General features: G+C 49.0%; 8 protein-coding genes, 1 non-coding gene and 2 pseudogenes across 21 annotated transcripts; 3 read left to right on the top strand and 8 right to left on the bottom strand.

The window, feature by feature from the left end:
• Positions 1-28,509: 28,509 nt before the first annotated feature.
• Positions 28,510-47,415, bottom strand: AIPL1 (aryl hydrocarbon receptor interacting protein like 1). The gene is made up of 7 exons (XM_043477321.1): positions 47,411-47,415; positions 37,628-37,767; positions 36,701-36,880; positions 31,516-31,704; positions 30,312-30,488; positions 30,064-30,205; positions 28,510-28,757 (listed from the first exon to the last, which is right to left on the bottom strand). The coding sequence occupies exons 2-7, from the start codon at positions 37,721-37,723 to the stop codon at positions 28,555-28,557; spliced, it is 987 nt and encodes a 328-aa protein (XP_043333256.1). The 5' UTR covers positions 37,724-37,767; positions 47,411-47,415; the 3' UTR covers positions 28,510-28,554.
• On the top strand, positions 43,450-48,071 carry PIMREG (PICALM interacting mitotic regulator). The gene is made up of 6 exons (XM_043477322.1): positions 43,450-43,523; positions 44,056-44,385; positions 45,480-45,775; positions 46,269-46,364; positions 46,974-47,023; positions 47,404-48,071. Exons 2-5 carry the CDS (start codon positions 44,092-44,094, stop codon positions 47,005-47,007), a joined length of 720 nt encoding a protein of 239 aa, XP_043333257.1. The 5' UTR covers positions 43,450-43,523; positions 44,056-44,091; the 3' UTR covers positions 47,008-47,023; positions 47,404-48,071.
• Positions 48,072-50,109: 2,038 nt separating this feature from the next.
• PITPNM3 (PITPNM family member 3) lies at positions 50,110-148,194 on the bottom strand. 3 transcript variants are annotated; one of them, XM_043477319.1, is made up of 21 exons: positions 141,890-142,067; positions 140,518-140,611; positions 123,780-123,875; positions 113,889-113,996; positions 91,881-91,928; positions 75,264-75,340; positions 74,476-74,711; positions 71,079-71,268; positions 70,553-70,675; positions 69,741-69,925; positions 66,156-66,328; positions 64,768-64,938; positions 62,827-63,018; positions 62,124-62,272; positions 60,040-60,156; positions 57,525-57,641; positions 57,074-57,222; positions 56,641-56,790; positions 54,565-54,748; positions 54,024-54,152; positions 50,110-52,377 (listed from the first exon to the last, which is right to left on the bottom strand). In XM_043477319.1, the coding sequence occupies exons 2-21, from the start codon at positions 140,522-140,524 to the stop codon at positions 52,075-52,077; spliced, it is 2,904 nt and encodes a 967-aa protein (XP_043333254.1). In that variant the 5' UTR covers positions 140,525-140,611; positions 141,890-142,067; the 3' UTR covers positions 50,110-52,074. The 3 variants fall into 3 exon arrangements, with proteins under 3 accessions (XP_043333254.1, XP_043333255.1, XP_043333253.1); XM_043477320.1 differs by lacking the exons at positions 140,518-140,611; positions 141,890-142,067 and adding an exon at positions 147,984-148,194; XM_043477318.1 differs by lacking the exon at positions 140,518-140,611 and having other exon boundaries at positions 141,890-142,068.
• Positions 63,277-63,349, bottom strand: TRNAK-UUU. The gene has a single exon. It is a non-coding gene; the product is annotated as a tRNA-Lys (tRNA).
• Positions 148,195-158,500: 10,306 nt separating the features above from the next.
• KIAA0753 (KIAA0753 ortholog) lies at positions 158,501-213,638 on the bottom strand. Of its 7 annotated transcripts, none has more exons than XM_043477324.1 (18): positions 213,317-213,638; positions 207,744-207,906; positions 200,931-201,555; positions 199,008-199,114; positions 196,980-197,042; positions 196,353-196,568; positions 194,229-194,439; positions 188,484-188,719; positions 187,110-187,276; positions 185,348-185,467; positions 184,191-184,280; positions 180,985-181,063; positions 179,850-179,933; positions 176,389-176,574; positions 174,503-174,584; positions 169,710-169,830; positions 169,002-169,226; positions 158,501-159,992 (listed from the first exon to the last, which is right to left on the bottom strand). In XM_043477324.1, the coding sequence occupies exons 2-18, from the start codon at positions 207,834-207,836 to the stop codon at positions 159,875-159,877; spliced, it is 2,823 nt and encodes a 940-aa protein (XP_043333259.1). In that variant the 5' UTR covers positions 207,837-207,906; positions 213,317-213,638; the 3' UTR covers positions 158,501-159,874. The 7 variants fall into 7 exon arrangements, with proteins under 7 accessions (XP_043333259.1, XP_043333260.1, XP_043333258.1 ...); XM_043477325.1 differs by lacking the exon at positions 213,317-213,638 and adding an exon at positions 212,670-213,260; XM_043477323.1 differs by lacking the exon at positions 213,317-213,638 and adding an exon at positions 208,780-209,570.
• Positions 160,938-167,210, bottom strand: LOC122446994 (annotated as a pseudogene).
• Positions 213,538-215,950, top strand: TXNDC17 (thioredoxin domain containing 17). The gene is made up of 4 exons (XM_043477359.1): positions 213,538-213,916; positions 214,497-214,578; positions 215,001-215,076; positions 215,711-215,950. The coding sequence occupies exons 1-4, from the start codon at positions 213,772-213,774 to the stop codon at positions 215,777-215,779; spliced, it is 372 nt and encodes a 123-aa protein (XP_043333294.1). The 5' UTR covers positions 213,538-213,771; the 3' UTR covers positions 215,780-215,950.
• A 1,132-nt stretch (positions 215,951-217,082) lies between these two features.
• MED31 (mediator complex subunit 31) lies at positions 217,083-222,964 on the bottom strand. The gene is made up of 4 exons (XM_043477331.1): positions 222,843-222,964; positions 221,910-221,987; positions 221,345-221,441; positions 217,083-217,523 (listed from the first exon to the last, which is right to left on the bottom strand). Exons 1-4 carry the CDS (start codon positions 222,868-222,870, stop codon positions 217,331-217,333), a joined length of 396 nt encoding a protein of 131 aa, XP_043333266.1. The 5' UTR covers positions 222,871-222,964; the 3' UTR covers positions 217,083-217,330.
• Positions 222,965-222,979: 15 nt separating this feature from the next.
• Positions 222,980-234,311, top strand: C1H17orf100 (chromosome 1 C17orf100 homolog). Of its 5 annotated transcripts, none has more exons than XR_006271115.1 (4): positions 223,695-224,018; positions 226,070-226,233; positions 229,091-229,663; positions 232,006-234,311. XR_006271115.1 is itself a non-coding variant. In XM_043477332.1 (3 exons), the coding sequence occupies exon 1, from the start codon at positions 223,320-223,322 to the stop codon at positions 223,695-223,697; it is 378 nt and encodes a 125-aa protein (XP_043333267.1). In that variant the 5' UTR covers positions 222,980-223,319; the 3' UTR covers positions 223,698-224,018; positions 226,070-226,233; positions 229,091-231,223. The 5 variants fall into 5 exon arrangements, 2 of the variants coding, with proteins under 2 accessions (XP_043333267.1, XP_043333269.1); XR_006271113.1 differs by lacking the exon at positions 232,006-234,311 and adding an exon at positions 230,280-231,223; XM_043477332.1 differs by lacking the exon at positions 232,006-234,311 and having other exon boundaries at positions 222,980-224,018; positions 229,091-231,223.
• A 6,482-nt stretch (positions 234,312-240,793) lies between these two features.
• SLC13A5 (solute carrier family 13 member 5) lies at positions 240,794-270,601 on the bottom strand. The gene is made up of 13 exons (XM_043477370.1): positions 270,466-270,601; positions 269,839-269,954; positions 264,675-264,803; positions 264,275-264,411; positions 261,762-261,949; positions 260,585-260,750; positions 258,730-258,852; positions 254,977-255,186; positions 253,898-253,998; positions 252,754-252,872; positions 250,607-250,768; positions 247,726-247,863; positions 240,794-246,565 (listed from the first exon to the last, which is right to left on the bottom strand). The coding sequence occupies exons 2-13, from the start codon at positions 269,938-269,940 to the stop codon at positions 246,440-246,442; spliced, it is 1,701 nt and encodes a 566-aa protein (XP_043333305.1). The 5' UTR covers positions 269,941-269,954; positions 270,466-270,601; the 3' UTR covers positions 240,794-246,439.
• Positions 270,602-281,928: 11,327 nt separating this feature from the next.
• LOC122446577 lies at positions 281,929-282,216 on the bottom strand (annotated as a pseudogene).
• Positions 282,217-284,886: the final 2,670 nt, after the last annotated feature.

A 284,886-nucleotide genomic window follows, 5' to 3' on the forward strand; every position in this document is an offset into this window, starting at 1 on the left:
TAAAAGTTCAAGACTTTTAGCTCTTCTCTGTGCCCACGCAGAGAAAAGCTCATGCAGTCTTTTCATCTCAGTAACCCTAAATGTCTACCCTAAGCCCAAGGAACATCTCGGTCCTGAGCAGAACATTTGCTCTAGGGACTTCCTGGCCCCCTGCCCTCTCTTCCATCTCCCCCCAGAGATGGGGCTGTCTGCCCTGTGCTTGTCCCCATCACTCAGACTAGGACACCAGCAAACCTGGGGTACTCAAAGTATTTTTCAGTGTAAGCACCTTACAACAATAAAATTATATTTACCCATCTCTTGCACCATTTTCATTTTTTTTCCCCATTTTCGTACATTACAAACCCCATGATATAATGCTAAACTTTTCCCTTGAAGCAGTCACTTGTCTTTTAAAAACAACAAAAAAGGAAAAAGTATTGCCTTTTTATATTTACTGACATTTCACCATCATCAATGCTCTTCATCCTTTCTTTTATATCCGAGTTCCCATCTGGTGCCATTTCCCTTCATTTGAAAAACTTCCTTTAACATCTTGCGAAATGCAGGTCTGCTCATCTTTGGTTTAGCTGAAAATGACTTTCTACTGCCTTCATTTTTTTTTTTAACATGAATAGGGTACTTTTCACTGAATAAAGAATTTCGAGTTGACTCTAAAGACACATTCCATCGTCCTAGGATCCCCATTGTTTCTGAAGAGAGGTCTGCTCTCATTTGTATCATTGTTCCCCAGGATGTAAAGAAGTTTTTGTCTCTGATTTCAAGTTTTTTTCCTTTCTTTGGTTCTCAGTGGTTTGACGACAATGTGTGAGGTAGCAGTTTTCTTTATATTTATCCAGCTGTGGGATTAGCTGAGTTTCCTGGATCTGCAAGTTTACGTTTCCACAAAATTTCCAACATTGTTTTTTCCATACATTTTTTTCTGACTGATCTTCTCTCTTTCCTCCTTCTAGGACTCCAATTACACATACAATAGGCCATTAGATACTGTCTCATAGGTCATTGAGACCATGTTCAATTTTATTTCAATTAATTTTTTTCTCCGTTCTTCAGATTGGGTGATTTCTTTTGATCCACGTTCTGTTTCACTCACCCTTTGTTCTGGCATCTCCAGTTTTTTATTAAACCCATAAACGAATTTTTCATTTCAGATATTTTAGTTTTCTAAACTCTGGAATTTACATTTGGTTCTTGGTTTTTTTCAAATCTCCTTTCTCCTATCTGCTCATTATGATTAAATCTTTATTTTCATAGTTTCTTTTCTAAAGACCTGTCAACTACTTCCAACATCTGGGTCATTTTGAAGTCTGTTTCTATTAACTGTTTTTTCTTTTGACTATTGTGCACATTTAATGTGTCTTTGTATCCAGCAAATTTTAATTGTCTGCTGGTCATTGCATACTACATTGTAGAGACTCTGGATTCTGAATTTTTTCCCCATGATGGCTTTGTTCATCTCTGGCAGTTGTATTAGCTGTCAGCAAGTGCACGTCAGTTCATACTGTGGAAAGTCATACCTGGCCTAGTGGTCTCTGGATGGTATTCCAAGAGGCTGACACCAGACAATGCAAAGCAACTTAAGATCTAGCCTTGAAAGTTATGTAATATCCCTTCTACATAATCTGTTGATCAAAGCCAGTCTCAGGGCCACCCCAGATTCCAGGAGATGAGGAAACAGACTTCCCCTGTGAACAGAAGAGTGGCAGCATCCCATTGCAAAGGACATACACACTTGGAGGCAGGATTTTGTGGCCATAAACAGTCTACCTCTATGATCTTTAGAATGAAAAGAGACAAAACAGAACCAACCTCAAAATTTTTAAAACTCAAACTAATTCGGCACCCATAGTATTCAGGCTGTGTGGAAGGAAATGAATGATAATAAAACAATATGCATTTTGATATGTAAATGCTGGGCATAATTGCCCTAGAAGACCTAATGAAGTAAGCAGCCTCGTATGTTTACATGCACATATACACATGCAGAGGCACACAGGAGTGTTACATTGGTGACTCAGATGAACATCATTACCATCAGTAATGATTCCCAAAATGATGAACAAAATTTCCGAGATGGTGAATGTTGGTAATGTTCATTACCAAAACAAGAAACAAAATTCCCTGGTTTTAAGCTGCAGTTGTGTTCCTGGACTATTCACTGCAGATTAAAAGTTCAGCAAAAAAGTATTCATGTACTAGGTTCAGATACATGTGAACAAGTCTGGCACCTTCAGGAATGTCCAGCTGGAATTTGAAGTCCAACAGGACAAGAGACAATTGTTGAGAACATAACAGGACAACTCGCCACCTCCTTCATCTTTTGTCCAACCAAAACTGCACTCGAGTTTGATGTGTCCCCTGGAGACTGGTACTGCTGGTTGAGAACCATCAGACTGGGGGCTATCACAACAGGGCTATGGACCAGAAATGCACTCTAAGGAGAGGCTCCTGGTGCATTGTCAGAGGCAAAGCAACACCCAGGAGGACCACTAGTGAGGTTCTGGAGAGAAAAGGAAGAAAACAGAAAAGGTGCCCAAGATGAGGTGATCAAAGCAGGTACAGCTTCCAGCATATCTTGATGTAAACGCCTCTGGGTTTTCTGCCCACTTCAGAATCAGGAAAGACTCAGGGATGCAGCCTCTTTGGGGGAAGGCAGTTGAGCCCCTATACTCATGTGGCTTGTAGCCTCCTTCTTGAGGGCTGGAAGGTGATGGACCAGCAGTTGATTGCCCAGATCCAACATCTAGAGCTGACACTGCGGAACTTACTTCTATTGGACTCTACGGGGGAACACTTTCGGTGCCTCAGGGGAGAGGGTCTGCAGGAGGGGAATAGTGCAAGATTTCATGTTTAAGGCTGGTGCCCCATGGCTGCCAAGGTTTCTCCTGAGGAACGAGGAAAGATCACAGCTTGATTTGATAGCGGTGGGTGACGTGACTAGGTCCCCAGAGGCAAGGGAGCCAGCCGAGAGCTTCCATGTGTCTGCATATAGCACATGCATTGAGAGTGTGATCTATGGGTTATGGAGTCATTTCTGTTAATTAAACTCCTTAATGTAAGTTTGAGGTAAGAGTGCTTGGCCTGTATTTCTGACAGCCGCTGGAGGACCAGGAAAGTGGAGAATATGCCATCTGGCAAAGCACCATGAAACTTAATCACTGGGAGGAATTTGTGGGAAACTGTACTGATGGGGGAGGGAGACAAAGATGGACAAATTGACACACAGAACCTGTACTCACTTTGCCAACGATAAACGTTGACAAACCACCCCCATGGTTCTGTTCCCCCACCCCCATGACCAACCCAGCCACTTGCCCAGCCTCCAGTAATCTCTGAATCCCCGAGACCAGCCTGCCCCATCCTCTGATGCCCAGCGATGGTGTTCTCACTCCAGTGTCATGACAGGCCCTCCCCTCCCCACCCCAGAGTCAAGATCCTCTGACTTCCCCCCAAAATCAAACCCCCTTGCTCCTCAGATCATGTTTATGTAGGACCACAAAAGTGCCGCGTTAACTCAAGGCCGCTGCATCTTTGGAAGGAAATCAATACATAATAATGTGTTCTGTCTGGACAGCATGGCCCAGAGCCAGGCTTATTGGGAATTAAATAGAGTGGAAACAAACTGGTCAAGGCTAGCCAGGCTGACCAGGGATGTACCCTGGCCAAGAAGGACATGGGCCTGGAGGTTATGGCCACCTCTCAGGTCTCCTAGACTTTTCTCTTGAAAAAAAGCCACCATATCCTGGGATGTGTTCAGACCTGAAGGCGGGGGAGCTGGATCCCTGGCCCCTCAGTAAGGATTTGATGCTGCCTCTACAGAAGGCAGGGCTCTGGGGCATCCTCCAGGCTTCCACACTCTCCCTGTCAAATCCACCCCACATAAGTGTCTGCAGCCCAGATGATCTTCCAAACTGTAGATAAGGATCGCATCATTTCTCTGCTTGGGAAGCAGCGTGGGGATTAAATAATCCTCTGTAAAATCAGAAAGGCCTAAGTTTGCATCTTTCCTGGGCCACCGTAAGCCACTGAACTCCTCCATCAGACAGACAAACAAGAGTATGGACCCTACAGAGTTGTTTGTATGAGTTCTACGAAATCACATCAGCAAAATATGTAAACCAGGGCCTGGCATATAGTGAGTACTGGCCTTCATCATTATCATCATCAACATCACTTTTTTATGACTTCCCAGAGGCAGCACCTGATGAGCTAAGCCAAACAAAGATCCTGCAGCCAAGAAAGGGTGAGGGAGGGATCTTAGTCTGCCATTTGGGTGGCTGTAACAAAAATGCCATAGAGACCAGTGGCTGAAACAACAAACATTTCTTTCTCATGGCTCTGGAGGTTCGGAGGTCCCAAATCCAGGTCCCTATAGATTTTTTCTGGCAAGAGTCTTCTTCCTGGTTTGCAGATGGCTACTTACTTGCTGTGTCCTCATGTGGTGATAGAAGAGAGAGCTCTGGTGTCTCTTCTTCCTCTTAGAATGGCACTAATCCCATCCTGGTGTCCCCACCCTTATGACCTCATCTAACTCTAATCACCTATCAAAGGTCCCGCCTCCCAGGACTTCTCTAGTGGTCCAGCGGCTAGGACTCCATGCCCCTGATGCAGGGGGCCCAGGTTCAAACCCTAATCGGGAAACTAGATCCCATATGCCACAACTAAGAGTTCACGTGCCACAACTAGAGATCTCACATGCTGCAACAAGGACCCAGTATACATAAACAAATAAATATTAAAAATTACTACTCTTTAAAAAACAAAAAAGAGGTTCCACCTCCAATATGCATCACATTGGGGAGGAGAATTTCAACATCTGGATTTGGGGAGATACACATATTAGGTTTACAGCAGGGGGTAGGTTAGAGGAGGTCGGGCCATCTTCAGAGGGACAGTTGCTGGGCAAGTGGCAGGTCCAGCTGGTGTTTGGTAAAATGCTCACCTTCTTCATCTTCTCCAGGCCTCCTCTCACATGTTTGAGCCACAGCACTTATGCTTTGAAAGAGCTTCAATCATCTTTTCTCCACCTGTGAAAGGTTCTGAGCCTTGCGAGTGCAACACATGGACTCATGTCCTGACGGACTTCCCTGTGATGTCGGTATGTGCGTGTGATAACGGAGGGGCCAGGATTGGCTACCACTGGCTCACAGGGCTGACTGCGCAAAGATCCAAGCCATTCTGGGACTAGTGTTCAGACCTCAGTCTTGGGCTGGTGCCAGAGCTCACTCTGGAATTGCAGTCAGAACTCAGCCCAGGGCTGGGATCAGCCCTTAGCCTGTAGCCAGAATCAGGGCTCACACTCAACTACATTGGAGACTCAGCCTGAACAGAATTTCCTGCTGTGAAACTTAAAGATTTCTATGAACATAACCCATGGCCAAAGCTTTGTGGGCATCAGGTTCTAACCATGCCACGGATGCTCCAGGGACTGAAATGCATCATTTTCATCCATGGCTTTAATGCATCTTCCAATCCCCATGCAACAGTACTGCAGACAGTTTTAAAAACAAGAATACCAACATGAGTGATTTATCTTCTGCAGCCAGTACGCCTGCCATAACCATTCTGCAGCTTGACACAAAAAAAGGACCCTCAACAGACAGCCCTGGCACTCACGACTCCAAACAGGCAGAAGAAAAGCAAAGGTAAATCTCCCTTGAATATTTCCAAAGACCCATGTTCGAGTCCTCTGTAGCCAAAAACCCTTCCTGTGGCAAGAAGGGAGCCACTGGGCCAGAAGGACAGTGTGTGTGATGCTTGCGGTCATGGTACATGGGTTTGAAAGCATCCACCAGGAGAAGAGTGGGAGTTGGATGGATGTGGACCAGAAAGCAGAGAAGAGGAGTCTGGGAATCCTGAGTGAGAACAGGCCTGAGGATGAGGTGATAGGAAGGAACTCAGAAGGGTGGGGGATAGTATCTGTGCTGAGAATTCCACACTGCTCTTCATCAACAACAGAGCACCTCAGGAGGACCGGTCCCCTCTCCCTCAAGATAAGAAGCACGTGCTGCAGCACCCATGGTCCCCCCTCCATGTGACCCCAGATGCCACGTCCTCCCTCCAGGCTCTTTCCTTCTGGGGACAGCAGACCTGCCCACATCCAGCCTTCGTATCTCACCCTCCCTAGCCTTGACCTCCCCCAATCTTCTGCAGACTCAGATCTCTATTTCAGCCCTCAATTCCTCAACCAAGATGGTACCAGAAGGCAAATTCTTTCCACAGCATTAAAAGATAGTTTATAGAAATAATGTTCCTTTAATTTAAAAAAAAAACTGCCTAGAATGATACAATTTTTATAGCACATGACAGAATAAGAAAGGTCCAAGCTCTCAGAGAAAAAGGAATCTCTCCCTCTGCAGTATATTCCATGTGATACAACCTCCTCGGGCAAATATAATATATTGACTTGGAAAGTTTAACTTGTAAGATAATTGGGCCAAGCCAGCCACTCATTCTACTCCAGAGCCCTCCAAAAACAAGCTCTTTCGGCCCAACTCATAAATATGAAGGCAGGAAGAACAAACTTGCTTCGGCTGCTTCTTCATCTCTCTCTTTTTTTTTAATATAATTAAACAGTTAGTGGCTAAATTGCATTGTAATTGATTGCAAAATTGCTTTTTTAATGAGATTTAGATACTAGGAAATCGCTTTTTTTTTTTCTTCAATATGCCCAAAGTGAACTTGGTCATTTGGACAACAAATTGTCTCCCTGACTGTCTCCTTGGCTTGTGGGACCCTGAGTCTTGGCAGAGAAGAAGGTACTGGGCCAGGCCAGCTGACCCTCTCACCTCCAAGAGGGTGGTACTTCAGCAACACCCTCCTCCCAGGACCCTCAAAGTAACTTCATCCCCTTCCTGACTCCACCCAAGGTACCTGGAATGTCAGAGCTGGGTCCCTAGATTTTCCTGCCTGTCCTCCTCTTTTTCCCAGTGCTCTTTTTTTTTTTTTTTTCCATGCTGCAAGTGGAGGGAAAAGCATGTGCAAGGGCCCTGGGGAAGTTTAGGGGAGAGGTTACAGCAATCCCATAGAACTGAGGAAATTAGGAAGAGGAAGGCAGAGACCCAGAGTGGGGCAGAGCCCCTCTGGAAAGAAGAGTTGTCTCTATCAGGAAGGAACTTAAGATGGGAAGATGAGAGTAATGTAAAAGGTCTGTACCTAGAAAAGACCTCACGCTGGTTTTTGGTGTTTTGTTTGTTTCTTTGCTCATTTGGTTTGTTTTTTATGTGGGCCACTTTTTTTAAGTCTTGCTAAATTTGCTACAATATTGCTTTTTTTATGGGTTTTGGGTTTGGGTTTCTTTGTTTTGTTTTGCTTTGTTTTGTTTTGCCTCGAGGCATGTGGGATCTTAGCCCCCTGGCTAGGGATCAAACTTGCACTCCCTGCATTGGAAGGCAAAGTCTTATCCACTGGACCTCCACAGAAGTCCCCTTACTCTGGTTTTTGTAGAGAGAAGACATTTGAGGGAGGCCACGGGATGTCGTGAAGACAGGCAGGAAGGCGTACAGAGCATTAGACAGGAAGGACAAGGTGGAGGTGATGGAGGCAGGAGAAACAGACAGATCTCAGAGGTATTTGGGGGTGAAATGGACAGGACGTGACGTGATTGGATCAGGCAGGTGGTGAACAGGAGGGAGTGCGGATAGTTCTGCCATGGGCTGCTGGAGGAGCTGTGAGCAGCACCACTGGCCTGGGCAGTGATTCCCACCCCTCAACCCTGGGCTCCGTGTCCCCTTTGTATAACCAGCACCCTGCCTCCAAATTAGCCCTCCAACCAAGTTCTTTAGCAGTGGAAGTCATTTATTCCTCATAACAACTCCAGAAAGTAGGTCTGTTATTACCCCCATTTTAGAGATGGGAATACAAGCTCAGAGAGATGAAGGAACTTGCCCAAGATCACCCAGCAAGTGGCAGGTATGGGGTTCAAACCCAGGTTGTCTGAGTCCACAGCCCATGTTGTCACCTGCCTCACACAGGTCCTAGGTTCAGCTCCAAGTCCCAGGAGGCCTCGCTCTTCTGCCCTCCTTGTCCCTGAGTTACTGTGTGATCCTCATCTCTCTCATGCCCTTGGGCATCCTCTCAATGACCCTCCCCACAACACTTGAGGCACGTTAGTTTTGTCTCTGTCCCTTACCATCTGTGGCTGAGATGGTGACTTTGGGAAATCCATTCTGCACAGATTGAAATAAAAATTCATCAAGAGGTCTGAAAGCAGTTGCCCACCCAGCATTCAACAATATAAAGCCCTGCGTACTTCCTACATGGCATGGGGATCAATTAGGGTAATGCTACTTGCTGCTGGATAACAACAAAAATGTAAGGGCCTAACACAATGAAAGATCATCTCTCACTCACCTAAGAGTCCAGTGTGAGTGGGTGTCCCTGGCTGGCAGACAAATTTCCTCCACTTAAGGATTCAAGGATCCCGGTTCGCTCCATCTTGTGTCCCCACCATCCTACAGGGCAAGGTTCAGCAAACATTTTTTGTAAAGGGCCAGAGGGTAAATATTTTAGACTTTGTGGGCCAGACTGTATCTATCACAACTGCGGAACTCTGCCATTGTAGGGAGAAAGTGGTTATCGATGACATCAAATGAATAGAAATGGCCATGTTCTAATAAAACTTTATTTACAAAACACATATACAAATGAGAATAACCATGTTTCAGTAAAACTTTATTTATAAGAACATGCAGCCGGGCAGATTTGGCCCATGGGCTATAGCTTGATTCCTACATCCAACTGGCAAAAGGGATAAGGAGCCAATAAAGGAATGCCTGCTTCCTAAGCTCTTTGAGCTAGAAGTGTCACACATCACTTCCATGTACATTCATGTGTCGCTGTGTGTGTGTATGTGTGTGCGTGTGTGTGTGTGTGTGTGTGTGTGTGTGTGTGCTCAGTAGCTCAGTTGTGTCCAATTCTTTACGACCCCATGAACTGTAGCCAGGCTCCTCAGTCCATGGAAGTTTCCAGGCAAGAATGTTGGATTGGGTTGCCATTTCCCCCTCCAGGGGAATCTTCCTGACCTAGAGATCAAACCCACCCCTCTTTTATCTACTGCATTGGCAGGCAGACTCTTTACCACTGAGCCACCTGGGAAACCCATTCATGTGTCTCTACCTAGATGGAAATGCAGTCCCTGGCTGGGCAACCACTTCCCAGCAACAATGCTGCACTGTGGAAGGGAAAGCATGGGTCTTTGGCAATTGACTAGACAGCCATCTCTGGGAATTCAGCTACATTCAACTAATACCAAGCCTCTACTATGTGACAGGCTCTGTGCTCCATCTGGGAACACAAGGGTCCACAAGATACTGCTCCAGCCTTGAAAGATTCGGAGTCTAGTTTAAACTGAAAATGCATCTGTTTTTAAGATAAGGTTTCAGCTCTTTTTCTGAGGCTTCAAACAGGTGCTCTAAATGCCAGGCTGAAAACTATGGTCCTACCAGGGAGCTGATGGGAGAGGCAGAGAGCTAATGGAGGCCTCACAAAGCAGGGACCATTGTATGCATTTAGCACGGAATCCTGGAGCTCAGCACAGGGCCTGGCACACAGAGGAGCCCCAGTACTTATTGAATGAATGAATGAATGAACCCCTGGCTCACTCATTTCTAGAGCTAGACCCTGCAAGTTTGGGTGGAGGGAACAGGCTATTTCTCATACTTCACTGGTTTATCATCTACACCAGAAAATCTTAGATTAGCGTAATGTCCAAACATCAAAGAAGAAATTTTCATCCGAACGAAAAAAATAAAAACTTAGATCCATCATGTAGACATTTGGTCTAGGAGAGAAATTCTAGTCTTGCTGAAACCAGCAACCCTAAGACTCTGTGACAGTAACAGCCAGAATTCAATACAAATCTTTACACCTGATAAAATGCGTCTGTATCCATGAAGTCCTGGGAAAGCCTAATAAACGACATGAGGTTGACAAGGCAAGCTCCATTCTCCCCATTTTACAGAAGAGGATACAGAGGACCCAAGAGGTGAAGCAAACCCTCCAAGTTCACACAGCTAGAAGATCCCCAACACCAGGTCTGGAGGCCAAGGCTGATTTTGAAGTCAATGAGGATCTATCCCGTCCCCTTGCCTGTGGCTCTGGTTGAGAACATAATATCAACAAAGTACCAATTTCCAGAATTAAACTCATTTTTTTAAAAATGGTATTCCGACTTGTATCTTACCTAAGAAAAGTGGTCTTGAATATGTACGTATATCAAATACTAAATAGTTTTAATTTAAGAAAGTTTATGGAATATAGTGCCCTGGGGCATGCCTCGCAAATGAGACTGGACTTACACAAAACCAAGAGACAGGAGCAGGGAGGCACTCTTTTACTATGTGACCTCTGTCAAGTCACTCCCTTGCTCAGGAGTTTGATCTCAGTTGTCCCAAGGGAGGCAGGATCAGATGCTCTCTGGAGTCTTTCCCTACTCAAAGAAAAGTGCTATAATCAATTCTCTCCAGGCCTTAGGCCAACATCTTCACATCCTCTTGATAATCCATTCTATAAGCATAGGAGGGAGACAGAGGCATCGGGCATTCACTTGAAGGAGGCTGGAGTGATGTCCCTTCAGGCAGCCTCTGGATCTGAGCATCCAGCCAAAGAGATCTGGAGGGTTGGGGGCAGCTGAGTCTCCACGGCCACCCACGAGCCAGGACATGTCATAAACCTCTCAGGCGCTGGTGCAGACAACCTGCTCTTCCTCACCCATCACTCTGCAAGCACTCTGACCCTGGATAGCATCCGTCTCTGTCTTCATCTTCAGAAAGTGGTAAGTAAGGTGATTATGAGCTATTGACATAATAATAACGAGTGGCTGATTCCTCACCCAGACTCCTCCGGGCAGTGGCGGTCAGTCCCCTGCACATATCCTCTGCAGAGCCACCTGGCTGAGAGGGGCGGAAAGGAAGCAGGCCAGGAGCTGGGCTGCTGGGTATTTTCAAACCAGAGCCCGTGCTCCGGTGAAGGAAGCGTTTGACAGAACTTCTCAGGGGTTTGCTCTGAATAGTAATGAGTGGCATGCTGAAGTCAGGATTTGTATTTCTTATTTTTCAAAAGCTGTATTGATGGGAGCGAGCTCACAATACAAACAGTGGTGATTGCAATCACTTGCCGTTCCCATGGCAACAGACAAGATTAAAAGGGCAAACAACGGAGCTGGAACTCTCTTCAGATTAAACTCTCCCGATTTTAATTGCCAGGCAGCACGCTAACACATGGAGTCCCTGGCTCACTGTTTAACAGAATGAAAACCTCCCCTCAGGAACTGACTGGGGACCCTCCAGGTCCATCACCCTGGCCCTCGCTACTTCCATCCACGGCATAAAGCCCAACAGAAGCCAGCTGATAGCTTCTGGATTACCTCCAGGGACGGGGAGCTCATTCCACCACTGGCTGGACACGGTGCCCTTCATTAGGCAACCTGCGTGCATGTATGCGTGCTAAATCGCTTCAGTCATGTCCGACTCTGCGACCCCATGGACTGTAGCCCACCAGGCTCCTCTGTCCATGAGATTCTCCAGGCAAGAATACTGGAGTGGGTTGCTCTTTCCTCCTCCAGGGGATCTTCCTGATCCAAGGATTGAACCCGCATCTCCTGCAGCTCCTGCGCTGTAGGAGGATTCTTTACTGCCAAGCCACTGAGGAAGCCCCACTGGGCACCTTCATAGCAGCCAAAGCCCTGGGCTCAGGCTGCTGAAACAAGTATGCAGACAACAGTTGACAACAGCGTCAATTTTAATCAAAGCTAACATTACACACTGTGCTAATCACGGTGTTATCTTTGACCTTCTCTAATCCTCACAACAGTCTGCAAGAAGCATTATTATGATTCTTACTTTGAAGGTACGGAGACTGTGGCTTGGGGAGATGAAGGCCAGGGTCACACAACTAGAAGCAGCAAAGCCCAAGCTGAAACTCAGACACACCAGATCTCAGAGCCCATGCCTCTGCACCTACTTCAGTGGAAGGAATCAGCTGGATTAGGAAACAGTTGCCTGCAGGGGCAGGCAGGGGTGAAGATGTGAGGATGTGGGGACAGCTGGGATAGAAGGCACTGGCCCCGCCTGCGCCACGGTCTCTAAGCCCCGCGCCTCCTGAGAGGGGAACGCGGTCCTTCCCTGTCTCTGGCTGTGCCGTTGTGTCTGCTGATTCTCTGGGGTCTGGTCTGTGGTTTCCAGGGCTTCCCAGGGGGCACTAGTGGTAAGGAGCTGGGCTGCCAATGCAGGAGACACAAGAGAGGTGGGTTCAATCCCTGGGTCGGGAAGAGCCCCTGGAGGAGGGCATGGCAACCCACACTAATATTTTTGCAGGCTACAGTTCATGGGGTCGCACAGGGTCAGACACAGCAGAAGCAACTTAGCATGCACACAAGCACGCTGTGGTTTCCAGGGCCCCAGGCTCAGCCTGCCTCCAGCCTCCCTCTCCCCTGAGCCTGTGTTCCCTCCTCATGCAGCTGCCCAGCATTTGATCAGCCTGGTTCAAAGCAATCTCCATGGGCCCTGGGAAAAGCAGATCTTTGGAAAAACAACACTGAAATAAAACAAGCATGAATTCACAAAGAAAATGACAATTAAATATGCCACCCTGGGGCATCTGGGGTTGAGCCACAGATAAAAAAGATCTGCTCCCAGACTCAGTCCTTCCATTATTGATTCACCTCTTAGTTATTTATTGTGTACCTACTATGTGCCAGGCACTGCTCAAGGCATTGGAGATTCAAAAGGGGTGTGACTTGGATCATCCAGAGTGGGGTCAGGGTGGGAAGAGCTGGCAGACGTGGCCACAAATCATACAGAACAAGGTAAAAAGTGACAAAGCCTGCAAGAATGGCCTGGGTCTTTGCCACTGATGCTGAAAGAGGAAGAGGGAAGGTTTCTTGGAGGAAAGGGCCTTTTCAGTCATTCATTAACTCCCCCATTGAGCAATGTTTTCGGAGTCCCCGCAGACCCTCTGGTAGGAGCTGGGGATAAGAGGACAGGCAGAAGACCCATCCCAAAAGATGGGATCATAGGCTAGGGGAGAAGATGACAGTAAATGATTAAATGTACCATAAAGTGCCCCAAAGGATAAAAAGAGGGTTCTAAGAATGAGTAGAACATTACACTGACCTTGTCTTGGGTGTTCACACGAAGCGTCCTAAAGGGAGTGACATTGGGCGGAGACCAGGATGATGAAAAGGTACTAGAAGGATTGGGGGTGGGGAGGGGAGGCTGATCAGCGGGGTCTCAGCTGCAAACACACAGTCCTCTCACGGGACAATGGAGGAGCCTGTAATGAGGGCCATTTACAGAGTGAGGGCAGGATGAAGGGAAATGAAGCGGCCGATCGTGGTACCCAGGGCTGGGGACAGCAAGAGGCTCTGACCATCTCTGGACCTGAAGCGGGGAAAATGGTCACCAGGATCTGGAGAGAGGAAGTGCAGGGAGGCCTTCATGATGGGGGCTGTTACTTTCAGCCAAGACACAACCAACCCAAGGTCCCCCGAACTCACTCTTTTGCCACAATTTGAACTCCTGCCAAGGCCTCCCGCTGGTCAAACCCAGCAGAACCCAGAAAGCAAGGGATCTTCTTGACTTGGCCCCTGTGGTCAACCTCTCAGGGCATGAAGAGAAATAGACCAGAGCCAGTGTGGACCCAGAGGGACAATGGGAACATCTTATCTTCTAAGAGAATCACTCAAGGGCTTCCCTGCTGATGCAGTGGTAAAGAATCCGCCTGCCAATGCAGGAGACACAGGTTTGACCCCTGGTCCGGGAAGATCCCACATGCCACAGAGCAACTAAGTCCATGTGCCACAACTCTTGAGCCTGTGCTCCAGAGCCTCAGAGCCACAGCTACTGTGCCCCGTGTGCCCTAGAGCCTGTGCTCCGCAACAAGAGAAGCTTCTGCAATAAGAAGCCCACGTGCCACAATGAAGAGTAGTCCCCACTCGCCGCAACTAGAGAAAAGCCCACGCGGCAATGGAGACCCAGAACAGTCAAAAATAAATAAACTTTAAAAAAAGTTTTAAACACAGATTTAAGAAATAAAAATAAAGGAATCACTCCAGCTGCTGTGTTGAAGTAGACCATCAGAGAATAAGGGCAGAGTAGAGAGACCAATTATGGGACACAGTGTAAAAATCCAAGTGAGAGGAGCTTATGATGGCCCAGACTAGGATGGTGGCAGACGGGGTAAGGAGAAACAGATTCTGGGTGTGTTTTGCAGGTACAGGTAACAGAATATGCTGAGACTGGATATGAAGTATCCAGAGAAAGAAGAACATCAGAAGGACTCCAAAATTCTTAGCTGATAGTTTAGCTGTAGCTACCTTAGCTGTAGCTACCAGAAGGATGGGGTGACCGCTCACCAAGCTAGGGAGGAATACAGGTGAATGTGGGGTGGAGGGAAGGGCAGAAGGTCAGATAAGGGGTTGTGTTTTAGACACATTAAGACTAAGAGCTTATTGGATGTCCAAGTGGAGATGTTAAGAAGGTGACTGGCTATGAAGTCTGGAGTTCAAGATAGAGGTCAGGGCTAGAGACAGGAAGGTGACAGTCATCAGTATAGTCTTGATGGTCAATGCCATGGAGACCAGATGAGATTCCACAAAATACAATGAAAGCAAAAAGTCAAACAAGGATGTGAAAGGAAGTAGCATTGTGTCACACCTCTAGCTTGGCACTGAAAACATTTACACAGTCATAATAATGCAAACACAAAATACTGATTTACCTAAAACTATGATTGAACTGTGCTAAGAAGATGGACAAAGTATAGATCTTGGGATCTACAAGTGCTTAAACCCAGGATTCCCAATAGGACAAAGATAACATGTGAAATCTAGAATGTCAGACTTGGTCATAAAAGATATTCCTGGTTCAGAGTAATCTGGAAGTTGCCCTAAAAGAAAGTACCATTTTCTTTCCCCACAGCAGCCCTGTTCAGTCCCTTGTTTGGTCAGATCCTGGGAAAGGAAGGGCAGAAGAGTTCCAATTTAATAAGTGGCACATTTCTGGAAATGTGACTGTGTGTGCCCAGCAATCACTCAACAAATGCAGCTTCAGCACCATGTCAAGATGCTGCGTTTGTTCAATAGCCCGATATCACTGTTGGACACATAGCTTAAGTAATTAAACTGGAATGAATGTTTGAATATGTGTTCTAAAGAATACTTTTAATTTAAACATGCTCTTTCTTCCATTACATGCTGACTGCCAGGAAGTTCATTCTGGAAAGAAGCATGGTTTCCCCCCCAGTAATTCTGTGCTTCTTCAAGGCTACAATGCTTCAGCTAACAAACAATTCTACAAGGGGAAGAAAAAAAACCTCAGCACTGTCTGATACAAAATGCTATTATGAATTGGACTGTCATTAAGATGAAAGGGGGATGTGTGATTTCAGGTTTTATTATCTTAAACCATTTGTTGAATGGATTCTTTTTTCCCTTGGAAGACACAAGGCTGTGACCCAGTGAGCCCACGGCGATAATGAACAGGCGACAGATAACTCAGTTCTTTCACATCTGCTTTCCAGTTTCATGTGTCTCTTTAGATAGTTTGTGTTTTATTTAGTAATTTCACCTTTTCTTTACTCAAAACCAGGGTGGGTGTTTCTTCCCCGAGAAGATTTTAATGCAGTGGCTGAGGGTTGAAGAGAAAGAAAAAAAAAACCCACTGGTGAAAGACGCTCCATTAAAGTAAGAGTGAAGCCAAAATTGAAAATTGAGAGCTAATCTTTGCATATCTTTGGAATAGAAGTATTTTTAAATTGCCAATTTAAAAAAGAATAAAATGGGCTGGAATAATACAGTGCACGTTGGGCAGTAGCATTACAATTCTAATTAGATGCATTCCCCTGTTTGAGATTTACTTACAGAACAATCTCAGTCTTAGTGGGAAGAAATTCTTATTGATGAATTTGATGGCGACTATGGAATTGTACTTGCCTTGTGGTGGGCTCCAAGGGCAAGTCCGGTAAAACGTGGACTTGGGGATGAAGGCATAGCCCTTCTTCCTTGGTAGTAACCTGAACTCTTATGCACAGAATGTAGTGGAATTTACTGAGAGAGACTAAGTATCTGTGCTTCTGTTTCTTTATTTCAAAGATAACCAAGAGTTCATTTGTCACAACATTGAGGGACTATCTGAATTTTTCACTGGAGGCAGTGTTGCCAGATCTCCCACAACTTCATCTTCATCCTTAGGAACTTTACCAGCTCTGCTGATCCGATTCTTGGCAGTGTGGGTAGGTATATATGGATTCCCCAGAAAGTATCAGTATATTGAATGGCTTGAAAGTCAGGAATCTCATACATAATAGGTAAAAGTATTTTACAGGAGGCAACTGAGAAGTGAAAGGCCAAGGCTAAAAATAAGAGGAAGGATGAAATGAAAAGACAAAAAGAGATGGCATCCTGGTTACATAGTTCATGGAGTAAGTGGCTTCAGGGACACTTGGGCATCATCATTCGGCAGACAGGAAGGTGACCATCAGAGAGTTTTAGTGGCAAGCCCAGGAGCAGGGCACATTAACTTCACCCCCATTCCACTGCCCTGTGCTCATTCAAGCACATGAGCCCATCTGACTGCAGGTAGAACTGCGATGCAGGCCAGCTATGTGCCCAGAGATAAAAGAAAAGACTTTGGCGACCAGCCATCTGGTCCATCACAAGGCTTCTTCTACCATAGTTCTAGGCTCCCAAGCTGCTTCTAACTGTCCCCAGGAATAACCAAGTTACTCATCGTGCCTGATGAGGGCTCCTCATGGAGGAGAGAAAGCATTGAAGTGGCACACTCTGACGATCCCCAGCTCTAAATACCCAGCTAACCTGCCCATCCCATGCCAGCAGCCTTCCTGGGAAGCTGGCTTCTGCACACCACCAGAAATCAGTTCTCATCGAAGGCAGCTGTTCTTAAATTAACCAAAACAAGGCAGAGAGGGGAAGGAGCATTTGGAGAGACAGCTGATGGCTTCATTGAATCAGAGGAAGCCTCTTTGCTCCTGCTACCCTGCTGCCAAGCCTCCCCTCCCGGTGGGCCAAAGGATGTCTTTCAAGTTCCTCCTTCAGATCTGAACTCAGGGCTGTTCACCCAGAGATGGGGGCTTCTGATGCCAGCCCCAGGAACTGACAGGACAGCTCTGAGGGGCCAGCCGGAGAAGCAAAGTCCCAGGAAAAGAAAAGGCACTGCTAAAGAAATACAGGCAAAATTGTCAGCAGGATGAATAGAAAGTTTTAAGATCAGTGTCGCTTTTCTTGCTAAGAATTCCCCAAACGAGTCCTGAAAAGTAGCTGCAAAAGAACTGAAGATTTGGTGTTGGCCGCCTGCAACATTTATTACAAAAAAGAGATGTCCGGGCAAGGTCACACCATTCACATTGGCACAAAATATGCAGCAGGCTCCCTGAGGCCACAAATCCCTCACTTTCACACTGGCAGGAGCTGCCAGGACTACAAGACGGCTGTGAAAATTCACACTCACCTAGAGCCAGGCAAGGGTAGGTGCTTCTGCCAGAATACAGAGGGCACCAGAGCACAGGGCTTTCGGAAGGCAAACATAAGGCTGAGACTGCTGGGGTGTGGCCAAAGGGTGTGCCGAGGTGACCCTGAGGTGACAGCATGGGTAATAATCAGAATAAGAAAAGCAGCCAGCAGCGTTAGTCACTGTCATGGTCAGCCTTTGTAAGTACTTCAGAACGTGTATTTACAAATGTACTCCTACCAACTACCTCGTAAGGTAGCAACAATCATAACCTCCACTGTACAAATGAGGAAACTGGCTCAGAGAGGTTAAGTAACTTGCCCAACATCACACAGCTGGTAAGTGGTCAAACTGGGTTAGGAAGCCAAGCCTGTCCAGTTCCAGAGCCATTGCTCTTGACCTTCATCCTGTGCTGACCTCTACTGTGGCCCTAGAGTGGTAGCAGGAGGGATGATCGCTGAGATGATCTCTGAAGGACCCCAGGAATGATTTTGGCCAATGCACAACACTCATGGTCAGCTTTAACTGGACAACAAAACTGACAACAGCAATGTCCCAGTGTCATATGCAGGAGGACTACCAAGGGACCCCCCTCAGTGGTCCAGTGGGTAAGAGTCCACCTGCCAATGCAGGGTACACAGGTTCGATCCCTGGTCTGGGAACTAAGATCCCACATGCAGCAGAGCAACAACGCCCGAGTGCTGCTGAGCCCAAGTGCCCTAGAGCCGGTGCTCCACAACAAGAGAAACCACTGTGGTGAGAAGCCTGTGCACCACAGCTAGGGAGCAGCCCTGCTCACAGCAACTAGAGATAGCTCATGTGCAGCAACGACGACCCAGAGCAGCCAAAAATAAATACAATTTTTTAAAAAGAGGACAGCCAAGAGGACCACTGAGGAGCAGTCGCCTGTATTTTATGAAAATCACTACAATGTCACCATTCAGACAGTGAATGCCGAATGGATGGAAAAATTCCAGGTGAGGCTACAGGAGTCAGTGACTGCAGGCGGGAGAATTCTGCCCTGAGATCAGAGCTAGTTCTGGTTCAAACCCCAGCTCCGCCATGACCTCACCAGGCAACCCTGGACAAGTTAGATAACCACTCCATCTCTCAGATTCCTCAAAGATAAAATGGGCATGGGCGGGGAGGAGAAGAGAGGAGAATCCATCGCAAAGATGGTTGAAAGATTACATTAACTGAGCAGGTGTGTCATCCAGGGTTTATCAGGGATCCAATAGTGCCCTCAATTTGGGTAATTTGAGGAAAGTTTTAAAAGGGGACTTTATAAAAGTGAGGGCAGGGTGTAGTGAAACCATATATAACAGTGCAGTATTGTAGACTAGTAACAGCCTCAGGCCATTCCTGCTCTGGGCTTCCCTGCTGGCTCAATCAGTAAAGAATCCACCTGCAATGCGGAAGACCTGGGTTTGATCCCTGGGTTGGGAAGATCCCCTGGAGGAGGGCATGGAAACCCACTCCAGCATTCTTGCCTGGAGAATTCCATGGACAGAGAAGCCTGGTGGGCTGCAGTCCATGGGGTCGCAAAGAGTCAGACACAACTGAGTGACTAAGCAAAGGAAGTGGGGGGAGGATGTGATAGCCGGAACTCCAAGAAAAGTATGGTTAGCAGAATAATGATCCCCCAAAAATGTGCAGGTCCTAGTAAATCCCAAAACCTGTGAATGGATTACCACACATGGAAAGGAGAACTTTGCAAATGTGATCTTGAGGTGGGGAGATATTGCAGAATTGTTGGGGTGGGCCCAGTGTAATCACAAAAGTCCTGGGATTTCCCTGGTGGTCCAGTGGCTAAGACTCCACTGGGAAATGCAGGGGGGCCTGGGTTCAATCTCCGGTCAGGAAACTAGATCCCATGTGCGGCAACGAACACCTGGTGCAACCAAATGAATAAATAAAAATAAATATTTTTGTAAAAAGATCCTTATAAGAGGGAGACAGAGAATTGAAGAAGATATGATGACACAAGCTGGGGTGGAGTGATGTGGAGCCACAAGCCAAGGAATGCAGGCAGCCTCTGAAGCTGGAACAGGGAAGGATGGAATTCTGCCCCAGACCCTCTGGAAGGAACACAACCCTGCCAACCCCTTGACTTTAGTTCCCTGAGACTCCATTCAGGCTTCTGACTTCCAGAACTGTAAGAGGGTGCATTTGTGTAGTTTTAAGCCACCAACTGTACAGCAATTTCTTAAAGCAGTCATGGGCAACTGATCCAATTGGGGTTGGACGCAAGAGGGCTGCCCTGAAGAAGGTGTGGCCTTCAATCAGTTGGGTCAAGAAACCCCCCCAAGAAACAAAGCAGAGGAAATAAAACTCTGATCTTTCTCCTCTGAAGAAGAAGCTGGGAAGAAGTCAACTGAAGCCAGAGGGGACTATGTCCAAACAGATCAGCCTCTGAGGTTGAGCACAGAGAATGGAGGTGGGGACCCATCTGATGAGATGAAGAGGTTCTCCAGCACCATGGAGATGGAGAAACTCCACACGGGCTCACATACTGTACAAGAGGCAGGGGCCACCTGTGAGTCCTGAAAAAGAGCAAATGCCTGCACTCCAGCTGGGGAATAGGCCCACCCAGAACAGAATTGCAGCAACACAGACTCAGATCTGAGGTGTGGAGGGTGGAACTCCTTCCAGAGCTTCCCCGGGGGCGGCAGGGAGCGGGGGATGCCTTCTATGATCTAATAGGAGGCAGTCTGCAGGGGTGGTCAATTCAGAGCCCACCACCCCTCCTCCTGCCTTAACCACCCATCCCAGCCCTGGCTACCCCTCCCTCATGCTACACCCTTCAAGGGTGAGATTCTGCTGGATGGAGAGGAAAGCCCAGGGTCCCAGGCACTGGCGGTCCCTCCTAGCCTGGCTCTGGCCAACTGCTACTGCCCACAGTACCAGCTGGGGACATCGTCAGGCCCTACCCTGTGAAACTAACATTCACAGGCCAGCTTAGCTGAAGTATGCAGCCTGGCACTAGCCAATAAGGCAACTGTGCAGATTAAGACACTTTACTGCCATCTACTGGGACCTGTAATAACTGCACATATCCAAGACAGCAATGAAGTAAATAGCCACCCCACTCCCCCAAACCCCAAATTGTGCAGTGTACAGCATGCACAATGGTAAGTGCTAGCCCTGTAGATTTTGATAGAGTTATCAACACAACTGGATGATAGTGATTGTGGCCTTTTTTTGATTTGTTGTCTGTTCCCCCCACCCCCACCAAAACCATCATCAGTGCCCTCCAGCAAAAACCTCTTAGAACATCCCTCTTGATGAATACACTGGTCTATGCACTGTCGCAGTGAGAGAACACAGTGGAGAGTATACTGTTGGGTCACATTTCTACAAGGCTTCTCAATGGCAAAAAATCTGCCTGCCAATGCAGGAGACACAGAAAATGCAGGTTCTATCCCTGGGTCAGGAAGATCCCCTGGAGATGGAAATGGCAACCCACTCCAGTATTCTTGCCTGGAAATCCCATGGACAGAGGAGCCCGGTGGGCTACAGATCAAGGAATTGCAGAGTCAGACATGACTGAGTGACTACGCATGCATGCACACACGCATGATTCTACCAAGCTCAAGAATGAATAAAATTAATTTACAGGGTCCAGAGTCTGGACAGGAAGGCGGGTATATTCACTGTCAATACAGTAGCCACTAGGGACTTCCCTGGCACTTCAGTGGTTAAGACTTCCCCTTCCAATGCAGGGTTGCAGGTTTGATTCCTGGTTAGAGAGCTCAGATCTAACATGTCTCATGGCCAAAGAACCAAAACATAAAACAGAAGCAATACTGTAGCAAATTCAACTGAGACTTTATAAATGGCCCACATCAAAAAAAAAAAAAAAATCTTAAAAACCAGTAGCCCTTACCCATGTGATGACTGAGCACCTGGAGCTCAGCTGATCTGAACTGGGATGTGCTGGAAGCATCAAATATACGCTTCAAAGAATTAGTGAGAACCAGACCGCAGAGCATCTCATGAATGATAATCTGATAACATTCTTGACAGACTGGGTTACGACGTTGTTGCTCAGTCGTGTCCGACTATTTGCGACCCCATGAGCTGCAATTTCCTCTTTTATATTTTTAAGGTGGCTACTAGAAAGCTGTAAACTACCTTCACATAAGCTACCTGGTGACCTGTACTATCTTTTGTTGGACCAAGCCCCTCTCAGCCCTTTATGCCTGTGCCTCAGACCTGGGCTGAAGGTCACTCCACAGCAGATCCTTGTGAACTGGGCATCTGCCTGCTGGCTGATCCCACCCCGCCCTTCCTTCAGGAGGGTCTAGTGAGGCGCTTTGAGGCATCTGCAGAAGGTCTGACATTATTAGGACACATGGGTGTCACACACGGGGAATCAGATCTTAACAATTCTCTCTTCTTTCTCCTCCTCCTCTCTCTTCCTCTCCCTGTTATCTTCCTACTCTTCCTTGCTCCCTCTCTCGCCTCTCTACACATCTTTCTCATTCCTCTCTCCCTTACCAACTTTCTTCCCTATTTCTCAGGCTACAAAGTGCGAGACAAGCTGCCAACTCTACCCAGTGATGCTGCTCCCCTGTCACCACCGGGAGAGCGATCCCTCTGCCTCTGTCTCTGGGGGTCTCTCTCCCAACTCATCAAGGAGCTGGCAGCCTGGCTGTGGTCATGTCCTGCCCTGGGCAACCAGCCCTGCAGAGCGTAGGACTCCTTCCTTCCTTCCTAACACAGGCTGGGAAGGTGAGACCCACGGGCAGCCCCAACTGGGGCCCAGGGAAGCTGAGCCCATCAGCGAGGAAGCAGGCAAACCAGGGGCCTCGTAAGAAATTTGGGAGAACAACAGAGTGTGGGTGGAGATTTAAAAAGAGAGGGGAATCCTAACATGCCACCCAAGAGTAGAGGAAAAAAATTAGTGAGGCAGAAAGAAAAATGTTGGGATGCAAATAAAGCTGCAAATTGTAAGTGGGCTGGTGGAGAAGAGGCTGCTTGCAAGTCGACACATTTCCTTCCAGCCCTGGATCCATCACAGACTCACTGTCGTGACCTTGGATGTGCCCCTTCTTGTCTCTGGCCCTCAGTTTCTCCATCTGCCAAATAAGCTATTCAATGATTTCTGAGGGTCCCTCCACATGCAAGAATGAAGTTGTGTTTTTCATAAGGAAATGGTATTTCTGAGCCAGTGTACAGGGCAGGCGTTATTCTAGCTACTGGGGATGCAGCATAGAACAAAGCAGATGAAATTTGCTGCCCTCCAGAAATTGTCACACTCGGTAAAAACTGCCAGCCTCAAGACTGCTGAGGAGAGACAAATGCTCCACTACATCTTCAGATGATATTTTTATTGGTGGCAGGAGGAAAGGCGAGATTCTTTGTTCATCAGATTCTCGCACTAATGAGAATACCTGGAGTAATGGAGCAATTGTAATTAGGCCAGGAACTCTGCACACGCACGACGGCCATAAATAAGAGCGGGGCTGTGCCTAACCTTTCCTTGAAAGTCCTGGGAAATGGAGGGATGTGCGGGGAGAGGCTGAGCAGGGGGCAGCCTCCCCCAAAACAACAGGTACTTGGAAGTGGTCAAGGTGATCCCTCATTCACAGGCTGATTGACCAACATGAAATTCAAGACTGAGTCTCCAGGAGGAGATGTGGGGAGCCCAGGGAAGAAGAGGGAAAGTGAGGCATCCAGACGGCGGTTGTCAGAGGACTCAGACCTGGGCTGCCAGTCTGTCATCACATGGACAGTGGACATGGGTGAACCCAGGGCTCTGGCACTTTCTATGAAGGGTCTATAATTTGGGGGGAATCAGGAGTCAGGGGAGACCCGAGTGACCTCTCACTTCCCAGCTCTCTCCACCCTCACCTGCTCCTGGACCCCATAGGAGCAATCCTTGCAGAAAATGAAATGTCAGCTCCGCTATTGAGTTTGGCTCATCCTCACCAATGCCACTTACTGAGTCCAGCTGTGAGGCCAGACCAGCCAAAAACCCCATCCTTAGCACTCCCCCCCACAACCAGAGCTGAGGTTCCTCTGCCAAGGGGCACCAACACTGTCCACCATGAAGCGGGGGAGAAGCACTCAAACAGGGGCGCTGATTCATCTCCAGGGCTCATGCCAAGCCTCCAGGAGAGCCCGCGCTGTTGAAGGCTGAACTCTTGGCTAAATGCATCTGACTCAGGTTGCCTAGACAAGGAAGTGTCTTGGCCTGTGACAAGCAGTAACTGGGCATGTGTTATAGCCCTTTGCCAGGCCATCAATTTCAGGACACACAGCAAACCCTCAGATGACCCGTTTAGCTGAGCCCATCTCATGGCAGGGGTTCTGCCACTAGAGGGGTCTTCACTCCAACAAAGGGCCATGCCCAGTGGGGCAGGAAAATGCTGACTCTAGTCCCCCTTCATCTGAGCTTGAATTCAAATTCCACCCTTGACTAGCTGGATGGTGCAGCATATGTTTCCCTACCTCTCAGCTTTCCTTCCCTCCCTCCAGTCTGGAGGAGACTTGATACCTCATCAGCAGCATCTTGGCAGAAAACAGGGGGCCCAGTTGAAGGTACAGCCATAGAGAGTTGAATAAAGGGGCAGGTGGGATGAGGAAACCAGCAAAGAATGAGGGGCACCCGAGGAACAGCAGGGGAAGGACCAGGGGAGGCGCCGCTGCTCTGGGAAGTGGTGGGAGCTGTGGCTCAGGGCTCCTGACCCCCATTGTGACCATAGGGTAAAAGGCACAGATGCTGCTAAACCACAGTCAAGCAAGGAGGGGTGGGAGAAACCAAGACCCAGCCTGACTCTCCTCCCACCAGATCTCCTGCTGGTGCCTCCTGTTTGCCAAATCCAACCAGAGGCTGGAAGGCCAGGGAGCTGGGCCACACCAGCATGGTGAGCTTCTCAAGGGACAGAGCAGACCAGAGAACAGATCTGGGGACAAAAAGAGACCGGCTGACTGTCGAAGGCTCTATAATGACCCCCAAAGATGTCCGCATCCTCATCTCCAAAACCAGTGAATAGGTTATCTTCATTGAAGAAAGATACATTACCTTAACATGCGATTAAGTTAAGCATCTGAAGATGAGGAAATGATCTTGGATTATCCGTCGTCATTGTTCATTCACTCAGTTGTGTCCGACTCTTTGAGGCCCCATGGACTGCAGCACGCCAGGCTTCCTGTCCTTTACCATCTCCCGGAACTTGCTCCAGCTGAGCCCAATGCATTCACAAGGGTGCTTGTAAGAGGGAGGCAGAAGGTCCACAAACAGAGGGTATGTGATAATGGAAGTAGAGGGACATCGAGAGAGAGAAAGTAAAAGATGCTCACTGCTAGCTTTGAAGACAGAGGATGGGGCCACAAGCCAAGGCACACGGAGGGCTCTAGAAGCTAGAAAAGATAAGGAAATGGATTCTCCCCTGGAGCCTCCAGAAAGAAAACAACCATTCTGACCCATTTTAGGACTTCTGACCTCCAGAACTGTAATGGAATAAATCTGTGCTGTTTTAGGTCATTGTTTGCGGCAATTAGCCACAGCAGCAATAGAAACCTAATACACCTGCACAATACCCAGGGGTCCCTCTGCCCAGCCCGCAGCCCTCTGCCACCCTCTCGGATCACTCTCTGGTCTTGGATCCATGTCAACCCCAGGTAGACAGAGGTCAGGAGGGTGGTGCATGCCTGGGAGAGAATGCCTTGGTTAAGCAGTAATGATTCTCAGAGGGAGGGAGCAGCTCAGAGCGGGTGTCATAGAGAACAAATCTGACTCCACAACTGTTCCCAAACTAAGCCTGAAGACGTGCTCTGGGTTGCTCTCTAATAGAAGTGTCATATTTTTCTCCTTTCATTAAAAAAAAAAAAATACATCAAACCCTCATATGGACTGTCTGGTGAGAAAAGCAACATGATGTAGAACAAAAAGGCCCAGCCCAGAGGCCGGGAAACTTGGATGCTAACCCCAGGTCTTCCCCAGCTTTGAAGTTTAATCTACAAAGTTTCTGGGCTTCCCTGAGCTTCAGTTTCCCCATCAGTACAAGGGAGTGAGACTGAGGCCTGAATCGACTGGCAGGCTGATTCTATGGTTCTAAACACTTATTCCCTGTCGCCAGCCAGCCTGACCCTATAGGAGTGGGGGTGGTCAGGGCCCGTGGAGAGCTGCCACCTCCCGAGCTCTAAGCTTTCTCTGGAAAGTCCACTTGCTGGACCAGGAACTACAATCTGTTCTCTGCTGCCCCTTGCTGACTGCTTAAGAACAAAGCTTTCCAGTGAGATCCCTTGGAAACTGTCAAAAGGGACCCTCAGGAGATGCCCCTGCAGTCTCCTGCATCCACTCCTGCATCCATCCACCTAGACCTGGCCAGCCAAGACCTCCTTGGAGGCACAAGGAAGCCAGTGCAAGGACAAAGGTCCGGATGGGGAGGCTGCCTGCTGTGGGGCACAGAATCAGCTCTCCCCATTTCTGCATTCCACCTCTCCAGCACTAGTGAGCTGAAGTATGAGATCCTGTGGATTCTGAAAAGTGGTAATGTTTTCCCATGTGCTGCCTTTGGGTGATAGTAACAAGAGGATAATGTGTCCCTGTTCCCTCCCCACCCCCACCCCACACACACGTATTCACCCAAAAGAAGCACACAAATAAGTGTGCTTTACAAGGCAGAAATTAGCAGGGGGAAGTCTACTGAGAAGGCGCCAAGAGGGCTGGACCAGGAAAGAAGAGAGAGAGTGCAAAAACCACAATTAAGAGGCTATGTAAACCCGAAGTTATGTCAAAGGCCAATTATGATTCGTGCCCCCCATTTAAAAAGAAGCTGAGTGCAGATGAGGCTGGACAAAAGCTGGCTTTGAAAGTCATACACCAAAGTGTGGCTTCATTTTAATCCATTGGATGGTGTGTGAGAAGGAATTACCTGGGCTTTTGTAACAGAAATGTCCCTAACAGCTGCTCCAGTTTTTCAGGGAGGGACTGGGGTCCCGGTTGTTTGAGTTCAACACCCCCTTAAATACTAATGCCAAGGTGTCTCTTACCACACTTCTTGGGGGTCCTATGCCTATTCATTTTTCTTGGACTTGCAAATGTCCTGGGGCATCAGGAGGGAAGACTTCCACGCAGGATGCTTTGGACTGGACCACACAAGGTCCTGCGACACATCCAGGCATCAGTCCAGCTGGGAGGACCATAGATGAATTGAGATCCTCACTGTCCCCAGGAAAAGAGACAGCGATGAAGACACTGCATACAGAAGATAGACAAGACAGGAGGCTAGGAAGCCTGCAGGCCACAGTGTGCGTCCTCAAATAATGCCTCTGCCAGGCTCTTCATCTGTTCTGAGCCGCCTCTGAGATCCAGATCCCACCCAGGCCTTTCTTCCAGCGCAGTCAGGAGCTGGTGAAGGTCCCTTCTGCTCCCATCTCCCAGCCCCCGCCCTCCTCCTCCCTCTCTAGCTCAGAGCCTTCTTTCCAGCCTAGGACGTTCCTTCCTTCCATCTTCTGCAGGTCATGATGTCCCCTTCCTCTGACTGCCGCTAACATCTCCACCTGGTTTTCGGACAATACACCTGGCAGCCCATCAGACACTGAGCCTGAATCAACCAAAAATCGGTCAACCTTTTTCCTCCACAGTGGGAGGACTTAAACCTCAAATCTTCCCAGTGCCACAAAAGGGAAGAAAAGGAAAAAAACTTCCCACGTTAAGATAGACACTGCCACTCCTGAAACCAGGAATATCCTCATTTTACTGTCTGAGCCACCTGGGAAGCCCTCTGGTGGTCCAGGGGTCCTGAATTCAGAACCACAGAAAAATGCAATCACATTGCACAGCCATATTCATGTAATTGATGTCTATTGATTTGCAAAGTTGAGAGTCAACCAGTGGACAAAGCACAGAAGACTTAATTTGGTGACAAAATGGAGATGTTAACAGCCAAGATGATGGGAGAGTAAAGGTACATCGGATCGGTGAGGGAAGAAGTGGGAGATAGGACGGGAGGTTGCAGCACTGCCACCCTCATCCTACACACGGGAGAGTCCCTGCAGCCCAGTAGAGAGCTCTAGACGAAGTGTACCAAGTTACAAAAGTAACCAAAGAACTAGCAATGTAACTCCCCAAAATTAGAAGGAGAAGGAAAGGTGATGCTCTTCATCCAAGAGCATCAAAGCATTCAATTCTCACTTTTCACTAACATGTGGGGAAACTGATTTATACATATTATTCAGAGCCAGAGAAAACTACCAAAATAGCGAAAAAACAAAAACAAAAAACGGGGTCCATTAAAATTGCTGGCTCTAAGGGATGGGGGAGTTTGGGCAGGAAATTTCAATTTTATTCATAAGCTCTTCTGTGCCCTTGGGTGTTTTTTGTTTTGTTTTGTTTTTTAACCCTGGTCATGTGTCAGTAAAAAATGTTGTTTGCCATATCAGTCAACATAGGTTGGTGCAACCAGCAGACACTACCACCGCCTGAACAGTGAGCCCTGAAGGAACTAAAGATGGAGGCAAACGGACTGCGGACTGCCGAGCCCTCAGCACAGCAGCCGACCCCAGTATGCACCCACAGGGGATTCAGGGTGGAGAAAAGCAGGATACTGCGCCTGTGTGATTAAGGTGCATCTCGAAGGAATGATTTTACTAAGTCCAGACTCTTGCATATACATATGTATACTCTCCTATACATAGAAAAGTGCTAAACTTGTTAACTTGGGATATCTGACTTTCTTTAGTTAACATTAGTCTTTTGAAGTTCCCAGTACCTGGTCTTTGTTGCAGATGCTCATGTATCTTGGCTCCTCCCTTAGCTCTTAGGAGCAGTCCCTCAAGCTATCTGAGAGGCTGTCTTCTGGCCCGTGGGTCTTTAGAAATTCCGCTGAATATGACACAATTCTCAACTTCTAGGTTGTGCATTTTTTGTCAGTTGACACGCATTATTTTGATTTTTTAAATTAATTTAAACGTTGAAAACTGACACCAAAATCCTGACCGACTGGACCAGAAATGTCCAGTACCCTGCTGTTGGACTGAGCGTGCAGGGGGACAGTGAGACGGCGGGATGGGGAGGGTGGAGGTGAGGGGACGGGTGGAGGTGGGGGGCGGAGGCAAGAGGCTTGGCGCCTGCGCACTAGCCCAGCATGTTCCGGCAGCGCAGTCGCTCCTCCTCGAGTTTCTCCTCCAGGCGGTTCTCCAGCAGCCTCAGCTCCCTCTGCACCGCCTTCTTCATGGACGGCTCCAGCTCCAGCACTTTCTCCAGGTCCGCCTTGGCCTCCGCCTCATTCCACACCTCGGCGTGAGCCCGGGCCCGCACATAGTAGGCCTTCACGATGCCTGTGGGGAAGATCCTGCTGTATCCGCCGCCTGGCCCGGGAGGCAGCCCTCACCCGACACGCGACACGCGGCTGGGCTTCACCAGCTAGCGCAACCTTTAACGTTGGCCATGATGACCCTTAACCTCTCTGCACCTCCGGAGCCCGGCCCCTCCACTATAAAATACGGAGGACTATAATAATCGCAGTACCCACTCCCCTCCCACGGACCCTTCCAAGACCGGGTAACTAATTTTATATTCACAACTTTTTAAGTCTTTTCTTATAGAGGCTCCCCAAATGATACAAGCTCCAGGTCCTATCCCTAAACCTGACTCTTACGGTCGTTATGAGAATTAAATGAAAGAAATGCAGAGAAGTGTGTGGCGCAAGGTAAGTGATCCTGTAACATTCTTCAAACATCGTCTTCACAAATATCGCCATATCCCCCCATCACAGATACTCAGTTCAGTTCAGTTCAATCGCTCAGCCGTGTCCGACTCTTTGCGACCCCATGGACTGCAGCACCCAGGCTTCCCTGTCCATCACCAACTGCCGGAGTTTACTCAAACTCATATCCATTGAGTCGGTGATGTCATCCAACCGTCTCATCCTCTGTCGTCCCCTTCTCCTCCTGCCTTAAACCTTTCCCAGCATCAGGATCTTTTCAAATGAGTCAGCTCTTCGCATCAGGTGGCCGAAGTATTGGAGTTTCAGCTTCAACAACTGTCCTTCCAATAAACATTCAGGACTGATTTTCTTTAGGATGGACTGGTTGGATCTCCTTGCAGTCCAAGGGACTCTCAAGAGTCTTCTCCAACACCACAGTTCAAAAGCATCATTTCTTCGGTGCTCGCTCAGTTCAGTTCAGTTCAGTCGCTCAGTCGTGTCTGACTCTTTGCGACCCCATGAACCGCAGCACGCCAGGCCTCCCTGTCTATCACCAACTCCTGGAGTTTACTAGGATGTACTTAATATTGTTCTCTATACTGATTGCCCCCCCCCCTTTTAAAACCCATTGACTGATCCACACAGGTTTGGTGACTTTTATTTGTCCTAATTCACCGTAAAATAAAATAACCTCCCACAACACCACAAAGCACAACCGTTCATCCATCACCTGTGACACCGTTCGGCTTGGGGAAACCCTGCTGGGTGGAATATTTGAAGTCTTGACAGGGTCAGGAGAGACTAGTCAGAGAGACTAGGAAGGTCTGTGCATGTGACTTTGGACCCGCGGGCGGGATTGGACCCCTGCCCCGCCCACACCACCTAGCCCACCTCGCCCCGCCCACACCGCCCCGCCCATCTCGCCCCGCCCCGCCCACCTGGGTGGTGCCGGAGGATGTCACTCGTGTGTTCCAGCACCTCGTAGTACTCCTCCTTCTTCAGCAGACACTGGCAGTAGTTCAGGATCAGGGTGTTGATCATCTTCTCCAGCTTCAGCCACTGCACCTCCCAGGGCTTCTCCTGTCGGGTGGAGAAAGCTATGCTTCCGCCGCGCCCCGACCCTTCCCCACCACGGCCATGGCGGGCGCACCCCACTTCCCATCCCCACTGGCAGGCAGCCTCCCACCTTGGTCTGCAGGTTCCTCAAACAGACGATGGCTTCCTGGTACTTGCTGGAGGCCTCCTCGTAGCGGCCCAGCTTGAAGAGCCGGTTTCCTTCTCCATGGAGGATGGGCACCGCCTGCATCTTCTCATGGTTATTCAGGTTCCAGGTCTCCCTCTGGTACTGGCTCGGGGACTCTACCTGCTCCAAGAGCTGCAGGTCAGTGACGCAGGGACCCTGGGTGCCCGCAGCCCAGTAGGGCAGGCCCTTTCCCCTGCAGGGGACCGGAGACAGTGGACCCAGAACACCTCGATAAAGTCAGCTCTGCATTTTCCCCAGTGAGGACTGGTGGGCAGAACCATGCTTGCTGGCCAAACACAGGCAAACAGGGAAAGGAAGCAAGTGCCGTCTCCCCACCACCATGGCTTTACCCTAAATCAGAGCCTTTGTGCAAAGTAAGAAAAGGTAATTTGTCAACACACTTTACTGATAATATTCAGAAAATTGCCATGACACTCATTTTGTTAGAACAAGACACTTTATTGCCATCTACTGGAAAATCATCATTATAAAATCACAAATATATATTGTCTCTAATGAGCACCTTAGAGGCGATGCCCTTGTGCAGTGCACAAGCTGTGCAACTGTTCAAGCAGACCCTGAAAAGGCCCCTTGTTGATGCATTTCTCTTGTTTATTTGTACTCACCATGTAACCCTCAGGCTGAACCTCAGCCTTGGCCATTAGCCGAGTCCTGCTCTGGTTTGATGCTCTCCCACCACCCCACAGACAGGGGCCATCAGTCACACTGAGGTCCGAGGGAGACGGTATGGATGGTTCCATGCAGTTCTCCTGCTATTGGAGAACCAGATCGGAACCCACAAACCACAGGGACTGGAGGCTGAGGATGTAATTCTAAGCTTTTGAGGGGAAAAGGAAGTAGATAACCAATAGAAATAAAATGCCTCCAAAAAGAAAAAGAATAACATTTTTTAAATGGGTCTCAAAGGGGATTTTCCTTTGGAAAAGGCAAAGGATGGTTTTTTGGTGGAGTGGGAGGGTCCAATTCCAGTTCTCCCGTGGTTTAGGAACCCTGTCTGGTTTTCTAAAGAGAATCTGGGTGATGTCCAGTGACCCGTGGGACTGGGCTCCCTTGATGCCCACTGGCCCCAGTTGTTCTCTGATGTGGGGACCGTCCCTACCCCACCTCCCACACCCCAGGGTCACACCTGCAGCAACTCGATTATGAAGATCAGTGGCTGAGGCTCCTTCTGCAGCTCATCCAGATCCTCGTAGCCCAGCGTGTGGTAAGCGAACATGTTGGCCAAGCCACATGTGTGCACGTGCCACTCCGTGGGGTCCTTACCCTCCGCCATCTGCCGCAGGCTCCGGGACAGGATGGGGTAGACCCCTGTGTGCTGTGGGGAAAGGTGGGCGGATGGGATCAGGCTGTCTGCTCAGAGCCAGCTGGGCCACAAAGAGCCCATTCTGGGCATCCCCCAGAGTAGAACCCCTACCCCCCCACACACACACTTGTCCCATGGCTGTTACTACTCATCTAATCACTGCACCTACCTGTATGCAGAATGCTCTACACCTGTTAGTACTTTTAATCCTTAAGATGACCCAATGAGAGGGGCACTATTATTCTCCGTATTTTATAGATGTGGGAACTAGAGCCCAGAGAGGGTAGGTGATTTGTTTAAGGTCACACAGCTAGCAAATGACAGAGTCAGGATTCAAACCCAGCTCCGGGGTCCCTGCTGTAGCCACAATGCTAGGTTGCTCTTGCCAGCCCTTGTGGTCGACTCTAACAGGTTTCTCTCCCAAGGAAACCCTGAGTCCATGGAGCCTGTGACTCACAGGGGAGCATGGAAGGTAGTGGAAGGACCAAGGTTCCACGTCCTTGAAGGCCAGGTTGGTGTCCTGATGGCACTGCTGATTGGCAGCGAGCCTGGATCACTGCAGCCCCCCGAGTTCCTGCCCCCTGGGTTGCACCAGTCTGTACTGGGGCTGTTGCAGGGGTTAAATGAGATGGTGCTGAGGTAAGGCCAGCTCATCACAACCTCACCCAGCATAGGAACTGGGGTGGCCACCCTTAGGGGGTGGAGATGGGCTAGGAAAATCAGCTGCTTGTCCTCAGTGAGGACAGAGCTAGGATGCCCCACAGACGAGCTCCAAGAACTGCTCTCCTGGGGCCGGGTCCTCAGATGGCCCATCTCAGCCTCCCGCATGGCAACTCCAGTAAAGACACACCCCAGGAAAGTGAAGGGACAGGAACGGTTCAGCTTGGTCTCCAAGCCACCAGTAAGAGGATGAAGGTCACCCCGCCCCGCCCCCCATCAGCCAGGATTAACCCAGAGTAGCTTCGGCGTCCTCATGAGCAAGATGACCAGATGGCAGTTAAGCCTGTTGAGATTAAGCCTGGATGAAGAGAGGGAGGGGCCCCCGAGGAACAGCTTGCTGCAGGGAAGGCTCACTCCCGGCCCACGCACAGCAGCCGCCAGCTCCCTAGAAAGTCAGCAGGTTAGTGCCAACCATGAGGCTGCTTGGACATGACCGCAGACCAAGGCTGGGACCTCAGACCAGTACCACTCTAGTGCCACCAGGATGCTAGTCAGCATGCTGGGCTGTGGGATGCCACCAGGAGTGGGCAGAAATCCCAGGAAAAATATAGAGGCCAGAACTCCATGGCTCCACATCCGTCTCTGCAGCACCTCCACTGAGATTGGCCCAGGGCACCCCAGGACCAGGCCCCTCTCTGGGACTTCAAGGCCAGAGCCTGGTTCTGTCTGAGGGGCTCTGTCTATTACTATCTGGAGATTACAAGCTAGCACTCCGGAGTCCACATTCAACTCCCAGATTGATTTCATTTCGTCCTTCACATGGTGGGGTTTTTGTGTTAATGAGTTGCCAACACTTAAGCATTGAGAGAGTTCACAGACTAATGAAAATTTCTGGTTTGTGTCCAGAACTCAGACTATCCGGCCACACCAGACCTGCCCCTTCACACAGCAGCCATCTAGTTGGATATAAGGAGAATCTGCCCCTGTGAATGGAGCAGATAACCTTCAGTCACCCAGGGGCCCTGGCCCCTGTGGAATTTGCATTTGTAACCCCTGGCCTTGGGTTTCCCAGGCAGCTCAGTGGTAAAAAATGCACCTGCCAATGCAGGAGACTCAAGAGACGTGAGTTCAAACCCTGGGTCAGGAAGATCTCCTGGAGTAGGGAATGGCAATGCTCCAGTATTCTTGCCTGGAAAATTCCATGGACAGAGGAGCCTGGTGGGTTACAGTCCATAGGGTTGCAAAGAGTTGGACGTGACTGAGCAACTGAGCACACACACACACACACACACACACACTCACACATACACTCACACTCACATACAACCTCTGGCCTCACTGGACTGGGCGCCAGCAGCAAATTCAGCATAGAGGCCAGTGCGCTCCCTGGGTGGAAGGGGGAGGCACTGCAATTCAGGGCAGAAGCTCCCAGAGCCCCTGACCGCCCCTGCCTCTTCACGCTTCCTGGCCTGGATGCTACCTCACTCCCCACTTCTAAGCCTGGTGAACTCCTATTCATCCTTCAACACCCAGATCAATGTCATTTTCTTCAAGAAGTTCCTGCTATGATCCTCAAGCAGTTAGTCACCCCCTTCCCGTGGCTCTAAATCCCTCTGTCCTCACTAATTTATATTGTGGTGCCACCTGCCCTGCAGTGTAATTGCCTAGGTGTCTGCTCCTTGTCCAGAATTCAAGTTCCTTGAGAGATGGGGACTTTGCCTGTTTCGTTCCTAACACCTAGCACAGGCCAAACCTGGTGCCCACTGAATGTTTTCAGATAGACAGTCATACAGATAGATGATGGCTGGATGCTTAGTCATGAAAGAATGGATTATGAATAACTGGTTGAAGGGAGGGATGGATGAATTGATGCCTGAGTGAATGGATAGAAAAGTGGATAAAAGATGAACACGTAGGTGAGCACATAACTCTAGGCTGCCCCAGTGGCTCCGTGGTATAGAGAAGCCACCTGCCCATGCAGGAGACGCAGGTTCAATCCCCGGGTTGGGAAGATCTCCTGGAGGAGGAAATGGCAACCCACTCCAGTGTTCTTGCCTGGGAAATTCCATGAACAGAGGAGCCTGGAGGGCTACAGTCCATGGGGTCACAAGAGTCAGACACTTCGTAGTGAGTAAACAACAGTTACAACAAAATAACTCTGGGAAGTGTGTGTGTGTGTGTATACACGTGTATGTGGGCATGTGAAATCATAGTGGCTGTGAACTGGGAAGAGATGGGGGGGTGGGGTTATTGGAAAAACCAATAATCTTTGTGGCGTAAAAATGACCAGCCTGTGAGATGGGCACTCATGTGCATGATGTAGCCAAAAGAACACAGGCCCCACAGGGAACCAAGAACCATGCCCACATTATAGGAATAACAGCAGTTTGTGGTTCTGCAAACAACAGATCAATCAAACAATCAAGAATTTATTGACAGCTCTCTGCACTCTACACTCCTACATTAGCAAACATGCATTCTGTGGAGAAGGAGCCCTTGTTGGTGACCAAGCTTGTCTAACATATGGCCTAAATGACAAGCACATATGGGTCTAAAAAAAGTACAGGAGCTTTGTAAGCAAAGTCAATAAATACCATCTTAAACTAACTGAAACCACTAAAAAAGCCGATTTTCTGAAGACTTGTTAAAAATAAGCCATCTTTTAGAAATTAAAACATCAGGATAAAGATGCTCAACTAATATTTGCTAGTGTGAAAGTGAAAGTGTTAGTTGCTCAGTCCTGTCTGACTCTTGGTGACCCCGTGGACTGTAGCCCTCCAGGCTCCTCTGTCCATGGGATTCTCCAGGCAAGAATACTGGAATGGGTTGCCATTTCCTCCTCCAGGGGATCTTCCCAACCCAGGGATCAAATCTGAGTCTCCCGTATCTCCTGCATTGGCAGGTGGTTTCTTTACCATCTGAGCCACCTGGAATATTTGCTGTGATGAAGAAATGAATAATTCCTTGATTGGGACCTCTAGTGGTAGAGAACGGCATTGCAGCCTGTCTAATAACCATAGCAGCCAAAAGGGGATACTGTACAAAGTGGGAACCAGGGATCCATCCCTGATCCTGTTTCCGAGATGGTTTGACCCAGAGCAAGCTACTTTCCTTCTCTGAGTCTTATACCTCATCATCAGTGAAACAAGGGAGTTAGTCTCTAAAATTCTTCTTAGTCAAAATAATAGCTCCCACTTCTCAATTGCCCCATACCATGGTTTGCCCTAGTATATGTAATATCATGTAATCCTTTCAACCGCCCCCTAAAATGAGGATTTGTTAATTTCTAAATGAGGAAATAGAGTGCTAGCAGGGAAAAGGGGCTTCCCCAGGGTCACACAGTGTCTCTCGCATTGCAGGCGAATTCTTTACCCTCTAAGCCACCAGGGAAGCCCAAAATGTGAACAGTTACTGGATATTAGATATCACTAAGAAATTGTTGAGTTTAAAAAAATATGATAAGGATATTGAGGTTATATTTTTAATACCTTTCTTTTTAGAGAAAGATACAAATTATAGTATTTACAGATGAAACAACACGGTGTCTGAAATGTGCTCTAACCATGTGGGATAAGGAAGGAAAGTGGATGGGCTTAGATGAAATAAGACTGGCCATGGATTGATGGTGCCCGGCATAGGATGATGCATATTTGGAATTTGATTATACTTTTTGATGACTTTTGTATAAGTTTGAAAGTTTCCACAAGAAATGTTTGTTTAAAGGTAAGTCAGCTTTGCCATTTCTTATTTGGGTCACAGGTCAAGAAGACTGCCTTCTCCAGGTGATTGTTAAGAGTGCCTACATGAGAAAACAAGTTTGTAATGTCAGTAGGAATGGAGAGGAGGGCAGAAAAGTGACCTGTGGCCAAAAATCTCCAGTATCCAATAATCCTGCACACAAGTGAGGGCTGTGAGGTGGGCCCTGCTTCTGTATCCTACCAGCCAGCCTTGACACCGACTGTCATTTTAGCAGCACCTGTTCTTATGGGGGAATCCATCTCCACCTTTGGACTTCCCAGGTGGCTCAGTGGTAAAGAACCCACCTGCCAATGTGGGAGACCCGGGTTTGATCCCTGGGTCAAGAAGATCCCCTGGAGAAGGAAATGGCAACCCACTCCAGTATTCTTGCCTGGGAAATCCATGGACAGAGGAGGCTGACGGGCTCATGGAGTTCATGGGGTTGCAAAAGAGTCGGACACGACTGAGCAACTAAACAACAACCACCTTCATCTTTACGGTGGCTGAGAAGGAGCAGGCAGAGGTCTCCCGGAAGAGTGTCATTTCACCCTCACTTTCCTGAGACACAGCCGGCATGCACAGTGCGGGTGGATGGGTGGGGCCTACTTACAATGGTGTCGCACCAGAACTCGGCCACCTCGCTGACCCTCATGGACGTCAGCAAGATCTCCCAGACCTCCAGCTTGAACATGTTCCCGATGATGATGTGCATGGGATGGCCCACCTGCTTACTGTCATCTATCACCGTCCGCTCCTCATCACATTTCATGGTTCGGAAATGAAAGGTCACCTGGTCACCAAGAGAGTGGACCCTGATCAATACCCACCTCCTAAGGCCTCCCAGCAGCCACCCATGTCTCCGATTCCCTGGGCCATCCTCGCTCAACTCCCACCAGCACCCCCACCCAGCCGGTGCTCCGCCTCCTAAAGGACCCCATCCCACTCTAGACAGCTCTGCAGGTCAGGAGGTCCTTCCTTCAAAACACTCCAGATCTGAGGCCACTGACCCAGACATTCCATCATCCAGGAAGCCCACCAGAGACTCCCGGACAAACACCCTAACCCTGAATGCCCTTCCTTCTCACTCAACATTCGGACTTCAGAAAATTCCCAAAGCCCCACCCTCACTCCATGCTGAAGTTTAATTTGAAAAGTGTCAAAAACACCCGGGGGACTTCTCTAGTGGTCCAGTGGCTAAGACTCCACCCTCCAGTGCAAGGGGTCTGGGTTCAATCCCTGGTCAGGGAACTAGATCCCACATGCAAAAACTAAGAGTTTGCATGCTGCAACTAAGACCCAGTGCTGCCAAATAGATGAATATTAAAAAAAAAAAAAAACGGGGAATGGGCATCAATCCAGAGCTACCCAGATGCCCAGGGTGGGGATGAGGGCTGATAATTCCAGGGAGGGCCTCCTGGCCATTTGTTGACAAAACAGAAGAAGGGTGTTTGCAGTGCCCTGTGACCCAGCTAGAATGCAGAAGGCTGCTAGAATGCAGAAGGATTTTTATCTGGCCTTGGGGGTGGGTCCCACTCACTCGGGCTCCAGTGATGAAGTTGGGGAGATCCCCTGTGCCCCCATGCAGGATGGTTTTCTTGATCCCTTCCACGTTCAGGAGCAGAGTGGCGTCCATGGCTCCAGGTGCAGGGAGATGTCCAGCCCGGCCGGGATAATCTGCTATCGGAGGGTACTTAGGGCTGAGAAGCGGGGATTTGCCCTGCTGGGGGCGGGGGGTGTGAAGAAGAGGAATGAGGTGGGGCCACTCCTGGTAGCCTGGGTTCTGCCCCAGCCTCTGCTTCTAGCAGTGAGGCAGGGATCCTGCCTGACATCCACCGGTACCGCCTCAGCTTCCTTTCTGTCCCCCCGACCCCAAGAAGGAGGGAAGACAGATGGAGCTTTCTTAAAGAAAACAGGGACTCTAGAGTGAGCAGGAGAGAGGCCACAGGCCAGGAGGAAAGGACAGGGGGCCAGAAACCCCCTTTGCCCTGTCTGAACCTGGGACCCTATCTCAGACTCTTGGTCTCTTTGGAGCCCAGGTCGGGGCCTTGCAGCCTTTGCCGTCCTACTTCCCCCTTCCCTGTCACCCTCTCCTCCCCGAGATCTGCCCACCAGAGGGTGTAACATAAGTGGCCAGAGGGGAGGGCAGGCAGGTTCCTGGCCGGTGTGCTGTTCTTGGTCGCTCAGTTGTGTCTGACTCCGCGACGCTATGGACTGTAGCCCGCCAGGCTCCTCTGTCCATGGGGATTCTCCAGGCAAGAATACTGACGTGGACTGCCATTTCCTCCTCCAGGGGATCTTCCCAACCCAGGAATCGAACCCAGATCTCCCGCATGGCAGGCGGGTTCTTTACCTTCTGAGCCACCAGGCTTGGGAGAGCCGTAAAAGGGAAGGGGGCCAGGATTGGAGGAAGCTGAGGCACCCCACCAGCCCCGCTCCTGTCTCCTCTACAAGGTCTGGCTGGGGGCAGTGGGCCCTCTCATTGGGAACTTCTCAGCCTCGAGCCCTGGAACCCGGACAGAGCTTATTCCCAGCATTTACGGTTTAAAAGTGAGAAATGATGTGAAGGCATGGTGTTTGGCGCCACCTTGTGGTCAACTTAAGTTGTCATGCTCTGGCTCCCTGAGGCCTTGAGTGAGGGTGAGAGGACCCAGAGCAGCAAAAAGCTTTCTCTTCTTGACCAGAGGCTGACAGGTTACAGGAAGAAGGGACTCGGGATCCTGCCACAGGGAGAGAGGAGAACATGGCACTAGAAGCCCAAGAGCCGCGTTCAGAGGGTTGATTCTCTTATTCTCTGACAATGTGGCCTTGGGTATCGCCCTTACTGTCTCCTTTTTTCCCAAATGGGAAAATCAACCTCTCCTGCCTCCTTCTCTCTGAAATTAAGAAGCCTCCCCCTAGAGAGTGAGTGGGACCCAAAAAACCCAGCACCCCTAAAAGTTTTGACTGCCGTGAGAAACCACTGGCTTACAGGAGGCCAAACCTTGGGCCAACAGGTCTGGGCCATGAACCCAGCCTGGGGCAGCCCAGTCACCCCTGCAGGACCCATCCCTGAGTGCTCAGAACCTCCCCCTCCTCCCGTGGGTCCAGCTCCATCCTTCTCTAGGGGCAGGAGTTAAGGTGGGGTGGGGGTAAAGCAGTGGCCCTTCTTTTAGTTCCATTCTTTCTGCAGCTACACAGCAACCTAAAGCAGTCCACCTGCAAAGGAGGTAAGACGGGTATTTAGACGGTAAAACTACAAAGGAAAATCAAGGAGATTTTACCGTAAAAGTCAAGGGAGGGAGGACAGAGAACCGGGGCAGGGCGTTGCTTCTGGGGCCTCAGCAGCGTTGCTTCTTCACCCAGCTGATGGTTACATGGGGGTGGGGTTTAGAAGTATTCGTGCTACTAGGCTTTACATTTTAGGCATTTTCTGTCCCTGATATCACTCACAACAGGAGAAAAAGTTCTAACTGGCTCTCACACTGCTCATTCCCTCTGTTTCAGCTGTTTTGCAGAGAGTCAAAAGGCACACACGAGGACCTCCCCATTGTCCAGTGGCGGGGACTCCACACTTCCACTTCAGGGGCACAAGTTTGATCCCTTGAGAAACTAAGAGCATGCATGCCAAGCAACACAGTCGGAAAAAAAGGCACACACTGTTGGCTACAAGACCTAGGGGTCCAACTCACAGGTTTGGCCCATGGTTGGTCAGACCGGGGGATGCAAGGGGAAGGGGTTGTTGAAGCTGATGCCAGAGGTTTCAGTTTCACTGCTGAAAAGGAAGAGATGCTCAGGCCATAGCCTCTAGATGGACCTCAGTCACTGCTTGACCCCCAAACTAACTTCCAAATGAACTTCATAAAAACAGAACTCTAATAATCCCAGTTCCCTCTGAAAATTCAGCAAAGGCTTCCTACTGCCATCAGGATAAATTCTAAGCTCCTTCCCCAGCCAATGGGATCCTGCCAGCCCTGCTGCTTGCCACCCAGCCCGTAGCCTCTCCATCTTGCTTGATCTTCCTCTGCTCCTGGAACTTGGTGGTACTCTGGCCTCCTGAAATAGACCCCTCTGTTGGAAAACCTCTTCCGTTTTGCCCCCCTAACTCTTCAGCTAAAACATCATATGCTAAGGGAAACCTGCCCCGACCCCCAATTCCTTTTATATCTTCTCATCATCCCCTAGCATCTCACATTCATGACATTTAGTAGTTTAACATCTGCTTCTTCCAACGCACTGGCAGTTCCAGGAGGTCAAGTTTACTGGAGAAAATTTTCTGTTGGACAGGGAGCCCTCAGGGCAAGGCAAGGCTGGAGCTCCTTCTCTTCCTCCAACCTCCTCCCCAAGGGTCATGGATGGAGCTGGACCTAGAAAACCTCAGCCTGGGACCACGGACTGGCTTTTACTTCTTGCAGGGAGGACCAAGAGCCTCTCCTTTCCTGGGAGCCTGCTCCTCTCCGTACATCTTCCTTCCCACTCCTACGCTCCACCCTCCTCGAAAGGCAATGAGAGAGGCTCCTCATTCAGAAGAAATTGTTTCTTCCTTCTCTCGTTGCCATGGAGACTGCTCTGCTTCACCTGCCCTGTCAGTCACGGAGCTGAGGGAGGAGGACCAAAAGTTCCAAGCAGGAAGGGCCTCTGGGGCATCATCGCCTCCATCCTGACACTTGATGAGGCCATGGAATCCAAGGTTAGGAATTCAGGTTTCAGAGTCAGATCTCCAGGATTTAAGTTGCAGCCCCACTCTCTGTTCCATCTTGGGCAAGACACCTCACCTGTCAGAATCTCAGTTTTGTCATGTATAATGGGAATAAAAATAGCTCCTACTTCATAGTGTTGCTGTGAGGATTAAGGAAGAATAAGAAAAGGAAATGCACTTAGCACACACATGTAAGGGCTCGACATATATAAGCTATTGTATCAATGCCCGTGATGTACGTGCCAGGCACTGGGACAGGCAGACAGGCGTGGATGGACAATGGTGAAAGATAATCCAATTTGAGAGGTTTTGTTTCCAAGTGCGTCATCTTCCCTGAGTCTTTCCCACACATTCAACTTAGTTTCCAGAAAAATAATAACTCTTTCTTTTCCCTTTCATCTTTCACTGGAAGAGGACATGAATGAAAGTTGCTAATTACAATAACAAATTCAACAAACATACCAGAAATGTGGGAACAAACACTTCAGATGCTTAGGAAACAACTCAACTGGGGAAGAAGTTGAACATGCAAAACAGATCAGCGTTTTTCAAACCACAGCTCAGAACTCTTAGTGAGCCTCTGAAAAATGAACACAGCAAGTTGTCACCAGCATTTTCAAAAAATGAAATACAGAATAGAAGTTATGTCAAAGCACCTCACACATTGTCAAATATTGTTTCAGGAAGCTTTTGTTTCAGTTACACATAGGTGTGTGTACTAGGGGGGTCTCACCTGGGTCCTGGGCCCCCCAAACATGATGTTCTTTGTGCAAAAACATCCCTGCCCCCAAATACACACATACACACACACACACACATATCCTTTGCTTGGTGAACTCATTCTGTAGGTCTCAGCTTTAAGTGACATAGTTTTTGTGTCATAATTCTCTTTGATGAATTGAAGATTGGTTACTTGACTCATCCATGTCCATCTCTCCCACACACAACAGGTTTGAGCTAGTTCACCAAGTTAGTTTACCTGTTTCATTCACCTTTGTGGATCATTGTCAGCACAGAGCTTAATCTATCAGACACAAGTAAATAATTGGAAGGACAGGTGAGGGGAATGAGGAAGGAGAAAAGGGGGGTTGAGAGGCACCAGCGTGACCTTGTTGGAGCATGTTGGTTTAAGGTGCCCACAGCACCCAGGAGGAGGAGGAGGTGAGCCAGGTGCCAGTTGGATACAACTGTGGGGAGAGGGGCAGGCTGAGGACAGGCCGTGTGCTATGCTGGAGAGGCTCATGGACTCTGGTCCCAGGGTGACAGAGTGAATCCTTGCTGCATATAAATGGGAAAACTGAGGTCCCTCCTGACCTCCCCACACCTCCATTTCCTCATCTAGTCCTAGGCTGCAGCGAGGGGCTCTGGAGTCCCTCCTGTAAAGTGCTGGGGACATTAGTGCCTGGTGCACACTGCCTGCATGCGTGTGCTCAGCCGTGTCCAACCCTGTGCTGTGCTTAGCCACTCAGTTGTGTCCCACTCTTGCGACCCCATAAACTATAGCCTGCCAGGCTCTTCTGCCCATGGGATTCTCCAGGCAGGAACACTGGAGTGGGTTGCCATTTCCTTCTCCAGTCCAACTCTTTGGGACCCCATAGACTGTAGCCCTCCAGGCTGCTCTGTCCATGGAATTTTCTAGGCATGAATACTGGAGTGGGTTGCCATTCCCTTCTCCAGGGGATCTTCCTGACCCAGGGATCGAACCCATGTCTCCCTCCTCTCCTTCACTGACAGGCAGATTCTATGGCCAGGTGCATAGTAAGTGACTCCTTTGGATTGGTCTCCTCCCATGGGGAGAGCCCCTTTACCAGAGTGTGGGGGAGATGACCCAGAGGTGAAGAACGGGGTTAAGGACTGACCTTCAAGGGACCCATAAGTTGAAACTCGGGAATTGGGGGGTGTGTGTATGGGGCAGGGGCTAGGTTCCAGGTGAGCAGGGCAGTGAGGAAGGCAGTGGGGAAACGGAGCAGGGACTACTTTGAGGGGGAGGGGACTTTCCAAATGGTGAATTTTTTAGCTTGGATGCTAAAGGGAAGGAGGGAGGCACTCAGCTGGATAAAGGGGATGGTCAGTGGGACAGGGTTGGGGGGCGTACTTGGAATGGGGGTAGGGGCTGGGGGTGCACGCAGTCTGTCCCCTCTTCCAGGATGGGTTTTCCTGGGGGATCCGTGCGGGTGGCAAGTTTGGGGAACTGAAGGGCAGTCTCAGGAAGGCAGAGGGTCACGAGGGAAGTTTGAAACAAAATTTCCACAGCAACCCAAGGCTCCGAGTTCCCAGCCCAGGCTCTTTCTGACAAAACCACTGAGACCTTCAGGCAGGATGGGAGGGACCCTTAGGAGCCGGGGACCCCGCCTCGCCCCGCCCAGTCAGGCCAGCCAGAACCCTTTATAAGTTAAGGATGGGGTCCAGTGGCCAGAGACTGACCGTCAGTAGGTGGCGCCGGGGCTGAGCCGGCGCGGGCTACGGATTCTGCAGGAAACTCGGCCGGGACCCGCAGATACAAAGGGTCCTCTACGCGCGGCTCCCTGCCCAGAGGGCCTCCAGAGGATGAATGGGGATGGCTGGGCCAATCCGAGAGCAGGATTCACAGCCGCTGGCGCAGGGGCCAATCGGATCCCTGGCGTGGCCGCGAGGCGGGGACAGAGCCAATCAGCTGTGAGGACAGGACCAGGGGGGCGGATCCGCGCGGTGTTTCAAATCGACTGGATGGGCGAGGAGCGGCTGTGCTCGTCGTCTGGTCAGCCTTGGGAGCTGTTGGGTGAGTGCGGGCCGAGGCGTGGTGGGGTTCTGTTCAGAAGGGACGGGAGCAGGTGGGATGGGGGACCTCTAGTTAGGACGGGCACGGCATGTGGGGCTTCTGGGTATAGCCGGGTGGACATCGGGATGTCTGGTCAGCCCACCGCCGCGCACCGGGTCAGGGCGAGCTCGTGAAAGAGTCCCTAGACCAGCCTTGGGCCAAGTGTTGAGGCTCAGCGACGGCCGGCAGGTCCTGCCTGCCTCCCTCCCAGCCTGAGGCAGATAACGGGAAGCAGGCTGGGAAGAAAAGACAGTTGATTCAGACACTTACAGCAAGGGACTTGCTGGCCGGCCTTGTCCAGACTCTGCCCTCTCCCAGGCCTCGCTGACCTCACTTCTAGGAAAAATAACTCCTTCCTGCACCCACGATTGACAAGCGCCCCACCCCATGGGCCCCAGGACGGGAATCTCTTCCTTGGTACCCCGTGTCTCACTGGATCCTGGGAGTGGGATGGGGGAATACCTTGCTGATCTCCCATTGATCTCCTCCCCAGGGTCTGTGGGAACAGAACAGACTCTTGGCCAGTCAGATGGCTTCTCGGTGGCCAGCCGTAGGGGTTTCCCTGCGTCGGAGTTCTCTCCAGAACCAGGAGCGGTTGGAGGAGAGTGAGGCCCTGCAGCCTGTAGCCGGCCACCCGGACACCTCCAGCGGGGCCCTGGGCTCCCTGTGCAGACAGTTCCAGAGGCGGCTGCCCCTGAGAGCAGTCAGCCTCAACCTCGGGGTAGGCCCCTCCTGGAAACGCCTGGAAACCCCAGAGCCAGGGCAGCAGGGCCTCCAGGCTGCAGCTCGCTCAGCTAAGAGCACCTTGGGTGCCATGTCCCAGGTAATGCTGACCATGTCCAGGTATGGATGGAGGGATTCCTTGATGCTGAATAATGACTTCCCCCAAAAAGCCCCCAAGAATATAGACTCTGTGAAGACAGGGTTCTTGATTTATTACTGTGTCCCCAGCTCTCTAAGCAACTCCTGGTACACACTAGTGCGTGCATGCTAAGTCACTTCAGTCATGTCTGACTCTTTGTTACGCTATGGACTGTAGCCCGCCAGACTCCTCTGTCCATGGGATTCTCTAGGCAAGAATACTGGAGTGGGTTGCCATGCCCTCCTCCAGGGGACCTTCCCAATCCAGGGATCGAGCCCACGTCTCTTATCTCTTCTGCATTGGCAGGTGGTTTCTTTACCACTAGCGACATCTGGGAAGCCCATGGCACACAGTAGGTGCTCAAGAAATAGCTGAATGAGTGAATGAAAACAGTGTTGTGGAGGAAACAGAACATCACAAGACAAGATGATAGAGCTATACTGTGATAGGAAATTGTATGCAAAGGGCTAATTGTGGGGGAACACCAAAAACAAGCTTAGTCAGTGAAGGCTTCCTGGAGGAAGGGACTCCATGGAATTCGCCCAGGAAAGGGGAGGTATGAGGAGTGTACAAGACAGGTGAAATAGTCCAGAGCCAGGGTTGAAGGAGAGCAAGATGCTGAAGAGAACTGGCAGGAACTTAGTCTGGGTATGGCTGGAGGACAGAGAGCAAGGCAGGGCTTGAGAAGGTAGGGTGTGTGCCAAACATGTTTAGAATTATTTCACTGTCTCCTCGGGGTAGGTCTGGTCTCCCCAGGCCTCCCCTTTGAGTCTGGGTCAATCTGTCCAGAAAGAGGGTTTGGATTTAGACCAATGCAGGCTCAATGAGCCAGAATGGTTCTGCTGCTGCCCATGCACTTATCCCTGGGGGCCTGAGCTGGGTCCCTGCCATGGACCTGTGGCCTCATGGATTCATTTGCATCCCTCACCCTGAGCCTAAAGGCTGCCTGGATCTGTAGGACCAGCTGGTGGGCCGAGGGGTTGAGGGATGCCCTGAGGAACCAGGTAGCTCACTCCTGGCTTGTCCACACTGACTTTTCCATGTACCGGTCACAGAAGATCCAGGAGTCCTGCCAAAGTGGCACCAAGTGGCTGGTGGAAACCCAGGTGAAAGCCAGGAGGAGGAAGAGAGGGGCCCAGAAGGGCAGTAGCCCCCCAGCTCGCAGCCTGAGCCAGAGGAGCACCAGGTTATCTGTGGCCGCCCCTGCCCTCTCAACCCTGGATCCTTGGGAGAAAGAGTACCATCACCTCTCTGCCAAGATGGGCCCCCATGCCCACCCTTGGCGACGGTCCAGGAGGGAGGCTGCCTTCCGGAGCCCCTACTCCTCAGCAGAGCGCCTCTGCTCCCCTAGGTAAGTGGGGTAGTGCCTGCCCCTCAAATACTAACTGGTCCCTGGGGGCTGCTGAGCCCCTCCAGGACACCCTGAGCTGAGCCACATCCATGCTCTGGCTCAGCTCTGCACCCCACTATGGGGGACCTGGGGAGGTCCTTCTCTGCCTGAGTTTCCCCACCTGCCAAAGGAAGAAGTTAGCTTAACTCTGAGAGTATCACAGTCACCCAAGCTCCACCAAAAGTTTTTGAAGCCACCTGGCAGGGGCAGGGGGTGGAGGCTCACCTATCTGCAGGATCATCTACCCTTGACAATAGCCTCCAGCTGTTCTCTGCCATCTGCTCCAAGCCTCTCTGATGACACTTCCTGGAATGGGGGTCTGGGGTGGTCAGTTCCAAGTCCACACTGGTCATCTCTGGGGCCTGTACACCAGGTCTCAGTCCTGGGTTAGAATAGGTTCCTGCCACAAGTTTCCAGCTAGTGACTGATACGCGTGGCTTTTCCTTCTGTCCAGCGAGTCTGACAGTGACCTGGAGCCCGTGGGGGCAGGAATCCGGCATCTCCAGAAGGTGTCCCAAGAGCTAGATGAGGCCATCATAGCGGAGGACAGGTGAGCCAGCTTACCATGCTTCAAAGGACATGGCCAGGAAGGTCCCCTGCGAGCCAGGCCACTTTTTCAAGCAGGTCTCTTGTTCAGACTCTGCCCTGCTGTGTGAGTCTAACCATCTCTCTCCCTCTCTGAACCTCTGCCACATGCCTTGGTCTCCTCCTTGATCAAATACTTAGGTTGGGGTGGTAGTTAAGGACACATCTGGATGGATGTGGCCCCCTGGGCCTTGGGCCCCAACATGTGTCCATCACATGTGACCAGGTACCCGGTTCCTGAAAGATCCACCCTTCCACCACTCACTCTCCGTGGTTCCTCTCCACCATGCCCACCCTGGAACTGGGGAAAGCAACGTGGCTGCTATGAAATGCCTGGTCTGTCTGCTTAGGACCCTGTCCTGGGCCTGGAGCTGCCCTAACTAGGGTCATACGTACATGGCTATGATAGGCTCTGAGGTGGGTCCCTGCTGGCGCTGACTACATGCCAAGTGGGCAGTGTACCAGCCACACTGCCAGGTCTGGTCTTGTCTAGCCTGGGTGGGGAGGGTCCCTCAGAGCCTGCAGCACCCAGGACAGACAGCAGCACCTGTCCCCACTGCTTTCCCATCTCTAGTGGCGACATGACTGTTTCTCTCATCCGAGACTGAGGACAGCGCCCTTCAGGTAATGCCTCCTTCCAAGCCTCTTTCTCAGTGTCTTTCTTCTCCTTCCCCCTCCTCCTCCTTCTTCTCTTCCTCCATGAGCTCATAGGCATATCTGGAGGCATGTTAAGGAGCTGAGTCTTTGCTGGAAAAAGATGCAGAGTGTATGGGCCCTGAAGAGCTGAAAGCATGCAAATCCTCTGATCTGCTGGGAGCCAGGGCTGTGGCTGAGCCCATCACTGATGGAGCACACATGGGGGGCACCCCCAATAGCCACAACCACCTTCCAGAACCTCATTTGGGGGGGGGGCAGTCTCTGGTGTTCCCACTTCCCCTGGGGTGTGAAGGAGCTCTGTCTTGCAGGAAGCAAGCCATAGCTGACCACCATGCCCTCACACCCAGGATCCACACCTCCCGGGAGTTCCTGGAGGATCCAGGAGCTGGTGGTGCCCCTGAGCTGCCACAAACAAGGACGTGACTCACAAGGCCCCAGGTGGGGGCTGCTTGGGGGCCTCTGCTCTCCTGCTTCAGCCACCTCCCGGCCCGCCAGGGACCACCGGTCACAGCCTGCAAGCAACTCAGGGAGATCTCGGAGGGGTGGGGGGAACCATTCATTCTACTTCCCTTTGGGGCTTAGGAACTCAACCCACATATGAGCTTTACAGTTGCGTCGTTTGTAACATGAAGTGCAGATGGCAGGTAATATTTGAGAGCTTGAGCTATGAATCCAGGAGTGGGGTCTACAAAGAGTCAGACCATATTATCACCAGTGCAGGGGCTCTTGAGAACCCAGATCTGAACCTACCCAGAACCCAGAACCCAGAACCTACATCCCACGCAAGAATCCCAGAAGGAGGGATGGGAGAGGTTTCCAGGCCCCAAGATCCTGGGTCCACAGGGACCTATTCTCATTCTCAGCACAGGGCACTGTGAGCATAGAGGGTACACATTATTCAATAGTGATTTCTGCCCTTTGTAAATTATTTAAGAAATCTGTCAATTTATTAGAAAGAAACCAGTGCATGACTTTCCTGGATAACACTGCTTTTTCATAATAAAGACTCTTTCTGTAGTTGGCATCTGTTTGTTATCACCCACCCCGACTCTGAGCCAGCCTGCCCCCAGATCAGGGGGAACACAAGCAATGGGAATGGTCTCTCAGCTTGGTTCAGAGCAAAGCATGTTTTAAAGGCAAATAAGGTTTTTATTTAAGTGACAACATTTGAGAGTTAAAAACCAGCTCACATCAAAATCAAGACCAGTTGTAAAAATCTTTTTAACTTCATAGTGCTGTTTTTGTCTTGTTAGAAATCTCGTATTTTACATTTTCTTTTCTAACGGATTTTTGTACAAGGCAGCCATGAGAAATAGAATAAACCTTTTTCACCACAGAACCATCCACCACAAATAATACTGCGAGTTACACACTTAGGAACAGTCAGACAGACAAGATCAGATGGGCTGCCATCGCCGAGTAAACACACACAAGGACAGCGGGGTCCGAGGGTAGGAGTCCCCACCAGCCCGCCGCCCTACTGTCCCACCGCTCCTTGATGTCACCTGCCTCTCCTTGTGTGATGAGGGTGGGGGACAAACTCTTGAGTTTTTTTTTTCAATCACCCTGTTGGCTTCTCAGCCAGGAGTCAAGGACCCAGGCCATGCCTCGCTGCTTAGACTGAACCCTACTTAGGATTTTTAAGAAAGTTGCCCCATGCCCGGGGTCAGAGGAAGGGGAGGGGACGTTTCTTTTGGTTGAGCCAAAAGAGAATAGGTTTCCAGAGCACTTGGCACCCCAACCCCCCGGGGATTCTGCAGGAAGGTTGGTCATTTAAGGCGGGGTCAAGTTGAGGCTCCGCAGGCAAGGCACCCCTCCCGGGCGGAGCTGCACCTGGGCTGGGTGGGTGAGTGTCCCCACAAAACCGGCACCACCTCGGGACCCATTTCCACATGCCTCGGGGTCCGGCTTCCATTGAAACATTGGTGCCATGTTTTGTCTGCAGGGTACTTCCAGGGTGTGGGTCTGGGCTCCAGAGTGGTAAAAGTACAGTTTAAAAACCATGAGATCCAACCTTCCCTCCCCTAGAGCCCACCCCCAGTAATGTCTGGAATACTGGGGTTCAAAACTGTTTATTTTCTGTGGCCCAGCACCCAGATTGGAGGGCCATTTATACAAATGCATGAAAGAGTCTGACTTTTTTTTTTCAATGTATCTGTTGCGGAGCCTAAGAGAGGAGTTGAGATCTTTAGAAAAATGCCATGAGGCTGGAAGAGCAGGCCCTAGCTACAGATGCACCCTGAACCCCCAACAGGGCGAAGGTAGGGAAAGGCAGCAGGCAGGCCATCTATCGGGATAGCCCCCCAGGACTAGGAAGAACAAACATGCCACACAAGAAACAAGGAGCTTTGGTCAGGCGGGAAGATCTGTTTTCCAGCCCCTGGGAGCAGGCACACCAGGAGCCGGAAGGATTCTCTAGAAAACAGCCAGATTGGGGGTCACAGAACTACTCCGGGAGAGGCAGCGGCAGCCCCTCCAGAGAACACAAGTTGGTTCTTTGTTTTTCTCCAACTCAACTAGATGGACAAAAATCAAACAAACCACTAGCAGAGAAAGTGCACATTGGTCACAGAGTTGCCATGAAAGCAGTACTGAAACGAATCTGATCACTATACAGAACCCCACGTACACACATTCACACACACCAACTGCAGCTCCCAAAGCACTGTGTTCAGAATACCTCATTGTACACCTTCCACATCAAGGTGCAAGTCGTCAGAGCCCCAAACTGGAGCTCTGGAAGGGAAGGGCTGTGGGCCCTCCTGCTGGGGCTCACGTCCCAGCTCTGACCCCCCACAACCACATAACCCTGCTCCCCCAGATTCCAAATTCTTCAGGGTCCCAGCCTCTCTTGCTCCCAGGCTGGGGTTCTCAGAAAAAAAGGGGTAGAGGTACTCTTACTGGAGGAGAAGTATCTCACACTAATTATTTCATCACTTGAGAGTGGCTTCTGCAAAAAGGAGATGGATTTCAGAGAAGCAGACTATGTCTGCCTGAGTTTAATTCGGGGTCTATTTTGGAAAGGAGGGGAGAGACTGGCTTTGGGGTGACTATGCCATAGGAGCTGGTGCCCAGTGGACAGCCAAGAAGGATGAAATGTTAAAGGAGGGATGGGCCCGTCGTGAGCCACCAGAAGGCAGAACCAAAGAAGAAGCTGGGGGTGATCACCCTTCCCTGACAGACTTGCCAGCAGCTCTGAGTTTGGGTGCAGATGCAGCGCTGGAAGTGGAGCTGGAGAAGACAGTTCTCATAGCGCAGGAGTGAGGGCTGGGAGCCCGGATCCCTCCAGCCCCAGAGGGGCGTCGAGTGTGCCAGGTGATTCACAACAGCAGGGCCAGCTGCCCCCACCAGCAGCTGCCACCGGGGAGGACCCTGGCCACATGAGAGCTGCGAGAGGTAGACAGCAGAAGCAACAGTGAGCGACACAGGTGCCTGCTGGGCATACAGACGTCTGGGCCCTGGGGCAGCCCAGCCCCCAACACAGAGCCCGGCTGAAAGAGCTGGACCAGCCTCAGCAACAGCCCGGAGGGACTCAGAGGTGGCCCGGGAAGCACCCCACACGGGCAGGCGTGGGTCTGGACCAGGGAGCAGGAGAAGTGCAGGAGACCAATGCCCTGGCCAGGGGCTCAGCAGCAGGAAGGCCTGGGCAGAATTTGAGGGAACCCCAGGAGAGCCAAGCCCTGCCAACCTCAAGGGACGACCCAAGAGGAGGTTATGGGCATTAAACCAAGCTGAGTGGCTGGGGAAAGGGCAGAGAACACAACAGTTTGAGCCAAAATTACATGAACCCCCGGAGCTCTGGGACCTCAGCTGTCTACCTTCCAGGAGCCAAAGAGAGAAATCACTCTGAGCCGAGCTGGGGAAGAGGAGCCAGGCCAGGGCCTGCTGGGAGATGTCTCTGTTCCTGGGACACCAGGTTTGGGCATCAGTGCAAAGCAAACCTCTCCACGGAGCAGGGACCCCCCTTCCCAGCAACCCCCGCAGAGGGGCTTCCTTGGAAGTGGTGGGGCAACGGGCCCCCAGAGCCCCTCTCTCAGTCTGCGGGGAGGGTATAGATCACTGGGCCCTCTGAAGGGCTCTTAGGCCTGAAATGCTGCAGAGGGCAGAAGTGCAGGGCAGCCTAGGAGTCAAAAACGCCCCACAATCTCAGCTGGGGAAACCCCTCCAATTACAGAAGGAAGGCAGGGCCCAGCGAGGGCAAGCAACAGGCTCAAGGGTTCCCGGCCAGCCCAGCTAGGCCAGAGCCCAGGGCCTCAGCCTCATGGCGGACGGCACCAGGCAGGACTCCAGGAAGAGGCAGGAGTGTCCTCCAGGGCTCCAGGGGAAAGGCAAGGATACGGAGGACAAGAAAAGGGGGACAATAGACAGCTGCAGGAGGACAGACCGTCAGCACCAGACCCCACCCCCAACCGTCTGTGGACAGACAACTCAAACACAGGATGAACCTACCGGACATCCTCTCACTCCCAGAAAGTGGCCACTTGGCCACAGGAGAGCCAGGCCCAGGATGGTGACCTGGGATGTCGCCAGGGGGCGGGCACAAATGCCACTTGCCCCCCTTCCCCTCACCCCAGCAGGCAACCAAGAAGCTGCACTTGCCAGTGGCTTTTGGTCCCTGATCCGGGGCGCCTCCCTTTAGGGCCTGCCAACCATCACTGCCGAAGCCGCCGGAGCTCAGAGAGAAGGTCGACTTTGTCAAACACTCGGGCTCCGGGCAAGCCTGCCCCCGGGGAGTTACACAGACATCCACCCTGACTGGGGCTTGCGTTGCAGGCCTAAGGGAGCAGCAGCGACTGCATTGAGACCTCTGGATCTCACCCCTTTGCCGCCCAGGGAGCCTCCCCGCCAAGGCCAGGCAGGGTCCCTCCCGCCTCGCTGGTTGGACACTTTGCTGGACAGACACGGGAGGGAAAAAGCAGGAAACAGCCTGTGTCTGCCGGGGACAAGGCAGCCCCTCCCGTCCCCGCAGGCAGCCCTGGTGGGCCCCCCACCCCCTGCTCTGCTGCACCGCCCGGCCCTCAGGGCACCGACTCGAACTTGGGGGGCCCGCGCGCCCAGCTGAGCGCGGGCAGGGGCCGCTCGTGGTCCTTGTCGGACTCGGGCTGGCTCTGGGCCCGCTCGGGCTTGGGGTTGGCGGGCGGGTCGGGCTGCTGCACCGACATGGTCCGGCGCAGGTGGTTGCGCTTCCGCAGGAACTCGGGCTGCGCGTGGAGGCCGAAGCTGCCCTTGCGTAGGATCATGCGCGAGCTGTTCTTTTTGGGGCGCGAGCGGTGGCCGGCCTCCAGCGCCGCCAAGTGCGCCGCGTAGCCCTCGCTCAGGAACTGCGGAGGGGACAGGTATCAGGTCAGCGGGGGCGGGCGGGCCCTGGTCCTGTCTCCTGCCCCTGCCCCCACCAGCCCCAACAACGCCCCTTCCCTGGAGCACCCAGCTTCTCCCGGACCCAGGTTGCTCATTACTCTTCGAGGCTCCCTGCCTGGCTTGGCACAACTGAGTGCTTCAGTCTGACCCATGGGTCACACCTGGGATTTCCTGGATTCCTGAAGCTCTGTCATCCTTGTCACTTTCACTAAGGTCCCCCAAAGGTAAGTCTCTCCCCTCCTCCAGCTTCTACCCCAGGAAACTTCATCGATGTTTTCCTGGCCCCCACAGTGGCCCTCCTGGCCAATCCCTTCTGCTGGGCCTGCAGAACCTTGCTACTCAAAGTGTGGGCCGTGGACCAGCAGCATCTGCAGGACCTGGACCCTTGACAGGCAGTCAGGCCCCACCCCAGGCCTAGGAATCTGAATGTGTGTTTTAACAAGCTCCCCCGGTCATCCGAGTGTAGGTTAGAGTTGAGAAGCCCTGCTCTAATGGTCCCCAGTCTGAGGTCCCACCGTCTCTGCCCTACTACCTGATGCTCACTCTCAAGCACCTCCACTCAACATGTGCAAAGAGATCATTATCACCTTCCCATCAATCGCCTGCTTCTCAATCCCAGTAATGGTACTACCTGCCTGGTTACCCAGGGCTTCCCAGGTGGCACCCGTGGTAAAGAACCTGCCTGCCAGTGCAGGAGATGTTAAGAGACGTGGGTTCCATCCCTGGGTTGGGAAGATCCCCTGGAGGAGGGCATGGCAACCCACTCCAGTATTCTTGCCTGGAGAATCCCATGGACAGAGGAGCCTGGCGGGCTGCAGTCCATGGGGTCACAAAGAGCTGGACACAACTGAATCAACTTAGCACACATGCACCTAATCTCCCAGGTCAGAACCAAGCGCCATCCTTGACGTTCCGTTTCTCCCATGCTGAGAATCTGATCCCTTCGTTACCAAATCCAATCCATCCTGCTTTAGGAGTGCCTCTCAAACCCTTGTCCTTCTCTGCCCTGCCGCCACCCTACCGCTGCTTCCCTCCCCCTCCCCTTCCTCTGATGCCCCTCCAACCCCAGCCTGAAGGATCTCTCTAAATCACGAGCCAGACACACAGGCCCTCCGCAATGCACCCCTCCAAGCCCTGCTCCCTCCCGCATCACCCTTAGCCAAGCTGAGTCACTTGCAGTTAGTTCCCAGAATTTACACTTGCTCTGCCACCTCCTGACCCTTCATTTTGCTGCTGCCTCTGTCATAAAGGCTCCTCCAACCTCAGGCCCTTCACGGACAACTCCTTCCAACTTTCAAAAATCAACTTTGTCCCTGAGTCGGGGTTAGCTGCTCCTCTTTAGGGCCCACAATTCTCTGTGCCCCCCGTCATTCATTATGGCTACTGCCACACTGCACTATCATCGGCTAGTTTTTCCATCTCCCCATCTAGACTGGATGACGTGACATCTGAGTCCACCTACACCCCACACAGGTACCCAGCTGTGTTTGTTGAATGAATGAATGAGCAAATGAAAGAACGAACAGGTGGCTGAGTGAACAAACAATGGAATAAACCACCTTCTCCCCCTCTCTGCTTTTACTGGCCCCACACCCCCACTTCCACCCACCTGGCACTGGGTTTGGTACTTCTTGGTGGGCCGGCCCACGATGAAGATCTGGGAGGGTGGCAGGCCCAGCACACTGTAGACGGAGATGTCCTTCGTGGAGCCGTAGGCTGCGCTGATTTTGATGAAACACTGAAACACAGGGTAGCTGATGCGGGTGGGGGCAGTGCATCTGCCACGAAGGATTCCTAGATGTCCCCCCGGGAGCACTGGTGGGGGACCCTTTTTCTGCACACAGTCAGACTCCAGGGCACGGGTCCACCTTGCATCAGGGGCCACTCCCTGCAGTGGCCTCCCCCTCCTAAACCCCACCGTTCTCATCCATCAGTGGAGATGGAGGAGATACACACCTCGCTGGGCAGTAAAAGGACTGATGAGATGCACGTGAATGTGCTTTGCCAACTGGGCATCCGCTTGAACAATCAGAGGATGTGGGGTAACGGAGGGGCTCCCCCAAGGTTGAGGGAGGAGGAGGGGCTGGGGAGGAGGGTGGCTGAGGATTCACCCCTCCCCGGCCGAAGCCCCTCCCCCGCTGGACACTCACCTCCTGCATCAAGTTGCGCAAGAAGATGGCCTTCTGCCGCAGCGGGTCATGCACCAGCCCGTCGGAAAAGAAGATCATGCCCTGTGGGAAGTTGTGCTGGGACAGCCATGACACCACCCGCTGTTTCTGCATGTCCGGCCGCCCCGTGATGTAGAGGATCATGTAGCCCAGGTCCTGCCAGTGCCTGGCGAGAGGATATTGCAGGTTCCAGCCCCCGCCCCGTGCAAGCCACCCACTGCCCAGCAGCCCACACCCCCTGCTTCCCCCCATACCCCCCAAAAGCTGGAGGAGCTGTTCCAGGGCATGGTAGGGGAAAACAAGGGGGACCCCGAAATCCACACCCTGAGTTGAGCCCCGTGAGTCCTAGCCATCTCCCCCAGATGGCCACAGGCGCCAACTGCATGCCCACAGCCCAGCTGGTCCCCCCACCCCTGCCCTCTCTGCTTGGGTCCCCTTCTCCCTGATGCCACTGTCATCACTCAAGTTTCTGGAGCCAGAGACAAGCCACTTGGGTTTCTCCCTTTCCCTCGGTCTCCTTGCCAATCAGCGAGCCTTTGATTCTACCAAGCAGCATCTTCACTCCACCCTCTCACTTTAACTCCACTTCTGAGCCTCAGCTCAGTTCTGGTCCCCAAGAACTCCCAGGACTGGGATCAGTCCACTTTTGGCATGTGGATGATTCAGAGTCCTGGAGGACAGTTTCTTGTGCCCATGACTTATTTTCTTCCAAGGGACTGTGAGTTTCCTCCAACTAGGAGCTCTTTCTGCATCAGTGCCAGAGCCTGGCCCAGAACCGGCCTCGGAAGATCAGAGGGAGGCAGATAGGGAGGGAGGAACTCAAGTGGTACCTCTTCTGTTTTTCTCTTGGCAAAATCCTTTCACACCTCTCTCTGCAGTACAACAGCCCTGGGAGGTTGTTTCCAGCCACACTTCCCACCCTGTCCTAACCTGGCTTCCAACACCCAATGGCCCTGAACTTACCCCTACACACTGTCTGTTCTTGCCTGTCCTTCTCACTTCCTTGGCCTGTCAAACTCAGTCCTGTATTTTCTTCCTTTCGCCTTTCTGTTTGTGCTCATCTTAGTACAGTGGCATGGATTGAAATATATATGCACCTGTCCTTCAAGGGCTGACTCAAATGCCACCTCTCCCAGGAAGCCTGCTCTGCTTTCTCCAGTCAGCTATAAAAAGTCCAGTCTCTTGATTGGCACTGTGTGTTAGCTAGTCTCGAAAGATGGGCCCCCCCAGTGAGCCATGTGTCCCAGTAGTCACACCTTTATGTGTTCCCTTCCTCTTTGAAACTGGGCTGGTCCTGGGATTAGCTTAGAACTAATAGAACAAGTGTAGTAGAAAAGACACTGAATCCCAAGGCTGGGTACTAAGAAGGCTTGTAGCTTCCAGCTGGGTATCTGGGAACCATAGTAGGCCAGTTACCAGCAGGGAAGCCCATCACCAGGTACCAAGTCTGGCTAGTCTGAGACCACCCAGGCTGGCCACCTGGAGCAGCCACATGGAGAGAGAAAAAGACAGACCCCAGCCAAGGCACAAGATACATGAGTTCATCACCCATCTTGAACATCTTGAACATCCAGCCCTTAGAATGACCCCCAGCCTAGACCACAAGCTGACTGCCATTTCTGGAGAGGCCCCCCTCTGAGAACCTCCCAGCAGAACCTAATCAATCCATGGAACGATGTCATAGAATAATAAACTACTATCATAACTCACTAAAAATGGAGCCATTTGCTCCATGGTGATTGGTAATCAGAACATAACAATTTTATCCTGATTGGGATCTGAATGCAAGAGACCCGTCCTGATTCACTGCGCAGAATGCTCTGACAGTGTTAGGATAAATGGAGAGAGGGAGGCAGGGAGGAACAGAAGGCTGGAAGGTGGTGGAGTTTCTCAAGAACCCTCAGTAAATTACTCCTGCAGGTGAAGTTAGGACTCCTGGCTCCCAGCCCAGAGACTAGTGGAATTCCTAGAGGAAACTAGAAAAACCCAGCCCACCTCCCCCACAGCCACTGGTTCCTTCCCCAGAGGATGTGTCCTCTTCAGGAAGGAAGCACTCACCGGACAACGTCCACTGCCCCCGGCCGGACCTTGGGGTCGCTTCCCATGATGGACACGCTGGCCGCAAAGGAGCCGTCGATGCTGAAGACCACGCACTCCATGCCCCGGGGCAGCACTGTGAGGTAGCTCATCGCGCAGGTCTGGTCGCCCCTGAAAGGTGCCCACCTGGGAGTTAGCTGTGCACTCAGGGTCAGGTGTCAGCTTGAGGCCAACATCAGCCCTTGGCCAGGGTCACAGCTCAATCGGGGCCAGGATGAGAGAGAAACTGGGTGGCACCTCCTGATGCTAAAGCTGTGACCACATCCATTTTCCTCTCTCCCAGCAGACAGGGATGGGGCCCAAGACAGCATCCCCAGGACCCCATCTTCTGGACAGACCTGGAAGGGCCATGGAATTGGGTGAAACCACTATGAGAATGTCCCCTGGATCTGACCTGACGACCATCTTGACGGGGTAGACGCCGACCCCCAGGCGCCGGGGCCTTGGCACGCTGTATGTGATGCGCCCACTGCTGTTGGTGATCTCTGTGTCCAGGTGCACCCAGCGGCCGGAGGACGGCTCTGCCATCACCAGGATGTCCACCTGCAGGTGGCGAGGGGGCCAGGGGACTCGCTGAAAGCCGGGGAGGGGGCTGGACTTGGGAGCTCTCTACCAAGACCGCAGAGCTTGGGGTCCCCGCCTGATGCTAGTTCCTGGCTCCCACCACCCCTTCTCTCTCCATTGCAGCCACACCGGCTTCTCCGAAGCACCCAGTCCATCCCTCACTCCCACTCACCCTCCCTGACCCGGGTGAGCATCTCCCACCTCGAGCAGCCAGCCCCTCCCCAGAGCCCTCGGCCCAGGTGCCGTCTGGTACCCAGGAAAGGAGGGCCCAGCTTCTGTACCTTCTCGCCGGTCAGGGCCACCATGTCAAGGGGCCCGTACATGAACCTCCCCACCAGGACCTGGGGGCCATCTTCAGCAGCAATCACGTCGTTGGCCCGGTGGTTGGCAGTGACATTCTGGAAGGACAGAAACCAGCTCCACCTCTGCAAGGGGACTTGACCTTGCTCTTTCTTTACATCGTCCTCAGGATGGGTTGGAGGGATGGTCCCCTGTGAAATCTTGCCTTTCTTCCTTATTAACCCCATTAAAGTTTCCAAGACGTGTCCCCACAGCACCCCTGAAGAAAACAGACCCTTAAAACTTCACATCATCTCCAAGGAGTGCTAGACTCCCACAAATGAGCATCCTCTGCTCTTAACGCTCCCCATGGCCTGGAGCTAACAGCCAGTCCTCAGAGACTGGCATCCTTCTAGAAGGCCAGACTGGAAACTACGAGTCACCGTCGCTTCTTGCTTCCACATCACGGCTCATATCCAGTAGCCATTTAGCATCCTTCTTCGCTTAGTGGGCGATTTAAATGTCAAGAGTAGAGAGAACAGTGTAGGAAGCCTTGTGTGGCTGGAAACCAGTCACAGCCCTTCTGGCTCCCTTCTTCCTCTGCAGGATCCCCCACCCCACCCCTGACACACTCGAGATTATTCTGGAGCAATTCTGGACATTGCATCATTTGTTTGTAACTATATCCTAGCACCCCCCTCCTTCTTCATGTCTGGTTTCAATTCATTCCGTAGCTCCCAGCCTGGACCACCTACCACTCCCAGCCTGGCTCCAAGACCCCAGACCCAGTTTTGAATTTTTACAAAACTGCCTACATCGGTGTCTTTGCCCACACCCCAGGTACCTCTCACGTGGACTCTGCTAGTAGCATCTTAAAGGAGCCCCTTATTCAAAACACAGCCCCCAAGGCAGATTCATTGTCTTTACAAAGCACAGAACTTTTAAGCTCCTGGCTCCAAATCCTGAGCCTGGCATCAAAACTTTGCTGGGAAACCTTTTCAGTGCCCCCTCATGCTGCTGCCCTTTGAAGCCCAGCTGGTTCTTTCAGGTCAGGCTCTGCAGAGAGGCCTCAGGGCCTTCGCTCACATTGATTCCCCAAACCCCCCACTCCCTGACTCTCCACAGCATCCCTGGTCCTCTGTCTCCACATTCCAGTCCATCCACTATGACCTGACTCAACTTCGTCCTCTCCAAGAAGCACTCGGGGACTCCCCAGACACAATCTCTACCTCCTCTCAATTCCCACAGTATTTTAATTCAATAATTCAACAAATATCTGCAGGCACCTCATCCCCGCTGGTCCCTGGGCTGGGCTCTGGGTATGCAGAGAGGAACCAGTCATGGACCCTGACCTGGAGACACTTAGTCAAGTGAGGAATGCAGGCCCCCTAACAAGAATTCTGATGACAGAAGATTCCATTCATGGAAATAAACACAAGGAAAGATGCCATAAAATGAAATTAAGTACTGACACAAGCCACAACGTGAATGAACCTTGAAAGCATGCTCAGTAAAAGTAGCCAGACATAAAGGACCACATATTGTATGATTGCATTACATGAAATGTCCAGAATAAGTAAATCGATAGACACAGAAAGATTACTGGTTGCTCAGGGTTAGGGGTGGGAGTAAGGGGCTGTGGAGGGGGATAGTGGCTAAAGCGTAAAGGGGTTTCTTTTGGAGGTGATGAGCTGTTCTAAAATTAACTGCGATGATAGTTGCACACAGTTGTGAATATACTAAGACACTGAATTGCATACTTTAAGTGGGTGAATTGTGTAAAGTGTGGTTATAGCTCAATAAAAATGTTTACAAAAAAGAGTTGATTCATGGATCACCCTCTACCATTTAAGACTATTCTTGGGGTTCATGTCTGAGGTTCCCACAAGACTAGAAGTGCCCACCATAGCAGTGGCTGTGTCTGTATATTCCTGCGCCCCACCGCCTGGCAGAAGGCCAGGGACAAAGTGGGTATGGACGATTGTTTGCTGAGTAAATAAATGTATGTGGACTGAACTCCTTCTCATACTTCAATACCTTGCAGAGGTGACACTTCTTCAGGGATGCCCTGCACAGCTTACCCTGACAATCCCTCTCTCCATCTTCTTCCTAATCTGGGCCTCCCTCTACGTCCTGGCAAATGCCACCCCAGGCGGTGAGCCCCATGGTTGTGGGGAGAACTCTTTCTGACTCATGTGCACATCTATAGAGACCTGGCATACAGGTCCATATTCGGCATCTCATCTCCATCTCCAGTGCCCTGGACCTGCACCCACGGTGCTCCTGTGGAGGCAGGCCATGGGGAACCAGCTCACCCATCTCATCTGCTCCACACTTCCACCCCCACCTCTACAGCAACCCTGGGGGCCTTGTCTAAGCATGAATCCGAGCATGTATCAGCATGGAGCTCTATAACCCAAGCCCTTCCCAGCCATGTGGATGCCCCATCCCCTGGGGACAGCCCCACCTCCCTGACGCCACAGCCCCAACCCGTAGGTGCCTCCGACAAGCACATACCCGCAGCTTGACCTGGGTCCTCTTACGAAGCCACTTCTCGCGGGGGTTGGCGGGGCTCAGTGCCGCGGGGTCCAGGCCAGCACTCTCCTTGACATTCACGCTCTCATAGCGCATCACCTGATCAACAGCCCAGCAGGACTACCAGTCAGGCCGTCTGAACCCCTCCCCCTTCTCCCCCTGGTGTCAAGGTCCTCCCACTTACAGCCAGGCCCTTCTCCAGGCCTCCCCACCTCCCAGCCTGGGACCCTCAGGGCAGCCTTACTGCCCACCTGTCCTGACAGCTGGGGCCAGACCACTGTCTCTCAAATGCTCTGGCCCGGGAGCAGCCCCTGCTCTTGACGCCCCAACCCAGGAACCACCTGGGTCTGTACCCATTTACTGCCTTCCCCCCGCCCCCATCATGGTGGGTGACCGTTATCAAAGGCCAGCTGGAGCCCTGGTCCCAACTCCGCCCACCTGCTCAAGAACATGATGGAGCAAGCTCCCCTGTCAACCCTGCATCACTGGTTAGCCCCCCACTACTGGCTTATTCTCCTTAGCATCTAAATTAGCATCCCGTCTCCTTAGCATCCCATAGAGACTTTGCTGGTGGTACAGTGGTTAAGGCTCTGCGCTTCCAATGTAGGGGCTGTGAGTTCGATCCCTAGTCAGGGAACTAACATCCCTCAGGCCACACGGCCTGATCAAAAAAAAAGAAACCAAATAGTTGTTGTTTTTTTCCAAAAATCTAACAAATAAATAAATAGTAAACATATGTTCTAGTGCCTCTTTCTAGGCTCCGTCTTCAACAACCATCACCTGTCCCTGTTCTCCTTGACAGCAACAGACCACAAAAGACTTGGCCTGCACTATCTCCCCTTCCTCACTGCCTCCTCCCCTCCCCCAGCTCCAGGCAGGCTTCTGACCCAGTGGCTCCGCAGAAGCCACTCTTGCCAAGGCCCCGTGACCTCCATCCTGCCCCACTCAGAGGCCCCTACCGTCTAGTCTATCCACTCTGATCCACCTCTGACCTCAAGGGGTGTCCTCCTCTTTCTCTTTCACTGGCCCCTCCTCTCTCCCCAGAGGGGCTTGGGACTCCTCCCTGTACTTCTCTATCCACAGTGACTCCCTCAATCTGTGATACTGCGATTTTTAGTAAGAAGTAAATGTTTCGTCTTTGTCCAGCTTTAGGCACAAAGCTCCTAAAATCCTTGGAATTTCCTAAACGAGAGGTACAAAGGTGTCTTTTGTTAGGTTAATGAGGTGAGTTGCACCACGTCTCAGGATGGGGCTGGTTGCCAGGAGAACCAACCTTGTAATTACAGCGACTTTCAGTCCCACCCCCACCATCACCACCACCTCCTGCGAAGGGCTGGAGGTTGGAGTTCAATGACCCATGGCCATGATTTAATCAATCGAATCTATGTACCAAAGGCTCCATAAAAACCCAAAAGGACGGGGTTCAGAGAGCTTCCAGGTTGGTAAGCCGTGGAGCTAGGGGACAGTGGTGCCCTCTGAGAGGGCATGGAAAGCCCACCTCCTTTCCCCACACCCTGTCCTTTGCATCTCTTCCATCTAGCTCTTCCTGAGTTAAATCTTTTATGTGCCCAGTCACTTCAGTCATGTCTGACTCTCTGCAACCCCGCAGACTGTAGCCTGCCAGACTCCTCTGTCCATGGGAACAGTAAAGTGGATTGCCATGCCCTCCTCCAAGGGACCTTCCCAACCCAGGGATCGAACCCGCACCTCTTGTGTCTCCACCTCCTTGGCCATGGAGGGTGCATGCAATCCAGCCCCCACCTCCCAGGCTCTCTCTCAGTCACTGGCCTCTCTGCTCCACCTATTTGACAGATGAGGACACTGAGACCCACAGGAGAACCGGTGTGATGACTCCAATCTCCAAGTTGAAACATGGGCACATTCTCCTACATGGCATCTATTTAATTTTCTAGAAAGTGCCATGACATTGACCAGAAGCCATATTCCTTACGAAAACGGTTGTCTGTCCAGGTCACTCCCCCCTCCACTTGCCATGCTCCATGTCCAATGTGACCGGCAAGGCAAGCGTCTTCTCCCCGGATGCTTCCCAGGCAGAGGCGGCGTACCTGTCTCAGGATGAAGGCCACCACATCCGTGGACTCCCAGTAGCTGGCGTGGAAGAGGTGGGGCAGGGCCACGGTGGGGAAAGCCGTGAGGACGTCAGGGCAGTACAGGGCGTAGTCGATGCGCTTGGAGCCCCACCACTTGGCTGTGACTGTGGATCCGAGAGGGGGGTAGGACTGAGTGGCCTGCCCCAGGGCCTTGACCCAAGGGGCAGTGCGTGTGGGACCCCTAGGGTGCAGATCCAGTGGTGGACACACCACTAGGGACACGAATTTGGAACCAGAGCACTCAGCTCAAAATGAGCTCTAGGAAATGAGCCACTCTTCCTCCAGCTTCAACAACCCCGCAGCCCCCTCGCCCACCCAACTGGCCTCCAGGTCGCATGCTGCAAACTGGTCCCCAGAATGGGGGCCGGACCCACGGACATGTAGAGTCTCACCCCAGGGCTGCTGGTCAGAGGGACTCCATGGGGGAGACTGAACGTTGGGATTAGGGCTCTGGCTGAGGTCAGAACTCAGACCACTGTCAGAGGTCAGGACTCCTGTCCAGGTCAGAGGTCACAGTTCTCTCTGAAGTCAGAGCTCAGTCTAGATGTCCTGTTCCCCTCCTCCCCGGTCCTCAACAGCCCTGGCAGGGAACCAGTGCCCACCCGGAGGAAGCCCCTCTCCCGCGAGTCCAGGCACAGCCCGGGAGACCCTCACTCACTGCGGGAGGCACCCATGGGGGCCAGGCTGTCCGAGGACTCCGAGCTCTCGCTGGAGCTGCCCTGGCTGATCCTTCGTGCCCGGCGCTGGGATCTCGGGGCCTGAGGGGGTGAGGCAGGGGCGTCCAGCAGCGGCGGGCTGCCCCGGGAGCTGCCCTCCAGGAAGAGGGCACTGTGGGTGTGCAGGGCATCAGCTGGAGGGGGAATTTCACAGTCAAGTCTGCATGGTGGTGGTTTAGTCGCTAAGTCGGGTCCAACTCTTGCAACTCCATGAACTGTAGCCCACCAGGCTCCTCTATCCATGGGATTCTCTAGGCACGAATCCTGGAGTGGGTTGCCATTTCCTTCTCCAGGGGATCTTCCCAGCCCAGGGATCGAAACCTGGTCTCCTGCATTGCAAACAGATTCTTTACCAACTGAGCTATGAGGGAAGCCCAAAATAGAGGATAGCACACCTGAAGAGGGACTTGAACCCTGGACCCTCAGATTAAAATTCTGATGCTCTACCAACTGAGCTATTTAGCCCCACCTCAAGGCCAAGTGGTGGGTCTCAAATGGAGCTGCCCGGGCTGTGCCAGCCCCATGCTGGGTGAGAGTCTGGGCACCTGGGGAGGAGCCTGTACTGCTGACCAAGACCCCTTCACCAGGTACCCATTGGTTTCACATCCTCCAAGCCATGAGTTATACAGGCACAAGTCAGGGTCCCAACCATCACGTCCAACCCCAACAGAGCTGCCGGGGGCGCCTCTGGGACACTGCACCCAAAGCCCCAGCTGAGGTCACGGGTGACAACCACATGCTTTGTAGCACACTCCTCTGGGAGCCTCGGAGGATTGCGGCTGAGCCTGGACATAAACAAGCCTGGGGGCAAGGGTGCCCTTTGGGGGTAGGAGGATGCCCTGGCCAGAGATGGTCACACCTTAGGATGCCCTTCTCCCTGGTGACTCAGAAGGTAAAGAATCTGCCTGTAATGCGAGAGACCTGGGTTTGACCCCTGGACTGGGAAGATCCCCTGGTGAAGGGAGTTGACTACTCACTCCAGTATTCTTGTCTGGAGAATTCTATGGACAGAGGAGCCTGGCGGGCTATGGTCCATGGGGTTGCAAAGTTGGACACAACTGAGTGACTTTCATTTTTCTATCTACAGAACCCCTCTATCAATAAAAACTCCTGACAAAACAGGACTTTGGAAATTAAGTTTCCTTTAGATGAGGCAGGAAGGGGTAAGCTGGGTTTAAATCCTGAATGAGACACATGCATGGCAGCACCTCGACCACCACCACTCCAATCTGGCCCAAATCTCTGAACAGGGTCTGGCTAAACTTTCAAGGCTCTGATCTCCAAGCCCTGACTGTCCATCCCAGGCCTCCCCTTGGCCTTACCCCAGTCCATGCCCAGCTCACCCCATGTGAGCCCCACAGGCCACTGGCCCTCCCCCAATCCACCTCCCTTGCTCTTGCTGTTCCTCCACCCAGAAGACCCCTCAAACCTCACCCTCTAGCTCTTTTCCACCTGTACAAATGCTTTGAAGACCCCCTCTTCCAAGATGCCCACCAGAGTGACCCACTCCCTGACCTGCACCTCTAGAGTCCAGGCACTGGGAATAACACTCAGCGAGGATCCCAGACTTGCAATCAGGTCTGACATCTCAGTATGACGCAGCCAGGATTACGCTGGCCCCAGACACAGGAGCTAATCAGGGGGCAGAGCCCCAAGCTGCCTCCTGCAGAGCAGGAGCCTGCACAGGTGGGCTGCTCCAAAGGCAGGTGAGACAGCAGTCTTCCTGTCCAACCCCGCCGCCCCACCCCCTCAAGAGTACACAGACTTTGCTCAGGTGAGTCCAGCCAGTCTGACACCTGACAGCTTGGAGGGGCTGGACCAGGCCCCACCTGCGTGGAGCCCGGCCTCCAGCTCAGCACACTCCGACACCCCTGAGCGCCTACCGAGGAGGAGGGGCTGTCCGTCGCCCAGCGGGAACCTCTGGTAGCGGGGCACGCTGACGGGTGGCACCAGGTGGAACTTGGGCTCCAGCAGAGGTTCAAGCCGGGAGGCAGAGGGGTCTGCGCAGTGGAAGAAGCTGTAGATCTGACTGCAGGCAGGACGCACCTGGAAACCTTGGAGGGTGGGGGGAGGACACACAGGAAGCCCCTTGAACACCTGCTGCCTCGGTCCTAGGAGGCTCCCTCGACTGCAGCTTTGAGAAACCTACTCCTCTGCTCAAGAACCTGCCATGGCTCCCTGCTACCAACAGGATCAGAGCCACTTGGTTCAGCTTGACCCTCAAGGCCTTGCCAGCCTGCCCCACTCGGAAGCACGACTGTAGGCACCCAGCACTGGGGCCGTGATGGACAGCTGCTTTCCATTCTCTGCGCCTTTGCTCAAGCTCCCCCTGCTCTTAGCAGGATGTCCTCCACTATTTCCATTGATCAAACTCCTTTCAATTCTGGCTGTCTCCTAGTTGCTACCTGATGTATGAAGCAGACCTAGGGTCCTTCATTCAGGATCAGCTACCTCTTCCTTCTGCCCAGCTCAACTCCCAGACCCGGCGTAGTAAGTAAACTTGTCTGTCAGAGCCAGCAGAACACTTCTCCCACTGACCAGCAGGTGTCTCCACTGAGGCCTCATCGCATCAGTTCGCCGCCCTGTCCGTCTCAGTCAGGGCGCTGGACCGTCCAGCATCCCGGGAGCCCTAGGTTTCCTTAGCAACGTTAACAGCAGCTGTGGGATTCTGCCTGTTTCCCCTACTTCTATCAGAGCCCCTCCACCCCCGACTTTGTATCTGCGATCAACAGCCGTAGGGCAGGTTGTTGGTAAGCTTTGGGACAAAAGAATTTGGAGGATCCCTGATCCATTGTGCTCTGAGGGGCCTCCAGCCTCCTATATCCTCAGAGTCATTGCTAAACCATCTTCTGGGGCAAATCACCTCTGGGAGTATTTCAGAGGAATGAGGGATGGGCATTCAAGGCTGTGGGGACCTTGAGAGCAGGGGCGCTGAGGTGGAGGGGCCAGATCTGCAGGTGGCAGTAAGACTGACCTGGCTGCAGGGGGCCTACCTGGGCACTGGGGAAGGAGCGGGAGGGTACAGTAGGGTTTCTCTTCCCAGAGAGCATGACAGCCTGGCAATGGGGCCTGTGATAGGGAGTGAAATCCATTGGGGAAGTTGCCCCACTCTCCCTCCTGCCCCCGCCCCTTTCTTCTTCTTCCTCACCTCTCTTTCCATCTACCCCCAATTCTCTGGTCCTCCCCACCCCCACTCTCCCCAGTTCCAGGCCCTGACACAGTGGCCTAGTGACCCAAAGGCATCTCAGGCCCCAGCGAGCATCACACCCACCATCCAGTCCGGGCAGCACCGTCCTCCGCATGGCCAGGACCAGGCCCAGGGGCGAGCCAAAGAGGAAGAAGTCGGACACCTCAAAATCCAAGCGGCCCAGGCTGACCTCAGGGACCTGGGGGCCCCCAGCCGCTGGGGACTCGGCTTCATCCTTCAGCACATTGGAGTGGATGCTGGCCCAGGGAGGAAGATAGGGGAGTGCAGGTTAGGGGAGGACTGAGCTTACAGAAAGCTGAGCACTGAAGAATCGATGCTTTTGAACTGTGGTGCTGGAGAAGACTCTTGAGAGTTCCTCAGAAAACAAGGAGATCAAACCAGTTAATCCCAAAGGAAGTCAACCCTGACTATTCATTGGAAGGACTGATGCTGAAGCTCCAATACTTTGGCTACCTGATGCAAAGAGCCAGCTCATTGGAAAAGACCCTGATTCTGGGCAAGACTGAGGGCAGGAGGAGAAGGGGGCGACAGAAGATGAGATGGTTGGATGGCATCACCGACTCAGTGGACATGGGTTTGCACAAACTCTGGGAGATGAAGGTGAAGGACAGGGAAGCCTGGTGTGCTGCAGTCCATGGGGTCACAAAGAGTTGGACATGACTTAGCGACTGAACAACAACAAGCCTGAGGGAGTGAGCACCTAGCAGGGCAGACTGACATCTGAGTTTCAGCACCCAGCCCTCTATCTCTGCGACAGGGCTCGACCCGCGACCCACTTGCCTGATCACCAACACAAATTGGTGACCATCTCAGCATCTGCCACCAAGGCATGGCCAACATTTGGCTAAGGCAGGAATCAGCCAACTTTTCCTGTAAAGGGCCAGATGGTAAATATTCCATACTTTGGGGTCCATATTGCCTCCATCACATCTACTTCACACTGCTGCATGGCACTTGGATGATACGTGAATAAACCCACGTGACTGTGATCCAATAAAACTGTCTTCCTTAAAATGGACTGAGCACCTGAAAACCTAAACCTCCTGCCCCATCGTGCTAGTCTTATGATGGCCACACTGAGAATTCCTGCCCTGTCCAGCAGAGAAGCCCAGCCTGGCCAGACAGCTGGGTGATATCGGTCCTGCCAGGATGAGGGCTTTCATGGTAACTTATGTTCTAGGCAACCCGCAGACACAGATGCAAACAGCTTGGTCTTTCCTCCCCTCCAGCTCAGAGGAAACTGAGCTTAAAGAGAAACACACGAGCCACACAAAATTCCAATAGTTCCCACCCCAGGCACCCGTTGCCTCAAAGAGCTCAAGTTGATGTGCAGACCCAGAGCAGGCTGCCAAAAATAGGCAGGAAAACTGGGGACCTCCGGAAACTTTCAGCTGCATTTAGGTACCACTCAGGGTTTCAGAAAATCCAGTGGCATAAGATCTATGAATACATTTTTGTTATTGTTGTAGTCGTTAAGTCCCAGCCGACTCTTTTGCGACCCCATGGACTGTAGCCCACCAGGATCCTCTGTCCATGGGATTTCCCAGGCAAGAATGCTGGAGTGAGTTGCCTTTTCCTTCTCCAGGGGATCTTCCCAAACCAGAGACTGAACCTGCGTCTCCTGCATTGCAGGCGGATCCTTTACCACTGAGCCACCTGGGAAGCCCCATGAATCCATTAATGGAATGCAAATTCCACCAAAATACGCAAGTTGGAGGAAAAAGGGGATTTTAGAAATAACCTTAGTAATGTGTGCCAGTCCCCCATCGCCTGTGGGCGAGGGTCTGGGCAGTTGAATCTGAATCCCCGCACACCCTCTGCCTCTTCCAATGTGAGCATCTTGCAGGGAGGATGACGACCCTGCTGTTTAACAATTCATATTTCATGTACAGCGTGGTCCCTAAACACATACCAACTACTTAATTGCCAGAGAAACAGCCATCTGTCCCTACACCAGAGGGAAGAGCTAGCTGCACTGGACCAGCGACTGAGAGCCTCCAACTTCACGTCATTCTCCAAATGTGGGGCTTTCTTAAAGGATTTTTCAAGGATGAACCAGAAATGTTATGATTTTACCCTGCAACCTGACTTGAAATGTAGCTACTTCTCTCAAGAATAATCTTTCAGAGGGCCTTTGAATAGTTGGAGATTTAAATATGCAGAGCCTTTGACCTAATAATTCCTCCTCCAGGAACCAATCTGAATAAAATAGCCCTAATACATACCTAAACATTTATGCACAAAGATGTTTCCGGACTGCTGTTTATAATCGTAAAGAATTGGAAAAAAGCCAAAGTGTCCAGTTACTGGGACTGTGCAAGATATCATCCATTCACTTAATAAAACATTATTAAGAATATTTATCAGTATTTTTCATTATATGGTGAAAGACCATAATGTAAGAGTTTTGTTTCTTTTTTCTCTAAGTAAACCTACAGGCAAATCTTCCCTGGTGGCTCAGACAGTAAAGAAATTGCCATTAATGCAGGAGATCTGGATTCAATCCCTGGGTCAGGAAAATCCCCTGCAGAAGGAAATGGCAACCCACTCTAGTATTCTTGCCTGGAGAATCCCATGGACAGAGAAGCCTGGCAGGCTACAGTCCATGGGATCACAAAGACGTGACTGAGCTCTCAGACATGACTGAGCAACTAACACTTTCACTTTCACAAGCAAAGCATGTTAAAAACATACTGAAAGGAATTAATACTCCAAAGTGTTAGCAGTGGTGAGAGGACACATTTTCCAAATGTCGTGATGACCTGGTCCTACTTCCCATTTGGGTAGAAAGGGAGGAAGGAGGATGGGAGGAGAGAACTGAGGAGAAGGGGGAAAGGAAAAGAGGCATTCCTTCTCACTTGGACTTATGTTCAGTACTCATATGAATCCTGAAGAAATACTCATATGAATCCTGAAGAAATGGTTGGATGGCATCACTCAATGGATGTGAGTTTGGGCAAACCCCGGGAGATGGTGAAGGATAGGAAAGCTTGGCGTACTGCACAGTCCTTGGGGTCGGAAAGAGTCGGAAAGACTGAACAACAACAAATTCATATAACCAGTGTCCATTAACATGCTCCTTCTAGAAAGTTAAACAGTGGGCAGTTCCATGGAGGGACCTGACTGGTCTTTGAATACAAGTGCATTGCTTACGGCAGAATCTAACACAACGTTGTAAAGAAACTATACCCCAATTTACTGGATGCCGGACCCTGGGAGACCCCGGTTCTCCAGTAACTGGTTGTGTGAACCACGGAAAGTTCCTGACCTACCTGGCCTTTGCTGGCCCATCTGAGAAATACCAAGAACATAATACTAAGAAATACAAAACCCACCTATTTCTGTTCTTTCACCAGATTCTTAAAACCATCAGTGAAGTAGGCTGGGCAGCATCCACCCCCTTGGTGAGACCACCTGTCTCATCTCTCTGCAAGCTGAGCGGGTGGGGTTGGCAGGCACAGCGTGCAGAGTCCCAGGTCTGTGTGCAGGGTCCGTGGGGAGTGGCCTCAGTTCTAGCACTCCAGTGCTGGTCCCTGGGCCCCCCCATAGAAGAGCCTGGGGCATATGACTGGTCACAGGCCTCCCAGATGACTCTGGGCCGAGGACGCAGTGCTGGAAGGCAGCGGGGCAGGCACAGGGAGCGGCTACCTTGATAGGAAGGCGTGATGTTGGGTGATGGCCTCGCAGTCATAGGTGGAGGAGTCGCTCTGCTTCCGTGGCAATGGCCGCTTGGGCTCTTCATCCTCCAAGGCGCTGGAGACGTCGATGCTGCTCTTGCTGAGCCGCTTGCTGCCGGCCAGGCTGCACTCCTCCTCCACCACCACCGGGGCGTCCTTGGGGGCCGAGCAGAGGACAGGAGGGCGCTGCGGTCACTCTGGGGACCCAGGAAAAATGGACCCCCTTCTCCTAAGATGCGAGAGGCAGTACTTCTTCCAAAAGGAGCATGGGAGCCACAACACCAAAAAATGGTGGAATTTTAGGCACAGGGCTGTCCCCTAAGTCCAAAGGGCTGACTGGAGGAACTTTCCTGACCTCCCAGTGGTTAAGACTCTGCGCTTCCACTGCAGGGAGCACCGGTTCGATCCCTGGTTGGGGAACTAAGATCCTACTGCCACACGGCCAAAATAAACCCAGAAAATTTCTTGAACTGAATTTAAAAAATGAAAATACAAAATATCAACTTTTTAAAATTACAAAATAAAAAAAAAAGCAAAGGTCTCAGCAATCCAGTGGGACTCTGGAGAGCTCTCTGGGGACCTAATGCTAAAAGAGCCTTCTCCGGGCTTCAGTTTCCTCACCTGTGATAGTAATCTCCCACCACTCTTGCAGGACTGTGAACACTTGGTAACCTGGATGTCACAGCACCAACCAGGGCTAACACTGCTCCCCCACGAGAGGCCCTGCTCCCTGGGGGGGCTCCCGAGGACACCCCCTCCCCCACCCCACCATTGGGCCCGCACCTGGGTGCTGCTGAAGCTCCCCTTCCGGCTGCTGCTGCCAGGGCTGTCACCCGTGGGCCCCGCGCTGTAGCAGATGGCATCGAAGGCCAGGAGGCCCCCCACACAGTCCCCGATGAGGCACACCTGCAGAAGGCAGAGCTGGGACTGCAGGCCTGCCCACCGCCGCCCCCTCGCCCCACACCCAGCCAGAGTGCAGGCAGCCGGTCCACGGGGGAACAGGAGCCTGTCCCAGGGAGACCCTGAGCGTCCCAACAGGGGGACGGGAGGGTCAGCTTGAGGATGGAAACCAGGCTACAGTCAGGGTCGGACTTGGCCACGGATCAGCATGAGCTGAAAATCAGAACTCAGGGAGGGGCTGGCTTCAGTTTTCCTATCTGTAAAATGAGGACAGACCCAAAGATCTCAAAAGCCACTCAGGACGTCAGAAGCTAGGGCTGCAGAGCAGCCTGATCTAGCTCTCTCCGGCAGGTCCCAGCCTCTCTCCCGGCAGGGACCAGGTCAGGGAGGTGAGGGCAGGCTGTCCTACCTGCCCACTGAAGCCAATCCCATCGGGGGATTTGAGGAACTCCGCGTACACCTGGTTGGCTCGCTCGATGACGGTGGCAACCGCATCCTGGTACTGTGGGGAGGAGATGGCCAACAAGGGCAGGGCGGCCAGAGGGACGTGGTCCTGGCTGTTGCTGAGACAGCCTGCGTCGTGGCTGAAGGGGTTCAGGCTGCAGACAGGAGGCCAAGGTAAGTCCACCTGGGACCAGGCAGGAGGGTGGGGCTTGGAGTTGTGGACGGGGCGAAAGAGAGCACACACTGACCAGAAAATGGGCCCTGGGGTCGGGGGCTCTTCAGGGGGACCCAGGCAGGAGACAGAGCACCAGCAACGTGTCCCAGGGTGGGGGGCGTGGCTAGCCTGTGATGACTCCCCCGTGTGTCCATCCCGTCCCAGCCATGATGTGGCCCCTGGAGTCTCCCACGACAGCAGTGCTCTCTGCACTTTTCTTCGCAGCCTCAAAGGACACACCAGTTATGAGGAGGCCACTGGTGTGGATCAGAATGGGGGTATGTCAGGACTTCCCCAGTGGTCCAGTGGTTAAGACTTCATGCTTCCACTGCAGAGTTCAATGCCTGGTGGGGAACTAAGATCCCATATCCATGCATGCTAAGTTGGTTCAGTCGTGTCCGACTCTTTGCGACCCTATGGACTGTTGCCTGCCAGGCTCCTCTGCCCATGGGATTCTCTGGGCAAGAATACTGGAGTGGGTTGCCATGCCCTCCTCCAGGGTATCTTCCCCAACCAGGAATCAAACCCACATCTCTTATGTCTCCTACATTGGCAGATGGGTTCTTTACCACTAGCGCCACCTGGTGGCCAAAAGGGGGTGGGACTATGGCATCATGGCAGACTTCCTGGAGGAGGTGGGGTTTGATCCATGACTCAAGGAAGTCTTTAGGGAAGCTAGAAAGAGGAGAGAGGGTGTGCCAAGCATAGGGCTCACACACCAGCCATGAGGCTGCGTGTATGGTATCACATCTGTCTTTCTGGGAAGGGGATCCAGAGCCTTCATGAGCTTTGCAGAAAGGTCTGTGACCCCAGAAAGGACTGAGAGAGCCTGTCCTGCAGCATCCCCCAACAAATTGACTGACTGTCGGCCCCTTCATGGGCTCCCTCACTTCTCTGCCTCCCCCTCTCTGGGCAGCTCAGCTTCATCTGGGACCAGCTCCCAGTAGCCTGTGCCTGCCTGCACCCTCACCCATCCTACCTCTGACCCCAGGGGCATCAGGCCCAGTTGGCTCAGAGGTTCAGCAGAGGGGGCAACTGTACACCCCCTCCCTAGAGCCTGCCCTTCTCCCAGAGTTCAAGCTCAGGCTGACCAAGGACCCAACACTGAACCCAACAGGAATCTGATAGAAATTGCGGAAGGTGACAGGGTGCAGGGCACCCTGGGCAGGTGACAAAGATCTCCTGCTGCACAAGACCAGACTAACAGCCATTCCTTATCTCCAAAAAAACACAAATTAGAGGAAACAGCCCTCAATTGCAGCCGGAGAGATTTTAATTATCTGAGAAAGAGCTCCCTCCTAGCAGTGATTAGGGCTGATTGATGGCCCAGGCAAGATGCTGCCTGGGGGAGCGCTGGGCTCCCACTTGCTGGCCCCTCCAGTGTTCACGGGCCATTTGTCTTCCTGGAGATCAGGCCTGGGCTGGGTGACCCAGCTCTGGAGGTCAGATGTCCTGGGGGCGAGGGGGTTGCTGGGGGACTGAGATTGATTGTGAAGGAACACAATTAACTCCGACTGTTGGAGTGTGACAGACAGAGCCTTCATTCAGCCCAGCTTCCCAAACTTGCTGCAGAGCCAAAGCCCAGAGGGAATCAGGATACAGATTCCAGGGCTCCTCCCCTCTGGATTCTGACGCCCCAAGGGGAGGCCTACCGCCTAGCAGTTTAACAAAAATCACACCCGGGATCTGGGCCATTAACCACGTTGGGGAAATACTGTTTCCTTCCTGAGCTAATCTCCTTCCTTGCAACTCTGATAGAGATCTGACCAGCCCGTGCTCTGGGAACACAGATGACTCTAGAAGCAGAGGAGACTTTCCTTTCTCCCTCAGAGGGGACGTGTGAGACCCCTGCACATCCTCCCCGTGCTCCCACCCCAACCAGCGGAGCTGAGCCCCTCTCCTTTGCCCCTGCTCCACCCCCCAGGGAGTTGACACCAGGCTGCAGGGTCCCTTTCTACCCTCCCCAAGAGGGCTCCTCTTCGCAGAGGCTGTGAAAGGGGGTAAAGCCCAGGAAAGCGGCACACTGGCCTCCCTCTCACCGCACTACAGAAAGTTCCCAGCTCCAATCCCAGCCATCCACCACCCGTCCTACCTCTGTCCCCAGGGGCATCAGGGACACATTAGACACTGCTCTGTAGGTGCATCCAGGGCTCCCAACTGGCTGCAGGCACCCCCTTCAACAGGGAGGGCATCTGGGGAGCACTGGGCTCCCGGATCAATGGACAGAATCTCCCACAGGGCCCCAGGTCCTGCGGGCCCCCGGTTTCTCCGTCTGTCCTGCAGAGGTTCCAGGGCAGGTTTGGGTGAGGAGCCAAGGCCCTGAGAGCACACTGCCTCACTCCCAGCCAGCGGGGTTCCCTTCTCCCGCCCCGGCCCACTGTCCACCGATGGACAGTGCTCCAATGAGGATGGTGACGTGAGCCACAGCCAATCCCTGAGGCCTACCGAGTGCTTCACACATACTAGCACCGAATCCTCACAAAAACTCTGAGACATGGTGGATATACCATGATCATCCCCACTTTACAGATGAGGAAACAGACAGGGAGAGGTTAAACAACTTCCTGCCCTTCCCACCCTACCCCCAACCCTGGTTACACGGCTCGAACTCAAGCTCAGGATGACTGAAGAGCCCACGCCCCTCACCAGGTTACACTACTCTCAAAGCACGCCCAAAAACCACCTCCTCCAGGAAGCCTCCCTGGCCTTCTCTCTGAGTGTCCACAATGCCATGTGCCACCTCTATCAGGGCACACACCTCTACTGGCTCTGACTGCGTGTCTGCCTGGCTTTGACTCCTGGGTCCCTGGGCTGCGTAACCCTGGAGGAAACTGCTTAACCTCTCAATGCCTCAGCTTCATTATCCGGGCCAACAAGACCAGGGCATGCTGAGCACAGCAAGGGAGTCTGAGCTATCTATCACAGGGCACCAGCACCACCCAGCCCTGGGCGGAGGAGGGTTCGGTGCGTGTTAATCTCTTTAGACTCCTGCTGACCACTTCCCTCCGGCGATGCTCATGGTCAGTCAGGATCTGACACCCCAGGGAGGCCTTGGCAGGCACCCACCTGCCCATGTGGCAGGGGCAGCCCCTCTGCTTAGGCAACCCCAACCAATCCAGCCAGCCAAAAGAAGCAGAAAGGAACTCACTTGGAGACAAGCGAGAAAGCCTCGGAGCAGATGGCAGGACAGGGGACGAATTTGACGAGGATGTGGCCCAAGGCCGCGGGGAAGTGGGCGCGCGTGACCTTCTCCAGCACGGAGCTGAAGGTGTGGATGTCAGCCACCTTGCAGGATGGGTCCCCCGAGCCCGTGTCCAGGACATTCCCCCCGTGAAGCACCAGCAGGAGGACGTGCGTCTTGCAGGAGCGCTGCGGGCAGCCTTCCTGAGGGGGACATCAGTCAGGATAGAGAGAGAGACAGGCAGTGGGGTGGGGTGGGCGGGGAAGGCAGGGGGCATGCAGAGAATCACACACACACAGGGGACTCTGATGGCACCTCCTGTGCGTTCAGAGTGCTGCCAGGAGGGCAAGCCCCTCCGTGTCAGTGTGGGATGAGTCCCAAAAGACTCTTCCTATTTGTACAGGGGCTGGAAGCCCAAAGGACCGTGTGTGTTTGGTCGCTCAAGCATATCTGACTCTTCTGTGACCCCATGGACTGTAGCCCACCAGACTCCTCTGTCCATGGGATTCTCCAGGCAAGAATACTGGCATGGATTGCCATTTCCTTCTCCAGGGGATCTTCCCGACCCAGAGATCGAAACCCTGTCTCCTGCATTGGCAGGTGGCTTCTTTACCAGGGAAGCCCAGAGAGGGACAGAGGCCAGCACCAGGTCACACAGAAAGTCCAGTGAGGAGCTGGGGTGGCCTGTCTACCGGCTAGGGACTCTTCCCAACTTGTTGACCCCAGAGGCGGCCCAGACAGCCCCAGAAACCCACCTCATTGTCTTCATGGATCTCGATGCTTCCTTGGGCTGGGAACCTCTGTCTTCTCAAGGAAACCCGGTACAATTCTCCTGTAGGGCAAGGAATGGAGGACTCAGCATCTCCAGGCCTCCCTCACAGAGACTGGACACTTCCTGGGCCCTGGCTGGCCCATGGCCTGGGCTCCCAGGAGAACTGGAATGATAGCATCTGGAGCTTAGAAGGGCCACGCTGCCCAGCCCCCCACCTCCTACATCAACACAACCTAAAACCTTTCTCCTCCTCGGGAAAGGGAGGCCAGCAGTGAGGCCGGACATGAGGTCCCTGAGGCCAGGAGGGGTGTCCCAGAAGGGAACTCTCCTGCTCTTTCTTCCTCCCCAGTAACTTCAGCAGCAGGATAAGTGTCATCTCGTGATTCCCAGATATGGATGGAAACTTGAGCCAAGCATTCTCTGAAAAATAACTAGAAGAGCTGGATAAACTATTTTTTAAAGATCTGCTTGAAGCCTTCAAAGTGACTGCAAAGCCTTAAATGATGGGACCCCGGTGCTGGGGAGGTGGAGCCTCCAAGAGGCAAAGCCAGCATCTGGAACCATGCATGCTGTCACTCACGAGCTTTGGGGCCAACCACTGCCAGGAATTTTCCTTGCTTCTCTCAGCGGCCACCTCCTCCTCCAGGAAGCACTTCTGAGCATCCCGCCCTGCCTGAGCTCCTGTTCTTCTACATACGTGCAGGACTCCGGACACGACAGCTGTGGACCAAGTCTGGCCCACCGTCTGTTTTTGTAAATAAAGTTTTATTGGGGCACAGCCGGCTCTTTCATTTACGTGTTGTCTGTGGCTGCCTGTGCCACAGTGACAGAGTTAACTGGTCATCACAGAGTCCTTACAGCCAGCAAAGGACTATCTGACCCCTTACAGAACAGTTTGTCTGATCTAACACCCACATTTCTGAAAGCCACTGCACTGGACTCTCAGGTGGCGAGAGGCCTTTAATACATCCAATGGCTCCCTCACAGCCCATCCAGTGATGCCAGCCACAGAGAAATCCTCACCGCCTCTCCTTTCTCCCCATGAGAAGGGTACTGTTTCCTCTGTGTGGCTGAACCACACGGTTGGACTGTGAGCCACTTGTTTGCCTCCAATGACTGGGAACTCACTCACCACTAAAGCAGCAGGTCCTAGACAGGATGGCCCTCTCTCCTTACCACTCCGCCCCCTACCCCCTATCGCGAGCCCGCAGCACCCACTAGGAGTCACATCTGGGGAGCAGCCTTCCCAGGGGCTTTGCAGGCAACCCTGTGGTGAGTGGGGGTGAGAGCCCTGGCCAACACGTTTCTGAGTCAACATCTCAGCTGCTTCTGGCCCCAGGGGAGGGCGCGTCTGCAAAGAATTCCAAGTGAGAAGCTTTGCTCAGCCGGGAAGTGCATTTCTGAAATATTGTGTCCTCTCGGACACAACTCTGATCTAAGGGTAACTGCTTTATGAGCTTGGAGCTTCTGCCCACACAGACAGGAAATTGTTTCCCCGATGATGGAGGGGGTTGCCTTGAAGGAGGAAGAAAAAAAACTTGTTTTGAGGCTGGACTCTGCCCGGCGCTTACTCAGGCTCCTTCAGTGGCTCAGGCTCTTCTGCCTTATTTCTAACATCCTGTAGACCTTGCCCTGGGCTTGGCTAAAAGAGGCCTGCACCCCGTCTTTAGGATAGGATCATAATAAAAGACATCAGTAAAGGACGCATTTTTATTGAGCACATATTATGTCCCAGGCATTATGAGCTTTACAGGTACCATCTCATATAGCCCCCACAGTTAGCCTCTGAGCTGTGGGCCACTTCTTATTAGCCCCATTGTACAGATGAGAAGACTGAGGCTCCAACAACCAAGGTCACTTGCCCCAAACCACACACTTATTAAGACTGAGCGAGCTGCCCCACACTTAGTGGAAGACAATGTTTGACAAAGTGGTTCCTCTCCCATCCCCCTGAACTCCACAGCTTCCCAATGAGGCAGTTATGACAATCTCCTTTCTGCAGGAGAAAAAAACAGGAGCACAAAATGTTAAGTGACACCTTGAAGACCAAAGTCCCCAAGACCTCTTCCCACTGCACTTGAAACTGTCTGCATTATTGTAAAGTAATTAGCCTCCAACTAATAAAAATAAGTGGAAAAAAAAAGTCTGCTTGTGGGAAACCCCAAGAAAGGACATGGGCTGTCACTTCCCCAGAATGAAGGGACCATGTTTCATAGTGCATGCATCCTCGTGCATGCGGCTCTGGGGCAGGTGGACCAGGAGGAACTGGGAGCTGGGCAGAGCTGAGGTCATGGGCAGGAAGCCTGGAAAACCCCTCACTTCTGGGGCTGGGAGAGACCTAGTTGGGACCATGGACTTTGGAGCCAGAATGCCTAAATACAAATGTAGGCTCTTTTTTTTTTTTTTTTTCCCAATTTATTTATTTGCTTGGCTGCACCAGATCTTTGATGCAGCACACAGGCTTCTCTTATGAAACGTGGGCTCTAGAGCTCACAGGTTCAATAGTTGTGGCACTCGGGCTAAGTTGCCCCACAGTACATGGGATCTGGGTTCCCTGACCAGCGACTGAACCCATGTGCCCTTCATTGGAAGGTGGATTCTTAACCATTGGACCACAAGGGAAGTCCCCAGCTCTGGTAAGAGATGGTAGGCTCTTACCATCTGTGAGTTCTGTGCCTCAGTTTCCTCATCTGGAATATGGGCATAATAATAGAAGCTACCTTATAGAGTGGATGATGAGGATAAAGGAACCCATATATACAAAGTGCTTAGGACAGGGCCTGGAACGTGGTACGTGCTATATAAGTGTTAGTAGCTGTTTATTATTATTACTGTGATCCAGAGTGCATCAGGGTGGGTGGGGGGCGGGGCACAGGGCCAGGGCCACAGCTGACACAATGGGGCCAGAAGCTGATGGGGACATCACCGCCTCCACGCTCCTGCCCTGCCCCCAAGTCCCTCCCTGAGACCTGGCAGGCTCCCCAGTCTCACTGGGCTGGATGCCTGCTTGCAGTGTGATTATAGAATTAAATACTGTGATTGCCACAAATTATCATAGCGAGGCTATAAATAAGTTGCAGGGAAGACATGAGGGTCCTGCCATCTCCTGGGCACCATGCCCTCTGTTAGGTGGGGACCGCATCCTGTACCCTCGCTGATTACACAGACCAGAGCACCTGCATCCTTGATCTTCCTGTGGTCAGCTCCCTTGGGGCCCACATGATGCTCTGGGCATCAAATCTATGCTGAGCCCTGGACGCAAACAATGCTGAGGCAGTTCCTGGCTCAGAGGAGACAAGAGACCAGCAGGGTTGCCCTCACCATCCCTCACCCCTTCTCTAGCTGAGGGGAAGAGTCTGACCCCCCAGGCTGTTTGAAGACGGAGACTTGCTTCCTTTTAGTGCACAAAAGTCAGAGATGCTTTGCTCTAGGAGAGGGGAGGAGGGGAAACTTTGCCTGCCAGATCGGGATTCTGGCCCCTTGAGAGCTGACTAACCGGAGCAGGGTTTCCCCATCTCTAGTCTTAGAAGAGGCCTCTGCAGACAAGCTGAAAGGTAGTCTAGTACCCATCTGCTGGTATCTTGCCCACAAGGGTTCTGCTCCTCTGAGAACCAGACATTCCTACCACAGTGATTGAGGTCACTGGCTCTGAATCACCCAAAGACACAGCTGTCACTCTTCCACACCTTTGCTCATCCTAAGCCCTCTGTCTGGTAAGGCCTTCCTCCTCTGCAGACCAGCAAACTCCTACCTAACTTTCAAGACCCCACTCAATTGTCACCACCTCTGGAAAGCTTTCTGAGATCTACTCAGAGATGGTTATCTCACAGTGTGCCTGGTGGGGCCTGGCTTGTTGCTGTGAGATTACTTGTCTATTTCCTCATCAGACTATGGACCACTGGAGGGCACGGCTTATCAGTGGTCAGGACCTAGCATGGCATTTTTGTGAAAACTTACTGCGAGTGAAGATCCCAGGGTGCACATGACCTAGGAGACATCTCTATGCCATCAGCCCCCTAGGAGAAATCAGGATCAAGGGAGCATCATCCACTGGGAGGTTCGTTCCGTGGAAGTCTCCAGAGGAGTGCTATCAGGGAACCTCTGGGAATTCTAGAGCAGTCTGGCCTGGGCCTTATCACTCTGCCCCTAGTGGCTGCCCCAGAGCCACTGGTGACAACAGCTGGCAGCAGGGGTTCCTGGGTGTTGGGAAGCCACATGCCAGGGGCCCCAGGACCTCATTGTCAGGCTGCCTGTTTCTTCCCACTTCCTGTTCATTTCTGTTTGCAAGGCCTTACTCAGGCTGGGTCCCTGCCGCGCCCAGATTTGGGGCGGGGTGAGCCCACAGCTGTTTTTGTGACGATGTTTTGTGATGAGCTCTGAGGCAAGCCAGCTACTGCTAAGCCTATGCTCGGCGCCCTTGCCAGCGCTGGCACCCGGACCAGTGGCCCACCCAGCTCACCATGGCTCCTCCTGCCGGTTGAAGAATAGAGGCTATTTTTGCTTAATCACAACCTTGGAAAGGCACGAATCGTGATCATCCCTTCTAATTACCAATGTGCCGCACTGCTCTCGAGACAAAAGCCAAGGTCATCACCCACGCGCTCGGCACCCTAAGCAGAGCGTCACCCGGGTTGGCCGAAGAGTCCGTCTCCATCTCCCCACCCGCCAGTGGGGACCCACAAGGAGTAGATGCTGGCAGTGCCCTCAGGCTAAAGCTGACCACTGAATTTTACCCTCCTTCTACCAGCCCTGACAGTCGCCCTCTCTCTCTCTTAAGTCACCCCCCAGGGTCAACTGAACAGAACTAGGCCCAGCTTGAGACCACATGGCAAGTTCTGAGACATGCCTGCAAAAATATCTAATCCTTTAGAGCATGTTGAAGCACACGCATGGGCAAACACACACACACACACACGTTTTTCTGGATGAGCCCAGTGGCTTGGCTGTCCCACTCTGATGTGGGAGACAGGAGCTAGGTCTAGAAATGTCTGGGAATATCTAGAGCTTCATTCAGCAGCAAGCAAGGGGTTCAAACTGCAGCCACCCTCCTCCCTGGTGCCCCAGTCTTGGGCTTTATGCAAAATAGCAATCTAGGTGGAGGGGTGGGATGAAGGGTTAGAGGCCTGATAGTGGAAGAAAACACAGAATGTTTATAAGTGGTTTTCTCTGGATGGTGGGACAATGTGTGATTTTTTTTAACTTTCTACTTTTCTCTGTTTTCCAATTTTCCTCTAGCAAACTCGTTTCTTTTAGTTTAATACTATTTATGAATACATCAAATGAATGCAGTACAAGTATGTGTCATATTTACAATAAGGACATTTTCAACACGCTATCATACAGCTCCTGATTCTACTAAATGCAAATACTACAGACAAAACAAAATGAAGTGCTCTGCCCTCTGGGAGCCAAGAGCAGATGAGGGAACGCAAAAAGGAAAAGAAATGTTATGGAAGGAAGGAACAAATGGGAAAGCCGATGAGTGAGTCACCATCCTGCATTTGAATTAAAAATTCAACTTGATATCACTTGCCAGTTCCTCTTCCACTGGTTATTGCCCAAACCTGTGTCAGGGCTGAAAGTACCAAGATGAATCAGATATACAGCAGGTGACTTCGAGGATCTTTAGTACTTGAGGGTCACATGATCAAGGCCAGGTCACACAACAAAGATCTATGTCATGTGACCAAGCCCAGTCTCGTGACCAAAGGCTGCAAACAGTTTGAGCGAGGGTAATGGGACCCCCTAAAGGTAGTCAGCCTCTGAGGTTGCACACACTAGAGACTTTGGAATGAGGAGGGGTCATCCCTGTTTTGTCTCTGCAGCTCAGGCCACTTTGAGGACATGTTTGGAGCCCAATAACTGGGAAGGAAAGTTAAGGAATGAAGCCCAGCCTGGGGAAGAACAGGCTTCATAGGACACAGTGGCTGCCTGCAATCCCAGCTGAGCTGTGTTTGGGTCATGGAAGCAAAGGTGTGGGATGAATGGGGGTGGGGATAGTTTTTGGAAAGTTCCAAATCAGCACAACTAAGGACATGTTTAACAGTTCAAGAGTGACCCAAAGGCAGGACGCTGCCTGCCCTTCAGGAGGTTGTACAAGTAAGAGTGTAAGTGGTCACTCAGCAGGGGTGCTGATAAGGACTGTTCATCCAGGAGTGGGGGATCTAGAGGTCAGGGCCCCTCCTGTGACTTCTCAACCCTTTCAGGGTCAGAAGCCCCATCAAGTCAGCATGGATTCAACTGGAGAATGAGGCCAAACCTCCAGGGATACTGGTCTCCACCAAGGCCTGACCCTCTCTAGGGTCTGGGTCCCAGATCCTAAATCTTGAAAACACACTTTTGGCCACAGCAAGGGAGCTTGAGGATAGCTCTGAGGAGCCGCTCCCCTGGGGGAAACCAGTGTGGCCATCTTGAATCGGGCCCAGGGAAGGTTGCAGACATACAACCTAAGAGCCCTTCCTGCCACTACACAGCAATGCTAGAAGAGCTTGGCATCTTCTCTCCTGGGGACTCTCCTACAATAAACACGGTCTTCCTCAAATGTGTCTTAAGTTTCTAGTCCTCATTCAGGCAAACGTCACATTCATCCTGAGGTGTTCTGCCCATTTTACAGATGAGAAAACTGAGGTTTGGAGAGGTTAAGTGAAAGGGTGCGGATATAAACTCAGGTCACCCAGCAAAGGCTCTTTCATCCTCCTGAAGCATCACCCCCAAAGGAGAGGGTAAGAAAGGGGTGTTCTTGTCAGTCTTTTAAATGCCTCCACATGGACTTCCCTGCTTGGTGCAGTGGATAGGAATTTGCCTGCCAATGAGGCGGACACAGGTACGATCCCTGATCCAGGAAGATTCCGTATGCTGCTGAGCAATTAAGCCTGAAAGCCACAATTACTGAGCCAGTGCTCTAGAGCCCAAGCCTAATGACAAGAGAAGCCACCATAATGAGACGCCTGTGCAACGCAATGAAGAATAGCCCTGGGACTTCCCTGCTGACCCAGGGAAGACTCCATGCTCCCAATGCAGAGAGCCCGAGTTTGATCCCTGGTCAGGGGACTAGATCCCACATGTCACAACTAAAACTGGAACAGCCAAATAAATAAATAAAAGAAGAGCCCTTGCTCGCCACTACTAGAGAAAGCTCACATGCAGCAAAAAAGACCCAGCACAATCAAAAATAAAATAAATAAATAAAATGCTTGAATGCCTACACACCACAGTATGCCTGCAGAGCAACCCCTGGCAGGGAGGAAAAGAGGAGCGAGGCTGTGATCAGGAGCGGAATCCTGCCTGAACTTTTGGGTCCTACTCTCTAGCGGACCCCTGTCAAGCCAGCAAAGGAACCCAACAGCACACTCCCCCACGGTAATCCCTTCATACAGAGTGAAGTCAGAAAAATACCATTCATTAATGCCTATATGTGGAGTCTAGAAAAATGGTGCGTATGAGATTATTTACAAAACAGAAATAGAGACACAGAAGTAGAGAGCAAATGTATGGACATGAAGGAGGGAAAGAAAGGGGTGGGATGAATTGTGAGGTTGGGATTGACATATACATACTATTGGTGCACGCACGCGTGTTCAGTCGCTTCCGTGGCGTCTGACTCTTTGCGATGCTATGGACTATAGCCCACCAGGCTCCTCTGTCCATGGGATTCTCCATGCAAAAACACTGGAGTGGGTAGCCATGCACTCCTCCAAGGGATCATCTTCCTGACCCAGCGATCGAAACCACATTCCTTGCGACTCCCGCATTGCAGGCAGATTCTTTACCACTGAGCCACGGGGGAAGCCCCACACACTACTGGTCTATGTATAAAACAGATAACTAATGAGAGGCAACTGCATAGCTCAGGGACCTCTCTACTCAGTTCTCTGCCATGATCTACATGGGAAGGAAATCCAAAAGAGAAGGGATAGATGTACACGTGTAGCTGATTCACTTGGTTGTGCAACAGAAACTAACAACTCATTGCTGGTGAAATCGAAAACCAGTTCAACCTCTGTGGAGGTCAGTGCAGCAAGGTCATCATTCCAGACACAGAATGCCCTAGACCCAGCAATTCCAAGTCCATGTGCAAGATGACGTGGGTACAACACTAACCATCATCACAGTCTTTATGGTATGGACAAGAGACAGAAAGCAACCTCTGTGGGAATTCCCTGATGGTCCAGTAGGTTAGGGCTCCACACTTCCATGGCAGGGGGCATGAGTTCGATCCCTGATCGGGAAACTAAGATCACAGAAGCCACGTAGCTCAGCCAAAAAAAAAAAAGAAGAAAAAAGAAAAAAAGGAAAGCAACCTATGTGCCCACCAACAGGGGCCCGGTTCAATAAAGCAGGCCACAGTGAAACTAAGAAGGATGCTCCCTCGATGTATTCAATAGTCAAATACTCCCGATACGTTATCGTCTGAGAAAAGTAAGGTGCAGAGTGGAAGGCACCGGATGCTACCATCTGTGTGGGGTATATATAAAGCTATATGTAAATGAATATTCATGGAGATGCTCGTGTTTGCAGAGAATATCTCTGGAATGTTCTAGAAGAACGTAGTCACAATCGTGGCTTCTGGAAAGAGGGAGACACTCTCGTTACCTTTGTTCCTTTAGAATTTTACATTTTATACCATGTCTGTGTGCTATCTACTCTAGAGACAGATTGAAAATAAGAATTCTTTTCAAAGGGCACAGAGCAGGGTGTTTTGGGTTTTTGTTTTTTTTTTTTTTGCTTTTTTTCTGAGATACCAATTTGTGTGTTCTCCCCACTCCAGCTTCTTTGCCTCTGGGGAGCTTTGTGGCAGAGCTTCCCAGCTCTTGTTTCCAAAAGCCCTTTTGTTCTCAGGAGAAAGGGATTTGAGGAGACAGAGGTTCCTGGAGACTAAAAAGAGATCACCACCCCCTGCCCCAGGCTGAGGGGAGAAGGCAGACCTAGCAGGTGTGCCCACCCAACTTGGGGGGCTGTTGCAAGTCCAGGAAGATAGAGAATGATCTGAGGGGGTCTGACGACCCTGTGCCACAAGGAGCCTGGCCCCTAAGCCAGGAGCCACAGATCAGGACAGAAGGGGCTGGGGCTTGGAGCCCCACAGAGGCCATGAGTGTGGACAGAGAGCTCCAGCACACACATGTGTACCCACACGCTGTTCCCCTGCCAGGGCGGTGGGGAAGAGCCCTGGGGGCCTTGGAACCAGGGCAGGAAGAGGAGGAAAAGGGAAACCCCTGGAATCACAGAGTGGGGCTGTCTCGCCAGTCCGGCTGGGTGGGTCTGCAGAGTCAAAATTACAAAGTGGCTTCTAGAAAAACAAATAAACATCCCTGTCTCGATACTCAAACAGCTTTAAAAAAAAATAAAGGAAGGGGTGGTTCTTTCACAAGTAAGTCAGTGGACGGTGCAGTACGGGCTCCAAGTTCCCCTCCAGCTTCCCCCTCCCCACTCGCCAATGAGGCTCCCTCCCGCCAGATCACCACAGGCCGTCCCTCCAAGGCCCCTCTCCTCAAGGCCAGGCTCTGCGGGATTGGGGGTGAGGACTTTCCACACAGTGACCTTCAGAGCTGGGAGAGGCCCAGGGCATCGTCCTCTGCCCCATGGGTTTCCTCAGCCAGAGAATGAAGTCCCACCCACTAGACTCTCCTCCAGTCACGCTGCTTGAGAGCCTTCCTTTTCCTGCTGGAAACCCCCGACAGAATCATGACTAGACTCTAACTGCCCTACAGAAATCTTGTCACGTCAGCCCCCACTGTCCTCTCCTGCAGCTTCCCCCATCCTTGACCACAGCCTGTGTAGTCCTCCTGCAGGCCCCATCTCCACCTGCCTCTCCACCACTCATCTCACCCTCTCTGAGCTCAACCACAGCAGCCTTTTGGCTGTGTTCAAGCATCTCCTGCCCCTCTTGCCACAGGGCCTTTGCACATCCTGTTCTCTGTGTCTGGACTCAACCTCTCACCCTCTGTGCCCAGATAGCCCCTACAGAAACCTCAGTGTTCCCTCCTCCAGGGGGTCTTCCCTTCTCACTCTCTTCCTCCCAAAAGCACATGGCTTTCTGTTTCCTGGGACTAATCCTTATACTTTCAGTTTTGTGGTTATTTCACTTGTCTTTCCCTCCTCCAACACCCAGCAGACTGTAAGGTCCTTCAAGGCTGGAACTGGGTTTGTTTTTGTGCCATTTTATCCCCAGAGACTATTAAGGTCCTGGCATATAAAAGAGGCTCATTAAATATTTTTCAAACAAGCAGATGAATGAACTAATCATTTGTTCCCGTTTTGTGCCCCTCTGTGTGTCAGAAGCTGCACACGTCCCAGGCAAAGCAGAAACAGCACACGGAGCCTCGCGTAAATGACTGCATCGGTGCTTTGACACACACAGGGTTGCACACTCACAAATGCATGGGCACACGTTTCCCTGCGTGCACACACACACACACACAAATGGACCATGCCAAGCATCGGCTTACGCACACGCACGCAAGAAAAGTGCTCCCAAGGCGGACGTCTGCCACCCTGAGCTCATTAAAGCCGGCTAAATATAGCCCGTCTGCAGCTGTGCTCAGCAAGCTGCCCACACAGGCCAGGAAAAGATACCAGTTACCAGACAGAGAGTGGGGAGGCCAGCCGTGGGCTGGGGGCTTCATGCACCACACCTATGTGGGAATCCTGGGGGTGCCAAGGGGATGAGGGTACGCAGGATGGGTAGCCCTTTGGTGGCTGGTCTGGGCGTTCAGAGCTGTTCCTTTAGTCCCTGATCGCAGGCAGTGGGAGGTGAAGTCAAGCCACGTCCCCATGACAGCATGGTCATCGTCCCCTCTCCCTTTCCGGGATAATCTACGGGCTCTTCTGATAGTTATTGGGGTCAAGGAACCAAGGTCAGCCCCAGATCTGGGACTGGAGCCAGGACACAGCCTGGGACACATTGGGACTTTGTCGGTGTCTCGGGTAGAGGCTTGGTCAGGATGAAGATCGAGGGATGGTCTGGGACCAGGACTGGCACTCAGTCCGGACCACTGCTGGGGTCCACTGAGTTCAGAGATCCATGGCTCACCTTGCTCTAACAAGCAGGCATGGACATGGGCAGACCCACCCCATGCCCTGGGCACTGCTTGCTGCCCTGCACTGGTCCCAGGAAAGCCATTTGATGACCACAAGTGCAGGGCACATGAGCAGGTCACACTGTACTCCACACAGACTGGGTCCAACTCCAAGGGCACATAGGAAGTCCTCCTGTCTGCCTGCCCCCTCCTCCCACCTCCCACAGGTGCAGATGAGAGAGAGGAAGTCCCTCCAATTTGCACTTTTCTGTGCACATCCTGGACTGCACGGTTTTTGGGGGGTGTTTGTGGAGCTGGCTCTTGGAGAGGGTACGTGTGTGACACAGGGGATAGCGACGCACTTCTCCCAGTACCTGGGGTGACCACAAAGGGGAAAAATAGGAAAATGGGAGCTCAGACCAGACATGAGACTAAGCTCTGGAGACAGAGGAGTGAAGAGATCTGGGTTTGAGAAACTTTGGTGGAAGGTTGTCTACCCCTGAGCCTGGCGGGCTACAGTTCACAGGGTCACAAAGAGTTGGACACGGCTGAAGGGACTTAGCATACATGCATTCATCTTCTCAGTGTGACACAGTTGTGATGACTGCAGCCCTTCTCAGCATCCAGGTGTTCATGAAGATCCATGTAGAGCGCCCGGGGCCTTGTGAAGCTGCTGAGAGGGTAAGGGAGGGGGGATGGAGAGAGTGATCCAACCATGGGTCTCCTGGGAGAGTCATGCTCCTCCCTGGAGTGGGACCTGGTGGGCAGGGGAAGGAGAGTTACTACACCCACCAAACCAATGGCTGTGCCCCCAGGCTCCTCTGTGACGATGGTAAGTTCCAGCAGGAAGTGGGTAGACCCACTCCCTGATCCAAACAGCTGTGAATGGACTAGAGGGCAGAGGCCAAGAGGGCTGGGTCCCAAGGGAATCACTCTGGAAGCCTAAGTCCTTCCTAGCATCTCTTGCTAGCATCTGCGAGCATCCCCTCCAGGGGGCTGGATGCACTGCTCCAGCTTCCCATCTAGCTTAAGAGAAAACTCTGCTTGGAGCTCCTTTTAGAAGTCAATGTGGAAAGGAAGGGGAAAGCAATGTAGAAAAGGTGGGCAGCTAGGTCATGCCGAGGAAAATCTCATCCCTTACTGGAGAGGAATCACGAAAGGGCATCGGGGGGTGTGAGGACAAGTCTGCCAGCTCTGAAGGTCTCTCTGACACTCTGGAGGAAGAAGCAAAGTGGGAAATACAAGAGGCAGGGAGGCCAGCATGGGGGGCTGGATTTGTCCAGGAGAAAGACGATGGTGGCTTCAACTGGAGAAGGGATGGGAAAGAGAGCAGGTGGAGGCATTAACTCTCCTGGGGTCAGAATGGGTGCTCATGGGGGTACAATCTGGCTCTGGAAGGTGGCAGAGAAGGAGAAGTCTAGGACCCACAGGTGTCTGGCTTGAGCTTGCAGAAAATGGTGCCATTCACTTGGTACAGAAGAGTGAGGTTCAATGAACAGGTAATAAGCTCACCAAGTCCTTGAACCCAGCACCACGTCAGTGCCAGAAAGTTTTAGTCACTTAGTCATGTCTAAATTTTTGTGGCCTGAGGGACTGTAGCCCACCAGGCTCCTCTGTCCATGGGATTTTCCAGGCAAGGATACTGGAATGGGTTGCCATTCCCTTCTCCAGGGGATCCTCCCGACCCAGGGATCGAACCTTGGTCTCCTGCATTGCAGGCAGATTCTTTGCCAGCTGAGCCACCAGGGAAGCCCTCGGGTGCCAGAAGCGCTCTGCAAATGTGGCCGCGCTGTGGGGCAGTGTGAACACTGCAGGACAGCAAGACGGCCGGCAAAGGAGGCCCGGAGACAGAGACAGCCGCAGAAAATCAGAGAGAGCTAGAGTGTCAGAGCTGGACGGGGTTCCACGTACAGACAGGCTGGAGGCCAGCCACAGGCAGAGGCGGGGGCTGTGCAGCAAGGCGGTGGGTGGAATCGGGGGGCCAGATCTCCTGCACCCCGACCTGAGCACCCATCTCTCCTCCACCCCTCCCTGGCCCCCCATGCGCTGGCCCCCTAGGCTTCCTCAAGCCTCATTCCAAATGGCAAGCACAAGCCAGAGGCAGCCAGTAGTTGCCAGCGCATCAGTGCAGCTGCAGGAGGAAGGCTGGGCTGCCTGGCAGAGGGGGTAGGATTCCAGAACACCCCCTCAAGACTCCCCCCAGGATCACTGAAGACAGGGCCTTACCTCCCGTACCTGCAGGGGAACTGGGGCCCTCGCAGGCCCATTCCCCAAACTCCTCCCAGTCTCTGTGGCCAGCTCGGGAGGGCTCCCTGGGGACTCAGACTGTGAAAGTGACAGCAGAACCCGTCACAGGACCGGCTAGGATTCAGCTCCTACACCTGCACCAGTGTTCTAACCTCATCCAGATGCCAATAATAAGTGAGAGCCAGGAAACGCTTCCTAGGTGCGGGGTGCAGACCCTGACACCCACGTATATTACCTCTATGCCCGCGGTGACTCTAGAAGTAAAGTAGACATTGTGATCACCTTTCCACAACTGAGCAAACCGAGGCCCAGGAATGTCAGGTAACTTGCCCAAAGCAGCACAGAGAGCAAATGAAGCGGCTGGGCTTCAAACGCAGGTCTGAACCTTTAAAGCTCAGAGCCCCAGGGTTTTCCGACTCCTCATGCAGGGCAATTTGCACCACCTCCCACCTTGTTTTTAGTGAGGTTTTGAAAAACCAAATGGAAAAATTAAATAAGATAATATACACAGAAGTAGAACATAAATGATAGAGCATGCTATAAATGTCAGGCATTGCCATTATTCTGTTTTTATTCAGGGTCACAGACATTTATTTTGCCGCAAATCACCGTCAACTACCACCATCATGTCATAAAAGAAAAGGTATTTGAATGTCATAATGTGTAGACAGGACAAAATTATGGAATAAAAATCCCGTTCTCGCAACTGAATGGGTTCAACATCACAATAAAACACATTACAGAACCATCATTTTGTCTCATTGTCAAAAATGTTGGGTTTGTGCTTGGGAATTACCGCCCTCAATGACCATTTCAGCTCTGAAATTCTTCCACGCATCTATAGTTATTTTTTACTAAACAAAAATATGCTTCAGGAGCAGACGTGGATGACAACCTTCAGCAAGATCATTCTGACTAAAATCTATAACCATGGTATAAAAAAAAAGGCTTTGCCTCTCCTTAAACACACATTTTTCCAACCAAGTCTGGAAGACACCAAACGTCTGATCAGTGTATTTGTGTCAGTGCAGAACAGAGCTGTGGCTGGCGTCGTGGAGACAGCCCCACGGCAGGTGGCCGTGTTTTTTCCCTTTGAGGATGTTGTGGTTTCTTCCTCCCAGAGGCCCAGGAGTGATCTGGGCTTGGTTTCTCTCTCACATTCCCGATGAATGTGATTAATCCTTTGTTTTTATTCTACGATATTTTGACATCTCCAGGGGAGTCTAGCTGGCCAAGGAGAGACTGCCCCTCCCAGACCATGCTAATTCCTAGAGATAACAAACAGCTCACCCTAGAATGTGCCTTTCATATGCAAACCAACCAATCGTGGGTCCTTCCCCAATCACCTCCTTTATCTAACTCTCACCCACCAAGCCAGTATCCACGCCCCTGCCCAGGAACCTTAGAACTAGAGACCATCCTATAGCCCAGAGCCTGCGACATTATTCAGACCAGCCAGTCCTCAGCTGTTTCCTCTGCCCTGCCATGCCTTTCCTATGGAAAACACAACCCGGGCTCTGGGCCATGCATTCCCCACGCTCCTTCTGCCTCCTGACCAACCTGGTGCTTCCCCCATGGTCCCTCCCCTGGAGAAGTGTAAATAACAAATCCTTCTGTCAAAAGCACTGATCTCTCTGGTCTTCACTCAGTCACCTCTATAAATCAAATTTCCATGGGTAAGGACTTCCCTGGCAGTCCAGTGCTTAAAAATCCCATGTTTCCACTGTAGGAAGCACAAGTTTGATCCCTGATCAGGGAACTAATCCCAGGGAACAGCATCCCATATGCTGTATGGCGTGGTCAATAAAATAATAAGCATACATATCTTTTTTTTTTGCTTCCTTTTTTTTCATTTATTTTTATTAGTTGGAGGCTAATTATTTTACAATACTGTAGTGGTTTTTTGCCATACATTGACATGAATCAGCCATGGAAGCGTGCGTATCTTAAAAAAACAACCTTGGGGGGACTTCCCTGGTGGTACAGTGGATAAAAATCCGCCGGCCAATTCAGGGGACACAGGTTCGATCCCTGGTCCAGGAAGATCCCACATACCATATGCCACAACCACTGAGCCTACTCTCTACAGCCCGTGCTCCCAAAAATCAAAAGAAGCCACTGTAGTGAGAATCCCGTGTACTGCAATGAAGAGCAGCCCCCACTTGCTGCAACCAGAGAAAAGCCTGTGCAGCAATGAAGATCCAGTGCAGCCATAAGTAAATAAATAAAGGAAGCTGTTTAAAAAAAAATCCTGTGGGTACATTTTAACACAGAGACTTTCTCATACAGGGCTTGGTTCCTCACATCCTGTAAGGACACGAGAGAGAGAACTGCCCACTCTCTGCACTGCCCCTCCCCTTGCCCCATGAACTTTTTGGCCTGAGCCTTGATGGGGTGGGGAGGGGGCGCCCCTCTCAGAGACACCCAAGCCTCCCAACCCCTGAGCGGCTTCATCTATGAACTGCCGCTGGATGTTAGGTGCACAGAAACCTTCTCGGAGACTGATGCACCTACTCGGGACAGGCCATGGGAAGCTGGTGCTGTAGGTACCCCTCCTGTGACTGATGGATGGGAGAACTTTGAGGAAGAAAGACTTCGGCCTGGGGGACAGGGTAGGCAGAATGGGCTGAGCCCCATAAAGCTGCAACCGTAGATCAAAAGAGAGCAGGAGAGAGAAGGAAGGAAAGTTCTGAGCCCAGACTCCCCCAGACACACACATACCCCCGCTTTGTGTAAAACTCAACACTGTCAACAGGAAAGACATCTGCCAGTCCACTCCAAACCTCCAAGAAAGATGCCCTGAGGTTGCTGCATCAGAAATGGACATCTTTACCAAGTCTCTCCTGGGTCTAACCTTGTGCTTGGCCTCTTGAGAAAACACCGGCAGAAGGAAACTTGGAGGAGTCTGCATCATTGGAAGGGCCACAAGCACCTGGGCAGCCCCACTCTGCAGACACGGCTTCCGAGTGATGGGACCCAAGGGTCCTGAGCCCAGGCACCACCTTGGTTACTGTGTCACCCACTGTGGTTCCTGGAAGTCGAGTCACCCGAAAGAGCCAATCTCAAAGGTTCAGAGGGTTTGCTCCCCTTTCCTGTTCCCCCCACCCTCTCTGCCCACAAGCAGAGCCCACACGAGGCTTCCCATGGTTCCACCTGCTCTGCTGGTCTCCGCCTCCTGGCCTGCCGCCCCCCCTCCCCCCAGCCTCAGGCTCCAGGGGCAGAAAGTGGCCCCAGCCCTCTGGTCCCGCGCAGTAGTGAAAACCCTACCACCCAAATGGGTGAGGGAGCTTGGACCCTTCCAAGAAGAGACTCCTGGGGAGTAGTCAGGGGGCACTCACGCTGCTTCTCCTGGAGGAGGCTGGAAGTGCATGGCGTGCTCCCTTCTCCTGCAGAAGAAAAAGAGAGAGGTGAGTGGACACCCCATCACTGTTGGCCAGACACGGGGAGGCCACGGTGGCCGCCTCAGCCCCTCCTGTCTGGCTGCTTCCTCCCTGAGCAGGGGGTGGGCAGAGGGATTCCCCCAGCCCCTCATGCCCTGCCCCACCCCTGCCACCCCCAGATCTGGGCTCTTTATACCTTTATACATGACAAAGCAGGAACCTGATGCCGCTGCCTGGGAAGGCGGGTCCTGGACACCTTTTTACCTTTGCCTGCTCACCTTCATAGAGCAGATGCTTACGTGGGTTGCTCTCTGCTCTTACTCTCACCCATGAGGGTCACCATGGCCCTGCAGACAACCGGAAAGCTCTGCCTCTAGTCCAGCCTCTCTCCTAAGTCCTTGATCCACATCACCTCCTGGACATCTGTTCATCAGATTGCCCACCAGCACCACAACCACAGAGTGGGTCCTGGGACTGCCCCTCTGTCCAAGTCTCCACCTCAACGAAGCCACCACCTTCTCACCAAGCCTGGGAACCACCCGTGACCCCCTCCCTGTCTCATCCCCACATTCAGTCAGTCACAGAACGCGGGGGGTCTGGCTCCTTCTCTCCTCCTTACCCTCTCCTATTTCACCAGATTGGCACTCCCCAGTGGCAGGTACTTCTGTATTGTGCACTGGAGTGTCCCTAGGCCTAGAACTGTGTGTCTCAGTCAATATTCGTTGAATGAATAAATGAATGAAGCACGCGTGCGCGCGCGCACACACACACACTCCCTAAATATAGAAATCCATCCTGTCTCCTTAAGCTATTGCAATAGCTCCTGCCTTTTGATGAGAAGCTTTTTTCTATAATTGTGAAAGTAATACAAGCTCCTTATGGAACATTTGGAAAACTCCAACCAACATAGAAAAGGGAAAAGATTCCTTATAATCCCACAACTGAGGGAAAGCTGGTTCCATTCTATGTCATTCTTTCCAGGCTTTTTTCCATACACATTTTCTTGGGGCCAAATGAGATCATATCAGCCCTCTGTGGGCAGGGATTATGTCACTTATCTCTGTATTCCCAACAGATAGATGAATGGTGGTTGGCTCTGAAAGGTATCATAGATAATAAAGAAGCACTTCAAGTGGAAGCATGAATAAATACATAAAGCTATGAAACCTCTGTAAATATCACTCCAATGGCTTTTGAATCTCCTATGGAGAGCCTACATCATTGTTGCTGTTTAGTCGCTCAGTCGTGTCCGACTCTTTTGCGACCACCCTCAGCATTGACAGGCAAATTCTTTACCACTGAGCCACTTGGGAAGCCCAAACTACATCATGGTTGACTTTAAAATTATCCTATTAGCAATTCATCCCCTCCTATGCAAATGGCACAATATCATTCCTTTTTTAAGTCTGGGTAATATTCCATTGTATAAATGTGCCACATCTCCTTTATCCATTCTTCTGTTGATGCTTCCATGTCCTGGTTATTGTAAATAGTACTACAATAAATATTGGGCTGCATGGATCTTTTGGAATTACAGTTTTTTCCAGGTGAATTGGCAGATTGGGATTGACATGTATAGACTACATGTGTGTGAAAGTCACTCAGTCATATCCGACTCTTTGTGACCCCTATACAGTTCATGGAATTCTCCAGGCCAGGATACTGGAATGGGTAGCCTGTCCCTTCTCCAGCAGATCTTCCTGACCCAGGGTCTCCTGCATTGCAGGCAGATTCTTTACAAGCTGAGCTACCAGGGAATCCCTGTTGGAAATGTATAAAACAGATAACTAATGAGGACCTACTCTATAGCTCAGGGAACTCTCCTCAGTGCTCTGTGGTGACCTAAATGGGAAAGAAATCCAAAAAATGAGGAGATATAGGTATACCCATGGCTGACTCACCTTGCAGAAAATAAAACAACATTGTAAAGCAACTATACCCCAATAAAAATTTTAATTTAAAATAAAAATAAAATTATCCTATTGGCAGAAAGTTTCAAAATCTCACCATTATAATTACTGCTGCAAGGACATCTTTGTATTGAAGCTCTTTCTGCATGTTTTATGATTTCCTCAAAATACAGCCAAAGGAGGACAATTCTGGGTCAAAGGGCAGGAACCTTTTTCAGACTCCTGATGTTTATTACCTGATTTCTCTCCAGAGAGGTGTATGTACTGATTCACACACCCAGGCGCAGTGGAAGTAAGGGCAACTCTTAACAGACCCTCACCTTCCTGGCATTTATATTGGTCTGTTGGATTTCTCTGCCTCTGACTTCACCAGATTAATCTTTTGAAAGCTGGCCTTCCCAAGCCACTCTCTTGCTTCAAGCCCTCCCATCATTGAACTCTGAGCCTGGCAAGAAAGCCTCTCCTTAAAGTGGCCCCCGCCCACATCACCAACCTTTACCCACCCCTTCCTGCTTCACCTCCACCAGCCAAATCACTGGTACACCATTACGGTTCTTCCATCTTTCTCTTTCAAAGGCTCGGTATCTTACCAACTAGGTTGAGAATCAATCCTGGGGCCACCTCTTCCATGAAGGCTTTGATCTACATTGCCTGCCCCTCAAAGGCCTGAATTCTCAGGACCTCTGTCCCCAAAGGTCATCTCTGCATCCCAAGGGCCTCACAGGGTCAGGTTCAGCAATGGTCAAATCCCTTCTGTCTGAAATGTCCACTTGGAGCCCACCCTACCTGACTGGAGGGCTCAGAAAGGGACCTGAGCCAAACCTCCAGGAGCTAGAAAACTCCCTGTAGCCAGAGCGAGGCTGGACTCTGAGGACAGGAGTCCCAGGTCCTCAGCCTCAGCCCACAGGGAGCCCTGTCAGTCAGCAGTTCCATCTGAGCCACCCCCACCCCCAAGGATCTTCAGCCAGGAGGAGCCCCTTGGCATCAGGAGTCTTAGCCCTGGTTCTCTGGCTCCATGTTTTGGGGGTTCAATTATACACATCTGTCCAATGGAAGGTCTCACTCTGCCCTGCTGAAGGGTGCCCTTGCTCTGCCAGGACAAGGGTCTGTGACCTGGGGGACAGCACAGAAGTGGTCAGATTGCTGTGTAGGGTGCAGGGTAGGCAACACAGAGGTCACACCTCCAGCTTGAAATCTCTAGCTAGAAGCAGAATCCTGCCGTCCAGGTAGGACCCTCTCTTCCGACCTTGATGGCAGAACCTACAGACACCAGGCCTGGTATCCCCAGCTTCCTGAGCAAGTCTGAGTTAGTTCTCTGAAAAAAATGTGTCCACAGCTTCTCCCAAAGACTCCAATTATCCAAGGAAGATTCTGGGACACAGAGAGAAGCCGCCTCCAGGCCTCTCCTGGGGACCCCTCAAGCCCTTCCCCAGGCAAAGTTGCAGGTCCCTTCCCTGCAGACTCAAGGGTGGCTCCCGTATAGGAACCTCCGCCACCTCCCCACCAACAATCCAGGAGCTGACGGGCGACTCCCTTCCAAGTGAATGAACCATCCCAGCTGCCATGCACCAGAATCCATCACCCTGTTTCTGCAGCCCTCTGCCTGCCAGGGCTGCCTTCTCAGCTCACATCACCTGAATCCCAATCTGTCTCCCTCCTTCATGGGATCAGAGCCCCTGGGTGCTCTCAAAGGCAGGAGTGGAGAGTGGAAAGAGCATAGAGGTGGAGTCGGGAGGTTGAGATTCCCTTTCAGGCTCCCATGGACTCGTTGTGTGAACTGAGGCAAGTCCCTCTCCCTCACTGAGCCTCATCCCCACAATCTAGTATGGGTCCTTTCCATACGGTTAATGCAGTTCTCAAGGCAAGAATACTGAAGCGGTTTGCCATTCCCTTCTCCAGTGGACCACGTTTTGAGTGACGAAGAATTGATGCTTTTGAACTGTGGTCTTGGAGAAGACTCTTCAGAGTCTCTTGGACTGCAAGGAAATCAAACCAGTCAATCCTAAAGGAAACCAGTCCTGAACATTCTTTGGAAGGGCTGATGTTGAAGCTAAAGCTCCAATACTTCGGCCACCTGATGAGAAGAACTGACTCATTGGAAAAGACCCTGATGCTGGGAAAGATTGAAGGCAGGAGGAGAAGGGGACGACAGAGGATGAGATGGTTGGATGGCATCACCAACTCGACAGACATGGGTTTGAGCAAACTCCAAGAGCTGGTGATGGGCAGGGAGGCCTGGCGTACTGCAGTCCATGGGTCACAAAGAGTCGGACACGACTGAGCAACTGAACTGACTGGCTGAATGAGTGTGGGTCCAGTGTTCTCTGAGGACCCTATAAGTACTGAAAGCCCTTGGGTTACACTGCATTATGATTAAACACCTGGATTCAAATCTTGGACACGTACCCTTGGACAAGTTAACCTCTGCAAGCCTCAATCTTCTAATCTATGAAATGGAGATAGTGGTGCTCCTACCTAGAGAGTTATTGTGAAGATCAAATGATCAACGAGTGTAAAGTCTTTAGCACACAGCCTGGCACACAGCAGCCATTCAAGAAGTGAAAGTAAAAGTGTTAATCGCATCAGTCCTGTCTGACACTTCCGTCTGTAGCCTGACATGGATTGTAGCCCACCAGGCTCCTCTGTCCATGGGATTCTCCAGGCAAGAATACTGGAGTGGGTTCCCATTCCCTTCTCCAGGGGATCCTCCCAACCCAGGGATTGAACCAAGGTCTCCGCATCTCGGGCAGATTCTTTACCATCTGAGCCACCAAGATTGGGCTTATTGTTGGTTCATTATCAATACTTTTAACAGCTGGTTCAAGGTTTTGTCTCTTCTGTCACCAGCGTGACCCCAGATGGAGTGGGGTGGAGAGACTCAATGGTTAGTGCAGGATGTCAGCTCACAGTGTTCCCCAGGCCAGGGGTCATGTGCTCTAGAGAGGAGACCCAGGTGGAAAAGAGGCCTGGGCATCCTCTCAGAGTGGCCCCCACCGCCAGCGTGACGAGGTGACTGCAGACCCCACATCTGATGTCAGATGTATGGGTCAGAGCTGAACACGCACGTGTGGACTGAGAACAAGCTGAGTCCACAGGGCAAGTCGGCTCCCTCCACCCAGCAGGACAGAAGCCTCACATGGAGATGAAGACACTTACTTACAAAACCCCTTCTATTCATCTCTCTGCCAAGCACTGTGCCAGGGGCCGTGGGGGATGCGGAGATGAGAAAGTCAAGGTGAGATGACGGAGAAGGAGGCAGAGACTCACTCTGACCCAGGGACCCCAAGGAAGGTGTGGCAGAGTCACAGCTTGAGAGCCTCGGGGCAAAGAGAGCTTTGACAGGGAGAGAGAATAGGACTGTGTCTGCTATACATTGAGCCCAAGAAAAGGCAGGTGTCGGGGAGCAGGCGCTGCAGCAGAGAAGAAAACTGTGCCTGGAGACGCAGAGGGAGTCGCTAACTCTTCCAAACCCGAGTCTCCTGCCATTTCTACTGCACTCCAAACTAGCTACATTACTAGCAGAGCCCAGTGCAAAATGAAAATGCAGGGGCCCTCATTCAGAAAGAAAGAAAAACTGGGAATTTCCTGGTGGTCCAGTGGTTAGAATTCCATGATTTCACTGCCAAGGGCACCGGTTCAATCCCTGGTTAGGGAACTAGGATCCCACAAGCCCTGTGATGTGGTGAAAAAGAAGGGAAAAGAAAAAAGACTATTAGAGGCACTAAAACATAGAGTTTTTCCCCTTTGTCCTCTCTTGACCTGTCTAGGCAGCTTTTATTTGCTATTTAATGTTATGCTCTCTCATGCACAGGGATACTCAGGAGGTGAGTGTAGACACTCACAGGTGCCTGGGGGCCCCGCTCCTCAACTTGGCCCCCAAGCCCAGCGGCCACCAGCTGCTGGCTTCCCTCTCCCACCAGCTGCCAGACCTGGGCACTGTGCCATGACTGAGAGCAAGGAAGCTGGGCGCCACGCGTCCTCCCTTCCCACTGCCTGCTGTCCCACCCCCCTGGGCAGGCAGGCGACTCCCAAGAGTGCTGCAGCCTCTGCCTCAAAATGCCTTAGGTCCCTGGATGGGTGGGTGAGAGTCTGAGTCACTGACCGAATGCTCTGCAGCCCTGCCAGCCCCTGGCGGGGACACCTGCTCTGCCCTGAGACACTGGGATCTATGCCTCTGACCCCACCCCTCCCGGCACCCAGGCCCCTGCTTGGGGAAGACAGTAGCTCTCTGTGGGCAGGGACAGGGAGGAGGAGGCTGGGTGGGGTCAGGGAGCCAGAGGGCAGGAGAGCGGGAGGCCAAGAGCCCATCCTGGGAGGGAGGGAAAGGGGGCTTTCTAGAGCAGAGGCTTCTGGCGATCGCTCAGGCCGTGTGGACAGCACCACGTGTGAACCAAGCTCCCAGTCCCTGGCACGTGCTCCACTGTACATCAGGCGGCACTTACAAAGCACAGATATGAAGAAAAAATCATTCAGAATTGAGATCATTCATCCCAAATCCAGGGACTGGTGCTGAAGATGAAGCTCCAATACTTTGGCCACCTGATGTAAACAGCCGACTCACTAGAAAAGACCCTGAGGATGGGGAAGGTTGAAGGTGGAAGAAGAGGACAGCAGAGGAGGAGATGGTTGGATGGCATCACTGTGTCAATGGACGTGAACTTGGGCAAACTCCGGGAGGTAGTGAGGGACAGGGAGGCCTGGTGTGCTGCAGTCCATGGGGTCACAAAGAGTCAGACACAACTTAGCAACTGAACAACAACAACACCCCAAACCTGGGGCTTTTCAGAGCACAGGTTGCAGCCCTGACCACAGCACATACATCTGGTGTTTCTCCAGGACCTACTCTCTGCCAGACCCTGGGGAATGGGGAGGCGTCCAGCCGAGGGATGAGCTAGGTCTGGTCCATCCCCTCCCTGTTCTCATGCCAGGCCCTGGGAGCGACTTCCCTGGATGGTTTAAGAGATGCTGATATCAAGCAATATTTCATTACCAGAAAGGAAACAGGATTTGTACCCCAGGCAGGATTTCAGTGGGCATAATGCCTGGTGGGGGAGTGGAGCTGGGGCATTAAGACTGGGGGCAGGAGTGGTGGAGCAGGGGTGCAGAAGTGGAAAGAAGCCAGGAAGGAGTGTCACTGAGATGCTGGTACGGATTCACACTGGTGTCACCTGAGTAGAAGGAAGACTGTTAGAAAGGGAGGTCAGAGCTTCCCCCACCACGCGGGCTCAGTGGTGGAAACCAGAAAGGCTGCCTCTGGGCTGCAGGGGCTTTGTGGTCTGCCCATCACTGACCCACCTGCTAGGTCACTGAGATCTCATACCTGTGTGGAAAAGGCCGCCTTCACAGATAAGGAGACAGGCTCAGAAGGAGAAAGTCACTAACCCGATTTCAGATCTGGTCCCTTCCAATGCCCCACACCTGACGAAGGCTCTTCCATGACCTCTGCCTCCTGTTGGTGGAGGGGGGGGGGGGGCTTTCTATTTTTGTTTTTAAAATTTACTTATTTATTTGGCTGCACCAGGTTTATGTTGCAGCAGGCAGGATCTTTTTTTTTTCCTCTTTTAGCTGCGGCCTGCATTGGAAAAGATCCTGATGCTGGGAAAGATTGAAGGCAGGAGGTGAAGGGGACGATGGAGGATGAGATGGTTGGATGGCATCACTGACTCAATAGACGTGAGTTTGAGCAAGCTCCGGGAGATGGTGATGGACAGGGAAGCCTGGCGTGCTGCAATCCATGGGGTAGCAAAGAGTCAGACATGACTGAGTGACTGAACAACAAATGCAGGATCTTTAGTTGTGACAGGTGAGATCTAGCTCCCCAGCCAGGGATGGAACTCAGGCCCCCTGCACTGGGAGCATGAAATCTTAGCTACTGGCCCACCGGGGAAGTCCCAGAAAGGGGCTTTCTAGAGCAGAGGCTTCCAGGGATGGCTCAGGCCGTGTGGACAGTACTTCCTGAAGTGAGGTGTCAGGGGATGAAGAGGGGGGAGCAGGGGGGCAGGGAGAAGGGGCTGTCTGTAAGGAGCGCTGGGGAGAAGCACCCAGAGGCTGGAGCCAACCTTCAGGGTTACTGAAGCTTGAATGCCTGAGCCCAGCGTCCGAGGGGCCTGGTAAGGCCACCGACCTGGACAAGAAGGAGCTTGCTGTGTGACAAGGAAGGCGTGGAGCCCGAGCAGCGGGAAGCTGGCCTTCCCTGCCCAGCCGCTGACTCTTGGCTCGGCTCTGTCTTCCCTTGCAGCCACCAGCAGCCTTGCAGAGGAGTCGGAGGCGCTGAAGCCGGCTTCCTGATTAGTGGGCTCCCAGGACGAGGGCGATTAACCAGATGTGCAGCTGTCTCTGCCACTGTCTAAATGAGACCCCACTTGGCCTAAGCTTTCCAGGGCCCCTGGGCCCAACAGCCTCGCCTTGGCTAGAGTTTTCTTCAAATGCAGAAACTGCCAGTACAACAGCCTACAAACACAACAGGCTACACAGAGAGGGCTGGGTACTGGGAGGGCTGGTCCTCTGTCACCCACGAATCCTGCCTGTCCCAACCTCACACACACATCTCAGCTCTGTCATCTCCTCCAAGAAGATGCTGCTACAGTGTATTCTGCTCATGGTTCCTGAGTGATTTTATATTTCCTCTTTCCAATCCCCCTCCATCAAACTGCGAGCTCCCCAAGAGCAAGAGGAGCAAAGTGTGTGGGTAAGAACAGACACGCAATCACCAAACACCTGAATTGGGAGGATGGAGTGGCCACTGGGGAAGCAATTCAGGCAGATGGGCCTTGGGAAAGAAGGAATCAGGAATTCAGCTTTTGATATGTCAAAAAAGTATCTGGGAAGACCCCATGGAGCAGGAATATGAGCAGCTGAAGACCCGTGATCTGCCAAGATTTGGGGGTCTGAACCAGGTTCTGGCCAGCCTGGTAACTCAACTCACGAAGTAGGGCTGAGAAGGAAAAAAAACACAAACCTCCCTCCCTGCTCAGGGTGCTCCCCAGATGCTGAGCCTCTGCTGAGCTGCAGGGTCAAGATTCACCCTCCGGACTTCCCTGGTGGGCCAGTGGCTGAGAATCCACCTGGCAATTCAGGGGACACAGGTTCGATCCCGGTTCCAGGAAGATCCGAGAGCAAGTAAGCCCATGTACCACAATTGCCGAGCCCACGTGTAGCAACTACCGAAGCCCGCGAGCCCTGAACCTGTGTTCCGCAGCAGAGAAGCCACCCAATGAGAGGCCTACACACCGCAGCCGGAGAGTAGGCCCTGCTCCCACAGCTAGAGAAAGCCCACCTGCAGCAGTGGAGACCCAGCGCAGCCAGAAAGAAAGAAATACATCTTTAGAGAAAAGACTCACTCTCATTACCTCTCACCTGGCCCATCACAATGCCTCCTGCACTCATTCCTGGTCCCTCCTGTTGCCTTCTAAACTACCTTCTAGAACGATCTTTCTAAAATGTGGCTTGTCACTCCCACTTAAACTACTCCATGGGTCCCCAGGGATACTCTTGAGAGGGCTTCAACTCCTCACCCTGATGTTCAGGGTTTCATCTTCAACATCCCCACCCCTACCTCTTCTCCCAGACCTCTTGATCCCTTTGGCCACCACTCAGCCCAATATCCGGAGAAGGCAATGGCACCACACTCCAGTACTCTTGCCTGGAAAATCCCATGGACAGAGGAGCCTGGTAGGCTGCAGTCCATGGGGTCGCTAAGAGTCGGACATGACTGAACGACTTCACTTTCACTTTTCACTTTCATGCATTGGAGAAGGAAATGGCAACCCACTCCAGTGTTCTTGCCTGGAGAATCCCAAGGACAGGGGAGCCTGGTGGGCTGCTGTCTATGGGGTCTCCCAGAGTTGGACATGACTGAAGTGACTTAGCAGCAGCAGCAGCAGCAGCCCAGTATCTAGCATCCCAACTTTCATCAAGGCGAACTGTATGCAACTCCCCAAACTTCCCTGCCTTCTCGTGCCTCCCGCTGCATCTTCACACCTGCCGTCCCCTCCTCCTGCTGCACCCTGATGGGTCTATCCAAAGTCTCAAGAGGCCTCCTTCATGCCTCACGTCTCAGCTCTGGCTCCATGTCCTTCTCTGATCCCTCTGGACCTTATTCTCACTCTTGTTAGGGTAATTAGCTCACTGGCCTGTAACTGCCCCACCCCCAAGTCTGGGAGCCGGTCAATTCTGAGTCCATTTCTGAGTCATCACTGTGTCCCCAGCATTGACCGGCATAGGGTCCGACACAGAGTAAGTCGCAGTACATGTGTTCTGAATACATAAGTGATGGAGAGAGGGCATGAATGCGTGATGAGCCCCTCACTGCTTCAGGTTCAGAAAGGGAGGCAGAGTACCGCCACCCCCACCCCCCCAGAAAGGCACAGCTGTAAGCAGACAGGTCAGTACTACACGGCGGCCCAAGCAAGCTATGCTGAGCAATTGGGAGGTGGTCTGGGAGAGACTGAGCCATCAGGAAGGCTCCTTGGGGAAGGGCATAGAATTACAAGAGCTGGAGAGGAAACTGGGGGAAAAACAGGCAAGCTCAAGTGGTCTTGAGAGTCAGCAAGCAGCCCCTTGGTATTTGGCTGGAACTCAGTGTGAATGGAAGAGGGAAGTATGGCCTGGAAGTCACGAACACCAAAGTAGAGATAACCTTGAGATTGCTAGATCTAGCCTTGACCTGACAGTCCCAATGTATTCATAATATCCTTCATGATAGACACTGCAGGGCTGTCTGACTCCTGCAGGGATAAAGACAATAGACAATGACAGTTGTTAGAAGAAAGGATAGAATCAGGATGGGCTTACATGCCAGGCTGGGAGGATTTATACTTCCTTCTGCAGGAAGCAAAAACTTAGTTGTCAACTCCATAGCAGAATGATACTCCTGGATTTATATTTTAGAAGCAGCACAGTAGGATTGGCTAAAGTTGGCCAACTGGCAAACTGACTCAGCCTTTTTCTCCTGGCCCAAATCCCCAGAAAATGACATTAACCATTTTATGTGAGTGAATCTTTAGTAGCATCCCTGTTAGCTCAGATGGTAAAGAATCTGACTGCAATGAAGGAGACCCAGGTTCAATCCCTGTGTTGGGAAGATCCCCTGGAGAAGGGAACAGATACCCACTCCAGTATTCTTGCCTGGAGAATTCCATGGACAGAGGAGTCTGGCAGGCTACAGTCTATGGGGGTCGCAAAGAGTTGGACCCCCAAGAGCAAGTAACACTTTGACTTTTTCATTTTTCACAGTGCTGTAAAATAGGAAAGGATGTCGTGGCACATTAGAGACTGTGAGGCACCCCTAAAAGGCAGAATGCAGAGGGATCAGATGGAGGGCAGCGGGGCTAGCTACAGAGTTTGCAAGACCCAGGCCAAATGAACATATGGGGTTTTTGTTTAAAATGATTAGTAATTTCAAGATGGCAACAGCAGAGCATAAACTCTAGTGTGAGACCCTTTTCTGCGTGGAGGCTTTGTGTGACTGCGAAGGTCGAATGCCCATAAAACCAGGCCACGAGACAGGAAACCATAATCTCAGTCCCACAAAGCAAGGTCTGGAGCCAAAGGTGGAGGCAGCTCAGAGGGACGGGCAGGGTCACAGATGGAAAATGCAGAAGCAAAAGGTTTTGCCACTGTCTGGGCTTCCATGGGAGAGAAGCCAGGTGATTGGACTCCCCCCCTCACCCCACTCACCAGCCCCTGCTTTCACCACGCAGAGGCATCCATGCGCAGGTGTGAGAAGGACTGAGTTCGAGGGACATGACAGCTTGGGAGGCTGAAAATACTCAAGAGGAGCAAAATACCCAGAAGCTAATGGTTCAGCTCACCCAGCAGCAGCTCCTACCCTCCCCAAAAATAAGATGGTGGAAGCTTGCAGTAAACAGACATATCACACCACTCAGAGAGAGGCTAAGGGGGAACTGCAAACAGAAAGCAGAGTATGTATCAAAATATGACTAAATATTAGAGGAAAACCAATAGTGTGGAAGAAAGATAGCAAACTCAATGACTGAAGGAAGGAGAGTGCAGGAAAATGGATCTGTGGGTTCCTTCAACCAACTTAATATCATAATCATAAATGGCTCTCAAATATAGCAAGCACCAGAATCTCCCAAGGGGCTAGTTAAAACACAGATTCTGAGCCCTACTGATTTCTGATTCAATAAGTCCAAAGTTCACATTTCTGACAGCTTTCAAGTGATGCTAATTTTGTGGGTCCAGGGACCACTTTTTAAGAACTAGATATCTAGAAATAAGGTTATAAACTAGAGTCAGAAGGTAAGTGGTAGGGAAAAAATAGCTCTCTGGAAAGCTGGAGGCAGAGAAATTCATCAAGGACACCTAGATAACGACTGCTCCCTTTGTCTCAATGAGAATGTGGCCTTGATGACACTAAGTTTGTTTCAAAACAAGAAGGGCCCTGATTGTAAAGAGTCTCTTAAGTGACAGCTCATGGACTATTAGTATAAATTAATCTGGAAGAGATATGTAAACCCTGAGCATAAAAGATTAGTGACATGGCAAGATCCAAGTGGAATTTATCCCAGGAATGAAAGATTGTTCAATATATGAAAATCAATCAATGTAATACACTGAAGGACAAAACATTGTATAACAATCGTTATAATAAAGGACAAAAACCACATGATCATCTCAATAGATGCAGAAAAAGCATTTGGCAAAATCTAACATCCTTTACAAAACCACTCAAGAAACTAGCAATTGGAGGGAATTTCAACAGCATAAAAGACTACTACTACAAAAAAAAAAAAAAAAAAAAAAGAAACCCATAGCTAACATCATATTTAATGATGAAAGAATGAAAAGTTTTCCCCTATGATCAGGAACAAGGTAAGATGTTGGCCCTCATCACTTCTTTATTTATTTATTTTTGCTTTTGATTGTTGCTGGGTCTTCGTTGCTGCATGAGCTTCTCTCTAGTTGCTGCGAGCTGGGGCTCCTCTCTAGTTGCAGTGCACAAGCTTCTTACTGCAGTGTCTTCTGTTGTTGCTCAGCATGGGCTCTAGGTCGCTCAGGCTTCAGCAACTGAAGCTGGCGGGCTCATCAGTAGTTGTGGCTCCCAGGCTCCAGAGATTGGGGCCAGTAGATGTGGCACATGGGCTTTGTTGCTCCTTGGTGTGTAGAATCTTCCCAGATCAGGGATGGAACCTATGTCTCCTGCATTGGCAGGCAGCTTCTTTACCACTGAGCCACCAGAGAAGCCTGGTTCTTATCATTTCTATTCAGTATTATACTGGAGAATCTAGTCAGGAAAATGAGACAAGGAAAGGAAATAAAAGGCATCCAAATTGGACAAGAAGTGAAACTACCTCTATTTGGAGACAGTATATATAAAAAATCCTAAGGAATCCCCCCAAAATAAAACCAATAATGAGTTCAGCAAAGTGGAATGATACACTACCAATTTACAAAAATAAATTGTATGTCTATACACTTGCAATAAACAATCTATTTTGGTTATAATAGCATCAAAAATAATAAAACATTTAGGAATGAATTTAATAAGTGTAAGACATGTACACTGAAAACTATATATAAAACATAATTAAAAGAAATTAAAGAAGACCTAAATAAATGGAAAGACTTTCCATGTTCATGCATTAGAAGACTAATATTGTTAATCTAGCAGTACTTCCAAAATTGATCTACAAGATTCAACAACAATCCCTATCAAAATTGCAGGTATATTTTTTGCAGAAATTGGCTCTAAAATTCATATGGAAATGCAAGGAACACAGAAGAACCAAACAAACTTTCAAGAAAAGAACTTGCAAAATAAAAAAAGTTGGTGGACTCCCACTATCTGATTTCAAACTGACTATAACTGTACAGTAATCAAGACTGTGATACTGACATAAAGATAGACATATATATCAGTGGAATAGAAGTGAAAGTCAAAAAATAAACCCATATGTTTATGATCAATTGATTTTTGACAAGGGTACCAGGATAGTTAAATGGAGAAAAGAATAGTTTTTTTCTTTTTCTTTTTTTTAAGAATAATTTTTTTCAATAAATGCTGCTAGTGCCACTGGTTACCCACATGCAAAAGAATGAAGCTGAATCCCTACCTCACACCATATACAAAAATTAACTCAAAGTGGATCAAAAACCTAAATATAAAAGTTGAAACTATAAAACTCTTAAGAGAAAACATAGGGGTAAATTTTTCATGATCTTGCATTAGCCAATGGCTTTTTAAATATGGCACCAAAAGCACAAACAATAAAATAAAAAATAAATAAATTGGACTTCATAAAAATTTTAAAATTTGTGCTCCAAAGGACATTAATAAGAAAGTGAAAAAATAATCCACAGAATGAGAATTATATGTAAATTGTATATCTCATAAGGGTATAGCATCCATGTGAGATCTTAGTTCCTCAACCAGGGATCAAGCTGGTGTCCTCTGCAATGGAAGGATGATGCCCTAACCACTCAACTGCCAGGGATTTCTCAAGACAATCCAATTTTTAAATGGGCAAAAGATTTGAATATATATTTCTTTAAAGAAGATGAATAATGACCAATAAGCACATGAAAAGAAGCTCAACATCATTAGTTGTTAGGGAGATGCAAATCAAAACCACAAGTATGTACTACTTCACCCCCACGAGAATGGCGGTAACCCAAAAGACAGATAATAACGAGTGTTGGCAAGAATGTAGAGAAATTTGAACTCTTGGTAGGGATGTGAAAGAAAGTATGTTCGCACAAAAACTTGTACACAAATATTTTTGACAACATTATTTATAATAGCCAAGAAGTGGACACAACCCAAATGTCCATTGACTGATGAATGGATAACCAATCTGTGACATACCCACGTGTGTGTTAGCTGCTTAGTCATGTCCGACTCTTTGCAACCCCATGGACTGTAGCCCATCAGGCTCCTCTGTCCATGGGATTTTCCAGGCAAGAATACTGGAGTGGGTTGCCATTTCCTTCTCCAGGGGATCTTCCCAACCAAGGAATTGAACTCAGGTCTCCTGCATTGCAGGCAGATTCTTTACTCTCTGAGCCACCAGGGAAGCCACCTGATAAACCCATTCTATAGATTATTATTCACCCACAAAGTGGAATGAAGTACTGATTCAATGTACAACATGGATGGATCTCACAAAAAAACACATTGTTTGCCTCCATGTATACGAAATTCCAGGGGCCTGGGGGTAGAAAAGTGGGGAGTGACTGCTCATGGGTATGGGGTTTCTTTGTGGGGGAGGGAAGGGGGGGTGACAAAAATATTCTGTAACTAGATAATAGTGATAATTGCACACCTTCAATACTATATTAAAAACCATATAATTGTACACTTTAAAAGGATGAATTTTATGATATGTGAATTGTGTCTCAGTTAAAAAAAGAACTTGGCAAGACTGCTTTACTTTAAGGACAATGTTAATGACAGCTGTGTGCTTCCTTAGACAATTAGAACCAAACTCGCTCCTGCTCTGTGTTATAATCTCACTTATGGATCTTTGGCTAATTAATCCAGTCTGACATGTGAGTGGTTTATTTCTGTCCTCCTCTAACCTACCAGAAAACTCTGAAATTGAAAAGAACAAGGAGATAGATGCTCTAAAAAGCATAGAATGAGTCCAAGGCATCCACATCAGGTTATTATGAAAAAGAATCAACCAGAGTGCATGGAAATGAAAAGATGATTGCTTAAAAACGAAAACATTATATAGAAGAGTTGATCTGAAGAAAGGAAATAGCCAAAGAAGAGAAAAATTGGTGCACTGCTGGTTAGCTGGAACCAGACTACTCCAGAACCCAGTAAAAACCAGAAAACATGAATAGACAGGGAAAGTTGAGACATGGTTCCATCATCTACCTAATAGAAGTTTTGGAAGGAAAAAGTACAGAGAAAGAAATACTTGAAGAGATAATCGAAAGAAAATGTCACAGTAATGAAAAAAGAGAACAAGTTCAGACACAGCAAACAACAAAACCTCATCTGCAAACTTGGTTGTGACTTCAGTATGCAAAGAATAAAGCTTTTAAAAACCGAGTTTCAACAAGAAGGAAAAACAGATTACTCACAAATTTTCCTCAGACATCTGACCAACAACACTAAATGCAAGAAGGCCATGACGAATGTTCTTCAAAGATAGCTGGGAATATGATTATGGACGCAGGCAAACTTGCATTCAAGTGAGAAGGCCAAATGAACACATACTGAGAAATGCAAAGACAGAAAATGATTATCAGCAGTTCCTACTTGAAAGAATGACTTGAGGAGTTGTTTCAGTTAACAGACGAAGTAAATCCAAGAGGAAGTCATGGAATTTAAGAAGCAGCAGTAAAAACTATACGTTAAAAAGGATGAATTTACCTAATGTAAATCATCCCTCAGTACACTTAACTGAGAAGAATGAGGAGGAAGGGGGAGGGAGAAGGATGAGAGGAGAATGGGGGAGTGGATTACAGCATCACAGTTGAGATCAAACAAGCCTGGATCGATCTTGCCACTCAGCATCTATCTGAAGATCTGGTGCAATGCAATGAATAATAAAAATAAGTAAGCTGGCTAAATATTGGCAAGGATATAACTGTTGAGATTTGTAAACAATCTGACACTCTCCCTAAAAAGAAAAAAACCCAAGAGAGTCAACTGACAAACTATTAGAGCTAATAAGAAAATTCAGCCAAGTGGCAGGAATTTAAGAGACAAATATTTCAAATCTATAGCAGACAAATAATTTATAACCATATTATAGGTAAAGCATTCCTAGAAACCAATAACCTGGGTACAGTCCCTGGGTTGGGAAGATTCTCTGGAGAAGGGAACAGCTACCCACTCTAGTATTCTGGACTGGAGAATTCCATGGACCGTACAGTCCATAGGGTCACAAAGAGTTGTACATCACTTAGCGACTTTCACTTTCACTTTTAATAATAAAAAGACAATTCAATAGGAGATGAACAAAAGGCAGAATTAAGAAACAGAAAAAAGAAAATAGTCAACACACGTATGAAAAGATGATCACCTCACTAGCCATCAAGAAAGTACAAAACAAGGAAATGTCTTCACCTGTCAATCAGGTACAATTTTAATGTTTGATAAGATTAAGTCTGGTGAGATTGTGGGAGAAATGGTTTACCTGATCCACAGCTGGATGTACATTCCCATGGCTCTTTTAGAAAACTGTTTAGCAGTATCTATTACAAGTTTCAACTGCTTATACTCTTCATGTGTGGATCATTGTTTTAATGGTGAAAATCCCAATGTCTATCACTGCACAGTGGTTAAATAAATTATGGTACATCTACTGTAGAGAATACTATAATACGGGTAAAAATAACAAGTCCCCCAAAAGAGTCAGTCTCAAAGACAGAAAGAACAACAAGGTCCTACTTTATAGCACAGGAAACTATATTCAGTATCCTGTGACAAGCCTTAATGGGAAAGAATATATATACATAACTGAGTCACCTTTCTGTACAGAAGAAATTAACACATTTTAAATCAACTATACTTCAATAAAATTTTTTTTAAGAAAAGCAAAATTCCTCTGGGGAAGCAGCAAAAAAAAAAAAAGCCATCCACAGACAGTGGGAGAAAACACTCACACATGAGTAATTAAAACTCTAAGCCCTTGCCACCTATGGGTGTAGGGTCCAAATTTACACCACTCATGTAGAATGGAAACAAACCTGTAAATTCAGCATATAAAATGTCCAAGATCAGTGAGATACTCAGGTGCAGCAGAAACACAAAATCAATCTCTAGAAGGACATTTTCAAAAGCTGGGGGACACAAGAGTCCCATAGAAAAGAAAAGGGTGGGGTGCTGACCAGGATGAATTCACAATAAAAAAATGAAGAAACAAACCTCATGGGGGACAGATAGCATGCGTGCAGATACACACACACACACAACGCACATACACATGTACATGCATGCACCAGAATTAGCACCCTCAAGAATTGGAGATAGCAGAGCAATCTGAACATGTCTATGCAACACAGGCTCTAAATGACTGAGAAGATCAAAGATGGGCTATAGAACATAATTAAGGTTCAGAAGGAAGAAGGTCAGCTCCATTTGGAATTTGTAGAATGTGAAGTGGTTTCGGGACATCCAGGTGGAGCAAGTAGGGGACTCTTGAAGGTATGAGTCTGGAGCCCAAGGGGGAGGTCTTGGCTGGAGATGGATTTGGGGGTCATCACCAAGGGTAGCTGTGATGGCCAGGACATGAACCATGAGCAGGGGGGTGTCTCTGGAGTGAGTCCTGCGTTTCAGGGCAGCAACATTGAAGGAGGCAGGGTGAGAGCTTGATCTATACCACCACATTTTTTTTTAATCAGAGGATCATTACAATATTGTGATGGCTTTTGCCATACATCAACATGAATTGGCATTAGGTATACATACGTTCCCTCCCTCTGAACCTCCCTCCCACCTCCCTCACCATCCCACCCCTCCAGGTTGTCACAGACCGCTGTGTCATATATCGAACTCCCACTGGCTATCTATTTTGCATATGGCAACGGATATGTTTCAATGCTATTCTCTCACATCATCCCACCCTCTCCTTCCCCCACTGTGTCCAAAATGTCTGTGTCTCCTTTGCTGCCCTGCAAGTGAGGACCGTCAGTGCTCTTTCTTGATTCCATATGTATGCGTTAATATACAGTATTTGTCTTTCTCTTTCCACCTTACTTCTTTCTGTATAAAAGGCTCTAGCTTCATCCACCTCATTAGAACTGACTCAAATTGGTTCCTTTTTATAGCTGAGTAATACTTCATTGTGTATACGTACCACAACTTCCTTATCCATTCATCTGTCGATGGACGTCTAGGTTGCTTCCATGTCCTAGCTATTGTAAATAGCCCTGCAATGAACACAGGGGTGCATGTGTCTTTTTCAATTCTGGTTACCTCAGGTGTACCACCAATTTTGACTGTAGCCTTTTCCAGAGACTTCCTCTCCCCAAACGAATCCCCTGAGGCTCTCTCCTCAGGCCCCAGACTCAGCCTATCTTACTACACTGTCGCCTTGACCACGACCCTCTTCCTCTGCTGTGAGTTCCTACAAGGACCATGAGCCCAGTCTACTTGTCTTTATTTCCCCACCATCCTATGTTGAGCCCGTGTCTCGGCTCCAAAAGTGACTGTTGGAATGAATGAAATTGGCTTGTGTGCTCTGCCGTGTGGTGGGAATTCACATTGCGAGTCCACAGAGGGATGGGATTCAGAAGGAATGAAACAGGTTTCCCCTTCCTCATCCCCTCCTTCTCCCTCTCTCCTTCTTGCTCCCCGTTTCATACTGAGAGGAAACAGCATCAGTTCTCAGACTCAGGCAAGCAACTGTCTCGAATCCAACCTCTCATGAGCTCCACAAAGCGTTTGCTAGAACTATATTTGTGCAAGACCTTTTACTCTTCTTCCCCACCCCACATTATAATGACCTGTCACTGAATGCACTTTGCAAGTATCAGCTCATTTAATGTGTACAATTTGTGTGCCAGCCCCATTCTGCAGATGGAGAAACCGAGGCTCGGAGAGGTGATGTGACGTTCCTGGCCACAAATCATGGAGTGGCAGGCAGGGCCAAGGTTCAAACCCAGACCTCTTAGTTTCCAGAGCTTCGGTTTCAGCCTCTCCCATCGACCTCCCTCGGCTTCCTCCTCCCCTGCCCTCCCAGCTCACACTGCTTCTCACTCACCACCTCCTTAGCTCACACTGCGTCTGAGTCACACATTCTTTGGCAGACAAGTACGGGCTGGGATGGGAGGGGATGGCCAGATGGGTGGTGAGTACAAGTCTGGGTTTGTCTTTTCATTGCTCCCAAACACCATCCTGGGGAAGCACTTGGAGGCCATGACCCCTTCTGGGCCCTTGCCAGGTTGTGGCAGTGGAGGAAAGAGCAGACCCAGGGTCTGTCTGCACATGTGTGGCTGGAGAGACAGGGAAATCGTCTCTGGCCTGGTCTTAGGGACCAGACTCAGAGCCCATCCTTTCTGTAAATGTGACAGTGGTCCAGGAGGGCCCTGCCTTTAAGACTCTGGGTTGCTTGGACCTGACTTTGCAGGGACTCAGAGCTGCCTTGCTGCTGTCGTTCAGTCAGTAAGTCATGTCCTGCTCTTTGCGGTCCCATGAACTGCAGCATGCCAGGCTTCCCTATCCTTCACTATTTCCCGGAGTTTGCTCAAACTCATGCCCATTGAGTCGATGATACCATCCAACCATCTCATCCTCTGTAGTCCCCTTCTTCTCCTGCCTTCAATCTTTCCCAGCATCAAGGTCTTTTCCAATGAGTCCATTCTTGGCACCAGGTAACCAAAGTATTGGAGCTTCAGCTTCAGCACCAGCCCTTCCAATGAATAATCAGGGTTGATCTCCTTTAGGATTGACTGGTTTGATCTTCTTGCTGTCTAAGAACTGCCCAGCTTGGTCCAGTTTTGGAGGTGAAGCCCTGGTCTCAGAATCAGGAGTCTAGCAATCTGAGGGTGATGCTGCTACTAGCTTTGAAGGACCTTGGGAAAGATTCAGCTTCTCTGAGCCTTGGGTGCTTCATTTGTAAAATGGAACAGTCATCCCAGGCCTATGCATTTCTCAGGATGGGCCACCTGCTTTGGGGAGGGCTCTGAACGGGGGAAGGAGGGATAGGGGGGTAAGAAAATGAACAGATGCTGGGGCGAGATGGCCAGCACTAAGATGGTCATTCTCCTGGGCTGAAGCAGGACCATTTCACTGAATGCTTCCTGATTGGTAGCCCAGCCCAGACCATGACTGAGAAATTATGGGGTAAAGAGAGAAAGGAAAAGAAGAGATTGGGACGAGGGGAGTGGGAGGAGTGATATACTGGGGTCTGGAGGGACAGGAAAAGCTAACAGAAGCAGAGGCAGCCTGGATCCCAGATAGGGTTCTAGCCCCAGCTCTGCTCTTCACTCCTGTGTGACCATAATCAACCACAGCACCTCTCTGAGCCTCAGGTTCCCCACAAGTCAAACAATATTTTATGAACTCCTTGGTTCCATCCTTCACTTGCCTTTCAAAGCCTGGCTCTTTAGGTTCAGTGTCAAGAACACTTCCTTGAGCTTCCTCTCCTGCCTCCTTCTAAAATTCCACCTCTCCCCTCTGACCCAATAACCCTCAGATTAAGGGTTGACCTCCACCCTCTATGTTTTGACTTACATTGCATCACATATCACAACACAGAAGCCTCAGTTAAATCACCTTTGGTACCTCCTGCATGCATGTGTGCTAAGTCGCTTCAGTCATGACTGACTCTGTGAGACCCTATAGACTACAGCCCGCCAGGCTCCTCTGTCCATGGGATTCTCCAGGCAAGAATACTGGAGTGGCTTGCCATGCCCAGGAGATCTTCCCAACCCAGGGATCAAACCCATGTCTTTTATGTCTCCTGCATTGGCAGACAGGTTCTTTACCACTAGTGCCACCTGGAAAGCCCATGGTCCTTTCTACCAAGCACATATACATAGTAGTTGCTCAATAAATATTCTGCTCATGGTGCTAACTGGTCAAATGGACAGGAGGGGTGGATGCCTGAAAAGATATGCCTGCTTTGCCTGCTGACTAAGCTCCCGGTCAAAACTCCCCACCATAAAAAGGCTCTGGATTTATCCTCAGCTCCATCCTTCTTCAACAATTCAACCAAAGGAAGCAACAACTCTGACTGCTGCTCTTCTCCCCTGCCCATTCTCAAAGGCTCCTCCAGTGGTTACCCTTCCTTACCAGAAGATTCCAACAACACAGGCCTGGCAGTCCTAGGAGCCGGGACCCCACCACCTGCCCTTAACTACCCATCCTCCTGAATGATCATTCAATGGACAAAGGAAGCTCTGTTGAAGTATCCTAGAGCTTTTCTGCCATAGAAAATCCTGCAGAAGTCCCCATGAGCATTCCTGCAGGTCACAGATTTCAGGGGTTTTAGGTGAAGTCCCAAGAGAGACAGATGACTCTTAACAGAAAACCCAGGTTCTAGCCCCAAATTGCCATCACTTCGACCCCCCACCACCACTCTCCAAAACACACATAGGTATACACCCAGACCTCAGAGGAGCAGAATCTCACCTTGATGCTCCTCCAGTTTCCCCATGGTCTCCATCTGCTCCACCAGGTCATTTGAATTCCACTGGCTCATCCCGATAAGGATGGCATTCTTCCCTTCGGCCACCTCCTCTGTGGAAAGAAGCAGAGAGGGGCGTGAACAGGCAAGGCTGTGTAGAGGCAGCCCTAACAGGAGCTTATATCTCAAAGGAGTGTTTATTTCTTCCTATGAGTTGAAGTAGATTTCAACTATTGAAGGTGTCTGTAGTTACAGACAGGTATAAGACATGCAGAAATTTTTCGTTGCAAGAATGCATTGTTGTACCCTACAGGACTTGCATGTTACAGTAAAAGAAAGTAACAAAGAAACAGTTATGAGAGAGACTGAAAATTCATAGAAGACTGCATTCCTAGCACTAAGAGTGGTATTTCTTGAAAAATAGTGTGTTTGGGAAGAAAAAGCAAAGCCCTGGAGTTTCCCTGGTGGTCCAGGGGTTAAGAATCTGCCTTTCCATGCAGGGGACTCAGGTTTGATCCCTGGTCAGGGGACTAAGATCCCTCATGCTGAGAAGCAACTAAACCCACGCACCAAAACTATGGCACCCCCATGCTCTGGAGCCCGTATGCCACAGCTGGAGAGAAGACCTTGTGTCACAATGAAGACCCCACACTGCGGAATGAAAGATCCCACGAGCTGCAGGTAAGACCCAATGCAGTCGAAAATAAACACATTAATTTTTAAAAAGAAAAGAAAAAGCAAAGCCTTGCCACTGGGTAGCAGTTTTTCTTTCAGTGAGTTACCAGACTTCTCTGAGCCTCAGTTTTCCCATCAGTAAAATGGGACTGGCAACATCTAATCATAGAGCTGCTGTGAGGATTAAAGGAGATAATGAATATAAAGGTCTTGGTGCATAGGGGGCTGCTCATAGATGGGAGATGTTAAGGACATTTCTTCACACAAGGCGGGAGTTGCCATCAGTATTTGAGCATACCAAGATTTGGGTGGGGTCGGAGCAGCTTTGGAATAACTGAGAAGGCAGAAGACTTCTGCCTCTAAGCCTTGAAACTATATGGAAACTTTAACCCACATCTCAACTTTATGAACCTCTTAATGTTTCCATCCTCCCTTTAGTCCTCCCCTCAACCCTGTCTTTACTCTTGTCCTTTCCTGGTCTGAAAGGACAGGAATTGGTGAATTAGAGGTGAATCAGAGGAATTGGTGAGGTCATATTCCCTAACCACACTGAATACCAGCCCCTGGGTCCTACACATCAACTACACACATCTGGTGCAGTCTCTCTTCTCAAAAAGGGACATTTCCTTGAGAATAAACCACAGGAATGACCCTACCCTCTCTTTAAAGAGTAAAGCCTTCCTGGTAAAGAGCTTTGCGCTTTTACTCATAGAACAGACATTAAAGGGTACTGAGAAGAATCCTCAAGCTCATCATAACCGAGAAAAAACGGGTCTGATCTGACCCATTTCACTGCCAAAGAACTTCACAGAGCAGATGGAACCAATATGGCAGATCTGAAACTTGGGGAGCTGTCCAGAGTTCTGAATCCATAATCTATACCCCATTTCAGGCTGCAACACTTCCCCTTCCTGTCTTACTTGACATGTTTATTTGATCTATTTAATGACATTTATCAAATCTTTACTATGCATTGAGATTGTCATGTGCTTTACAAATATTAATTCATTTCATTCTCATAACAATGCTAAAAAGATAAAATTCTTATTATTTCCATTTTATAGACAAGGAGCATGGAATAGTTCAGTAACTTGCTGAAGATCACTGGCTAGAGCCAGGATTTAAACCCAGATATACTATTTCAAGAGTCCTTAAATCCTGCCTTCCTGATGGCTTGCCCTGGACATCCTGTATTGGCAGCCCAAGTGCCACACACACCCAATTTCCTGAGCCTGGGGTGTTCCATCTGGGCATGGTTTACACCTGTGGGCTGCATTGTGTTCTGGGAAGAACTCTGACTGAGTTTCAGTCCTGAGTAGCTCCAAGTGAACCCATGCCTTTACAGATGGCCCTCAACTGTTCCTGTTTTCTTATCTCTTAAGTGGGAATAACACTCTGGTTCTACAACTCTTTCTAGCAAGCTTTCATGAGAACAAATGACATAGTAAATTCGAAAAGTCTACGCAAGTCAAAATGCTGTAAACAAATATCAGGTAGCATTAACATTGGGGAAGCAGGACCACCGGGGGTTTAAGAGTTCTATTCTGGAGTTAGATTGACTCTTTTCAATCCTGGATGCACCATCTGCTAGTGATCTGACCTTGGACAGTAACCTAGGCTTCATGAGCCTCCATTTCCTCATCCATAAAATGATATCATGGTAATGCCCATGTCATAGGATTTCTGTGAGGACTAAATAAGATAATGAAGGTAAAGAGTCAGTAAGCATCAGTAGCACACAGTAGGAGCACAGATGTGGATAAAAGCGCAGGAAGATGAGGTACCACCCCTCTCACCATCAGAGCATGCGGTGTTCTGCCCTAACACTTAGTTCTGCTGCTGTCTGACCCTAGGTCTTTCTGTCCCAGTTCCACAGTGGAGGCATCAGGGTCAGCCCGTAACCCACCTTGAGTGCCTATGTCTCCTGGCTCAGTGACCCAATCACACAGCTGTCTGCTTGTTCATTTAATATTCATCCTATAATGAATGGATTCTTGAGCAGTGCTATATGCCATGTGAGATGTGACCTCCATCCTGGAGGAAATCAGTTTAGTGAAAAAAAAAAAAAAAAAAAAAAACCACATGGGAAACTGACACAGTCAGGTGAGCAAGCTGGGGCTCCTGGTCTAGTGCTGGGTATATAGCAGGTGCTCACACATCCTAGCTTCCAGTTCTTCTGCCATGCATGATCCCTATCTCAGGCTGTCTGTGATGCTATCAGAACCCCGAGCTTCTGAGGCTGAGCGTGCACCATCCTTGGCATCTTTCCCCCTCTTCCTACTTACCTACCTGACCGCCTCCATCTTTCCCTCGTGGTCTTCTATCTGTCTTTCTAGGAAATGCATCTCCTCTCAGACTCCGCATGGTCCTCTCTGCTTGATGTCTGTCCCCTTCCCGCGATCTCTGTCCCTCTGGGTCCTCATGTTTCTCTGTCTCAGGTTGCCTGGCATGTGTGTCCCTTCCCTTAGGCCTCCATCATGATGGCTCTTGGCACCTGATCTGTCTCTATCCCAGAACCTCTCTCCTCTCTCTGGGGGGATGTGTCTCTTTCTTGTCCTCTCTCCCTCTCTGGGTTTCTCTTTCTCTCTCTGGGTGCCTGCCCCTCAGGATCTCTCTGTCTCTGCAGGTCTCTGACCTCACTCTCTCCTTCTGGGTCACTGTCTCTCTTTCAGCTCTCTTGGTGTGTCTGTTTGTGTATCTGCATTCTTGCGTGTGTGTGCGTGTGTGTGTCTGTGTCCTTCTCTCCCATCCTGACTGAGTCTTGCCCTCTCTTCCTCTCTGCTTTCTCGTATTTTCCCTGGCTCCCTGGCAGTCTCTGCACGCTGCCCCCCACAACCCATCCCTGTCTCTCCAGCAGCTCCCCTAGCTTGCAGACAAGCTCTCTCTCCCTCTCCAGGCCAGTCCTCTGCCCCTGCTCTCAACACTCAGCCTTAGATCTTCAGTCTGGCAACAATGGGCTTGTCCCCTGAGTGGAAGCAAGAAACGCATACGCACACACCAACACATACACACACCAACACACACACACACACACACACACACATATACACGGAAATAGCAGCCAAGAAAGCTCCTTTTAGAGTCCTTTAGACAAACCAGGGAGCCATGTGCCTCAGCCCTGAGCCTCTGCTCTATTTCCCTTCATTGTAGTACAAGCTCCCAACAGAGGCCATGAGGCCACAAAGGGCTTGTTCAGACAAAATCCTGGTTATTGATTTCGCTTTTCAACTACTGATGACTGCTCCCTGCATGCCAGTTCCCAGCCCCGGTGACCTCTGGTGTGGACATGGGTTTTGCGTGTACTTCACCGCTAGTGAACCCCAGCCCCTGCCCCGTCTAGGTGCCAGGCTCAGCCTCACCCCCCAGCACCACGATGCTGGCCCTGACCCCAGACTGACTCCACCCCTGGCCAGAGCCTGGATACAGCCAAGGCCTTTCTTCCCGCCTTGGGGCTTCTGTGTCTGCTGGACCCACAGGACCTCAGAGTGGGGAATCTCCTTGCCCTGTGCCAGGGCAGGCTTCACCTCCAGCTCACGGAGCCCAGGGCTCGGTTACTTCCCACCATCAGCTGGTCCAGTTCCCTCTACCACTCTTTGCCACAGACCCACATGCCAGTCTTTCCAAGGATCTAGATATGAGCTGCTCTGAGGCCTCTGGGACACGTGATCACTAACCTCCCCCGCTGTTGAATGTTTGCTCCAATCCCCCACCTGCAGCCATACCATCACCCTCTCTTCATCACATGGGGGTCCCCACTCAGCCCATTCCCAGAAGCCTTTGGGGCAGCTCCTTGGCATCTGCTTCTCTACTTCCCCTCCTCCAATGAAAGAGAGGGTCAGGGGTCAGCAACACACCCGGGCTTTACATCTCTGGGGGCTCCTTTATCCAGCTTCTGACAGCAACATCCTCCACTCCACCCATGAGACAAACCCTGTACCTGTGCCACGCTCCAGAGGAGGGACCTGGAGACCAAGACTCAGGACTTGCCTGAGGTCAGACAGCGGCCAGTCAGTGCCCCAACCCTGAGGAGAACCTGGCTGCTCTGAACCCAGACAACCTGTATCACTTTCCTCTGCTCCCAGAGATGCTGAGTTCTGAGTCTCCCTCCTGGAGGAGGAGCAGGGGTACCCAAGGCCACCACAGAAACGTATCCGGAAGGTACTGGCTGGTCTGTCCTCACACAGAGCACTAAGCTGGTGCCCCCTTGCTCACTCTGGCCACATCGGCCTTCCAACTCACCGCTCCGAGAAAAGCCTTGCACTGCCGCCCCCACTGCCCAGAACACTGCCCCAGATCCCCACACGGCTCATTTCTTGTTATTCAGCTCTCAGCTCAAGGCTACATCCTCTGGAGACCTCCCACTCACTCAGTCACTCTATCACAGTCCCATATGTTATATTAGGGGGCGGGGGTGCCTCCATTTTTCTAACAGCATTTGACACTCAATAAACTACTCATATTTAAAATGTACAGTTTGAGAATTCCCTGGCATTCCAGTGATTAGGACTTGGCGCTTTCACTGCCAAGGGCCCAGGTTTAATCCTTGGTCAGGGAACTAAGATCCTATAAGCGGCACAGGATAACCAAAAAAAAAAAAAGTACAATTTGATAAGTTTTGACATTTGTGCACACCCAGGAAGCCATCACCCCAATCAAGATAGTGTACACATATTCATCACCCTCAGAAGTTTTCTCCTATCCCTTTTGACCCCTCCTCCCCATCCCCAGGTGACCATAGATCTGCTCCTGTTGCTATGGACTTGTTTGCATTTTTCCAGAGTTTTCTATAAATGGAACTATAGTATGCACTCTTTCTCAGCCTGACGCTTTTGCCTCCCCATGATTACTTTGAGATTCATCCATGTCGTTGGGTGTATCAGTTCATTCCTTTCTTGTCGCCGATACTGAACACATGGATGTGTTACCATTTGTTTATCCGTTCACCCATTGATATACATTTGGGTTGTTTTTACTTTGAGGCCATCGTAAATAAAGCATTGACATGAACATTCAGGGACACATCTTTAGGTGGGCATATGTTTGCTTTCCTTTTGGGTAAATACCTAGGGGTGGAAAGGTACTTAATGATGATCAAGTTTTTAAGAAGCTGCAATCTGTTTTCTGAAATGGCTGTCCCATTGTACACCCTCCCCCAGCAGAGTCTGAATGTCCCAATTCTCCACATTCTGGTCAGTTGTCGTAATTAGCCATTTTAACAGGTATGAGGCAGTATCTCATTGTAGCTTTAGTTTGTATTTTCCTAATAACTAATGATAGTGAACATATTTTCATTTTTTCACCTTTCGTTTTTCATTCATCTACCTTCTTTGCTGATATGTCTGTTCCTTTGCATTATTTTATTTATGGAACTTATCCATAGAACTCACTTGCATTCCCATCCATCATCACTAAACTGTACAGTCCAGGGAACTTCTCTGGAGTCCTGTGGACTCCATGCGCCCTATGCAGAGGGCATGGGTTTGACCCTCGGTTGGGAAACTTATATCCTGCGTGTCATACAGCATGACAGAAATAAATAAACAAATGAACTGTAAGTTCCATGGGGGCCAGGCCAGGATGGGGTCTACTTGCCCTGTGTCCCCTACAGGGAATACTGCCTGGTACTTGATGGACAGATGCTCAATAATTACTTGAGAGAGGGAATGAGTGACTCTGAATTCCAGCCCCTGCTCTGCCTGACTCTTTGTGTGACCCTGACCAAGTTTCCCAGTTCTCTGGCCTCCGTTTTCCAGCCTGTAAAATAGAATGGGGGTGTTGAACTCAAAGACCTTGAGGAGCCCCAGCCCTGACATGATCTGGGTTTGAGGCATGTCACTTCCTAGCCACCACGGGTTTCCCCTCTGCACCCAACCTTGCCACGGCTGCCCAGCTCTCCTTGGACTCTGGCAACAGGATAGGGTATGGAGCCTCTTGGGTCGGGGCACCTGGACCCCATCACCCACCATGCAGCATCCAGTGAGAGGTACCAGCAACCCTGAGGCCCCACGCCTGCTGCCATGGTCCAGGGAGTCAGCATCTTGCCCAGGGGTTGCTATAGACCCAGAGAGCTCCACAGTCCTGAGTGACTGCCCCCTAGTCCCTCCCCTTCCTTACACACACAACCAGAGCCCCCCAGAGCCTAAGAGCCTCTCTCTGCTACCAGACCATGATCCATGAGGATCTGCCATCCCCCCTGGTAAACCCTAGTGCTGGACCAATGGGCTGGAGCTTGAGGGAGAAAGAGAGGGAGGAGGGCCCCGTCTTCATTAATAAGTCAAAGAAAAAGGCCTGGTCTGGACACTAAGCTCCTGGCTCCAGCCCCTCTGCCCCCACCTTGATGTGTGATCTGGACAGGCCCCTTCCCTGCTCTGGCCTCTGTTCCTGACAGTGTGGCTCCATCGCAAGGGGAGGTGGAACCATAGAGGCAGCAGGACGCAGGTGGGGCCGAGACCACGACCAGCTCAGGCTCAGGCCTCAGCCCGGGTTGGAGGAAAGAGGCAGGGAGGCAACCCTTCAGAGCATGCCCAGAAAGCCGGACGGACACCCACGGCTGGACCCTCAATGCTGACAGAGCTGGCCGGGTTGGCCTGAGTCAGCTCCTGGGAACAGAGAAGGAGGTTGGCTTCGCCTCTTACTGCCCTGAGCCAAGGAAACATGCAGAGGCCTTGCCCCGGGGACACCTCAGGGAACAGACAGGAGGTGGAGTTGGCAACTCAGAACTGAAGAAGGTTCCAGCAGCCTGTGGGCGGACCGTGCAACTGAAAGCTACGGATGCTCTAGGAGAGGTGACCTAGGAAGGGGAGAGCAGAGACGTGAGGTTCAGAGTCCGGTAGGCAGTGCTAAGAGGTGGAAGTCAGGCAAAGGGGCAGGAGAGTCTGCAATCCTGGGATAGTGGAGAGAAAGAAAGATGGAGGAGGTGAGGACAGCGGGGAGGAGTTGAGATGAAGGAAGAGAAGGCGGGACCACTCGTAAGAGAGGCATGAGAAATGAGGCCAACTTGGGAGCTGCAGACAGAGCGGTGAGACAGTGGGAGCGGAGGACAGAATGCTGAGGGTCCACAGGGGAGGGCAGCAGGATGAAGCCACAGCCTCTCAGAGGGAAGACAGGTGTGCGGGCCGTTGGGATGGAGGTGGAGCTGACCGGCGCCTCGCACAGATGCCTCCCGCTGTGAGCCATCCTCGTCATCTGGGAATGCAGAGCCCTGATGAACTGCAAAAATATTTTAAATGAAAGTGTTCTAAGCGTCAAAATATTGAAGCCGTTGTTGTCACACTGTGGGTTAGTTGCTATGGAGAAAGTCAGCCCCGGCTGCCACTCCAAGCAGACACCAATGGGAGACAGCAAAGAAGCCCCAAATGGGCTGGTGTGGGGCTGGCATCAGGGAGGGAACTTGGCACCCAGAGTCAAGAATGGGGGAGACTCAGGCTGGAACAACATCCCAACACCAACCCCACTGTGATTCCTCCCCAAATCACCTGAACTGAATATAGTCTCCATTTCTGGAGGCACAGAGCCGATAGGGAAACTGAGGCCCAGGGCAGGTGACAGACTTGCCCGACATCACAGAACAAGTCAACGGTATCTTCTGTGATGCCAAGTTCCCACTGTCTGAGACCATGTTCCAACTGTCCTGCTCTGAGCACAGAGGTCTTCCCAGCACATGCTGTGTTTCTCTTTTCAAGACCCCATTCAGCCAGGCATTTCAAAGCTGGTTCTATCTCAGGAGTAAGTCAATCCCCCAAATACAGTGACTTCCCAGAGGGGAGCTGAACTGGCCAAGCAAGACTTGAGGACCCTCCTAGACTGGAGACCCTCCTAGGCTTGTGGGTCTCACCCATCCCTGTACAGTTCAGGAGCACAGCTGGGACGGTCCTCTCTCCTGAATTCCAGGCAGACTGCCTCCCACTGGTCCCCACACCTGCCCTGGCCATCTCCATCTCTGAGACTGTGCTCAGGTCGATCTCTTAGCCTGAAATGCCCACCCCATTTAGTGCCCTCTTCTCCAATCCTTATAAGGATTTTACAAAGAGTTTTTTTGGAGGTAGACCTTTTTTTTTTTTTAAGTCTTAGTTGAATTTGTTACAGTATTGCTTCTGTTTTATGCTTTGGATTTTTTGCCAAGGCACATGGGATCTTAGCTCCCTGACCAGGGATCGAACCTGCATGCCCTGCATTGGAGGGCGAAGTCTTAACCACTGGATCACCAGGGAAGTCCCCTTTATGATGCTTCTTGTTTTTCCGTCCTCACTTACATAGTGCCCCTTGCTACATCTGTTGTGCTGGCCAAGCAGCCGGCACTGAAATGCAGAGCTGATATATCCTCCCCTCCGCCATCTCTCCCCTGAACGTCTGCTATAATCCTTCTAACTGGTCTCCATCTCCACTCCAGCTCCCCCTCCCATCTGTAGGCTGACCTTGCATGGTACCTACCAGATCACACATAGTCTCATCTCTCCTCTCCCCCAGCACACAGGCCTCCTTCAGTTCCTGGAAGGCCCCATCCTTCCTGCTTCAGCACCATCATACCTGCTATGTCCTCTGCCTAAGGCTCTTTCCTCTTCACCTAGCCAACTCTTACCCTCAGTTCTACAGAAAGGATGTTAAGGACCTCCACCCTAAATTAGATATCCCCATCATCACTCTATTAACATGTGATTCTTCTTATTCAGAGGTATTTTTCCCCATTTGGGGTTTTTCTTAGTATGTATATGTTTATTTGGTTTTGCCGGGTCTTAGCTGCAGCAGGCAAAATCTTTGATCTTTGTTGCAGCATGCAGGATCTTTAGTTGCAGCATGTGGAATCAGGTTCTCCGACCAGGGATTGAACCCGAGACCCCTGCATTGGGAACATCAAGTCTGAGCCACTGCACCATCAGGGAAGTCCCTTATTCTCCATTTGTGATTGTATTTTCCTTCGTGTAATTGTTTGATGTTTGCCTCTCCCACTAGACTGTAAGCTTGACCAGGGCAGTGACCATGTCTATTGGTTTACTGCAGTACCGTGAGCACCTGAAATATTTGAGCAACTCAGTAAATATCTCAAAGAATGCGTGACGGGGTGCTGAGGCCCAGCCCTGGGGGAAGGTACAGATTGGGTGATTATGAAGCAAGGAACTGCAGAGTCTGAGTGGAGAGAGAGAGATCAACTCCCAATAGCGCCCCTTCTTGGAGTTTCTAAAAAAGGTCACCCAGCTATTGATGGGAGGACGGGATTCACTCACCTCTAGCATCAAAGAATTCATCATCAGAGCTCTCCACTGAGTCACTGAGGACATTTCGAAGGTGCCAGGGGGCACCACCGCCTGGGGGAGGGCCACCTGCCAAAGAAAACACACTTGTTAGCCAAGCTTATGACTGTGTCCTGGCACGAAGGAGGTAGACGCAGACCGCCCCTGGACCAAGGTTTGGTCAGCATCCTGCACATCCCTGCCCTCTTGACTTCAAGTGCACTGCCCCTCACAGAGCCATCCCACTGCTATGCTTTCATTTAAGCCCCAAACACCTCTCTGAGATGGCTCGGCAGGGCAGGAACAGGGATGCCCATTTTACATACACTCGAACCAAGACCAGAGGCAGTTAAGAGACGTTGCCAAGGTGATACATGTATCAGGAAGCATTAAGTAAGTTTTGCTATGTTCATAAAAGATCTTAAGACAATAACAGGGTCTTCCCTGATGGTCCAGTGGTTAAGAATCCACCTTCCAGGGCAGGAGACTCAGGTTGGATCCCTGATTGGGGAACTAAGATCCCACCTGCTGTGGGGCAGATAAGCCCACGCATTACAACTACTAAGCCCACGTGCTCTGGAACCCGCATGCCACAACTAGAGAGAAGCCCTCGCACTGCAATGAAAGACATAGCCCAAAGTAAATGAATACGTAATTAAATATTAAAACAATAATAGTTCATTTCTCACTCACACACAGGTAGGAAGGGGGCTCTGGCCATGGCAGTCACTCATAGCGGCCACCATATGATGCCAGCATCCCAAAAGGGGACTTCAAGGCTCTCAGAAGCAGGGGAGGAGAGCAGAGAAAGTCATGCCCAGTCGTAAACACATCTTCTCACATGCGACACACTTCTGCGCAGGTGTCATTGGCCAAAGCAAGTCACGTGGCCATGGCCAGCTTCAAGAGGGTGGAGGAGAGGAGAAGCTGACATTCTGATGGGCAGAAGTGATGTCTGCTGCACACGTGTGCAAGCCAGGCTGGGACTGCAGCCTCCCCTGGGGGAAAAAAGCCCCGAACTAAGAGAAGGGGGACCGGAGCTTGTGTTCTGCCCCGTCTCTGCTACTTGCAACCTAGCGGCCACTCCCACTCTATAATGCAGCCTCAGTTTCTCGGTCTATAAAATATTAACAACAATCAATCCCAAGCTGGAAGGATCAGAAATAAGGCATGCTCAGCGCCAGTATCTCGGGAGGCTCAGTCATGATGCCTGCTATTATTATTAATACCTGCAGAGGCCAGGACGTAGGCTGGGGGGTATTCCAGAGCAGACAGCAACAAGCACATGCAGAGAATGTGGCCCCTGGGGGCCCCAAACTCAGCCCCAACCCACCTCCTGCCCCGGGACCAGGGGGAGGAAGGCCAGAGACACAGCTGGGTCAGGAGCCTCTCTCTCTCACCCCCCATTCTCAGAGCCTCATTACTCGGCACTTTGGGACTCTCAGGAAACCAGCTGGCACCCGGCACACTCAGGAAGCCCTCCGACGGCTCCCAAGACACATGAAATACTGGAGACTATGGATGAATTCCAGTCTAATTGTAAACACTAAAGCCATAAAAGTGTTAGGAGAAAATTGACCTGGTAATTTTCCCGAGGAAGTAATCAGAGAAGTAGACAAAGATGGCAATAGACAGTTGATCATCTCAGTGTTCTGGTGATACCCACCAACCGGAAGAAATCCCAGTGTCCACCCACAGAGGACCAGATGTATATTCACATACAGTCACAAGGGAATTCTTTGCAGTTGGTAGAAAAATAAAGTAGCTCCTTATGTATTAACGTGGAAAGATACCCACGGAGTATGGTTAAGAGAAAAAAAAATGCACGTGGGTCCTGGAACCATGTTTTTTTTTAATCCCATTTTTGAAAAATATACTCCTACTTGCATACTGAGGATATGTACAGCATGTTAGTTAATAACTCAGGGTCTGAGGTTGGAAGAGGCCTAGATTCAAGCTCAGGCCCTCACCTCTTAGAGGCTATATGATGTCAGGTGAGCCTGCGCCTCAGTTTCACCAGCTATAAAGTGAGAAAAGTTCATACCTGCCCCCACGAGCTTGTTGGAAGAATGAAATAAAATACACTGAAGTACTTAGCACAGGCCCTAGCACATAGCAAGTGCTCACAACGATAATTATTATATAATTATACTTACAAATGCTCTAAAATGTCTGGAAGGACAAGCGCCAAACATCAGTAGGGATTACCTCTACAGAGCAAAATTTAATAAGAAGAGGCAGGGAAAACTCCATGTTTACACTACACATATAACTTCATATGACCATTAATTTTATAAATTCATCTTATCAGTGCTAAGACGTGCATTTTTTTCCACACTTCAACAGCTTTAAAACTAGGGTGCGTCTTACGTGATGGCATGTCTTAATTTTGTTGGCATTGTTTATTCTTTCTTGGGGTACAGAAAATAGTGATGCATCTTACAATTGATTGCATCGTAATTCAATGGAAGACAGTAAAATCATCCTGCACACAGGGTTTATCTTCCTCTGTTCAGCCCTGGCCATCTAGTACATGTGGCTTCTTGCATCAGCAATGCCCCTACTTCGGTTCCCTCATCTGTGCAATAAGCAACCTGACAGAGACTTTCCCCTGAAACTTTTCAACTTCGACTGATGCTTGAGGAGCTGATCTGGCACATCGTAGACGTAAATGAACCAGCGAGAGGTGGCATTCCCCCAGCCTTGGCTAGAACGCACCTCGTGACGCATTCCCCAGAAAACCTGCTGCAGCCTCAGCTCACCACACCCAGCTACCCTGCAGGATGCTGGCACCGTTCCCTGCCCTGAGCCCGGATCCCAGAACATAAACTGCTCCTGAAGGGAGAGGCCAGCACAGGTCAGCCCAGGGCCCCAGCCCTCCTGCCTGTCCTTCCTGCCCCACCCACCACAAACTCCCAAACACACACCCAGCTTGAGCTTCATGGCTTGAAGCCAAGCAAAAAGCATGTTCTGAAACACAGAAAAGGCAGAGATCATAGGGAAAACCAGCCTGGGAGTCACTTCTGGGTACAAATCTGGGTCTGCCCCCACACTCCCAGTGGGGACCCTCTAAGCTTTTCATTTTCATCCAACAGCGTGGAGGGCATGACAGTCTGATCAGCAATTTCCTTCCTATGACCCCGGATTTATTGCAAGGGAGTTGGAAGAATCCAGACACCCCATAAGTGAGTATTTCTAACATGGCTATGGGACCATTTCCCAAATGTATATAGGGGAAGTTCTGGCTAGTGAAATAAGATAAGAAAAAGAAATAAAAGGTATACTTATGAGAAAGGAAAAATAAAACTGCTGTTATTCTCAGATGGCATGATTGTTTATCTAGAAAACAGTAACTCTACAAAATCTACCAAAAAAAGAAACCAAAAACCCTACTGGAACTAATAATTGAGGATAGTAAGATGACAGGATAGAAAATCAAAATACAAAAGTCAGTTGCACTCCTGTATATCAGAAATGAACAACTGGAATTTGAAATTTGAAAAATAATACCATTTACAATAGCACCAAAATACAATAAAATAAAGAAGTGCATTAAATGTATGCGAAGATTTCTGTGGTTCAAAAAATACAATCACTTAAAATCCTTCCTGATTTTACATTAATTTTATATGTTTTCTCAATCAACAGATAGTAAGGATATAAAGACTATCAGACATATGCTATGAATGTGCAAATATTCCTGCTGTCAAAATATATTCCGTTTCTAAGAAAGCAAGAATCTGGACAGTCAGGACAGTCATATTAACCTCATCTATTTGGTCCCTGAGTTTTGTATGATGAACAGCAAGAGTTTAATTAGTGGTGGGTTCATCTAAAGATATATCTGTGTTGATTTGTTTCCTGAATTTAAATAGTGAAGGGTCAGCAAGAAGGGACTGGCTATGGTGGGCCTCCTACCCTTACAGTATCCACTTCACCCACGAACAAAGAAGGGCAATGGGATTCCTGTCAACCTTCGCCTCCTAAAGAGAGCTGTGTAGAGCCTGAGAAAAAGAGGAGAGCTCTGGAATTTGTCCCTCCCTCACCTCCCCCACCACATCCATCCTTTGCAGGCCACCATCACCTTAGGTCATCGCAACACCCACACCATGTGATGGGCTGGACTTGGTGGGAGTCCCAGTGGGGAGAGCCTGGCAGCGGGAAGGCTGCAAGGAGCCTGGTTCAGCTCCATTTGAAGGAGATGTTCTTCCAGCTAGAGACGGGCAGAAAGGGAATGGGGCTTTGGAGGTGTCAAAGGGAGCTGCCCATCCTGCAAGGCACTGTATTAGGTGCTGGGGACATCGAGGTGAATAAGAGGGACAGAGTGGGACCCTCCCAAAGCTTACACTCTCAGGGGACAGAGGAGGCAGACCTAAAACAAGGAAGCAGCAATAATCCTTTCAGCAGTAGCAAGTGCTAGGAAGAAAGTAAAACCGTCCCTTCCCACCTCCACCATGCCCTTTTTCCTCAAGTGTCTCTTACAGTGTCATCATAGCCTAGAGAACAGACAGGCATGAACGCGTGGATCTGTACATCCACTGAGGGATGATGACAAGGGCATTCGGCTCCACTGTCAAAAGAACTCTGTCACCTACTGAGTTATAAACACTGGACCAGTGCTGTTTCTTCCACATGAACCCTTCACCTGAGTGAGTCTCCTCTGTGGTCAATATCTACAGTTGATTTTCTCTTCAAAAGCATCTTTTATCTGGTTTAGTGCTATCCTCTTTGTTTTCAAAATGCATACCTTCACTGGTTTTTAAATACGCACTCTAAGTTTGTTTAAACCTGCTACAGTCCTTCCCTCTTTGCAGACAGGCTGCTCAAAACGGCCTCTGGAAAGGTAGGTATTCAGTACGTAGGGGGATCTCAGTTATCTACCCTGGTGCAAAAAAGAACTTACAAGAACGGATCCTGCGGGCTTCCCTGGTGGCTCGCCTGCCAAGGCAGGAGACACAGGTTCAGTCCCTGGTCCGGGAAGATCCCACATTGCCATGGTACAATCGAGCCCGTGTGCTACAACTACTGAGTCTATGCTCTAGAGCCCAGGAACTGCAACTGCTGAGCCCACACGCCACAACTACTGAAGCCCCGGGGCCCCTAGAGCCCACGCTCCACAACAAGAGAAGCCACTGAAATGAGAAGGCCACGCATCACAACCAGAGAGTAGCCCCCAATCTCCACAACTAGAGAAAAGCTCGAGCAGCGACGAAGACCCAGCACAGCCAAATACAAAACAAATAAATAAAATTATTATTTTTTTTTTTTTAAAAAAAGGACAGATCATGTTAAAAAGCAGCCTTCACCTGGCTTCTGGAGGAAGATGTTCCCTTCATCTCTTCCTCGGGCGTGCAGGCTTTTTTTTTCTTTAAGCAAATGGCAAAGGTCATATTTCAAAATAGGAAAACTGATAGAGAGTCTTGGGAGGGCATGAGGGGGAGACTTCTCTGAAAATGTGGCGGGTCAGTGGAGACTTGGACGGTGAGAAAGAGCCAGACATTCTAAGCGCTGGTGTGTCCATCCGTGTGTGTGCACGCACGTCCCTGGCACACATGTGTGGCATGGACAGGCAGGGGATGAGAATAAGAGCCTTCCTGGGTGAAGAAACTGCAGGGGCAAAGTTACCTGTGAGGGGAGAAAGAAACCCACGTGGCCGGAGCCAGTGACAGAGGGGGAGTCGGGTATAAGAAGAGGTGAGAGAGGAAATGGAGTCCGGGCAGGTAGGGCTCACCTGCCTGTCACAGATGGGAGCTCAGGACAGGTGGGTTTTAAGGTTCTCACCTCTATCCAGAGTCTATCACCTGCCTACTTCCAGAAGAGGGGACCCAGATGCCCAAGAGTTTCAGGAAGTCTCCCAAGGGGTAGGGGGTCTCAGGTCAGGTCACTAAAGGCCACATATGGGCTTGAGAGTCAGAGAAGGTGGGTGCCAAGATCCCAGAACAGTGAGAGCAAAGGCCCAGAAGCACAACCTCCAAGAGGCAGGTCCCTGTCCTTCACCTCTCTGCATTCTGTGTCCAGTAGAGGGTCCCAGGCAGAAGACAATCAAGAGGTGTTTGTTAAACAAGCAAATGAACAAAAAAAAAATGATCTGCTGGCAGCTTCACAGGTATTATCTAAAGTCATCCTAACCCAGTCCTATAGAGCAGGTGTCATGAATTCCCATCTTACAGTTCAGGAAATAAAGTTCAGAGGTGTGATGTCATTCAATTGCAGTCATAAAGCTCATAAGGGATGGAGGCAAGATCTGAACCCAGGTCCATCTGACTCCAGGAGGTGCGGGTTTGATCCCTGGTCAGGGGACTAAGATCCCACAAGCCATCCAGCACAGACCAAAAAAAAGAAACACTCTAAATCAGGATAAAAGAGCAAGGGGAATACCCCAATCCTTGCCTGGCAATCCAAAGAAACAAATGATCCTTCACACCCCATGATGCACTGGTCCCCCAGCAGAGCTCAGAGGAGCGGGGTACAGGACGAGGGGCTGCGGGGAGCCATTCCTGCCCCTCTCCTGATCCATCTGCCCACCACCATCAGGCCCAGTACAGTCTCCCTGATGTCACAGGCTTGGGTCTCCCAGCATCAGCACAGCCAGTGGTCACCCGCTTCCCCACCTCAGCCCTGGCTCCCATGGACACAGGAATTGGAAGACGGACAGACAGACAGGGGACAACAGCGGGTGCTCTGCCCTCTACCAGGGTCCCCAGGGCAGCCCCAGCCTGAGGGTCAGCGCCCCCCACCCCAGAAGGGAGACACCACCCTGCTCTCAGGAGCCCAGTCTGAGGGGAAAGAGAGTCCACAGCAAGGAAAGCCCTGACCCGGTAAAGTGAGGGAGGCAGGCGGCATTGGCCAACTCCTCCTGGGCCAGACCTTGAACCAGATGCTGCCCAGGAGGTAGGAACTCTGACAAAGCTGAATGGGCTCAATCCCTGGCCTCAGTGCCAGCCTCGGGGCCCAGCCTACATGGCCCGGCACAGGGCATGGGACAAAGGAGGGGTGGGTGGCCTGGCCCTTGGGTGAAATACCACATCAACCGAGCCCGGAGAGGTGTAGACAGCACCTCCCAGAGGCAGGCAGCCTGGAGGCCTTCCTGGAGGAGGAGGCAGACCTGAGCCTTAAAGGAAGTGGGGGCAGAGTTGGCCAGGGGGAGTGGGGGAGGGAGGAGAGACAGGGGTCAAAGCAATCTCTTAGGCCATTTCCTAGAGACGCTGGACCCAGAAATTTCTCCTCAAGTGTAAGAGCGAGGGAGGGAACATGGGCGCCTGCTGTGACCGCCGTGGCCCTGCAGGAATTCAAGTGACACCAGCCAATGTTCAGGCCTCCGGGGAGTCACAGCACCTCTGAGCTGGCCGAAGTGGGTGCCCGGCACTGAGCCTGCTGCCCGTGACCGTGGCCACAGCTTCTGTGCCCAGTCCCGCCTGAGGACACATCTGAAACTGAGACCTGGCCAGCCTGCTGGATCCCAGCAATCTGTGCCTCGGAAGAAAAGGGCTCATTCAGGCAGGCCCCTTGTCTCCGGTGTCTGTCTCCTGTGTCCGCACACACACACACGGGCATGAGAATGGCAGGTCCTACGAGCACAAGCATCTGGGTCTAACTGCTGACCATCGATGCTGCTAAAACATCAGGCTGCCCTGAGGACAGCCGGAGCCCCATGGACACCGACATGTAGAGAGCATGCACGCATGCTCAGTCACTTCAGTCGTGTCCAACTCTTTGTGACCCTGTGAACTGTAGCCTGCCAGGCTCCTCTGTCCACGGGATTCTCCAGGCAAGAATACTGGAATGATTTGCCATGCCCTCCTCCAGGGGATCTTCCTGGCCCAGGGATCAAACCTATATCTCCTGCAGGTCTTGCATTGCAGGCAGATTGTCTACCGCTGAGCCACCTGGGAAGCCAGGACATGTAGAGTCCAGAGTCCAAATGTGGCCCACTCAGGCACACACATACAGACACACACACACCTAGAATCATACTTCACCGCTCCTCAGCTCTGACCTGAGGTCCCAGGGGTCCTTCTACATGCTGGACGCAGTGAGAGATGCACAGAATCTGGGAAAAGCTCCTACAGGCAGGCAGGGGTGCGAGGGGGGACTAGGGGGGCTCGGGAGTGGGAGGGAGGGATGTGACCCACCACCTCTCTGCCCCTCCTCCTGGAGCCCTGCCTTCCTCGCCTCTCACTGTCCACTCCTGCCCCCAGTAGTGAAAAGACAGGCTCTTCTGTCCATGAAATTTTTTCAGGCAAGAATACTGGAGTGGGTTGCCATTCCCTTCTCCAGGGGATCTTCCCGACCCAGGGACTGAACCCGGGTCTCCTGCATTGCAGGCAGATTCTTTACTGTCAGAGCCACCAGGGAAGGGCTGGTTCATATCCCAGCTCTGCCACTTCTCATGTAAGTGATCTTAATAATTGTCACTACAGCACGCTGTGCCTCAGTCTCCTCCTCTGTAAAATGGGGATTATAACAGTCTTCCCCTAGAGCTGCTAGAAGGATCACATGAATGAATATTTGAGAAAGGTTTGGCAGAGTGCCTGGCACTCAGACAGTGCTATAAAAGGGTTTGTTAAATAAAATAAATAAATCATGATATCCACGGGGCTTTCTTTGATCCTTTCACAGTGGACGCTCCCAGGGTGGGCCCCTCTCCTTCTCCTCCAGCCCCTGGAATGGGAGCCCCGAGGGCAGGGCAGGAACTGCTCGCCTCTCCCAGAGGCTAGAATAGCCTGAGCTCTGACACTCTCAGGCTGCTTCTGTACATGGCTGGCCTCTCTCCTCTCTGCCGGCGCAGCTCCCTGCAGCTGTCTTGTCTGCCCCCCTTCCCCAGATCTTGAGCTACCTAAAGCCAGGACCTGCAATCTCTCCGAGCCCCACCACCCATCATCAGTCTGGGTTCCAGTAACATGTCACCACTGGGAAGCACCCCGGCTCCACCATGACATGTTCTTTCCCTCCAAGATTTTGCTCCTGAAGCTCCTGGTACCTGAAATACCCTCCCACCCCAGCCCCTCATCTCCCAGCTGAAAGCCTTCCTTGACCCCCATGCTGGTCCAGGCACCTGCCTCTTCTTTGTTTCATAACATCCTCTACCTATGCCCATTAGGGCACCTATCTGCAGCCTAGGCCCAGGCCTGCCTGCTCCACTGGGCTGTGGGTTCCTCCAGGCAGACACACAGTAGGTATCCTACCCAGGCCTGTAGCTTCTCCTAGCCCAGGACAGGGCACAGATAAAGTTCTTGTTATGCTCAGCATGGCCCAGCACCAGGTAGATCTCAGGAGGGTCCTCTCTCAGGAAAGCATCCCATAGGGAAGGTCCTCAGGCCCCCTCTCTGGGTCAGGATGAGCCTGACAAGAGCAGTCAGGGCCAACCAGCCCATGCTCAGCCTTCAAGGGGCTATGGGGCCACCCAGGGAGAAACAAGAGACCAGGAGAAGCTGCTTCCAGAAAAAGGCATTATTGAAGGAAACCAGTGCTGGTTGGGGGTTGGTTGCTATAGAAACAGGTCCTAACTATCTCCCAAACTGTTGTATGCACCACTGATGAGCTCGTGTGCTGGACTGTTTCAGGGGACATGTCGGGCGCCCCAGAAATGCCTGCGTGCTGGGGTACCCAGCACCTGAAGCCCAGATCCTAGAGGATCCAGAAGGAATACAGTCTCCAGGGCACCCAGGTGGCTCCATCAGTCCAGGGGTGAACTCAAGGATTGAGGACGAGACTCCAGGCTGCAGAATTTTCCTCAGACTAGCAATGGCCCACCCCGACCTCAACCACAGCCTAACCTTGAGCTATCCACAGATCAAGTCACAATCCCAATCACAGAATAACTGGGACCCAATCCCAAACAGGCCATGAAGCTGACCACAGGCCACGCCACAAACTAAGCCTTGACCCAACCACACATTCAGCAACAACTCAAAAAAAAAAAAAAAAAGCAATGCCTCTAGCCACCGACTGCGGCCTGACCCTGGCCATAAACAGCACTGGGCACCATCAAGGGGCTGTAGCATATAACTTCAAGGCTATTTTTGCAGCTAACACTAAATTCTGTGCGGCATTTTCCACCACTGCCAGGGCTTTGCAGGCACTTCCTATGGTCCCCAGGACAGCCCAGTAAGGTCAGTTCAGAGGAGCTCTGCTCCCTGTTTGTGATGACAAAGGGGGAAGCTCAGATGGAGTCACACTCCCTGCCCGGGGGTGCGGGTGAGGCAGTTGGCTGGCCTGGGGGTGGGATGACAAACCCAGTCTCCCAAGCAGGACACAGTTGGCCCAACTCGTTGCTCTGGGAGGGGGGAAATGTGGTTTTTGAAGACCTGCTGGTGTCTCATAAATATGCCACTTAAAAACCCATTAATTACTTTATTTAGGAGATAATTAGTGATTAATAGCTTTGGCTATCTATTGTACTTTCGTTTTGCTCTGCCAATTCGGCTCCCAACAGTTTTGAGTTATTTGGAACAATTCTCTCCAGCCCCAGATGTCCCTGCTCTGTCCCACCAGACTCTTGCTCCATACGGGAGAAGCTTTCTCCTGCCTCTAACGGGAGCTCCCAGTGCCCCTGCCAATTCACCACTGATAGCTCTGCCACCTGCAGGCTCCTCAGAAGGGCAGGGGACAGGGGAGGGGAGGCCCAAAAACCAGGACAGAGGGGCCCCTTCCGATCACCCCAGGACCCGCAGTGTGGACCAGGGAACAGAGACCAGGAGGGACCCAGGCATCCAACCAGGGCGTGGGGAGGCCAGATTGGGGGTGGAGGTTGTCATAGACTCAACAAAGGATGCTGGGGGCTCCTTTAAAAGCGCCCCCCTCCCCGCCACCTCAGTGAGCTGGCCAGCTTGTTGCTAAGGTCACCAAAGGCTGCCATCAGTTTGAATGGGGCAGCAGTCAGGAGAGTGGCCCCCACCAGCCAAGGCTGAGGTGACTCCACGGGACCCTTGGTGCCCCCTGCTATTCTGGGGTGACTATAGCACAGGGAGGGGGCCCAAGGGGGCCTCTGCCCCAAAGGTGGCTTTGCATTTGGTGCCCAATCACAGCACCAGGGAGTTGCCAGCCGGGACCCCGCAGGTGGGGCTGTGGAATGCTCTCCACACCGCTCCAGTTGACACTGTACAAGAAGGAAACAAAAAAGCAGCAAGGGATAAACACCCCCCCCCCCCCACTGGGCAGTAATGGGAAGGCTGAAAATAGCTCTTTTTACCACAAGGGATGATTCCAGAGTCGGTCAGCTGAGACCAGCTTCACGGGAGGTGGGAAGTCAGGGGATGAGAAGGGAACAGGAGGCCAAAAGGAGCTCTGATCCAGACAGCAGTGAGCTGAACCACTCGGGAGCCGTCCAGGGAAGGTCAGAGGTGTCTGAGGGATGGGTAGCTCTGATCCAGACAGCAGTGAGCTGAACCACTCGGGAGCCGTCCAGGGAAGGTCAGAGGTGTCTGAGGGATGGGTGGGTGGCCGCAGCCACTCCAAACCCCCTGAAGACAGGCTCACGGAACAGCTGCAGCCCCTGGAGCCCGAGCCCAGAGCCTGCACACCTAGATCCATCCCCAAGGAGGTCAGGAGCTCTGCAAACACTGCGCAAGCAAACACAGCATCAGCGGCAGACGGCTCAGAAGAGGCCTCTCGATCCACCAGAACTCGATGCCCCTCCCAGACACAGAGCCCGACGTGTTTCTATTTTTGCTTTCAACCCTTGTTTGGCATCCCCAGCTAACAGACGGCCACTTCCCTCCCTCCGGAATAACAGGTCATCTGGGAAGGGGGAACACCTCCTCCCTGGCCTCCCCAGCCCTAGGTCTGCAAATTAACAGGCTGACCATCCAAAAGGAAGATGAGACTCCAGGCACACACACCATGCCCCTGCCAGGATACCTGGAGAGAAGAGCTTAATGCCCCTGGACTCTGGCTTCCAGAGACAGATTCATTAGCACCTGCCCACCCGCCCCACCACCAGCTCCCAGCCCTGGCAGCCCCACAGCCACAAAACCTTCCCTGAAGGTCCTGAATTCACCCCACGGACAGGTCACAGCCCAAGCCCCTGCAGCCCCTCCCCTAGTCTCCAACTGAGCCCTGATATGGCCATGCCTGCTTTCAGCCTGGCCCCAGCTTGAGCTGTGGTCCCATCCACAATTGAACCACATAAAATGCCACCTTGGAGAGAGCCTGGAGGAGGTAGGGTGGGGGCTCCCCTGCAGGGACCCGGTTCCCACCCCAAAGCCTCTGACAGGCAGGGGGCACCCCACACATGTACCCCCATGAGGGCTGGTGGCCACACAGCTGTGCAGGCCTCCGCAGGCAGGCAGACGCGGGGCCCTGGAGGTGGCATTTACCTCCTGCGTGACTCACTAAGGCGCCCATTCGTTAGCAAAAGGGGTGCCGGGTAGCATTTTCCTTCTCTTCAGAAAACAAGAATTTTAAAAGAGGGAGTATAAAGAGGTTTGAGGGAGTGGGTGGGGAGCTCAGATCCCATTTGATTTCTAAACTCATTTGTTATGCATTCTCTCCTTCCCGCTCCCACCCCCAGCCCTTTCCCTGGGGGCCCTGGCCACCCCCTTCCACGAAGCTCCTGGCTGCAGATGTGGTGGTAGGCTGGGGTCCTGGGACCCCCAGGAGGCAGATTCTCTCCAAATGCCTGTCCTCGGTTCCCCATCTGTCCTCCCATCCCCACCAGCCTCTGGGAGGGTCCCCATGAGGAGGGAGATGGACGGAGGTAACGGCCGAAAGGCACCGTAAAGCCACAGGAGAGAGGCTGAGAAGGAAGAGAGTAGTGTTTGAGCTAAAGCAAACTCAGAGCTACCCTGTCCCCACAACTTTCTTTCTCATTCCCCTTTTACAGGTGAGAAAACTGAGGCCCAGAGGGGCAGTTAAAGGGCAACCAGTGACAGGGCCAGGTCTATTCTTTGTTACACAGTCAAATTCCTAGGAATGCTGAATCCAAGAGAAGAGACCTAAGTTCTAATACGAGCTCTGCCTCTGACTTCATATGTGACCCTGGAATCAGATACTCAACCATTCTGGGCCTCAGTTTTCTCATCCATGAAATGGGAATGACATCAGCCCTACTTCAAAGAGATGCTGGCATGTGTTGGATAGGAAAGCATGTTGACTGCTACCCAAAATGAGCCAGATTGTTCCTAGAATGCTAATCACTGACCCTCTCCCAAGCCTGGAATCCCAGGGAATTTCTAGGAGGCACCCAGATGGAAAAGAAGCCCCCAGTCCTCAAGTCCTTACTGGTCTTGGGAGTTCACAGCCTCTGTTCTTAAAGACACCAGAGCTCAGAGAAAAACCTTTTGCCTTTTTGGCCTTGATCTCCCACCTTCATAATTAACAGGTAGGACCCGAAGATCTCCAAGACTCTTCTAGCCATGAACTATCACTGTCCACTAAGACATATATGAGAAAGCATCACACATTCTGGCCAGTCTGACACAGACAGGGCCCCAGAAAAGGGGGTCTAGCCATGTCCTCAGACTTTGTGTGCTACCACTGGACTCCCAAACACTAGCCAAGACCTCCACCAGGGTTTATGGGCCCAGGATCATGTGCTCATTGTGGGACTCTGTTTTATGAACTGTGCTGTGTTGACTCACCACCCCACACACCTCACCATAGGCAGGGCTAAGAGGCACCGAAGGGTCTCAAGCTGGGGCCTGCTGGGACCTGCCAGATTGACTGCTAGGACAGGTAACTCAGCAGAGGAACCAGAGACAGGCCCAAGCTCCAGCACTTCTACGGCTGCACAGGAGGCCGCTAAGGCTTCCTGGAGGCAGAGCTTTAGAGGGGCTTTGAGTTGGGGCACTGGTGTCTGATTTGCCCCTAGCCATCTCCTTAGGGGCTTCCCAGGTGGCCTGAGTGGTAAAGAACCCACCTGCCAAAGCAGGAGACGTAAGAGAAATGGGATCGATCCCTGGGTCCGGAAGATCCCCTGGAGTAGAAAATGGCAACTCACTCCAGTATCCTTGCCTGGAGAATCGCATGGACAGTGGAGCCTGGCAGACTGCAGTCCATGGGGTCATACAGAGTCAGACACAACTGAAGTGACTGAGCAAGCACGCGTGGCTCCCTAGGAACTGCAAAGGTGCATTTGCCGTCTCCACGTAGAATGATGAGGCCCTTCGGCAGATACACAGCAAAGCCATCCTGGTACCCCAGGCTCGGGAGTTTCTGAGTGGTGCCTCAAATCTCCTGGCTCTTCCCCAAAGTCCTGAGACTCCCAGAGCTGGTCCCTTTCCCAAGTTCCAAAACATTCTGTCCTCTGAGGGATCCGGCCACCTGCCCTGCCCCCATCCCCTCATACACACCACCCGGGGACCACAAATCAGAGGCTCAGGAGGAGGTGTGACTTTGGGGTGGTGAGAGGGCAGCCGACACAGCAGAACCGGGTTCAAACCAAAACTCTGGAGACACAGGCTCTGGGCCCGATTCTGCCACCACCTTTTTCCACTGGGCTCCCCTCCCCTCAGTGTCAGCTCCGGGCGAACGTTTTGAACATGAGTTTCTGAAGGCGTGCCCCCAGCTCTGCTCCTAAAGGATCAGTATTTTACTGACTCAAATTACTGGGTTTGATACACTCCAGCCTGCTGGCTCCTCCCCAACACCTGGGAGCAAATAAACTGGTTCCTCCAGCCTGGAAGAAGGCCCAGCCCTAGAGCCCCCACCCGGCCTCTCCAGACGGCAGCCCTGGCCCAGCCAGAGAGGTTCCAAGACCTTCCTGGCTCCTGCCCGGCAGCGGGGGCCTTCCACTTGCCCTGCCCCTGGGGTTGACATGCCTGCCAACCTGCTGAGGCCAGAGGGGCGTAGGGAGGAAGGGAGGGGCCCAGCGGCTGGCAGGAACCAGCACAAACCCTTCCCTACTGAGCCCTGCCCGGCTGGCCTCTCTCTCTGCCCTCCCAGGAGGGATCTGTCAAAACACCCAAACCTTACGCGTCCCTCCCATTTTCCATATTCTCCAGAGTTTCTCGCAGCCCTCTGCGTCCCTCCAGGAACCTTCTCCCCAGCCGGCCAGCTTTCTCCACCCCTGGGTACCTCTTCCCCACCCACCCCCTTCACACCCTCTACAGGCACATTTTTCCCATTCCCAAGACCAGGAGGTTTACCTGCACCTTGCCACCTTTCTGTCCAAATTCTGCCAGGCTTTAAAGGCCCAGCTTCTAGAGGAACTCAGCCCTCACTGTTTCAAGACCCCATTGGCCTCCTCCCTGTCTACAACACACTTGAGGCCTGCCACCCAGGTAGCTCTGTATTGTAAGAGGTCATTTCCCAGACCCTCCCCACTCCCCCACTCTCCTCCCTACAACAGACTTTCATCCCATAGGTAGCATCTCTCCTGCTTTGTCCAGCAGATCGAGCGCACCCTCAAGCCAAGACCAAGGGCTCTCCTTGACTAGCCTTTTCTCTCCAGGCTGGACGCAGGGCACCATAACCATCCTGGTCTGTGTGACTGAAATCTTCCCATTTGGGATCGACCCTCTGCCGTTTATCCAATTCTTTCTAAGACTTGATTATATTTTCTCTTGTACCTGGGTTCTGCTGTCAACATGGAAGCTCCTGTCACTGCCTCCCTTCAGCTCCTGTGTGACTCCGTTGACACAGCCATGGCTGGTTGCTCAGGGTGTGCACTGCACAAGTCCGGGCTGCTCTCACTAGACTACAGTGCAATGACCTTGGAGTCAGGCACTAGGGCGGCTCTGAGGCCCTAACCTCTATCTCTAGTCAATGGCCCCCTTGGCCAGATTTAGACAGAACACCTCATAGGCCACAGAGCAGACTCTTTCATTCACAGGCCAGATTCTCACAGCCTTCACCCTTCCTCAGTTCTAATGTCACCCCCAGGGTGAAGGCCTGATCATTTCTGACTATCAGTCTGTCCATCCACAGTAGATGGTCCTGAATAGCCACCCCTGTCTGTGTTACATCCCCTCCTTGGACCTCAGTTTCTCTAGCCGTAAAGAGAAGGACCTGGGCTCCTGTCTCGGAGGAATCCCTCTGTTATAAAGCTCACCAGTCCATCCTCACAGACTTCAATCTCCATGTACACATTACTGCCTGCTGTCTTCAAGTCAGCAAGCTTAGAAGGCTTAGGAAGAGAAGGGACTTTTACAAAATGCAAAGGAGCCTGAAAGAGCTCAGAAGAAGAGGAGTAATCCGATCTTGCTAGGGTCGATCGAAAGGCTCCTTGGGGTGGCAGCTGAGCGTGGGAGGGAGGAGCTTGGGCTATTGGACCCACGGAGGAGAAGGAGGTCTATGCTGCCCTGAGGGAAAGGTCCGAGCATGAAATTGCAGCAGGAAAGACAAGATGTTAGAATAGCACAAGGCACTGGTGCTCAGGGCAGAGCAGTTCTTCACCTGTCACAGGAACAAATTCCCACAGACTCTCGGTCTAGAGACCAAGCGACCCACAGACCAAGGTGGAGGGGCTGGAACCTCTGAGGGCAGCAATGGAGAAAATCCATCATTAGAAGTCCTTACAGTCTGGCCCGACATCCAGGCTCTGCCCAGACCCCCTGGGCCACCTGGAGGGAGCTATTTCTTTGAGTTTCTGTTTGCAGATATTTTCAAAAGGGAAGAGTAACACTTCCTGCCTCCCGGGATGGTGGTGCACATAGCCTGGTGCCTCATAAAAGCAGCAATTGTTAACAGCTGTTGTGTTGACAATGCTCGGGTAGGTGATGTGTGCAAGGGGTGCGCATGAACTTGCACACTCGTGCACACAGGGAGCGAGGACAGTGGGTGGGACACACACCTGCCATGTTCTCTTCGTGGGAGGAATGGGGGTGGGCAAGGACCCAGGGAGACCGCCTTTTCCAGCCCGATGGGTGTCATCTCCTGGAGCCTCCCTTTGGAGAGGAAAAGGGAGGGAAGTGAGAAAGGGAATGTTTAGATGTGTTCCTCACTGGCTGTGTCGCACACAACCAGCCCCACCCCTACAGGACTCCTGGGGACAGAACGGGAGTATATTCTCAGGCACCCAAAGCACACACCCAGCATATGTATAGAGCATCGGGACAGGCCCAGGATCAGGGCAGCATGCGAGGGGTGGCAGTGGATTTATACACACACAGCCCAGCAGAATCCACTCCAAGTGTGTGCAGAAGTGAACTCACACTCATTCCATCACTGCCACCACTGATGGAGAGAGGGTGGGGTTCATGTCAAACCATTGCTGAGTCCAAGGGGGTGCCATGGCACCTGCCAACGTCACAGGCTGGGTGTGAGTTCATGGGAGATTTACACATGCCAGCCTCGAAAGCGGCCCTGCTGAGACCAGGCTTGCTGCCACTCTCATTGCAGCGCCCTCCCAAGGCACCCTCGGGCGAGAGAGTGCGAACAGGAGCAACGTCTGGTCCACCTCCTCATCCCAGTGCCCAGCTCTGGGCCTGGCACAAAGCAGATGTTGGTGAATGAACGTCTGGCTGAATGAATGAACAAATGACTAACGCCCACTCCCTCACACCCCAGACTACACGCCTGGGTCTGGGGAGGGCAGAGCCCTGGGGACCGCAGAAGAGCACCCCTCGCTTCAGACCTCGGCCCCTGAGGCTCTGCTTCCCAGGGTCCGGGAGGGGGAGGGGGCGGGACGGCTCACTAGCCGGTGCGGAGCGGAGCACCCCTCCTTCCCCAGAAGAAATCTGGGTCTCCTGCCTGAGCTGGGGGCGGGGGGTTGTCGCGTCCTGGATAGCGAAAGAGGCAGGACAAGGGGGCGCGTCCTGGTTGGCGCTGGGGGTGGTGGTGGGGGGTGGCGCGAGATGGAGCGGCAGCCGCGGGACCTCGCCTTCGGTCCCCGCGTCCCGGTCTGCCCAGGGTCTCGGGAGGGTGGCGATCGTTCCCCTCCGCCGGGCCGGGCAGGGACGCCGCGGACCTAGCCCTTTCCAGAGGGGCGGTGGCGAGGGTACGCGGTGTCCCACGAGGTGACCGGGGGCGCAGGAAGGACGCGGGGCGCGCGGAACCCCCTCTCCACGCTCCCAGGGGGCCGGCCGGGCCGCCGCCCGCTCAGCCCGCCCAGAACCTCCGCCCACCTGTGCCGGGGGCTCACCTGGACCGGCGGCCCCCCCACCTCGAGCCGCGCGAGTCCCTCCCCCCGCCGGCGGCCCGGCCCTCCCGGCGCCCGCCCTCACCTGCACGGCCCGCCTTGGCCATGGCCAGGGCGGCGGGCTCCGGCGGCGCTGCGCGCGCTCCTCGCGGCTCCCAGCCCGGCCCCGGCCGCCCAGCCGCCTCCGGCCGCGAGCGGACTCCGAGCGCCGCGCCCCGCGCCCCCGCCCCGCTCGCCGCGGCCGCCGCCACCGCAGCCGCCGCCGCCTCGCCGCTCCCTCCCGCTCCCTTAAAGGCGCCGAGCGGCGGCCGCGCCGGCCCCCCCGCGCTGCCGGGGAGGGACTGACGGAGGAAGGCGCCCAACGCCGCCCCCGCGGGCCCTCACCCCCGCCCGGGGCCGCGGCCGCCTCTCCAACACGCTCCGCTCCGAGCCCCGGACGGGCGCGGAGACGCGGAGACACTGCGGTCCGGGCGGAGATGGGCACGCGGACCGGGAGTCGGGGGCGAGAGCCACGGAGACTGGGAGCTGAGACACCTCTGGGGCTGGAACACCGACGGGAGAAGGGGAGAGAAATTCGGAGCAGACTCGAGACCCTGGCACCTGGAGAGTGACAGAGAGCAGAGAGGAGAGACAGAAAGGAAGAAGGGACCTGGGGAGGCTCCCGGGAAGCCAAGAGGGAGGTGGCTCCAGGGATGGGAGGCGAGATGGACCCTCCATCAGCCCCCACTCCATGGAATCGTTTTCTAGGATCCAGAACCTGGATGTGAACTAGCCTCAGAGGGGGAGAGATTTCTGTACCCTTAGCTCTAAAGGAAGGTGTAAAAGCACATGCAGAGCCCCCCTGGGATTCCAGGCTGGAGCAGTTTGGGAAGGCCAGGGGCCTTGGGGTGAGCAATAGCCCCCTTTCGTTTCCCAAATCTGGGGGGCAGACATCCTGGTGAACAGGCCCAGCAGAGGCTGGGGAGGTTGGTGTTATGGCTTCTGCCTGGTGGTGGCCAGGGATTCACAGTCCAGCCCCAACAGGGGATGAGAGGAGGCCAGTTGTTTCGGTGGCACCTGGGGGGTAGCCAGATGGGAGGCCCAGGGGAGAGAGCTGTCTTATCCCTAGCTCAGGGCTGGGCCAGAGCCATGGGCCCAACAGATGGCTGACCAGGCTCTGGCAGCTCCCAACACCCCCACAGCCGGCTGCCTGGCTCTCTGCTGCTGGAGAGGGCTAGGGGGTATCTGCTCTCAGGTGACTTTTCAACCTCCCCCAAGCCAAGCTCCCTTAAGAAGATGCTGTCTGCTTCCTTCCGAGGAACTGGAAAGGGCTAAAACCCAGTTGCAACCTGTAGCCAAGCTCCCCACCCACCCTGTCCCATTCCTGCTGTCCAGGGAAAAGAATAATTCCATGCTCAGGCTAGCCATGGTCCCAACTCCAGGGTCCCATTAACCCGTCTACAGAAACGGAGCACACGTGGAGCTAAAACGGTCCTCAGTGGGCATTCGGCCCAGCACTGACCCCTCACCCCTGGACTTTGTCTCCATCCACAGGATCCCCCTCAAGTGGCCCTTCAGCCGCTGGTTTATTACATCCAAGGACCAGGAGCTCAGTATCTCAAACAGGAGTTTTTCCATCTTTGGACACTGCTGATTGTGGGAATGTTTCCCCTTATTTTAGCTGAAATCTGCACGTTGTATGACCCCACCCCCAGTGGGTCCTTCTGGGACCTCACTCAACCAAACCAAGGACAATCTGTCCAAACTCCCTAGTGTGGCTTCACCGAGAGGGACCAACCAGCCTGATTTGCCAGAGACCCCTGGTTTTAGTACTGAAAGTCACGTATCCCAAGAAGTCTCTCAGGCCCCAGAGTGCTGGATCTTGGAACCAGACAGCAGTGCTGACCAATAGACAGAATTTCAGCAGCTCTGAGGTTGTAGCCAGAGCTCTTGGCCAGCATGCGCCATCCATCAGCAGCTGGGAGCATGTGAGTGAATCCCTGCAGCCTTTCGTCATTACTCAGGCGTGCTGGGGGTAGACTTAGCCATGAGTGGGCAGGCAGTATGCTCAGGGTTTTACCTATATCATGTCATTTAACCCTCAGGCACTCTCTATATAATATCCTTGGATGTCTTGTATTATGCCCAGTTTACACATAAGGAAGGGCTTCCTGGTGGCTCAGTGGTGAAGCATCCACCTGCAATACAGGATACGTGGGTTTGATCCCTGGGTTGGGAAGATCCCCTGGAGAAGGAAGTGGCAACCCACTCCAGTATTCTTGCTTGGAAAATGCCATGGACAGAGGAGCTTGAAGGGCTACAGTCTATGATGTCTCAAAGAGTTGGACATGACTTAGGGACCAAGCACGTAACACACATAAGGAGAGGGAGGCCAAGAAATTGCAGTGCTTAGTTTAGAGCCTGTTTTTTTGTCCCTTGGGCTCGACTGTCTTCACCCTTCCCTGCAGGTGGGGCACAGTCAGAAACCTGACTGCTTGGACCATGTCCAGGTTTGGCCACCTGCTCTGTGGGTGTGAGTTGTCACAGAGGAACAATAAAGTGGCCTCAGAGCGGACACACCTGGGCCTGAGCACCTCCCCCGGCCCTTGGCTCACAGCGGCAGCAGTGACCGCAGTCTGGCAGGGGCCCTGCTTCCAGGCAGCACCTCACGTGTGTGTGTGTGTGTGTGTGTGTGTGTGTGTGTGTGAATGCATCATGCTCCCTGAGGTGGGCACTAAGACCCCTCCCACCACTCCAGCAATCACCGCAAACCCTTGTGGGGGAGTGTGGCAGGTAAGGGGATGCCCCGAGTTGATGGGAATGCCAAAAATCATCTAGCCAGACCCTCCTCCATGCCCCCATTTCTTAGATGGGAAGGCAGTGGGCCAGAGGTGAAGGAGACTTGTCACATGACAACCCACTTCCATGCTCCATTCATGGCTTCCCCACTTCCACCCTCCACCGCAGTCCCAGCCCCCATATGAGGATCAGTGTTGCTGTGTGGCTCTGGAGTCCAACAGGGAATGTGGGGCCCTGGCCCCCCAGAGCAGCTCCCAACTGTGCTGGCTGTGACCTGCTGGCCCTGCCTTCAGACAGCAAAGGACACAAGGCCATTAGATTAACCGGTGGGAGTTAACTTCCTGCGTCAGAAGAATCGTCCTTAATTGAAGAAAGGAGTAACTAGCAATTTAGAGACGCTGACCTCGGCTGCCTGCAGGAGAGAGAAGCCGGAGTCAGTCGGGGCTCCCAGCTCTGCGACTGAGAGATGGTGTCAGAGTTCCAGATAGGATCCTTCCCCTGGGACCTGCTGCCCAGGCCCTTTCCCCTGCCCACCATCTGGTCAGCTAGTGCCTCTGGACTGCCAGGTGCCCCAGGCTCAGCCAAGCTTGCCAGCCCAGAGAACTAGGGGAAAGGTGCAGATGAATTGGGGGCAACCAGGTGGGAGATGGTTGGGCCATAGGGCCACACTGGCTCCTGTTGGCAGTCACTTACCTGTCCAAGTGCCTTGGCAACCCCTGCCCAGGGTGGACACCCAGGTCTTGGGTCTATGGTGTAGAGGAGTCTCCCCAGCAACTCCCACTCCCCACCCGCCTGAACCCCTCTGCCATGTCCACATCTGTGTTGTTGTTCTCCTGGGGAATAGGCAGCCACAGTCCCTGCTTTGGAAGGCAAAATCTTAACCATTAGGCCACTAGGGAAGTCCCTGGTTCCCACACTTTAAAGAACCTAAGTGGTTGTTCACTCCTGTAAGGATCGCCTCCAATCACAAAAGCAACCTTAGGAACAGATGCTCTTCTTTGGAGCCTTCTAGAACAGCTGGGAGGGGCTGGTTCATCCTCACTATTGCCTTCTCCCACCTGGTTGCCCTGAATTCATCCGGGACACTGGAGAGAATGTGCTTTTGCATCCAGAACTCTCCTTCTCCTTGCTGGGAGCTGCGGCTTATCTAGTCCATGCTTCTGCCTTCAACCTCAAGAAGCGTTAGGATTCTGCCTGTCCCCTTTCCTGCTGCACCAGGAACTGCAGCCTCATGTTCACAGCAAATGCTGTCAAGGAAGCATGGGATCACCAAGGGTCTCATCTGCCTCTCCTTGCAGAGACACAGAGGCCGGGAGATTCCCTTAAGATCCACACCAATGACCTTTTAGCTGAGCCCCAGACCCCAGGTATAAGAACCTCTGGCTAGGACAGAACCTCACCCAGTAGACCAAGCCAAATGCTCCTCCTTTTACATAGACCATGGTCCACCCCATGCCCACAAGAGGGTGGGGGGGCTGCAAAATTTAGATGATATTCAGATTCCTGAGTCCTCAAGGGTTTTGAGAGATGCTTGGAGACATCTTGAAGAACCTATTGAACTGATACCTCACCTGATTTTTTGAGTGCTGAGATGAACGGAGGCTCCAGTCTAGATTTTATTTCATCAATTGCTGTTTCGCTGGCACCTCTCTTCTTCTGAGTGGGGCATGCTGATAGATGGGATTTTAGAGAGAGGGTCTGGAGAGGCTGAGGGTAGGTGTTTTAAGAAAAGAGGTAAGCTGTGTGGAGGCAGAGAGAGGTGGCCGCTGCTGTAAGGAATGAGCTGATTTAAGAGGCTGCCCAATAGGTTAGCAGCAATTTATCTCTGAGTCTCCCGTTTGCAGTTGGAGCTGTATTTTGTGTTTGTTTGATGTCAAGACTGTTGAGATTGGCCCCAAGCAAACTCAGTTGTCTTCAAGTTATATTTAGACCAAATACAAATGAAGAACTGGGTGAAAATCGAAAACACACTGCAAGAGTGGTCCTTGGAGTCTGCACTCCTGCAAATATCCATCAGTAGCCGGGGCCCGAAACAAGTTCTTACTGATCTGCCCACCTCAGCCCTGTTGCTCTCCTGCCCTGGCCCTGCACTTGACACTGTTTATATATGACAGATGCCAGTACGAGAGAGAACCAAATACCGGTATAGATGATAAGGCCCTAAGGAGACAATAGATCAGCCTGTGGGTCCTGATTACTAATGTAACTGTATTGACAAGACAGGAAATCACAACCGGATTATGTAAATAGATTATGTAATAGACAGTGGCTTTATCAGCACCTAGTATTAATAATACTACACCTACACCTATTCCTATAACTACACCTACTATCCTACACCTATTCACCTACTAGGGCTCTTGCATACCTCCGATATGACTTTCCTCTGGCTCCACTACCCCACGTGGTCCTAGCTCTGAACCTCCACAAGGTCCTAGCTCTGGTCATGCTGACCGAGCACCTGGATGGCAGTGCTGGAAGGTCCTGAGGGAATCATCTGGACCTGAACCATCTTTATCTGTTTTGTTTTCACCTGAGATGCACCTAGTAGGATATAATAAGATTGGTGTTTACAAGCTCATGGCATCTCCCAGCAGTCTGGGCAAAGTCTTTTGTTGTTGTTGTTGTTCTCTTTTCGTCCTCATTCCCAGTCCATCCCTCTACTCCAAATGCTTATGTTTTTCCAGTCTACCTTTAGCAGCTCTTTCTCCTGTCTGTTTAACCTGAGCGTTATATATCTGCATGCGTGCATGCTCAGTTGCTTCAGCCGTGTCTGACTCTTTGCCACTCTATGGACTGTAGCCCACCAGGTCCTCTGTCCATGGGATTCTCCAGGCAAGAATACTAGAGTGGGTTGCCATGCCCTCCTCCCGGGGATCTTCCCGACCCAGGGATCGAACCCTCGGGTTTCTTGCATCTCCTGCATTGGCAGGTGGGTTCTTTACCACCAGCGCCACCTGGGAAGCCCTATATATACCTGCATGGATGTATTTAAAACTTTCCGTAAGGGCACCATGGCTAGCTGGTTCTGCTTCTTACTTCCCCCCTTAATATTGTTTTCAGATCTATTCACACTGATATTGGTAGGTTTGGCCGGTTCCTTTCGATGACAGTGTTTCATAGTGTGATAAGACCTCACCTTGTATTCCCTCATCCCCTCTGGATGGGCATTTAGTTTTCACAGCTCCTCGCTGCTACAAATACTGCTGCAGCAAACATCCCTTTGCACCTCTTGGGTTTCCGTGTTGGAGATTCTCTGGGGCACATGCACAGCATTGGAGCCGTAGGGCCACTGGGAATATGTAGATTCCCCAAATCACAGCAACAGCAAGCTGCTCTGAGAGAGCAGTGCCCCGTCCGATGATAGTAAAATGCAGGCTAGAACATGGAAAAGGACTTACCCTAGTTTAGAACCGGAGGCTCCATCCACTCAGAACACCCCACAGAGCCAGCAGAACAGCCGCAGCCTCGCTGAGCCGGAAGCTCGGCCTGTGATACCGTTTTCTCTCTCTCCTCCAGATCCAAGCAGGGTGGTGCCCACCACACACCTCCCCAGGACCTGATGGAGAAGGAGGTGGGTGGTCTGAGCTGAAGTCAGCACAGAGAGGCCTCCTGTTCAACAGGAATAAACCCTGGCAGCCCCTGTGGCCCGCATGTGATTAAAACTCCCACTGCAGACCACGCCTCCCACCACACTCTCTCTCTGCAGAGGCATCATCGGTATTTGTTGATACAGATATCAAAGTGTATTAGTCTTAACTCCCCAGAGAGGCCCCCACACCACTGGGGCTCAGATAACTGCTGAATAGAAGCCAAGACAGAATCATTGTAGAGACTCAGAGAGAACCACTAAGAAGAGGTCATTCTGTCCATCCTTCTGTCTTCGGACTTTGCTAAAACCTTCAGACCTCTCTGTTAGGCCAGCTGGGAAGCTCTGTACATCCCCCCTGTTTCTCTCCAACAGTACAACAATAACAGCAAGAGATACTTGCTGAGTGACTACTGTGTGCTTGGAAGTATTTTAAGTGCTTTTCATGTGGTACCTCATTTAATCCTTACAGCAGTATAATGAGGGAGGCATTATTATCAGTTCAGTTCAGTCACTCAGTCATGTCCGACTCTTTGTGACCCCATGGACTGCAGCACGCCAGGCTTCCCTGTCCATCACCAACTCCCAGAGCTTGCTCAAACTCATGTCCATCAAGTCGGTGATGCCATTATTATAACCGTTTCCATTTTACAGATAAGAAACAGGCTCAGAGAGGCTAGGTATCTTTCTTTAGCTCACCCAGCTAGTAAGTGATGGGCCAAGTATTCCAAACCAAGCCCTCTGATGTCCACAATTCTCCCCCTTAACCTCTACAGAGAAGAAGATGAGAAATAATTAAGACAAAAGCAAGACACAGGAAGCTGAGAAGCTGAGATTCCGCCACTAAACTCCAGGTGCAGCCTCCGGCACCATCCTTGTGTCTATGCTAGATTCTTACCCAGCGTCTTTGCCACTGGGCTCTGACTCTGTGGTTTTCCAAAGCCCACACTGGAGATGCTCTGGCAGGTGGAGAAGCTGAGTCAGCAGGACTCTCCAGGGCACTGATGCTGCAGCCTTGGCCAGGGAAGAAGCCTTCTGTGGCTATCAGTGCCTCCCTCCCCTGAGCTGCTGGCCCCGCATCCCAGGGCAGATCTCGTGGGTGGGCACTGCTGCAGCTATCTATTCCTATTGGCATCTGAACGCTTCTGGTCAGAATGACTCAAAGGCTGAATCTTACAAGGGTTCCAAAAGTGAATTGACTCCACTTATTAAAGATATACTAGATTACTCGCCCGAGTGAAAGGATGCTCAGGGGACTCCAGGCCTTTCTCGAAGACAGAAACATCCCTTTCCGAGCCGAACTGCTCCCCCAGCCCTTGTAAACCACGGGGGGAGACACTGCACAGGGCAGGTGCCAATTAAATTACCGGCTGAAGGATCGCAGTCCATCAAGGAAACATTCAGGCCCAGAAGGACTTCGGGTGAATAAAGAGGCAGTTGTAGAAATTCCCTCTGGTTATTTTATGCAAATCCATTTCTAGAGGCAGGAAGGCAAAGACGACAAGGAAAGGATTCGCGGGAAGCCTTGACTTTCAGTCATAAAATGTGTAAGGAAGAGAGAGGGGGGTGAGGGCACGTGGGATCCCAGCTCCCTGACTAAGGATGAAGCCTGCATCCCCTTCAGTGGAAGCACAGGGTCTTAAACACTGGACCACCAGGGAAGTCCCCCAGATCAGTGAGGAATTGGGGGCTGTGTCAGTTTATGGATGACATAAACCTTGCTTCTGCTGCTGTTTAGTCACATTACTCATGTCCAACTCTTTGCGACCCCACGGACTGTAGCCCACCAGGCTCTTCTGTCCATGGGGATTCTCCAGGTAAGAATACTGGAGTGGGTTGCCATGCCCTCCTCCAGGGGATCCTCCCCACCCAGGAATCGAACCTGAGTCTCCTGCATCTCCTGCATTGCAGGAGGAGTCTTTACCGCTGAGCCACCAGGGAAGCCCGACAGAGCCCCTGCCATCCCACAAAAGCTCAATCCTGAAGACTTGCCGAAGTTAAGGGTTCCAGAACCTTCAGGAGAGCACTGCTTCTGCTGCCTAGAGCCATCTGGGACTGGCATCCTCAGAACATGAGAGTCCTGGTGTGTCCCCTGCAGGAAACTTAAGGGAAGGGGCCAGATGACCTCACAAACACAAGGACAGGTTCTCAGTCCTTCCGTAGTGTTTCTTAGCCTGGGCTGCCGCAGGTTGTAACAGGATTTCAAATATTCCAATGTTAAGATACTTCATACTTAGGAAATAAGAACAACTGTGATTTCCAGAGTTCCAGTTATATTTCAAGCTCTAGAAAGTAAAATTTAGCCACCTAGCCTGAGATTTGGTGAACCTGGACTTGGGGAGGTAGATTTCTGCTCCCCTCCCTACTGTGAGTATTAGAGATTCCTGGGGTGGGGAAATGAGATCTTTCCCCCCATGCATCAAAAGGAACATAGGGACATCCCTGGCAGTCTGGTGGTTAAGATTTCGCCTTCCTATGCAAGGTGTGCGGGTTCTATCCCTGGTCGGGGAGCTAAGATCCCGCATGTCTCCTGACAAAGAAAACCAAACATAAAACAGAAGCAATATTGTAACATATTCAATAAAGACTTTAAAAATGGTCCACATTAAAAAAAAAAATCTTTTCCAAAAAGGGAGCACAGTCTTAAAAAGTTAGAGGAAACAGTAGTGGAGATGATGAGACCCAGTTCCACTACTGATTTTCTATAAGATCTGTGGTTCAGATGGTAAAGAATCCACCTGCAGTGCAGGAGGCCTGGATTCGATTCCTTGGTTAGGAAGATCCCCTGGAGAAGGGCATGGCAACCCACTTCAGTATTCTTGCCTGGAGAATCCCATGGACGGAGGAGCCTGGCGAGCTACAGTCCATGGGGTTTCAAAGAGTCGGACACGACTTAGCAACTAAGCACAAAATGGGTGATAAACTCCTCTGTCTACCTCGGAGTAAGAGGTTAGGAAAAGCTTTGTGACGGGGACACTGCTTGTACACAGACAGCTTCAGGAGGATGACAGGGGAAGAGGCTGGACCCAACAATCATTCAGTTCAGGGTTCAGGCCCCATCCAAGCCTGCCTGGATCTGGGGAGTGTCAGACCCCTGACATGACACCACAGGTGTGTGTATGTGCGCATATATAGTCTCTTTCTCTCTATATATATATATATGTGTACGTGTACATATGATGTGTATATATGTATGTGTATGTACTTGTGTTTGTATGTGTGTTTTTTGAGGCAAGGGTCCGTGATTTTTTCCAGATTTTTAAATGGACTCTGACCCTTCAAAACAGCCAGAACTCCTATTTCAGTCAAGCCCTTTGTGCGGCTGAGAAAAGAGGCCCCCCCCCAAGTTAGTGTGGGGAGACCAGGGAGTGTTGGTGTCTAAAGCTGTGAACGATTATGTGAGTTAATTAAAAGCTCTGGCAGAGCTGAGCCGGCGTCCCTGTGCCCTCCTGCGGCAAGGTGGCCCTCTGCCATGCCCGCCCCGGACAGGTCACAGGGTTGCGGCAGTGCCTGACCGCGCGTGTATCTCAGGGCCCAGCACAGAGAGGAGCCGGGCCACCCAGCCTGCCCGCCTCCCCCAGGCAAGGACCACAGAATCAGCACCGACAGGAAAGCTACACCCCAGGGCCCGGCCCCAATTGTCCTCGAAAAGCCCCCACGGCTCAGCAGGCCCCGCATCTGTTCCAAACATGCCTGGGATTTCTTTTCGACACAAAAGTAAATGCTGGCTGGAGAGCCACCTCCGTGCCTGATGAGGCTGCCGGCTTCTCATTGGAGGGCCTAGAGGAGACTCTGCAGGTCTTGGGATTGCCAAGACGCCTCCGTCACACTGAGCAGATATAAAATCCATTACCAGGAGCTAATAAGGGCGAGGAGGCCAGGCGGAGGACGTGCTGAGGGCACAGCGGGGGCCTTGGGCAGGCGGGGCTCCCTGGGGCTCCCCGGGTGGCTGCTTACGCTCCAGTATTTGCCCCTCTTGCAGCATGTCCGTCGGATCCCCATTGTTCGTTTCAATAGTTTGGGCAGCTATTCTGCTTCTCATTCACTATAGAAGCCCGTCCCTGCAGACCTCTCGGCACATTTATTGCAAGGCTGGAATTTATGACGGATTGGATGTCAGAGGAGGGATTGATTAAATACAGATGGAGCGCTTGGCAGGGGCCTGGGGCTCCCAGTAGACTCCCCCATTTAGAAACAGAATACAGATTAGGAGGCTTGAGCAGGGGCAATCTGGGGCAAACGCTGCTTTCAAGGGAAGGGAAGGTGAGAGAAACTGCTTGTTACTGTTCAAGGCATCTTCTCGAAGCCAGACAAAAATTCTTTGTTGAGAGGAGTCATGAGCTGCCAAGGTCACTCCCCACTGCCTCAGATGCACTCAGTCTTGGGTCACACAGGCTCCCCATGCAGGCGTCTCAGCTCTGGCTAAACCCCTCTAGCACCTTAGCCTAATCGCATTATATTCACCCATGCCCTCCCCTTTTGAGAGCCTAATCCTTGCCCTGCTGTTCCCTCTGCCTGGAGGATCCTTTCCCCACTTCTATAATTACTAGAGTTTCAATTATCTTTCAAGGGCGAATGCAAATATCACCCCCTCCATGAAGACTGCCAGGACCGCAACTGTCAATCAGTAAAAATGAACCACTCCTTTCAGCACATACTCTGTTACTTTTCTGTCTCACCTTGGTTTTCATTCTGCGTTATGAGGGTCTGTGCCTTAACTATCTGAATTTCTGTATATGGAGTGAACTTTGAATGAATATTAATGCAAATGAAAATGAATCGTGTGATCTAGTCTTAAGAAGACATATTACATTTTTTTTTTCTTTTTTGCCATACCATTTAGCTTGTGGGATCTTTGTTCCCTAACCAGCATTTGAACCAGGGTCCTTGGCAGTGAGAGTGTGGATGCCAGGGTCCAGGGATAGCCATTGCGTTATGCTGGGAACAGCCCAAATTTGTCATCAGACCCAGAACCACTTTCTAGTTGGGAATATCTCCATCTCGCTTGGCTTCAGTTTCTTCTGTAAAATGGGTTAATAATCTCTATTTCAGTTTAGTGTCAGTCGCTCAGTCCTGTCCTACTCTTTGTGACCCCATGAGCTGTAGCCCGCCTGACTCCTCTGTCCATGGGATTCTCCAGGCAAGAATAATGGAGTAGATTGCCATTCCCTTCTCTAGGGGATCTTCCTGACCCAGAGATCGAACCCGGGTCTCTTGCATTGTGGGCAGATGCCTGACAATCTGAGCCACCAGGGAAGCCATGAGAATTGAATGCGATCATGTAAATAAAGCCCCTGGTAACTGGTCAGCACTCCGTGGATTATTATCAAGACTCTGTGGGTGGGGTTCTGGGTTGGGGGGCGGTGGTGCAGGGCCCAGCAGGAGGGCAGGGGATGAGAGACACAGATGATGAAACCTGAAGAACAGCTCCACTCTGGGCAGTGGTGCTGCGGTGCTGGGCTGTGTCAGGAGGGTGGGAAACACATCTTAATCATCTTTGTACGCCCACAGCAAACCCAGTGCCTGGCAGAGAGCAGGACCATAGCAAGTATTTTTAAATGGAGATTTCACTTACAATTACATCTACCAAGATTTTCTAGACCGTCTGAGAAACATCTGCTGGAGAGAAAGACCAAATGGTGTCACAGGATGGAAAGGTTACCAGATTTGAAGTCGAAAGAGGCAGACTGAGTTCTGGCTCCATCCCTGTGCGCCCGGAAGACGTCTTCATTTCTGTAGACCTCAGTTTTTTCATCTGTAAAACAAGGCCATTGAGACTTCCCTGGCAGTCCAGTGGTTAAGATTCCATACTCCCAATGCAGGGGGTCACAAGTTCAATCCCTGGTTGGGGAATAAAGATCCCGCACGCTGCTTGGTGCAGCCAAAAAAGAAAAAAGAGGATAAGACAAGGCTATTCATACTTTATCCCCCTGCCCCATAAGGATGTGGTCCCTTTCAGAAGGTTTTGGGAGCCCTAGAGCAGGAGTGCAGGATCACTGTCCACAGTAATACAGTTAGTCCCATGGCCAAAGGGGACAACTCCCCGAGGGGATCAGAGGACCAGCTGGAGAGGAAACCAGATGTGGCTCAGGGCAGCCAGAGGCATGGCAAAGTGTTGCTGGGTGTTCGGCTTCAAGGGCAAGAAGAGACACAGGGCTGTGAGTAGCAAGAACAACAGGAGCAAGGAGGCAAAGAAAGTACTTCAGAAAAAAGGCTAAGAGAACAGCCAAAAGTTCCCCCTTTGTGATAAACCTATGAGTGAACACTTGTTGAGCCTTTACTATCCGCCAGGTGCTCTTTTCAATATTCTACATGGATTATTTCCCTTAACCTGCATAGTAACCCTGGGTGGGTGCTACTGTTATCCTCATTTCACAGATTAGGAAACTAAGGGATGGAGGTCCCAGGAGATTTTAACTCATGACTCACATTCTTAAGTAGTCTGTGTTACCACTGTTACACACAGCAGGATGGCGGCAGTGACGGAGAGAAGGGATGTATTGAAAGGCATTTTGTGACTTGCAAAGTGCTGAGGAGATGTGGGATGGGGTCAAACCCCAGGTATTCACTTGACCTCTCGGGTGCGTTGGACAATCGTGGTTAAGGAGAACCACTGTTTCCTCCTGACCCTGGCCCTGGAGATTGGTCTTTAGGGGCCGTAAAGGCACGGGGTCCAGTGGCCAGCCTCATCTCCCCAGCCCTCTGGACTCCCAGCTTCCCTTGCCGTCTTGAGGAATCGTCTGCTGGGGGCCTCCTAGAACTCAGCCCAAATTCAGGGAACCCTGGGGGCCGCGGGATAGATGGCAGAGCCCGGGTGTCCAGAATCTGGTCACAGCGTGTTAGAGAAGGGCACTGCTGTGATTCTCTCCCTCCCAAACGGGCTGCCAGGTGGAGACAGAGACAGACTCGGGTCTTCAGGGCCCCACCCAGTGAGTGGCAGGAGTGTTGAATGGGTTTCTCAGCACAGGCACGTGACAAGTGGGAGGCCTTGGGCTGACCTCACCCACACCCAAGGGAAGACAGAGGAATGGTGTGTAGGTGGAAGATTCCAGGGAGCCAAGCAGAGCAGAAGGGCAAGGTCCCAGGAGGGGGCAGTGAGGAAGGCTGGGGATAGGGGAGGGCAGGGAATGAGCAAGGTGAGAAGACACCTCAAGAGGGGGCGTGGAAGGGCCAGGGGGGTTGGGGGGAAGGTTGCAATGGAAGCAAAAGTGCCTGGGAAGGCAAAGGCTGTGACAGAAGGGGCTCTGGGGAAGGGTGACTTCTGGATCCAGAGTGGAATGAGAGGGGAGCAGCCCCTTCAGCAGCTCCCGGGAGAGCCAGGGCTCAGGGAAGGGTAGCAGGCGCAGGTGTGGTACACATTTCGTGGCAGTGGGACATGGAGGGGCCTGACCTCTGGCCACACCCACTAGGGCATTGGTGTGTGTGTGGGTGGGGGAGGTGGTGCTGCCAGCAGGTTCATGGCAGGAATGCATGGACTCAGCCACAGGAAAAAGTTCAGTTGGGTGGATGGTAAGTCAGAAAAGTTGGTGAGAAGCAGCAGATTTGGTTCAAGAATAATTGATCAGGGTTACTAAGCAGATGGACCACAGAAACAGCTAAGAGGACTCTGGGAAGAGCAGCAGATATAGGGGGTTTATCAGAGAAGGTGGAGGCAATTTGGGGGCTCCTTGCACCAGGCTGAGGGTCTGAGGCCACACTTGAGGTCCTGGGAAGACCAGCGAAGCCAGAGCAGGCCCAGTGTTACAAAACAGGGCCCCCGGCAGGCTGGCAAGAGGGAGAGAGAGCTGGAGCCACAGAGCAAAGTGGGGCCTGGCCACAGAGCCAGCCAGCCTAGGGCCATTAGCAGAGCTACGCACCAGGTCAGGACCTGTCCTGATGGACCAGCTGATAGAGATCACTTGGGGTCAGGCTGCAGCCCAAACTGGGATTTCCTGGGAAGACTATAGGAAACCCTTGAAATGCCTGGTAGAAGCCCTTCCAGGCCAGCCTGCATTAGGGTCAAGCAACTAATAAACCATGTAGTCAAAGCTATGGTTTTTCCAGTAGTCATGTCTGGATGTGAGAGTTGGACCATAAAGAAGGCTCATCCTGAAGAACTGATGCTTTCGAACTGTGGTGCTGGAGAAGACTCTTAAGAGTCCCTTGAACAGCAAGGAGATCAAACCAGTCAATCCTAAAGGAAATCAACCCTGGATATTCATTGGAAGGACTGATGCTGAAGCTTCAGCTTCAATACTTTGCTCACCTGATGCAAAGAGCCGACTCATGGGAAAAGATCCTGATGCTAGAAAGATTGAGGACAGAAGAGGCAGAGGATGAGATGGTTGAATGGCATCATCAACTCAATGGACATGAGTTTGAGCAAACTCCTAGAGATAGTGAAGGACAGGGAATCCTGGCATGCTATAGTCCATGGGGTCACAGACTCAGACACAACTGAAGCGACTTAGCACACACGCATGCACACTGCGCCAGAGAGGAAACTAGACTTCCCACCCAGCTTAGAGCCCCTTCCTCTCCTCTAGGCCCTGGGGGTTTCGCTCAGATCCTCACCCCTGCCTTCAGGCCCACTGGTGCCTAGTTCATGGCTCCTCCAGGCCCTGGCTCTAGCTGCCCACTCCTTGTACACACACACACCGTCCCCACCCCTGTTTTAGGGAAGCCAGAACTGCGAGTGGAGGGAGGGAGGGGAGGCAGAAAGGATGCTCCTCACCATCTCCCCTCTGACCTCCAGCACCAACAGGCAGAGGGGGAAGGGACCCCAGCACTGAAGCAGTCATTTCTGCAGTCCCCATCCACTCCTCTGCCCTCTCCCCGAGCCCCGGGGCCTCCACGCCCACTCTGCAGCAGTTCTGGAAGTTCTGAGTTGGAATCCCCAATGCATTGGTGCCTCAGAGAAGGGATCCACAGTTCTTCACAGGCAGCATCCTACAGCAGGTCACCAAGAGTTAACAAAGATTTTCCTGGTCACCGCAGAGATATGTGATAGAGCCCCCATCCAAAACCAAAACCTATCCGAGGAAAAAATATGCCTTCCTTCTTTAACTCAAAACAATTTACAGAGCACTACCTACCTGCTCCCAGGCTTCCCTGGAGGTTCCGAGGTAAAGAATCCACCTGCCAATGCAGCTGACATGGGTTTGATCCCTGGGTTGAGATCTCCTGGAGAAGGAAATGGCAACCCACTCCAGCCTTCTTGCCTGGGAGATCCAGAGGAAATGGACAGAGGAGCCTGGCAAGAGTCGGACATGACTTAGCAACAATACATGTTTAGGCAGAGGCCTTGCCCTCAAGGAGCTGAACAGACAACAGGCAAACACGTTAACAGGTAAGACCCCCAGTGACCAGGGCTGTGAAGCTGGACAGATCAGGGTGAGGAACACAGGAATTTCAGCATGTCTGTCCTTTGGGACAGCCGATGTAATACAGAAATACTACACTCATGCATTTCTCTGTTTCTGAAAAGAACACTTAAATAGTTCAGGAGAAAACAGGAGGGGATTAGAGAATGACCTATACAGGACCAGCCTTTGCTCATGAACAAATGCTAGAGGTCTGGGATAATTGCAAGGCTGTACACAGGAAAATTTATATTTGAAGGATTCAACTTCCATTTTCAGGTGAAAGTTTTAATTTCTTGTGGTTATTTTTGTGTCTTCAAAGAATAAGCTTTGGCTGAGGAGGTTCGCAGTGGGCCAGGGTGGTGGAGTAGAGAGCAGACCCAGAAGCAGGTGTAAGCCTCACCCCCAGGTATCAGAGACAGGGAGTAGGAGAGATGCTGGAAAGATCTGCAAACAAAGCAAAGGAGTCTGGACTTGACTCTGTAGCAGACAGGACTTAGCAAAGGACTGCTCCAGACCACAGCGTCTGGAGGGGTGGCGTCACACGCTGAGCGCAGGTAGGAAGAGGTAGGAGGATGCATTCAAGTGAACTCTTGAAACTTCGACAACTATCTTTATGGGAAGTAAATGAACCCATGCCCATGGCGTTGCTGAACATAGGCTTGTTTGATCAGATTATCTCCCCATCCTGGGCCTTTTGATTCATCTATAAAATGGGAATAATAATGGTATCCACCTCACACAGGTATGAGGATTCAATAAATTAATACAGCGAAAGCATTTAGACCTATGGTTGGTACATAGTATGTGCTCAATAAATGTTAGCTTTCATTATCATGTATTTCTTTCTGGGGGAGGATGAGAGGTGGCAAATAATCCACTGCACTCATATTAAATATAAAAGTATTCTCAGTGGTTCCTGTAAATCCCATCTCACTTTGCCTGAGGGGGAAAAGGGTAGGTAAATTATTTTAAACCAACATGTAGATACTTTAAAATATCAACTTTATTTAAAAAATCAACAATAAAAACTGCCACACAAATTATCAATAACAGACGCTTCTATCAATTCAAGTGTACATTATGTAATTCCTCAAATAAAAGACCTATAATTTCCCTTGAGGCCTTTTAAATTCTGAGGTTATATAAAATTAAGCAGGAAAACATTAACATTAAATGAAAATCAATTTTGCACAAGTAAGTGTGATCAAGCAGCTTAAATTATCACCTGAAATACTTGTACTTCAGAGACAAATCCCAGATGACAACACTGTATGTGCTATAAAAAGATTCACATTATTCCGTGGGGTGTGTCTCGCGTCACTCGTTCTCTACATTTCTTTCACCAAGGCCTCAGGCAAAAAAAGTGAGGGGAACTTTTTCCCGGCAGTGGCCTTATTTTAGACACATTCCTTTTCTTTTTCTGAAAGCACAAGAGGCTTTCCTCCTGGTAAAACAGGACTTATAAGACATTCGAGGGCTAAGCTGTCATGGTTCTTAAGTTTCTTCCTGTCTTGGGGGAGACCCTGTTGTCTTCACACCAGCCGGATTTATTCTGTCCTCCCACTCAGGCTCCCTCCCAGTGAGGAGACACAGACACTGTGACCTCAGCAGAGAGGAGAGTGAGCTCGTACCTCCGCCCAAACCCCAGAGAAGGCCAGCCTCTCCTGAGGTCCATAAACCTCCTCTGAATTCAGAGTTTCGTGTATCAGAATACGTCAACTCACAGCCACAGAAGACTTGAGGAACTAAAAATGTGAAGAAGCACCTAGCAACTGAGAATGAGAGGAGTGTGTGTTTACTGTTACACGCGGGCAACTGCCGGGTTCCTGTTTTATAACAGAGCAGGGGTTGGCAGCAGAACCAAGTCCTGAGCTCGACAAAAGTCTAACCCAGCAGGACAGGTGTCCTGGGAGGAACTGTCAGAGCAGGAACATGAGCCAGGTGATGAGACCAGACGGTAACTGCTCTGGTGCTGGCATCAGGGCAGGCCAACAGCGACTTGAATCCCTGTGTGAAGCAGACTTAATCTATTACTTTTCAGAACCTTCTGATCACCAAACTGAGCCAGTGGAATGACCATGGTATTTCAATGGGAAAACTACACATTCAGAAAATACTATACTGTCATCAATTCACGTTTCCTGGGCACTCATAAATAGGACACATCCCGTCATAAGCTACCAGAACCATTCGCTCTGACAATGAGAAGACGCAAAGTGAGGCGCATCCTTCCTCCCAGTGGGCAGCTCTCTGGGCCTGGAGGGACAGCAGAGGACAAAGCTTTCCTGTGGCTAAAACCAAGCGGGGGGGTGCCGCCCCTCAGCCACTGTGACACGAGGGGCCCCGCCTTGGAGAGCCGTCACGTAGCAGGTTCCAAGAATTCTGAGGTAAACACGGCTTCTGCGTAATCTTCACACATGTCCTGCAGTTCAGCAGCCACAGCCCCCAGGGCTTCATCGACCAGCTCTTCTGAGAAGCTGGAAGACAAACAACATGGCTAAAGGTACATACAGCCAAGTATGGGAGCCGTTCCGTTACTCAGTTGAGGGACTTAGCAAGTCACTTCTAAGAATTACATGGAAATTCAAAAGGCCAAGAATAGCTAAAGTATTTTTGAAGAAGAAAAACAAGGTGAGAGGTCTTGCTTCCGTAGACAGTAAGAAGGTGGTGCTTAGACTCCAAAGTCAGGCTTGACGTAGGGGCCTGTAACACCTACTGGATGGACCTCACCCTCGAGATGGCTGAAGCCAGAGGCGGCCGGACACTAACTGGCTGTGGCCCAGCCCACTTCCCACGGCTTACCAACTGCCCGACAGAAGAAGGGATGGGGGCCTTCTCCATGGGGCAGGGGGCAGGGAACTGCAAGTTTCTCTACACACACACGCACGCACGCACGCGCGCGCGGTACTTCTGGAAACATCTCCTAAAATTTTATAAGAACATTCTCTTAAATAAGCCTGATACAATTATAAAAATCTTACCAGTAACATTCACATAATACTATTATCTTGGAGAAGGAAATGGCAACCCACTCCAGTGTTCTTGCCTGGAGAATCCCATAGACAGAAGAGCCTGGCAGGCTACTGTTGATGGGTCACAGAGTCAGACACGACTAAGTGACTAAGCACAAGCACAATGCTATTATCCAACCTTACCTCCAGACTGTTTCATTTCTTTGCCAACTGTCCAAAAGATGTCCTTTGAAAGAAAAGATTTCTGTAGACTGTCCAGGATTCAATGGAGGATCACATGTTGCAGTCAATGGTCAGTCACATGTCTTTAGTTTCATCTAGAATTGTTCTTCAGTCTTCGTCTTTTATGATCTTAATATTTTTTGAAGAGTAGAAGCTTTGTTTTTAAGAATGTCTCTCAGTGTGGATGTGTCTGACGCTTCCTCATGGTCAGGTTCACACTCTATGTTTTGGGAACAAATGTTGTGTCCCTTCAGTGCATTATTTGTCTTATTACCATAAGGGTTGATTTTTTCACTTGGTCATGCTGATATCTGCCAAGTTTCTACCCTGTAGTTACTACCTCCCCTTTGTAATTAATACGTATGTTGGAGGGAGATACTTTGAGACTATGTAAATATTCTGCTTCTCATCAAACTTGCGGAATCAATTATTACAAGGTTGCCAACACTGATTTTCTAATTTCATCATTCCTTCTCTGTTCAATAGTTGGCATGCTACTATATAGAAGAGCTTTCCCTTCTCTATTAGTTATTTATGAATTTATGTATCCATTCATTCATTCGTATCAGCTTGGTCTTATGGATTCGTATTTTATTCAACAGCTTGTAATCTGTTTCTGTCATTACTTATTTTGATATTCAGTGTCCCCCCGAATGGCCTGCAGGAGCCCCTTCAAGTCAGCTCCCACGTCCTCTTGACACGCCCCCATCATTCTTTGAACACTTCCATTCTGGCACAAAATGAAGTTTCAGGTTCATCTTACATTTTCCCAGCCCCAGTCTTGGAACTGGCCAATTCTCCAAGGAGCCCTGGCAGCTTTTCACGGAGAAGAGCATTTCAGAAACCGAAATCCGGGCACCGTGTGCGCTCGTTGCTCCTAAGTGTGTCCCTGCTTCCGGGTCCTCTCAGCGGACAGGCTCAGACAGACAGGTGCTCAGACGCACCACCGTGTCTATTTCCGTATCCGTCAAAAGCCGTAAGTCATAATACCTTCAGTCTCACTTCAAAACAGAGGATTCATTCTGGCCTTTCCCCTGAAAACTGGCTCTCATTATTCACAATATACTTATTCAATCAGTACTAAAATACAGAGAAGGTAGTTTTAGAATTGTTAACCCATGCTACTGGGTACAAGAAACCTACTTATTAGAATCTAACATGTGTTTACAGTCTTTGTCTTTAGCCAGAGGGTACAGAGTCAAAATACTACATTCAAAAGTGACTCAGACAAGTTCTTATCTGTATATATCCCATTAGTGTGGCTATTTCTTGCATATACAGTCCGTTTCTTTCTGTATTCCAATTTAGGGTTGCTCAACCTCCTCCAAACCTTGTTGATTTGGAGGGTTGTATACAAAACATTAACAGTTCCAAAAGTCAGAAGTATAAAAAAGAGGAAATGAAGCTAAGTGTCCCTCCCCTTTTCCTATCCCGTCTACCCCATTCCTGTCCCAGCTGTTTTGTGGGGTTTTTTTTTGGGGGGGGGGGGCAGCTAATCTGACCATCTTTAGTCTTTTAATGGGTGTGTAAAGTGCTTTTTCATTAATGTAATTCTGATACAGTTGACCTTCTACTACTAAAATACTAAGTATTTTCTTTATGTCTATTTGTTCTTTCTTAACTTTTTTAGGATTCTGTGATTGTTTAAATTACTTTTTCACTTTTAATTGGGGTGTTATACAGTATTTTACTATTCTTTTAGTGGCCACTCTAGATTACAATAAGCATCCTTGATTTAAAGTCTAACATTAATTGATACTCTTACCAGTTTCCCAGACAATGCAAGAACCTTAGGACACTAACTCTATTTATCCTCTTCCCAACTTCTATGCTACTGTTATCATGTACTTCAGCATGTATTCATATACCCCCGTAAGACATCAGTTTATTGTTTTATACAGTCAATATTCACTTGTCTACATATTGACTTTTTCTTAATTCATGCCTTCTTGCATTTCTGACTTTTCATCTGTATGACTGTTTTTGCTCTGCCTGAAAAATACCCTTTCGCTATTTCCTATGGTGACAGTCCACTGGTAATAAATTTTTGCGGCTTTGTTTAGAACCTTTCCTGCCTTCCTTCTTGAAGTGCATTTCACTGGGTTTACGTACAGACTGGCAGTTTTCTCTTTTGGAACTTTACACCAGGGCATCCAGCCTCTACTGTTTCTGTTTGTCCACTTTCCTTCCTCTGGCTGATTTTTAAGGTTTTTTTTCTCTTGGTCTTTCATTTTCCAACAATACTGTGATATATGCTACATATGGATTTCTTTTGTTTTTCTTGCTTGGGACTTTTCGAGCTTCTTGAATCTGTGGCTTGATGTCTAGTGTTACTTTGGGGAAGTTATCAGCCATGATCTCTTTGGATGTCATTCTGACCCATTCCCTCTCCTTCTTCTCCTGCGACCCCAGCCACATGTGTATTAGACGTTGATCCTTATCCTCCATGCCCCTCATCCTCTCTCTTCATTTTCATCTTTTTGTGTGTCTCCATGTATCACTCACGGGTTCCCAGGTGGCACTAATGGTAAGAAATGCAGGAGGCATGAGAGACCCAGGTTTGATCCCTGGGTCAGGAAGATCCCCTGGAGAAGGAAATGCAACCCACTCCAGTTTTCTTGCCTGGAGAATCCCATGGACAGAGGACTATAGTCCATATATTATATCACAGTCCAGGATCACAGTCCTGGGGGGCTATAGTCCACAGGGTTGCAAAGAGTCGGACATGGCTGAGGCAACTTACCACAGCACATGCTTCACCCTAGCTATTTTCTTCTATTCTATGTCCAAGTCTCTGCCTTTTTTCTCCCCCCACCCCCAAACAAGATATTTTGTTTGTCACCATTAAAGTCTGAATTTTAAGCAGATTCATGGACTGGTGGCTCGTATCCATCAGTTCGTTCAACTTTAGCACCTGTCTCTTCCCCAGTAGCTTTCTCAGAATGACTACCTCCACAGGCAGCTCCATGAGTTCTCCCCATTCAAACTTAGGCCTCTTCAGCATTTTTACTTTTCTAACAATATGTCATGGAGCTGATAAATAGATTGGCAAACTTTTCTGCCTTTTCCAATGCTGTCTGGAATCAATTTACTGACCACCTCTTTCGTGTCACCTGTTTGTGGCTCTCGGGTCATGATTTCCACCATCCTGTGGATTTGGTGAACCTGAAGGTGCTGGGCATAAGAGGTCTTCCCAATCTTTTTGTTGCCTTTTTTTAGTAAAACCCACACGGAACAGATGAAGCAAATAACTGTTGGTAGTCTTGACATCAACGTGAGCTTTAATCATGGTCTGCCATTTTTTGACCATGGAGCACATTTCGTCAGATCATATCATGGAAATTAATCAGGCAGCTTTTGCCCTGAGCATCCACAGTAATTAGCTTGAATTTTCTAAATGCAACTGTATCAGTCACAGATCAGCAAGGCTCACTTCAAAAACACGACCCTTGAGGCCATCATATGTGATTTGGGTTGCGTTCTTGTGACTAGTGTTTTCCTAATATTTCTTATATTGAACACAGTTGGTCCTTTCACATCATACCAATGTTTCTTAGAAAATGGGTCAACCACTTTCTTCTTGGCTCCCTTTTCACCTCCTTTCATAAGATGCTTACTCATGCTAACCATCATGGTGCTACTCAGAGAGCCAAAAGGCTCTAATTTTTTTCTTTTGATGTGTCTAATTTGTTATTAAGCCTATTTGATGAGTCGCTCATCCCACGAATGGAGAAGCATGGTAGGCTACAGTCCATGAGGTCACAGAGTCAGACACGACTGAGCAACTTCACTTTCACTTTTCACTTTCATTTAAGAAATTGTATTTTTCAGTTCTTGAATGTCCACATGGATTTGGTTTTACTCCCAGGTCTCTGCCAAAATTCTATCTCTATGTACATAGTATGCACAGTTATTTTAATATCTGTGTCTGATGGCTCTAATACGTGGAGCTGCCGTGGGTCTGTTCTTGTTATTGTCATGTCTCTCTGCTGCCAGGCTTTTTTACCAAATATCAGACACTAAGTTTGAAAACTGCAGGAATAATTTAAATCCTAAGATGATGTTATAAATCTTCAGAGAAAAGTTAAGTTTGCTTCTGCTCGGTGGCCGTGAGGCAACAATGTAGAATCACTTCAGTGCAGTCTCAGGAAGTGAGATGAAGTGGAGCTGAGTGGAGTGCTGGGAGGGCCTGCTGGTATCCAGGTCACCCTTATTCCAGAGTGCTACCCTTCAGGGTCCCCATCAGAAGTGAGCAAAGTTCGTCAGGTCAGCTCTTGGCAAGCCCTTAATTCCCACCTCTATCCTTTGATCTGAAAAGACCACAGAACGTGCCGTTCACCTTCCCCCAGAACCAACAATCCAGGGTCAGACAAGGGCTAACTTCCCTGGGTCTCTGTCTTTTCCAGGATCCTGGCCCAGTTATTCCTTATTACCTAGTTAACTTCCTGGTGCCTTCAAGCATATATGTTTTATTTTGGATCTAGCTTTTCTATTAATAGTGATCCTCAGTGGGAGGGGTGGTCCAAATTACCAAGTGTGTCCTTACTAGAAGCAGAAGTGATTACTTGTGCATTTTTTTGTTTTGTTTTTATGCTTGCCTTGCTTTGCTTTCTATATTCCTATCACTAATTCATCCCCCAACTATGAGAGAAACACAAATACATTCAATGTGTGCTCCTGATACAAGCTCCCAAGCACATTAAGTAATGTATCTGTTTTCTTCTTTTTCAACCTTTCTCACCCTGCCTTCCCTGTCTGGAAACTATTCCTCCTAGAGCCATCTGTCCTCCTATTCTAGACTAGTTGTTTTCTATGCTTACTGAAAAATTCTCTTGGAGGGACTTCCTTAGTGGTCTTGGTTAAGACTCTGCACCTCCTCTGTAGGGGGCCCAGGTTTGATCCCAGGGTGGGGAACTAAAGATTTCACATGCTGCGTGGTGCACGAAAATTTTAATTAAAAAAAAAAAAAATTTAAAAAAAATTTTTTTTTTTAAATTCTCTTGAAAATAGCTTTTGCCGTTTGCCTGGAAGTTCCATGTTAGAGTCCGCAAATTTCCTAAATCCTGTCTTCTTCTTTCTCATGCTGATGGTAAACACCCTCTGGAAGCTTACTGAGAAACTACATTTTTCGACACTTTGCATACCTTAAACTGTCTTTATTCTATCCTTTTATTTGATAATTTAGCTGGGCACAGAATTCCAGGGTAAACTTTGGAAGCATGCTCTTATATCCTGTAGCAGGGCTGCTACTGACAACACAACCTTCTCATTTCTGATTATTTGAATGTGCCCGGTTCTAACCCTGGAGGCTTGTATCATCTTCTCCTTATACGAGGATGCTCGCATTTCCTGTGCACAACATGTCATGATGTGTTCAGTTTCATTTATTCATGCACTTACTCACCCACTCACTCACAGTGGACAGCTGGTGAACCCTTTCAATCTAGAGACTAATGACCTGGAGATTCTTCTTATAGTATGTCCTCAATAATTTTCCATTCCTCCTTTTCCTCTCTTCTCACACTCTATAAATCCTGTTATTCCAATGTTTTCTCTGTTATACTAGCCTCTGTAGCTCTCATGGTTTCCAGCAAGTTTTGGGATCTCTTAGTGATCTGTTCTACTCAAGAATGAGAATTTCAATTAAGCCTCCTATGTCCTGACTCCCTTGCACCCATGCATCCCCAGTGTTTCTCCTTCCTGAGTCTTACCAAGATTCTTCTGCACAAATCAGCTTGGTTCTTGGCTCCACCCTCATCAGGTTCTTGGCTCTCTCTGGTCTGGTAAGTCATTGCCCATTTGTCTAACTGCTTCATGGCTTCCAAAATTTTCCTGCTGGTTCTTATTTGCTGTCATTTATGGTTTCATGCCTTTTATTCAGTCTTTCAGTGACATACAGTGGGACAGGACTACAGGGACTGAGATAAATCATATGTTCAGTCTGTTCTTTTCAACCAGAAGTCTCCTGATTTGTTTTTCCAACCAGGAATCCTTAAGAGTTTGCTTTCATTAAAAGCATCATCACTTTAAACCTTTCCTTTCAGAATGATGCTTTTATTTACATCCAGTTTATATTATCTGCCCCTTCTGATCACTGGAATAGTGCTTTTCTCCAGGTGAAGGGAGGCATGGAGACAGTAAAATAGAGGGAAAACTCAGCTGACTTCTCCCTCACCCAAGAGGCTATCAGACGAAGCCAACTGTCCTTGGATATTTCTTCAAGATTAGATCAATACACTTCTCATCTTTGGAACACCCAAATAAGAAACAAGAGAGATCAAAAACAGAGCTAGAATATTTAGATGTGCTGTCACTTGAGGGTCAAGGACAAGAAAGGGGAACATCTGTGAAATTGAGGCATATTTTAACAACTCTAACCTCTGTATCTTACCCTATGTGTCCTCACAGGGGGAGAGAGCTTCCCCCTACATCTACAAAACAACTGTAACAAAATGTATCATTAATCAAGTGGTAAGAACATAATACAGGGAACAGTCTACCTTCTTTAGCTTATTTTATTTTATTTTATTTTTTTTCTTTAGCTTATTTTAGATTTCCCAAGATACCAGTTAGCCTAGTCAATCCAAACAGGCTCTGTGCAAACCAGTGGGCATGCTACAGGGCTGCAGGTTGATGCACGGAAGCAAGTCAAGTTTACTCTACTCTCCTCCTCAGAAAATACACGTGGTATCTCAACCAGAACAAAGGGTCTCATATGCTTCAAAGGGTACGTATATTATGAGAAGTCCTAGGACTTCAGGTTTGACTTAAGGGAGTGGATATGTGATTATCTCTGATCCCACCCAAATCCCCACCAAAATAAAAGGAGATAAGTGAAAACATGAAACTACATGGAGAAAAAGACAAAAGTAGATGAGACATGTAATCAAAACGACTCAGCAGTTCAGAGGAAATACAGAGGAAGCAGAAACCTCAGGGTGCATAGAGGAAGACACCAAGGAAAAGCAAGCTGATCTGTCTCACAGAACATTAGAAAGACTCTGGAAGTAAGAGAACCAGGAACCAGGAACGTGGAAAGAAGTATTGGGTAGGAGATGAGAACGCAGATTAAGACTCTGCAGGATGAGCTGGTAGGCTGATGGGTCTCCACCCCTGCTCATGGCAGCTACGTGACAATCCCTCCTTCACCCCCACAAAAGAAGGGAGGCATATTCTTTGGGAAAAATAAACCAGGAATTTAAAACTCAACCAAATCATCAGTCAAGTATGAAGATAAGACACTTTCACACACGTAAGTCTCAGGAACTATCCTGTGATACACAGGAGGGATAGGCTCCCTCAGAGCAAGGGAGTAAACCAGGAAGGAGGAAGACACGTGGGAAAAGAACACAAGGACCCTAACATGGCAGGGAGACTCTCATGCTCAGCGGTGATGAAGACACGTCCCAGGACAAGAGCCGCACTGCAGATCTAGAAAGTGGTTGGGCCAGGCTGGGGTAGAAGGAAAGAGAGTCTCAGGAGAAAGAGTAGGGGTGGAGGTGAGATTAACCAACACATCGAATCATGAGGAAAATTATGTTGAGAGGTGTTGGCTAGAATGTGAAGAACTTGAATAAAATATTAAAAAAATAAGCAACTTAAAAGGAGGCAATTATTAACTCCTGGAACATGTTTGAAACCTGTTCAAGAAAGATGTCATAACAGTATATTCTAGGTTCACTGATAAAAATTATCTGCACATATGTAATAAAATGATACTCTTAAGGAATTTACATTTGAGCACTATTTCTAAAGAATGAATCTGCACACATCTTTCAATTGAATATTTACATGAAAGAAGGCTACCCATTCTTCAAATATCTAGCAGCAGTGGGACTGTTTTCTGACTTCACAGAACTCCCCTTCTCAGGGGAGGCGACAGCCAGAAGGAGAAGGTTAAGTGTAGTAAAGTCTATAGACCCGCTGTCCTAGTGCAAGTCTGACCTGACCATGAAGATTTCAAGATCGTAACTGCTTCCTGCACAGTCATAATTCATATTCTCTGATGGCGCTGACCTCACTAACACCAACAGGAAGCCTGCCCTGAATGAAGTTTCTACTTTTGGCGGAAGGGTGCGGCATGTTCCTCAGGATGGCATCAGCCATGCTGTTTTCCCATCTCCTCTCCCTGAAGAAAGGTATTTGGCAGAGAAAACCTGTTCCCCAGCCCTGGAGCAGTCACTGGAACTCCAGGGCCCCAAAGCTCGGCCTGAGACCTTGGCCAGGCCTTTCTGCAGTCAAGTTAACACATGGCACCCTGTTCCTCAACAGAGCACAAGCCCTCCTACTGACCTTTCAGCTATGAGCCATGGGTTGAAGGAGCCCACGGCCTCGTGCGCGATCACCCGCAGGTAGTGCTCGAAACGGCGGCAGTAGTCACCGATGCTATGTCGCATGGCTGGAGGGACAAAGAGGGCAGCTCGGCCTTCTGTCTGTTGAGCATCTTCTGAAAGGGAGAGAAGGGGAGCTTCTCTTTTCTCCGATCTCTCCTCTGTTCCCACACTTTCATCCAGGGAACTGAGAGCAAATAAAAATGATGAAAGCATTCAAAATCATCTGCAAGTGAGAGTAAACTGTTAATGCATCCTGATGGTTGGACAACCAAAGGCTGACCTTTATTTCCCTTCCTCATGCTGCACCAAACCCAACATCACCACTCACTGTTTCTCCTTTACATGAACCAACACATCCTCATGGGAGGAACATCTGGACAAAAGAATTCTTAAAGCAAATCTTGCAGTAATGACCTGCAAAAGTCACCTGTGCCACTGTGATGCTTTCAATCATAAAAATCAGCTGTTACTAAAGGCTCCTTAAGATGCAACACACTCAGTGCCCATCTTATAAACACACTGTTTTACTAGGCCATCTTGGAGTTTGGCAAGATCTCGGTCAAGAGAAGAATCTCTCTCTGTCTATGGTTATCGAAGGAATGCAAAGTCTAACAAGGTCAAAGGTAACCAACTACAAATCCAATTAGACAAGCTCATTACCACTTACGCGCCATTGCAGGGCCCTTCTAACACGATGTTCACATCTGGGTCTTTTCGAGCTGCTGTCTTTGTGATCCTGATTGGATGAGGAGAAAGAGGCCTTTCACTTATTGCTGGAAATTTTTGGTCTAGAAAAGGAGAGGCATAAAATGACTGTATGTAAAGAAATGCTGGAGTAGATATCAGAGCTGTCCTAGTGGCCAGTAACCTGTGAGGAAGTTCACAGTCACGTCTCTTAGGCGTAAGGGTTGAGCTGGCAGTGCAAAAGGCAGACAATGCCTTTGTTCTACCTGAAAAGGTGAATTTAAAAGTTACCAAGAAACAAAGCAATGAAGAGTTAGTTTTAAGAAATAAGGAACTTGTTTCAAAGCTTCTGTCAGCTCTGAGGTAGACTCCTTGAAGAGGCCTGTGCAAAGCCAGGTTCCATTAGGATCCACCCTCCATTCAAGGAGTCTTGAGCAGTTGGGTTTGTTTTTAACCTTTACATTATCTGATTACTGGAGAAGGGAAAAAAAACACACCTGAACACTTGATTAGCTGACAATTTGTCTCTGAGCTTCGCTGGGAAAATCTGCATGATGATAGTCAAAACATTAACTTATTAACTATACATTGGAACAGGCTTGACAGCTCTTTGGAGTTTTGGATTATTTATCATTTTAAACGCATTTCAGATGTAAAAAGAAAATTGCCCTTCTCTTAGGTAAGTCAAACACCTTTCTCTGACTCATGTATTTCTTTATGATTTTTTACACACAGGAATACTGTATAGGTCCTTCCCTGGTGATCCAGAGGTTAAGACTCCACACTTCCAATGCAGGGGGTGTGGGTTCGATCCCTGGTTGGGAAACTAAGATCCCACATGCCATGCAACAGTGGCCAAAAAAATTTTTTTTTTATTTTCAAAAATTAAAAAAAATATATTAATAAAAAGAAATACTGCATAAGTCAGTTTTTATAAAAATATTACTGAAAGTACAATCAATTTTCAATTGACTTCAGAAAAGAGAGAATAAGAGATACAGATTTGACACTGCACAATTCAGAAATCACTTTAAATTTGGTTTTTGTGATGTGACTAAACATACAATCAGAATAATTAGAGACAGAGGGTTCTTAGAGGATTTCATGATTCTGGATTTAAAGTAGCCACAAACTCGTTTCAGTTCTTAGTGTTCTACAAAGCTCCTTTGAAATGCATACCTAGACTCCAGCAGAGTCAGAGATAGTGACTAATAATTTAAATTGTCCTTGAAAAAGAGAACAGTGAGTCCTTGGTAAGGCTATCTTCTGCACCATGCAACCTGACTGTGGCCAATGGCCAAACCAACAGTGAAACAGTTGCCCTTCAGCACTCCCCTTTCCTCCGCTTCCAAACAGAAAGATGCCCACTGATTCACTAGGCAGTGATGAGAAGGCTCCTCCCTGGGTCATGCCCCTGCTAGGTGCAGCTGGGATACTACTTAACATGATAAACCTCTCTGGCTTATTTGGGTGACATAAAGACCCTCCACAAACATCTCTAACAGGGCAGGACACAGCAGAAGTCTATGGGAGTTCACAGGAAGGAGCGAACATGAGGTGGGCCTGGAAGAATGGTTCACCTGTCATCTGAGGACGGACACAGAAGCTGGAGGAGGGCTAGGGGAGAAAGAGAGAATGAGAGGAACAAAGAATAGAGCCTGAAAAATTACCAGAACTGGGGCTTCCCTGGTGGCTCAGTGGTAAAGAATCCGCCTGCCCATGTAGGAGACACAGGTTCGATCCCTGATCCGGGAAGACTCCACATGCCGCGGAGCAACTAAGCCGGTACGCCACAACTACTGAGCCTGCGCTCTAGAGTCCGAGAACCTCGACCACTGAGTCCACAGGCTGCAACTACTGAAGCCGGCATGCCCCAGAGCCCCGTGCTTTGCATCTAGAGAAGTCACCACGATGGGAGAAGCTTGCCCTCAACCAGAGAGTAGCCCCTGCTTGCCACCCGCGCAGCAGCGAAGACCCAGCACAGCCATAAATAAATAAAACTATAAAGTGGTACACTTTGAAAACAGTTACCCAAACTGAAAGGAATGAATCTCTATTGTGTTTAGATGGCTCATTTTTCAGTCAAAATGTGACACAGGGAATACTTTTCCTAAGACAATACCCCAAACTCGTACTCTTTTAAAAAAGTATATGTACATATGCTGCTATTATAAATCTTCTATACCCACAACTTCCTTTCCTTCTCTTAATACTCACAGTACCAAAAATCCTTTAGAGGTAATGTTTAACCACATTTTATTTTCCTTCTTTCGTTGAGTAAAGTAGTAACTGATAAGCATGAGCCAAAGAGAACCTGAGTAACACACTCCCCAGCCCAAATTGCGACACTGGCCTAGCAACTGCAGCCAAAATGCCTATGTATGAATTTTTAAAAGTGGAAGAGAAAACTGAAAGTCTTTTCAACAAATGGTGTAAGAACAAATGGATATCCATTAGCAGGAGGAAAAAATAAACCTCAACCTCTACCTTAAACCAGAGGCAAGTTTTATTCAAGATGGATCACAGAGCTACACATACAAGCTAAAACCATAAAGCTTCTAGAAGAAAACAAGAGCTTCTCTTCTCAACTTGGGAATAGGCAAAGGTTTATGAGATCAAAGAAAGCAAAAACTATACAAGAAAAATTGGATAGATTAGACTTTATCAAAATTTAAAACGTTTCCTTGTAACAAAACACATTTGAGAAAATACATACATGAGCTACAAATGGGGGAAAACATTTGCAAACATTCACCCAAATAGATTAGTGGCTGCTGGGAAGAGGTGGGGGAGAATGAGAAGTGATTGCTAATGGAAGCTGGGATTCTTGTTAGGGTGATGAAAATGTTCTGGAATTAGATAGCAATGACATTTGCAACATTCTGTAAATACACTAAAAACAACTCAACTTTAAAAGGATGAATTTTATGGTATGTGAATTATATCTCAATAGAGCTGTTCTGAAACTAGTATATATATGGCAAAGAATTCACACCCAAATGCATGAAGAATTCCTATAATTCAAACATAAAAACACAATCCAATTTTTTTTACTGTAAAAAAAGACTTGGACACTTCATAAAGAAAAATATACAAATGACTAATAATTACCTGAAAATGTTCTAAACATCATTATTTACCAAAGAAATGACACTAAAGCCACAAAGAGATATTGCTACAGGCCCACCAGAAAGGTTATAATGAAAAAGACTTTGACAATTCAAATGTTGGCAAGGATCTCTAGCAATATGAACTCAATGCAGGGAGTGTAAAATGGTACAGTCACTTTGGGGAAATGTTTGACAGTTTTTTATAAAGTTAGACATGTGCCTAGTCCATAATCTGGCAAATCTACTCAGGTTTTTATCCAAGAGAAATGAAAACCTATGTCCATAAAAAGATCACACATGAATACACTCAGCAAATTTCTAATAGACCCAAATTTAAAAAAATCAAATGCAGATCTCCAGGCAAATAGCTAAACTAGATGTGGTACCTGTGTACAATGGAATACTACTCAGCAATAAAAAGGAATGGACACTGGTACAGTGTGGCAGGCTGAACAATGGATCCCCCAGATGTCCAGATTCTGACCCCTGAAACCTGTGAATGTCTCTTTTATAGCAGGAGGGACTTTAAGGATCTTGAGATGGGGAAGTAACCTGGATCACTGGGATGGGCCATAAAGGTAATCAACAAGTCATTATAACAGGCAAGCAGAGGAAGATGTGACTCAGGGGAGGAGAAGGCAACGTGAAGGCAGAAGCAGTCTGGAGTAATAAAGCCACAAGCCAAGGAACGCAGGCAGCCTTAGAAGCTGGAAGAAGGAACCAGCCCTGCCAATCCCTTGCTTTTAGCCCTTTGAGAGATTCAGACTTCGGACCTCCAGGAATTCACTTGAGAATAAATTTGTGAGAGAATAAATTTGTTTTAAACCACTACATTTATGCTATAACTTGTTACTAACTTAAGCTTGTTACCTTAGCAATAGGAAACAAGTAATAGATAAATTATAAGACATCATGCTAAATGAAAGACAAAAGGTTAAATACATGTATGATTCCACTTATATGAAATTCCAGAATAGGCAAAATTAATCTAAAGTTAAAAAAAAAAAGCACAGTGGTTGGCTGGGTAGGGGGGCACTAACTGGGAAGGAGCACAGGGTGATGGAAGGAGTTTGGGTAGAAAGATGCACTCATTTGTCAAAACTCATCAAATAATACAGTTAAGATTTGTGTATTTCATTAGATGTAAATTTTATCTCAAAAGGAAAAAGAACCCTAAGTAAATATGAAGCTCCAGTTGCTGATACACAGGTTGAAATGTTTCGGGTAAGAGGTACTGATGTCTGCAACTTACTCTAAAAGGCACCCAAAAATAACATGAATTGACGGGTGCTCATGTGTGCTCAGTCACCTCCGACTCTTTGCGACCCCACGGACTGTAGCCCGCCTGGCTCCTCTGTCAATGGGATTTCCCAGGGAAGAATACTGAATGGGTTCCATGCCCTCCTCCAGGGGATCTTCCCAACCCAGGGATAAAACCTACGTCCCTTGTGTCTCCTGCATTGGCAGGTGGATTCTTTACCACTGAGCCATCTGGGAAGCCTGAGAGGATAAGGAGATATATGATAAAGCAAATAGAGCAAGATTTTAATTGTAGAATCTAGAAGATGTATATATGAGTACCCACTGTACAATTTTTTTCAACTTTTCTGTATGTGTGAAATTTTTCAGAGTACAATGTAGAAGGAAAAAGTGGGGGAACACTCACCATTTTTTTCTTCCTGCATCCAAAAATGAGGATCGGTATATACAATTTTATTATATCTTTGGCGAACTGTCTCCTGGTATTTCTTTGAAAAAAAAAAAAAGATTAATCTATGAGGAAAAAAATTAGTTTCATTACAAACCAGAGACTAGTAAGGTTATAATAGTCCAGCAGACATTTGATACAGACGTATCGCCAGAAAACAGGCATCTCCTAGGCCAGTGGTTAGCTCATGAGGGGAAGTGTAAAATAAAATGAGGCAATTAACCTATACTAATTAATCTAATCTGGACCAGCACTGCCCACTAGAATCTGAACTGATGATGGAAATGTTCTATTTTTGTCCTGTCCAATGTACTAGCCACTAACTACTGACCCCTGGAAATGCAGTAATGTATTTAATTTTAACTGGTTTACATTAAATGGCCACGCGTGTAAATGGCCACGTATGTAAACGGCCGTGTATGTGGCTACAGACTACCATTTGGGACACTTCAGGTCTAGACAGTTACCCCCAAGAAGGGGAAATCAGTTACAAGACTAGGATAAACTACACATTTTTAAATTGTCAAAAACCAACTAAATGTTGTCTTGCCTATAATGTTTTTAGTTTAGCAGCAAAGCCAAAATAAGATTTCATCAAGGTGGAGTTAAAATGAAAATTCTGAGCTAGGAGTCAGGGACCTGGATTCTCAGCCTAACTCTGGTGGGAATTTTTGGGTGGCCTTGGCCATGTCACTCACTGCCTTACTGTGTCTCAATTTCCTCCTCAGAACCATCCAGGGGTTGGCTTGCATAATGTCTGAGGTCTAGAATTCTCTGAGAAGAGCATTCTAAAGCAGCATCATGGGAATTAAGAAAGGTAAAGTTTGCCAGGATCCAATGGGAGGAGAGCAGAAGAGGCAATTGGGCAGCATTTACAAGCTGAGGGGTGAAGAAGTTGTTGGTCCCATTTGTAGGACTGGGCTCTGGCCCAGCGTTTTTGGTATCACATATCAATGATGAGTTATGGGTCAGGTAGTATACAGACACTTCATACCTCATTGTGTCCTTAAAAACACCCTCACTTAATTAAAAAAGATACATGTACTCCAGGATTCACTGCAGCACTATTTATAATAGCCAGGACATGGAAGCAACCTAGACGTCCATCGACAGATGAATGGATAAAGAAACTGTGTTGTGGTGTTTATAAATATATATAAATATATATATAGTGTGTATATATAAATATATATATACACACACAATGGAATATCACTCAGCCATAAAAAGGAATGAATTTAAGTCAGTTCTAGTGAGGGGGATGAACCTAAAGCCTGTTATACAGAGTGAAGTAAGTCAGAAAGAGAAAAACAAATATCATATATTAACACATTTATATATATATAGGGAATCTAGAAAAATGGTGCTGACAGGAATGGACACGGGGGTAAGGAGAGGGTGGGACGACTTGAGAGAGCAGTACGAACATCTATACACATAAAACAGACAGCTAGTGGGAAGCTGCTATATAACACAGGGAGCTCAACCCAGTGCTCTGTGATGACCTAAAGGGGTGGGGTGGGCTGGGGGTGGCAGGGAGGTTCAAGAGGGAGGGGACATATGTATACTTATGATTCACTTTGCTGTATGGCAGAAACCAACACAACACTGTAAACCAATTATCCTCCAATTAAAAAATAAATTAAAAAAAGAACAAAAACACCCCACTTATTAGAAAGTATAAGTGACTTTACAAAGGCTGCACATTTGGCTGACAGTCGAGCTGGGATTTAAACTGAGGACCAGGTAACTCTGATGTTTTAAGCTACAGAATCATGAGGAGGAGCTGTGCTCGACAGAAGCCAGCCTCCAGCAGCTAACCGGAGCTGGCTCCTGCAACCTACTTCCATTTCCTCCATTCGGAGCATCATGGTCTCCAGGTTCGGGCTGTCCTTGCCGTCCCCCAAGGTGGCTAAGGCATCAGACTCCCAGATCTTAGAGTGAGTCATGGGCCAGTGCTCGTGAGTGGTATCTTCCAAAAAACCATCCAGCTGATGAATGTTACTGGATTCACCATCAACAGCTGCAGCCTGCGAAACAAGCAAAGGGGATGGAAAGGCAATACGAAAATAGCATGAGACTTAAATATGAACCCTGATCACACACACCCACCGTGCGATGATACAACAGGCAGTTTCTACACTAAATCTAGTCTCTCCTAAGTCAGTAAACATTGACAGCAGGACATCAGGACAGTCAAGACAGTTTCTACCACAGTCATTTCAATAGTTGCATTAATCGAGTAACACCATTAATGTCCATGAAAATTATTGCTACTACCTGTTTTGCCAGCTGGTAAAGCAAGTATCTGCTTTGTGCTAGACTCAGAAGAATGTCCAATACTGCACATGTCATGGGGCTTCCCTGGTAGCTCAGTTAGTAAAGAATCCACCTGCAATGCAGGAGACCCTGGTTCAATTCCTGGGTCAGGAAGATCTCCTAGAGGGCACAGCAACCCACTCCAGTATTTTTGCCTGGAGAATCCCCATGGACACAGGAGCCTGGCGGGCTACAGTCCATGGGGTCACAAAGAGTTGGACACGACTGAGTGACTAAGCATACAGCACAAGTCATATTCTCCAGAGGACACACCTACACTATTCTCTTTCACTTCAGTGCTTTGTAAAAGCATCTGTTCACAACATCACAGCTGATGATTCTTGTTTCTGTTTGAGACTTTCTACCATTAACCTGAGGGCTTCCCTGGTTGCTCAGACAGTAAAGAATCCGCCTGCAATGCGGGAGGCCTGGGTTCAATCCCTGGGTTGGGAAGAGCCCCTGGAGGAGGGCATGGCAACCCACTCCAGTATTCCTGCCTGGAGAATCCTCACGGACAGAGAAGCCTGGTGGGCTACAGCCCATGGGGTTGCAAAAAGCCGGACACGACTGAATGACTAAGCATAGCACAGCACCCCTAACCTGGAAGAGTTTCACCAGCCTTTCTTGACTTTGTATCCTTTACATTCAAAAAGCACTTTACAGCTTGCAAAGCATTTTTATATGTGTTGTATTTCTGTTGATTCTAATATGTGTCTATATAAACTGCTCTGAAAGAGGCTTTTTAACAAAGAATGTCTGCTGGGGAAATGATCATATCAGGCTCTGGAAGGAGACATTTCTGGGACCCAATCCTGGTTCTGCCACTGATATGCCTCAAAGTGGGGGCAAGTATACTTAACCTCTCTAGGCCTCAATCCTCTGGTTTATAATATGGAAATAATGACCCTACATTTCAGAGTTACAAGGATTATATGAGCACTTGTACACTGGAACACTTTAAAAATAGTGATTGGCATGAAGAACAGTTACCGCCATAGTAATTTTTAAAACCTTTTAACGGTTTACAGAAGAAAATACATTAATGACCAACAAGGAAATGTTCAACCTTGACCAAAGTTAAAGAAATAAAAATCAGCTGAATAGCCAATACAATAAAATTACCAAGAAATCTAGAGTTAACTAAACCAGTAATGCAGGTCTGGTTAATTAAGATGCGTGTATCTGTTATTTTCATTAATGTTTAAAGAATCAAATATCAAGAATCCCATGAAATAAGGAAGGACCCAATGAGCTGATATGAAAAGATCACCAAAATATAAAGAAAGAAGCTTTATACAGATGAGCACACGGTACCCATTGGTGGGGAGATTTTACTTTTTACATGATACTTTTCCTGAATTATTTGCCTTTTTAGCCAGGTACAGCTTTTAATTAAAGGAAAACCTTACACATTTTGGAAAAATGTATTTCATGCGCAAGTTCAGTTAATGACAATAGTAGCAGCAGGAGACAAATATGCCATGATGGCACCCTCCCAAAATCTATTTCCTGACACCAGGGATCATCCTGTCTGCAAGCAAATCTACTGAGAGCTACAGCTGATTTGCAAAGTGCAACAAACGTCTCCTCCCTTTGAGAGATGAGAATTCTGGGTATCTGGGATCAAGGTCCCACAGCTCTTTTATAAGTTAACACAGCAAAATATCTCATTTTTAATAACTTCATCATGCCAACTTCAACAAGTTTGTTTCTATTCAGTTATTTATAAACACTGACCCTCAATGGTGCTGCCTGGGAAACTCTTGTGTGGTGATACTAAAGTTTAACAGTAGCTGAGAATGGTAAATATTGGACAGAGTGACTTTTCCTTTTTAAGAAATTGTATTAAGGCCCATTTAATGCCTACAGCACAGTTCTCATGTACAAGGCTGATCATTTCTAGTAATACTCAAACATGTCTACTTCACTGACAGCATTTATGACCATTTCATTTCCCTTTCCTATGAAAATACCGCATGAATTGCCTCCCTAGATGAGAGGTGAGTCTCATTACTTTTCTAGGGAAAAAGGCATCACTGGTAGCTCTGAAGTACAAAAGACAGAGGCATCGCGCACTTGGTCTATGAGAGCCAGATGCAGGGTTTCAGCGTCCAGTCTCACATGCCTCACCTCGCATGAGATTCTGTCATAAAATACTGGAACAATAAAATTACAACTGCAAAAATTACAAAAATATGCCAAAGCCAAACTATTGCTTAATGATTAGAACTGGGATACATCCTTGGAATCTATCATCTTCCTGTTCCTCAGGTCGTTGGGCTGGTGGAGCTGCATTCCAATTTCCTTCTCACTCTGAGACCATCACCCTTGCTCAGCCCTTCATTTACTCTGAACAAGAAAGCAGTAACTTCTCTCCGCCCTCCAAGAAGAGCCGCCGGAGGCAGGCTGCACCTTCCTGTCCCTAGCCGAGGTAGAAGGGCAGGGAGGGCCACATTCCCACAAACGGTGAACACACGTCCTCCAGAGGAAGAGCACAGGGTGGACAACCAGATGCTAGGTTTTCATTTTTCTCCAACATTATCATTTGTTCCTGGGCCACCTTTTGTCTCTGCCAGGCCAGATACCGGTCATTACTAGGCACTCAAAACATGCTTGCCTAACAATACATATTGGGCCCTCAGTATAAAGGAAATTAGGCCAGTAAATGAGGGCAGTCATTCTTCTGCCGTGGGCCATCAACATTCAGGCTCATGCAGTCTACCCACACTCTGTCACTGGGAGGAAAGGAAAGAGCTGCTGACAAAAACCTGTGGCTCGAGAGCTTTCTGTGAGCTGTTCACAGGCTCATCTAAGTCATAATGCTAAAGATACACTCTAAGCATTAACATGCCAAATGTGAAAGATGACCTACACCCTCCGGAGTGGGACACTAGGGTGATCTGTGTGTCATTTTTCCTTACACCCGAGGACATTATTATGTAATAATCCCAGCATCAGTCCAGAACGCCAGCCCCACCACACGCACCTCCTCGGCAGGCTGGGCTGTCATTGTGATTTCTGATGGCCGATCCTTCAAATGAGTATCTACTTCCAGAGAAGAATTGACTCTCTATTAAAACAGACAAGCACACTCATGAATTATGAAAATTTACAACCCATATTAGTACAAATGAATTCTGCTCCCAGAATAACTTCTGTGTGGAACTGTTCATCAGTTTTAGCTATATTAGGCTTTCTGTAGAAATTTAAGCACTCTGTCTTCATGAAAATAAACGCCATGTGCTGTTCTTGGCTTTCTGCCCCTTTTCTTCCCTCAATTTTGAAAATGTTATCAGAGTAGCTGTGTGTTTTTGTGCAATTACTCAACTTCTCTGTTCCAGTTTCCTCAATGACAAAAAAAGGAGGTTGGATGGTTTGGCCTCTATGAACCCTCCCGATTCTATACTCCTGAGATTTCCATGGACTCTAAAAATGATTTAACATGTCTCAGACCAAGAGATAGAGAAGTTCAGTGCCCTATTCAGTGACCCAGAATGTTGTTTACTCCATTTAAGATTCTAGTGCTTTTCCATGGCTTCATCTAGTCACACGAACAAAAGCGTTCCTATTTACAGGATGGATTTACAGGGTCTTGCCATAGCATTCAGCTCACTGCTCAGAGGATGGCAAAACCTACTGGTGATGCTCTGTACAATTCACCTTGAAAAAAGCACTAATTTGTGCACAGAAGCTGTCCTAACATTTCTCTCCTCTGGAAAAAATACAGTAAATCATTCCAGATCACTGAGGTGAAAGAGCACGAAATTAAGAGTGGAAGCAGTGAACTGAACACTAATACCACCAATAGCTTTATTTGATTAGGAACATAAATTGCAATCGAAACTTATTCCCCAAAAGAAAATCTCACCTTTCGCAAAAATGATACTTTCTCTCTCCTCCCCCATCTTGAACCCTCACCCACAAAGGAAGACGCATCAGTAGTGTGGGTGCCCGAAAAGGGCCCTGGCAGCACTGTGCCCATACCACGAAGCACAAGCAGCAATGCAGCTGCTGGCTGCCAGACAGACACACAGCCCTGCAAAGGGTCAGTGTGACCTCTGGGGCAACACTTTTTATTCGAGAGCTTCCAAAAGGCAAGCATATGGGATGAACTAGATTACCTGGGCCTTGGCCAGGAGAGGCTTCAAACGCTCCAGAACTGCCTTCTCTACCTTGTCTGCTAACTGGGTGGTGGAAACACTATTTAGAAATAAAACTGAAAATTAAAATCAAAAGCAAGAAAATATCCTATTGTGCACATTTATTTACCACCCCAGGCGAAGGGAAATCGAATGATTATAAAACCACAGTGCTGTTCTAATTTTCACACAAGATCCCGGGGGATCTTGTTAAATGTAGATTCTGATGCGACTGGCTTGAGGGAGGCCTCAGAGTCTGTATTTCCAACAAGCTCTCAGGTGATGTGATACTACTGGTCCTGACCCCAACTTTGAGGACAAAGGCTGAGATAACATCTGAAGAAGTATATTAGGCTCTGAGTCCATTTTGAAAGAATAATGGCTGCCTTGAAACGACTAAAGAGGGCACAAGACACAACAAATGAAACTAATTTTGTTCCCTCCCAAACCCCACAATAACAGAATCAGACATAAACTCACAATGACAAGGCGGGGGAAACGGTGCTAGAAACTCAAGGACGAAAGTGTTAAGTAACTTACCAGCCTAAGAGGGCTGAATTCTAGGGTTGTAATGGGCAAAGCCAAGGACTCACACAATTTGCACTGCTGACTTAAGAGGCTCAAGACGGAGCACCAAGTACCCCGAGGCGTAGGGGTGACCTGGGAGGAGGTGGCTTTACCATAAAAGATAAGAGTCAGATGACATTTGAGAAGTTAGGGCCCTAGGTCCCTTCCCTCCTTCACATACTGGACCATGGCCTCTCCGCAACTCTGAAAGAAGATGGGTTGGTTGCTCAATCTCTTGACTCCTCAGGGGATGCAAACTGCACTGAGACTATAGGTGCCCTACTGAAGTGAGGGATGCATGGATGTGAGCTGAATGCCGAGGGGTAAGACTCACAGCCTCCTGACCACCTCAGCTTCAACGACACACAGGTCCTCACCCTCCAGGCAGCAGGTCAAAAGACTCATCTCTGGAGAGCGTGGTGCACCCCAAAGGAAAGACCTAAAGACCTGCATGACGGTCCTTAACCAACAGTTCACCCAGATGACCCTAGTGTAAAGATCAAGGTCAATAATCCTTTCATCGGATGGTGCTAGACTAGCCAGATATCCACAAGGAAAACAATCAACCCTGATAAGCATTTCATCTCACACACAGATATTAATTAAAAATGGGATCACAGATATAAAAATTAAAACTGAAACTAAAAAGCATTTTAGAAGAAAATATAGAATATCCTTGAAACTTCAGCACTGGTCATGATTACTTAAAAAAGTAATGATTCATAAAAAAGATTAACTGTAAAATGAAAAAACTGCTAAGCTGATCTTAATCAAAATTTGAAATTTCTTGTCTTCAAAAGATCCCATTAAGAAAATACATAGGCAAGCCACAGGACTGGGAGAAAATATTTGCACATATTCTGAAAGGGGCCTCAAATCCAGAACATATTTTTTGAAACTCTTAAAAATCAATAATTATAAAAACAATAAAAAATGGACAAAAAACTTGAATAAACACATCACAAAAAGCACTACCAAGTGTTCATCATCATTAGACTTCAAGGAACTGCAAAGTAAAATCCCAGCGAGATACCACCACATGCTCTCACCAAAATTTAAAAAATTGTATATTACCACGTCAGCTGGGATGCAGAAAAACTAGAAGGGAATTCCTATACTAACTAACAATGGAAAACAACCCAGAGGTTAATTCACAAGAGGATGGATACACAGGCTGTGGATATGTGTATGTGAATAGTCACGCAATGGAATACTACTGGGTAACAAAACGAAACACTACACAAGGCAGCCCACTGCCCCCTGACCAGGCCTCCTCTGGAGGTCCACTGCACCTGGTTCATCTCCAGATGCCCCAAATGTGGTAAGCTCTACCTTTGCCAGGACTCATTCATGATCTATAAACTTTCCGGATGGGCACCTAAAAAGTCCCAGGAAGTTTAGGAAGGACCCTGCGCAGCCTGCTTTCCCCGGGAATCCTCATCTATTCCCAGCAACACTGCCTTTCCAGGTTTGGGCCTGCTTCTCAGCTGTCCGGATGAAACAATATGCCGTTAAGGACACACACAAGGGTAACAGATTTATGAATTCAAGTAATGAAAAGATGAACACAAGAATCAGGACAGTGGTGAGCTCTGGGGAGAAAGTAGGGGCTGCAACTGAGGAGGGACCCACAGGGAGTTTGAGAGTAGGGGTGCTGACCCCTGTCTTGGTTTTGGGGTGGTAGTGGTTCACGACACTCACCCTCTAACAAAAGGGCCACAGCCCTTCTAACCTGGGAGTGGATACTCTCTCATGACTGGTGACAGAATGCACAGCTATGTCAATGAGGATTCTGTTCATGTGACTTCAGGGTGACTCATTATCAGAGTGAGACAGATGAGCCAACTGCAGCAGTAACAACTAAGCCTGCTCATGAACTTCTTTGTGCCTGGATTTAGGTGGTTACACTCTTGGGGGCAAATGGGAAAAGCAACCTCACTTGAAAACCTTACGCTGTGCTCAAGCTAACATGTGAAGCAGAAGTATCTTAGCAGACTGCACATCTACGCCCCACCTGGCCAGGAGACAAGCACCTCCAAGGGAAACAACAGACATAACACTGATCTTTCAGATGAAACTCCCCCTAAACTGTAGATATCATTCAAACTGCACACAAAAGAAATACTTCCTAGAAAAAATACTGTGCAAAATACACGCAGGCATGCAGATACTCATTCATTCATTCAATGGTGAGGTCAGGCCCACACAGTCCAGGATGGTGGTGAAACTGTCCGGACCAATTTAAGAATAGGCAAGCATGCACCATCCTTCAGAAGCAAACACATATCTCAGTTTCTGACACCTGTCCCTTTCTCCAGTTTTCAGCTCATTCAATTCCTTTGTTCTTCTGGAAGTTTCAGCATCAAGCCAATGGAGCCTAAAGGATGCTATCACAGAGTCATCCTAACTCTCCTCAAACTAGCCAGGACTCCCAGGGGCTCCTGTCTGAGCTCCACTGTTGGCTTCTTAGCTGACTTCAAAGAACTTTAAGCAGTCTGACGGACAACAGACATGAGAAGTGTGACTACACCACAAAACAATCGCAACAAGTTATAAAAATAGCTAGATGATATAAAATAGGCCTGCTGTGTTTTACTCTACCTCAGAAAACAGTCAGTTACCTCTGTTTTTGCATTTTGTCCATTTGTTCGGCTTTTAATTCTTCTAATTCCTTCAATCTTTTGGAAGTTTCAGCATCCAGCCAAGCGAGTCTAGCAGAGAATACAAAAGTCAGGCCAATTTTGCCTCAACCTGCAGGTGTCATTACCGCATAAACAGACCAGGAGTCAGGACCCCGCAGAGCGCCCATCTCGGTTCCATCAACGACTCAGGAGGTAGCTCAGTCTCTGGGCCAGTGCAGCTCTCGGTGTGATGTTCCATGGAAAAAGACATGTACCCGCAAGAGCACTCCTGGTTGGTGTGCAGTGCCACAAAAACCTGGCCACAAATATTCTCAAGAAAACTAGCCTTCGCTGCAACTAGGGCTTCTTGCTCAGCTGTAAAACAAAGCTGCTGCTCTATCTTCCAGCTCAGACAAAGAAATGGGCTCCCAGGAGAGCCCCCAACGCAGAGTGGAGTCAAATAAACACAGAAAGGAAAAGCTAACTCGGAACAACCTTAATGTATGTGTTAGGGCGTGATGCTTTCAGCCCAGGATAGTGAACAGTATCAAATTATCTAATGGTCCACTTTCACTCTGGCTTCCCCATAACTGCAAGAACAATTCCAGCCAAATGAATGCAGGCAACCTGTTTTCACTGCTCTCCTGTCATGGAATGGCCTCACCTCATTACCCCCTACTTAAAGCCTATTCTTCAAGTCCTAATTGATTTTCCATCTCCCTCCAAGAAGTTCAGATCTCTGCAGAGGTGTCCTGTCTACCTTCTGAACTCTCAGCATTTAACACTTCAGGTCTCAGGGGACATACAACTTTCTATCTTATAGTCAATAACATGTCCTCCTTGTTGACTATAAATAAGCAGGGGCTGGGAATCTGTCTTTTTTGCCCACCCCCCCAGTCCCCCACAAAGGTCTCCAAAGAGCCCACAACTGTACCAAAACAAGCAACTGGCAGACAACTGAAACGCACGTAATTTTTGAATGAATTAGGCAAGGAATAAAAGAGGGGCTCACTGTCTAAGCTGCATAATTTGACAGGAAAGTTTAGTAATTTCTGTTTTATATAGCCAACTTTATACATGAGCAAAAGAAGAGCTCGCTTTAGAATTCCATTTGAAAGGGGGCCCATTTCAAAGATCTGACAAACGCCAGCACAAACCTCACTGCTTCGTGTTCAACAGCACCTCTCAGCGGACTGTCCTCTTGTGTATCTTCCTGCTGGAGAGATTGTTCTTTGGTGGTATCTTTGGGGCTGGATTTCACCTTGAGCCAGGCAGCACTGCAAAACAAGGAAAACTTATACCTTTGTAACCATTCCCTCCACATCCGATGACTCATAAAACGTGCCAGCTCAGAAAAGACAAGAGCATCACAGTACTGGTGATCTACAGTGGGGGCTCTATATCGGAAGCTGAATGTGAAGCAGAGTGACAGCATCCAGGATTCAGGCTCGGTGTCAAAGAAGAGAAATCCCTTTTTGCTTCATAGAAGCAATCACTATTTTAAATGAAAAAACAATTGTCAACTACAGAATAATGGGTGAAATTCAACAAAACCCCGTTCTAATATACAGATTTGGGTCACTAATTATATTTCACGTTACATAGCAACTCTGTGCCTTTTATCAGGTCTACTACAGCACTTTGAACTCAAAAGCCTTCCCCCTTACCTCCCCTATCTACCACATGTACACTCTAGAAGACAGTGCATTGTATATTTAGTTTGCAATATAAATTCCAACCAACTTCTGTTTTCATGAGCTTACCAACTGAATTCACATCTCTACACTACTACATACATAAAAATAGAGAATTAAGAGCACAGAAATAAAGCAAAGAAGCACACATATTATAAAATCAGAAGACCTGATTTTAGTCTCAGCTCTGCTATATAAGCAAGGCATTAGATTCTCTGGACAGTTTCTTCACCTTTAAAGTGAAAGCTGATAAATAAGCATAACCATCCACTGAGAATCACTCAGTCTTCAGGGGATCCCATCCCACCAAGCTTCTCACCACATCTCCTGCCGGCCTAAGAAGTGGTACCCTTCATGTCACCTACCTTCTTGCTCACTCTCCTCCTCACGTGACTGCTTGTGCCTGCCTTCCTGTGACTGTCCTAGCACCTGGTCCTTTCCATCGTGCTTCTGAGAACCACTGTCCATGGTACATGAACTCCCATTTTTAACCAATTCCCTGAAGACTGTAATTTCTGCCTCACTGGACTCTGTGCCCCTGAAGGACAACACCTTCTCCCCAGCTCTGTAGAAGATTGGGCCCTCATTCACTATGTGCTGTGAGTAAGGGTGCTGCTGCTACTGCTAAGTTGCTTCACGACCCCATGGACTGTAGTCTACCAGACTCCTCTGTCCATGGGATTTTCCAGACGAGAGTACTGGAGTGGGTTGCCATTGCCTTCTCCCGAGTAAGGGTGACAAGGCAGTGATGTCAGCTCTATCCTAACTGTCTTCTGCGTCAGGACAGCATCTATGAGGTTTGTACGGTTTTATAATTAATGTTGTCTTGACTTGGACTAGGAATTATTTTTAAGCATTCATTCAGTAAAGATTTACTAAATGCCTACTAAGATTGACTACATCAGGCACTGTACACTCAGATATAAGGCACAGTTCCCGGCCTCAAGTAACCAGGATCTACTGGGTGTGGAGGCAAGTGAACAGCAGCCCTCAAAGTCCACAGGGTACTGGAGTGACCTGTGGGAGTTATTTACCCACCGTCAGGTAGGAAAAAGGAACCAATGGGCTTCCAGTCAAAAACATTTCATGTATTACCCATCCAAATGAGCTTTTTTTCCTTAAAGGGGACTAAGGCCACTGCTTCATTTGCTCTAAGCAATAGGTCACCTTTGATCTGTGGAGGAAAAGTAAAATCACATACCTGAATGCTTGAATTTTTACATACCATTTAGGAGATGCTGGTGGGGATGTGGGGTTTGGAGGTATCCAAGGAGTCCTACTGTCTTTCACAGGCTGTTGGTTCATTTTTAATCTGGAGGAGACTGTTGTCCTTTGCAACCTGCTTTTGCTGTAAGAGGGGATTGGTCTACTTTTTTCAGCTTTGTGTAGTCCCTGCAAGAGATAAATATGAATTACAAAGCCAAATGGATAGCAAAGAAACTGGTTTTGACCTCGGGCTTACTGAAGGTTCAAATGTCCCTATGCTGTTCATGCATTCATTCAGCAAAAACTTAAATGGACAGCACTGTGGCAGAAATTTGGGGAGGGCACAGATTACATGAAAACAACCCTGGTTGTGGGGAGAGGGGTACACACGTAAAACTGGAATCCCTGGCTTGGCCATCTTTATATATATATAATATATATATATATATTTCTTCCTAACTAAGCAAAAGAGGTAAAAAACATTCTTGGTTAAAATACATTTCTCAGTCTTGAGGTTTCCTATCTGTAAAATGGGAGATAATGTCTTCACAAATTTCTAGAAGATTAAATGAGCTAACAGAGGAGGAGTATGATGAAGGCACGAAGGCATACGCCACCTAAACAGAACAACTACCATAAAATGCTATAGAGAACAAGGCTGTTTCAGAGAAATATTCCAGGCTGAATTTGTATAGGCTCAACCCAGACTTCCCAATGACCTCCCTTGATAGTTTGTTTGAAAAGGAATAAAGACTTGATCTTAATCCATGATTTATGAGTAACAGGTGATTATGTTACAGAAGCCTATGGAGAAGCCACCAAATTGGAGTAACCACATTAAGCATATTCAGACTAGGAGGTAGTCTTCTAGCCAGTTCGCCACTGGTAGGGCCTGAAGTTAAATTTTAGATAGAAGCTTAAGAATATAATGTACTTTCAAGCCAGCTGACTCCCAAAGCTATTTAGAAAGTACTCACCCTAAGATACCTTTCAATATCAAGTGATATATTATGTATCAATATTTAGCAGGAAATCTTCATCTTAATCCCTCAAATTTCATACTTCCAAATCAGAAGCAGAAAAAAAACTATATTTTAAAATAGCCTGCCCAATGAAGACCATGGTGTCAAATCAGAAAGGCTCTTACTAAACCTGGACAAGAATGCCCTATCCTTAGTAACAATACTAAAACTTGTTTTTTGTTTAAAAAAAAAAACAAAAACAAAAAAACAACCTGGAGCCAAGCTATGTCAGCTTAGACAGCTGGGCTCAAGGGCTCTGGCATTCAAATGCCCAAGAACTCAAATCCTGGCTCCACCATTTACCAGCCTGTGTGACCTTGGACGATGTCAGATTAATACAAACGGGCCAAAAGAAAGGAGTGATTTCATACTTGTTGTGGTCTTGCTGGTGCCAGAGTATCTTTCTTCCTAGGCGGTGGCACATTCTCAGTCACAAGCTTCTTTCTCCCTGCTTTTATTTTTGCCAGGGCTAATGCCTCTTCTTTGAAGCCTGCATTTTGGTCGAGGATAGATGGAACATCATCCTGAAGGATATCTGCCTCTAATCCATCGAGCTCATTTTCCAGGCTCTGGGTCACTGGAAGCTCTGTGTCGGGTTGATACTTATCTACATGGAGATTTCAGAAGGACAAGAGGAAGGAAATGCTATTCAAATCAAGTGAGAATGATTATCCAGAGGCAGATAAGCTCACAACACCCTGTTAAAAACTGAAGTGTCTTGCTGTCAAGAGTTGCTTCTGATCCTATGACTCCTACTGCAGTTCTACGGCAGAAACCTAAGTACCATGCCTGACTCCTAAATCTCACCTCCCACATTTACTTACTCACCCAGTCCCTCAAATCCTAATTCTATCAGTAAAATACCTCTTGCCCTTTTCTTCCCTCCTGCCACTCCCTAACGTCAGGCTTGCAATATCTTGTGACTGTAACAACAGCATCTTGTAACAGACCCCTACTTTATCTTCAATCACACCTTCTCCTGACTACCATAATTATGTTTTTAATGTAAATATTTAAGTATCACTTCTCAAAACCTTTGATGGCTCCAAATTTGATACAGAATAAAGTCTGAACTCCATACAGGACATACAACCTGCAATGGGAAAGAAGGTAAAACTGTATTTGAAGATGAGATATTTTATATACAGAAACAATCCAAAGAGAATCTACAGATAGGCAATTACAACTAAGAATAGAGTTCAGCCATGTTTCTGGATAGAAGAAGAAAAATAAACAAAATTCATTCTCATTTGCACATACTAAAAGAACTAATTAGAGAAAATATAAGAGAAAAAGTACCCCATTAACAATAGCAACTAAACTATAAGGCACTAAGGAAGAAATCTTAGGAAAGATGTATAAGACTTTTACCAAACAAAAAAGCTCAAAGGTATTTTTGAAGGACAAGAAAGAAAGTCTGGATCAATTATTTTCATGAATGAAAAAAATACTGTAAAGCATCAATTCTCCCCATAGTGATCCTCAATTTCAAATGCAAGTTCAATTAAAATCTCAACAGATTTCTTTTTTGTGGATATAAAATTTTAATGCTAAAATTCTTATGAAGTGTAAAATCCCAAGACAGCCCAAATAATTCTGAAGAACAACAATGTGAGGAGTAGGGCAGGGGTGGGAGTCTTATTTTCCCAGTGATAGTGTTCGTGATAAAGCTGTAATAATTAAGGCAGTGTGGGAGTGATGCAGGAACAGGCGGAAACCAATGAAGCAGGACGGGTATGACAAAGGCTGTATGACAAATCAGTGAGTATGAACTGGATCGCTCAATAAATAATGCTGAAATTACTAGTATCCACAGGTAACTAAGGAAAAACCTAAGTGTTCAGTGTGAGAATGCTCACCCTCACACTGAACACTTACATTCTAAATGTAAAGAAGACCTAAATGTGAAAGGAAAACTTTAAAGCTTTTAGAAGAAAATATGAGAATATGATTATGACATCAGGCCAGAATATGCTTTCTTAAAGCCAAATATAATGTTAGCATATGTAAACTTAATTACACTAAACTGCACCTTGCTTTTGACAAAGACACCAAAAAAGTCACAGGCAAGCCAGAGTCTATAAGGTATATAATTAACATAGGCTCAACATCCAGAATATATAAAGAACAACTGTGAGTCCATAAGAAAACAAACAACGCAACAGGGAAACAGGCAAAGGACAGAAAGTGGCAGAGAGAAAAATCTAAATTGTCAATGAAAACATGAAAAGATGAGCACCAGCAATCAGAAAAATCGATATTAAAGTAGTGAGGTTGGGAGTAAAAGTTTTAACGTGACAACACCAAGTAAAAAAAGAAGATGCAGGAAACACGTACTCTCTCAGCTATTAGTGCAGGAGCGAACTGGCGCAGCTACCAGAAGGTTCGCCCACACTGTCGCCCAGAAGTTTCACTCCTTTCTACCTGCCTAGCAATGAAGGGAACAGAATGCCATGTTACAGAAAGTAAATATCTAACAGTGACTAAGGAGGTTAGGTTTTGTTACCTTCACGATACAGGCAGGGCATTACACTATGGAGGTGCCACAGAATTAGTGACAAATTGAGAAACTGAACTGATTTATAACTTCAGATCAGTAGAGGAAACAAAATGAAACAAGAGCTCGATTAACACAGTAAATTACAACAAAGAAAAAAAAGTGGCAGATCAAAAATAAAAAGGGAAAAAGAAGTCCAAATGTGCCATTAATCTCAGTAAATGTCAGTAGGTTAAATATAGAACTCTACAACAGAGTTAAAAACACAGACAATGAAGTATTGACAACAGACATTCTTAAAACAGCAAAGACGGACTGTACATAAAGGGATGTGAACGTTATTCTAGGTAAATGCCAAATAAGTTGGGTAGATGAAACAATATTTATATCAAACAAAAGAGAACCCAAAGCAAATGACATTAGAAAGACAAATATTTAATAATAATATATAAAATCCACCAAAAAAGATTTATCAGTAAGGAACGCTTGTGTATCTAATAGCACGACTTTAAAATGTACTAAACAAAACTGAATATAAATACAATGAGAAATTTTAAAAGTCTTCAAAGACTTTAACATACCTTGTGTCAGTCATCTAAAGATCAAGTAAATAAAACCAGAAAACTATAGAAAAAAAAATAATAAAAGAGATAAAGATTTGAAAGGAGGACATAACCCAATGGTTATATTCACAGATGACATGACTATACACACTGCAAAACACAAATAATCTGCAGATAAATTACAGAAATAAATTAGCAAGGTTGCTAGATACAAGATCAACACATAAAATCAACTGTGTGTATACCCATAATATACGCTAGAAATTAAATTTTTAAAAAGACATCCTTTACAAGAGCTCTGGAAATAGCAATACCAAGGAATCATTCTAACTAAAGACGAACACACACACACATTGTAAGTTACTAAGAGTATTTAAAGACAACTTAAATGAATAAAGGGACATATACCCTGCCTGTGGATTGGGGAATATAATTTTGTAAAGATAACAATTCCCCACCAAAATTTCAAGAGGTTGTTTGTTGGGAGTGTTGAGAGAGAGAGATCAGGGAAGTAACAAATTCTGATCCTAAAATTTCTATGGAAATACTGAGGGTCAAGATTAGCCAAGACATTCTGGAAGAAGAACTGGTGACAAAAGCTGACTTAGAATAATTAAGATAGTATACACTAACCTAAGAACCTACAATTAGATCAATGGAAGAGAACAGAGGACCCAGGAAGTGACCCCTACACATGTGGACACTTAACTTATGACAAAAGTGACCTCACCACTGTGGGAAAAAGGATAATATTTTCAACGAAGAGTGTTATCTCAAGTAGATATCCACCTGGAGGAAAATGAACCTTTTCTAGAAAATAAATAGGAAAATGTTTCCTTAACTATGGTAAAGGGAAAAGCTTTTTTTTTTCTATTAAGTAATTCTTTATTCTTTTCCCTGACCAGGGCGTTATTGTTGTTTAGTCACTAAGTCATGTCTGACTCTTTGTGGCTCCAGAGACTATAGCCTGCCAGGCTCCTCTGTCCACGGGATTTCCTAGGCAAGAATACTGGAGTGGGCTGCTATTTCCTTTTCCAGGAAAAGCCTCTTAAACAAGATCCAAAAACAACCTTAAAAAAATAAAACAACCCTATGTAGGAAAAGATCGCTACATTGGAATTCAGTGAAATTAAGAATTCTGTCCATCAAAAGACACTACAGCAACATCTAAAAGCAAGCCACATCTTATTTCTAAGAGAATATTTATAACACAGGTAATTGGGAAAGGGCCCATATGCAGCAAACTCCTACAAAGAACTCGACACATCAATAAAGAAAAGAGAAAGGAAAAAAAGAACAGAAAATAAGAGAGAGGGAGGCCGAGGGAGGACTTTGAAAGAGACTTGAACTGGCACTTCACAAAAGACATGTAAATGGCCAATAAATATATGGAAAGGTACTCACCATAAATCATCCAGAAAATGTAAACTAAAACCACAATGACAACCTTACACACCAACCAGGTGGCTAAAATTTTTTAAACTAATAACAAGGATGTATAGCAACTATTCTCATAGATGGCTGGTTGGAATAAAAAAGATAAAACTACTTTGAAAAAAATTCTTATTATAGTTGAACAAGTACATACCCTGATGACCTAACAATAATACTCCTGGGAATAAACCCAACAGAAATAAACACACACATGTACCAAGAGACATACATAAAAACAAACAATCACAGTAGTTCTCCTTATAACCACTCCAAACTGGAAAAAACCCAATGACTGTACACTCCACTTCAATTTATAAAAGGAAAACTGTTGCTGCTTAGTTGCTCTGCTGTGTCCAACTCTTGGCAAACCTTTGGGATTTTTCAGGCAAGAATACTGGAATGGGTTGCCATTTCCTCCTCTAGGGGATCTTCCCAAACCAGGGATCAAACCCATATCTCCTGTGTCTCCAGCATTGCAGGCAGGCTCTTTACCCAATGAGCCATCACATATTCTACTTCAACTAAAACAAGGGAAACCAGCTTATTGGATTTGTCCACACACTGATATAATGGCACATTAAAAATTTCAATATTAAAATTTTAAAACTACTTTAAAGTACTATCAATATAGATGTGTCAGTTTAACTACGAAGAAAAAAAAGAGGACAAGAAAATCTCTCAGCAAAACAGGAACAGAAGAAAATTTCCTTAACTTCATATGCAGATTTGCCAAAACTAAAGAGTCAGCATCATATGTCAAAATGCATTCTCTTTATGCTGGGAAAGGGGGGGCCTGCAAAAGTTAAGCATCTTAAGATAAAATATTTATGATATATGTAAAACCAGAAAAGGATGAAGATCCAAAATACATAAAGAACTTCCGAAGCAAAGACAGGACCCAGTAGGGAGATAGCAAAGGATATGAACAGACAAATCACAGAAGAGGAAGAAATAAACAAGTCCAAGGAACATGTGAAAGAAAAATCTTCCTCACCAGGAATCAGGGAAATATAAAATAGTAAGAAATTCAATAACATTTTCCACCAAGAGACTGAAATTTTTTCTATTTCATTATATAAAGTACTTGGTAAGGATATGGGGAAATATATATTGATGGTCAGTGCTAGTTGAAAACATAACTGTGCACCCATTTTTAAGGGCAAGTTGGCAGTGTCTGTTTTAAATGGGCAAACCACATAAGCTTGCAATTCTACTTACTGGAATAATAAAAATTTATTTATTACCTATGTAAAAAAAAATCCATACATATCAACCAAGTATGTGTTTGTGTGTATATGTATACATAGCTATCATTAAAATGTAAATAAACAAACTTAGAAGAGAAAGTAGGGTTCTATCTGCCAGCTCTCTAGGAATTTACTTTGGTCAGCCCAAATGCAGGAAAAGGGAATTTTACTTTCTTCACCCTCCCTCCTCTATGGAAATACTCCAGCCTCCAGCCTAAAGTAGCATCTTGGTTGCTGCTCACTTATCCTAGTTCAAGTGCACTTATTGTTGACCAGGCTTATAAATCCTGACTTTTCCCTCAATGTGGCAACTGTTACAGCCCAGACAATGTCAAGGAATAAAGTATCTTGCAGTAAACACTTTAGGACACATACCAGCAAGGAGCTTCTTTGCCACTGAAGGTTGTCTTGTTTCCTGTGGAAATATCTCCTTTGCTACAAAGGGCTTCCTCTCATTCTTTGGGGATGTGTTTCGCCATCTCTCTAAGGCCCTTTGGCTACCAACAGGAAATCTGCTCCGAATTTCACTGAAACATTTCTTTGCCTTTTTTGGAGACAGTTTCTTTTCCAGGAGAGATTCTAAAGCCTGCCATGAAACAGTCAATCATTCTCTTAGTTTGTCTCACAAAAGTCTGACTGTTGATCACAAAATGGAAAATGGGGATCCTGGAAAAATGTGTTATTAAATGGCCATCTCTAATTGTTAACTGAACCATCACTTACTTTTAAAACTTGGTTATTTAGGACATCCAGTTAATAAAAGGAGTTCTGCATGTTCTTTCACATGTTTAGCTCATGAAAACCAATGATCAAAAAGTAAAGATTATCACTACTATTAAAGGTATTCAAATTCTAAAATTAAGGATCCCCATTTAAAAACTAACCACAGTCTTCAGAATATAACCCAATATAATTTACTTCATTAGTTCTCAATGAAAACCTCATAAACTTAAATAATCTTTTAAGTGGGCACACAAACTAAAACGCACATCTTCATAAACTAAAGGAACATGTTCATGGCTCTGATCACTCACCCACCACAATGGGGAAGACCTGTCCCTGCCAGCCCCCTTTCCTGAGAGAGGCATGCGCTCTAACAAGCACCCACTCACTCTCACCAGGCAGCAAGGGCCCAATCTCCCATGGTCAGTACATGTTAACGAAGACTGAACGCAGCCAGGGACGTTTAGCTCAGATGACAGCGAGGAATAACAACATAAACTGTGGGATAGTGTGGTACACGTCAACAAGAATAAATTTCTCACACTACTGAATATTTTCAAATGTAGGGGAGATAAAGGGTATGTTTAAGAAACATTATGTTAAGGCACTCATGCCCAAAATTTGGGATAGAAACTGTATCTCTTGAGATCCTTGAGAATGATCTCTGGAGAATGATCAAGCTATGTTCTTCAAATAAAACTGTTTTGGCCAATAAATGTTTTTAATGGATAAGTTTTAAAAAAACCACATAACTTGATATGCTACCTAAAGGGCTCTCTTTGACAGTGACATTCCTGATAGTGATTCCACATACATAAACGTAAGCAATATATATCACAAATACATTTGCTGGATAATGACAAAGGTAGAAGGGGTCCTAAAGATCACCAAGGGCTAGCTAATGTAGAAATGGTCTGTCACGTGGTCTAGAATTCTTCCCACTACAGCACGCTTCCCTATAGCTAACAGCTTACTATTATGTATCTCACACTAATATAAACGCTTTTTTAAAAATCTGTGATGAAAATGTGTGGGACAGTGGAAATAACAGTGGCACGGGAGTTTGAAGACAGGAGTTTGATTCCCAGCCTTCAAAAGAAATGTCTGTGTCATGTCTCTGAGCTTTGCTTTTTTCTTTAAATATGTAAAATAGTAATAAAACCAACTGCAAATCACAGCAATACAGTAAGGATGAATGGCAGCATTCTCTAAACTTCAGAGAACTATCAAGATTTAAGGACAGACTGTTTTTGCTGTCTTCATCACCAATAAAAACTAAGAACACTATCCATTCCTGACTAGTACACACCGGTTGGGATATCCAGAAGTCTCTAGCCATAGCATAAGACTTTAGGCTTGTTTCCATACATTTTTGGGCTTCTTTTCAATAATCTATCTAGATTGAACACTGATATTCTAACCTCACTACTAAACAGTGTTTTACTGTTTTCCTTTTATATGCTAATACATTCTTTATTAAATGGCATGGTCATGGAATGGAATATTCTGCTTAATTAATGGCCGGGTTACGAGTTGTTTTATGTTCTAGACTTGAGACACCATGTCTCAAAGAAGTAAAATACAATATTGACTAGACTGTAAAAACAATGAAATTAAAATGAAGTGCTCCTTCTGCTCTCTGCAAAGCTTGAATTTACTAGGTACCAGATGAGTCTTGTGTTCTCCATGAACCTCAATGAAATCAGGCAGTGGTGAACATAACCTCCCTGCTTAGAAATAATGCACTTTAAATACAAATCATGGTCAATTTCATACCTCAATCTGTTGCAGGATATCTATCACCACATCAGGGACAGAAGACTCGGCCTCCAGCTTGGCAGAACAGAGAGAGAGCTGGCGGATAAGACTGCCCAGCTCCTTGCACCAAGTAGGAATGGGGTACTCCCCTCTGGCAGTGAACTGAGCGACAAACGTCTGTAAGGCCCGAATTGCTCCTCGATGGGCAGCAGCCAGCCTGGACACTGCCCATGACTGGCAGTAAATGAGATGCAAGAGTTACTTCAATACTCAGAACATCTAAATGTTAACCCAACCCTTAACAAACATTTACAGTCAATCTTCTATGTAAGAACGACTTCCATTGCAAAAACTTTTTCATAGTAAAGGGAACTATAAAGTTTAAAGGTTTCCTAATGACAAAGTGTTTCCCCTCTCATGCTCAATTTCATATACCAGCTGCAACAACCAACAATCTATTTTCAGAACCTGTTTCTTGGAGGGTGACCCTCAAAGTTAGGACATTTAAGACGCTCACTCCCTAACAAGTTTCTACAAGTGTTGATGATAAATATTGGTGGAGAGAACCCACACATAATATCATCAAAGCACTGGAAATGTAGTTTATAAACAATAAGAATTAAGCATAATTAAATTTCATCATACCTTCTTAGTGTGTTTAATCTTATGTGGACTCAATTTATCCAATTCTTCCTGGATTTCTTTAACCTGGTTCATAAAGGGGGGGAAAAAAAAGAAAATCTTTGTACCTTTCCACTGATCTTTTTTGTAGAAAAGGATGCATCTTATCGTGTCCAAATATAACCATTATTGATTCAAGTCACTTGAAAATGAGAACAGACTCCTCATTCAAGCAACCCCACAACAGCTACTGGTTTCCAGTTTGAGATGGTGACTACAGCACAGGTTTCCCTCCCATCCCTTGATTCCCACTGTAAGAGGAACGTAACCTAAAGGAGGTGACTCTGGAAAGGTAGGAGGCCACATCAGGAAGTTTTCAGTGCCGTGCTGCCAAAGAATTCAGCTTTTGGACTTCCCTGATGGTCCAGAGGTTAAGAATCCACCTGCTGATGCAGGGTTCGATCCCTGATCCTGGAAGATCCCACATGCTGTGGGGCAACAAAGCCCATGCACCACAACTACTGAACCTGTGCTCCAAGAGTCCAGAAGCTGCAACTACTGAAGCCCACGCACCCTAGAGCCCGTGCTCTGCAACATGAGAAGCCATGGCACTAAGAGGCCTGTGCGCTGCGACTAGAGTAGGCCCCGCTCACGGTACAGACAAGCCTGTGTGCAGCAACGAAGGTCCAGCACAACCAAAAAGAAAATAATTAGTCAATTATAAAGAAAGAAGTCAGCTTTCACCCTCTTAGTTACAGAGAGCCAATCACACCTTTCAAGCAGAGCTCTGACAGGCTAAGATTCGTGTTTCAGAACAATCCCTATGACAGCAGTGTAGAGTAAGGACCAAAATAGAAGCCAACAAGAATAATAACAAAATCTCACTCAGGCATTATCTTTAAATCAAAGAGCCCAGTTTGGGGTTAGAGCAAGAAAGCTAACATGTGACCAAAGTGACCAGAAATAAGTTCAATGCTTACCAACAAATAAGACATTAAAATTGAAAGAGTGAAGTCAATTTTGCAACCCCATGGACTGTCATATCCGACTCTGCAACCCCATGGACTGTAGCCTGCCAGGCTCCTCTGTCCACAGGATTTTCCAGGCAAGAATACTGGAATGGGTTGCCATTTCCTTCTCCAATTATAGTTGAAACAAACATTTTTAAAAATCTGCCCATAATGTAAATAATATAAATGCCTATTCATCAGCCACTACATGTATCCTAGACAGAGAAGACTGGCATGCTGCAGTCCACGGGGTCGCAAAGAGTCAGACACGACTGAGCAACTGAACAATGACAAAACGTATCCTGAGTGACATTTAACATATTCTTCATTCTTTACTACTTAGTAAAGACAACCAAACTATCTACTATGTGGTGGTGGTGGTGTAGTCACTAAGTTGGGTCCGACTCTTGCGACCCCATGGACTGTAGCCTGCCAGGCTCCTCTGTCAATGGGATTTTCCAGGCAAGAATACTGGAGTGGATTGCCATTTCCTTCTCCAGGGGATCTTCCCAACCCAGGGATCAAACCCAGGTCTCCCACACTGCAAGCAGATTCTTTACCAGTTGAGCCACCAGGAAAGCCCATCTACTATTTTCTAAGTTTCTAATATACAATAAACATGCAATGGATGGGAAACTAACAAAAGTCCCTTTCCTCTAAGACTACAAGCTGCATTACTGGGAACCAAGGATTTCAGGGTAACCAATCCACTTAAACTTGTCTACAAAAATATGTCCTGTATAAGCACTTTTTTCCTGGGGAAAGGACACATAGCCTTCAGTAGATCCTCAAGCGTCTGTGACCCCCAAAAGCAGAAAAAAATGAACAAAACAGTATTTAAAGAGTTTGGCTGTATACACACAGACACATAAAGACGGAGGGCGGAAAGAGGAAGAACTGTTTGTCCACACATCCAGGAAACTTAGACGCACAAACACATCAGAAGCCATGTAGGATAGGCCGGTGCTGATATTTCTGGCACAAACGGAAAGCACGCATTCCCTGGGAAGCCTGCCCCACCATCATCCCCGTGCCTCCGCACCTGTTGCTGGAGGACATAGAGCGTACGGGCAGAACGGACCGCCTGCTCCTGTCTCCTGACCCGGATCCTCCGCTCCTCATCAGGGTCCAAAGCTTCTTCCACGCGATCTGAAAATATGTCCCCCCCGCCAAAGTGGATTATAAACCATATATAAAAGCTGATTAAAAACTTCAATGGCTCACAAAGATAATGAGGTTAAAGATCTGTAGTTTTACTAAGAAAAAAACATGAGGCTGTCATAACAAAAAATTTTTCATCAGCCAAGAAACTAGCAACAAGCAAGGGGGCCTGTGTACTTGACTCCGAGATGAAAGAGACAGGAAGGTGTTAATCAAATCCGAATGCCCCGGACAGCCTAGCCCCCTGTTATGCAGTTATTATTTTTAAGCTATTTATATTGAACCCAAATCTATAATGCTTTCCATTTAAACAAAAATAATTTATTGACCTATTTTTATATATAGCAAGATTTCTTTTACACTTTCTTATCCTGAACCCAGAAGAGGAAACCGTTCTCTAACATATTAAGATGGCAAGGACTAAAATTATTTGCTAAAGCCTTTGTCTTATTTGTCAGAAAACAGACCCTCGTACACACTGCTGCTCCATATTTTCAAACGATTAGCTCAAAGAAATTGTTTCTGGAAGACTACCTGAGCAGCCCTGCTCTAAGGCTCCTATACGAGGCGCCATCAGTAGAGTGGCATGCCTCGTGGCTTTGCTTCCCCCTATCTCACCCCAGGAGCATGGTTTCTACCACACTGTTCCATGGGGTCATGCTACAGACCACCACTGAGCAAAGTTAGGAGAAATGAGCCAAGACACCTCTGTTATTGTGATGTAGGAATGTTTTTGACTTGTTCATATTACACAACATATTCTCTATGAAGACCTACCAGAGAAATCTTCCAACCTCTATATCTGGCATAATTTTCTCCTTGTGCAATTTTTTTTTCCTTTGTAAATTCTGTAATTGATCACATTTTCCTCTTTAGCAGATTCTGTGGAAGCTTAGAAACAAATCTTTTGCCCATTCCTAATAAGTCTTACTTTGTGCTTTCCTTGTTTTTTTCCCATGCCAAAATACCCTCATTTACATATTTTTGTTCTATTTTGTTCAATCTGTTTCTGTACCGTACCTTAAATTCATTATGTAACATGCATATGCATACATTACTTGACTTTAAAATGCAAAAGATCATCATAGACTCTACTATCCTGGCACAGTAGCTCCTTTTGATGCCAACTCCCTGTGCCTTGCAGTCTGAAAGCTAGGCTTGACTCCCCTACGTCTCAGCTATGGTAACCCCCAATTTTCCATGTGCAACCAATCCTCTACTTTCCAGGAAAATGCAAGGGTGTAGAGAATGCTGAAAGATTGTAGAAAACAGTATGAGAGGATTATATACCTTCCTTTCTACCCTGCGGTCAGATGTCTCATACATACATCTGTAGCTCCCTATCACTGTGGCGTACTCATCTAAACATTGCCCAACTTAGAACTGTTTTTATCTAGAATATACACATTTTATATAATGTTCTTTTCTGAACAGATTAAAAATAACTTTTCCAGAAGGACTTCTGGATACAGAAGCAAAACATTATAGGATAATTTGCACTCAGGCTCCAGAAGACAGCAGGTACTGTGATTACTAGGTGGGACCCTCAGTCATTCAGCTTACCTAGCACAACCTAAGGAAAAGGGGCTGTTCCAGGTGCCTCTGCTGGAAAGACACTAGGGCAAACTCTTCAGAAAAAAAGACACTGGTCAAACTCAAAATTCACCTGTCTTGTCGTGAATGCTCATTCTAGTGACAGAAGGACAGAAAGGGAAGTGATGAGGGGCAGGGGTCCTAAAGAATGTATTTGGCCTCTACCCTCTTGGAGCATTTTTTTCAAAGTCAAGAGTCCAGTTTGTCTCACCTCTTTTAGCTACTGCTTCAATTTTACGGATACAACTGCTCAATTCTTTCTGGAGTCGCTGAACTTCCAGCAGGCATTTGTGTTCACATAGGCTTTTGTGGTCATCTATCCTGGAATGTGGCTGAAGGCCTGGATCGCGCGTGGGTGGAGAATTTGGCACAGGAAGACCCGATTGTCCTGGATGAGATGTGTACAGGTATACCTTGGCGCCTGAGCTGGAAATCTCTACTTTGGACGGCTTGTGGCTGCCATGATAGGCATCCCGACTCCTTGATTCCTCTCTTTCCACCCCAAGGTCAGACGTTTTATACTGAGAGTGTCCACAGTTCCGAAAGACATGGGGTTGACTTCTGAGGTGATGCTCTTTTCTATGTTCTTCAAACTGTCTTCGTTTTACATCTCTTTTGGCCAGATGAACCGCATAGCTAAGTCTCTCTTCTGATACAACAGAAAATGAAACAGAGCTGCTCAGGCAGGGACCATCTCTAAAACCTAAATCTCTACAGTGGTAAGACTCGTTGTATGAGTGCTTCAGTTTCTCAATTTTAATTCCATGTGGGCAAGAGTATTGGGTTGCCAAGTTGCTTGAATGTGTAGGAACATTCCTATTAAACTGCAGCTGGTTCTTTAAAAAATAAATAAATAAAAGCAAGCACACATTAGAAAAATACCATACTGCATAGCTGACATATGTCTACAATTAAGTTTCTAACATTTCATCCACACTATTATTAGTGCTTACGAGGTATTTATTTTCCTGTTGCACTCAAAGAATTGGCCACTCTCACACCCTTGAATTGATCGCATACCCCTGGTTCTATCCTAGTCATCTGCTGCTGCTGCTAAGTCGCTTCAATCGTGTCCGACTCTGTGTGACCCCATGGACTGCAGCCCACCAGGCTCCTCTGTCCACAGGATTCTCCAGGCAAGAATACCAGAGTAGGTTGCCATTTCCTACTCCAGCAGATCTTCCCCACCCAGGGATCAAACTTGCACTTCCTGCACCTACACCACCCTTCAAAAGAGGAGAAAGTTCATGAGAAAGTACAAATGCACCTGATCATCTGTGCAAAAAGAAACACAGGGAAGAAAAATCAAAGATCCCAACCCGGGGATCGAACCCGTGTCTCTTCTGTCTCCTGCATTGACAGGCGGGTTCTTTACCACTGGTGGCATCTGGGAAGCTCTTACATATCACTGAGTCCCCTGTATTATCCTTCTGGTTACTAGTAGCATACTATGATCCTCCTCACAAAGTCAACCCAGAAAGCTTCAAGCAAAACCAGTAAGTTTCTCAACTCCCCAGTGGTGGACTTCTGCCCTGTGTCAAAATGTCAGGTTCCAGGAAGTGACCAACACAGTTCATCACGAGTGTTCCTGAAAACTGTTCCACAGATGTACCACCCAGAAACTAAGCCAGTGACAATACTTCTTCATGTCTTCCTGAGACTTTTTATCTAGTGGTTGGACCACATCTTTTATCCTGCACCTAAGTGCATCTTGCTCTAAATAGTCCACTTACATCTTTTCATGCAGGTTTAAGTTTTTGTAGGTTATTATCATGATAGATGGGGCTTCCCTGGTGGCTCAGTGGTAAAGAATCCGCCTGCCACTGCAGGAGATGCAGGTTCAGTCCTTGGGTCAGGAAGATCCCCTACAGAAGGAAAAGGCAACCTACTCCACTATTCTTGCCTGGGAAATCCATGCTGGAGACTATAGTCCATGGGGTCGCAAAAGAGTCAGACACAGCTTAGCAACTAAACAACTTCATCATCATCACAGACACAGGTTTTGTTTTTCACTTAACAAACACAGGCATGCTTCCATCTTCCCACAAGTTTTATTATTTTTCATAGTTGCATTTTTCAAAATCCAATGAATGGCCTTTTCATGCTTATCCTAACTATAATCTTATTATTAAAGACTGAGATTGTTCCAGGGTTTCCAATAATAGAAACATTAGTTCAATTAATATTCCCATGCATTTATCTTTTTTTCTCTTTGCAAATTATGTCCCGAGGATAAATTATCTGTTCTGGGATTACTATGTCAAAAGGAGCAAATCGTCTGTGGCTTTGGACCTGTCCATGTCTGTGGCAGGTCATCAGCCTTGGAAGATTCTGCCAGCAAGCTCGGCAAGGCCTGTACAAAGATGTCTTGTTCGTGCAGATAGCCTCCCCAACTCTCACAGTGCACATGATAATGTGTGTTTATATAATCATGTCCATGAAGAGTCAGTTTAAAATAAACCCAGTGTGAGAAAACTGAAGGAAAAAAATTTTAGGGAAAAGAAACAGAGATTATGAGAGAGAGGGAAAAAAAAAAGTTACCATCTGGAAAGTGCACAGAATGAGGAACAGTACTTGGAACAGTACTTGGCCTTATTAGAGAAATCCTTCCCCCCAGAGTGAAAAATGACCTAAAATACCTAGGGGATTTGATATATGTACTAAAGTAAATAAATAAAGAGTGAATTCCTATTTAACCTGGGTGTAGAGAAAGGCTTTCCAACTATAACTCAAAATCCACATGCAATAAAAGAGTGATAAACAACTTGTTTTTTATGGTTAAAAAAGAACACCATCTGGAAAGAACTGGAAAAATATCTGCAAATACACAGGGCTCCCATATATAAAGAAATCTTAAAAATTGAGGTGAAAAAAAGATGAAAACTCAGTAGAAAATGGTAAAAACACATGAACAATTAACAACAACAAAGAAAGATAGAAATATGACCCTTAAATGCATGAAATGTTGGTCAGGCTCATAAAAATACTAATTAAAAATACACTGAGACGGCAACAGAGCAGCAAAATTAAGAGACACAACAACGCAAGCTGCTGGCAAGGCTGTGGGAAGACAGGCCTGCTCACAGGGTCCTGGTGGGAATACAGGTCCCAGGGACGGGACTCTGGCAACAATGAACAAAACCACACATGCATTTGCCTTCTGACCTAGCAGTCTCACTTCCAGAAATATATTCTGAAGATATACCCCCAACAATACATCTGCACAGAGCATACATGTGTTGTTTGCAACTGCAAAGCACTGAAATTGACCTAAATGCCCATGTAAAAGCATGTCTCAGTCTATGGTACACCCACACAGAAGAGTACCATGAAGATGTAAAGAAGAATGAGAAAGATGTGCAAGAACCCATGTGTAGGGATTTCTCAGGCGTGCTGGTCAGTGCAAAGAACACGTGCAAAAAAGAGTATCTGTAATACGTGCGTGCATGCGTGCTCAGTCGTGTCCAACTGTTTGCAACCCCATGGACCATAGCCCACCAGGCTCCTTTGTCCATGGGACTCTCCAGGTAAGAACACTGGAGTGGGTTGCAATTTCCTTCTCCAGGGGATCTTCGTGACCCAGGCATCAAACCCACGTCTCCTGTGCCTCCTGTATTGGCAGGTTATTCCACCCTTCAAAAGAGGGGAGAGATAGTTCATGAGAAAGGACACATGCAGCTGATCACTTGTGCAAAAAGAAACATAGGAAAGAAAAATCAAATAATAATAAGATAAGGTATCTACAGGGTATGGGGAGGAATTGGGTGGAAAGGACAGAGGGAATGGTTGGGGGGATGGAGGGTGGTAATATTTCACTGAACGTTCTTTTCTGCATAAATTTGTTTGGAATCACGTCAATGTTTCACATACACTGCAGAGAAAGGAAGGAAGAGAAGAAGAGGGGGAAAGGGGAAAGAGATAATAAACAAAATTCAGAAGGATGAAGGAAAACATTAAAAATGAATACTAACAGAAACCAATGAAGCAAACTGAAGTTCAAAAGACTAACATAACCACACTAAAAAGTAAGGGTTTAAAAAAAAAATCAACCCAATCAACATGTGAACATAGCATTTGGACTATCTGCCCTCAGGCTAAAGACAACAAGTTCTCTAAACAAATACTGAGCTCTAATCTGCAGTGTTCTTTTTCTTTGCAGAGGCATGGGTTGCAATTTTCAAACACTTTTGTACATTCTAGGATTAAGCAAATGAGTACACACACTGTGGGTAACTGGAAACTGATTTTACACTCTTGAATATGGGAGTTACAGATGGGAAGTGTTGGACTGGATTGGAGATACCTATGTGCACTCAGCGGAGAAGGCAATGGCACCCCACTCCAGTACTCTTGCCTGGAAAATCCCGTGGATGGAGGAGCCTGGTAGACTGCAGTCCATTGGGTCACTAAGAGTTGGACACGACTAAGCGACTTCACTTTCACTTTTCACTTTCACTCATTGGAGAAGGAAATGGCAACCCACTCCAGTGTTCTTGCCTGGAGAATACCGGAGACGGGGGAGCCTGGTGGGCTGCCATCTATTGGGTCACACAGAGTCGGACACGACTGAAGTTACTTAGCAGCAGCAGCAGCAGCATGTGCACTCAGAGAGTTTTAATATAGACAGATAGGCAGGCAGACAGGCAGACAGACACAGAGAAAGGAGGGAAAGAAGGGAGTAAGAGAGAGGAGAGGAAGGAAGGAGGAGGGGACGCAGATGTGAGCGCAGATGTGAACGCAGATGTGAGATGTGAACACATATGAATTGTGTTCGGGCACATGCGTGTACACAGCTATTTCCCATCTCTGTCCTCGGGGACAGCACAGGACAAAACGCTGACATCCAGGAACCAATGAGCATGTCCAGCACCTAGACGGTGACTTCTAAAACCCATTCACCACCAAAGGGGTGAAGGCTCCTTTCAAGAATGGCTGGGAAAGGGCAAAATACGCTGAGCCTGGCATATCTTTTTATACCAAAAAGTGGTCAAAGATTGATGGCAATGTGAAAAGGACACTGGAATCAACTTGAAGTGACTCTCACTTCACTGACCAAATCAGAGACCGTTTGAATATCATATTGAATTAAGTAAAATGCTAAAAGTATCTTCTGATATAAATAAATCACCACTTGTCAACTGTCATAATAAAAAACTGACTCAGGCAAAAGTCATCAATGAATGCTAAAAGCAAATGAAGTCTCGGAAGTAAAAGGATATTAACATGGTCTCAAAGACAGAAACTTCCAATTACAAAAGGTAAAAAAATAACTTTACAATGGAAAACATGGCAGACACCACCTTAATTAAACAATAAAAGTGAACATGGTCAGTAATGGGAATAAATCGACCTATGTACCTCCTGATGTGATGCACTGAGAAGAACTCAGCATCACTTCAGTGGTTTTCCCACTATGGGTGCACAACCTAAATGTAACTATGAGAAAATTTCAGACAAACTCAAATTGAGAGGAAATCCTCAAGTAACAGGTCTCCATTTTTCAAAAATGTCAATGTCATGAAATACAGACTCAGAAATCATTCAGATTAAAGGAAACTAAAGAAACATAACAAAACTCATGATTTTGGATTTTCTTTCACTGTTAAGGACATTATTGAAACAACTAACAAAATCTCAGTGAGGTCTGTAGATGACATGATAGCATCATTTTAATGCTAATTTCCTGATTTTGATCACTATACCACGATTATACAAGCACAAGTATTTAGGGGCAAAAGGATATCATGTCCTTAACTTAATCAGTTCAGAAAACAATTGCATGTGTGTGTGTGTGTGTGTGTGTGTGAAGCGAGACAGAGAGAAAAGAAAAAGGAAGGAGGAAGGGAGAAAGGGAGAGGGGACATGTAATAAAAAGTTGAAATCTGGGAGAAGAGTATCCAGGAACACTGTGTACCATTCTTGCAACTTCTCTGTCAATCTGAAACTAAGTCAAAATTTTATCTGACATATTACTACACACCCACCAAAATAGTTACAACTAAAAACCACCACCAAATGCTGGCAAAGATGTGAGCAGCTGGAGCTCTCATTCATTACTGGTAGGAACATAAAATGATACAGACTGCTTTGGGAAAGTCTGTTGCTTTGTTAAAAAACTAAACATACACCTACTCTATGAGCCAGTAATTTTACTCCCAGGTATTTACCCAAGAGAAATGAAAACATGTTTGCAAAAAGATTTGTATAAGAATGTAGCAGCTTCACTCACAATGGCTTAAACTAGAAATAACCCAGGTGTCCAGGACTCAGTATTAAAAAAGTAACTACTGATACATGCAACAAGGTGGATCAATCTCAGAAACATTACACCCAGTGAAAGAAGCCTCACACCAAAGCATACATAGTATATGATTCTGTGTACATGAAGTTCTAGAACACAGAAACTAATCTGTGGTGAAAAAAAATCAGAATAGTGGTTGCCTGTGAAGGGTGGGCAGCAGGACTGACTAGGAAGGGGCACAAGAGAACATTCTGGAGTAATGGAAATGATCAGTATCTGAGATATGATTTATACATGTGTGTGTACACACTGGTCAAAACTTAGCAAATATGACAAGATGTATACATTTCAATGTAGTTGTTGAAGATGCAAAATATACCTCAAAAGAAAACAGTATACAAAGAAAGAATTCTAGTGTATGATATGCATGCACAAGTACTTAGGGTACTCACATCTGCAATTTATTTTGATATGCATCCAAAAGTAAGATGGATTGATGAATGGATTCTAGAGGCATGGACTGAAGTACAGATATATTCACTGTAAAATGCAGCTTGCTGTATGTGTGAGGATTTTCATTAATACAAAAAGACATTTAGAGGACAAGTGGTGAAGCTGAAAGAAGACATTATTAGAGAATATGAGGGAATTTTTTTTTTCCATTTTCTTAGGCGTGATAATGCTTAAATCTAAAAGGTGATCTGAAACGTGTTCATTGTCCTTTTCTCTTTCTCTGAAATGTTTCATAACAAAAATCGGAAGAGAAAAATAAAACGAAACTACCTGGGTCTGAAGTTTCCTGGGGTCACTCCTCCCATCGAGTTGCACATCAGATGCTAGATGAACACAGGCTGAGGCTGGTCTGCCTGGTCCCATGGTGTCAGACAGTGTAGACAGATAGTGAAAGCTCAGTCATTGGCCAACAGTTTTCCCCTAAAATCATTGCCTGACATAAAAGAAAGTACTTTTAGACCAACCTTTTCAAACAAAGTGAAAGCATTGTGTTTTACTTATGTAAAACTCATGTAAGAATATTTTAGTAGTCCATAGCAACCTCACACTGCAGAGAGAAAGCTTAAAGACAGGTATGTGATGGTTTCTTTCATATACTAAAACAACTACACTGTTGAAAAGTCTACCTTCCACGAGAATAGGGGACACACTAGCCTAATGACATGGGCTTTCCTCATGGCTCAGCGGTAGAGAATCTGCCTTCCAATGCAGAAGACGCAGGTTCAATTCCTGGGTTGAGAAGATCCAATGGAGAAGGAAATGGCAACCTACTCTGGTATTCTTGCCTGGGAAATCCCACGAACAGAGGGACCTGGCAGCCTACAATCCATAGGGTCGCAGAGTCCCAGACATGACTGAGTAAACGACGACAATTAGCCTAATGACTACTTCTTGAGTCCTTTTCATTCCAAATTTCACATCTCAAGGGTCGCCATTAAGATGTTATTCCAAAAACAGAGCTCTTCTATGGTAAACAAGCACTTTCCATCAGGAAGTTTTATGGATATACAGTCTACGTTAATAAATTCTAACTACCAATCAAAAAGCAGTACACTTCACTCTTCTAGGTAGCTCAAAAGATTCTAACTCTCAATGACTCTAAATAAACTGGCGGCATCAGAATACCTAGACGTATGCCAGAAACAGCCAGGAACTAGCAGAATGACCTCTGTACATCTTCAGATTCACCCTAACTTCCCCCCACCCTACAGCTGTCTAAAGATAGGCAAGTGATTTGTAAACCACATGGGAGGGCCTCTCCCTGTTCTGAATGCCTCCTTATAGACACCACGCCCCCTGTACTCACCCATTTGCTTGTGTTGTTCTTTACCTATTTCACAGGTATTTGTCTCATCTTCCCAGCTAGACAAGGTTCCTTGAGGGGAAGGGCCTTGTCATGTGCTTCTCTGAGATTTCCCCCAACACAGTGTTTTGAGCATGGTAGACAATTCAACTCAACATTTGTCGAATTAAGCAGATTTTCCATAAGTTGACCAGCGTTAAATGCTTGGGGAGAGCTTGTCCTCTTAAATAATTCAATAGGAACTCAACTGGGAAACTCAGGATTTCCCTAAACTTTTGAATAAAGCCAAGGATTGTAGACTGGATTTGCTTAAAGACTGATACACGGGTAGGAATATAAAGATTCCTTGTTTCTAAGGCTGTAGAGATACGCTCAAAAGCGAAGATAGGAGGAGGAACACGAGTGAGGCCATCCCAACTGGCCTGATGTCATCATGGTTCGGGGGCTGGAGCCGCAGGAGGAAGGAGCCTGCAGAGTCAAGCTCTCAGCAGCTGGGACTTTCACAAGGTCAGTACTCCCTGGCTGGATGCCGAAGGCCTATGGGTCCATTCTCCAACAGGAAAAAACTAGATGATCCCACAGTTCCAGAATACCTCAAGTGATGCTACACACACACACAAACATACACACAAAGTCCAGGGACACCGGCCCCAAACCTTTCCCCCACACAAAGTTCCCATACAAAGGAGAGGACATCGCTCTCCTTGCAACCTGTCCCTTTCCCATTGCACCAGGAATTCTCCCAATATGCCATCCCATATGTGGTGAGGTGTCTCCACAAAGCCTCTCTTCTCCATCCCAAGACATCCCTACACCACAGGACAAATTTCTCCCCAACCTGTTCCCTCCCCAAGAGCCCCAGGATCCCCCAACGCCATCCCTACTAGTGGAATGCCCCCCTCAATCTGTCCTCCCCCTCAAAACTGTCTCCCAAATTGTTTCCCCCCGCCCTGACGGCAGACTCTCCTCCAGCCTGTCTCCTCCCACCCTGCCGTGCGTGATCTCTGATGAGGCCGATGCCTGTCTCCTCCTGTGACTCTTGGGGCACCTCCTCAGCTTCATTCTCCCCCACAGTCCCACCTGTTCTGGACACTCCTGGCATGTTCTCATAGTCCAGTTCTTCCCCCGCTGACCTCAGGCACCTCCATAACCTGGTCCCGCGCCCACAGGTGTAAGACACCCCCACTGGCTGGCTCCTCCCCACCAGCCCCAGGACATTCCTACCTCCGATCTCCCCTGTGGGGGGAGCCTCGGGGCCCTCTGCGAACTGTCTCCTCACCCCCGTGAGGTCAGAGACAGCTGCCCTGGGTTCTTCTCCTGCAGGCCCAGTCACCCACACCACTGCAGGCCCAGGCCGTGCCATGGGAACCTCTACAGCGGCAAGCACCCCCAAAGACAAAGGCACCCTCGCAGCCTCAGGGACGGCTCTGTCAGGTCTCCTCCACGCGTCTGCAACGCCTTCAGAGCCAGTCTCCCTGTCCACAAGTCCTGAAGCCCTGGCAGCCATGGGCACCTCAGTCATGGGTCTCCTTCCCCATACACCTGAGCCATCCCCAGAAGTAACATCGCCCACCAGCGGCCCAGGGGCCCCGGCAGCTGAGGGCACACCCACCGTCACGGAAATGCTGGCAGCTGCCACCGGCACCTCAGCAGTCTGTCTGCTTCCAGATAAGCCCGAAAAATGCCCAGAGAGCATCTCCTCCCCCACAGGCCCTGGCATCCCCATGGCTGTGTGCAGCCCCATGGTCACACATGCTCCCCCAGACTGTCTCCCTCCCGCCAAGCCTGAGATGCCCCCAGGCCCCATCTCTTCACTCATGGGCCCAGGCACTCTGGCAGTGGAGGGCATCCCCATTCTGGTGGGATCCATGGCATCTGTAGGTCCCCACACTGTCTCTCTCTCCCCGCATAAGCATGAGACACCTCCAGAACAAGCCACCTCCTGCACAGGCCGAGGCGCCCTGAGAGCCATGGGCACCCCAGCATCTGCAGACACCCCTGCAGTCAGAGAAACTCCTGCTGTCTGTCTCCCCCCTGGCAAGTGCAAGAAACCTCCAGAGCCAGTCTCCACCCCCAGAGGACCACACACCCCAGGGGCCCAGGGCACCTCAGCAGGCATGGGCACCCTGGCACTCTGTCTCCTTCCCCACGAGCCAGCATCCTCCCCTGCCAACCACAGCTCCTGGGGAGCCATGGGTACCCCTGAGGCCGTGGGTCTCCCGGCAGCATGAACCCCTGCCCACAGGTTCCAGTCCTCCCTGGAGCTGCCTTCCTGACCCACAGAGTCAGACACCCATACAGCGGCGGGCACCCGGGCAGCTTCACCCCCGGGATTTAGCGCACACGGAGCTAGGGCACATCTATAGCTGGATACCCCAGCTGGCTCTGGCACCCTCACGCGCTCAGACAGCCCTACAGCCTGTCTCCTCAGGCAGAGACAGGAAGCGTCCCCACAGCCAGTCTCCTGACACACAGACCCAGGACTCCCTACAGCGGCGGGCACTACAGCCTCCTGCTCCCCCAGAGCCTGCCTCCTTTCCAGGAGACTCAAGACGTTCCCACCATAGGGCTCTCTGACCGTGGCTGGCACTGCCTCAGCCAGAGGCACCCCCAGAGCCTGCTGTCTAGCCCACAGGCCTGGAACGCAGCAGCAGCTGGTCTGCACTCCTCTGGTCCCCGATAATCCCACCGCCTGGGACAGCCCCAATGGCTGCTGTGTTCCCCACAAACCCAGGACACACCCACAGCCTGTCTCCGTCCTGGGAGCCCAAGGTACCCCTGTAGCCTGTCCTATACCCCAGTGGCCTGGAACATTGCCAGGGCCTGCCTCCTGCTCCTCAGGACCACACACTGCCCAGCCCGCAGTCTGGGCAGCTTCCCAGGACCCTGAGTTGCCCCCAGAGCCTGTCTCTGCCCACCCGGCCTGTCCCCTCTCCCTGAAGCACGGGTCACCCTCACATCGCACTCCCTCTTCAATCGCACGAGGCACCTCCATAGGCTGTCTGGTGCCCCACAGGCCAGGAAGAGTCCCTGGGCCTGTCTCCCCCACAGCGCGCCTCCTCCGTGGCACAACTGGGGCACCCACAGAGGGGGTGTCCCCTTGGGCCGCTCTGTGCACAGCTGTGGTCTGCCCTCTCCCCCACAAGCCTGGGGTGTGCCCACAGATCACCTCCTGTGCCAGAGCCCCAGGCACCTGTGCTGCCCGCTGTCTCCCCCAAGGATCCGGAACCCCCCCACAGCAGAGCTCTCCCGCCACAGCTCTGGGTACCTCCACAGCCTCAGGCCACCCCGCGGCCCCTGGCACCCGCAGAGTCAGTCCTTTTACTGAAGAGCTGGGGGCAACCCCATAGCCAATCCCCTCCAAGGGCCCAGGCACCCCCACAGTTTGTCCCCTCCCGGGCAGGTGTGGGGCAATCCCAGAACTTGCCTCCAGAGTCTCAGGCACAGCCACAGGTGGCATCCTCATAGCCTGGCCCTGCCCACAGCAGCCCATGGCCCTCTCACAGCCTGCCCCTGGGCCCGGAGGGATGGATAGTCCCCGGCCCCGGGGGGCTGCCCCCGCCTGTCCTTTCACCCACGGTCCGGTGAGACCTTCACGGCTGGTCTCTACCCACGAAGCCCGGCCAGGAACCCCCCTTTCCACCGGCCCCTCTCCTGCGGGCACAGGATGGAGCTCGACTCTGCTTCGTTGCCCACCTCCTGAAGCTGCCCTCAAAGCCTGCACTTTCAACCACAGTTCCAGAATGCTCCCATGCCCCATGGATCCCGGACGACCTTTCCTCTCACAGCCCCGGGGACTCCTGTAAAGAGTCTCCTCCTCCCCAGTGCCAGTCACCCACACAGAGCCGACAGGCCCCACCACCTGCGGTTCCCTCACAGCCCCGTTTACCCATACGGTCCCACGGTCTCGTGCAGCCTCCACCGAGCCTGCAGGGCCAGGTGTTCCCGCTGCCTCGTTCTCCCCCGAGGCCTGGGCTCTTCCCGCTGCTTGTCTTCTCCCCCAAGGCCGCCGACGACTCAGCAGCCTGTCCGCACTCACGCAGCGCGTCTCCCGCACGAAGGACCTCGCCCGGCGCCTAGTTCCACGGCCTCGGAACATCCCTGCACCCCATCTCTTTCCCCACGGCCGCCGGACTGCGAGTCCGGACCGGCTGGGTCCCACGCATAGGCCCGGTCTCTCCGCCGCGAGCTCGCGCACACTCGGCCCGGGCAAGGCCCCTTGGCCAGCCGCCCCACTCATCGCTCCAGGATGACTCCCGCCTTCCCTTCGCAGCCCCGGGGCACTTTCTGTCTCAGCACCAGCTCCGAGGGCGGCTCCACACACGCTCTCACACACTCAGCCCTCCAAGCCTTCTTCCCTCCCAGCCCCCTACCCCCGCCCAGTCCCGGACGCCCGCCCCCAACTAAAGCCTCGGCAGAAGAAAAGGTAACTAGTGCCGACAAGCGGCAGGATCCGCCCCGGGTCAAAGTCTCCTCTCCCTCAGATCCCGGACTCCTAACGCAGCTTCCCAGAATCCCCCCAGCTCCAGCCGGAGCCCACCTGGCCTGGGGAGCGGCGCGGCTACCAGGAAGCCGGCAGGGGGTGGGTCGCGACTAGGCCCCGCTTCCGGCCGCTGGCCCAGTCGCCATGGCAACAGGCGCAGGGCAACTTGGGAGCCGTTAAAACTCCGGAGCCACCAAGGGGCTCAGGGACTGCGCCGCGGCAGGTTTTGCAGCCACTGCATATGGGGCTGGAACCGGGACCAGACTGGGGCAGAAGCCGGGGTTTCGGGGTGCCGCCGGCACAGAAAGACCTGACAAGGCAGAGCAGACAAACTGTGCGGAGGAGTTTTGGCCCTCAGAGGCTCCCATAGCACCGCGGAGCCGGGCGGGCTCCCCCATGCCCGGCCCTACCCCCCGCCCATTCAGAAGCTGCTTCGCCCCACCCCGCACAGAGCCCCACCCCCCAGTGGCGGAACCCGAGACTCCACTAGCGTTCCGAGGCACGCTTTCCCGATGGCCAGCTACGAAGAGGTGAGCGTGTCCGGCTACGAGGAGTTCATGCAGGTGGTGGAGCAGCACAGTGGCAAGACCATTTTCGCCTACTTTTCTGGTTCTAAGGACGCCGAAGGAAAAAGCTGGTGCCCCGACTGCGTGCAGGGTGAGGCCAGGATTCGGGAGGCAGCTGCCCAGAGGAAGTGCCTGGAAGGCCGAGGTTATAGCCAGATAGCCGGGTGGAGGGGAAGCGGAGGAAGTCTTGCTCCCGGAGTCCCGCAGGGCGATTTGAGCTTTCCTCTTGCCTTCTCCTACCCTGTACCGACTCTCCTCAATATGTTAAGACCTTCACGCCCCACCAAAAGTGCTCTTCTAATCATTCGATCCGGGTAATCTTGGAATCTAGTCCTTTAGAACTTTTCACTTCCCCAGTATGACTAGTGTCTTGCAGGACACGTGAGATGGTCTCCTTTCTCTAATTCAGCAAAGATTTTTGCCTTTGATTGTGCTGGGCGCTGTGGCCTGGGGACAAATCAGAACTGAGAGGCGGACCTTACCCTTAAAAGATTTCTGATTTCTCCAATCAGAAAAAAAAAAAAACACCTAACTTGTGTTAACCTCAGTGAACTGCACGGTCGTCTAAGTACTTACCAAGACTGAGGGGAAGGAGAGGGACGCTGTTTGTCAGCGCCTGATTGTAGAGTTGGTTTAGTAATTACTTTCATTTTTATCAACTTTTTAAAAAGCTGAACCAGTCGTACGAGAGGGGCTGAAGCATGTTGGTGAAGGATGTGTGTTCATCTACTGCCAAGTAGGAGAAAAACCTTAGTAAGTGGCAATGGGTTCTCTATTTCTCAGACACACACTAGACTTGCAAACAGGCGAGAAGGGCCTTTGTGATTCAGCTTCTGAGTTCTAAGGTTCAGTCATGGATAAGTCAAGCAAGTAAAAGATATTAAATACAAATTAAAATTTTGAATGTTCAGCCATTTGTATTAGGTAAGGGCAATTCAATAATTTGGCTTGATGTTAGTTCAGAACTTAATTGTCTCTACATTTATTTTATATCTTAGTATATATTCACTTAAATGAAATTTTGCACAGGAGAATAGGTCATAGACGTCAAGGTTTTTTAAATGTTTACAACAAAAATGATTGCTAAAGGCTAAAGTGGGAATGTATCAAATATCAAGCAGACTTTAAGAAACCAAGTAAATGTTTTTCATGATCACTTTCTCTTTTTGAAATAGTTGGAAAGATCCAAATAATGACTTCAGGAAAAACCTGAAATTAACTGCAGTGCCTACACTACTTAAGTATGGAACAGTGAGTATCCTTCTTTAACCGTTTTGGAGATACAATTCACCCTATCAAAATTCTTCACTTGTTCTGGATTGAAATTTGAAAAGATCTTGACATTTCATCCCAAACATCACACTGCTCTCCACAGTGCATTCAAAACAGACAACTTGGCCGTTCATCCCTATGGCCAATCCCAATGACGTATTAATAAAGCAAATACTGGGGGTTTTTTTGTGACTTTTAAAAGCCACTCTTATTTTAAAATTCTGTAAGCACTGCTGAAGAAAGCTGACTCACATATAATTCCTTAAAACAGTGGCATCAATAGTTGTTTTCAACTTAATTCATAATCCTGGAGGAAATGAAAGGGCACCTCCTCTAGTCATGGCCCTGGGATTCTCAATTAGAGTTAAGGGGAAGGGGAGAAATTGGACTTGCTGTCTCCTGTTTTAGTCCAGGGAACCAAGTATTTTAATGATTCACCTTAAGGTAAATATCTTTAACTACTTCATAAAACTTGTTACAACTAGTTGATAGTTTCTGTATGGGATAATTTCTCTGTTTCAAGACTTGTGTCATTCAAAGCATAACAACTCATTCCCTTCCTAATAACATTTTTGTAACCGTGGGTTAAGATATGACTGTTCTTCTCTTACAGCCTCAAAAACTGGTAGAATCTGAGTGTCTTCAGGCCAACCTTGTGGAGATGTTGTTTTCTGAAGATTAAGATTTGCTGATGGCAAATTGTGTCTATTTCCAAATTTGCTCTACTATAAAAGAAACTGTATGTCTGCTTTGAATTCATGTTAACAATAAGTAAATTAATCAAGGATGATGTAAAAGAAATTGATATGTATCTAAACAATAGAGCACTATTAAAATGCTCCTGAACCCTCAAGTTTGCTTTAATATAAAGGTATTTTGGGGCTTCTCCATTGGCTTAGTGGTAAAGAATCTGCCTGCAATGCAGGGGATGTTATGGGTTCAATCCCTAGGATGGGAAGATCCCTTAGAGGAGGAAATGGCAACCCACTCCAGTATTCCTGCCTGGAAACTTCCATGGACAGAGGAGCCTGGCAGGCTACAGTCCATGGGGTCACAAAGAGCCGGACACGACTTAGTAACTAAACAATAACAAGGGTACTTTTAAGCTACCATAGGTAAAATAAGTCTTTAGGAGTGGCAGTAGTAGCACAAAGGTATTAGTGGAGATGACAAATACCTCAAAGACCCTAACAGTCCAGTAGACAGCTTCCAAATCTTAAAGGAGTTAGGATCTTTTACCTTAAATTCCATGAATTTACAAAGAATCATTATTCCTAAAACACCTTTGGCTTTACAGTGTAGAACTTAACCTAACCACCAAAGGAAAGTCCAGCGCCATCTACTCCAGCCTCTGCCTAATGCTGGCAGTGTTGTCACAGCTCTCTGGATGTGCTTCACTGGGATGAGGTGGGTGGCCAAGAGATCAGAGACTATATAACCTAGTGGTGGGAAGGACTCCAGTCTATGAGTCAGTCTCAATGGTTATGACTAACTGTAACCCTAGGCAAGTTATTTAACTTGTCTAAACCTCAGTTTCCTCCTTTATGAACATGGATCATTCTGAGGATAAAATGAGAACGCAGCTAAGCCTGCATTCTCAGGACCTGGCTTTGTGGTATCTGCCAAATAAATGTCAGCTTTCTCAAATGAGTACAAGTATCTGAGGCGCCTCACCTTTGTTCTAGTCCAAGGTCAAGAGTCCAATTAGTAGTTAACCACCAGTCTTCTCCCTGCCATTACTAGGTCAGTGACATACCAATGATTCTTCCTTAAAGCTCTCTTGCAAAGCAGCTCGTGACACAGGTATGTCTCCGGCCTGTAGAATTTAAAAACCTTAATGCCGTTCCTGGTGTCTGATGTCAAGAGGTCACTGACTATCTCTCTGCAGAGGATGGGTGGGGTAGCTGATGTGAGGGACAGCAAGGCTCCAGGAGACAGACCTGTCTCATGCCCAACTGCCTTAAATAGGTCTACAGCACCTAACATTTCTGTTCTTCAAACATTTCTGTGTTAAATACTAATAAAAGCTTACAAATCCACAGGGAAATCAAAGTAAAACAATTCAGGTTTAACAGAAATAATCTAGTAACAATAAAAGTTCAATTAAATAAGCACACTAATGGTTCTGGCTGCTACCATAATAAAGGTACGCAGGAACAGTCTTTTTTTTTTCTTCTTCACTGTACAAAAGCAATATATACATGTCTTAAGAGCCTGGTCGGGATCCAGCTTTTTATTTTCCTGATGTGTTATTCTGCTGTTGCTGCTCCGCCAGGGCTTGCTGAAGGCGCATCCGCTTCCGGGAATAGTGCTGCCAATGCAGAATTTGCTGCTCATCAATAAATTTCGCACACTGAGCATTCACCAGCTCCTTGCGGAAGTGTTCGTACTGGAGCAGTTCTAACATGTGTAAACACTGAGGGTACCTGGGGTTAAGTTTATAAGTTAATGATTGACATAATAATACCACGCTCTAGTTAACTCACTTAAACATGCTTTTGCAGTCTATCATTTCTGTAACATTAACTTGGTATACTTTGGTAATACATATTTTTTCTGCTTATACAGAAAAGCTAATCATCAAAAGTCAGCAAAATTTTCAAATGTGAGAAAATGTAAGCTTAGAAAGATTAAATAATTTACCTAAGACCACACAGTAACTGGTAAACAGCGTAACTGTCAACTGGAACTGGTCAACATCTGGGGGCAAATCACACTATTCTCTTCTGGTGATTTCCACGGTAAGGAACAGGAACACTTTATTTTCATAATTATGTGTTTAATACCTATTGGTTTTCCATAAACTATGATAAGAAGACAGCTTTTAAAAGTGGGTCAACTTCAGGAAAAACTATGCACAGATATTGTATTCCAGTTTTCCACAGGGATATAAAAATTCTGAAATTATGTACATATAGTCTGAGGTTGAGCAAATACACTGTAAACAGAAAGCCAAACTGCTGGCTCTCAGAAAAGTAGTTTCAGATTAAGGAAGGAGGAAGGCTAGAATGAATTCTGTTATTAAGTTGGAATCGAAAACATCAGGATGAACTCATGGCTTTATACACACACACAGATATAGAAATAGATACACAGAGACACATTTCTAGCTTTATGTGTTGAGAGAGCCTAGAATCAATGACACTCAGGACCAGTGAGCACTGAGTACCCAGATCATGGGTTTTAAATAGTATTATCCAGGGCTGGTTGGAGACGCAGCTGATGCTACGGCTAACACGGGGAAAGTACAAGATGAGCCTGGAGTATTACAGTGGCAGAAAGAGAAATGCTCGAAAAATATAGGGATATGTTGAAAGTACACAGGAGCCAATTTGAAGGGGCTCCCACTGGCTATATTCGGGATCACTACTTCAAGAAGATACATAATTATAACCCACAAGATAAAGAATCCAGGAGTCCATACTGATGTAACTTTATAAAATGAATAAATAAATCAGGAACAAGGAAACAGTCTGTCCTTACAACTGAATTTCAACTAACAAATGAATAAAGAATTATGGAATTAGAAAATCACCACAGAAAAAGCTTTCAAGCAAGTATTTTCCATAGATTGCCAAAGTTAGGTGAAAGACTGAAATATGAAACAAGATATTTATATAGTCTCAAAGCATTCCCTCACAAGATAGGTATTAAATACAAAGCGTAAAACAAGTAACTTGATACAGAGAAAACTAGCAGCCACCAGCTGAACCAGGTCATCAAAAGTCTGGGGTGGAGCCTGAGCTCTGCATTTCTAACAAGCTACCAAGTGATACCGATGCTGCTGGTCTGAGGACAACAGCAGGGCCCAACACCATGTTTCCTTATTGAATATTTGCTTCCTATACCCCAGATATACGTGCTGCTGCTGCTGCTAAGTCGCTTCAGTCATGTCCGACTCTTTGCGACCCCACAGACGGCAGCCCACCAGGCTCCCCCGTCCCTGGGATTCTCCAGGCAAGAACACTGGAGTGGGTTGCCATTTCCTTCTCCAATGCATGAAAGTGAAAAATGAAAGTGAAGTCACTCAGTCGTGTCTGACTCTTAGCGACCCCATGGACTGCAGCCTACCAGGCTGTTCCATCCATGGGATTTTCCAGGCAAGAGTACTGGAGTGGGGTGCCATTGCCTTCTCTGCCAGAGATATATAGTTGCTTGTAATTGTCCGCAGCTAAGGCTGGAAAGCCCTACTCACACCTACTGTAGCTACTTCCTTCGCATGAGGATGTTCTATCAACAAAGACCTAGGTTTGAAACCAGCTCTGCCCATTCTCCAGCTGGGTGTCCTTGAACAGGGTACTTAATTAATCTTTCTTAAGGTTTAGTTTCTTCCTCCATAAAATAAATTAATGTGATAACCAAGAGGACTGTCTTCAAGTAACAAATGCTACTTCTCAATAACTGGAACTTAGACATACATGATCATTTATAAGACTTGGAGAAGAGCACGCTCAAAATAAGGGACTATAAGTATTTTAATAGGCTACAATTATAGCATCAACCAACAAGATGAAATAGAGGAGATACAAAAGCAAAGTTTGCATTTAGATTTTTTTAAAAACAAATGGGAAATAAATGGAGAACTCAACTAACAGCACTGATGAAAATGAGAACTGAAGGATTTTATCTGACATAAAGATCCCAGCAAATCAACAATGTGAATCCTTGACTGGAAGAGAGAAACTGCAGCTGCAGGTCGTGGCTATTAGTGAAATGGTGGAGGAAATTGTCTAGAAGAGGTAGCTGCTCCTCTGCTCTAGACAGTGACTGACCTGGGAGAGCAAAGACCTGGGATTACCAGATCTTCCAGAATTTCAAAGAGAAGCTGGAAATCTGGATCAAAATACGAAACTCTCCAATCTTTAAATGTTGGCAACTAGTAAACAAAAACCTTGTGCAGAAATGAAATGGGGGTTAATTTGCAGCCTCTCTTACATTTAAATATCTGAGTGGCTATTCTTTAAGAAGGCATAGATTGGTTCTGGATTAATTAAGGGACAAAACTAAGAACACGAGTTAAAGTTACATAGAGGTATATCATGTTATAATACAAGGAGGAACTTTCTGGAATCTAGCTAACAATGGAATTAGCTGCCCCTGAATGGAGTAGTATGTGTTCACTGGAAACCTCCAGCCAGTAAACAGATGACCATCTCAGCAATGTTGTGGGTAAAATTGAACCTGACAATGTCTAGGGCTCAGTGTCCAACACTGAGTCTCTAAGTCTATAATACATACATATGACATGTTGCAATCCAGTGAAAAAAAAAAATCTTTTCTCTAGATTATTAAATGAATAAGTGGTTCTTTTATAAAGGGCCAGTAAGGGGGAAAAAAAAAAAAGGGCCAGTAAGGGTGGAAAGGGTCCCAGAGGCAACAGGAGGATGTGGACTTCATAAATCAGCTGTTATTAGACAGAGAAAAGTGGCTTGGCCAAAGTACAAGTTTGAAACATTATCCTCTCAAATTTGTGTTTGTTTAGGGGAAAAAAAAGGCTAGATGTTTCATCACTGCTTTTTGACTACCTATTTAAGACAAAGCAGAGGTGGGAGTTCAAGGCTTATTTTTTACCATTAAAAAGAAATGTTTGTGACTGTAATATGCTCCTTGCATTTCACTAAGCCTTAAAACGAGAGTATCTATTGCACAACTTGAATGATAAATTCATGTATTTATTATGTAAGATATATAAAATAAGAAAGCAGCTATTAAGACTCAGGTAAGGTTACCTCCTCCAGAAACCCTTGCTTACAAAAGTACCCCTTTCTAAGTTCTTTCATTTTCAGGCTATGGTTGTCATTGCATATATAGACTGTGGGTTGGTTCCTTGAGGTCAGAAACTCAGTGAGATACAGGGAGTGGTACAAGATAAGGTCAGAGGAGACAGGGACAGATCACTCAGGGCTAAGAGACTAGATTTTCTTCTGCATGCAATGGGAAGCGACCAAAGGGTTCTAACGGAATGTTATTTCTATTTTTAAGAGACCAAATTGGTTTCTGTGTAGAAAATGGTGGTTCTTTGTTTGGCAGTGCAGGGAGAAAGGAGGAACACCAGTGAGTAGATACTGCAGTAATCCCAATTAAGTTAGAGATGAGTGTGTCTCGTATTAAAATGCAGGCAACTGAAAGGAGAGCAGAGATTCAACAGGTATTTTTTCCAATGCGAAACTAAGAAGTCTATTAAACATCAGTGCTTTGGAGTATAAAAAAGTACACACACGTTTAGGACTATAAAAATTAAACTTACTTTAGATACTTGGCATATTCTGGTTCTTTCCAGTAAAGCAAGTACTTAAGATAATTAACAAAAGCTTTATCTTTGAAGTAACCTCTTTGGGCAAGAACTGAAAGGCATAAAAAAAAAAAAATACATCTGTAGAGCACACCAGTCCTTGGACTACTCATTTGTGACTAACATAATTGTAAAGAATTTCCTTACATAACATTCCCACCACCAACACACACTGAATTCAAAACAGAAGTCCCAGTTTGCTCAATTATATATACCAGTATAAGTGCAACAGTCATTCCATTCTATTGAGAATGTATAAAACTAGATACTAAAGTCATCCCTCAGAACCCACAGGGAGTTGGTTCTAAGAGACCCAGCAGACTCCAGAATCCACAGATGCTCCAATCCCTTGTATAAAACAACAGAGTGCCATGACAGTACTGTCACCCTCAGGATGGGCAGATTCCACCAACTGAGGTTGCATTCAAGGATACAAAGGGCCAATAGTACTATGAATTTTGACTCCTCTATCAGAAATCATAACTAGCTACTCAATTCAATGAGGTGCTCAACAACTTACAGTTAAGGTAATTTGGGTTGGCTAAACACTGTACAAATTCCAGCTCCAACTGAAACCGCAGTCGATTTCCAGCATCATCTAGGAGAGAAGATAGCAAAATCATCTAAAATAAATGTCACTGTATATAATACTGATTTGAAGACAGAAAACTGCAGTACAGACACCTGACTAATGCTGAGTTACATAAAGAAGAGCATGCAAATGTTTTCCTAAACTGGGTGTGGGAGAAGAAAAACCTTCCTTAGAAGTCTAAGGAAAGCAACGCCCTGATTTAAAAAAAAAAAAAAGGTTTATCTAAAGTTAAATTATCAAAGAAAACAAGATCATACATGGAGCAGAACATTAATCACTCGTGAGCCACTATGTTGGGACTTCACAGTGATCAGTAGGATAAGCTGCAGCAATGTGCCTTGCCTTATTTTGATAATACGTTACAAGCTGTTAAGTAATCAAGCTTAGCAAAAGCAAAGCAAATGCTAAATCCATCAAGAGATGTTCAGAATGCAAGATGAAAGAGACCCTGGTGAGTATGCAAGATCAAGAATTGCGTGCTTCGGTGAGACCCGTAAGTGGCACGGTAATACAAGAGTTCGCTGACGATATTTTAAACTTAGGCAAGCTCATCTGAGATACAAAAAAAACAACTCGAGGAAGCGATTTATGATCCAAAATCTCTCCTTTAGTCTTGCCGGAAGCCGGTGGGGCCAGTGTTTGAATAACCAACGGGGAGAAAGGATCGGCCAACAAAACAAACTCTGAAAAAGCCAAATTACCTTCGCCCTTCCAGACGCTAGAAGAGCCCTGGTCCCTCCCGCTCCGATCACTCACTCTGCCGGGAGTTGGGCCTGGATTCTCAAAAAATTCCGGGAAGCAGGTGTCTGGGCCTGGGACAGTTTCTATTTGACAAAACACGAGGCTCGGAGCGTTACTCACCTGTCTCCATAGCGACGGCCGCGGCCATCACCAGCAGTCACTCTTAAGTCCCCAGCAGCCCCACACAGCCAGGATCGGAGAAACTGGGGAGGTCCGGAAGTCGCGGCGTCCCCTTCCTGCCGCGGGGCCGTGTGGGATGCGGGGGCGGGCACAGCTTCGCAAGGGGGCGGGTGGCTCCGCCCATCCAGGGCCCGCCCCGCCCCGACCCCGCCTCCACCCGGACAGGCTCTTGACAGGCTGGGGGGGCGGTGCGGGGGCAGACGGTGCTCTCGAGGGGCCGAACCCAGGGTTCCCAAGGAATCTTAGGCCTCCCTGCCCCAAGATCACGGTGCCTCCACGTGGGTCGCGGGGCCCTCGACCACTGCTCTGCCTGCGTCACAATGGCATGTGACGTCGCTCCTCACCGTATAAAATAATCCTTGGGGGATCGTGGGGCGGTGGGGCCAAAGGTCAGCCTAGCCCCGTTACCGCCATAAGATGGCCTCACCCCTTCGGGGAAAGCCCTCTCCGGCCCGGGCGGAATCCATCCGCTCCGAGGAGACGGCGACGGTCAGCGTGGAGACCTCGTCCCACCGCGTTGAGACATCCTACCGTCACGTGCGGACATCTTCCCAGCAGGTGGAGACCATCCAGCGCCGCAGCGAGGAGCCCTCCGTCTCCCCCTCTGGGAAGCGACTCCCTCGAGTCCTAGAGGTGTCCTCCCAGCACGTGGAAACCCGCTCGCAGCTCACGGAGACGGCTTCCCGCCACATCAGGGCCTCGTCCCTGCGGGTGGAGACGTCTGTGCACCGCGTGGAGAGCCCGCCACGGCGGGAGAAGCCGGCCGCCCGCCAGAACGTCCAAAAGGCCCGATGAAATGCTGCCTTCCTCGGGGCCACGAGAGGGCCATGGCCCTTGGCCAGGGCAGAATCGCCTCCAGTTCGCAGCCTCCCTGCTGCCAGGTGGACCGATCATCTTTGGTTTCCTGGAAACAGTCCACAAATCAATTTAAGAAAGAGCCAAGCTGCAGTTCCGGGACTTAGCCAACATTCATTGACCCTCCTGTACCTTGGACCAAAGGCAAGTCTTTGACCCAGTGAACTATTTTAATTTGAAGCCAGCACAAAAAGTTTTCAGGCTCTAGATACTGCATGTGTTAAGCTGATGGAAAAGAGACTGTTTGAGCCTCCAAGGCAGGTGAGTTTTGAATTTGGGGCCCCTTGAATGATCTTAGCTGCCTCAAACCTGGAGAAGGAAATGGCAACCCACTCCAGTATTCTTGCCTGGAGAATTCCATGGACAAAGGAACCTGGCAGGCTATAATCCATGGGGTCACAGAGAGCTGGACACGACCCAGCGACTATCACTCACTCACTGGATGACCTTGGCTGCTTCAAACTTAGGGACAAGGAGCAAACAAATCATAACCGGTAGAATTAAATGCCTGCTGCAAACCTGAGGTGCAAGCAACAGACTTTCCTTAATTAATTAGCTGGCCTGTGTTTATGTTTCAATATATTTCTCTTCATGCCGAGTCCTTGTGCCTGGTAGCCATGCACACAGGTTTTAATAGAGGTCACACACACACACACAAAATAGAGGTCACATGTAGTTCAAAGTGAAAAGTGAAGGTCAACAATCAAGAGTAATCTTAGAAAGGAAACGTGACCTGTGATTTGAGGAGGTGCAGGTGAGGCATATTTATTGAGTACCTACTCTGTGGTGGGCGTGCGTTTGGGCTATAGCAGTGAACAAGGCAAACAGGGTCCTAGCCCTCAGGGAGCTTACATTCTAGTGAAAAGGCAGACAACAGATGACAAACCAAGAGTTTTCTATTGTGATGAGCACTATGAAGGAAACAAACAGGTGATGTGATAGAGAATATGCTGACCGGTACCTGTTTTTCTAAGTTAACCTGGTTAGCAACAACTGAAGGCAGGTCAGGGCTACCCCCTAGATCAGTAAATCTTAACAGCTAGTAGGTGGAATCATTCAAGGTGGCCTTGGCTGGGAATGAAGGGACATCCCTGCTTTCAACAATATGTGCTATTTATCCCATTTAGCAGGATGTAAAGACCTGGATTCTGTGGGACCTCATTGGGAGATAGAGTACTTGCTGTTGGCAGGCACTGTGCCCAGTCATTACTCACATTAATTCATTTAATTACAGGGGAGTGCACTGGAATAGGGCTCAGGCCAGGGGAATGTCATAAAACCCCAGAGGCACCCCTGGTGCTTCTGCTTCATCAAACTTCTGCTATAGACTAATACTTAGACTTTGGAATTTTAGTCTTTGGTGAGCTTACTCTCTCTTTTTAATGTGACAGACCATGTGCATTAGATACACACTCTTCATCAGTGTTTTTAAATGCGCAAAGTGCTTGCTTTTCTTTAACTGTTCTTTATTAATGTTTTCAAAATGTTTACAAAAGTGATAACGTGCTTAATGTAACAAATGAAATAATTCAAGATGTGTAAAGAATCTGTCATCATTGCTTTCCATTTTCATCCTCTGGAAATAATTCGTGTCAGTAACTCGGTGTATATCCTTCCAGACCTTTCTGCAATAAATGCTCTGATCTCCTTATTAGTCGTACCTGGAAAACTAGTTGAAAGGTTACTGTGAAGAAGCCAAGAACTTGATTTCTAGATGATTGACTCTCTTGGAATCTAATCCATTTGTTTTACTTAATAAGGAGACTGAGGCACAGAGAGAGAGCACCTTGCCAGTCACATGGCACTTAGCCTGCTTGCAGTAGCACTGCCCCCTCTGGACTGTCAGAACAGCAAGGATTTTACCACTGCAAACTCACTCATTTAGTTGTCAGTGGCTTGTCCACAATACCCATTAAAGATACCAAGAGAAAAGGCTAGAGTAATTAAATGGTTCTTTAGTGTGTCTTTGATGAGATTCTTTACCAGTCCCAGGGCCACTTTATCCATTAGGCACGGCAGGCTGTAATCCTAGGACCTGCAAAAATCCATTGGCTTCAAAATACAAGTAGAAGAAAATAGCAAAATTGAAATTAATAAGGGTCAGTGGGCACACCTTGTAATATATGTAATATGATATGAATCAGGACCTCCAAAGATAATATCTAAGATCCAGCCTTAAAATGGCTCTGCCAAGGCAACTCCACACTGATACCTGGGCTCCAACAAGATGACAGGGTAAGGCCTCTCTCCAAAAGTGTTAAGACTGGTAAGACTTTGATTCCTTTATTTTCTCTTTTCTCTCCCCTAAGCAGACTGACCTTCCCAGTGACTGAGAAACTAGACCTCTGATAAGTGAATTCATCCCTCTGGGCCTCACTGCCCCCACTGAAAATGAGATGTTTGGACCAATCTTTGAATATGTGATTCCCAAAGTGAGGAATGCAGACACTGCTGGTGTGCAAGATGATTTTAGGAGGTATGAGAACATTTTTTATTTTGATAATTAAATATTTATTTCAGTGTTTTTCTTTTGTTCAGTCACTAACTCGTGTCTAAGTCTTTGCAACCCCTGGACTGCAGCACACCAGGCTTCCTTGTCCTTCACCATCTCCCGGAGCTTGCTCAAACTCATGTCCATTGACTTGGTGATGCCATCTAACCGTCTCATCCTCTGTCGCTCCCTCTCCTCCTGCCCTCAGTCTTTCCCAGCATCAGGGTCTTTTCCAATGAGTTGGCTCTTTGCATCAGGTGGTCAAAGTATTGGAGCTTCAGCTTCAGCATCAGTCCTTCCAATAAATATTTAGGATTGATTTCCTTTAGGATTGACTGGTTTGATCTCCTTGCTGTCCAAAGGACTCTCAAGAGTCTTCTCCAACACCACAGTTCAAAAGCATCAGCCTTCTTTATGGTCCAACTCTCACATCCATACACAACTACTGGAAAAGCCACCCAGACCTTTGTGGGCAAAGTGATGTTTCTGCTTTTTAATGCTCTGTCTAGGTTTGTCATAGGTTTGTCTTTTCTTCCAAAGAGCAAGCGTCTTTTAATTTTGTGGCTGCAGTCGCCGTCCACAGTGATTTTGGAGCCCAACAAAATAAAATCTGTCACTGTTTCTACTCTTTTCCCCATCCATTTGCCATGAAGTGATAAGACCAGATGCCATGATCTTCATTTTTTGAATGTTGAATTTCAACAGTGAATTATATATAATATAAATATAAATGGATTATATATATATATATAATTTTATATATATGTATATAACTAACATTCATACTTGTTATTTCACCAATATCTTACTTAAGCTATAGTGGGCATTTTTAAATGTTTAATTGATTTAAAGAAAAAATAGATTCCATAAACAGTCGGCCTTCAGTGTGGCCAGAAATTTGAAAGTGATATGGAACACACTGATTAGTGTTTGGGAAATGAGGCACTAATTTAGTTCCCTAAGTGAATGGATTTTTAGATGCATGAGAAAGCCTGGGACTGTGAGGTCTATTTATTGTATCGTAATCAGCATTTTTCTTACTCATGAAATAAAAAATAGAAAATATAGAACATATCAGAGTGTTCACACATAGTAAAGGTAAGACTTGCTTTGTGAAATTTTTCTGTATTGTCACAGTGTGCTAAGTTTCCTCAGTCGTGTCCGACTCTTGGCAACCCTATGGACTCTGTCCTTGGGATTCTCTAGGCAAGAATACTGGAGTGGGTTGCCACGTCCTCCTCCAGGGGATCTTCCCAACCCAGGGATCGAACCCGGATCTCTTAACATCTCCTGCATTGGCAGGAGCGTTCTTTACCACTAGCACTGCCTGGGAAGCCCTGTCACAGTGTAAAATATGTTAATATTGGGAGTCACTGTCCAGAAAGCTGAAAAAATCCTCTGAGTCCATGCGTGTCTGAGTTTGTGCCATGACAGACCGTGGACAGCAGAGGTCAGACCATCCCCACACCGCACGGCAGCAAAGGCTGATCCTTAGCTGAGCAGAAATCTCAGGGGCACGCCAGGCAGCACAGAGGCCTGAGGCCAGGCCTGAGGTGACAGAAAATCACAGTTGTTAACAGACAATCCAGCTTGTTTGCCTGCGGCAGTGACCACTTCTGAGAGGGACCAGAGCGCCAGGAGCTCCCTGGCCCTCCCGGGGAGCACTCCAGGCGGCACTGACGCAGCCACTTCCCAGCCTCCACCCGCAGGCCGCCTTCTCATCTCTGAACTTTTTCCAACACCCTGGGGATGCTTCCGTGTCTGGTGCTTCTCAGTCTAAGGCCCTGTGATTCAGGATTAGGCCCAGCCACGTTCGTCTTGAAAATCAAAGCATCTTCGTGTGACACGCCCACACTGATTTAAGGGCAGACATTCGTGTTACACGTTCCATTCCAAAAGGAGCCTTGAGAGTGGAGACCAGCCAGCACACAGTGAGCACTCACTCTCCCCCAGGCACTGTTCAGAACACCCCTGCCTCCTTCACACCAGCATGAGGTGGATCAGAACACGGGAGCACAGAGAGGTTAAGGCACCTACCCCGAGTGACCAGCCAGGAAGAAGAGGGGCTGAGACCCAAGCTGACTGCAGAGCTTGTGCCCGTAACCACTAGCTTCTGCTGACTCGAGAGGCTGGAGAGCCGGAGAGCCTTCCCAAGTCTCTTTTTTTTTTTTTCAATTTCTTTTTTTCCCCCAAGTCTCCTTCTGCTAATCCCAGTGTCACGTCCAGCAGCCTCTTCAGTCCACATCCTCCCTGATCCTCCTGTAGCATTTGACCCCGAGGACCATCCCCTCCTCGAAATTTTCTCCTACATTGGTTTCCATGGAGGAGAAAATCCTGCCTGTCCTCAAAGCCCTGCCCCATTTCCACCCTCACCAAGGAGCCTGGTCTTCCACCCAACCCTGAGCCCGCTTCCCGAATCTTCTCACTCCCCACTGCCGCCCCTCTGTGTACAGCACCCATGTGATCGCTCTTTAAATTACTCCTGCTTGTTTATTCCTGTCCCTCCCATGAGACTGAAAGCACATCAAGGGCAGGGACTATCACAAAGCCTCTTTGTGCCCAGTGACTGTGCCCGGACCGAATGAACAAGGTTTGGTTTGTCTGGACACAGGCATGGTCACTGAATGTTCTCAGCCCCTGCTGTAAGGCACGGGCATCCCCTGGCAGTAAGCAGGGAAACACAGGGGGGTATAGCTTCTCCAGAGCACAATTAAGGACACATTTGCAAAGCCAGACGGTCTTTGAATAAAGACAGAATTGTTCAATGACACATGCTCACTCATACTACACGGTCTTTTTCCCTTCTTTTTATTCACCCACGATTTATTGAATTCCTGCTCAGTGCCAGCTTCTGAGGTGGTCGCCAGGAGCTAGGGGAAGATGGAAACGGGATGATTCAAGTCCAGAAGCAGATCTGTGCCTACTGTTGGGGTAGGCCAGGAAAGGTGACCCCATGAGCCCTCCTTCCCTTTGCCTTCCATCTGTTATAAATTGCCTTCACCTCATGATGCTTCAGCTGGGAGTCCAGACTGCAGCTGGCTTAAACAGATTGCTGTGCTTGCAAATAGCAAGACACTTCAGCCTGCAAAATCAAACTTTATCCCTTTTCTTAAATAAGGATGCAACTCCACTGTGTCAGTTCGGGCTTTACTTCTTGGGGTGTGACCTTGGAGTGACGCAGCGGGCATCACCCAGACTCCCTGGGGCCACCCAAGTGAGCTGGCCAGGTGGGCAGCCTCAGCTGAGACTGTCTCCCCACCAGGCTGAGGTCTGCGGATCAGGCTTCATGGTTGGAGAGCTCCAGACAAGGAGCGGCAGGGCAGGTCCCTTGGGAAGACAGAAGTGTGTGAGGAGCCAAGGACCACCATTCGCCAGCAAGGGTGGGGCCACCCAAACATCCAGATGGTGGAATCATGTATGTATTATTTTTTATGAACTGACAGTTTTTATTTTCTGTTTATTTGCACATACCACGGTCTTCATATTCGCTATTTGTGTAAATATTTATAGCAGCCTTCCTATAGCCTGTTGGACAGAATGGAGAACACTGCACTCGTCATCCTTTTATGTACAGGCCTGTTATTTTTCTGTTGAATTATTTCCTGGCAACCCACTCCCAGGAGTTTAATTACCACAGGCAAGGGGATGAACATTTTAATAGCTCGAGAGCGGTATTGCCTAATTCCTTCCCTAGAAGACTGTGCTAATTTGCAGGGCCCCTGACGGTGTGTTTAAGCTGGCTTTACCACAGCCTCAGAGCATGAGATGTTATCATTTCCCTAATGAGTGCTAATTTAGTAGGTGTGGAGTAGCACATTCAGCTACTCTAACGTGCGTTTCCCTGACTACATCGAGGATGAGCGTGTTGTAGGCACTGGTCCCTTCTTTAGATGGCTTCCTGCTGCAATGTAGGTCCCGTGTGTCTGTCTCTCTCCACCTCTCACTGACTGTGTGTTGATCTCTCTCTTTCTAAACCTGTCTCCATCTTTCCACCTCTGAATCCTGTTTTTCTCTGGTTTCTAACTGGGCAGACACATGGCTGATTCGTGACGGTCCTGGACGAGCCCTGACAAGCTGCCGGCTGGACCCAGACCCTGGGCCCTCCCCAGTGAACTCAGACGAGGTTCTTCCTTCCAGCTGGGGGGCTCACCTGGGCTGACCGCCCAAGAAATGGCTGGAAATGACCAGGCTGGCCCTCCTCAGTGAGCCCCTCTCATGATGTGTGCCAGGCTCTCCATCCTCAGGACAACGCGCCAAACAGACCTGCATGTCCTGGCATTTGGGAATGTGGGGTCTGACAGAGCCAGTGAGCGGGGTCCCGGAGTCTGGCTGGGTGACGGCAGAGGGGCCCACAGAGGCCAATGGCTCCCGCGAGCCCTTTGCCCAAAGTGGTAGAAGGAGCTCGCTTATCAGGCAGAAAACCCCCTTGGCGTCACGTAGATGGAGAGCACCCAGCACTCCATAGTGTGGCGGGAATGGGGGCCTGGCACACTGCTCCACTTCCAATGGTCTCAAAGGTTCTTGGGCACTTGGGAAGATTCCAGAAAGACTTCAGAAAAGCAGCTGACCTCGAGGGAAGCTATGCACATGTACCCGGTGAAGCCCCATGCTTGGCGAGTTGCTGACTCCAGGCACCAGGCCTGCCTGCCGCCACTTGTCACTGAAGGTCGACGGGCCTTGGGGGGTCTGGGCCTCTGCAGTCACCTCTCAGACTCCGTGGATGGTCCTAGAACATTAGAATCAGAGAGATTGTTAAAAGCCAGACAGGAACTCTAACATCAAGTGTTCTGCCCTTTCATTTAATGTTTTCAACATAACTCAGCTCTTTCTAAAACTATTATTATATAACAAATGCATGGAAAAAAGTGAACGTGTTAGTTGCTCACTTGCGTCTGACTCTTTGTGACCCCATGGACTGTAACCCTCCAGGATTCTCTGTCCATGGAATTCTCCAGGCAAGAATACTGGAGTAGATAGCCATTCCCTTCTCCAAGGAATTGTCCTAACCCGGGGATCGAACCCATGTCTCCATAATTCCAGGCAGATTCTTTACTGACTGAGCCACCAAGGAAGCCCATAAAAATGCATGCCCATTCTTAAATATTTGGAAAATACAGAAAACAACAAAGAAGGGAATGCAATACCATAGATTCACCAAAGATAATGTTAATTATAAATAGAAATAATATTTTTATTATCACTAAGATCATACAGTATATATTATACAATTTTGTATGTACTTTATTCACTATAAATTATACATTATAAGCATTTTCAATATAGTGAAATATTCTTCATAAACACTTTTAATTCTTACATACAAGTTTTGAGTGAGACACACAAATAAATAAATACTGAGTTAGCCAAAAAGTTAATTTGTTCAGGGTTTACTGTGGAAAACCCTGGATGAACTTTTTGACTAACCCAATACTTACTGTTATCCCAATGTTTGTCATCTATGTTTTTCGTTTTTCAAGGATGTAAAAACACACTGGGATGGTGGGGAAACACTGAGGTAAAAATGTTTTAAATATAAATCTTTGTCCACAATTTGGATTTTCCCTTAGATTATTCATAGATTTTCCCTTAGATTATACTCAGAGTATAAACATGTTTTTAGTCTTTCGACTTTGCTTTCCAGAAAGGTTGAGCTAATAACACATATTTGTCTCACCACATACAACTACATGAAGAAATGTCACCTTAAAAACATTTACTGATCCGAAAGTCGATGTGTCTATTGCTTCCTTTTAATAGGTAATTTGAGACCCAGTGAGGAAAAGAGACATGCCTGCGGTCATCCCAGGAATGTGTTATCTCATGCCATCCTCTCAACAACCTACAGTATCAGGGAGCTAAAGCGCATGGATAGGATAACCTGCTCAGACTCTCACTCAGCTCATGAGGCATGGAGCCTGTGAGTTTAATCCCACATAGTCGGGAACCCTGGGCCCTTCACCTCGGTTCTATGGTGCTTGTTGTTCCCAGACATGATGCTGAAAGGTGGTTTGGGGCCAAGACCTGAAAGAACTAGGAGTTTGGATGGATTTACCCTATAGACAGAGGGGCGCCATTAATGGGTCTTAAGCCTCAAGACTGTGTTTTACAAAGATATTTCTGGTGGACTGGCTGGGGGAGGCTGGAGACAGGGAGGCTGGTGGGAGAGATGTGGGGCACAGATAACGTGGATGACAGAGGCCTACGCATACCCATGTGCACGTGTGCTTGTGGGTTACGGGCCCTGGGCAGTCGGGAACATTAGGAGTCTGGGGAGGCCTCCTGCCATGCCCTTTTCACTGGGCAAGGGCCATTTTTATCTGCTACACGTCAGGCAAAACCTGTGCCAACTGCCCAAGACTGCACCTCAAATCTAGCAAATAAGAGAGAGGATGGTGTGGATTACGTTATATTTAAAACAAGTCCACACAATGCCTGTAATTTTTTATTCTGACTCCGTAATTACAGCCCATGACCGGTCAGATCATAGTTATCCCCACACCGACCCGCTGTTGAGACACATTGAATTAAAGGCTTTGCTGCTCCTTCAGATTCTATTTTGGACGCCAAGCACTGGCAGGTAACTGGCCTTTCACGAGACCCGTCTCAGTGGAGCCCCTCCCAGAGCAGCCTGCATGAAGGCCAGGTCAGCACTGGGCCCTTGAGAAGACCCCTGATGCTGTGATGCTCTGCCCAGCCTGAGCCTTGGGCCAGAGCCAGGGCCTGGAGAGCTATGGAGGCACCATCCTTAGAGCAGGCCAACCTCCCATGGTCAGGCCCATCTCGGAGCTTCTGCACTCTGAAAGATTCCTGCCCCAGACCTTGACCAGGGTCCCAGGGTCAGATAGGCCAAGCCCTGGCCATCGGGCACAGTTGTCACATATAGGCTGGCATTGCCCAAAGGGGCCTGGTTTAGAAAAGAGGAGGAAAAAACACAAAGAGCACAAGCCAGCCAGGCTCACACAGGCAGCCCCTGTGACTAACCCGGCCTGGGATCCACCAACGACCACCTCTCAGCCCCTGACAGAGCAGGAGTGGGCTTGTCCCTGCCCACAGACCTGGAACCCCACTACCCTTCCTCCCCGTGCCCCCGGCCCCCACACACAGACCTGCCTCCAGGTGACCCTGGCAGGGAGATCGACTAGCTCCCACTTTACATAAACTGCAGGTCTGGGCTCTGTCGGAGGCGCTCCACTTGTATCATCCCATTTACTCATGTCACCCCTGCCAAGTAGGTGTGACTAGTGTTATCGCAATCTCCAGTTTAGACTTGAGGACGTGGAGCTGAGAGGTCAAGCATGGGGCTTCAGGCCACTAGTTCATGTGTGAAGGAGTGGGAACCGGAGTCCGGTGGTCAACCTTCTCCCCAGACCTCATGGCTCGTCCACAGGCAGCTGACCTGAAACCACCAGGCTTGCACCCAGCTGCTGGGTGGTGGTCTCACACCCCCCGGCAACTCGGTAAGCACTTGGGCCCAAGAAAGTCCAGTCCCAGTACCTGAGCACAACTCTCCTGCTACACACGGCTCCTTGCCTCAGCCAGCTCCCTGCTCCGACCCTTGCTGTCACGTCCCGCTATAGAACAGACAGTTCCTTCCTCTGGCCTTTGATGCATCTTGCACACACTTCTGCACTTATGTTTTTACATCTAGGACATTATTGTCACTATTCACATGACTCTCCTACCAGACTTCTCAAAGGGAAGGGCCTGTGTCCTGCCTCTCAGTTACTAGTTTGACACCTGGGACATAGTGGCTGCCTACTATTTGTTGTAAGAAAAAAGGAGAGTCTGAAAAACTATTCATCCTTCAAAACTATGGCTAGATGGGACCTAAATTAACTTAAAAGCTTTTGCATAGCAAAGGAAACTATAAATGAAAAGAAAAGACAATCCTCAGAATGGGAGAAGATATTTGCAAAAGAAGCAGCTGAAAAGGGATTCATCGCCAAAATATACAAACAGCTCATGTAGCTCAATACCAAGTAAACAAAGAACCCAATCAAAAGATGGTCTTCAAAAAATGGGCAGAAGACCTAAATAGACATTTCTCCCAAGAAGACGTACAGATGGCCAACAAACACATGAAGAGATGCTCAACATCACTAATTATTAAGAGAAATGCAAGTCAAAACTGTAGTGAGTTATCACCTCACACCAGTCAGAATGACCACCGTCAAAGAAATCTACAAATAACAAATGCTGGAGAGGGTGTGCAGAAAAGGGAATCCTCCTACTCTGTGGCAGGAATGTAAATATGGTGCAGTCACTATAAAGAACAGTATGGAGGTTCCCTAAAAGACTAAAAATAGAACTGCCATATTATGCCACTCCTGGGCATATACCCCAAGAAAACTGTAATTCAAAAAGATACATGCTTCCCAGTGTCCACTGCAACACTATTTACAATAGCCAGTACATGGAAGCAACCCGCATGTCCGTCAACAGAGGAATGGATAAAGAAGTGGTGCATATACACAATGGAATATTACTCAACCTGAAAGAGGAACAGAACTGTGCCATTTGCAGAGACATGGATGGACCTAGAGACTGTCATACACAATGAAGTCAAAAGGTGAAGAACAAATACCATCTCCTAACGCGTGTGTGTGGAATCTAGACAAAGTGGTATAGAGGGACATACTTGAAAAGCAGAAATAGAGACACAGAGAACAAATGAACAGCTACCAAGGAGGGAAGGGAGTGGTGGGTGGGATGAATTGGGAGATTGGGATTGACATATTTACACCACTCTGTATACAAATGATGACTAATGAACACCTACTGTACATTACTATACTGTACCTACTGTACTGTACTCGGGAACTCTACTCCATGCTCTGTGGTGACTTAAATGGGAGAAGAGAAAATGGGAGAAAAGAAGGGATATGTTTATAGGTATAGCTAATCCACTTTGCTATACAATGAAAGCAACACAATATTGTAAAGCAACTATCCTCCAAGAAAAATAGTCAGATAATTAAAAAAAAAAAAAAGCTATGCCTAGAATAAATCCTGGGAAGCCTTCCCTGATTCTGGCTGAACCCGTCTGCTCCAGGACAATCAGGAGGAGGACTGTTTACCTGGGTATACCTTTGGGGGCCAGAACAGAGCCCCAGTCTTCCCTGTGACCCCATCTCTCAGCGCAGAGCAGGCATCTTGCAGGGGTCAGTGAACATAGGACTGAGCTGCTCTTTGCTTCAGAGACCCAGATCAAGGGCACCATGACCTGAACCAGTCAGCCGCCCAAGTCACCAGGCTGAAACCACGGAGAGCTGGCGCGCCAGGGATGTTTGCTGAGGAAGGGCACACAGAAATAAAACCTGACTTTAAAAAAGAAACACGCCCCATAGGTATTCTATTTATACGAAAATCGGCTGTGATTTTAGTAACTGCCCTCCCGCCTCACCTCCCCAAGGTGTGCCCTGCCTTCCCACAGGGCGCCTCTACACCCCACCCACCCGGTAATCATGGCCCTACCTGCCCCATCCCCTCCTGTTTGCTTTCTGGGGTTTCCCTCGATTGCAGGGTGAGAGCTTCCAGACGCCCCAGGGGCCTGTCCCCTGCCTGGCCCCAGACTCCCTCTCTCCCTCCCTGGACCTGCCCTCGTCAGGGCCTACGGCCCGTGGGGTGGCGGAAGGGCAGGGCATGGAGTCGGCCCCTTAACTGAGCCAGAGCAGGGCAGATCCAGGGCTCCTGGCTCCAGAAGCCAGGCCCTGCTCCTCCCAAGTCTCTGTCAAGCCACAGGACCCTACTCCCTAGTTCAGACCAAATGCAAGGTCTGCATGGCACAGTCACGGGAATGGGGCTTTGGGGTCAGGCTTGGGGTCCTCTGGCTCCTCCTGGGCTGCCAGCATCTAGCCAGCTCACCTACCTCCCACTCTCTCCCAGCCTCAGACCCCTCCCTGGCCAACCGGAGCCGCATCTGCCACACCAGTCTGCTGAGGGCCGTGCCACAAGGCCCAGAAAGCATGGGGCTGGCCATTCGAGCGCCGGAGCCATGTGTGAAACCTGGCAGGGTGAGAAATTCCAACTGGACAGCAGCCGCTCCATGCTGTCCGGGTGCTCATCAAGAATGAGGCTCTGGGCACTTCCCTGGTGGTCCAGTGGTTAAGCGTCTGCGCTCCCAATGCAGGGGGCATGGGTTCAACCCCTGGTCAGGGAACTAAGATCCATCATGCCGCATGGTATGGCCTAAAAAAAGAGTGAAAAATAACTCATCATAATCTTTTTAAAAGTTATGTCTTTAAAAAAGAAGAGAGAATCAAGCCCAGGGCACCCCAGCCCTGGTTCTGTGAGCCTCCTCCTGTAGTCTCAGCCTCGCCTCCTCCATCAGCTCCCTCGTCCCAGAGTCCCACTGGGCCCTTAGGGAGCACCCCGCTCTCCAGCAAGGTTCCTCCTCCTTATGGAGGGCCAACTGGGTGAGGGGTATCAGGGGGCCCTCAATATCCTGGCAGGTCCCTCCTGCTTCCAGCCAGATTCTAGGAGAGACCAGGGCAAGCATGAGGCAGGGGGCTGGGGCTGAGGCTCACGGTCCTGGGAAACTTCTGAGCCTCCCTCACAGCCCAGCACCCAGGCAGGCACCCAACAACCCCACAGCTGCGGTTTCCAGAGAGCCGGGCCTCCCACCACAGGGACAGTAAGCTGAGAAGCACTGGAGCTATAAATGTGAAGTGGTGAGCCGCAGGACACTGCCGCAGCCCCATAGCGGCCAGGAGCCGGCCTCTCCCCTTCTCCCTGCCTCCCCCGCCTCCCTGCTAGCTCCAGGGCCCCCCCAGCCAAGCCTCTGAGACAGCCCAGGCCTGCCCACTGGCTCGGCTCCAGACTCCGAGCAGAGTTGCCACCGCATCCCCACCTTGGGAGGTCCCAGGCCTGGCTGGGGGCAGGGCAGGCAGGACACCACACAGATCTTTGTACTATCAGGGCCTCTGGTCTCGCCCCCCAAACATCATCTTATTTCATGTTGACTTACACAAGAGGAGAGAGAGAGAGTGTGTGTGTGTGTGTGTGTGTGTGTGTGCGTGAGTGTGTTCAGTCGCATCCAACTCTGTGACCCGATGGACCATAGCTCACCAGGCTCCTCAGTCCATGGGATTCTCTAGGCAAGAATACTGGGGTGGGTTGCCATGCCCCCCTCCAGGGGACCTTCCCAACCCAGGGATCAAACCCTCGTCTCCTGCATTGCAGGCCGATTCTTTACTGGTGATCCACCAGGGAAGCCCCACACAAGAGGAGAGGGGACCATAATCTGTTGGCGCTTACTGCTTCCAAAGGTCTTACTCCAGCAGGGTGGTACCCAGTCATAGCTTCAGATCCATTGGAGGCCACCTTGACCTTGGGCTGGACCTGAGGCTCCTGTGGTCCTGACGGGCATCCTCATAGCCCCTGCCAGAAGGGACACTCCAAGAGCAGCAGCGATGGCTGACGATGTAAGAGGACCCCCTTCACCAAGTGCCCGCTCCCCCATGTGCCCAGCCCAGAACTCTCAGACCATTGTTCCACAGGCAAGAGACCACACCCAGGGAGGAGGTCCAGAGCTCCGCTGTGCCTTGGGTCTCCCCACTACTCCCACACTTCAGGCCTGGCCGGGAGTGCAGCGCGAGGTGGAGAGCAGGGGCCCATCTGGAAGGGTCTCGGGAAACAGAGAAAGGGAAGGAAGGCCCCTCTTTCTCTCCTCGCAGACAGAGCCTGCCAAGGACAGGCCAACACCCCAACACCCCTGCTTGCTGGACAGTCTGTCCACTAGCACAGACCCCTCCTGTCAGGCTGACCAGGAAAGGTAAGGTCACCCTCAGCGAGTCTGTCACCTGCCCCACACGAGAGCTCAGAACCAGCCCTTGGGTCTCCGGGGAGGCCGCACGCAGCAGGATTGTCCTGAGCCACTATCTCTTCAGTGTTCCTTAGCTGGCGCCCCTTCAGGAAGGAAGACAAAGGTGGACGCCTGGGAAGTGCCCCAGCCAAGGTGGAGGCCCCACCAGGAGCCTGGGAAAAAGCTCTCTGGTCTGGGTGATGGGGAAAATGGGCAGCAAGGGGCCTCTAGACATGACCACAGGCCCAAGGATCACCGAGAAAGGGACTCACCAGGCCTGCTTCATATCTGACAGCCTGTCCTCCCTGCCTGTGAGCCAAGGAGTTTAGCTTCCTAAGTACACAAATAGGGGAAAACAGCCTGAACAAATGTTTAGTGCAAAAAACATTTAGTATTTCTTACTTGTAAGTATTTCTTATTTCTTATTTTTGGTCACACCTTGAGGCATGTGGGATCTTAATTCCCGGATCAGGGATCCAACCCCGTATACCCTGCGGTGGGAGCTCGGAGTCTTAACCACTGGACCGCCAGGGAAGTCCCCTGTTTGTAACAAATTTTAAAACTTTACAGGAGGACAAAAAGTTGTAAAGCGTGGGAAAATGCCATTTTGTTATGTAAGATGGATCAACACTGTAAAGATGGCATTTCTCATCTAACCTAACATATAAACCTGCTGTGATTCATTTATTCCTCTAATATGAATGGAGTCATTCCTATGTACTAGGTGTGTTCTAGGCATAGGGGAACATAGAAATGAACAAAACAAAAATTCTTGCCTTTGTGCAGCTTACATTTTTAAAGATGGGAGAGAGAGAGACAAAATAAAGAGCTGGAGAAGTATATTATATAGTATATTAGGCAAGAAATGCAAGAGAGAAAAATCAAGGACAGTAGAGAGAGCATGGGGTGGGTGGGGAGTCATAATTTAAAACAGGCTGAGTAGTAGCAACATTTGAGCAAAGATCTGGGTGGGCGCATTGCGTCAGACCCTGGCTGCATTTTTTGTTGCGGTGTACAGACTCAAGTGTGGCTGTCAGGTTTAGTTGCTTCCTGGCATGTGGCATCTTAGTTCCCCTACCAGGGATCAAACCCACGTCCCCTGCATTGCAAGGCAGATTCTGAACCGCTGGACCACCAGGGAAGTCCTTTGAGCAGACATTTAAAGGAAGTGATGAGGCAGGCGCGTACTTGGCGTACTCTAGGAGCGGCAAGGAGGCCTGTGTAGCTAGATGAGAGCGAGTCAGTGGTTCTCAGATATTAGGGATGCCTGGAGGCATTTTTCATGGACACAACTGGGGGTGGGAGGTGCGGAGTTCCTTCTGGCATCTGGTTAATAGAGGCCAGGGTGCTGTTAAATACCCTGCAGGGCACAGACAGCTTCCTACAACAAAGATTTGTGTCGGAATGCCAGTCATGCCGAGGTCAAGAAACCCTGGAGAGTAAGGCAAAGTTGGAGAAGAGATAGCCAGAGAGGTAACAGCCAACCGGGTTTGAGCTAGAAAAGCTGATTCAGAAATTCTTATGGAAAAATATGTGAGAATAGCTGGAGGGGGCAGGAAGTGGGAAGGATTAAAAAGAAGAATTATTTTTTTACCAGATTTTAACATACACTATAAATATTTTGGGGCTTCCCTGGCAGCTCAGCTTGCAAAGAATCCACTTGCAATGCAGGAGATCCCAGTTTGATTCCTGGATCAGGAAGATCCACTGGAGAAGGGATAGGCTACCCTCTCCAGTATCCTTGCCTGGAGAATCCCCATGGACAGAGGAGCCTGGCAGGCTTCAGTCCATGGGGTCGCAAAGAGTCAGATGCAACTAAACACAGCACATAAATATTTTTATAACACATGACTAACTTGCTTAATATAGAAAGAGTTCCTATAAGTCAATTAAAAAGGCCTTAAAAAATCTCTTAGAAAATAAGAAAAAGGGAGTTTACAAAAAAAAAAAAAGATACACAAATGGATAATAAATATGTGAAAAAATGATAAATGTTACTTGCAATTTAAATAAATGAGAGTGAAAATCATGAGAGCATTTTGCAATTATCAGAATAGCAATGATTGAGAAATTTGTTTACTTAGGATATGTGAGACTATGACTTGTTCTTGAAAATATACATTGACAGACCCTTTTTGGAAAGCAAGTTGGCAATATATGTTCCAGATTTTTTTTTTTTTTTTGAGGCTAGTGGGATCTTACTTCCCCAACCAGGGATGGAACCCCAGCCTTTGGCGGTGAAAGCACGGAGTCCTAATCACTGGACCACCAGGAACTCCCCTGTGTTCCCGATTTAAAGACATAGACCTTTTCATCCAGCCTGCCATTCTCGAGAAGTATTCTACTTACGTAGGTTTACAAAGGTTTAACTACAGACGTGTTTACTATAGTCTTAGCAAAAGATTGGAAATGACCCAAAAGTCCATCAAGTGAGTCTTGTTTATTATACAATATACAGGTGGCTCAGTGGTAAAGAATCCACCGGCCAATGTTCAGTCCCTGGCTTGGGAAGATCCCCTGGAGGAGGAAATGGCAACCCACTCCAGTATTCTTGCTTGGAAAATCCCATGGACAGGGAAGCCTGGTGGGCTACAGTTCATGGGGTTGCAAAGAGTCGGACACGACTTAGCAACTAAGCAAGCATATACACTTAAGATGGAATACTATGCACCTTTTAAAAAGACTGAGGCTTACTCCTAGGCACACAGCCAAGAGAAGTGAAAACACATGTCCACAAATAGATTTGTGCAGAGAATTTTATAACAGCTTTATTCAGGTAGTCTTCAATTGGAGCTAAACTAATGTCCATCAGAGAAAAATAAACAAATTGTGGCATAGTCATACAATGAGAAACTACTTAGCACAACAAAGAAAGGAAGGAATGCATACACACAACAGGAATGAATTTCTAAAGCGATGTGTTGCACAAAATAAATCAGACACCAGAGTGTGTACTGTATGATTCCATTGATGTGAATTTCAACAGGCAAAACCAACCCATGGTGATAGAAATCATAACAATGATTGCCTCAGGAAGGTGCGGATTCCTAGAAGGGGCAAGAGAAACTTAAGGGCATTCGGAAATGGAAATAAGGTACTGCTTACGTGTTGTATACAGTGTATACAATCCCTGAATTGTACACTTCAGATCTGTGTGAGTCACATCTCATTTTATCTTACTTTAAAATCAAAACTGGGAATTCCCTGGTGGTCTAGTGGTTACGACTCGGTGCTTTCTCTGCCAGGGTTCTGGATTCAATCCCTGGTCAGGGAACTAGGATTCCACAAGCTGCAGGGAGCGGTCAAATGATAATAATTTTAAAAAATAAAAGCAAAATTAACTATTGAATGAGGGAGGGGGAGTCTAACTTCATACGTGCTGAATGGAAAGATCTCCAAATCAATTAACGGGGAGGAATGTCAACAAGGACAGAAGATGCGTATAGTACGCTCCCAGAAGGAAGAACTACCATGCAGGACCACGGACATGGAGGGCTGACCGAGCTAGGCCATTTAATATAAGGGACTGGAGCATCTGCAGATTTTGGTACCCTGGGGATCCTGGAGCCAACCCTCGAGAGCTAACTGTGTATATAACACGTCTGGAAGGACATGTAAGAAACTGCTGGACAAGTGTTGCCTTTCTGGAAGGGCCTGGAGGCCCCAAGGTCTGAAGGGGAGGGGCATATCTCAGTGCTTTTTTTACCTGTTGGAATTTCTTTTTCACTGTGTTCATGATAACTTTTTAGATATAAAAACTAGCTAAAATTTCTTGATTGGATAATAGGCTCTCCGGAGGTTGGGATGTCATATTTCTCTACCCTTGGTAGCTGAAAAAATGTCTGTGCGTTAGTCACTCAGTCGTGTCCAGGTCTTTGCAAGTCTAGGACTGCAGCCTGCCAGGCTCCTCTGTCCAGGGACTTCTCCAGGCAAGAATGCTGTAGTGGGTTGCCATGCCCTCCTCCATGGGATCTTCTTGATCCAGGGATTGAACCCGGGTCTTCTGCAATGCAGGCTGATTCTTTACCTCTGAGCCACCAGGGAAGCTTTCTCTGGTAGCTGGAAGCAGAGACAAAACTGCTGCTCTGATACTGCCCAGCAGTGGGAGGCCTGTGTCTCTGAAAGTGGAAGTCGGCATGTGCACAAGCCTATCAGAGAAGCTTCTGGAAGGCCTGCCCAGGGCAGGGAAGTGAGAACCTGAATCCTGGGTCAGGACACCACGGGAAATAAACCAAGTATCTAACTATCTGGGCACAAGGATTTCAGCCATAAATGATAAGCTTTCTGTTGAAGAATATAAAAACCCATCCCATGACATGGAAGATTTATCTTGATGAAATTTTTTTTGAATGTGAAAAAATGCTTCATTGGTGGAAAGAAAACAAGGCTTTTAAGATGATATTGGACCAAGGGAGAGAGTACCCTAGAAGGAGTTCTGAGCTAAGAATAGGACTGCCAGGTGTAGTTTTTAACCAGACAATCCAGGGTTTGGTCTTTATTTCCACAAACAAGAATATATCAAGGGTCCTACCTGAGAATGTCTGTATTCTTTTTGAGAACTGGACTCTGTGCCACTGTGCTGACTCCCTGCAGAGCAACAGCTTCATTATCCATAATTTTTGTGCATTAGCGATGGTAGGGAGGAGACTTCACCTGCCAGGGAGATGCCCTGCTCACTGGCTTTGCCAGAGGAGGCCCTAAGGAAGTTCTCAGCTCAGAGGGCCAGGGAAGGATCCCAATTCCAGGATCCAACAAGGAACCCCGGAATGCATAGGATCCTTGTGGAGTCCTAAGTGCTTGGCAAAACAGTTCAGAGAGCAACACATAGGGTCAAGATATGTTTTCAGCTCACCTTGGGCCCATATGTCTGATGTGTGCTGAGACAAATCAAGGGTCTTGGGTTGAACCTCTTGACAAAATGGAAGAGGCAAAATATCAATGGGGGAAATCTTTCAGAGTTTTTCAGCAAATGGCTGAGACCCAGATGGGGGCAGGGAACGCGCCATGTAACAGGCTTTAAGCTGAGACACCATGGGGCTGCACCTGGCCCAAGCAAGTGAAGGGTCAGTGGGCTAAGGGTTGACATGACTCTGGGGAAAGGCCCTCCTGACAGATGCTCTCGTCCAGTCCCTCCCTGATGGAAACTGAGGCCCAGAGAGTGGGCTTACTTATTCAGTATCTGACATCAGGACTGAGCTTGGTCCCTGACTCAGACTCTAGCCTCCTGAACCAGTGGTTCTCCTGGAAGTGGGGGCAGAGGTGAAATTCTTGACCAAACACTTACAGAACGTGTTTCTACTGAATTCCATGGAAAGGGGGCCACTCAAGTAGCCTGGAGTGAGGGCAGCCCTCTGAAAGAGTCATAATACCAGACCCTGGTTTATCACCTACCCAAGGGCTCCCAGCCTTTTTTTTTTCCTCCTGCCAGACTCATATTTCATATTAGGTGGATATCGCTTGATTTCAGGAAACATAGGCCAATTTCCCAAGCCTAAAAGATGTATCCTAATTGGTCTCATGGTATTCCAGTTCCCCTTTGTCAGTGATTGGCCTCAATGTGGGCAGATGATTTAGTTCTGGCCCACAAGACATAAAAGGAGGACTATAGGGGCTTTCTGAGAAAACTTTTGCTTTCCTACTAAAAGGGGAAAATGCAGTATGCACTATCAGCCCCCATCCCGTACCTTGCCTTCAATGCAGGTGTATATAGTGTGAGTCGAGCATGACAGTAAAGCCACAGTATCCTTAAGATGGCAGAGTGGATGGTCAAGCCTGAGTCTTTGGTGGCCCAAGGGAGCTGCTGGTCCTGTGCCAGTAACTGTCTAGCTCCAGACTTCTTGTTAAGTAGACATGAAATGCCTTAATAGGATGGCATCATCAACTCAAGGGACATGAGTTTGAACAAACTCCAGGAGATGGTGAAGGACAGGCCAGCCTGGCACACTGCAGTCCACAGGGTCACAAAGAGTTGGCCACAACTGAGCGACTAATGCCGCCTTTAGAATTTAAGTCACTGCTAGCTAGGTTTCCTCTTACTTGCAGCTGAAAGCAATCCAGATTGGCACTGGCCACAAGTGTTAGTGCAACTCCAGCCAAGTTCAAGAGAAGCTGTTTAGAAACAGCCTTTGGTCAGCCTCCTCAGCCTTGGAATCTGCTCTCCTGAAGCACCACCCAGCTTTATCACTCCTCAATCAGATGGCATCTCCCCACCCTTTCCCCCATGCCACCACATCCTCCCCCATCAGCTCGGCCAGTCTTACTCATCCTTCACTGCCCACCTTGGGTGACCTTCACTGACCTTGCTCACTTACCACCAGGCGTGCATCTAATTGACCATACTGATCATTTATTTACTAATCACACTTGTGGTGGCCTGCTGTAGTGCCGGCACTGGACCCAGCAGGCTGTGCCAGTCCTCAGAGCCCTCACTGGGGGGGCAGGGGGGCGGGCAGACATGTCAGCAGCAGCAGTGTGGGGAGTAGTGATAAAGGGGTGGTGCGGTTTCACCCTGGTGGGAGAGCAGGTGGCCCATTTCCATGCTGCTCTCTCCAACCAAAAGCTTTGCTTCTTTGGGCAAAGACCACCCCTGTCTGTTCCAGGACAGCTCTGAGCCCATCTCAGAGGAGGCAGCAGCAAGGGGCTCTTGTGGATGATCCCTGAGCAGGTAGGGCCTTGGGTAGACCTGCTCTTGGTCACCCACCTTTCCCTACAGGCCCTACAAGGCCAAGGCCCTTAATGGCTAGAGGAAGCAGCAGTGGACATGACGGTGGCAGGTCTGAATCAGAACCTCAGCTGCCACTAACTGGATGTGTGACTACTGGACACGATGTGGCCTCTCTGAGCCCCAGTACTAATGAAGACAGAGGAGGTTAATAACACCTGCCTATCTCACAGGCTGCAGCAAAGATTGAATGAGATCATTAGCAGGGCACGGGGAGGCCTGGCACACGGGAAGTGGGCAATGTGTAAGTGTTCATTCATCCACCTGCCTCTCCCCACCCCACTGTCCTGCACACGGCAGAAAGCCAGAGACAGCCTGGTGCACCTTCCATGGGAGACAGGACGGTCAGGAGTCACCCCACCCCAAGGAATCAGGTGGTATAAGCTTGGTCCTCGAGGAGAGAGAATGGGGGTCCTTAGTTTCCCAGACTTTCTTCTGCTCTGAGAAATAACATCAATGGCGCAGCACAGGAAGGAAAGAAAATTGGGTTGGTGGGCAGGAGGACAGGGCTCTCCCACACTTCTCTCCCCAAGGTTCTGAGGGTTCCCAGGCCACTCTGGAGTCTTGGTCCCTCAACTTCAGGTAGATGCACGCATGGGCAGGGGCTATCTGCTCGGGGACCACTGGGCGCTGCTGGTTCTCAGTGATGCCCTGCCAGTACCAGGCTTGGCTGTCAAGGCCAATCAGCAAAGGGAGCTTTCCCCAGAGAAGCCCAAACTCTGGCCTGACAGACAGACTCTGAAGGAAGCCTGCTCTTGGCAGTTAACAGCTATCCATCCCCCTGCACCTGCAGGTGAGGGCAGACTCGGTCTCCAGCTATGGGCCCAGAGGAGCCCATGTGTAGTGTGACCACTGCCCATATGTAGTGTGACCCCAGCTGTCATGGAGCAGGAAAGCATCTTCTGGGAGAGCCAAACTAACCTGCTGGGGAGGATCCCGATAAATGTCAGGCAGACCACGAAGGGGTCTGAGGAGGTGTCCTGCAGAGCTGGGGAGGGGGTCTAAATCGTCAGTTACAATCGAGTAGATTACAAGTGGGGTGCAGCAGGTGGTGTCATCCGGAAGTTAGCAACTCAAGTTCCTCATCCTTGAGTACGGTGGTGGCACCATACTCCCAGTGGTCCCAGGAGGCTCTCGTTCCCACTCTCACTCTAGCAGTGGGGAGCTGCCCAGGACCTGACACTCCGTCCCTGGGCTGTGGGCTGACCCCTCCTAGTGCCAGGAGGGATCCGAGGCAGCCTAAGGGCAGCTGGGAGAGGCACGGGGCCTGGAAGGTTGTTTTCTCACCTCCCAAGCTGGGATCTGATTCCCATGTGGATGACAAATGAATCCCAGAGCCCAGCCCCAGGGGGCCAGCTCGAGGCTGAGTGGGGACGGGACCTTGACCGTCCCAGAGGTGATGGCAGGCCCCCAGCAAAGATGGACGCCAGCAGACTCACGGCAGGCTCCCTTCACTTCGGAGCCTGCCCTCTCAAAGCCCATCCCCAGCTGAGACCCCAGGCCTGGAGGAAGAGTTGGCCTGTCGGCTGGGTCTCCATAGGGTGTGGGCATCATGGGGTCACTTTGGGACATGAACCCCAAAGCTCTGTGGCAAGTCATACTGGAAGGTTCAAGAGTCCTTGGGAGGGTGGGGGCTGTGGGCATGGTCTTGCAACTCTTCCAAAGTCTCAATGTGCTGTCACATTAGCCCAGGCAGGGAATTGGTCCAAGTCAAATATGACCCGTCCCCAGGTGTTGATGGCCAAAAATGAACAGGTGATTCCAATGACGTTCATTATTAGTCCTGTTTTCATCTGGAAAAGAACAGGGTCAAAGTTAGCACCCTTGGGTCTGCCAGGCTGTCAGAACAAAGTTGAGTGGGACACGGGGATCCATGCTCTGGAGAAGGGAACCAAAGCTGTTGGTTGGGCCTCCCATCCCCAGGCCAGACTCTGTCCTCATCCCACCCCCAGGCAGAGTAACTTCACGTCCAGTGCATCCAGTACGAGTCATCACTGCTCAAGGCAGCCTGGGAAACTGGCAGAACAGGCAGACTCTTCAGGCCCACTGGGACACCTGGAAAACTGGGCCTCAGGGAGGCAAGCGAGTTACTGAAGAGCCTGGTCTGACTCCATGTCCAGGGCTCACCCCAGCGCCTTCGCCCTCCCACTGACACACACCGGCCTGTCCAGAGCCTGAGCTGCCTTCTTTGCGTGGTCACTAACCACTGCCCTCAAACCGTGTGGCAGACTTTTCACTGGGGATCAGAATTGAGCCTGCAGTCCCTGGGTTCTGGGACTGCCCTCTGTGTGAGAGTGCCCCCTGGAGTCCCGAAGATATCCCATGGTGGTGCTGAGATAACTGACGCCTGAAGGGCCGGGGGACGTTCCCTCTTCACTGGCCGCCCCTGTTTGCACACTGGCCTCTCCCCATTCTGCAGCTGCAGACCTGCCCTCCTCCTGCCAGAAGAGTCCCTCCTTTGGCTGCATTTGTTTCTAGGGCAGCATCTGCTTCTCCCAGGCAGCGGTGTCCCATCCCCGAGCCCCGAGCCTGCCCCCCACCCACCTGCCGCCACCGCCTCCATCTATAGCCTCTATCAGTCTCTTTGGCTGCCATTCGTGTTTCCCCTATCCTCAGCCTCGCCCCTCCTGACTCTTGTGTTCTTGCTAATCTGTGAAGTCTACGTTGCCCACATGGGACCCCCACCCTCACCCCCTCCAAGTGCTCAGTGAAGGTTCCCGTAATAGCTGCTTGGGCACCTCATGGTGGGAGATTCTGTAACCTACCTCTCAGCTTTGAGAGACAGAACAGTCTATGAAATAAGAGATGGTGTCAGAAAGATGAAAAAGTTGCTTATAAATGCAAAGAAGGAATTAGGTCTGGACGTTTGGTTCCAAACTGTTTAGCATCACAGGGTATCCCTCAGGACCAAAGGATCATAGCTGATGCGAGTGAACAAAAGCGGCGGCGTTACCATGTCGGAAACCTTGAGGTGTCCATAGGAAAACACGATGGCGTTAGGCGGGGTAGCCACGGGCAACATGAAGGCAAAGGATGAACTCAGCGTGCAGGGGATCATGATGTACAGCGGGTTGAGGCCAATGGAACGTGACTGGGGGAAAACACAGCACCACAATGTCACAGATGCAGAAAACAAAGCTTCTGGGACCGTCAGTCTGAGAGCATTTCCCTAACATATTAAGCGCATTCCCACCTCTGTGCCTTCGTCCTGCTGGGTCCACTACCCTTTGCCACACCTGGATGGTAACTCTGCCGGACCCTGAAGGCTAAACTCCCCAACACGCCTTTTTGAACCCCCTTGATTCATTCAACATGTATTTCTTGGACACCTACTATATGCCAGAGACTGTGCTGGATGCTCCTGCCGCCCACGTGTGCACATCTGTCTGTCCTGATGCAGACAGAGAGAGCCTGGAGGGTAGGGACCACGTCTCTCACCTGTGCATGTGCCTCAGTATGTATGTGTTTCTGTACACATTTGGGTTCATTTTGTATATGGAATTTGGTATCCATCTTTTTTACTCTAAAGCTTAAAATTCAGCCACACCTACAGAGCAGACAGATGCTCATAAATATCTGTTGAATAAATCAGTGATATAATTTGTAATGTCTGTCAGTATCTACCAAAGTGAATAATCCATCATGCGGATCTACATGCACTTGAGGGCAGACACACATGCAGAGCAGTTCAGTGGGACACTGTAACAGCACAACACACAGTAAATGGTCTCAACAGCCATCAGTAGCAGGATGGTCAAATAATATATATACATACAAACAATGGAATCGTTTGCAGCTGTAAAGAATTGAGTAGGTTTTATGTTTTAACAATGGAATGATCTCTGACATATATGATAAGATGTAATATATTAAGGTGCAGAACAGGACTATGAAATAATGCCATTTTTTTAAAAAGAGAGTGTGTGCATGCTTGCATGTATGTGTGTGTCTAACACATCCAGAAAGATATCTAAGAAATTAATAATAGGAGTTATCTCTAGGGAGGAGGCTAAAGGGTAAGGGTCTGTATGCTCTTTGTATTATTAGACATTTTCCAGCCATGTGTATGTACACATTTTCAGCTTTGACAAATTACATGTCCCCATTTTATGAAGTATCCTTCAAGACTATGATTTTTTTAATGACTTGATAGTATTCCATTGTATGAATGTATGATAACTTATTTCACCAATCCCCTACTATTATGGAAGTACTTTTTATCACAGTTCCGTGATATACATCTTTATAGTATAAACTTGTAAGCATCTCTAATGATTTGCCTAAGATAGACTCCAGAACATAAAATTCCCAGAGTCAAGGGGTATGAGCGGGTTTCAGGTTACAGTTCCTGTGAGTAAACAGGTCTCGGAAAAGCCAATTTCCTTCCTGGTTTCCCCATGATGTATGCACCCCACGTGTCTCTGGACCAAGCTGGGAAGTCACCACCTTCCCCTTGCCCACATGTGGTGCTGAGCCAGGATTGTGAGGCCTGTGGGGAATCTAATTCAGGGCTTCTGATTCTAGAAAAGCTTGTTTCCAAAAGGCCTGACCACTTGCTCTGATGAAGACCCCCATTTATCTGACTGGTCTGGGAGTGAAAGCCAGGCCTCTGGGTGTGGAGGGAGTCCTCACTGCTGCATGACCAGCATCAAAAGAGGCTCCTTGGCGTCTTTTTGTTCTGGGCCACCTGCTGAGGGGTGGGGGAGATGGGCCACTTTGCTCTTCCTAACTCTTCCATCTTCACTTGGAAAGAAAGGAGAAAGTCACTTGAGTTTGCTTTGTATACACATGGACACTCTGGCAACTGAATGAAAATGTACCAACTTCAGTCCTGTGCTGAGGCCTTTTGTAAGTCTGTCCTCCGAACTCCAGAATGTCAAAGGGTAGTGAGCCCCAGCTTTCCCAGGCTCATTTCCCATCTACAGAGGGTTTTCATAGCCCTCATCCTACTCGACCCTCAGTGCACGCATAGGAGAAAGAACTTGAGTGATGGGTTTGGAAGATCCTGAACTTGAACTCAGGTCTTCTGACTCTAAACCTAGGCCTTTTTCTGTGCCACCTTGAGTTGGTACTGCCATGTGATGAGTGACAGAAGGAGATGCAAGAAAAGATGGCAGTCAAGCTTCCTATAATGCTCTGCTTTCTTCTCAGGCCCAACTACGCTTGCCCAGAGAACACAGTTCTTTAGCCTGACCCTCAGCACCCTCATTCACAAGCTCTCTAGGCTCAGGGCACAATGCTCCATGATCCCTGAGCTTGCCAAGCAGGGCTTCTGGGAGTTTTCAGTCCCGCAACCATTTCCTTTACATGGGCTTTGTCCAGCTGGGTCCTCTCTGCCTTTGTCCTGCTGGGTCCACTACCCTTTGCCACTACCTAGGCCTCCCTAAGGTGCCACTACTCCATCTCCGGAGAACGTCCTCTCCCCTCCCACCATCCCCAGGCTCCAGTTCCCCCAAGATCTCTTCCTGGTGGGTTCCAGCCAGTGGTGACCCCTGTCCTGCAGGCCTCCCGCTCACCTGTGCTACATTCTGAGAGCCCCTCTATCATTCCCCCATGGCCTCCTTGGTGCCAGCACTGCCTCCTGAGCTTGAGAAATAATCAATTACGTTTATAAACAAATTTAGAGCACCCAGTTCTTGCTGAGCACTTCGGGTCAGCATAGGGGATACCGAGAAGAACCAGCAAAGCACTGAGGGCAGGCCCAGGGCCATCAGGGACTCAGGGACCTGGGTCTCCAAAGCCTAGCTAGGCTTGGGCCCCTGATGTCACTGCCTCTCTAGGGACCCAGTCAGCTTCCTCTGAAATGACGACTCTCCCCCAGCCAAGTTACTTACCATGGAGGCAAAGATGGGCAGGAACAGGGTGGTGGTGGCCACGTTGCTTGTGCACTCCGTGAGCACAGCAATGAGTGAGGACATGATCAAGGTGATGGCTGTCGGGGACACGGTGTGCAAGGGCTCCATCTGCTTCCCCATCCATTCTGATAGCCCCGAAGCCTGGGAAGCACAGGGAGGGCAGTCACCACAGGGCCACTGGCTCACAGCTCCTCCAGAGCCTGGAGGGACCTTCATCTTTCTCTGAGGAGCTCAGGCCAGCCTTCACTTCCAGCTCTCTTTCTCTGAATACATACCATAGGTGCTGTCATCCATGCCCACAGTTTCGATCTCCAACCTCACTCTGCTGTCTCTGAAATCTGTGTCTCCAGCCTAGCTGGTCTACTGTCTGGATTTCCACCCAGACGTCCTGGGAGCATATCAGACTAAACACGACCCAACCTGAATTCACCCTCTCTAGCCCAGAATCTGCTCCCCCTGTGCTCCCCAACTAGGTGACTAGACTCACCTACTGTCCAACCTAGAAGGCTAAGGAGTCATCCTGGGGTCTCTCTCCCCCTTATTCTTTATGCCCAGTGACCATGTCACCCAAAACATCTCAAGTCCTTCATCTCCTCTCAGTCGCCCATAGTTCTTGAAGCTCAAGAGAGTGATTTGAGCCAGAAACTGGGAATTTATATTTAGGGCTTTAGGCTGAGAATAGATTGTCCAGGGAGAGGATGAAAAGTGGACAGAGAAGAGGCTAAGGATAGAATCTTTGGGAACACTCATATTTATAGGAAAATAGAGAAAAAGTCAGCATAGGAGGCAGAGCAGGAACAGCCAGAGTTACAAGTAGGAGAGAATGATGTTTGGGGGACCAAAAGAGGAAAGAGTTTCAAGGAGGAGAGAGTGGTCCATGGAGTCCAGTGTCCTGAAACTGTGTTAGATGAAGGCTATAGAGCATCTACTGGGTCTCCCCCAAGCCCCGCCCTTCTTAGACCTCCACTCCAGACATCCGAGAGATTTTTCCTAAGTGTACATCTGACCAAGTCACTCTCTGGCTTCAACCCTTCAGTAGCTGCCACCACTTTCAGAATAAAGTCCACACTCCTTATCTTGACCCTCAGTGAAGCAGTTTCTGGGAGGTAACACCAGCCTTATTATCTTCTGCTGTTCTTCAGCTAGGTTATTTCACACTTATTTCTTTACTCGTGTGTCACTTCTTTCTGAACTGCTCTTCCAGATATCCCACCATCTCTAGGAAGGGAAATCCTCAAGAACAGAGACTGTATCTCAGTCTCCTCTGTAATTCCTATGCCTGACCTAACATAGATATAGTTGGAAGGTTTGATGATGAATGAATGAGAGATGAATAGATGGATGGATGATTGGAAGGAGAAGTGACTAAATGGATGGATATGTTCATCAAAAAAACATTTATGAACCCACTACTTGCCAGCTAGATGCTGAGCAAACAGCAATAGTAAGATAGACCAAGTTATCTATAACATTCTATTCCCGGATGGATGGACAGATGCACAGATGAATGAACAGATGGATGAAGGACAGCAGCACCAAGGCAGCTCATCCCCTCCCCCTCTAGCTCATTGCTTCCCTATTAGGAAAGGAGGGAAGGAAGAAAGTTGCATTTTGGAGGGTATTTTCTTCCAAATGCTGTTCTCTTCCTATGTTACTACATACCTAGCTAGAGAAAAAATTTCTAAATGGCAACAGTATCAACAAAAGAGGTCAGCAGGTAGATGAACCAAAGGAAATGGTGAAACTATTCACAAAGATTTGAAAGAAAGATTTGCCTTGAGTAAATCAAAGCAGAGATCATTATTCCCACAGCCTCCCAGGAGACTTCCCAGCGTCCCCCGCCTCTCTTGGCTAACCAGGATCGTTCACTCGTCTCTGAAATCAATCAGAGAGCACTTGCTCTGTTTCAGGTACTACTCATGGTGCGGTGTTTGCAGATGACAAGACAGAGGCACTGTCCTCCTGAAATGTGCAGTTACGTGGAGGAGACAGACACGGAAACACAGAGGCAGAGCCCCGGGGTGCTGGGAAGGAGGGGTGCAGAGGCTCTCAGCTGCCCTCCCGGTGAAGGAAGAGGCCCTAGGCAGCCCCTCACCCTGCCCCCGCCCCGGCAGTGGAGAAGTTACCTCGCATCCTTTAGCCACAGCGAAGCCGCCCCCCAGGAGAAGCACGATCCCCCAGGGCACTTTCTCCTGGGCCACCTTCCAATTCAGCAGTGGGGGTGGATAGAACGGAGTTTTCCTTTCTGAGAAGAGACGATAAAAGCACACACATACATTGGGAATTCCAGTGGTGGTCCAGTGGTCAGGACCCTGCACTTTCACTGCTGAGGGCCATGGGTTCAATCCCTGGTCGGGAAGCTAAGATTCCACAAGCCGCATGGCACAGCCAAAAAAATCACACACAACCCAAAGCAGCATTAGCAAACAAAAGAGATAAAAGTGATCTCATCAAGGGGGCAAAAAGCCTGCAAGGACAATGAGTGCCATCTCATAGCTGTAAATCGGCTAAAATTTACAGTAATCACTACATTGACTGCTGGTAAAGGCATGATATATTAAAGCTATTATATGCTCTGGTAGCGTTATAAATTGGTACAGCCTGTTTAAAAACAATTTGCCAATACATTTTAAAAGCCTTTAAGATATATATACTCTTTTACCCCAGCACCATCACTGCTAGAAGTTTATCCTAAAGAAGAAACACTCTCAAAGAAAAAGCTATATATACAAAAACATTCATTTATAATAATGAAACATTCAAAATAGCCAGAATGCTCCATAACAGGAGAATGGTTATAGCCCCCTGATATAATATAATGCCATAATTAAGAAAATAAATTTGAAGGCTGCAACAGTAACAGGAAATGTTTGTAGAATAACTACAAACAAAAACATGAAAACAAAATCCAACAGAAAACAGATTGAAATATGTTTTGATTATAGCTATATAATATCTGTATGCATACTAACAAAGACTGGGAGGGAGAGAGAAACCCCCAAAATACTGATGGCATCATGGGAAATCCCTTTCTGTTCCTCTTATAAAATAAATAAGATTTCAAATGCTTAAAAAGCAAAAGAAGAGGTCTTGCACCAAACAATACCCAGGGCAGTCTTGGAAAACACCCAGTGTCCAGACTCTGTGATCGAGCCAGGCCTTTGGAACAGGGTGAGGTTTTCTCCCTCCTGGGCCCAGGGAACCTCATGGAGACCCTTGGCTGCCAGGGCCCCAACCCTGATGAGTGGGAGGCCAGGACAGGAGCCTTACCTTCCTCGGTCTGGCTGCAGAAGTTGAACTTGGGCTTCTGCGAAGGCATGATGAACAGCAAGATGGCCACAAAGATGGCCACGGTGGCATCGGAGGCGTACCTGGGCAGGGAAAGCACATAGGATTAGCCCGGCTTGGCTGCAGTGACAGTCACGCAACGAACCTGTTCTGTGTCTGAATTCTCCTATGTGAGGAAGCTGGCTCCTCTGAAAAAGAAAACTGATACTCCAGGACTTCCCTGGTGGTCTAGTGGCTAAGACTCTGTGCTCCCAATGCAGGGGGCCTGGGTTCGATCCCTGGTTGGGGAACTAGATCCCACGTGCTGCAACTAAAGCCAAGTAAATAAATAATTAAAATGAAAAGAAAGAAAAAAGAAAGAAAATTGATACCCCAAAGGCCAAGATCAGGGGTGCTGATGCAGACTGAGTCCAGGCTGGAAATCAAGACACCTATATTCTTGGCCTGGCTCCGCCACCATCTTTGAGTGACCCTGAGCAGCTCATTTCCCTCTCTCAGCCTGTGTTGCTCTGTAGATGAGCTTCATGCACTCTTCTCAACCAGATTCTCTGGATTTTGGGGTCACCAGGATGACTGCAAGGACTCTGGGGGGACCCCAAGCAGACCTTCAGAATGAAATAAGGCACTGATAGGTGGCTACCTCTCAGACCACATCTTCTGCCTTTTCTACGATATGCATGGTCTCAACTTTTCTTCCTTTCTTATCACATAACTTAGCCAGAAGAGAAACTCCGTATCTCCCTTTGGCCAAGCCTCTTTCTAAAGAAGCTTCTGGACCCTGGATGTGCGTCTTCAGAGGGCCTCATCTGAATCTGGAGAAAGATAAGAAAGGATAGACGGCAGAACAGAGATTGGGGAACCAGAGCACTGGGAGCCCCAGTCGTCACCCAACAAACTTCTGTCACAGCCTGGCTGCCCTGAGGGACCACAAGAACACATCTGTGAGCTTGTCGGAAAGACTGGTGAGACAAAAGCAAGTCCAGAAACCAACAGAGCATTCCAGAACTGGACGGCAGAAAAGGAGGAGAGCCATGAAAGGTGCTGCGGGAGGAGCCACTTACTTTGTCTTTCCCTCTGCCCAGGCGATCGACACCCAGCCGGGCATGAAGCCGGGGTCCCGGGTGAACCACAGGCCGACCAGCAGAAAGAAGCAGAGCAGGACGTTGATCTCAGCGAAGGAGAGGGGCCCCAGCTTCCTGTACTCCGCCCACAGCACCTCGTGCGCAGACTTCTCCTCACTCTTCTTTTCCAGGCTGCAGCCCCAGGACAGACTAGAGGAGGCAAAGATGACAGGGCAGGGGGAGCGTGCTGGTTGGCCCCGGGGCTGGCTGAATGGAAGTGTGAACACCGGGCAGCAGAATGTGTTAGAAAGCCACAGCGGGCTGCCCGTCACCAGGGGGCGTTGAGCAAGTCCCTCCCCACTCCACATCTCTGTCATCTGCCCACCCAACTTCTCAGGACGTAGTGGCAAAGTCTGTTTTGTGTGCCCAGCATATGCCCCAGGGTGCCCCCAGAACTGGAGGGTGCCCCCAAAGGAAGCCTGAGATAGCACAGCTCAGATGGCCAGTCTAGGCCAAGACTCAGGAAGAGAGGATGGCCAGGAGGGTGGGAGACTGAGCAAAATGGAGCAGGGATGGACAGGAGTAGAGGGGGCAGAAACAAGCAGAATCGAAGCCACCGCTGGCAAGGGCGTCCTGGCCGGTATCAGTCGCCTAGAGGCCAGCTGCTGCCATCATCTAGGGGATACTGAGAAATATGGAACCAGCTCACGGTAGAGCCAAGGCTCCCTCAAGCTCCCTGTCTTCCTTCTCCCACTGCGGCCTGGAGCTGCTTTCAATGGTACCGGCATGCTAGTCCTCATCATCAGGTGACTCAGGAGGACACAAGGAACAAGGACAGGTCCCAGCAGACTGGGTCAGGCAGGAGCAAGGTGGGTGCTTACATTCCAAGGAGCTGAGGTAGGATTAGGGACCCAGCAGACTTGGGCAGGGGGGTGGGGAGTGTGGGGGCTGGAAGTGAGTGTGGCTAAGGCAGGGGGCAATAGAGGATGAGATGGTTGGATGGCATCACTGACTCAATGGACATGAGTCTGAGCACACTCTGGGAGATGGTGAAGGACAGGGAAGCCTGGCGTGCTGCAGTCCATGGGGTCTCAAAGAGTCAGACACGACTGAGCGACTCAACAACAGAAGTCTTGGGGAGGGACTGGCTGGGGTCACTGGCACACAGAATACCAACCCCGAGGAATCTATCAGCCTGAAGGTGGTGGCAAGGCCAACTTGATTGTCCCTAGAGAGCCTTCCCTTCTGGGAGTCCTTCCTGGGACCCTAAGTCAGACTTCCAAGGAGCACAGGAGTTGCAGAATAGGTATCCCGGTGCTGAATCCTGGAGCCAGGGCTAGATGCGAACCGCCTTTAAGAGGGTAAGAGCCAGCCCGGAGATGGGGCTCGGCCTGGAGCAGGGACTCAGGGATGTTTGGATGCAGCCTCCCATGGTGCTCAGGGGTTAGGAAAGGACGCTACAGGGGCGAGGGCTGGGAACTCAGGTCTACACAGCCTGCCAGGATCTCCGCTTTGGACAAGAGGCCAGGCTGTTTGTCCCCAGGGCCACCCACCAGGGATACCTTCTAGGTCATCCAGCAGGGGGATGGCTCCGCTGGGGTGGGAGCTGGCCTCTCTGTCCTCGCCCCCATGGCATGAGAGTCTGTGTTCTACCTGCCACCAATCTATTGCCTCCTGTAGCTCCTGAGACTCTGGGGCTGGGCCGGAAGCTTCAGGCTTCCAGAACAGGATAAGAGGGGACTCTGGTAGCCACCCAGCTCTTTTCTGATGCTGGTGACACATCCTGACAACACAGCAGCTGCAGACCCTGGGGGCAGCATCATATATTCAGTTGTCCAGTGCTGGCCCTGCCATAGTGGTGCCGCCAGGCCTTCAGTTCCCTCTGAGGCTAAGTGTTCCATGCTTATCCTTGGGTTAATCCATCTGGTGACCTCTGGGCTGGCATGAGAGAAAGGCAGATGGATCCAGCCTTCCTGTGGGAGCCCCAGGGGGCTGGATGGGTGCACAGTGTCCTTCTGCAGTAGAATGGCCTTCCTCAAGAGGCTGATGAACTGGGTAGACATGCTGCTGGAGAGGCCAAGGGACCCTGAGCCCCCTGGAAGGGGTCCAGGAAACCCTCCTCCCTGACTAAGGGCTCAGCCTGATGAGGAGGGCTGGGTGTAAGCCAGCAGCAATGTCCCACCAGTCCTGAGGGGTCCTGGGGTGAGCTGCAGCCTCCTTGGCTGGACATGGCCTAGGAAACTGCCCATAAACTCTGGAAGATCCATTTTTTATGAATCAGGCTGGAAGGAAAGACCCTGACATTGCTCTCCATAACCAACCAAGTAAGGGATTCAAGCTGGGCAGCCAGGCGCCTAAGGGAGCAGCTTCCCTTTCACGAGGGGGTCCGGACACGGGGCAGGGTGGGGATGTGACTGAGGCCTAAGTCTACCTTTACGTTTTTAATACAGCTGCTCTGATTATGGATAGAGATTTTTTTTTACTGTAGTTTTCAAAACAATTCCTCCTTCAGAAGAAAACTTAACCAAAATGCCCCTTTTTCCCCATGAACTCACAGGTTTTCATGGGCATCTTTGCCTTTCAGCTCTGAAGTCTCCTCTCTCCTGCCACATAGGCCTGTTTTTCACTGGAGCTCAAGCTCCCTGTGAATTAAGGCACAGAGCATGCGGCTTATAAGTCCATGCCTTTAAAAATGACAGCAACAGGGACTTCCCTGTGTGGTCCAGGGGCTGAGACTCTGTGCTCCCAATGCAGGGGGCCCTGGTTCGACCCCTGGTCAGGGAACTAGATCGTGCATGCCCTTGTGAAGATCCCACCTGCCACAGCAAAGATCGAAGAATCCCAAGTGCCGTAACTAAGACCGGGGGCAGTCAAATAAATAAAAACAAATTTTAAAAAAAAATTTAAAATGACAACAACATTTTGAGGTGTTTGTCAGCCACACGTCATGGTTTCTGTGCAAAGCCTGGCTGCTGTCAAGGTTGACCTTGGTGAACCATGCCTGTGTGCTGGGAACCAGAAGGTAAACTTTGCAGAAGTGGCGTGCTTCTGGGAACATTGTGAGCGTTCAGTAAATCTGGGCTTGGATTGATTGGGACACTCTCAGGCCGTCTGCCGTGACCTGGCCTAAAAGTCACTTGCGGCCAAGTGGAAGTCTGTCCAGTTCTACACCAAGAACAAGCGTCTCGTTAATTGCTTTGACTCGAGTTCAATGGCACACCTGCTCCTTCTCCCTGGGCTGGGTGCTGGGCGAGTGCGGGGGTCAGAGAGGACTTACCGCAGGCCCCAGAGGAGCTCAGGGTGGGGGGCGGCACTGGTGCATGACTTCAAGTGCCGGGGGGTGGGGGGCGGTGGGCTCAGAACACGGAGTGTCCAGGGAGGCCCAGAGCAGTGAGCAAGCTGGCAATCGTCAGAATCGGAATGGCGGGGGGGTGGGTGGGTGGGGGTGGGAGCTGGGAAAGGAGTTGCCAAGGAAGCGAGGAAGCGGCATTTGAACTGGCCTTGAAGACTGAGGAGGTTGGAAGGGAGGAAGGCAGGGAATGGCATTCCGGGGAGAGGGAATAGCAAGTGCAAAGGCATGCGGAGCTGCAGGGGTGGCAGGAAATGGAGGGCAAGCCAGCAGGAGATGGGGCTGCTGAGAAATGGTCAGAACCAGACAGGAAGCACTCTCTAGACTTAGCTGCTGAGCCATAGGGGTTTGCTGCAGGGCCCGGCACGGGCAGACCCACTACTGTGTCACCATCTCAGACTTACTCGAATCTCATGTACATGAAGCGGAGCCAAAACCAGGAGAGCAGGAGCATGATCAGCATGTTGGGGAAGGCGAATCCGAACCAGGAGGCGAAGTTCACGATGTCTTTGCTGTCTGGAAACAACCTGATGGGAGACACACCAGTCCACCCACATCTCTACCAGATGCTGGGCTGTGGAGAGTGGGTAGGCTGGACCCTCTGGGCAGAGGCTGAGCTACAGCTGGGCCCCGAGAGCTAGTCTGAAGCAGGGGGAGCTCATCCTCCTGAGGTCCAGCCACCCACACGCACCACTCGGCACTCTCTCAATCAAGCAGGGGCCCCAGAACAGAGCCACGCACAAGACAAGCCTGCAGTGTGACCAGCCGACCCTCCTAGGGGTCCACACCTGGCTGAGAAACTCATGAAAAGCGAGGCCCTTCAGTCTAGAAGAATACACCTTTGTACACACATAACTGGCCAACAGGTCCAGGGGGTCCACGGATTCCTCAGAATCACCCTGTGGGTGTGGGCTTCCACAAGAGAAGGGCCCCCTTAAAAGATCAAATCTCAAAATCTTCCCAGGGTGGGATCAGACAGTGTTTCCTGGGGGCTGGAAGAGAGTCACTTCTGCCCCCAGGCCCAGGCGCTGCTCCCTTTAGCCCAAGAGTGAAGTGGCATAGCGCTTCCCTGCTGGCTCAGCAGTAAAGAATCCACCTGCCAATGCAGGAGGCATGGGTTCGATCCCCTGTAGGAGGAGATGGCAACCCACTCCAGTATTCTTGCCTGGGAAATCCCATGGCCTAAGGAGCCTGGCGGGCCACAGTGCATGGGGTTGCAAAGAATCAGACACGACTGAGCAACTAAACAACAACATAGCCACAATTTTTCTCACTCAGCCCAGACAGGCAGCTTTGCCCAGAGGAGCTCCAGGGAGAACCATAAGGCTGTCATTACAGAAAACACTTGCAGAAGCAAAGCGGTCTGCTTGTTCCATCTCAAGTGCCCGCCCTGCCAGGCTGCAGGCCTGCCCTTCCCACCTCCAAGCCACCCTCCCCACCCCTGTCCAGGGTGCTTGTCTACACAGGACGGCCACCACCATACTTCTGTTCCTTCTCTCTGTACCTACTGCGATTTTTACTTATCTTCACTAACACATTTACATCACCCATCAGAACTCTCCAGGCATCTGCTACCCTCCGTCGCCCTTGAGTATCCCACTGGCAGGCCCCAGGACCCTCTCACTTCTGTGACCCCAGCCTCACAAGACCAGGCACAGAACTACGCCATCAGAGCCTGGTCCCTTTCTGGTCAGGGCTGAAAAGTTCCAAACAGCCCCCTGTTTGGGGGCCACACAAGAGCACACATCCCCTCAAGGGCAATTAGAAGGGCCCTAGTGGTGAGCCGGTGAGGCACCAGCTAACCTAACTGCTAACCTTCCCCAACATCATAGAACCATCATCATTAAAGAGCAAGGTTGTGAACCGGCTTTGAGGGGAGCGTCTTTAGAGGCATCTGTTTTCTACAAGTTTTAACCAAGGACCCTGCTTCTCAAAATACGTTGTCATTTCCCATGACGGGGTCTGGGTTCAATCCACATTCCCCTTCTGAGCAAGAATCCTGAGCCCAGGAAAGAAAGATGGGACTTGCCCCAGGGTGAAAAGCAACCCTGTCTGTGGACATCAGCTCCCCCGCTGAGGGGTCTTGAGCGTGTGCAGTGGGGCTGGGCCACAGAGGCTGAAGGCAGCACATCCTCCCTGTTCTGACATGTCCCTCCAGCCCCAGAACCCAGCTGAAGAGAAGGCAGAGGTGGGTGGGCCCCTCCAGCCCCATCCCTCTCACACTGTTTATTGTCCCCAAAGTCATGGCCAGCGACTCACTCTTGCATCTGGCCCAGGAGCACCACGTTGGGTCCGGTCCCGGTCAGAGTGGCAGTGCCTCCAATGCTGGCCGAGTAACATATGCACAGGGTCAGGGCCTTACACACTTTCTTCCTGTTGACCTCCTGCTGCCTCGCAGAGGGACCTTCCAGAGTTGCTTGGTTCCCTGTGGTGGGCACACCGCCATGAATTGAGCCAGCCCTGGGGGCTACCTGCCCAGCTCCAGCTCCAGCTCCAGCTCCTGACCCAGCTGCTGACTTGAGGATCTGGGCATGCCGGCTCTGCCAGCTCTTCCCCCAGGTTTTCTTTCCTCAGCCTCAAGCCCCAGGCTGTGGTCTGACCCCATCTGCCACCCACAGTCATGTCCCACAGCTCCTCAATGACTTGTGCAAAAACTCAGCAGCTTCAGACACACTCCTTTCTTTCCTGCCTCCTTGCTGTCACTCAAGATGTTCCCTTGAGTCGTCCCGATCCATCTCAGATGTCCCCTCTTCCTAGCAAGGCCTCTTCCTTTTCTATGCTTCCTCTGTGTCTGGTTTAGGGTGTTCTGTGGCCTCTCCCAAGTCAGATGAGCTGTCCGAGGGGCCCCCTGACCCCATCCCACCAGGCTCTGTGAATCTGCAGTACGAGGGTGTCTGCTTCATCTCTGCAGCCCAGGACCTGGTCCAGGGTCTGGCCATCAGCACAGGCCCCGAGAGGCCATGCGGGGCCCTGGGGATGAACGAGGCAGAGGAAAGGCACGGGCACTCTCTGACTTCCTCAATCTCAGTGTCCAGCCATACCTCAGGGGGAGCCAAGGTATGACCACCAGCCCCAAAACCTGTGGGAACAGAGTGGCGGAGGGATTTGGCCTGTTCAGACGAGGCCTCCCTAAGGATAAGTAGAGGTAGAAAGGATTCCAGGGCATCCAGTAGGAGCTCAAAAGATACCCAAATGAATAATCACATCAACATGTATTGATTTCTGTGATGGCAGGAAGAGATGCAGGAGGAACTTGCTGTAAGCTCCACGAAAAGATGGAACTTTTACGTACTAAGCACATTCCTAAAAGTTAGGAAAACAGCATTTCAAAGTATTTCTCTATGTGCTTGTAAAAAAAAAGGAGGGCTCCAGAAAGCAGGGAGGTGGCTCAAGTTTTTGGAAACAGAGGAGAAGCCTGCCCTGGCCAGGGGCTCACCTGGCAGCTCGCCGGCCTTGCCCTTTTCTGCCAGCTCCAGGGTCCCCAGGCTGGCCTCGGTGGCTGCACTCGTGGCCTCCATCTGCTGCAACACGGCCTCCACGATGGGCACCATCATGGCCGTGGTGGCCGTGTTGCTGATCCACATGGAGAGAAAGGCCGTGGCGCCCATAAAGCCCAGCATCAGCCTGCAGAGGAGGGGCAGAGAGGAAAGCCAGAGAATTCCCCACCCCCGGCCACCCCCAACCCCTAGGGAACTAGGTCCTGCCCCGTGCAGGGACGCCAGGGGCCAGCACCAGGGTGCAGAGGCCGGTTTGGGACTGGATAGTCTAGGAGTGATGCAGTGTTAATACCTGCCTCCCCACCTCCCTCCCTCTGCCAATCTCCACAAACATTATTGACATCTACTCTGCTGGCTACTGGGTCACCACGAGGCCTCAGCTCCCGTCATGGCTCTACGGAGCTCACGCTCTAGCAAGCGAAGCACAGGCACGCAGTTGGTGCAGGCAGAGCGTGGAGTAGGCCCTAGTACAACCTAGGGGCACACAGGAGGAGCAGTCCCAGCTTCCCATTTCTACCTGGAGGATTTCCAGCCCCCCAGATCCTGCTCCTCCTGAGTTCAGAACGCCTGCATGGAGTCAGGCTTCCAGAAGGGGGAGAGCCAGGAGGGGCCTGGGGAAGTGGGACCTCCCTCGTGGCTAACCCCCGCCCCACGTCTCCACTCACACACTGTGCCCCCCTCCACTCTGCCGCGGATCAGAGCCCCAGAGAGTACTCAAAACACATGTTCCCTTCCCATATGGCACCCCACTTTCTACCTCTGTCCCTGCTGAGTCATCTGCCTGGAAAACTCCCCTCATGGCCCTTCAGAGCCTTCAGGCAGCACCTCTTCTCTGACGCTTCCCTCCCAATGCACACGGGGTAGGGCTGACCACACCCTCCTTGGTCTTCTCTAGGACGCTCCTCCCTGGCTGGAGACAGAACTGTGTCCACATCTGCTCCATGAGCACAAAGGTCTGATTCTTCACCATGGGTCCCGCACACTTGGCACAAGGCCAGGAGCAGAAGGCGTTCCAGGGTTGGGGGCAGGAGGGGTTTGGCTGAATGGAACTCAACTTCTTGGCCCTCAAGCCCTTCCGCAGTCAGGCCCTTCCCCAGGGCCACTCATTTATTTGCCTGTAGAAGGGTCTGGGGGCTGCCTTGCACCGTGGTTTAACAGATGTCCCTGCAGGTAGACCTCATGGTCCCCTAAGTACAAAGGCTGGAAGCCAGGCTTACAGGAGGGGGCAGTGACAGGAGGGAGCAGAGAAGCATGAATGAATATCTTGGATTTGGTTTGGGAGCAAAATGCTCCAGCATACTCCAGAATAAGGTCCACCTGCTGATGGAGAAAAGCCTCCCACTCAAAGGAACAAGAATTCGGGGGCCTGCAAGGCCTCATGTTTCTAGGCAACCAGTTCTGATGTGACCCTGAAAACCAATCGCTGGAGGGGCTCGATGTCAAGAAGGGTCACAGGTCAAAGAGTCACAAGCCCTCACTCAAGAGAGCTGGGGTGCCAAGGGTGCTCAGACACTGGCCTCCTGGAGGGCGGGCAGGTCTCTGCCCTCAGGGCCCAGCATGGTCCTTGACACAAGGCCATCGAAGGACGGACTAACTGGGAACTAACCCACCCACCTTCCCAAGGCTGGGCTGGGTCACGGCATCATTAGAAAGATGCATCCTGAGTTCCAGATTAGAGGGGGCAGGGTGCCATCAGACAGGCCAGGTCCAATCCCCATGTGATGTCAGCAGACCATTTAACCCCTCTCTGCCTTAAATTCCTCATCTACAGAACAGAACATGGGTAATGAGAATAAACCCCAACTCTCAGAGGTGTGGTAAGAGTTAGAAGAGGTGATGAGTAAGCCCCTGGTATCATGCCCTGGGCACTGCAGGCACCATGGTGAGTCTGCGAGATCAGCTCCACGACTTGGCGGGAATGGCCTGTGACTGGTAGGGAGACCTTGGAGAGGGGTGAGACCACTGAGTGGTGGGGGGAAGGTGAGGTGGGCAGCAGCTTTGCAGAGGAATAGATGTGCCAGCTTTGGATGACTTTTCTACTTCCCCCTGAGCTAGGTAGTTGAGCCATCTCTTTCTTGCTTTCCCCACAAAACTCCTAGGGGTATCAGGTACAGCTTGATCCAGCCTGCACCCACCCTGTCCCCTGGATCCTGCAGCCTTTCCCCCAGGAAGTCTTCTGAACATGCAGGGACCCTTGCTGAGCAGTCTTCTCTAGATTCAGAGAAACTTTACCCACTGCTGCTTACCATACACCCCCCTCCCAGTTGCTCCCCGACTCCCACCATCCTTGCATCTGGCCTCCCTAGCTAAGATTGTAACATGACCCACCCAGGGGTCTGCCTGGCTGCCCTGCCCAGGTAAGGCCATGGTCAGCCCTTCCCTGTGAGTCCGCGCCCCATATTCCCCTCCCCAGCCCTGGGGCCTAACTGCGAGAGAGAGGAGACATAATTACTGTGCAGGCTTGGTCCCCACCCAGAGGAGCGTGCGCAGAGCAATCCTCTTGTGCAGGTTCCAGTGCTCCACAGCCACAGCCACGATGAGACCGCCAAGGAACAGCATGTTGGTATCCTTCATGTACTGGATGCTCACCTGCAGGTGGGCACAGAGGCCCCATCAGACCCGCCCTTGGCCACACACTCCTTGGGCTCAGGGCCACCCAAGTCCCCAGAGACAGGCGAGCAGAACAGATGCTGACTTCAGGGCAGCTTGGAGTGGGGACGGAGGGTCAAGGGTACGTCTCTCTGCCAGAGAGAGCCCACAAACAGGGTCTGATCTGGTCTCCCGGATCCTACGCAGCTGAGAACTGAGCTCAGAGGATGAGTCATAGGGAGAGATGTTCTGGGGCTGCTCACCTGCTTGGAGTCCAGAATCTTGAAGAGTGGGAAAAGCAAGGCAGGCAGGAGGGCGGTGACAGCCAGGGGGATGACTTCTGTGCACCAGTAAACGGCCATGATGATGATGATGTAGGCACATCTGACAAACTGGAGAGACAGCCCTGAGATCCTGCAGACTGCTGCCATCCCGCTCCCCAGCCCAGAACACTCAGCATGGCAGTGGGCATGCATGCCTGTGTGCTCGGTCACTTCAGTCGTGTCCAACCCGTGGACTGGAGCTCACCAGGCTCCTCTGCCCATGGGGTTCTCCAGGCAAGAACACTGGAATGGGTTTCCATGTCATCTGATTTGAAAAGTCAGCTCATTGGAAAAGACCCTGAGGCGGGGAAAGATTGAAAGTAGGAAGAGAAGGGGAAGACAGAGGATGAAATGGCTGGATGGTATCATCAACTCATTGGACATGAGTTTGAGCAAGCTCTGGGAAATGGTGAAGGATAGGGAAGCCTGGAGTGCTGCAGTCCATGGGGTTATAAAGAGTTGGACAACCTCCGGGGATCTTCCTGATCGAAGGATCTAACATGCGTCTGTTGTCTCCTGCACTGGCAGGCAGGTTCTTTACCACTAGCACCACCCAGATGCACAGCACAGCTATCTTCTAATTCGCTCTTTTTACTTGCATCACTCCACAATGCTGCTTCCTTTCTTTTTTTGCAAGTCAGATCATATCACTCCTTTGTTTAAAAGCCTTTCTCTGCCTTCAGGACAGAAGCCAAATGCCCTAGCACTCTTTGGAGACCTTTCTGCCACGGAGCAGGCCCCTCCAGCCACATCTTCTTGCCCACTCCCAGTTTGAGCTCCATGACCCCAGAGCCATGGTGAGAACTGAAGCCGATGCCCCGCCTCCCGCGGCTGCAAGACGCTCCCTTGGCCTGGAGAGAGTGCTCAGGGCTCAGCTCAGCACTGCCCCTTGGGCATCTCCCCCTTCCTGCCCCTAGCCTGGGTCTGCGCCCTTCCTCTATGCCCCTACCCCCACCCCCAGCAAGCAGCACACTTGAGTTGGCATTATTTGTTTCACCAGCACCACTCCTGACTTCATGCCCCCGCACCCCGAAGAGTGGAGTCAGCAGTGGAGAGCAGAATCCATGTCACTCAGCATCCAACACAGGCCTGACACCCCAGGGACACTCAGCAAGTGCTGGTTGGAGGAACGACCGGCACAGCATGGGCTAAGACAAATGCACCTGCGCAATCACGGTTTATCATCACCAAGATAACATGTGTTATATGCATGGAACATCGCACAAAAAGACATTCTTTGTCCGGATTGTGTTATCAGTGATAAAATACGAGCACACCAGGACACCTCCTTACTCTGATGCAGGGTTTCTCAGCCTCAGCACTATTGATGCTTTGAGGGGGAGGGGCCTGTCCTGCACATGGCAGGGTGTGTGGGAGCCCCCCAGCCTTCATCCCACTAGATGCCAGTGGCACTCTCCATCTGTAACAACAACAACAAAAGGTCTCCAAGCTTTGCCAGATGTCCCCGAGTTGAGAAGGAGAGGGGAGTCAATGCTGCTGACAGCACTGGGCTGAAGGCAGGACAACAATGTGGTTAGGAGCCCAGCCTTTGACACCGGGCAGGCCTGATCAGTGATCATTATCTGCCACTATGTGGCCTACCTTGTCTTTGAGGTCGAGAAAGAGAGGTAGGAATGATCTGCTGCAGGGGTAGGCAGTGAGGGAGCGTGCTGCAGAGATTTCAGACACCGTTGTTTAGTCACTAAGTCTTTTGCAACCCCGTGGTTGCAAAACCCACCAGGCTCCTCTGTCCATGGGATTTCCCAGACAAGAATACTGGAGTGGGTTGCCGTTTCCTCCTCCAGGGATCTTCCAGACCCAGGGATTGAACCCTCATCGCCTGCATTGGCAGGCAGATCCTTCACCACTGAGCCACCAGAGAAGCCTCTTAAGCACAGTAGTACTGTCTAAACTCAGTCTCCTTATCATCATATAATAGCAATTCTCAACAATGTCTTTGATAAAATACTCCTCCCACTCCCAACCCTGGCTGCCCCCTGCTTGTTTCAAGTCCTCACGTATAAATCAAGGATTGAAGAGCACCCATGCTAAACATATGCCACGTAGAAAGTGATGTTTTTATTATCTAAACAGCAGGTGACACGTGTAAGCAATTTTCCCAGACAGTTCCTGGAGGCTCCAAACGAAACCAATAGAAAGCACACGAGACTGACTACCCCCTCTCCTCCTTGCTTCTATCAGGAGGCTCAGGAGATGCCCCTGAATAACGTGCTAAGTCACTTCAGCCGTGTCCAACTCTTTGTGACCCCGTGGACTGTAGCCCGCCAGGCTCCTCTGTCCATGGAATTCTCCAGGCAAGAATACTGGAGTGGATTGCCATGCCCTCCCACAAAGTTGACCCTCCCTCATCTAGAATGCTCCAGAGGGTTGTGGGTAGAGAAGGAAAGGACAGGTGACCTTTGAGAAGCCTGAAGAGAGGCTGGCAACCGTGCAGAATGAGATGGGTTCCAGCTGCAGGTGGAAGCCTGAACCCCAGTGAGCTCAGAGCCTTCTCTGCAGCAGAGAGTATGACCAGAGGAGTACTTCAAGCTGAGCTCACTGTGGACAATGGGATTTAAAGGTCAGCACCCAGCACAGTACTGAGCACAACGGGTAGCTCAATAAATACATTAAATGCACAACTGAAGAAAACTGTGGCTTATCATTAACCTAATTATTAAGAAGGGCATCCACGACATATTGTTTAATGGGAAAAGTGTAGCTAAAAGAACATACTGTGTGTACATTATGGGATTTGAAAGTATTTTCATTCAATGGGACTTCCCTGGTGGTCCAGTGGCTAAGACTCTGCACTCATAATGCAGGGGGCCCCGGCTTGAGCCCTGGTCAGGGAAATAGATCCCACATGCTGCAACTAAAAAATCCTGTATGCTACAATGAAGACTGAAGATCCCACATGCTACAATTAAGACCTAGTGCAGCCAAAAAAAAAAAAAGTATTTTCATTTTTACTTTATACTTTCCAGACTTTAAGAATTTTTAATAATAATGAATGCATTGTTTATTTAATAAAAAGCAATTTAAAAAAAAAGAAAGAGCCCAGAAAATGGGTAGAAAAGTGGAGGAGAGATGATGACTGGAAGGAAGCAAGGTGTAGGAGAAGAATAAAAGAAGGAAGCCTGCAGCAGAGAGAGGCTGGGGCACCAGTGGAGGGGGACTCACCCTAGGAGTCGCTACCCTCCCCTTGCAGGCTCCCAGGCCCCTGCCCCAGCACCAGGCAGGAAAAGGCAGAAAGGCAGCCTTTGGAGTGACTGTCACTGATGTCTCCCCTTCCCTCGCCTGATCCTCCCTCCCAGCCTAACTTAATGACACGCAGACACAACCTGAGCTGGGGCTCCTAGCTCAGGGTCTCCACTGTATATTGGTGGGGTGGGGGGCGGGTGGCCTTGGTCACACTCTCCTGGAGCAGGAGGGTCAGCAAAGTGACTATGATTAGTCCGGGGAACACTACTTCCACCAGCAGGACTCAAATCACAGCTCTCCTGCCTGACTCCCTCCCACAGCTGGTAACAGCCCCAAATCTCTTTCTACAGAGGAAATACTGTGGATCACAGTTGATGTGGCAACTGAAGAGCCACCCTTGTTGGACCTGCTGTCCTCAGCCCATCCAGGGTCTGTGATCAGCCTACCCAACAGCTCCTCCCCCACCTAGGAACCAGCATGACCTGTTTTGGCACCTACAGCCATAAAATGTCAAAACCAAGCCTTCTTGCTCCATTGTACAGATGGGAACATCAAGTCTCAGGGAACACGGGGGTGTGGCTAAAATCACAAGGATGGGGTGAAAGGTGGAAGTCCAGTTCTCTCGAAGCCTGGCTTCCTGATACCCAGTACAATCCCACTCCTCCAGAACTGCCTTCAGAGCGTCCCCTAAAGAGATCCTCTGTTGCCCAAACCAGCCTGGGTTGTGGAGGGGGAGCAGAGGTTTCCTGTCTGGGCTGAGAGTGAAAGGCTGAAAGAGGGAATGAGTAAGGAGCAGCCAGCAGCCACAAAAGGTTTCAAAGGGCTCGGGCCTCTGCCAAACGGGCCTCTCACTGCCCAGCGGGGCCTGGGCCAGCGCTCCCGGCACCGCCCCCACCCTGCGGCCAAGGCCATTCATTCTCTGCTTCCTTCCCGGGAGCCCTCGGAGGCCAGGGCTCAGGACACAGCTTCCCCGCAACCCTGGTCGTGCCACCCAAGGCGTGAGTTCTGGGAACATGTCCTGCCTCCTGCCGGAGCCACAGTGGGCAGTGAGCAAAAGCAGGCCAACCTGACCTGCCTTTTCAGCTGGGAGCGGCAGCAGGACTCTGATTCAGCTGTGGCTCCCTAGGCTTCAGAGCTGGAAAGAAATATGCATCATAGATTGGGAAACTGAGGCTCAAAAAAGGGCCAGAGGGGGACAAAGATGGGACTCAGGAACCCCAGGTGGCTCAGACGGTAAAGAATCTGCCTGCAATGCGGGAGACCTGGGTTTGATCCCTGGGTTGGGGAGATCCCCTGGAGGAGGGCATAGCAACCCACTCCAGCATGCTTGCCTGGAGAACCCCTGTGGACCGGAGAGCCTCGCGGGCTACAGTCCATGGGGTTGCAAAGAGGCAGACACAACTGAGCGACTAAGCATAGCACAGAATCCACCAAGGTCATGACTTTTTCCTGTCTGTCCCTGACTGGCCTCAGAAGCCACCTACAGCTGGGAAGTCCTCAGTCCCTAAGTGAAGAGACAGGAGCGAGAAGGAAAAGACAAGTGCCCAAGCTCCCTGTTGGTACAGGTGTCTTTTAGGGTCCCTGGGGACTGGGTTATGAACCTGGAGATTCTGAGCCTATGGATGGGCTGTGTGGCCAAGATCTGTGCTATTTTCTAGGTTTGTGTGCTTTGCCAAGACGGTTCTTGTTTCCTGGGATCTGTGAATCCCAAGATCCATGCCCCTCAGAATTCCTGGCAGGGCACCTCCCACGGCATCCGCAGCTCCAGAAGGTGCGTGCCCCGGGGGAAGTCGTGCCCGCCCGGGAATCCGTGCGCTCCACCTAATGGTCCCGGGTTTGGTGCCCCAAAAGGGGCACCCGGCTTCCGGAAGCCACCGGGCTGCCCAGAGACACAACTGACCTTGGCGGGCATCAGAATGATGAGTGGCAGCAGCAGGATCGGGGTGAGGAACAAGATCACGAAGGACTTGAACTTGGAGACATAGCTCAGTGCAGAGGCCATCGCGGAGAGGGAACCTGGCGGGAGAAGCGAGAGAAGGGCAGCCAGTCGTTGCACCGGCTTAAGAAGGGGCCGCAGTCCCAGGGAGGGGGTTGGAGGGGGCGGCGGCAACTCCGCCTCCCACGACGGAGCCTCCCCGCGGCTCCGGGGGCGGGGCCATCCCGCAAGGTCGGTGGGACAAGCCTGCCCCCAACTCTGCCTCTGGGCCGCCGCGGGCGGCGCCTGCGGGCTCCAGCGCTTCGGGCCGGCGCTCCAGGAGGGGTCGGGTGCCCGGCACCTCCTGACTCTCCAAGCCCCAATCTCTCCCTCCTTTTCACCTGTGATGCCCTAGAGAGGAGTGCCCGAGGGCGTCCAAGCGGGAGGGATCTGTCATTCAGTCTGGGCTTAGACATTCGGGTGCCCCCCCTCCCCCAGCCCCCTCTGCATCTTCATCTGCCTTTCCTGGGCCCCGTCTGGGTCCCAGGTGAAGGTTCCCAGCGGTTTCTGAGTCTTTCAGATCCATCTTCCCAATCTCTCCCTCCTCTTCACCTGGTTACTTCTGCTCCTCACACGCCGATCCCGGAGGGGTCTCCCACAAAGGCAATGACCCACCGAGCACCCAGCGCGGTCTGCTCCGAGGGCCTCTTCTCCTCGCCTTCCACCAACCCCACCACCCCCATCCCGGTCACGCTCGGCTTCCTTGCCCGGACCCCGCTGCTCTGGGCACAGGAGCCGTCCCCCGCGCCCACGCCCTCTCCCACCCAGCGCATCCCGGGCACTCTCCGGCGATCGCGCAGGAGGTGAGGCCACTGTCCTGGGCTGTCCCGGCGGCTTTCGCCCTCCAGCGGATACCCGCGCAGCAGGTCCAACGCCCCGCTGGCGCTGCGTCCGCGAAAGCCGAGCCCGCCTGACAGAGAAGTTACTGTCATTCTACAGGGAAAAGAGAGTCCAGAGAGGAAGGGACTTAACCGAGGCTGCACTGAGAAGGTCGTTCATACCCTGAGCCGCCGCCTGCAGGGTACTGAGCAGCTATTAAGTTCTGAGCCCTGTTTTGTGTGCTGGAGGCACAGGGATGCAGACGCTGCCACCACCCCCAACTAGCACTTTTCTACCTTCTCTGCCTGCCTGTCTTCTCATTCTGCAGTCTTATTTGGAGGAGTCTTACCCCTGTTTGTGGTTTAACCGTAACCTTCTCCATAGAGATTACTATCCTCTGTCTTTAGAGGATAACATGTCTGAAGAGGAGCACAGAGGATGACATGGTTGGATGGTATCACCAACTCAATGGACTTGAGTTTGATCAAACTCTGGGAGATCGTGAAGTACAGGGAAGTCTAGCGTGCTGCAGTCAATGGGGTCGCAAAGACTCCGACACACTGGTCCACTGAAGAACAACCATCCTTGATCTTCCACCTAGCTCTGATGCCAGAGTCCCAGACTCTCCATATTCCCAACGTCTTCCAGTCTGGATGTGTCTCAGGACCCTAAACTCATCACATCTTAATTCAGGTTCTCAAATCTCCTGCTGTGACCTCCACCTAAGGACAGGTATTCCCCCAAGTCCTCCCTGCGTCTGCCTCTCATATACCCTTCTGCTTTGTAACTCTCATTCATCTAACCCTGGCTTTCCTCCCATTCCACCCCCACCCCCTGCCCCACCCCAGGGCACTTAGCACTATTCGTACCTATTTATTTACTGGTGTGATTTTTTTATTTGATGTCTATTTTATTCATCCCCATATGTCCAACCAGCACCTTTCACAGTACCTGATCCAATGTGTATGCACAAAACTTTTTCTCTGGGATGTGTGAATGAATGCAAGTTGTCAACAAAAACAGTCAATAGTCAACCTAAGAAAACAAGGGAAATTTTTATTCCAGCCAGCTGAAGGATTATGATTCAGGAAAGTCATTCAGAAAACTCTGAGCACTGCTCTGTTAGAGGTCAAGTCACTTCAGTTTTTGAGACAAAGTGTGTTACATCAAAGTAACATGTTGATGATCTAGCCCAAGGAAGTAAATTGGTTACTGTGACCCCTTCCAGGATTCAAAGAGAAATGTTATCTCCTAAGGAATTATCTTGCTGGCGCCAGGAGAAAAATCTCCCTCCTTCTCTTCTTTTTGAAAGTAGGCCTTCCTCTGTCTTCTAGTGGATCTAGTTAACGTATAATAGGCTTCCCCAGTGGCTCAGTAGTAAAGAATCCACCTGCACTGTAGGAGAGGCAGATTCGATTCCTGGGTTGGGAAGATCCTCTGAAGGAGGAAATGGCAACTCACTCCAGTATTCTTGCCTGGGAAATCCCATGGCTGAAGAGTCTCGTGAGTTACAGTCCATGGGATGGTAAAAGAGTCAGACATGACTTAGCGACTAAACAACAATATCAAGACAGTTACCGTATAATGCAGGTGTACAACGCACACTATAGGGAAGACAGTAGTGGTTCAAATGGGCAGAGAGAGAATTCTATGTTCAAATTTTTTCCTGCCTTAAGAATAATATTATTTCATCCAAGTACACCATTTCCTTACAATGATACAACTGCTTTTGTTACCCAACTGAACTTGGGTTCATTAGGCCAACTCTATCTGGTCTGGAGAATTCCATGGGCTGTATAGTCCATGGAGTTGCAAAGAGTCAGACATGACTGGGCAACCTTCACTTTTCACTTTCACCAAAGCCAATCTACTGATATTAGGTTGTGGGGAATTGTGATGTTTACTGCAGGTGCCAAGCAAGGAGATCAGGCAGCTCATGCTCAAAAAAATTCAAACTCTCCAATGACTTTCAGGGAAGAGCTTTTAAGGGCAACATTTGGGGTGAGAGTTGCAGGGTACATGACTTTCTTCTCATTGGTCAGTAATGGTGAGGCAACAGGGTGGTGTTTGGGACTCTTAATCATCAACCTTCTGGTTCCAACTGTCAATTTTTTAAAAATGCACAATGTGAGAGTTGCAAGTTAAGTTTTATTTGGGGCAAAATGAGGACTGCAGCCTGGGGAGACAGCACCTCAAATAGCTCTGAGAAACTGCTCCAAAGAGCCAAGGGGGCAAGGTGAGTGTATATGTGATTTTTGGTGAAGGGGAAACACATGCAGTCAAGCACATATTTTTCCAGAAAGTTTCTACTAGTTGATTGAAACCTTTGCTAGTTATGAGGAACAGTTGTCACCATGAAGGATTTTAGTGCTTTTCTAGATATGGGAAGATCCAAGAATTGGGCTCATAAAATCAGTTCCTGAAAATATCTATCCGAAAATCTATCCTGCCAGTTTTGCCCCCAAGCACAGAGTGCCTCATTTCTGGTCTCCACCCTCAACTCCTTTCAAGGAGTATTGAAGGTCAGCAGCTCCAGCAGCAGACAACTTAATCCTTGTAGTGATAGATAGGTAGACGGCAAGTGCCAATTTTTAGTTGACACAAACTAGTCTGGGGTCTATGTGCTTGTGATCAACATGTATGCCCATCCTTCACCTGGTAAGAGGGGTCTTATTTCTTGCAGAACAATTCAAAGATTTGGATCGGATTGTATGTATATCCCTTGAAGAGGTAATAGTACTCTGTTTTGCTGCTGAGCTATTGTTTCTTGACTACTTTTCTTTTGTTCCTGTGTTCCCTCACTTTCCTAATTAGTATCTGCTTGAGTCTGCTCTGTGGAATTCAGGGAAGATCTAGGAGGCTACAGCCTTTTTCTACAAATAAGAAATGGACATAAAGGGGCTTTTTTTTTTTTTAACTCAGGAGGGTCCCACTGGGTCTTGTTTGGTTTCAATCCCCCTTTTCTTTGATTTTCCTCATATATCATGCTAAATGCCTGGCTGGATGACTCACAAGCTGGAATCAAGATTTCTGGGAGAAATATTAATAACCACAGATATGCCACCCTATGCCACAGGGTGACACAGATGATACCACCCTAATGGCAGAAAGCAAAGATGACCTAAAGAGCCTCTTGATGAAGGCAAAAGAAGAGAGTGAAAAAGTTGGGTTAAAACTCAGCATTCAAAATACTGAGATCGTGGCATCCAGTCCCATCACTTCATGGCAAATAGATCAGGAAAAAATGAAAACAGTGACAGATTTTTTTTTCCTTGGGCTCCAAAATCACTGTGGACACTGACTGCAGCAATGAAATTAAAAGACACTTGCTCTTTGGAAGAAAAGCTATGACAAACCTAGACAGCACATTAAAAAGCAGAGACATCACTTTGCTGACAAAGGTCCATATATTCAAAGCTGTGATTTTTTCAGTAGTCATGTAAGATGTGAGAGTTGGACCATAATGTAGGCTGAGCACCAAAGAATTGATGCTTTTGAACCTTGGTGCTGGAGAAGACTCTTGAGAGCCCCTTGGACACCACGGAGATCAAACCAGTCAATCCTAAAGGATATCAACCCTGAATAGTCATTGGAAGGACTGATGCTGAAGCTGAAGCTCCAATATTTTGGCCATCTGAGGAGAACAGCTGACTGACTGGAAAAGACCTTGATGATGGGAAAAATTGAAGGCAGGAGGAAAAGGAGATGACAGAGGATAAGATGGTTGTATGGCATCACTGACTCAGTGGACATGAGTTTGAGCAAACTCTGGGAGATGGTTAAGCACAAGGAAGCTTAGCATGCTACAGTCCATAGGGTCACAAAGAGTAAGACATTATTGGCGACCAAACAACAAAGGGGGATGAGGCAGGACAAGAAAGAGAATAAAGTTAACGATAGAGAGGTTAATCATAAACTCAGCAAGGGAACTCGGTTTTAGGGAGATTAGATTTTACTTTAAAGAGGGTATATGTGGTTGGGGCTTCCTAGATGGGGCTCAGTGGTAAAGAATCTGCCTTCAGTGCTGGAGACTTGTGTTCCATCTCTTGGTAGGGAAGATCCCCTGGAGAAGAAAATGGCAACCCACTCCAGAATTCTTGGCTGGAAAATCCCATGGACAGAAGACCCTGGCAGGCTACAGTCCATGGAGCCCCAAGAGCCAGATATGACTTAGCAACTAAACAGCAACAAAGTGCAACTACAACAACGACAACAACAACAAAGCTAATAAATGGAAAGATTATACCAAGTTCATGGATAGGAAGACTAAACATTGTAAAGATAGTCATGCCTCTCAAATTAATCCATAAATTCATTTCAACCCCAATCAAAATCCCAATTGAATTTTTATTTGACAAGTTACATCTAAAGTTCTAACTTTTGCAAGAGTCAATTTTAAAAAAATTGCACAGCATGAAAGTTGCAAGTTAAGTTTTATTTGGGGCAAAATGAGAACTGCAGACCAGGAGACAGAACCTCAGACAGATAGCTCTGAGAAACTGTTCCAAAGAGGCAGGGGGGAAGATCAATATACATGTGATTTTGGTGAAGGGGAAGTACATACAATCAAGCACATATTTTTTCCAGAAAATCTCTGCTAGTCTCATGAACTTTCTGCAAGTCATGAGAAACAGTCAACACCATGAAGGATTTTAGTGCTTTTCTAGATATGAGGAGATACAAGAATTGGGCTCATAAAATAAGCTTCTGAAAATATCTAACTATCTGAAAACCTGTTTTGCCAGTTTTTTCCTGAGCACAGAGGGCCTCATATCTGCCCTCCACCCTGAACTCCTTTCAGGGTGTGTTGAAAATCAGCAACTGCATCAGCAGGTGATTCAATCCTTGCAGAGCTAGATGGCGAGACCCCATGGCCAATGCCAATTTGTGGCTGACACACGAAGCCAAGAATAGTTGAAACAGTTCTGGAGAAGAGGAGGGAAATTGCCTATCAGAATTCAAGACTCATGAAGTGATAGTGATTGATGTAATCATTAGCTATTGGCTATTGATTTGGGTTGGCCAACAAGTTCATTCGAGGTCAAGAGGCTGTGCTGCACTACCCAAGCAGTAAAATTCTGTTGTTTAGTCGCTAAGTCATGTCTGACTCTTTTGTGACCCCATAGGCTGTAGTCTGTCAGGCTCCTCTGTCCATGGCATTTTCCAGGCAAGCATACTGGAGTGGGTTTCCATTTCCTTCTCCAGGGGATCTTCCCAACCCAGGGATCGAACTTGGGTCTTCCACATTGGCAGGCAGATTCTTTTACCACTTTCCTGGGAAGCCCAGTAAAACACAACTCAGTGGTTAAAAAAACAGAAAGAACGTACTTGGATGGATCTTAAGGGCATTATGCTGAGTGTAAAAAGCCAGTTGTGAAAGGTTACAGGTGGTATGATTCCATTTACATAATATTCTGCAAGTGAAAAATTAGAGGTGGGTGGAAAAGACCAGGAGTTGCCAGTGGTTAGGGTTGGGGGTGAATGCGACTGTAGCCTTGTATCACTACTGTTATATCCTAACAGTATATTCTAACAGTGATAGACATACCAATATAGAACTACACACACACACGGAGAGACACACATTGGGCATGTTGTTGTTGAGTCACTAAGTTGTCTCTGCCTCTCTGACGCCTTGTCAGGCTCCTCTGTCCTCTACTACCTCCCAGAGTTTGATCAGATTTGTGTCCATTGAGTCAGTGATGCTATCGAACCACCTTAGCCTCTGCCGCCCGTTACTCCTTTACTCTTCAGTCTTTCACAGCATCAGTGTCTTTTCCAATGATTCAGCTCTTCCCATCAAGTGGCCAAAGTATTGAAGCTTCAGCAACAGTCCTTCCAATAAATATTCAGCATTGATTTCCTTTAGGATTGACTGGTTTGATCTCCTTGCTGTCCAAGGGACTCTCAAGAGTCTTCTCCAGCCTCAGTTCAAAAGTATCTATTCTTCAGTGCTCAGCTTTCCTTATGGTCCAATTCTCAATTTGTATATGACTACTGGAAAAAACCATAACTTTGAATATATGGATCTTTGTCAGCAAAGTGATGTCTTTGTACGAATGTCAATTTTCTGCTTTTACTAGCATGGCCATGTGGAATGCTGTGTTGGGGCAATCTGGAGAATGGTACATAGGAACGATCTTTACTATTTTTGCAGCTCATAAGTCAAATTATGTTGAAATTTAAAAACTCTTTTAAAATTCCAGTACATTGACTAATGAATCCAATTGTTCCTTTTATATTTATATGGCTGGTGTTGTAGCCAAGAAAATGGTATTACTGATGAGATGGTTACAGGCATAAGACACACCTAGGAATGCAGCTGGTGAACAGTTTTACTTAAACTTTAGATACTTTTATTTGAGTCTATTTGCATGTATCTGGGCAGGGTGTGTTAAGTATTTCTATGGATTAGGGTTGCTGCAAGAACTGGTCACCGTTACTAAAAGCAGCCATGGTTTATTCCCAGGCTTTAACTTGGGAGCAGTGTTTTATTTGTAAACAAGTTTTGGTTGCTAAAAATTCAGGGCTTTATTTGCTCAGAATATAGGATGCTGCCATTAAAAGAGAGCATTGGTCAGCTTTCGCTAGGTTCGACTTGCAACAACAAATATTTACTCCGGAGCTGCAAGTCGACTGGGAGTCTGCGGTTTTCCAACTCTGCTCCCCTCTGTGGGTAGGTTGTGGGCAGCTCTATGCTCTCCTCATTCTGAACTGTGGGTCTGCTCAACTTGCTTTCTCATTCCAAGACCTAGACTGAGGCAGCAGGCACTCTCAGGACAACGCTCTCCAGGTGGAGAGCAGGAGCAAGAGGGCTGGTGGGAACCTTGCAGCACCTCTAGAGCCTCTGCTCAGATATGGCAGACTTCATCTCTCCCCTGCCACTAGCCAAGCAAGTCCCACGGCCAAGTTCAAAGTCAATAAGGTAGGGAACTGTACTGTCCGCAGGACAGGATTGCAAAGATGGAATGAATAACTGTGCACAAATAATGTAACCTACCACATGGGATACAAATTAATAAGTTCAGGGCATTACACTTACATTTTTTATAAGTGATGTATGTGGAAACAGAATCAACTTATATGGGTTACATGAGTTTAGTTACTTGGGCTTCCCAGGTGGTGCTAGTGGTAAAGAACCCACCTGCCAATGCAGGAGATGTAAGAGACTTGGGTTTGATCCCTGGGTCAGGAAGATTCCCTGGAGGAGGGTGTGGCAACCCACTCCAGCTTTCTTGCCTGGAGAACCCCATGGACCGAGGAGTCTGATGGGCTACAGTCCATAGGATCGCAAAGAGTTGGACACGACAGAAGTGACTTAGCATGGCCCTTGAGTTACAAGAATTCAGAAGTGAGACGGTTGTTACAGGGATATAAATTAACATAGCTATTCAAATTGGAAAGTGAAATCCTGCTTTTTTTTTTCCACAGAAAGTAAGTCTAATTTGTATGATTGTGTGTGCTTAGTCGCTCAGTCGCATCCAACTCTTGGCGACCCCAAGAACTGTAGCGTGCCAGGCCCCTCTGTCTATGGGATTTTCTGGGCAAGAATATTGGAGTGAGTTGCCATGCCCTCCTCCAGGGGATCTTCCCAACCCAGGGATCGAACCCAAATCTCCTGCATTGGCAGGCAGATTCTTTACCACTAAGCCACCAGGGAAGCCCAATTTGGATGATTACTTCGACAATTAATACTGCGTTTGCCAATGAGGTTGTACAGAGATGTCTCCCATAAGCCAATTGAGCTAAATTTGTAGTGTCAATATTTTGACACACCTATAGTTAAATCACATAACAGAAAATAACTTTCCTTTCTAAAAGGTGTATTTATATAGTAAAGCAACATAAACATTTTAAAATAAATAGAAACATAAGAAATTGGAAAAAATAAATTGTCAGATGTATTGAAATCAACAATATTTTCATTTTCCCAAGTCTTTCTGAGTATATGAGTCTTAAAAGATGCTTCTACATGAAAGATATTTAGTTATCATTTCAAAATTCTAATACAGACTTTTAGACTCTTGAAAGGTGAACAAGAAAATGACACTACAGGCTTGAGCAAATTTGCGTTTCTGAGCCAGGTGATTTCCAGTTCTTTTACCATCAACAAAACTGAGAATCAAATCAGGCTGCCAACTGGTACGACATTCAAAACAATTTCCTATGATGGATCTTTGGGCAATTTTTGGTGAATTTGGTGAAACTTGAAAAAGTTCATAGAATTAAGAAACTCTGCTCTTAAAAATCCTTTATTCCTGTCTATTTTCAGGAGTAAAGTTGCTCAGAGCCCACATCTATAATAGAAAATAAGGATAGAATTGATGCTGAATCTTGCCTCTGCCAAGTAATATGTAACATTCATCCATGGCAAACTGATAACAAATTAAGTCCCATCAACCTTATGGAGCTGACTTTACAATCAAATTTCACTTTTTAAATTTAATAATTATTTATTAAAAAAAACTCTGTTATAATTAGTTTGCTTTTCTTAAGTATATACTAATAATTGTTGCTATAACTCAAAGCAGAAGAAAATTTTAACTCTTAGAGCCTTACTTTCATAAGAAATTTTAAAACATGAGTATTTCAATCTATATATATTTTTTTATTGTGGAAAAATATCATTGGGAGAGCATTAGAAGACTTCAAATGAAAAATATGTTAAGAGAAATTTTATTAAATAAATGGAATGGAAATATAAGATACATGAGAAAAATAGCTATGTAAAATTTTGGCCTGTCAAGGAAGAGTTTGAGTATTTTTAAAGTGGATAATAGCAAGTATCAAATTACTATAATATTTAGATTCCATTGGATACATGTTGAAAAGTGAAGTAACAATTTTAGTTTTAAATGATATTTGTATTAATAAGACATGACATTCTTTGCAGCTCTCTGTCTGAATTAAATGAAATTAATATTCAATCACTTTTAGCCAACAAATATAGCAGATTCACATGGCTCACACTAATATTTAAACTTACAATATAATAGCCTAAATAGGAAAAGAACTTGAAAAATAATAGATACATGCATATATATAACTGAGCCACTTTGCTGTACGCCTGAAACTAATGCATTAACTATACTCCAATAGAAGTTTTTAAATAAATATAAACTTATGATTTAAAAATTTAGATGACAACTTAAAATTTGAAAAGAGATACATAATAATTTCAAAATTATCTTGGGGAGAACTTGAGCCAAGTTCAAAGACCATTGTCCTAGGGAAAAAAAGTCCTGCATATGTGTACAGGAGGCACATAAAAGAAAGTTAAGGTAGTAGTGTTTGCAAGAACGAAAAAATTTGAAAAATCCAACAGCGAGAGAATGAATAAATAAATTGGGCTATTTTCATGGCAGATTTTTATATAGCAGGAAAAATTAAGGAATTAGATATGCACATAAATATGAATGATGCTTACAAGTATTGGGGGAAAGCTTTATAATATTTGGTGAAAGAACTAAGTTACAGAAGAACACTTACAGGGTGATAATGCTTATAAAATTTTAAATATGCAATATAAGACTGCATTTTGCTTAAGGATACAAACAAATAGCAAAAATATAAAGAATAGAGACATAAATAAACACCATATTCTGTCTGGTTTTAAGCTGGTGGGGAGGAGGCCTGTGATTAGGTAGGAGAGCTCTAACCATCCCTGATATGTTTTACCATTTGAACTGGGTATGAATACAGATATGTTTATCATTTTTTCCTTTATAAAACAAAATATATTAAAAACATTTTAAATATTATAAAATAAATGCTTATAACATTTTTAAAGGGGCCTGTGCATATAATTGACACTAGAAAAACATTCATGAGGTTCCAGGTATAAGATAAAGGGGGAAAAAGTTATTTCGGACAAAATAAGAACAGCTAATGAAAATTTAGTTTCCACTTACTGAAAATTTAGTTTCCAAAGGTCATCTTTGGTGGGGGGGTGGGGGGTTATAGTTAGAGAGAGGAACACAGGGATGAAAAAAGACAAGGTTTTTAAGTTAAGGATCTTTTTATCACTATGTTTATAAATGACATCTGAATGAAAATGTGAACTTTGCTCCCTTCTCCCCGGATTGATGCCGGGTCCAAAGTTTTGTGCCCTGAAATAGTAATTGCAGCCTTGACCGTAAACATGAAAGCACAGACTCTTCCAGATACGTCTATCAATAGAAAAGACAAAAATATTCACTGGGGGAGGGCCTTCCCTTTAGCAAAACATGTACTTTTTTTTTTTTTTTAAGATTTATTTATTTATTTTTGGCTCCACTGGGTTTTCACTGCTGCCCGCGGGCTTTCTCAAGTTGCGGCGAGCAGGAGCGGCTCTCTAGTTGATGTGCTTGGGCTTCCCACTGTGGTGGTTTCTCCAGCTGCAGAGCTCGGGCACTAGGGCTTGTGGGCTCAGTTGTTGTGACTCTCAGGCTTAGTTGCTCCGAGGCAGGTGGATCTTCCCAGACCAGAGATCAAACTCATATCCCCTGCATTGTCAGGGGGATTCTTAACCACTGGTCCACCAGGGAAGCCCAAAATGTGTACATTTTATGGCACATTGCATTTTGTTAAAGATGCCAGACGAGAGTTCTATCCCTCTGAATTAAAATGAAGAAAATGAAAGTCATTCAGTCGTGTCCGACTCTTCGCGACCCCATTGACTATACAGTCCCTGGAATTCTCTAGGCCAGAATACTGGAGTGGGCAGCCTTTCCCTTCTGCAGGGGATCTTCTCAACCCAGGGATTGAACCCAGGTCTCTCACATTGCAGGTGGATTCTTTACCAGCTGAGCCACAAAGGAAGCTATCTGAATTAAGTTATATAATTTTTTGTTGTTGTTGTTAACCTCATCACCATTTATTGAGTTGTGAACTGTTGCCATCACTGCTGAAATCTGAGACTCTCATCCTGATCCTCCTCTTGGCTTCCCCCTGAAAAGGAAGCCTGGAGCAGGACTACCCCAAACACCAGAGTGTAAAAGGAAGGCATGGGGGTCAGGGGATGCAGGGAGATGAGAGATGGGGGAGGGGAGCAGAACCAGTGAGCAACATTAGGCTTCTGGGGACACACACACACTCCCCCCCACACACAAAGACCTGCTCCAACCGGCGGCCATGGGAGCATCAGGGAAGGACCAGGCATCCGAGATCCATTTCAGTCCTTCTTGTCATGAAGCGTCTGCTGAGAGGCGCTGGGCCAAGGTCACTGGTCTCTGTCTTCAGGGCACATCAAGCCACAGTGGCTTTGATGGCGGCCACCAGCTTCAGAAACTTGCTCCCCGCGTCCACGTAGCCATCGCCTCCCTTCTTGGAGTCAATCAGCTTTCCTGCTACAAATGCTTCAAAGAAGCCAGTGACCTGAGGAGTCCCCTGGCCGCAAATGTCCAGGCAGCCAGGGAACTCTTCTCCTAACTTCTTCCTGAGCTGAAGATACTTGGGCTCGTAGCCTCAAGAGCCACAATAAACCACTCGGACGACAACCGCCATCATTCTGGACCGCAGGGTCTACTACAGTGAGGAATCACAATACGAACCCGGGCAAGGAAAAGCGAGGTCTGCCAAGTTACATAATTTTTTTAGATAAAGTTGTTCAGAATTCACAGTGCAAATTGCCTGGTGGCTGAGGACTGGACAACACAGTCCTTGTAGATGGAATGGGGTTCAGCGGAGGCAGGAGCCAGGCTGCAGTAGGGTAGAATGAGAGCTGACATGTGGAAACAAACCAGATGAGACTTCTCTTTACAGAAGTTCAATTGTGAGAGGGAGAAGGAAAAAAAAAGAGGTATACTGGAAAAGGCCAGAGGATCAAAGGAGTTCTTAATTTGTTTATTTGCTTTATTATATACATTTTTCTTTTTATTCATTTGACTGCACCGGGTCTTCTTTGCAGCATATGGGATCTAGTTCCCTGACCAGAGATTGAGCCTGGATCCCCTGCATTGGGAGCTCAATATCTTACCCACTGGACTACCAGGGAAGTCTCTATTATATACATTTTAACTCCATTTATACAATGTTTAACAATATGCAGGGACTTGCCTGGTGGTCTAGTGGTTAAGACTCCATGCTTCTGCTGCAAGGGGCACAGATTCTATCATTGATTGGGGAACAAAGATCCAGTAAGCCACGGGGCTTGGCAAAAAAGAAAAAGAAAATGAAGTCATAGAGTGGGGTCCATTTTTAAAAATGAAAACACACTAATTAATCTCTAAAATGAGTGACTGTGTATCAGCATGAGGTATACACAGCAAGTTTTTCTGGTAGTAGAAAGATGCTCAGGGTCTAAATTTTTTCTCCCTGTCCCCCCCTCCAAAAAAAAGTGATAATGAAAGATTTAATGTTCATGGTCATTTGTCCTGGGTCACATGAGATTTGGCAGCAACTAAGTTGGCCCATTCCATGATTGAGACCTAGAAAATCACCAGAGAGAGGGAGAAGGCCCCAGAACACTGACCCTGAGACGTCCCTTTGGGGAAGTGGAGCAGTGATCAGCAGGGGACAAAGTGGGGAGCTGGGATTGATGGTTGGATGGGGAAGAGTAGGGGGAGAGGGTGAGGGGGTGCCTTGATCAGGAACAGAGCTGAGAATGTGTGGAAACTGACCTCCAAAGGAAGGGAAGGGAAGAGTACTCGAGACCACAATTGCAGACAGAAGTCATGGAGCTGCTGTTTCTTGCCCATCCGTTTAATGACAAGGTTCCTCCCCTCTGGATGCCAACTAAGCAGGAGCTGGCAGGGCATCCCCCGACTTTGCTGCCCAGGCTGACTTGGAGTCTGCCCCAAACACAATCACAGATATTCCCAGGCTTGAATTCCATCCAGAGAGACTAGTCATTTGATGCAATTGCCTGTGGTCTGAAAAACAAACTCCCACCCAAACACATTGTACTTGGGGAGACTGCAATCTCAACCATCATGTCTCCCAGGACTCAGGCCCACTCTGACCGCAGGATCTTTCTAAAGGCATGACCGACAGAAGTACGCACAAGTCCACCATGTAATTTTTGTCTGGCAAGTAACATGCTTCTGTCGTTACATCATTTTCCTTAGCCTGCACTGTGAGTTCAGTCACTCAGTGGTGTCCAACTTTTTGCGACTCCGTGGACTGTAGCCCGTCCTCTGTCCATGGAATTTTCCAGGCAAGAATACCAGAGTGGGTTGCCATTTCCTACTCCAGGGGCTCTTCCCGACGCAGGGATTGAATCCGAGTCTATTGCATCTCCTGCATTGGCAGGCAGGTTCTGTACTGCTGAGCCACAGGGAAAGCCCTTCCTTAGGGTAGCGATCCCTTAAAAGAAGAAAGCCTGACCAAGATCCCTTCTTGAAGTCAACAGTGGAAATCACCTTTTAATATTCTCTCCTGTCTGCCATGAGCTTGTGCAGGTTTCACACAATTTCTCAGTTTATCCTCAAGACAACACATCGAGGTATGTACTGTTATTCCTGCTTCCTGGGCCAGCCTAGAGTTCCTGCTTCCCCCTTTCGCTCTCTCCCACCCCCACCCCACCCAGTGAAGGGTAACACTGGGCAGCCCAGCCAAGTCACGGCTGAGGGATTGGTTCCCTGTGACAACCCTGACCACCCCTGGCCTGACACAAAGGAGGCTACCGGAAACTCCTGACTGCTGCCAAGCCGGTAGCCAGAGTGTCCTGGAGAGGAATTCTGAGCTCACAACAGAGCATTTCTCATCTAGTTTTTTTATGGGTTTGGGATTGGGGAGGGGTTGGTGACTGGCCAAAGACGAGTGGCAGAATGATGAAATCATGAGAGACCACAACACTGATTCATGTCATGGTGGGAACGGGGACAGGCTTTTGTGCCAACCAGAATGTGCCTGGTTACACACGCCGGTTAAAAATAGTGATGGCTCCAGAGCGGGCATGGTGGTCAGAAAGAAATTTTCCTTCGTCTATAATATTCTAATTGTTTTTAAAGAAAACTTATTTCTAGGTGGGAGGGAGGCTCAAGGTGGGGGTAGGGAAGGATATATGTATATGTATAGCTGACTCATGGTGGTATACAGCGGAAACTAACACAATATCGTAGAGCAATTTTGCTCCAACTTAAAAAAAAATGAAAGAAAAGAAAACTTTTTTTTTTTAAGAAAACTTACTTATGGATTAGAACTATAGGTTCTCTTTAAAATTCAGAAAGGAAG

This window comes from Cervus canadensis, chromosome 1 (assembly GCF_019320065.1).
Source record: "Cervus canadensis isolate Bull #8, Minnesota chromosome 1, ASM1932006v1, whole genome shotgun sequence".
In the NCBI taxonomy this organism is placed as follows: Eukaryota; Metazoa; Chordata; class Mammalia; order Artiodactyla; family Cervidae; genus Cervus; species Cervus canadensis.

Bases quoted from the DNA above. Each gene is read 5' to 3' on its own strand.
- AIPL1 (XM_043477321.1), bottom strand. From the start codon at position 37,723: ATGGACGCCACTCTGCTCCTGAACGTGGAAGGGATCAAGAAAACCATC. The intron at 36,881-37,627 runs GTGAGTGGGACC...CTTGGTGACCAG, and splicing joins ACTTCATCACTGGAGCCCGA to GTGACCTTTCATTTCCGAAC. The intron at 31,705-36,700 runs GTAAGTAGGCCC...CTTTCCCCACAG, and splicing joins AGTTCTGGTGCGACACCATT to CACACAGGGGTCTACCCCAT.
- PIMREG (XM_043477322.1), top strand. From the start codon at position 44,092: ATGGCTTCTCGGTGGCCAGCCGTAGGGGTTTCCCTGCGTCGGAGTTCT. The intron at 45,776-46,268 runs GTAAGTGGGGTA...CCTTCTGTCCAG, and splicing joins GAGCGCCTCTGCTCCCCTAG to CGAGTCTGACAGTGACCTGG. The intron at 46,365-46,973 runs GTGAGCCAGCTT...TCCCATCTCTAG, and splicing joins GCCATCATAGCGGAGGACAG to TGGCGACATGACTGTTTCTC.
- PITPNM3 (XM_043477318.1), bottom strand. From the start codon at position 141,911: ATGGCCAAGGCGGGCCGTGCAG. The intron at 57,642-60,039 runs GTATGTGCTTGT...CTGTCCTTCCAG, and splicing joins GGACCCAGGTCAAGCTGCGG to AATGTCACTGCCAACCACCG. The intron at 57,223-57,524 runs GTACAGAAGCTG...CGCCACCTGCAG, and splicing joins TGGCCCTGACCGGCGAGAAG to GTGGACATCCTGGTGATGGC.
- KIAA0753 (XM_043477324.1), bottom strand. From the start codon at position 207,836: ATGGGACCAGGCAGACCAGCCTCAGCCTGTGTTCATCTAGCATCTGAT. The intron at 185,468-187,109 runs GTATGTAAAAAT...CTTGTTTTGCAG, and splicing joins CCACCAGCATCTCCTAAATG to TGCTGCCTGGCTCAAGGTGA. The intron at 169,831-174,502 runs GTGAGTGTTCCC...CTCCTTTTCTAG, and splicing joins GATGCAGGAAGAAAAAAATG to ACCAAAAATTTCCAGCAATA.
- TXNDC17 (XM_043477359.1), top strand. From the start codon at position 213,772: ATGGCCAGCTACGAAGAGGTGAGCGTGTCCGGCTACGAGGAGTTCATG. The intron at 214,579-215,000 runs GTAAGTGGCAAT...TTTTTGAAATAG, and splicing joins CAAGTAGGAGAAAAACCTTA to TTGGAAAGATCCAAATAATG. The intron at 215,077-215,710 runs GTGAGTATCCTT...CTTCTCTTACAG, and splicing joins CACTACTTAAGTATGGAACA to CCTCAAAAACTGGTAGAATC.
- MED31 (XM_043477331.1), bottom strand. From the start codon at position 222,870: ATGGCCGCGGCCGTCGCTATGGAGACAG. The intron at 221,988-222,842 runs GTGAGTAACGCT...CTTCTCTCCTAG, and splicing joins GGCCGTCGCTATGGAGACAG to ATGATGCTGGAAATCGACTG. The intron at 217,524-221,344 runs GTAAGTTTAATT...ACTTAACCCCAG, and splicing joins GAATATGCCAAGTATCTAAA to GTACCCTCAGTGTTTACACA.
- C1H17orf100 (XM_043477332.1), top strand. From the start codon at position 223,320: ATGGCCTCACCCCTTCGGGGAAAGCCCTCTCCGGCCCGGGCGGAATCC.
- SLC13A5 (XM_043477370.1), bottom strand. From the start codon at position 269,940: ATGGCCTCTGCACTGAGCTATGTCTCCAAGTTCAAGTCCTTCGTGATC. The intron at 258,853-260,584 runs GTGAGTCGCTGG...GTCTCCCATCAG, and splicing joins CTCCTGGGCCAGATGCAAGA to GTTGTTTCCAGACAGCAAAG. The intron at 252,873-253,897 runs GTAAGGCTCCTG...GTCTCTTCTCAG, and splicing joins CTGCAGCCAGACCGAGGAAG to AAAGGAAAACTCCGTTCTAT.